We start from the raw sequence: 288,358 nt of genomic DNA on the forward strand, positions 1-288,358 counted from the left end.
CGCAACAGGTTCCCCGCTGAAGCTGGAGCAAGATCACCGCCGACCAGCTCACCACCTCCCTCAGCCGGAACCCTCCCACCAACACGACGGACCCCAACGAAGCAGCCCGCAACCTCACACAGTGGCTCACCAACTGCGCCAATGACCTGGCACCACTGAAGAACCCTCCCAGCAGACCCGGCAGCAAGAAAACCTCGTGGTTCACCAACGACCTCAAACACTCCAAGAAAACCTGCCGCACCCTCGAGAAAGCCTGGCGCTGCGACCAGACAGCAGAAAATATGACAGCCCTCAAGGACGCCACCCGCAAACATCACCAGCTGATCCGCACCCCCAAAAGGACAACATTCAAAGAACGACTGGACAACAACACCCACAACAGCAAGGAACTCTTCAGCATCGTTAAAGAGTTCTCCAACCCCAGCGCCTGCAACAACGACATCACACCCTTGCAAGACCTCTGCGACTCACTCGCCTCGTTCTTCCACCGCAAGATCGCCGACATACACATCAGCTTCGGTGAACAGACCACGCATCCTACCACCGAACCAGCGCCCCCCACAACCATCCTCCGGACCTGGACCCCGGTCAGCACCGAAGACACCACCCGCATGATGAACACCATCCACTCCGGCTCCCCAACCGACCCCTGTCCACACCACATCTTCAACAAAGTCGACTCCATCATCGCACCCCAACTCCGGAACATCATCAACAGTTCCTTCGCATCCGCCACCTTCCCGGAGAGCTGGAAACATGCAGAGCTCAGCGCCATCCTGAAGAAATCCACCGCGGACAACAGGGACCTCAAGAACTTCAGCCCCTGGACTCATCCCTCATGATAACCAAGCAAGTCAACGCCGTCTCGTCATCCTGCTTCAACACCCAGCGCATGCTCCGAAAGATCTTCCGGTGGATCCCCACCGACACCAGGAAGACGGTCACCCAGGCCCTCGTCACCAGCCGACTGGACTATGGGAACACCCTCTACGCGGGAACCACAGCCAAACTCCAGAAAAGACTGCAGCGCATACAGAACGCCTCTGCACGACTCATCCTGGACATCCCCCGTCACAGCCACATCTCTGCCCATCTGAAAGACCTGCACTGGCTCCCCGTCAGCAAGAGGATCACGTTCAGACTCCTCACCCATGCACACAAGGCTCTCCACGACATGGGCCCCAAATGCCTCAACAGCCGCCTCACATTCTACACACCCACCTGCCAGCTCCGATCTGCCAGCCTCGCTCTCGCCGTCGTCCCACGAATTCGCAAAGCCACCGCCGGAGGAAGATCCTTCTCCTACCTGGCGGCCAAGTCATGGAACTCCCTCCCCACCCCCCTACGGCTGACCCAGGACCATCTCTCCTTCAGGAAACAACTCAAGACCTGGCTGTTCGAGCAGTAGCAACTCCCCTCCCTCCCAGCGCCTTGAGTCCCTAACGGGTGAGTAGCGCGCTCTACAAATCTTTGGGCCCGATTCACAGAATGAACTTAAGACTCAATCCTAAACTTACTACTATTTTGGTATTCACATAATGCACTTACTACTTTTGGCATTCACAGAATGAACTTACTACTTTTGGTATTCACAGAAGTTAGGATTTTGTCTTAAGTTTGTCTTAAGACAAATTTAAGACAGACTTAAGAGAGACTTAAGACAGACTTAAGACAAAATCCTAACTTCTGTGAATACCAAAAGTAGTAAGTTCATTCTGTGAATACCAAAAGTAGTAAGTGCATTCTGTGAATACCAAAATAGTAGTAAGTTTAGGATTGAGTCTTAAGTTCATTCTGTGAATCGGGCCCTTTGTGATTGATTGATTGATTGATTGAGTGCAGACTTCAAAGCCCTCTTGGAGTGCTCCCACCCAGCATCAATACACTAAAGCCTGTTTGGGAGGTGGTTACACCTCCCTGTGACAGCAAACCTATTGTCCAGGCCTCCCCTGCCAGAGTTTTGTCCAGCAGCAGGAGGCCAGACTTGTGTTTGTGGCTGCAGCATCCGTTTTGTGATGCCAGGGCTCTTTTAAACTGGTACTGGGTATACCGGAGTGCACATGTCTCTCCCTCTAGAAGGGTGGAATCATACTCCCCCCGCCAGGACTGGCGGGGGGGTATAATCCTAAAGTGTTTGACACCACACACAACATGTTTCCTTGCAGCCATTCCAAAGTTAGCATTTACCGCAAGGTTATAATGCACTTAAGAGTATATGGGCAGGCTGCATCACAGAACAGCCCCAGAGAATAGATTCCGAAGGCTGCAGAGGGGCCCTGCTCATGCATGGGCACCCTCTCACACAAAACCTAGCACCCTGCCTTCAGGAATGATAAGGCATGCCATAGGGGTGACTGATAGGTTTACATGTGTATTGATTTAAGGTAGATATAGGTAACCTATATCTAAGTAAGAGATGCATGCACCACCTTACCCAGTCTGCAGTAGCAGTCCTGTGGTGCCATTTTGGAAGGCTTCCTAGAGGTGGCATAGTACATGCTTCAGCCCCTCGTAGGCCTCCGGGGTACCAATGCCCTTGGTACCCAAGGTACGATGTACTAGGTACTCCTACGGGTACCCCAGTAACCAAACTGGAGTGTACCTAAAGTACATGGAATCAATTTAGAGAGGAAGCAACTAGGCTGGGATCCTGGATAGCAGGGCCCCAGCCAGACTAAAGCTGAAAAACAGTGAAACATCAGCAAAAAAAGGGGGTAACTGTAAGAAGTTACTGACTTATTGCTGCCGCTCGCGAGGTCAGGAACAGGGGCGTTGATGTAATTATTTTTATTGCTGATAACTGTCTTTAAACTCTTGAAAGAGACAAATCATTGTGAAAACTAACCCGTACTATAAAACATACCACCACATCTCTCTACTTAGTGGGAATCAGGGAATCTCGTACTTCAATCAGCGTCATCTTGGGTAGCGCTCTAGTGGTTGGCCAGTTTGCATTTACCTTCCTATTTAGGAGGGGCAATGCAAGTGCACAGCACGCATGCGCGCAGCAGGCATGCCGATGGCGCGTCGGAGACGCATCGGGGCAAGCCCATCTGCTCCCGTCCGCGCTCCGGTCACGTCCAGCGCCAGCAAAGCTGCCCATTTCGGTCAAGGCAGAATAAGCTATTCCAAAGAACTACTGCTCAGCATCGGTGAGAGGGTTATTGGGGGGGGACATCAAGTGGCCTTGCCACAGGACAGTGCAATATTATCCTGTGGCCTGATTAATAGTAGTTCCCTGATAAAGCACTATCAGGAGGTGTCGAATATGCTAGACGATATGGATCTGGATGTTATATTCCTAACAGAGACCTGGACTAGCACTCACTCTTCTGTAGAAATAGGATTTTCTTGTCCAGGATTATATAACATATTTCAAAAACCAAGGGTCTCTGGAAGAGGAGGGGGGGTTGGGCTGATATTCAATGAAAAATTGAACTTTGCACCACTACAGGTTAATGAGGTCGCTGGAATTGAACTACTGGGTTTCTCATTCCAAGAGGCTAAAGGAAGGCTACTAACTTAAATGGTCCGTTATAGACCTCCAGGTCTAGACACCCAGTACCAAGCACTGTTCGATACCATTGAAGTTCTGACTTTAACACACTGCAGAATGATGCTTCTAGGGGATTTTAATCTACAGGATAATGCGGCTCTAGGGAATCATCTGAGAGACCTGAGGCAACCATGTAAGAATTTTAGTTTATACCAGTTGGTACAACAGCCAACCCATCTAGGAGGAAATGTGCTGGACCTCCTGTTTGCAAACCAGACTGAGACTCCCACGTAAGATCTGGAAGGAGTTTGGGCAAGAACTATTTCCCTGGATGCGGCAGATTTGCCGTCAGTTCCTAGAAGAAGGAGTGGTTCCAGAAGCATGGAAGCAGACAGTGGTAACCCCCCTGCTCAAGAAATCCTCAAACTTTAGGCCCATATCACTCCTGCCATACCCTATAAAAATTCTGGAAAAGGCTGTCAGCAAGTCTTTATCGTGCTTTCTTGAAGAGATCATTTGTTAGATATGAATCAGTTTGGTTTTGGAACGGAAACAGCTTTGGCAACCGTACTGGATAACCTGCGAATGCGAGCCGAAAATGGCAATTCATCTGTACTAGTGCTACTAGACAAGTCGGCCGCATTTGACACGGTGAGCCATGCAGTGCTGATGGGAATACTGGAAAGAATGGGTGTGAAAGGATGAGCTCTGAAGTGGCTGCAATCGTATCTATCAGAGAGACAACATGTTGTAACCATGACACCGTTCGCCACTTCTAAGTCTCCGGTATGCCACGGGGTGCCGCAGGGCTCGGCAATAAGCCCCATTCTTTTTAACATATACCTGCGTCCTCTGATCCCCATCATTAAATCTTTTGCAATTGACCTGGTCAACTATGCTGACGACACCCAATTGGTGTTCTCTCTGGAAGGGAAGCATGTGGTGACCATGGACACATTCCTGGAATGTATGCGCCAGACCTCTAGTTGGCTCAGGAAAAACACTTTGCAGTTCAATGGGGGGAAAACAGAGGTAGTATTGCTCCCCTGCTAAAATGTTCCAGTACTTGCCACTAGAATTCCAACTCACCCGTGCGGATGACCCATTGGCCCCAGTCAAAACTGTGCGTAACATGGGTGTCCTGGTAGATGACAAACTCCAAATGGCTACACAGGCTAACAAAACGTTAGCGTCTGCTTTGCTTTGCTAAAAGTGCTTCGGCAGATTCTTCCATTGCTGCATAATGATGCTATACCTATTGTCGTGAGGAGCATAATTCTGAGCAGACTGGACTACTGCAACTCCCTGTATGTGGGAGCACCACAATACATCTTGCAGGGGTTGCAGAGAGTCCAGTCTATAGCAGCAAAGCTGGTGCTAAATAGGCAGCACAGATCCTCCACAACATCGGCCCTAAGAGACCTTCACTGGTTGCCCATTAAGAAAAGAGTTAGTTTCAAATCTCTATGCATTGTGTTTAGAGCAGCACATGGTATGGGCTCTATATCTCTGCAGGAGACATTTACCTGGTATGAGCCCATGAGACATCTTTTCTCTTCCAGCACAAATCTGGCAACGACTACCAGATTTAAGAAATCCAGGATGGGAGGGAGAGCATTTGGTACTGCGGCATCACGCCTTTGGAACAAGCAATGTCTGAGCATTAGACAAGGTAACTCCCTGCTGTGCTTTAGAAAAAGTCTGAAAACCTGTATGTTGCCTAGGAACGAGAGCACTGCTCCCCACCAATAATCAGGCCTGATGTTTGTTAATGTCATCTGTCTAAGTTACAGCGCCAGGATACCCGTAGGGTGACAGTTCGCTCTATACAAGTCTGGCATACAATACAATACAATACAATACAATACAATACAAGTAGATCCTGCTCTCCTACAGAAACATAAAGTTATTTCTCCCCGTTACCTCTTGTTCAGGGAGGAGCAGCATTTTGATGCATTTCCAGGTTTGCAAGTCTTTGTAAATCTGGGATGCGCTGAATCCATGGGTGGATGCACTGGAACGCCCATGCACCACCCATGGAACACCTACATAATGCAAAGTAATGCAAGACAGGGGTATGTGCTGCCTTACATTACTATTTGGGAAAAATCCCACGCAAAGCCACGCAACTTAGGTTTGCAAGGTGATGTAAATCAGAAATAATATTTTGCGTGGTGGCTGTGAATAAAAGTGGCCCATCCACGGGGCAAAGTGTTAGTAAATGTGTCCCTAGATCCTTTTCCTGATTACAGCACTGAATCCACTCTGCCAGGAGTTACAGAGCACCTCAGACTGCACGTGGGCAGTGGTGGCATAGCAGCATCGATCCTGCTTGATTTGAGAATGAATTTCAACACTGTGTCTCACAAAATACTCCTGAAAAGACGTTGGGGCATATTATCAAGGGCAATATCGCCGCTTTAGCGGGACTTTTTTCCGCTAAAGCTGCAATATTTTTATCGCCCTGTTAGCAAGCTGTCGCTAACAGCAGTTAGTAACAGCTTTTAGGCGATAGCTACAGGTTTGGGGCCCGCTTTGCATGCCAGCGATATTTATCGCTAATGACATGCAAAGTGGGCGTACCCAAACTGTTAGCGACGGAAAACAGTCGCTAACACAGCTATCGCCTATTAGCAAGGCAGGCGAAGCGATAAAAATAATCGCTGTAAACTAACGCCTGCTAAAAAGTTGACTTACCTGTACAGTCAATGGGGGGTAGATTATCAGATTAAGCCCCTATTGGCGTTAATGCGAGAATATCGCTGGATTTCCAGCGATATTCTCGCAGTTCGCCGTTATCGCTGGATATTTTAGCACAATTGAGAAAAACGTTGCTAATAGCATGTTTTCTCCGTTAAAATATCCAGCGATAGCCAGCAATAAAAAAAAGTCGCTAACCACGTTTAGCGATAAATATCGCTATTTCTTGCTAATAGGCCCCGTTGTTCCTACAGGATCGGACCTTTCAGGTCTTTTACAACTATTCTGTGTCTACCTATCTCTTTCTTTCTTCTGGAATTCCCAGGGCTTTGTTTTAAGTCCAATGTTATTTCATATCTATGTGCGCACTCTAGCTGACATTGTTGAAGGCTGTGGCCTCTCTCTATCTTCCTACGCTGAAGACACTCAGGTCATCATTTGTCTGTCATCTGCTGAGGGTCACAGCACAAACATCCTGAACTCATGTATCCTAAAGGTTTCTACCTGGATGAGCAGCAACTACTTGAAGTTAAATGGTGAGAAGAACAAGATTATGATGGTGGGCAAGAACCCTCAATTGTTGGAACCTCACAATTGGCCTGATATCCTCGGAACCCTTCCTATGCCAGTTTCTAAAGAAAACAACCTAGGTTTCTGGTAGGACGATGAACTGTCTATAAAAACCCAAGCCTCCATGTACCCTCTACATGCTTCGAAAGTCCTAAAGTGGCTAAAGAAAATTTTCTGGATGCTAGCTTACAGTGTAAGCATAAAACCCCTAGCCCTTATAAGGTAACAGATGGATTGTGCAACCTCAGAAAACGACAACCCTGAATCCCCAAGGAATCATGGTAACAGATCTAGAACCTTTTTGCTCTGTCACTCATGTATACCCAAAAAGATACACAAGAAACACAACAAGGTATTTCAATATTTATTGAACCATTGTAATTCTATTATATAAGACTTGTTGCAATGATTAATGGCCAGAAGCAGATGTTGCTGGGAAATGTTTGTGTATTTATAGCAAACAGCACCAATGCTTCTGTACCGAAGCTTCAGCCAGGCTGACATTGTTTCTCCTCTTGTGATAGCAGTGTTGCCTTACGGACTAGCAACAACATCATTTGCACAATGTAAGTTTAGGCCTTTTACTAAATGTTCAAGGTGTCATGATAGAGTGCCTTCGAAAGTGAAATGTAAGTAATGTGGTTTCAGAGAAACCAATCCTGCACTGTCATGCAAGAAAATGTATGTCGTTGTGGAGGATGAGAAGGCAACTTAAGAAAACTGTGCATGTAAAATAGGAGTGTTTCCTACCAAGCCTAAACCAATCACATGACAGGATGATTAAAGCTGCAGCAAGAGAGCATAAAATGAAATGTCCTAACACTCAATCAATCAATCAATCAATCAAGTCATTTGTAGAGCGCACTACTCACCCGTAGGGTCTCAAGGCGCTGGGAGGGGGGGGGGTGCCGCTACTGCTCGAACAGCCAGGTCTTGAGCTTCTTCCTGAAGGAGAGGTGGTCTTGGGTCAGGCGCAGATTGGTCGGAAGTGAGTTCCAGGTCTTGGCTGCCAGGTAGGAGAAGGATCTTCCTCCTGTTGTCGCTCTTCGGATGCGGGGGACGGCGGCGAGGGCGTGGTTGGTTGATCTGAGGAGGCGCTTGGGAGTGTAGAAGCTGATCCGGTTGTTGAGGTAGCTCGGGCCTTGGTCGTGTAGGGCTTTGTGCGCGTGGGTGAGGAGCCGGAAGGTGATTCTCTTGTTGACCGGGAGCCAGTGCAGATCTCTCAGGTGTCCGGTGATGTGGCTGCGTCGGGGGATGTCGAGGATGAGTCTCGCCGAGGCGTTCTGGATCCGCTGGAGTCTCTTCTGGAGTTTGGCCGTGGTTCCGGCGTAGAGGGCGTTGCCGTAGTCCAGTCGGCTGGTGACGAGGGCTTGGGTGACCGTCTTCCTCGTCTCGGTGGGGATCCACCGGAAGATCTTACGTAGCATGCGCAGGATGTTGAAGCATGACGAGGAGACGGCGTTGACTTGTCTGGTCATGGAGAGGGAGGAGTCCAGGATGAAGCCCAGGTTGCGTGCGTGGTCCGTCGGTTTGGGTGCGGTGCCCAGGGCGGGGGGCCACCAGGAGTCGTCCCAGGCGGAGGGCGTGGAGCCCAGGATGAGGACCTCCGTCTTGTCTGAGTTCAGTTTCAGGCGGCTGGTCGTCATCCATTCGGCTACGTCTCTCATCCCTTCGTGCAGGTTGGCTCTGGCGGTGGCGGGGTCGTTGGTCAGGGAGAGGATCAGCTGGGTGTCGTCGGCGTAGGAGATGATGTTCAGGTTGTGTTGGCGTGCGATGGCCGCGAGGGGGCTCATGTAGACTCACAGCTTTATTTGCTCAACTCTTCAGCGCTGCCATGAAGCACACATCGCATGACAAGGTCAGGTGATTGCAGTAATGCGTAGAAATGACCCAGAAAGGCCCAGATTTGCAAAGCTGTCACACAGTACAGCACCCACAGTTGCTGCACTGTGCTGCGTGACAGCGAGAGACCAGGAGAGCGCCATATCTCCAGTGATAAGGCACTCTTTTCTCCTCTCCTTAGCACCGGATCCACACTCACATCTTTGCACCTGAGTTCAAGAGTGTGTGCATGGGATTAGCTGAGGTTTTATACTGAAAGGGATCACTTCCAGTTCAAACTACTGTGCCTAGACAACTTTTAATACTTTTCCTATGTTGCACATGCGCTGTACCGTGCAGAACACATGCAAAGTCAGAAAAGAAAAGAGAAATGGAAACATTTCCCCTTTTACAGTTTGCTTTCAAGGTGCATTCTTTCTCGCTGCAAATCACTGTCCACTATTGTTAGTAGAAAGGGATTTCTGTCACAAGCCATGGGTTGTAGCACAGGAAATCCCATGTAGCACCCATAGAACGCCCCCTTGACGTAGAGTAATGCAAAGCCGCGCTTCACAATTGGTTTACTTTTATTGACAAACCAAAGCAAACACCAATTACGTTGGTTTGTAAATGTCAAAAAAGATTTTGAGTTGTGTATGCATTAAAAAGTTACCCAAACTGGATGCAAAACCTATTCACATCTGTGCCTAATATGTGTTACCCTAACAAGTGATTTGTGACGCTTGGCAGGGCTTTCTACTTGATTTTTTGCTCTGACATCCCTGCAGTTTTTCAGAGCAAAGAATGACAGACCACAAAACATTTCCAACTCCTAGTGGGTTATGATTTGCCTTGTGGAGATATTAACAGAAGTATTCAGTACACAGATATTCATCCATCAATTACCAAGCACCTTGAGATCTAAAACACAAACAAATGACTTTGCCACTGTGGCCTAGATTTATGAAAAAGTCACACAATGCAACGCAGAAACCAAAGGTGCTGTTGTGCGTTGCGTGATGAGGAGAGAGCAGGAGAGCATCATATCTAAAGATATGGCATTCTCCTCCCCTCTTCCTAGGTGCGGAGCAGAATTTTGCAGCAGAACTCCACACACACACATTTGCGCAATAGTTCAAAGGTGGGTGTGTGAGTCAGATTTTGTACTGGAAGGGTAAACCTGGGAATACACCAAAAAGTTAGGCCTTCCCAGAGGTGTAATGGGGAGGAAAATCTCTATTTCTCCTTGTTTCTTCCTATGTGTATTGCAATCGACAGGAATATGGCTCCTCGTATTCTCTTTCTGCATGAAAGTGCCCCTTCCTTTACAAAACAGTCCTGCATGCAATGCAGGGACCCTTGCACCAAGGTTGAAAGTGCCTGCGCTGGCGATAGTCAGCCCATTGTGCACCAGCGCATGGGAAAGGACATGCATTCGCTGTGTTGTATTACAGATGGCGCGTTTCTGCATTTTCCATGTGATACAGTGCAGCATGGTAACTTGCTGCACCACTCTTTCATAAATATTCCCATAAGTAACACAGAGCAACTCTTTACAATTGTTTGCATCACTTTTCCTTACAAACCAACTCAAATACCAATTTACGTTGGTTCTTAAATCCCCAAAAAGATTTAGGGGCATATTATCAAGGGGGTTTATCTCCGCTTTTTTGGCTTTAAAAGCCAAGAAAGCGGAGATAAAATTATCTCCCTATTACCAAGCTGTCGCTAACACCAGTTAGTGACAGCTAATAGGAGATAGCGACCATCTTGGGCCCCGCTTTGCATGTCAGTGATATTTATCACTAATGACATGCAAAGTGGGCGTGCCAAGATGTTAGCGACTGGAAACAGTCGCTAACATCGCTATCTCCTATTACCAACTTTTGGAGATATTCGCGCTAAGCGCGAATATCTCCAAAAGCTAACACCTGCCCTGAGCAGTTCTTCACCATGTTATCCAATGGGAGGTGGATAACATGGCTAAGAGCATTTGCTCGATAATGCATGAATATCGCTGACTTTTCAGCGATATTCATGCATTGCGGCCGTTTTTTATCGCATTTGCGATAAACCTTGCTAATAACAAGGTTTATCTGCGATAAAAATCGCCGATGTGCGGCGATAATTTTTGTCTCTAAACAAGTTAGAGACAAAAATTATCGCTAGTTGTTGGTAATATGCCCCCATGTACTTTAGGTGCATTTACCAATTGGTACTGGGCCACCTTATCAGTCCCTGTACAGTGTACCTTAGGTACCCAGGGCATAGGTGTACCCAGGGCCTACCAGGGGCTGAAGCATGTATTATGCCACCCCTGGCTGGCCAGCTAAACAGACACAACTGGCTGGTAAGACAGCTGGGGCAAGGTGGTGTAATCACCCTTTGCTGTAGATATAGTACACCTATATCTAACCCCAAAATGGACACATATATTCCTATCAGTCACTCCTATGGCAGGCCTTATCAATCCTAGAGGCAGAGTGCTTGGAATTATGTGAGATGGTGCTCTAGCATGAGCTGAGCCTGTCTGAAGCTTGCGGAACCAAGTCCTAATAGCTGTTCCATGATAACGCTATACCATATTCTCTTAAGTGCATTATAATCCTCACGGTTGAATGCTAACTTTGGTATAGCATTATCAAAACATGTCGAGTAAGGTGTCATACGAATTGGAATACTACCCCCTCGCCAGTTCTTGCGACGGGGGTAGCATTCCACCCTTCTAGAGGGACACAACATGTATGTAACTGTGAACCCCAGTTAAAGTTAACTCGAGCCTTGGCATCACAAAATGGATGCTGCCACCACAGACACAAGTCTGACCTCCTGCTGCTCGGAGTCCTTCCAGCGAGGGAGGCTCGGACAAAGGGTTTCCTGCCTTGGGAGGTGCTAGCACCACCCCAGACAGGATTTTGTGTATTGGGTAGGACAGGCCTGAAAGGAATGAGACATGCCTGGGGCACACAAGGTGTCCTGTGCATACACCGGTTCAAACCAGTTGCTGGGGCATCCCTGCCCCAGCTCTGGCGCGAAACCAGACAAAGGATACGGGGTGTAGCCACCCCCCTTCCTGGTCCCACCCATGGGAGAGACGTAGTCACTAGTGCAGCCCCCTTTAGGAGAAAAAAGGTAGGAGCTGGTCCCATTCCGAATTAGATTATCCTGAACAACTTTACAAGAAGAAACTCTGGACTTCGACGTTCTGCTCCACAGAAGACTGAAGAAATCTCCCTTGTGGGCAAGGAGTGTCCACCCTGCAACTGCAGGCACCATCAAGCGTCCAGCGGCTTCACTTTGTCGTCTTCCCTTGAGGATCCAGACTTCAGAGCCCGACGAGACCCGGATTCCCAGACCTCTCCGACCTCAACTCACATCTGCAGCACAGCTGAGATCCGTGGGTGCGACGAGACACGTGGGACCGGGCATCTTGGAGAAACTGCACTTCGCTTCCAGCACGACTCCCGAGGTAAACTCGGCCAAGTGCTTTGGGGATTGAGAAGCCCCAGCCCCAAGCAGCTCCTGCACCGAAGATCAGCCCTCAAGCTTCCACGAGATCTGCGTGGGGCCCTTCTGCCTGTTTGCTGCTCGACGCGTTGTCTGGTCACTTGCCGGCTGGCTAGTGACCTCCTAGACGATGAACCTTGAAAACTACACTGCAGGTCCGGTTGCTCCAGACTGGCCCTTGCTCCCTTCCAAAAGAGGAGCACCCCGGACTCTCCTAGTCCGCACCAGATGCCTTTTCCACTCACCGCGTGGGTTGCCTTTGCCAAGGCCTGTTGATGCCAAATCCGGAACAGACACCGCCGACAGCAAGAGCCTGCGTGGGACAGCTCGTGCCTCCATCCTGGTTGTCGAAGACACCTCCTGGTCCACGTGGCTGCAGAGTCAAGCGTCCACTCTTCACCTGATCGCGACGACGACATCTGGTTCCTTCCTGGTTCCACTCCAGTCACTGGCTAGTGACTTTGAACATTGTCCCCTCTGCTTTCAGGTCCTCTTCTTCCTCGATCCACCCTTGGATCGCACCGGACATCTTCCTCCTGGTCGCCTGCAGCATCTTTTCTTCCAGGCTCCATAGACTTCAACGCAGAAACCCGACACGACTTCGCACCTATGCACCCGCAGCCCGTGGGTGAGGTAACAAGAGCATTTCGGTGCTCAAGGGTAGATTGACTCTCCTAGTGTCCAGATTCACAGTCGTTTTAGTCCTAACTAAACTATCAGGATTGTCCGTACTCACCTTTTTCTTGAACTGTACTGTCCATAGACGTTGTTACGCATCCCGCGTGTGAGTTCACACTCTGCACCCGCGTCTCGTGGGCCTCCTATTACTTACCTAAAGTTAGGATAGCGTAGTCCCAGCGGTCCTACAGCCTCTGGACAGCTCCATTCCTTCTATCGATTTCCTTATACCATTTACTTAGTATATGGTTTGCTGTGCCCCTAGGGCACCATTGTAATTTTGTGTAACTTATCGTATTTTTCCTAAGAGATTGTCATGTGCTTAGCCCTCTGACCTCATAAAGAGTTCAGAGGTGTTTGTTATTAATAAATATACTGTTTATTTTCATAACAACCTGTGAGGGGTTGTATTGTGGTAAAACAGCTGGCTTCACATGCCAAAAGAGTTTAGCCTAAGACTGCTTTGTCCATGCTACCATTAGTATAGCTGGTCTATAAGGTTGACTTACAACCAATCACCATAAGGGTTGTTTGGACTGATACAAGGTGATCACTAGAACTAGTGAGCATCATATATCAGGCCAACTTCTCACACACATCTCCAGCAACATACTCATATTTTTTCACCACCCATTTGAAAAATGCACAGGTCTTTCTCATTGATGGACAGCACCGACATACACTTTCAGACACACCTCCCGCCACAAGTTATAGAATTGCGAACTTTAGAGCTGGGGAGCTACGTTCGAATCTCGGCATCAGCTCAACATCCTGTGATTCCAGGCAAATCTCTTTGTCTCCCCGTGCCTACCACAAATGAATGTGTTCTTCTGTAATGTAAATTGTGCTCATGCCATGTTGTCGAGTTCGAGCTATATAATATTGCAAGGAAAATAAAGTAGGGAAACTCGAGTTCACACACTACTGAACGCGCACTCTTAAGTGCATCAGCAGTGCACTGTGAATCGGAGCGTTTCACAGGCCTGTCACAGATAAGAAATGCCATCAAAACGAAATCCTACGAAACAATATACTACTGGCCGGCAGCAATTCATACCCAGACAACGTCGGGACGGGCTGCTAGTATAATCATAAAGTAACTTCAGATGGCACCTTTTCTCTTCTGAAATTGCTGGGATTTGCATCTAGCCACTCTCTAGTACACGATGTAGTAGTTCATTTACCCTGTCGCTCCCGCACCTATAATGCAATCTCCCCCTAAGTGGGCGCGAATTGCACAAACTTACCATCTGCAGCAAGGTTCAGCACTTGTTGAACCGGAGAACAAGGCGTCCCAACAGGTACCGGGCACAAAGAACAGTAGAATTATAGCTGTGCTTTCGGCGCACTGCTCCACGTCCTCATGCCCCGCCAGAGCGATGGGCACATTCTCTGAACTCTGCCATGGCTGCAGCTCCGGTTCTGAACAGGGCCCGCTCTGCCCGCCCACCCCCTTTGGGCCCCCTCAGCACCTGTCCAACAATGCCCTAATTCCTGCACCCTCCAGTGCACCCCCTGCCAGCCGTACACATCCTGTCTTCCATGATTTCAGACATCGCACTGCCAGGCAGGCGAGATAAGTTCATATAAGCAGCAACCCTGTTGATATAATCAGACTCTGGGTAAGGTCAGGGCCTTTGTCAGGGCAGTGACTACTATTTTTACCGTTCACACCAGATATTTCATGCTGAGATGGGTACAATAAAAAGAGGACCATACCTGTCGTTCATACTTGCACATTCCTTGTTTATTTGCTGCACACTTTTCTATTCAATACTTGGCAAGCTACATATGTCAGAAATATGTGAAACTATTCTTCAAGTATATGTTAATTTAGGTATTTTAAGAGGCTGATTACATTCGGCGTTTACCAGGGGAATGCATTTCTGGCCGTAGCACAAAAAATAATTAGGAGACGTTAAACCAGGCTATGCGGTGTGTCATGAACTTCTTGGTCGAGGTCCCGCATTTACAAAAGCTAGTTTGATATTGTGGTTGGGCTTGGATGTGGTACTTGAAAAAGTGTTTGCTCGCTATCCAATTTTACCATGGCAAGTCCCCCTTTGTTTAGCTGAATCATGTAATAATATTTTAGACTACTTTACAATACCTTTGAAGTGATGTTATCTTCATTTATTATTATTATACATTTGTAAAGCGCAACTATCGCCCAACGTGCATCTTGGTGCTAGTAGCTTTGTTTTGGTGTCAGCAAACCAACATGTCTGGCTGCTTTTATTTGAAGCATTTTTTTTTTTAAATGCAACCCATTTTTAGGTCTCGGCCTAGGCAGCGCATGCGCTGTCTCGTCGAGAGATGCTGTCTATAGTATAGCCCCTTATCCGGCTATCTTTTTAATTGGCCGACCTCGTAAATGCCGCATTCTGATTGGTGTTTACCTTGTTCGTCCCTCCTCCTAACATACATGCCGTAATTTGTGCACATCCGAGGCTATTGGCGCCTTTACTTAACATTCGTTTTTTACCTGTGTCCCCCCCCACACCCCCTTGCACAGACGGTAATTTTTCGCAAAGCCGCCTCCCCACTCCTGCCTCTGCCTATTTTCCTGCCCGCACTCCGGGTTAAAATGCAATAGAACTAGCGGAAATGCGAGTTCTATTGCATTGTTAAAGTTTGTTTTTAAAATAGTGCGCAATAACCTGCGCGTGCTGCCTTATATGGTGCGCGTGAGCCAAAAGTCCGCCCCGCCGTGGATTCCGTGGCTCATCCGGAAGTTCCACTAAAGAAACATTAACTTCTCCTTGGCTTCTGTAATGGTATGTTCTTCTACCTGGAGGCTCAGAAGTCCCTGACTGAGCTGAAAAAGCTTTCCATCAGGGGGGCTGGAGCTGACGGCCGTGCTTCTTTCAGGGCTTGGTTTAAGCTACAGGTGACTGTTTCCGTGATGCTACTGCTCGGTGCGTTCACCGCCGCCTCTGACTCAGGCAGTCACTCCGGTGTCTCCCTGGAGGGCTCTGGCTTTGGAGCCTGCTCTGCGGGATGGTGTGAAGGTAACCCAGCGCGGGCAATGATGCAGCGGACACATAGCATTCATGCAGCTTCAGGCATCTAGACCAAAGGATGTATGGGGCCCGTCAAGGACATATCTTGTACAAGACTTGAGGACTTAGGACACATATCTTAGTGATTGCTCATCCAAGAGTGACACAGTGCCTTGGCTCACTGAGTTTGTCTACCTCTAACATGATGGGCCCGATTCACAGAATGAACTTAAGACTCAATCCTAAACTTACTACTATTTTGGTATTCACAGAATGCACTTACTACTTTTGGCATTCACAAAATGAACTTACTACTTTTGGTATTCACAGAAGTTAGGATTTTGTCTTAATTTTGTCTTAAGAGAAACTTAAGACAGACTTAAGAAAAAATCCTAACTTCTGTGAATACCAAAAGTAGTAAATTCATTCTGTGAATGCCAAAAGTAGTAAGTGCATTCTGTGAATACCAAAATAGTAGTAAGTTTAGGATTGAGTCTTAAGTTCATTCTGTGAATCGGGCCCGTTGTGTGCTGAACGGAAGATATGTTGTCTCCAGACCTACTGAAGAAATATGGAACGAAAGTGTATTGGGGTATGTGGAGATAGTGAACTGTATGCTCAATGCAAAAAACAGTGCTATTGGCCGGCAGCTGAGGAGAATACAATGCTGTTGTGCTTCACTGCCTAACCTTTGTAAACATCATGTAACAAACACGCGCTATCTGAGTAGAGCTCTGTGTTTAATTACAACTGCATGACAAGATCATTGATATTTCTGTGTTCTTTATTTTTTTTTTATGAAACAAAAGATAAACTTTTTTTAAAGCATGCACGATTAAGTCGACTGCTTTCTGGTACATTCTACAAACAGCCATGCCTAGTTCGCCACATCTGGAGCAGCAGCTGATTCTCATAGAACACAACTCTACTCGCACAAATAACTCTCTTGCAATACAACTTACTGAGGAGCTTGCTATCCTGTCATTCAGTACCTTGTCAGTATGAAGCGCTATACAAATATAAGATCAAAATAGTATAGTTAAGCCTGTTGCAAATGACTCATAACATTGTCTATATCAGAGAAACATGAGCTTTTTTGTCACAGGTGCCCTATCCAGTCAGAAGGGAAGGGCTTACTCTGGGCCCGATTCACAGAACTAACTTAAGACAAAATCCTAAATTTACTACTTTTGGTATTCACAGAAGTTAGGATTTTGTCTTAAGTTTGTCTTAAGACAGACTTAAGACAGACTTAAGTTAGGATTTTGTCTTAAGTCTGTCTTAAGACAAATTTAAGACAAAATCCTAACTTCTGTGAATACCAAAAGTAGTAAGTTTAGGATTATGTCTTAAATTAGTTCTGTGAATCGGCCCCATAGTGTCCAAGTGCAAAGTGAAAAGAGGTTTTATTTTGCCTAATCTTATCAAAGGGCGTTTTTTTATAATGGGGAAAACTAACAATTTGAAAAAGAAATCTTTAATCAGTATAGTTTACCATTACTTGTTCTTGGGAATTCTACAAAGAAAACCTATTATTTACAGTTAACGTTTGTGCAGATTAAGACTACCAATCTCTTACTGGCACATGTAAAATGTACTTCTATTTTCTTGTTTGAATTAGGGTAATTTTTACCCATACTTAAAGTATACATACATTATGGCCGTGAGTAATTTTCTGAGAAACTTCTCATTATGTTTACCCCTCATTGCTAAAGCCATTTTTTTGGGGACAGCCAATTATACCTTCATTCCACAAAAAGCATTTACGATGTAAAAAATCCACATTTTAACTCATAGAATGAGTATAAGTGGAACCTTAGGACTTATGAGGCCTATTTTCAGTTTTTTATATCTCTGGGGTCACGGTTAGGACGGACAAAGGGGTTGTAGCTGAGCTAGTTGGTTTGCTTGGTCTTCCTATTTTAGTGTCATTCTCGCACATTTAGCATGTCCATTTCCGCAACTAAAACACTTGCAATGTCCTCTCAAAAATGTTTGCAGTACACACAAATTCCAGGTTGCGAAGGTACCATTGCCAAATTTCATGTCAAGTAAGTAAGGGATTTATTTAACGAATAAAGAACAATACATTTGTATTTTCACTATACCTTATCAGGCATATTGTGTCATGATTGACTCACCACGCTGTCGTGCCCATCACAACTGGGCCTATCTGTGGGACTCTACAGTGTCCAAATACGTTTCCTGATCCTTAGCTACATCCATTTACTGATGTATAGCTTACAGTTCTGTGTTACATTACCTTCCAGATCAGCGTGCCTGTTTTTGTGGTCGCCAAATGTTTTTCCGAGCACCGACTTAAATTCTGAGAATTCTTTGCTCGCTGCTTTACCACCACCCTTTCAGAGCAAGGATACATAACAGAACCACCGTGCCTGTGGCTGACAGAAGCTAGCTTGATCACACCAAGGCATGCTCTCACACTGAGATGTTTAAGCCTTGGATGCCTTCTGTCCAGACTTGGTCATTGTACCGGTGTTCCTGTTTTGCTGACCCCTTTGTTTCCAGAGTTCTTGATTCTTGTAATAAAGCTATCCTTCTTTGATGATTTTTCGATTCCTGAGCGACAGACAAAATCATTGTCCCTTGAACTAGAATTGAACTAGCAGTGCTTATTTATTTAAAAGGTCCTGAACTAGCACTAATTTAGAGCTTACATGTTTATTATTTTAACAAAATCAGTTACTCTCTTCCCAGACTATAGGCCCGATTCACAGAATGAAATTAGGACTCAATCCTAAACTTACTACTATTTTGGTATTCACAGAATGCACTTACTACTTTTGGTATTCACAGAATTTAGGATTTTGTCTTAAGTTTGTCTTAAGATAAACTTAAAATAGACTTAAGACAGACTTAAGACAAAATCCTAACTTCTGTGAATACCAAAAGTAGTAAGTTCATTCTGTGAATGCCAAAAGTAGTAAGTGCATTCTGTGAATACCAAAATAGTAGTAAGTTTAGGATTGAGTCTTAAATTAATTCTGTGAATCGGGCCCCTGTCTTTTTATTCCCTCTTCCTGGTGTGGTTTGTTTACTTGTTTTCTGAAAATTGCTCACCTTATTTTCATTTCTTTCTTGTTAAGCACTTCTACAGTTACTTGTCTATTGTGGCTGTATAATTTCTGCTCTCTGCTGAAATCTGCGAGACAGCGGGTGATCCTCAAATCACGGGGCACTGAGATCTCAATGTCCTTTCCCTCCCTTTATTTATCTTTCATTACCCCACGGCACATCCATTTTGTCATGCTTTTATTTGCTTTTCCCTCATTATTCCACGCCCCCTTCCTAACTAACGCAGTCCATGTACCCTTGCTGCAACCCGCAACTCAAACTCAGGGCAGCCCAGCATGATTGAATCTGAGGGCTGCTGGTGTGATCTGGGCTGGCTGTAGCTGAGGAAGCACTCCCAGCGACCAGGTTCACTCTGCTGCCGTGCGGTGTGGGGTTGTCAACTCTGATCAGGTAGCTGTCTTCATGATTACATTTCTTAACAGTGCAAGCAGTGCCTTTTGCCTGTGTTCTTATTCCTATGCGAGTCTCCCTGTAATCAAGTGTCTGTGGCCTCTGCTGGTGTCTCCCCAGCATCTCCCCAGCACAGCATCCATTTTTAGGTCACAGCCTAGGCAGCGCATGCGCTGTCTCGTCCACAGTTGCTGTATACAGTATAGTGGGGGAAGCTACCAGCAGTGCACTAATGTTAACTGCTATGACTACTCTATTGCTCCTGCTGTAACTGCTTTACTACTAAAACTTCTACATAACTATTCTGCTACTTCTGAATTCATTGCGAACCTGCTAACTTATTAATCTGATACTTAACATAGTATATTAATATATTTATAATAGCAACTACATCACTAAACTCATTAGTGGAGTGGTGTGGCTCACTGGTTAGAGGCGGCAGACCAGGAAGCAGAGAACGGCCCGGGACCAGGGTTCAATTCCTGACGCGGCAGGGTCGTGGACCAGGATCAGTGGACTCGATAATTCTCACCTCGGTGCCTACTCTAACCAGGGATCACACTCGGCAACTCTGGGCATTAGCTTGCCTCATCTCTACAACAGCCCCCCACATTCGCCGGGGATGCCTGGTTTCACCTTGGAGATACCCAGTAGGGACCATCTCACAGGGATAGCCAGGACGGGTTCCCCAGCGGTCTACAGCGCCACAACACCTCAGGGCAGCAGTGCGCTTTACAAGACACATACATTTACATTAGTATGCCGAGACCAATTGGCATGGCCAATGCTTGTTTTCTCTGTCTCTCTTTCCTGCACAGATGCCACGTGTGGTAGAACAGACAAGCTGTGCCTGGCAAGGGGTCGGGTGAGGTGAGCGGTGTCCGGGCAGTGGTCTTCGGTATATTAGGACACCGCACTGCTTTGCCACATTTTGTAACTTTGCACAACGCTTACACACCTTTCACCTATTCTCAGACACCATTCACCTTGGACACTCACCCACCATTTACTCTGCACAGTCACCCTGCACTGTGCTGGCAGTCAGATACTGTGCATCCACCACTCATGCAGTGCTCACTGAAAGCCCCTCTACTACTTGAACAGAAGGAACTTGCCAGGCAGCTCCCCAGTCATCGTTTCAGAGCCTTGTGCCCAGTACTTAATCTGTGCAGTTGGTTTAAGGTAGCAGACACCGGTACTTATCTTTTGGGACCAAAACTTCTTTTTCACCATCATTTTCTGATCCAGACCAGATCAAGACTGGCAGAAAAGAAAGAAAGAAGAAGTAATAGAAATATTGGAAAATGATGACAAAGACAGAACACAGGAACAAAAAATATCTTGCAAGAGTAAGAAAAAGAGGCAGGAAGTGTAGGGTGGTGGAAGAAAGAGGCATGCAGTGGAATCAAGACTCGACAGGCTTAGTATCCAATAACCTCCACATGCAGCAGGACTGGCCTGATTGAAGCCCCATTGGACTATGACAGTAGAAGGCATGCCTCTTCACTATTTCTAGAAACCTAAGTTGTATTTTGTCAACTCAACTTTACCAGGCAGATAATGGGGTTATTTTAGGCAGGACTGGGGGGGCCATCTCTGACAGGCTGTCATATTATCTCAGAAAAGGTGAGGAAGTATTGCTGATGATCACCACTTACTAACATTATGCCTTCTTGATGCTGTTAAAGACTGCTGTATAGATGTGATCACAGACGTGGTTAAATGTCTATAGTCTGAGTATTTGTGGACTCTGGCATGCCTCCCTATATTTGGTGTCCATGCATTAGTGCATCTGTGTCAGTGAACTTGTGTACGTTTTAGTGCCTGTGCCTGTGCCAGTGCCTCTGTGTCCGTGTAGCTTTATTTCCCAACTGTAAGTGCTAGGGTCAATATTTGGATTTTGGTGTAAATCTGCATATCAGTGTCCAAATGTCAAAATTCCCAATCCAGTATTGGTGTCAATGACGTTGCACCACGCGCAATGAAAATGTGTATTATTTATTTATTTAGTTACTTATCTCCGTGTGGCCGTATGCTGTAGTTTACTACCCCACACCCTGTCCCTCCCCACCACCCCGCACCACTCCCTTGATGAGCCGCTTCTGCTAATGATGTGTTCTGCAGTCAGTGTCCCTTTGTCAGTATATCATGTCACAGTTTAATATTATGTCCTACTGTTTAGAGTCAATATCCTTGTGCCGTGTGTCAGTGTTCCAGAATTAGTGTTTGTGTCCCATGTACGCGTCCCAATGTTACTGTTCCCATGTAAGAATTGATGGTCCTGTTTCCGTACACCTGTTCCAGTGCCATAGCGTCAGTGTTGATTTGCCTTTCTCATTATCTTACTAACAATTCCATTTGCTAGTGCCCCTGTGCCAGTGTCCCTCTCTTGTTTAGGTGCAAGAGCCTATTTGTCACAGTGGTCACATCAATGCCCCCATGTCATCATTGGTTTCCTTGGGCAGTGTGCTAGGGATAGTGTTTGCGGCCCATTGTAAGTGCCCCTGAGTCATTCTTGGTGCCCCTGTGTCAGTTTCCTAGTTTCGGTGTAGGCCCCATTGGGTCACTGTGCTAGCCTTAGTGCCTCACATAATGGCATTGTTTGCTGATAAACAACTTATCCCATCCTACGTTGACTTCAAAACACCAAGGGGAGAGAAGAGTCACACAATAGGTCTGGGATACAAATGCACAAGTGATTTGGCGACATAGGGGCTGATTCACAGAACTAACTTAAGACAAAATCCTAAACTTACTACTTTTGGTATTCACAGAAGTTAGGATTTTGTCTTAAGACAGACTTAAGACCGAATCCTAACTTAAGCCTGTCTTAAATCTGTCTTAAGTCTGTCTTAAGACAAAATCCTAACGTCTGTGAATACCAAAAGTAGTAAGTTCAGGATTTTGTCTTAAGTTAGGGCCCGATTCACAGAACTAACTTAAGACAAATTCCTAAACTTAATACTTTTGGTATTCACAGAAGTTAGGATTTTGTCTTAAGACAGACTTCAGACAGAATACTGTCTTAAGTCTGTCTTAAGTCTGTCTTAAGTCTGTCTTAAGTCTGTCTTAAGTCTGTCTTAAGTCTGTCTTAAAACAAAACCCTAACTTCTGTGAATACCAAAAGTAGTAAGTTTAGGATTTTGACTTAAGTTAGTTCTGTGAATCGGGCCCATAGTGGTTATGGGATGATAAAGTGTATTGGGAAGGATATATTGAAAAAACAAGATGTTAATAAGCATTTTATGAAGAGGACCCTTTTTTTCAAAAATTGAAAAGCAAAACGAGCATATCATTAATAAGTGTCTTAAAGTGATAGATGAAGCAATATGATTATCTCCACATCAGGCTAATTTTTCTAAATACATATGGGATAGCAGTTTCACTGATCATTTGAAAATTAAAGAAACAATTTGAGATTGTTTCACAATGCTGTGGAGCGGTGGTTAATTTGTAATAAATAAATAAGTACAAGGGCCCTTTTTTATTTTCGTACGACGTTACTCACTTTCTTCTTAAGTGTATCCCACTTCTACCAATGTTGCCGCCCAATTCCAATACTGCATGGACAACGCTCAAAAATAAGACTGTAGCAAGAGCACCTGTATTCTTTAAGTGGGTAAAATAGTGCATTTTACAGTCCAAGACGAGCGCTCAATTGCATTTGCTAGAAAGCCAATTCATCTGAATTGGCACTCATACAAGAATTCCGTGCTTTGATGTCCAGTTTTTGTTGGGTGCGGAGAGCAACTGTTTTACACCACTGCTGATTCAACCATTGCGTGTATTTTTATCGAGAGCAGACTAGACTTATCTGTATTAAAAAAAGCCTTAGCCACCCTTTGGCGTAAGACCGCTCCCCTCCCAGAGCTACAGTAGTAATACAGCAAAATGTTCTCTTTTTTCATGTTTGAAAACGTTAATAAAAAGATATTTAAAAAAGTAAAGCCTTAGCCACTGTGTGTGGTGCAAGACATGCCCAAAAGTGATATTCTTAATGCCCTGTTGGGGCTGCGGGTCAAGATTGATACACACCTAGGGGCATATTACCAACGTTTAACGATATTTACCGCTAACGATGCTTAGCAACGAATTTCTTAACGCTAAGCATCGCCGGAAATTATCGCAGAGATAACTTGCTATTAGCAAGGTTTATCTCAGTAGTGATAAAAATCCTCGGGCTAACTGCCAATTGAGAGATTATCTCTGGAAAACCAACGATAATCTCTCGAAGTTTGGTGTTAGCTTGATAATAGGGGCTCACAAACTTAGCCATGATATCCACCTTCCATAGGATATCATGGCTAAGTCAGGAAAATACCAGGTGTAAAAAAAGCAGTGCTAACCGCGGTTAGCGCTGCTTTTTTTTATCACTAACAGGGTTAGCGAAATCCTTGATAATAGGAGAAATGTCGCTTAACAACATTTCTCCTATTATTTTTCTCTGGAACGCCCCCTTTGCATCTCATTAGAGATGCAAGGGGAAGCTTAGAGAAAAAGGGTGCTCACATGCGAATTTGCGTGTTAGCACCCTGTTGCTAATAAGGAGATCATTTTATCTCCGCTTTCTTGGCTTTTAAAGCCAAAAAAGCAGAGATAAATCCCTTGATAATATGCCCTCTAGTTACTAATTACTTGTTTCTGACAGTACAGGTTCACTGACAATTGAGGTATGGTATGTAAACAATAACAATGCCCAGTTTTCATTGAAGCAATAATAACTTACTGTACATAGGTGAACTTTCTGGACCTGCATCAGTTATGGGGAGAGACAAAGTGCAGCTGAAAATATAACTGTGCATGCTGTGTGTGTGCCTGTTGCGTGTTTTCCGTTAGTATTGATTGTTATTTTGTGACATGTGTATGCTATATGCTTAGTATGCAAGGCTTATATGTGCTGTAATCGTGATTACTTATTTTTGCGTCTATGGTCTGTCTTTTTGCTTAATATGTAGTGTGCTTAGTGTTATGCTATATGTTGAAGTCTGTGTGTGCTGCATGTATGACTGTGTATGTAAACTCTGGTTGATGGGATTTGTTGTGTCACCCCATATGTCCCAAGTAGATCACTAAGATCCCCTGAAGAACTACTCATGAAAAGTACGAAAATAAAGAGATCTAGGAGGGGAGGTAGATCCTTCTCACATCTGGCTCCTAGGCTTTGGAACTCCCCGCCTAAATAAATGCGTCTGCTGACTCATGAACTGGCTTTCAGGAAAAAAGGAAAACTTGGCTTTTCCCATAACAACTTATGTACCCTGACTGCATCTACTCCTCAGCGCTGGGAAGCCTCCGGGCAGCCATGCGCTCTATAAATCCTTAAACGTAAACATAAAATAAAAGCCAGATTCCAAATTTTTTTCTTCCCAAGTCAGTCTCAACTCTACCTACTGCCAGTATTATGAAATATACAATGTACAATTGTACAATGTACTGCACCTTACTGATGATCAAATAGGTTTTAATATAAGTACCAATATATTGCAGACTAAAATGTTTTCTGAATCTGCAGAATTACAAATTAATGCACTGTTGGTTTAACCTACATCTGTTCTTTGTTTGTTGTAGGAGCTTTTCTAGTCCTGTTTTCCTTTGCATTCTGGTATTTGTTGTCCCGAATATGTAAAAATCATCAATCTACTAGAAACAGAATTCAATGTAAAAAACAAATTGATAGGTTACTTGTATTTCATAGGATGGTTTGGGTGCTCTGATTTGTTTTTAACATAGGCTTTAAATCCAAATGTAAATGTAACCTTGCAAATACCGATCCAGACAGGAAGCTGCTACCATATTAATGATTGTCCTGGACAACCCTTCCTGCTTCAAGAGTTGTCAGGATAAAAGAGGAGAGGTGCTTGGGTGGTACTGGTCCCACTCTCGCTCTCTCATTCATGAAATAAAATGCGTATGTCACTCACAATTAGCTGTGGTGTTGTGGTGGTTTATTTTGTTAATAATATATAACTACTGAGCAGTGGCATAAGACAAAATGATGCCCCCTTGAAGAATGTGATGAAGGACCCTGGCGTAGCCCAGATTCATTGGTCTTGGGCACAATGGGGGACATCTGAAGGTTGGGGCCCCCCTTATACTACAGGGGCCTGCTTGGCAGTGGCTTTCCAGAACATGTCACTATTTCTGATTCCATGGCACAGCACACATTCCGCAATGGCATGGCTTAGAGGGTGAGGGATCCCTTTCCAAAACAAGAAACCCTGGGGCTCTGGGGGCCTCCACTATGCCCTTGCTACTGAGCCAAAGCAGGGTCACTGAAAGCATGATTCAAAAACCCCATGTAGTCCTGATGCTCTAAAATGAATTACTGGCTCAACTTTAGAGCTGCTAACATTTATCTCATATGCTTTGCCATCAGAGCGTCTTTTGTTCTCCTGCAAACGAATCACGGTTCAAGGCAGGTTTCTTCTTGCACACAGGACAGAGAATGAGACAGCTGAGGAAGATAGTCAATTTAGCATAATCCTGCGAACAGTGCCGCATTAAAGAATATCCCTTCACCCTGCAAGGCTTCATTACCAGGCTAGGCACTGGGAGATAAAGGGCATCATCAACAGAGAAAGGTTTCTTGTGTTTTAATTACACCGTTGGCCAATAAGCAGGCATACCAGTGAGCTGGGCAGCGATAGCTGTGAAAGTGGACACATGACCATACACATCCACATGTTGGAATAGGAGATTTACCAAAGAAGTCATGGAAACTTATTTTCTCTATTAATTCACATTGAACTGGAGGTTTTTGTCAAAGTGGAGAAAGAAAAACTAAAGGCACTTTTGCTTAAAAACAATAGACTCAACAAAACTGGTAGGGTTTTTCTGTCTTAGGGCTCGATTCACAGAATGAACTTAAGACTCAATCCTAAACTTACTACTATTTTGGTATTCATAGAATGCACTTACTACTTTTGGCATTCACAGAATGCACTTACTACTTTTGGCATTCACAGAATGCACTTACTGCTTTTGGTATTCACAGAATGAACTTACTACTTTTGGTATTCACAGAATGCACTTACTGCTTTTGGTATTCACAGAATGAACTTACTACTTTTGGTATTCATAGAATGCACTTACTACTTTTGGCATTCACAGAATGAACTTACTACTTTTGGTATTCATAGAATGCACTTACTACTTTTGGCATTCACAGAATGAACTTACTACTTTTGGTATTCACAGAAGTTAGGATTTTGTCTTAAGTTTGTCTTAAGACAAACTTAAGACAGACTTAAGACAGACTTAAGACAGACTTAAGACAAACTTAAGACAAAATCCTAACTTCTGTGAATACCAAAAGTAGAAATTGCATTCTTTGAATACCAAAATAGTAGTAAGTTTAGGATTGAGTCTTAAATTCATTCTGTTAATCGGGCCCCAAAAGTAGTACGTTCATTCTGTGAATGCCAAAATCAGTAAGTGCATTCTATGAATACCAAAATAGTAGTAAGTTTAGGATTGAGTCTTAAATTCATTCTGTTAATCGGGCCCCAAAAGTAGTACGTTCATTCTGTGAATGCCAAAAGCAGTAAGTGCATTCTATGAATACCAAAATAGTAGTAAGTTTAGGATTGAGTCTTAAGTGTATTCTGTGAATCGGGCCCGCAGTTTGGGAATAGAAAGACAGCCTCCCTCCCCATGTCCATCACACAGAAACATACATACTCACCCACCAGCATACATATCAGTGGACACATATGAAGACACAAATATGCACGTCCTTTTGGCACCTTGTTAAGGTCATGAAGTGCTACATAACTACAGTACAATATACAGACTTTGACAGTGCCATTAGTTCTGCTTAGCGCTGGTACCAGGCCATTATTTGTATTTCCTGCCGTTGACATTGCTGCCCCTCCTCCTTCCAATGCAAGCGGTGGCCTTGCATGTCTCTATCCACTAACTCTTAATGCTGCCCTCTGAGTTCACCATCACCATCACCATACCCAATCCAGTAAACCCTGTTGTTCTGCACACCTATAAAGACATAAGAGCATGTATTTCTATGCTAAGATAAGCTGTTGGAATGAGCAAACATTTTTTTCTAAGACTGAGGGTGGAGGATTGCTATCATCTAAGAAAATAAGTCATGTCAGGTAGTTTCCTCTCTTCAGAAACAAACAAAGAGGGGCTTGAATGGCTATGGGGTCAGAAACATATTCACTGCAGCACTTCAAGAAACCTATCCCACACACCAATTCTCTCATAGGAAGGCAAAATAATTGTGTTTCCTTGCTTGTGAACTCACTTCCCAAGACCTGCTTTCCTCTTTTAACAATATTGAGGCCACAGTCAAGAGATCTTTAAAGACAGAGGGCCCGATTCACAGAATTAACTTAAGACTCAATCTTAAACTTACTACTATTTTGGTATTCATAGAATGCACTTACTACTTTTGGCATTAACAGAATGAACTTACTACTTTTGGTATTCACAGAAGTTAGGATTTTGTCTTAAGTTTGTCTTAAGACAAACTTAAGACAGACTTAAGACAGACTTAAGACAGACTTAAGACAGACTTAAGACAAAATCCTAACTTCTGTGAATACCAAAAGAAGTAAGTTCATTCTGTGAATGCCTAAAGTAGTAAGTGCATTCTGTGAATACCAAAATAGTAGTAAGTTTAGGATTGAGTCTTAAGTTCATTCTGTGAATCAGGCCCAGAACCTACTCCTAGAGTAAGGAAGGCCCGCACGGGAGGTCGTCGCTTTTCGCTGAATGCAGCAAAAAAGTGGAATGCCCTGCCCAGAGCCCTACGGAAGGAATCTTCATACCTTAAGTTCAGAAAACTACTTAAAACTTTCCTTTTCCCCAAAGCTCCCTAATCTTTTCTTCCTCAGTCGCTCTGTTATCGACTGTTTTAGCGCCGGGACGCTCAAGGGCAGCCATGCGCTCTATAAATCCAATTCCATTCCATTCCATTCCATTCTGTCTCCCTTCTCAGGGTTGGACTGTGACAGATATTAGGCTAGAAAACCAAAATAAACCTGGACTAATTTGCAAATCAGATAGAGAACCCCACATTTATAAAGCCGATGGGCATCATTTATGAGAAGTGATGCCGTGAAAGCAGCGATGCGTCATTTCTCACTGCGCCCTCCTGCGACATGATTGATGCGTCATATTTACTGTTTGACGCATCATGTCGCAAGGAGTTATAGATACGTCAGTATTTCTGACGTATCTGTATGGCGCAAAAGTGATGCATTGCTGGAGTGTGTCACAAAAGTGACGCAACTCCAGCAATGTGTCCTTTAACATGGGGGAAGCGCCATGTGAAAGGGCCTGCGTCAGTCTTACGCCAGCTGTGAGGCAGGCGTAAGATATTGACGCATTTACGTCCTAGAAGTGGCGCAGTGAAATCTCATAGATTTCACTGCGTCACTTCTACGACCCTTTCTTACATTATACCTGGCGCAGGTATAACGTGGCACAGGGGTTTACAAAGTCATGCATCAACGTAGATGCATCACTTTGTAAATATGGCGCAACAAGGCGCATTTTTTACGCCACAGGTGCGACACAAAAAGTGACGCACCGGCGGCGTAAAAGTGACGCACAGCCGAATAAATGAGGCCCGATGCGTTTTGAGCTTGCTGTGGCTTTTTGCAAGATATGGGAGAAGAATACTACAGCCACTGCTTGCAGCAAGCACAAATGTAATCAGCCACAGGAGAGACCTACCCAGCTCAGCCCCAATATACAAGCAACATGCTCTCTGGCTGAGTGTGACTGTTTATTCACTGACTACCTAATGCTACTCTGAACACAGGTATGGATATGATTTAATTTTTTGTGTCAAACTATAAAACAGAATCGAAAACTGACCTGATCTTCAACTTGGTCGATGGCCAGTGTGTCTTGCGCTGCTGCAGTCCCAAGAGGAGCTGCAGAGAAATGTTCCTGTTTTGCTTGGGGGTGTGGTGGGGCCCGAGAGAAACCTGCGTCTGCCCACCAGCCTGTGCAAAATTATTACAATGTTGCTGCTTTCCCTATCCAATAGCCTAGCAGTGCTTTCCCATTAGGCATTTTCTCTCGCCTAAATCCTCATCAAAAACAAAAGGCATCTGTGTAAAAACTAACAGGAAGGCCTGGTCTCCTGATTTTCTGGTTTTTAGGACTGCTGCCTCTTAGATGACCTCACTAGTCCTGTAAGCATGGCAGAGCAAGCTTTCATTCTGAAAGCAATCTCTGACATACTTGCAGTTGCATTTAGGGGGGCCAGGTATTTTTATGGGGGTGCCCGACCCCCTGTGGCCATGGCACAGAAGAGAGCGAGAGAGATTAAATGTGTCCAGCAAGCAGCAGGTGCAGTGCCATCTGCTGTTACTGGAGGGCGGTCTGCCTGAAACCAACCAGCTGTTGTTTTGGTAGTTTGCATACCCAGAATCCATTACAGAGCCACAATCACTTCCGTTTCACAGTCTTTGGCAAATCAGTCTTTTTAGCATTAAGGATGAGAAATATTTTATGTGTGTAGGTGTTCTACTGAGACAGCGGTCCATGTTTTTCCCGTAGTTAATTTCGTAAAGTCACCATAATTATCGTAAGTCCTATACGATTCTTTTAAAACATATATTTCTTTACAAGTCATATATTTCATTCGTTTTACGTGGTCGACGATCATTTGCACTTCGCGTGGCGATGAAAATCGACAACTTGGAAGTTTATGAAGGGTCCTGTAGTGAATCAGCACAAAGTAGATTTGTATAAATTCTCTTTTATTCCTCAAGATAAGTAGTACAGGTAAAAAGGTGCTGCCAGTTAAGAGAGGACTTTGGAGGATTAAGCGTTTTCTGGCTTTTATCAGAACATTCACATTGCACACAGTCTCGAACGGACCTTTCGATCTCCAAATCAATGCCAGGCCACCAGTACAAGGCTTTTAAAACCCTTTTTGTTCTGGATATTCCAGGATGTCCCTCATGGCCCAAGGAAATAATCTTTTGACGTACCCCTAACGGTGGTACGAGTTTGTCACCTCGACATAAGAGTTTGTCACCTCGACATAAGAAATCACCGTCAACACTGAGCTCATCTTTGACCTCCCAGAATGGCTTAAATTGAAAGTCCTTTTTAGCTAAAACAAACCAACCTTGGTTGATTTTTGTTTTGGTTGTTTCAAGCACAACATCTTTGCCAGATGCTGAATCCCACTCATCCTTTGATAGACCATGAGGATCAGAAAAAATTCCTGCAACGCAACAATCATTCCAAGCGTTCAAATCAATTTCCTTCATGGGTAAGGGTAACCTACTTAAGAAATCAGCGACCACATTCTTTGCACCAGGTACATATTGAATAGTGTACATGAAATCTTGAAGTCTCATGGATAAACGAGCAATCCTGGCTGAAGCTCTGGACAAACCCTCCGTAATGAGAAGTTTGGTCAGAGGTTTATGGTCTGAACGTAAAATAAATTGTTTACCCCAAATAAATTTACGAAAATGTTCCATTGACCATACAACAGCAAGAGTTTCGCGCTCGATCACAGAGTACTTTTCCTCACAAGGCGACAAAGAACGTGAAGCGAAAGCTACAACCACTTCATCACCTTGTTGAGAAATCTGTGAGAGAACACTCCCCAAGCCAACTCCACTAGCGTCAGTGGTCAAATAAGTTTTGGCGGAAGGGTCAAAACCTTGTAGCATAGGTGCATTCACTATGGCATATTTGATTTCCTTAAATGCAGCACTACATTTTTCATCCCAAACAAAAGGTGATTTGTTCTTCATAAGAACACGCATGTGAAAAGTCTTCTGTGAAAATTGATTAACAAATTTAGAGTAAAATTCAGCTAATCCAAGAAATGATCTAAGTTCATCCTTGGACTTAGGTTCAGGTGAGTTCACAATAGCCTCAACTAACTTCGTCTTAGGTCTTATACCTTCATCACAAATTTCGTGACCTAAGTAAGTAACAGAGCTCTCCGAAAATTTACACTTCCTGAGCTCTCCAACTAAACCATTATCAGCTAAAACCTTCAGAACTTTTCTCAGGAGGTTGTCATGGTGATCTTTATCTTTTCCCATGATTAAAATATCATCCTGGAAAAAGATTACCCCTTTGATGTGTCCAAAAAGGTTGGCCATAAGCCTCTGAAATACTGCCGCAGCAGAGGCTAAGCCAAACGGCATTCTTTTAAATCGAAAACATCCAAATGGGGTAGCAAATGATGTTAGATGTCTACTATCAGGATCAAGAACAACCTGATGGTAAGCTGCTGATAGATCCAAAGTGGAAAATATCTTTGCATCTTTGGTTAAGGACAACATTTCATCAATGCGTGGAAGTGGATATTGATCAACCAAAATTTGACTGTTCAAATATCTCAAATCCACACATAAACGGGCCTTACCATTGGCCTTGCGTGCGACGACCAATGGCGAAACCCATTCAGCCGCCTCAACAGTCTCAATAATATTGGCATTTAACAATTTATCCAATTCGGATTTAACCTCATCCCTAATGATGAGAGGAATATTCCTAGCTTTGTGAATTTTTGGAACTGCATTGTCTCTTAGCCTGATTTGATGTGTAAAACCTTTACGTTTGCCAATAGTGCCAGTAAAAACAGAAGGAAACTCATCGATAACCCATTTCTTGGTGTCTTCACTTATGCAGGAAACCAAAACCTGTTCCTTACTGTTGGGATCTAAAATTATGTGTAGGCTTTTTTGATCCCTCCAACCTAACACTGAAGGTCCAGCCTTAGAAACATAAAGTTTGCAGGTGGCATGCATCCCTTTAAACTTGAAAATCAAAAGCCTGAACCCTAAAATCTCAATTGTGTTGTCGGTATAACTAACAGGTGAGATATCAGAAGGTTCCAACCAACTTCCAATTTGGTTAACAAATTTCTGATCCCAAACATTCTTGTTCACAATAGTATAGGGTGATCCAGAATCTGCAGCAAGCTGTGTCATTACTCCACCTAATGAGACTTGGCATAGGGGTTTACTGGAGTCAATATCAGAAATATTCAACACTACTTTTTTTTTAACTACATTCTGCACAAGTAGCACTTCTTCATCAGAAGATGAGGTGCAATCCTGTGCTACCTCTTGAATGCAAGCAATCTTACCTTTGGAATTTTTCAAGACTTTCTTCTTACAGACCTTAGCAAAATGCCCCATAACCCCACAGTTTAGACATTTAGTGTTCTTAGCTGGACATTTAGGATAATGAGCAAGGTGAGAGTGACTACCACATCTATAACACACTGGTTCAGAAGTTTTCTTATAGTCAAAATTTTCCTTTCTAGAATTACCAGACCAGAAATCTTTGTTACTTTTAACAAAAGATTTCCCTTCAGAAATTTTGTTTACACTTTCAGTTTCCTTTTTCTCACTGGAAAGAGAAGCTTTAGCACAACGTTCTGAAAGTTCAGCTTTTTTTACCATGGCGATAATTTCTTTCAAAGTTCCATCACCTTCAACCCATAACTTGTTTTGAATGGTTTTAGTTTTAGTGTACATGACAATTTGATCACGAATGAGATCATCATGAAGTTGAGCAAATTTGCACTTAACAGCTAATTTTCTAAGTGCGGAAACGTAATCCTCTACTGATTCGGATTTCTCTTGCTTACGTTGAAAGAAAGAATGTCTGGTGACAGCAATGCAAACACACGGAGAAAAATAATCATCAATATCCAAAAGTGCTGAATTGAAAACATCAATGTCACCAGCAGATCTATCAGTCTTGTCCAATTGATTGTAGATTCTTAATCCTTCTGGGCCAAGACCTAATAATAAAATCCTTTTCTTCCTTTCAGGAGTGAAAAGTCCACTCACATCTTCAAGATTTGCAACATAGTTCAAGAAATATTCTTTCCAATCTAACCAAGCAACAGGAGGATCACCAGGAACAACTAAAAACTCTCTGGGAGCATTTAAGTTCAAGCCATGTACAGGCTTTTCACCAGATGTAGTGGCACTGCTAGTGTCAGGCATAATGAAAGAAGAAAAGTAATATGTATATCACTGTATATCAGTTTTATCTTATTTGAGGAAAATAAAATAATTGCAGGCAGCACCTTAACTTAAACAAGTTTGAAATTGTATATAAATAACAATAAAGATAATCGTTGATAAATACCACAAGAAAAGCAATTGCCCGTGTCCAGATTCAAAACGAAGTAAAATGCGATGAAATGCGAGAAATCGGCAGAAAACCAATCCAAAATGGCCGCCGGCGTGACCTTACGTGGGGTCGTACCCACAATGCACTGCACCGGTTGTTGACGTAGGTAGCAGTGACGAGCGGTGCAATGACGAACAGCAACAAAGAAAGGTTCTTTGAGAAAATGCCGCGACGTTTGAACTCGCTGGAGTAGAAGCGGAGACGCTGCAGAGGTTTGTCAAACAGCAACGTTTGAAAGATGCCGGCACAGACGCTGGTAGGAACCCAAACAAAGTGATTTTCTTCTTCTGTTTTTTAAAAAGTAATAAATGAGAATCTCACCGCAATTGAAACGAAGCAGTTCTGAAGAGAAACGGAGAGTTTTTCTTTAAAACGAAGAGTTTTGTTAAATCCGGAAAAAGGCAATTATAATGTTGAATGAAGCAGGATCACAAAATCTTCATTAGATTAGCGGTTTCCCTCGTCGCCAAATTTGTAGTGAATCAGCACAAAGTAGATTTGTATAAATTCTCTTTTATTCCTCAAGATAAGTAGTACAGGTAAAAAGGTGCTGCCAGCTCGTAGAAGAACTCAGGACTGACCAGCACTCCAAGTACAAGCATAATGACATACACACATTCTATACATGACCTATAACAATTCTAAGATTACTTAAGAGGTACTATAATAGATAACATTATAAGCATTACTACAGGTCCTTGTTTCAATGGGATCCATTAAGGGTCTGCAAGAAAAAAATCGGAAAACGTTTCTAGTAATCAGAATTTAAGGATATGATGCACGTGAGAAGCATGAATTCTCGGTATGATGAAGGAGTCGGCTCCTCTGTGGCTGACCCCGCTCGAGGCGCTATGGGTTAAGATTGACGAGCGCCTCGCTGAAGTAGCGGGAGGTCTCGAGGCGCTATGGGTAAGGATTGACGAGCGCCTCGCTGAAGTAGCGGGAGGTCTCGAGGCGCTATGGGTTAAGATTGACGAGTGCCTCGTTGAAGGAGCAGGAGGTCTCGAGGCGCTATGGGTAAGGACCGACGAGCGCTTCATTGAGGAAGCGGTCGGTGCGAGGCTGCTTCTAGCCGCTAGAGGTCAGGCTCCTCAACAGTAAACAAGCAGCGTCACCTGCAGTGCAAGTCATTGCGCACAGATAAAATGGTTCGAAGTGACCAGAGCACCCTACATGACTCCACTGGCTCCTACTCAGAGCCTCTGGCACGGCGGTGTAGTGTCTGGTAGACGTGTTTAATGAGACCCCCCTCTTGGGGTTGGGGGGAGTTTTTCACTTGAAAACCTAAAGGTTACAGGGACATTTTAGTTAGGTTCTGAATCTACTCGCACAAAACCGTATAAATTCAGCAATTATAGATAGATGAATTAACTATAACTCGCACAGTCGCCTTGCACAGTTTTCTCCTCAATACATTTATTGCAAATGTTACAGTGATATTGTCAATGATGTTTTCAAAGATGTCTTGAATCTTGTAATATGTGGCTTAAAGAGCAGTGCGTTGCGAGCCCTGCAGTCCACCGCCTAGAACTACCCAACTGCGCGCCCCGCACGGCCTACGACGTGTGTCGCTGGGTTGGCAGCAGGGCCTAGCCGGCGGCGACCACCCCGTCAAACAGTCAATGCCGCACCACGCACTGCCTTGCCAAAGACAAGAGAAGAGGGCAGGGTAGAAATAGCCTCTAGCCTTGGTGCTGAGTTTCCCCTGGGACTCTGCCATGGCAACACGTTTATTTGTTATTCATTTTTGCTGCAGATTTGCAGTGGATATACAAATTTGTGGAAATAATAAAAAAAAACAGCCTCACGGTGGGCCAGGTCCAAGGGGTATAGATATGGATTTAAAAAAAGAAGGCGGCTGTGGGGACCCCCATCCATTGAGCTCTAAGAGCTCACCTCCCGGGGCTTTATTTAAATCAAAGGAGGGGGCCGCATGGACCCCCTTCCTGGGACTTGCATATGCCCTGGGGGCCACCACCTCCCCGGGACTAACTTAAAAAAAAGTCAGTGCGCGGCGTGGAACCCCTTTGAATCACCACCATCCTAAGGCTAAATACTTTCTTTAAAGTAGGAGAGGCCCACTTCCCTGGCCACATACTGCCTCGAGGACTCCATCCCTCGGGGCAAGGCCACTAGTACCTTGGTGCCCTGTCCCCACCCAGTTCACCCAGTGTGTATTGTTGGGGACCACGGCGGTGCCTTAAGGCCCCCGCGGGCCCTACCGGCTTCCCACCTTCTGAGTTTTCTTTACTGATGTCGACCACTTGATTCTTGGATGCATAAATGTTCTACCTTTATTCATTTACTTTTATTTTTGGGACATATGGGGTTAAATCTGAAGGAGTCCTGCTTAATGTGCAGGTAGGGGCAAGTGCTGATTGTTGATGTACCTAAGGAGCCTGTCTAGACTTATGGCTGGAGAAACACCCTCCCAGGCCCCTCAAACAAATGCACAAGAGAGCAATTTTGGGTGTGTTTAGTTTGTGTTAGTGTATAGACTAGTGCAGTGCAGAAGATTCTCTTAATTATAAATGCACATCAGAAGTTTCAGAGACTATATTGACAATAGTGGGGGAGATTACAGAACAAATCCAGCCTGTTTTGAGGGCAATAAACACACTACCAGTGACTTCAAGTGACTAGAAAAGAAGTTTCAGCAGCATGAACCTGATCGTGTCACCCACTGAAGTTCATAGATCTCACGGGCCCTCCTCTGCCTCTTTAGAATCCATTGCCATATGTTAACAGATGTCTGACTGCTCATCGCTGTGCAGATGATACTCAGTTTAGGAAGGTAGATCCTACTGCCCATCACAGCAAAATACACCAGGGGCCTCATTTATGAGGCCTTGCGTCAGTTTTGCGCTGCTGATGCGTCACTTTTTGTGACGCATAGGCGGCGTAAAACATGCGCCTTGTTGCGCCATATTTAAAAAGTGACGCATCTAGGTAGATGCATCACTTTTTAAACCCCTGCGCTACATTATACCTGCGTCAGGTATAATGTATGCAGAGGGGTCGTTCACCCGCAAAAAGCCTCGTAATAGTGACGCAGTGAAATCTATGAGATTTCACTGCGTCACTTTTAGGACGCTGTTGCGTCAAAATCTTGCGCCTGCCTCACAACAGGCGTAAGACTGACGCAAGCCCTTTCACATGGGGCTTTCCGCATGTGAAAGGAAGCATTGCTGGAGTTGCGTCACTTTTGTGACACACTCCAGCAATGCGTCAATTTTGCGCCTACAGATACGTCAGAAGTACTGACGTATCTGTAACTCCTTGCGACATGATGCGTCATATTATAAATATGACGCATCAATCATGTCGCAAGGAGGGCGCAGTGAAAAGTGACGCATTGCTGTTTTCACGCAGCGATGCGTCACTTTTCATAAATGAGGCCCCAGGTACATGGGATTTATGAGTGAATTTATTACCCAGATGTTAGAGATTCAGTTAAGTAAAAGGTCTAACTAATTACTAATTTCTTGTGGCTAAATATCTTGTTGCAACACAGCATGGTCTATACTGTCTGAATTAATACATGGGCAGAATATCCAGTTATAACATTATCTTTCTTAGGGACTATTGTTTGTCATTGTGACAAACAATTCCCTGGTCCCTGGACCCAAGTCCCTGGTTCAGGCCGGGCCGCTCCCCCACCGCGTTAGCACACCTTGCTGGCGCTGTGTTCCCGAGACTCGCTGCTGCTGTGAGTTCGAGGCCCTCCTCCACCCGCAGGCTCCTGCGTGCACCTCATCCCTGGTGGCCCAGTGGTGGGCCTGTAAGTATTTAGTGTGTCTTCGCTGTCGTTTATCTTTTTTGTTAGTTTTTATCTGTTACTGTTACTGTCTGTACTTGTCCTTCTTCGTAGACTCTGCCCTTTAGTTTGCCCCTGTCTCCGTTATCTGCTGCCTGTGTTTGCCACTGATTTTGTCTGTCTTCTGTGCCCCTCCGTAGTTGCCACTGAGTTTTGTTTGCCTTCTGTGCCCATTTCTTGTTTTTCGCCACCGCTGTTCTGTACCGCTCCCCCCCTCCCGCCGCCCCGCGTTTCCCACCGCTGCGTCCCCTACGGCCCCGCCCCCCCTTGACCCCATTCGTCCCCGCTTCCCCGCTCCCAGCTGCTCCTCCCTCCCTCGTCCCCTCATGATGCAGGCCGCTGCGCAGTGAGAAAGCGACCCAAGTCCCGGGATCAGGCTGGGCCACTCCCCCACCGCGTTAGCACACCCTGCTGGCGCTGTGTCTTCAAGCCTCGCTGCTGCTGTGAGTTCGAGGTCCTCCTCCACCCGCAGGCTCCTGCCTGCGCCTCATCCCTGGTGGCCGTGGTGGGCCTGTAAGTATTTCGTGTGTCTTCACTGTCGTTTATCTTTTTTGTTAGTTTTTATCTGTTACTGTTACTGTCTGTACTTGTCCTTCTTCGTAGACTCTGCCCTCTAGTTTGCCCCTGTCTCCGTTATCTGCTGCCTGTGTTTGCCACTCTATTTGTCTGCCTTCTGTGCCCCTCCGTAGTTGCCACTGTGTTTTGTCTGCCTTCTGTGCCCCTCCGTAGTTGCCACTGTATTTTTTTGCCTTCTGTGCCCATTTCTTGTATTTTGCCACCGCTGTTCTGTACTGCTTCCCCTCCCGCCGCCCCACGTTTCCCGCCACTGCGTCCCCTACAGCCCCGCCCCCGTGACCCGATTCGTCCCTGCTCCCCCCTCCCAGCTTCTCCTCCCTCCCTCATCCACTCATAATGCAGGCCATTGTGCGACCGCGCAGCGGACGCGTGGGCGCGCCTAAGGCAAGCCCGCCTGCGCCCCTCTGTGCCTGGACCGCGCCCAGCACCAGAACCCCTGACCCCCGCCGGAGCTAAGAAACCTGACTGAGATATGACACCGCCACCCTCCACGCCCTCAACACCGGCCAATCATTCACCTGCTACCGAGCCACCCAGAAGCGAACCCACGGACCATTCTCCTGCCGAGAATGCAACTTCACCTGCCTCCGCACCTTCAGCCCACCCTCAGCACCAGGCAACAACAACCACCTCGAGTGCATCCTGCTCAACACCCGCTCCGTCTACAAGCACGCCGTCGAAATCTGGGACCTCCTTGACACTACAGCTCCGGACATCGCCTTCCTCCCGGAGACCGGGATGAACGCCTCCTCAGCCCCCGACATCGCCATAGCCATCCCGGACAGCTACAAGATCACCCGGAAAGACCGCACCAACAAAACCGGAGGAGGAATCGCCATCGTCCACAGGAACACCATCAGCATCTCAACCAACACCGAGGAAACCCTCACCACCGCTGAACACCTACACTTCCAGATCCACACTGACCCAAAGACCACCCTCAGAGGAACCCTCATCTACAGACCCCCGGACCCACGCACACAATTCAGCAAAGCCATCGCCGACTTCATCAGCCCGCACGCCCTCGCCTCCGCAGAATATATCCTCCTAGGGGACCTGAACTTCCACCTGGAGAATTTCAACGATAACAACACCACCACCCTGCTCGACAACCTAGCCAACCTCGGACTCCAACAACTGGTGACCACCCCCACCCACTACGCCGGACACACGCTCACCCCATCTTCTCCGCCAGCAACCATGTCACCTACAGCCACACCACCGGCCTCCACTGGACCGACCAAAGCTGCATCCACTTCACCTTCAAGAAGACTACATCCCACCACCCCCCGCAGCAGATCACCCCAGAAGCTGGAGAAAAATCACCACCGACCAGCTCACAATGTCACTAAGCCAGAACCCGCCATCCGACACCACTGACCCCAACTCCGCTGCACGCAACCTCGCACAGTGGATCAGCAACTGCGCCAACAACCTCGCACGACTGAAGAACCCTCCTGGCAAGCCCGGCAACAGAATAGCCACCTGGTTCACCGACGAACTCAAGGACTCTAAGATATCCTGCCGAACCCTCGAGAACAGACGGCAGAAAACCATGCAGCTCTCAAAAACGCCACCCACATACACCACCAACTGATCCGCACCACGAAGAGGACTTCTTTCAAGGAGCGCCTAGACAACAACGTACACAACAGCAAGGAGCTCTTCAGCATTGTGAAAGAACTCTCCAAACCCAGAGCCAACTCCAATGACATCCCACCATCGCAAGACCTCTGCGACGCCCTCGCCACCTTCTTTCACTGCAAGATCGCTGACATACACGACAGCTTCGGCGCCCAGACTCTGCCATCAGCCACAGAACCATCACCCACCACCGCCACCCTCAACACCTGGAACTCCATCAGCATTGAGGACATCACCCACGTCATGAACACCATCCACTCCGGCTCACCGTCCGATCCATGCCCCCACCACATCTTCAACAAAGCAGACGCCGTCATCGCACCCCACCTCCGGAACATCATCAACAACTCCTTCTCGACCGCCACCTTCCCAGAGAGCTGGAAACATGCAGAGATCAACGCTCTGCTGAAGAAACCCACAGCGGACCCCAAGGACCTCAAGAACTTCCGGCCCATCTCCCTTCTTCCCTTCCCGGCGAAAGTCATCGAGAAGACCGTCAACAAACAGCTGACCGCCTTCCTCAAGGCAAATGGCTCCCTCGACCCATCCCAGTCTGGATTCTGCGCCAACCACAGCACCGAGACAGCCCTCTTTGCAGCCACCGATGACATCAGGACCCTGCTCGACAATGGGGAAACAGTCGCCCTCATCCTCCTTGACCTCTCAGCCGCCTTCGACACCGTCGGCCACCGCACCCTAAGATGTCGCCTCCACAACACATGGATCCAAGGAAGAGCCCTGGACTGCATCCCATCATTCCTCTCCGGCAGAACCCAGAGAGTCCGCCTCCCTCCCTTCCACTCCGCGTCCACCGAGATCATCTGCGGCGTATCCCAAGGCTCCTCGCTCAGCCCGACTCTCTTCAATGTCTACATGAACCCCCTCGCCACCATTGTCCTCGCACACAACCTCAACATCATCTCCTACGCCGACGACATCCAGCTGATCCTCTCCCTCACCAAAGACCCAGCCACCACCAAGACCAACCTCCAGGAAGGAATGAGGTATGTCGCAAACTGGATGAAGCTCAGCCGCCTGAAACTGAACTTGGACAAGACGGAAGTCCTCATCCTGGGGCCATCTCCAACCACCTGGAACTACTCCTGGTGGCCCACCATGCTGACGCCCATGGGCTAAGTTGCGCTTTACAAATCTCAACTCAACTCAACTCAACTCGACACTGCCCGACACCTGGTCCAGGAAGAGGGAAGACTGTCAACAAAGTGCTCCTGACTGTACTTGTCATCACAATGCCCGCTCCAACTCCTGCGGAGCGTCTGCTGTCCCTGCCCCACACTCTGAAAGAAGAAACCAGAGCCTGGAAAAGAAAGTGCTCAGAGACTGACTGGATTAGGCAAAGGCCCCCCTGGCCTGCAAGAACAAAAGAAATGGTGTTTAAAAGTAGGAGCCCTGCTCCTAAGAAACTAGATCCTGTTGACGCCAAGAAGAAACTCTGCCTGAAGAGAAGGACCTGGGAAAGCTGTATGGAGGACTACTGTCTCTAATCCTGAGAGACTGGCCTGTGGTGGGTGCCTTGCTGCAAGAAGGAGAGAGAAAGAAAAGACTAAAAGACTTTTGAAATTCAACTTGTGCATTTTGACAATCTCCAAGCGCTTGCTGGTCAACTTGCACCCTGAACTGCGCCCCAGGAACATTGGGCGCTAACCCCCCTGAAGGAAGAGCTGCTGTTTGTGTGGTCTGACCCTACAGCGCTGATCCAGGGAAGTGGAGTGTGTGAGGAAGCCTCCCTGCAAATTCCACGAAGCAGTGCACCCCCGTCCCCTGAGCACCGCGACCTCTGCTTGGCCGCACTGCAGGAGCAAAGTAAAGCCCAGCCCTGCTGGACCGAGCACCGTGATCTGTGAGTAAAGCTGAGCCTTCATCTGCAAAATGCAGAGGACCCGTCCGGTCCGAGCACCACGAGCTTCTGGCCCCCGAGCCGCAGCCCGTAAAGTTAATTATTTACAACAAGGGGTGGTGATGGACAGAGTCTCTGAATTAAGCAGAGTACTCTCACCCAGTCAAGAGATCATGGCTAGATCCAACACCGTTTTTTAGCTCATTGCACCATCCCAGTTTCAGAACCTGGCTGTATGCAAATTAGTCTGTCCCTGGCCCAGTGCATCATGGGAACAGGGCAGACCAGACTACAAAAGCCAATTCTTACACTGGGAAGGAAACAAGCTTCCGGGGACCGGTTTCTGCCATTTCAGGCGTCTTCGGCCCGGCTTGCTTGAATCCTGATGGTGCAATGAGCAAGGGACATCACATCTGAGTATGCCCTTCCACGCTTAGGGTGGACAAAATTATTTACAACAAGGGGTGGTGATGGACAGAGTCTCTGAATTAAGCAGAGTACTCTCACCCAGTCAAGAGATCAGGGCTAGATCCAACACCGGTAGCTTGTCTCCTTTCTGGTGAAGAATTGGCTTGGTAGTTTGGTCTGCCCTGTTCCCATGATGCACTGGGCCAGGGACAGACTAATTTGCATATAGCCAGGTTCTGAGCTGGGATGGGGCAGTGAGATAAATAACGGTGATGGATCAAGCCCTGATCTTTGGACTGGGTAAGAGTGGTCTGCTTAATTCAGACACTCTGTTCATCACCACCCCCTTTTCTGAATCGTTTTTGGCCACTATAGGTGTGGCAGGGTATACTCAGACATGAGTCCCTTTCTCACTGCTCCATCAGGATTCAAGCAAGCCGGGCCGAAGAGGCTGAAATGCCAGAAACCGGCCCCTGGTAGCTTGTCTCCTTTCTGGTGAAGAATTGGCTTGGTAGTTTGGTCTGCCCTGTTCCCATGATGCACTGGGCCAGGGACAGACTAATTTGCATATAGCCAGGTTCTGAGCTGGGATGGGGCAGTGAGATAAATAACGGTGATGGATCAAGCCCTGATCTTTGGACTGGGTAAGAGTGGTCTGCTTAATTCAGACACTCTGTTCATCACCACCCCCTTTTCTGAATCGTTTTTGGCCACTATAGGTGTGGCAGGGTATACTCAGACATGAGTCCCTTTCTCACTGCTCCATCAGGATTCAAGCAAGCCGGGCCGAAGAGGCTGAAATGCCAGAAACCGGTCCCCGGTATCTTGTCTCCTTTCTGGTGAAGAATTGGCTTGGTAGTTTGGTCTGCCCTGTTCCCATGATGCACTGGGCCAGGGACAGACTAATTTGCATATAGCCAGGTTCTGAGCTGGGATGGGGCAGTGAGATAAATAACGGTGATGGATCAAGCCCTGATCTTTGGACTGGGTAAGAGTGGTCTGCTTAATTCAGACACTCTGTTCATCACCACCCCCTTTTCTGAATCGTTTTTGGCCACTATAGGTGTGGCAGGGTATACTCAGACATGAGTCCCTTTCTCACTGCTCCATCAGGATTCAAGCAAGCCGGGCCGAAGAGGCTGAAATGCCAGAAACCGGTCCCCGGTAGCTTGTCTCTTTTCTGGTGAAGAATTGGCTTGGTAGTTTGGTCTGCCCTGTTCCCATGATGCACTGGGCCAGGGACAGACTAATTTGCATATAGCCAGGTTCTGAGCTGGGATGGGGCAGTGAGATAAATAACGGTGATGGATCAAGCCCTGATCTTTGGACTGGGTAAGAGTGGTCTGCTTAATTCAGACACTCTGTTCATCACCACCCCCTTTTCTGAATCGCCCGTAAAGTTAAGACGGACCCCGCCTGCCTCTGTTCTCCCGCCGTGATTGCACTGAGGAGAGCACCCCACCGCTGTGAAGTGCACAGCTATGGAGCGCCCAGCGAGAGAGTACCTCCCATTTCCTACAACCCGTACTCCCGCCGGCACCACCTGCAGCCGCTCCCCCTCCTGGGTAGAAGCACACACTGCGGGTACGTCTGTGTTCCCCCCACAATGCACCGTTAACTGAGGAGCACTGCGCCTGCACCAGCCTCGAGCCGTAGCTTGCATCGCCCTCCAGAAGACATCGCGACGTGGGAGGATTGACCCCGCATCCGTCCGCCTCGAATTCCCCCGAGGACAAAGGTACTGTGTGCGTGTGAGGTGCGCCGTGCAAAGAAAAGCGCAATCACAAGAGTAACAGTGGCTGAAGTACAGGGAAGCCGGTTCTAGAAGTATTTAATCCCTTCCAGGCCCGAACTTCGCACCTAAGGCCTATATCTTACTGTTGAACATTGTGGCAGCCTTTTTAAAGTAACTTGAACCGTTTGAAAGTACTGGGGGGCCGTTTATAGAGTGATTGAAATAATTCTAAGTATTGTCCATTATATTCAAGAACTGTGGCACTTTTAAGAGTAACTGGAACTGTGTCTGAAGTATTAAGACTGTACCTAAAAGCCTGCTTGAGAGTTTTATATAAAGCATATATATTTTTTTTAAAACTACAGTCTTGTATCCCTGTGTGGGGGGTTGGTGATTTATTGTGTGTGTTACACTAAATGCTTAAACGTATGTGCTCTGGAGTTTAGCCTTGTCTGCTCGGGCCACGCCGCCTAGAGGGTGAGCAGGGGTTATTTCTGAGAGTAGTCCTTTGCCCTGACTTAGAGGAGAGGGTCCCTGCTTGTCACAAGTTCATACCTGTGCCAACCAGAGACCCCCAATTCTAACAGTAGTTATAGTTCGGACCTAGTTTCATAGGAAAAGCATTTTTTGTTTTGTAAATGTTCAATATTTGTACGATGCTCACTTATACAAGTAGCTGTCTTGAGAGGTTCAGGGTGATTCATCAAGCAGGGGCCAAGAAAAAGGGGGTGTCCCAAAAAATTGTTTCCCCATGCAATTTCCCAGCCCGAATCGCTGGACGAAATGAAACCAAACTTGGCAGTAATCTAGATTGTGTTCCAGAAAGGATTTTTTTGTGATTTGGTGTAAATCCGTTGAGAAGTTTCAGAGATTTTAACTGAAATCTAAATTTGTATATCTTGGGACGCCAATCCACCGTGCGTCCGACAATCCTCTTGCCTAAATCTTATTGGCAGCCATCTCGGGACCTGAACTCAGCCGAGTCCCCCAAAAAACATTTAAAAAAAGAAAATTACCTAAAACGTTACTTTAACCTATGTTTTTTTTCAGTGCACATATATATGTGTAGGGAAAAAAGATGTAATGTAATGTAATGTAAATGTAATTCATAAAGAGTAAACATATGCCTGTGGGCATCTTGGCGCTAGATGGCTGCAAGCTGAGGTCGCTGTGCTGTACTCTCTCCTCTCTCCATCCTTCTTCTCCATTAACGTAGGATTATCCCCTTCACTGTGTGGGGGAGATATTCAAGATTTGCTGCTGGGTATGTGGTATACAGAAGACCTGATATCTATGCTAGGTGCTCCCACTTAATTGCTCAATCCTGCTCGTGCACAAACTGCCTGCAGCAAAAACTATACTCACCTGGTCCGTTCGGTCGATTCTGATCAGTGGTAGAAGTGGGCGGGGACCGAAGGGCACAGCGTGCCCCTACTTCTAAACATTATTTCAGTCCGTTCCCCTACTTCTTTCTTTCAAAATATCGTCCCGGGACGGCAAACGATAACTTTTTCATTCAGCTTCCAGGGGCTGCTCGCACTTCTCTGTTGAACACCAAACAGAGGCGCAACTAGAGGCAAATTTCGGGGTGGGGGCTAAGAAAAAATTTCGTGGGGGGGGGGGGGCTGAACCTTTAATCAGTAGGCAGAGTGGAGCTGCAGGGCCTCCAACAAGGGGTGAAACAACAGCAAGGCCTAATTAACATTCAAATGGTCGGTGTGGCTGTGTGTGTGCCCGGGATCTGTCTCATCGCAGGCTGCCACACACAACGGGGGGGCTGAAGCCCGGTGAGTTCAATGGGTATTGCGCGCCTGACTCCAGAGGCTGCAGCAGCCCCTCCCTGAGCTCGCACAGACGGAGGGCAGGCCCATTGTCATTCCGATTGAGGTCGATTATCTCCTTTAGAATGACAATGCCCCAGCCCTCTGCCTTTAGCACATCAAGTGCCAGTGAGATCGGAGTTGGTGATTACAGAGGAACTTTCCCCAAACAGAGTACTGTGGGGAACTTGACCCCTTGTGTAATTTGTCAATGTTGTACACTGAGTGAACTGGGCAGGAGCAGTGACTGGGCAGAAGAGACAACAGGAAAGAAGAGGTACTAGGGCATGAGAGGTGACCAGGCATGAGAAGTAATGGGCAGGAGAAGTGACAGGGCAGGAGAAGTGACAGGCAGAAGAAGTGATGGGCAGGAGAAGTAACGGATAGGAGAAGTGACGGGGAAGGAGAGTTGACGTGTCAGGAGCAGTGATGGGACAGGAGAGGTGACAGGAAAGGAGAGGTGACGGGACAGGAGAAGTGATGGGGCAGGAGAAGTGAAGGGGCAGTAGCGGGGATTAGGCATGGACAGGAGCGATAACCGGCAGGAGCATTGAATGGATAGGGGCAGTAAACGGATAAGAACAGTGAACGGGGCAGGAGAAGTGATGTGGCTGTAGCGGTGATCGGGCAGGAGTGCTGACCGGACAGGAGCAGTGAACGGGCAGGAGCGGTGACGGGGCAGGAAAAGTGACGGGGTAGGAAATGTGACGAGGCAGGAAAAGTGACGGGCCAGGAGCAGTGAAGGGGCAGGAGAGGCAACATGAAAGGAGAGATGACTGGGCAGGAGAGGTAACTGGACAGGAGAGGTAACTGGGCAGGAGAGGTGACCGGGCAGGAGAAGTGACGGGCAGGAGAAGTGACGGGCAGGAGAAGTGACGGGGCAGGAGAAGTGACGGGGCAGGAGAGATGACAGGGCAGGAGAGGTGATGGGGGAGGGGAGGTGACGGGCAGGAGAGGTGATGGGGCAGGAGAGGTGAGATGGCATGAGCTAGAGCGGTAACCGGGTGGGAGCGGTGAAAGGACAGGAGCGGTGAACGGGGCAGGAGCAGTGAACAGGGCAGGAGCAGTGAACGGGGCAGGAGCAGTGAACGGGGCAGGAGCAGTGACGGGGCAGGAGAAGTGATGGGGCAGGAGAGGCGACAGGGCAGGAGAGGTGACGTGGAAGGAGAGGCAATAGGGCAGGAGAGGCGACCGGGCACAAGAAGTGATGGGAAGGTGACATGACAGGCAGGTGATGTGATGGGCAGGAGAGGTGATGGGCAGGAGAGGTGACGGGGCAGGAGAAGTGACGAAGCAGTAGAAGTAATGGGGCAGGAGCAATGATTAGGCATGAGCAGGAGTGGTAACCGGGCAGGAGCGGTGAACGGACAGGAGCAGTGAACGGAGCAGGAGCAGTGAACGGGGCAGGAGCAGTGAATGGGGTAGGAGCAGTGAATGGGGCAGGAGCAGTGAACGGGGCATGAGTAGTGAATGGGGCAGGAGCAGTGAATGGGGCAGGAGCAGTGAATGGAGCAGAAACAGTGAATGGGGCAGGAACAGTGAACAGGGCAGGAGAAGTGACGGGCAGGAGAAGTGACTGGCCAGGAGAAGTGACGGGCCAGAAGAAGGGAGGGGACAGGGGAATTGACGAAGCAGGAGCAGGAGGACTGACTGGACAGGAGCAGTGAAAGGGCAGGAGCAGGCGTTTTTTTCTTGGGCGACTGGAAGGGTAGGGGGCCAGTTTAGTTTGGGGGGACCGGTTTTGTACAAGTGCAGGAGTTTTAAAAACACTGCAAAGTTCTTTGTATATTCAGCAGATTTCGGTCAACAATATAAGTGCAGGGGCAGGAGCAGTGAACGGGGGAGGAGAAGTGACGGGGCAGGAGCAGTGACGGGGCAGGAGAAGTGATGGGGCAGGAGAGGCGACAGGGCAGGAGAGGTGACGTGGAAGGAGAGGCAACAGGGCAGGAGAGGTGACCGGGCACAAGAAGTGACAGGCAGGTGACATGACACGCAGGTGATGTGATGGGCAGGAGAGGTGATGGGCAGGAGAGGTGACGGGGCAGGAGGTGTGACGGGGCAGGAGAAGTGACGAAGCAGTAGAAGTAATGGGGCAGGAGCAGTGATTAGGCATGAGCAGGAGTGGTAACCGGGCAGGAGCGGTGAACGGACAGGAGCAGTGAACGGGGCAGGAGCAGTGAACGGGGCAGGAGCAGTGAACGGGGCAGGAGCAGTGAACGGGGCAGGAGCAGTGATGGGACAGGAGAGGTGACAGGAAAGGAGAGGTGACGGGACAGGAGAAGTGATGGGGCAGGAGAAGTGAAGGGGCAGGAGCGGGGATTAGGCATGGGCAGGAGCGATAACCGGCAGGAGCAGTGAATGGATAGGGGCAGTGAACGGATAAGAGCAGTGAATGGGACAGGAGAAGTGATGGGACAGGAGAAGTGATGTGGCTGTAGCGGTGATCGGGCAGGAGTGCTGACCGGACAGGAGCAGTGAACGGGCAGGAGCGGTGACGAGGCAGGAAAAGTGACGGGGTAGGAAATGTGACAAGGCAGGAAAAGTGACGGGCCACGAGCAGTGAAGGGGCAGGAGAGGCAACATGAAAGGAGAGATGACTGGGCAGGAGAGGTAACTGGACAGGAGAGGTAACTGGGCAGGAGAGGTGACCGGGCAGGGAAAGTGACGGGCAGGAGAAATGACGGGCAGGAGAAGTGACGGGGCAGGAGAAGTGACGGGGCAGGAGAGATGACAGGGCAGGAGAGGTGATGGGGCAGGGGAGGTGACGGGCAGGAGAGGTGATGGGGCAGGAGAAGTGACAGGGCATGAGCTAGAGCGGTAACCGGGTGGGAGCGGTGAAAGGACAGGAGCGGTGAACAGGGCAGGAGCAGTGAACAGGGCAGGAGCAGTGAACGGGGCAGGAGCAGTGAACGGGGCAGGAGCAGTGACGGGGCAGGAGAAGTGATGGGGCAGGAGAGGCGACAGGGCAGGAGAGGTGACGTGGAAGGAGAGGCAACAGGGCAGGAGAGGTGACCGGGCACAAGAAGTGACGGGCAGGTGACATGACAGGCAGGTGATGTGATGGACAGGAGAGGTGATGGGCAGGAGAGGTGACGGGGCAGGAGAAGTGACGAAGCAGTAGAAGTAATGGGGCAGGAGCAATGATAAGGCATGAGCAGGAGTGGTAACCGGGCAGGAGCAGTGAACGGACAGGAACAGTGAACGGAGCAGGAGCAGTGAACGGGGCAGGAGCAGTGAATGGGGCAGGAGCAGTGAATGGGGCAGGAGCAGTGAACGGGGCAGGAGTAGTGAATGGGGCAGGAGCAGTGAATGGGGCAGGAGCAGTGAATGGAGCAGAAACAGTGAATGGGGCAGGAACAGTGAACAGGGCAGGAGAAGTGACGGGCAGGAGAAGTGACGGGCCAGGAGAAGTGACGGGCCAGAAGAAGGGAGGGGACAGGGGAATTGACGAAGCAGGAACAGGAGTACTGACTGGACAGGAGCAGTGAAAGGGCAGGAGCAGGCGTTTCCCAGGGTGACTGGAAGGATAGGGAGCCAGTTTAGTTTGGGGGGACCGGTTTTGTACAAGTGCAGGAGTTTTAAAAACACTGCAAAGTTCTTTGTATATTCAGCAGATTTCGGTCAACAATACAAGTGCAGGGGCAGGAGCAGTGAACGGGGCAGGAGCAGTGACGGGGCAGGAGCAGTGACGGGCCAGGAGAAGTGATGGGGCTGGAGAGGCGACAGGGCAGGAGAGGTGACGTGGAAGGAGAGGCAACAGGGCAGCAGAGGTGACCGGGCACAAGAAGTGACGGGCAGGTGACATGACAGGCAGGTGATGTGATGGGCAGGAGAGGTGATGGGCAGGAGAGGTGACGGGGCAGGAGGGGTGACGGGGCAGGAGAAGTGACGAAGCAGTAGAAGTAATGGGGCAGGAGCAGTGATTAGGCATGAGGAAGAGTGGTAACCGGGCAGGAGCGGTGAACGGACAGGAGCAGTGAACGGGGCAGGAGCAGTGAACGGGGCAGGAGCAGTGAACGGGGCAGGAGCAGTGAACGGGGCAGGAGCAGTGAACGGGGCAGGAGCAGTGAACGGGGCAGGAGCAGTGAATGGGGCAGGAGCAGTGAATGGGGCAGGAACAGTGAACATGGCAGGAGAAGTGACGGGCAGGAGAAGTGACGGGCCAGGAGAAGTGACGGGTCAGAAGAAGGGAGGGATAGGGGAATTGACGAAGCAGGAGCAGGAGTACTGACTGGACAGGAGCAGTGAAAGGGCAGGAGCAGGCGTTTCCCAGGGCGACTGGAAGGGTAGGGGGCCAGTTTAGTTTGGGGGGACCGGTTTTGTACAAGTGCAGGAGTTTTAAAAACACTGCAAAGTTCTTTGTATATTCAGCAGATTTCGGTCAACAATACAAGTGCCAAAATAATGTTGGTGATCAATGCACCTGCTGGAGAGAGATGGGAGCATGTTTTGTCTAGTGGCTGTTTTAGTCATCTAAGGTAGCGCAGAGGGGTAATATGCCTGCTGCAAAGAACATGTACCATGTATATCAAAGAGCAATATGTTATGTGCATAGTTCTGTGGGTACTGCTTTGTGTTCACTTCCCGAATGAAAGGACACTTGAATACATATGGCCTGGCAGTTCGGGCTGGACTGTTCCCATTGGGTGCAGGATCAAGACTGATTTGCATATGGCTGGCTCAAAACTGGAATGGCATAGTGAGCAAAGAAACAATGGATTTAGGCCAGGATCTCCGTACTGGGGTGAATGTTCTTTTTGCTATATTATGATTTAGCAGCTAGCTGGCTGACATGAATATGAAGGAGCCTTTGTGGGTTTACGTGAGTCTAGATTCTCCTGATGAGTCCCTTTCTTTTCTGAGCCCTGCTTAACACGTATACAGGAGGAGCCCTATATTCATGTCCTCAATGTTTGAGACAAAAAATAATCATGGATTTCTGAACAATGAGAGTAAAAGCCTTAAGGTAACATGTTGTTCCTGCACATTTCACACGCTTTACATAAAGCTGTATTCCCTATGAGTGTTTGCTTTTTCCTGAATTAAACCTCAAATAAACATGTTTATCCATTGTTTTAATTAAATAACGTTATAAGTTGTAACTGGTCAGTGAAATGCTAAACGTACAACAAAAAATTGGTATGTTTTGCTATTTCTAGCCACACCCCTGACTCCGCCCACTGATTCAATCTTCGGTTATTCCCGCCCCCTGATTCTCCACCCACAGTTCCCCTTCTTTTTTTTCCCCACTTCGACCACTGATTCTGATGAATGTTGCCTCCAAGCACTGCAGCTGCTCGTGGTGACCTTGGCAACGCCCTCAGGACACACAGCAGGGCTCCTCATCTTCATCATTAATCAACCATCCAGTTCTACTGAGCAACCAGTGCTAACAACTAGGGCTCCCAGTGTGACCACTGGTTCAGAAAACACAGTGGTTTCATCCCTAATGTTAACCTCACAGGTCTTGGAGCAGGTCAGGGACGCTATCAGCGGTAAGGATTTTGGAAGACTCTGGGGCATATTTACAAGTCCCTTGCGCCACTTTTGCATCACTTTTCCCATGTTAAAAGTGACGCAAAAGTGGCGCAGAGGGCTTGTAAATCTGCCCCTCTGTACGCTGTTTTCGCCTCCTGTGCCTGAGCATGCAGCTCCCGATTAAGAAGCCACTCTAACACAGTTGCATGGTAGGAGCTCACGGGATACCATTGTAACTGCAATAGAGGAAAGTATACAGGGCGATGTATCATCCGTCTTTGAGGATAAGGCTGCCTATAATGATTTATTATTAGGATATGGTTTTACAGAGCACATAGCTACCCCCATGGTTTCCCAGTGATAGAGGGTAAATTTGTATCCTACATGGGATACATGTTCTGAGTGCAATGTAATCGCTTGTAGTACACACTCACATAATATTCAATGTTTTTAGAGAAACTAGATGTTAGAGGAAACGTAAATCAAACAACATGTTCTTATGAAACCAACGCGATTCAATGTGAAGCTTATTAAATGATGTGCAGAATTTGTGCTGAGACGTATAACCAATGTAATCCGCTTATATAGGTCCCCTTAGAGATGTGACCCAGTGATATGTTAACTGTATTTTTAATGCTTCTTGATCTGATGATGTAGTTGAAATATGCATATTAATGTAGTTAGAGAACATGATTCTATTGGACACCAACGATTTTAGGAAAGAATTAACACGCATAACATGTCATTATTTTAGCCTAAGTGGTAGGCCTGAATCATAGGTACATTTTGAAATGTTCTCATTTCTGAACTAAATCCTATGTGGGTTTGGTAATTGTATTTTTTCCCATGCTTGCATTTTATGTGGACAACGTTTGCTAGTGAAGAGTAGACGTATTGTTCTATTAGATAAGTTGTGGAATGAAGGAGTTACAGTTAGCTTGGCTTGGAGAAGAGAAGGTGAAGGGAGTGGTTTTCACACTGGAGAAGGAGAGAAGACCAAGGACGAAGTTTCAGAGGGACGTACATGGAGAAGGACGGGAAAGGGGTGGACATCATGGAAAAGTTTCATGGCTGAGCCTACTGTAGAATATGTGCGAGGAAAGCATTATGGGACATTTCCCGAATACAACTATGAGTATGTGATACATGGTAGAGAGGGACAGGCACCCCATTCCTTCTTGTCTTCCTGACAGAGCTGACATGCTCCCTTCTTGCTTGTGGCTTCATGTCGCAGAACCATCTTCTGGTGGAGAAGTCTCTACCCACTGACACCTTTTCTCACACAAACCTTTTGCCTATATACTAGTTTAGGGATGTCACCTCTAGATGTAGGTTTTGGCTAGACGGATTGCAAGGGCATATTATCAACGACCAGCGATAATTATCGCTGGCCGTGCTTAGTGATAATTTTATTATTGCAGGCTATCTCTGGAATTTATCGCCCTAGTAGCGAGTTATTAACAACGTGTTTCTCCAGGGCGATAAAAATTCCAGAGATAGTGAGGGTATAGCCGTTTTGCAGGGAACATCGCTGGTTTTCCAGCGATGTTCCCTGCAAAACGGCGATAATCTTGCTGATACGACCCACAGGGTCGTATCAGCATAATCCACCCCAATGTTAGGGATAGGTAAGTATGCATTTTAGCAGACGTTAGTTTTTGGAGAAAACAGCGGTTTTCTACAAAAACTAACGTTTGCTAAAATGCTGGGGCAGCCTTGTAAATATCGCGATGTGAACATCAGCGATATTTGCAAGGTTGTCCATACGCGGTACGCCCAGTGCCGCCACACTTTGCATCTCATTAGAGATGCAAAGGGAGGCGTTGGGAAAAAGGGTGCTAACATGCGATTATGCATGTTCGCACCCTCTTGTAAATAGAGTGATAGTTTTATCTCCGCTTTTTTGGATTTTTAAGCAAAAAAAGCAGAGATAAAGCCCTTGTAAATATACCCCTCAATGCTTTATGCCAATGAAGTGTTGATGCAGGGGAACTTGGGTGCATATTACTAACAAGTAGCGATATTTATCGCTAAATAGGCTTAGCGATGATTTTTTTATCGCTGCCTATCCCTGGATATGTTAGCGGAGAAAACATGCTATTAGCAACGTTTTTCTCCATTGTGCTAAAATTTCCAGCGATATCGGCGAAATGCGTGAATATCGCTCTGAATACAGCGATATTCACGCATTAACGATGAAATGCTCTTAGCCATGTTATCTACCTCCCATTGGATAACATGGCTAAGAACTGGTCTGGGCAGGGGTTAGTATTTGGAGATATTCGTGCTTAGTGCGAATATTTCCAAAGCTACGCCTGCCTTGCTAATAGGCGATAGCGACGTTAGCGACTGCTTTCAGTCGCTAACTGGTTGGGTACGCCCACTTTGCATATCATTAGCGATAAACATCTCTGACATGCAAAGCGGTCCCCAAACCGCTCGCTATCGCCTAAAAGCTGTCGCTAACATCAGTTAGCGACGGCTTGCTAATAGGGCGATAGAATTATCGCCGCTTAGCGGACGAAAACGGCTGCTAAATCTGTGGTAATTGCCTATCGCCCCCCTTGGTAATATGCCCCTTGAAATGTTGCTTTCTCATTTCTTGCATAATCGTCATAAAATGTATTGTTCTTTTCGTGTTGCACAGAGTGAATATCTTCAGAACATTTTGATTTCTTCTGCTTCCCCTTTAATTTTATACTCTCATGCTAAGATTCATGTATGTTCAACTATTTTTGAATTTGTAATAAATTTGACTAACCTTCAAATGGTTGGCGACTTAGATTCTTGTGTAACCATTATTGAGTTGTACTGTGTCCTGAATTGAGTACAAAGTTTACTCCCCTTTACGCTTTCATGCTGCTAAAAAGAACAATCAGAAGATCGACTTAGGAGCAGAACTGAACAACCGGGTACAGGCCCTTTCACCAGTGCGGGGCATAAAAAGAAGGTTACTTAGCCAGAGACAAGCAAGAGAATAGAAAAGCCTTGTTTGTATGAGTTTACGAAAGGCGGTTAAGGATTTACAACAACTCAGCGGGTCGGGTAGCGTGATCCAGAGCTTGGGGCCTAATAAGAAAATGAGTGACCCGCGTGAAGGGTTTCTTTTGAAATCTGGGGACCTTGCAAAAGTTCTGGTTGCTTGACTGAAGAGAACGGCTAGTGCAGAAGGGTTTCACTAGTTGTTGCAAATAGAGTGGGCCTACATTAGATATGACTATATGCAAGTAGCATGGGGCTTTGAGCTGTATGCATTCTGCATCTGGGAGCTAGTGGAGGTTGCATAAAAGGCTTGATGTGGAAGCGTGGTTGGGGAGATAAAATAATGATCTTGAGGCTGAGTTCTGGATGAGTTGTAGGCTTTTCATTGAGGTCTTGCCAGCCCCAGGGTAAAGAATATTGCCATAGTCTAACCTTGATAAAACCAAGGCCTAGATGACTATCTGATGAGCAAAAAAGGGAAGCATTCAGAAAATTCTTTAGCCACTTTAGGACTGCAAAGCAGGTACAGGCTTCCTTGGAGACTTGGGTTTTCATAGACAGTTTGTCATCCAACCAGATATCTAGGCTGTTTTCCTTTGAAATGGCATAGGAAGGGCCCCGAGGATATCAGGCAAATGGTGAGGCCCCCACAATTGAGGGTTCTTCCCACCATCATAACCTTGGTCTTATTACCATTTAAGTTCAAGGAGTTGCTACTCATTCTGGTAGAAACCTATAGGAGACATGAGTTCAGGATGTCCGTGCCGTAACCCTCAGCAGATGACAAGGAAAAGATGATCTGAGTGTCATCAGCGTAGGAAGATAAAGAGAGGCCACAGCCTTCAACAATGTCAGCTAGAGGACGCACATAGATATAAAAAACCATTGGGCTCAAAATGGAGCCCTGGGGAACTCCAGAAAAAATAAAGTGACAGCTAGACGCAGAATAGGTGGAAAAGGCCTGAAAGGTACCATCATGCAGGAACAACTTCTTTTCAGGAGTATTTTGTGAGACAAAGAGTCGAAACTCATGCTCAGATCAAGCAGGATCAGTACAGCCACGTGCAGTCTGAGGTGCTCTGTAACTCCCAGCAGAGCTGATTCAGTACTGTAATCAGCCTTGAATCCAATCTGCAATGGATGGAGGAGATCATTTGGCTCCACAAAAGCGAGATTTGCTGGCTAACATGTATTTCAAAGATTTTAGAAAACAGGGGGAGCAGCAAAATTGCCTTGTAGTTTAACCAATTGGCATGATCCAGACTGGGTTTCTTCAGTACGGGCAGAGCATAACATGCTGCCACCCTCTGGGAATCTGACCCTTTTGCAGTGAGGAGTTAAGAAGATTCAGGGCAGAGCTTGCAAACATGGGCCGGGGGAGGGGATCTAGACGAGAGCCAAACCTTATGGGTGGCAATAAAGTGCAAGAGGCAAAGACACCAATAGGCGCACAAGAATCTAGGCATTCATTAAGGATGATGGGCAATCGGATTGAAAATGTTAGATTCAGTGCAATCTACCCATATTGCGCTGTCTATGGGCCCGATTCACAGAATGAACTTAAGACTCAATCCTAAACTTACTACTATTTTGGTATTCACAGAATGCACTTACTACTTTTGGCATTCACAGAATGAACTTACTACTTTTGGTATTCACAGAAGTTAGGATTTTGTCTTAAGTCTGTCTTAAGTCTGTCTTAATACAGACTTAAGACAAAATCCTAACTTCTGTGAATACCAAAAGTAGTAAGTTCATTCTGTGAATGCCAAAAGTAGTAAGTGCATTCTGTGAATACCAAAATAGTAGCAAGTTTAGGATTGAGTCTTAAGTTCATTCTGTGAATCGGGCCCTATGATCCTACAATCAGTCGAAGGCTTGATGGTCTGGGCAGTGGTTAACGCATATTGAATATTTGCCACCTTTTTTTCGATGAAGCAGGTCAGTTCTTGGCATTGTGGCTGTGAAATGGGGAATGGGGGCATCTTCCCAGGGTCCTATGACTCTTTATCTACTCTAAAAAGAGTTTGGAAGCAATTTTGAGCAGCAAGGATTTTATCCAAGTAGAAAGTAGCAAGACTAGATCTACATAGTTTATGATATTTGTTCAATGTTGATCCATATTTAAGCCTATTTTCCTCATCATAGGATTTTCTCCAGCTCCTTTTCAGATGCTTTCACTGCTTCTTTCCCCCTGGAGAGTGTCAATAAACCAAGGGGTGGGAGGATGCACTCTGGCGGCGTAGTAGAGTGAGATGGCAGAATAAAGTAGAGGGAATACCAAATTAAGTAACTTAGTAACAAAAAGCATCTGTCTGGTTAATGTTTACTCTGTTGTTTTTGAGTCTGCAAAGACCAAAAAACCTCTTCAAGTGCATATAGCTAGGCAGTTACAACAATATATATGGAGGATATAGGGTCTTCTATAAACCTTCAAGCAGAAGCTACTACCGGTGCACAACCTCCAGCTATCACTAGGATGAGGGACTTCGCAGGGCAAAGTCTAGTTTGAAGGGAGTTGCATTGCAGCAATGTGCAATTAAAACCTCCAAAAAGAAGATGACTGTCTCTGATAGCTGCAAGGCTCTGAAGTTTGTGGCCTGGGCCTTAGGCACTACTAGAGCAGAGGAGGCAGTCAGTAGTGAATGGAAGATGCCTAGTAAAGTATTTACAGGCTCACTTTACCGTGACCCAGGGCTACTAATGGTGTTTTAAATTGTGCCGAACTGGTCCCTGTAAGAGACCCCACAGCTGGTTTAATAACACGATCTATAATCCAGGCTGGCCTAAGCAGTCTGATGCGCATAGACAAGACTCATTCCTTTGAGATGCCCTGAATGATTCAACAGTATAGGCTGTTGAACCCAGTGAGCACCCTGAGCCTTCTCTCACTTCAATCTTTCAGGTGATCCAGACTCTCAGGAACGAGACTTCTAAGCATTATGTTGAGGCTAGAGTAGATAAGTCCCAGCTGATGGAAATGGTCCCAGAAGTGACTGGGAAAGTATCACAGCTGCAGGGCCTTCAGCAGAGTGTTGCTGAAGCTGAGGAGGCCACGACACATGTCACAAGGACAGTCAAAGAACACAGAAGCCAGATTTCGGATACACAACTAAAGCTGGAAGATTTGGAGAATCACCAATGTCAGAACAACCTCAGGGTACTGGGGATCCCAGAGGGCAAAGAGGGCACAGGCACTAGGCAATATTTGGTGAATCTTTTTCAGCAGGCCTTCATTGACCTGCTAGACTGAGACTGATACCGCCAAATTCAACATGAACATTGACTTCCAATTCCAGCAGGATTTAGGAGAAAGGAGAATAGGCCAAAACCTACTTTGATTTATGTAGATAACTTCCTTCTTCAACAGGCAATTTAAAGGAAGGCTCGGTCTTCTACATCAATTAAGTTGGAATCTGTATGTTTTTATGTTCAGCTAGACTCCTGTAAGTCAACTATGGAGTGGAGATGGTGGCTGAGGCAAATGATTGATCCGCTCAAAGTAGCTGGTACGCAGGTCTTCTTGCAGGAGCCTGAACGGCTCAAAATATAGTGGGATGGAAAGACCAGAATTTGTTTTTCAGATAAGGAGGCCATGGACATTCTTAAGAGTGGCAAACCAAAGGGGACCGAGGGGAGCCCCTAGATGGACACTAAAGCAGCAGTTGGGTAGGGATCCAAGCTATCCTAAGATATTTCTTCTAGTTTTTGCCTTTTTTGGTCTTTCTGCTCTTGGATAGCCTGCTATGTCTTGATTTTTCTTTCTTTGTTATCTTTAGCATTCATGGGGAGAATTTCTTCTTTTGCTTTTTTCCTCTTACTACATTTGGGGAGGAACGTGGTGTGCACTGGGATTGTCTCTCTTGATCTAGCAGCCAAACATGGGGGATTTTGTTCCCTTGCTATGTGTGTGGAGGTGGAGAACTTTAGGTATGGGTGGGTGTTAGAAATGGGATTCCTGGTTGGCTGAGTTATGCATCCAGACCAGTCAGGAACCAACATTCTAATCAGGGTAAGTAAGATGCATAATAAAATGTTACCTGTGCTCGCCCTCTGGTAGCTTTGCACAGAGCAGTCAGGCTAAACTAAAGCACAAATGTCTAAAGTATTTGTGCAACACACACAGACAGTAGCCCACTGAATACACTACAAAAAAATTCCAAACAGGTTTAGAAAAATAGATTTTTTATTCTTAATAAAACAAGACCAAAATTACAAAAAATCAATGTGCCAAGCCATGCCTTCCCTGGACCGGAAACAAGCCTCACTTGGCCACTGGATTCAAGATAGCCTGGCTGATGAGGATTATGAATCAGAAACCGGTCCCAGGATGCTTGTTTCCGGTCCAGGGAAGACATGGCTTGGCAGTTCGGGCTGGACTGTTCCCATGAGGCACAGGGTTAGACTGATTTGCATATGGCCATGTCTGCACTGGGGTGGCTGAGTGAGCTAAAGAATGGTGATGGATTAAACCCAGATCAGTTGACTGGGGGTGAGTGTTTGATTTGCTCAAACGCTCCATCCATCATCCCCTTTTGTATCACTTTCTAAAGTGGCATTTCTAAACTAGAAGAAACAGCTTTCTTCTTCCCCATTTGTAACTTTAAAGCTCCCTTGAGCAGTGGGCTGACGAGCCTGGGATCCCGCACCTACGCGCCTGAGTGGTACTCTACCTGGCAGATATTGGCAGCCATCGGCAACCCCAGTACACGGCCTATCCCTGCTGATGAGGGGTAATACCCCGAAACACGTGTCCAGGGATGGCGAAGACAGCGAAGATAGCAGAAGATCGAAAGATGATGCATCGCGAACACTTTACTACATTGACCAGAGCCATTTGTAACTTTAAAGCTCCCTTGAGCAGTGGGCTGACGAGCCTCGGATCCCGCAACTACGCGCCTGAGTGGTACTATACCTGGCAGATATTGGCAGCCATCGGCAACCCCAGTACACGGCCTATCCCTGCTGATGAGGGGTAATACCCCGAAACACGTGTCCAGGGATGGCGAAGACAGCGAAGATAGCAGAAGATCGAAAGATGATGCATCGCGAACACTTTACTACATTGACCAGAGTCCTTAGGGGCGACACCGCCGGTGTATGAGTAGTGTGCGACCCCACCCCATTTGTAACTTTAAAGCTCCCTTGAGCAGTGGGCTGATGAGCCTGGGATCCCGCACCTACGCGCCTGAGTGGTACTATACCTGGCAGATATTGGCAGCCATCGGCAACCCCAGTACACGGCCTATCCCTGCTGATGAGGGGTAATACCCCGAAACACGTGTCCAGGGATGGCGAAGACAGCGAAGATAGCAGAAGATCGAAAGATGATGCATCGCAAACACTTTACTACATTGACCAGAGTCCTTAGGGGCGACACCGCCGGTGTATGAGTAGTGTGCGACCCCACCCCATTTGTAACTTTAAAGCTCCCTTGAGCAGTGGGCTGATGAGCCTGGGATCCCGCACCTACGCGCCTGAGTGGTACTATACCTGGCAGATATTGGCAGCCATCGGCAACCCCAGTACACGGCCTATCCCTGCTGATGAGGGGTAATACCCCGAAACACGTGTCCAGGGATGGCGAAGACAGCGAAGATAGCAGAAGATCGAAAGATGATGCATCGCGAACACTTTACTACATTGACCAGAGTCCTTAGGGGCGACACCGCCGGTGTATGAGTAGTGTGCGACCCCACCCCATTTGTAACTTTAAAGCTCCCTTGAGCAGTGGGCTGACGAGCCTGGGATCCCGCACCTACGCGCCTGAGTGGTACTATACCTTGCAGATATATTGGCAGCCATTGGCAACACCAGTACACGGCCTATCCCTGCTGATGAGGGGTAATACCCCGAAACACGTGTCCAGGGATGGCGAAGACAGCGAAGATAGCAGAAGATCGAAAAATGATGCATCGCAAACACTTTACTACATTGACCAGAGTCCTTAGGGGCGACACCGCCGGTGTATGAGTAGTGTGCGACCCCACCCCATTTGTAACTTTAAAGCTCCCTTGAGCAGTGGGCTGACGAGCCTGGGATCCCGCACCTACGCGCCTGAGTGGTACTATACCTGGCAGATATTGGCAGCCATCGGCAACCCCAGTACACGGCCTATCCCTGCTGATAAGGGGTAATACCCTGAAACACGTGTCCAGGGATGGTGAAGACAGCGAAGATAGCAGAAGATCGAAAGATGATGCATCGCGAACACTTTACTACATTGACCAGAGTCCTTAGGGGTGACACCGCCGGTGTATGAGTAGTGTGCGACCCCACCCCATTTGTAACTTTAAAGCTCCCTTGAGCAGTGGGCTGACGAGCCTGGGATCCCGCACCTACGCGCCTGAGTGGTACTATACCTGGCAGATATTGGCAGCCATCGGCAACCCCAGTACACGGCCTATCCCTGCTGATGAGGGGTAATACCCCGAAACACGTGTCCAGGGATGGCGAAGACAGCGAAGATAGCAGAAGATCGAAAGATGATGCATCGCGAACACTTTACTACATTGACCAGAGTCCTTAGGGGCGACACCGCCGGTGTATGAGTAGTGTGCGACCCCACCCCATTTGTAAGTTTAAAGCTCCCTTGAGCAGTGGGCTGACGAGCCTGGGATCCCGCACCTACGCGCCTGAGTGGTACTATACCTGGCAGATATTGGCAGCCATCGGCAACCCCAGTACACGGCCTATCCCTGCTGATGAGGGGTAATACCCCGAAACACATGTCCAGGGATGGCGAAGACAGCGAAGATAGCAGAATAACGAAAGATGATGCATCGCGAACACTTTACTACATTGACCAGAGTCCTTAGGGGCGACACCGCCGGTGTATGAGTAGTGTGCGACCCCACCCCATTTGTAACTTTAAAGCTTTCTTGAGCAGTGGGCTGACGAGCCTGGGATCCCGCACCTACGCGCCTGAGTGGTACTATACCTGGCAGATATGGGCAGCCATCGGCAACCCCAGTACACAGCCTATCCCTGCTGATGAGGGGTAATACCCCGAAACACGTGTCCAGGGATGGCGAAGATAGCAGAAGATCGAAAGATGATGCATCGCGAACACTTTACTACATTGACCAGAGTCCTTAGGGGCGACACCGCCGGTGTATGAGTAGTGTGCGACCCCACCCCATTTGTAACTTTAAAGCTCCCTTGAGCAGTGGGCTGACGAGCCTGGGATCCCGCACCTACGCGCCTGAGTGGTACTATACCTGGCAGATATTGGCAGCCATCGGCAACCCCAGTACACGGCCTATCCCTGCTGATGAGGGGTAATACCCCAAAACACGTGTCCAGGGATGGCGAAGACAGCGAAGATAGCAGAAGATCGAAAGATGATGCATCGCAAACACTTTACTACATTGACCAGAGTCCTTAGGGGCGACACCGCCGGTGTATGAGTAGTGTGCGACCCCACCCCATTTGTAACTTTAAAGCTTTCTTGAGCAGTGGGCTGACGAGCCTGGGATCCCGCACCTACGCGCCTGAGTTATGTTATGTTATGTTATGTTATGTTATTTATACTTTTATATAGCGCAACGGATACTCAAAAAGAGTGTCCCGATATTGGCAGCCAACGGCAACCCCAGTACACGGCCTATCCCTGCTGATGAGGGGTAATACCCCGAAACACATGTCCAGGGATGACGAAGACAGCGAAGATAGCAGAAGAACGAAAGATGATGCATCGCGAACACTTTACTACATTGACCAGAGTCCTTAGGGGCGACACCGCCGGTGTATGAGTAGTGTGCGACCCCACCCCATTTGTAACTTTAAAGCTTTCTTGAGCAGTGGGCTGACGAGCCTGGGATCCCGCACCTACGCGCCTGAGTTATGTTATGTTATGTTATGTTATTTTATATAGCGCAACGGATACTCAAAAAGAGTGTCCCGATATTGGCAGCCATCGGCAACCCCAGTACACGGCCTATCCCTGCTGATGAGGGGTAATACCCCGAAACACGTGTCCAGGGATGGCGAACATAGCAGAAGATCGAAAGATGATGCATCGCGAACACTTTACTACATTGACCAGAGTCCTTAGGGGCGACACCGCCGGTGTATGAGTAGTGTGTGACCCCACCCCATTTGTAACTTTAAAGCTCCCTTGAGCAGTGGGCTGACGAGCCTGGGATCCCGCACCTACGCGCCTGAGTGGTACTATACCTGGCAGATATTGGCAGCCATCGGCAACCCCAGTACACGGCCTATCCCTGCTGATGAGGGGTAATACCCCGAAACACGTGTCCAGGGATGGCGAAGACAGCGAAGATAGCAGAAGATCGAAAGATGATGCATCACGAACACTTTACTACATTGACCAAAGTCCTTAGGGGCGACACCGCCGGTGTATGAGTAGTGTGCGACCCCACCCCATTTGTAGCTTAAAAATATATTCATCGCATATATATACAGGGGTTAGATGCGATGTCAGAGGGAAAGAAACACAGATACACTGATTTGGTTGTTCAATGATTGTATTGAAAATTAAATTATGGTGAATAATTTCATACATATAGCAACAAGTATTCACAGTTGTGTAATGTGTCCCAAGTGAAAGTATGAACCAAAGCATAAAAATAACATTTGTGAGACAATATGTGCGAGGTTTCAAATAAAGTTTGTTGTTTACAAAAGCGACCACTTTCTATTTTCCAAATACATAACATCTATATAATGATAGAATGACAGTTTCAATGGTTCCCTGCATATATATGCGATTTACACTTTGCCCCCATTAGGATGGCGGGCGGACTTTGCCCGCCTGCCCGCCCGCCATCCTCATGCAAAACGGGACTGCCCGCCATAGGAGCAGCGGTCCCGCCTTGGGCATTAGGATGCGCCCGCCACACTGGCGGGCGCATCCTGTATTTTTACCATTGCGGCGGGCGGTGCTGAAAGTGCCGCCTGCCGCAATGGTAAAAATGCACGTTGTGCATTTCAAAGCACAACATGACAGGCACTGCGTGGTGCCTGCCATGTTGCACTTTGAAATGTGGGGGTAACTTAGGTACCCCCCAAGTGCACCCCCCGGACTCCCAGGGGGCCTGCAACGGGCCCCTGCAGGGAGTCTCCGCATGCCTTTCGCATGTCAGCAAGCCCATCATATTATGGCTAGTGGTGTCTCATAGACACCGCCACCATATTAAACATTTTCCGCCCTGGCCGTAAGGCGACCGGGGCGTAAAAGCGGCGGACGGTCTTTACGTCCGCCCCGGTCCCCCCGCCATAGTAATATGGCGGGGGGAAATGGGTGGCAGGAGGGCATTAATGTCGGGCGGATCCCCACCGCCACATGGCGGTGGCGATCTGCCCGATATTGTAATGGGCCCCTTTGTCTTTCAAATCCTTATTAAGTATCTATTACCCAGGAACCACTGTTTCCTTAAAATACTTGATTACCCTGGTTCCGTCGTGAGTAGGGTTCCCTTGTTTTTCTTTTACGGGTAAAAATATATTAAGGCATTCCCAATGCTAGCCTTTGAGAGGAGTAGGCCTCACCGGAAGAACCCAGAGAGTCTGCCTCCCCCCTTCCGCTCCACGGCCACCGAAGTCATCTGCGGCGTTCCGCAAAGGATCCTCGCTCAGCCCCACCCTCTTCAACGTCTACATGAGCCCCCTTGCAGCCATCTCACGCCACCACAACCTCAACATCATCTCCTACGCTGACGACACCCAGCTGATACTCTCCCTCACCAACGACCCCACCACCACCAGAACCGGTCTCCAGGAAGGAATGAAAGACGTCACGGAATGGATGAAGCTCAGCCGTCTGAAACTGAACTCAGACAAGATGGAAGTCCTCATCCTGGGACCTTCCCCCTCTGCCTGGGATGACTCCTGGAGGCCCCCGGCCCTGGGCTCCGCCCCCAAGCCAACGGACCATGCTCGCAACATGGGCTTCATCCTGGACTCCTCGCTCACAATGACCAAACAAGTCAACGTCGTCTCGTCATCCTGTTTCAACACCCTGCGCATGCTCCGTAAGATCTTCCGGTGGATCCCCACCGAAACCAGGAAGACAGTCACCCAAGCCCTCGTCACCAGCCGACTGGACTACGGGAACACCCTCTACACGGGAACCACAGCCAAACTCCAGAAAAGACTCCAGCGCATACAGAACGCTTCGGCACGACTCATCCTGGACATCCCCCGCCACGACCACATCTCGGCCCATTTGAGAAACCTGCACTGGCTCCCCATCAGCAAGAGGATCACGTTCAGGCTCCTCACCCACGCACACAAGGCTCTCCACGACACGGGCCCCAAATACCTCAACAGCCACCTCACATTCTACACACCCACCCGCCAGCTTCGATCCGCCAGCCTCGCCCACGCCTCCATCCCACGAATCCGCAGAACCACCTCCGGAGGAAGATCCTTCTCCTACCTGGAGGCCAAGACATGGAACTCCCTCCCCACCCACCTTCGGCTGACCCAGGACCATCTCTCCTTCAGGAAGCAACTCAAGACCTGGATGTTCGAGCAGTAGCGTCTCCCCTCCTCCCAGCGCCTTGAGACCCTAGCGGGTGAGTAGCGTGCTTTACAAATTTTGCTGATTGATTGATTGATTGATTGACAGTAGTGATAAATTAAATAGGGTGTTTGTAACAACCAGGAAATGTAAAACATAAAGGGACATGCCCTACCTCTTACTTAATCAATCAATGCATATGTAGAGTGCACTACATACCCGTGAGGGTCTCAGGCACTGGTGGGGGGTGGGGGAGCTGCTACTCCTCGAACAGCCAGGTCTTGAGAAGTCTCCTGAAGGTCAGCAGGTCCTGGGTCTGCCGCAGTGGATGAGGCGTGTGTTCCATATCTTGGCGGCGAGGTGGGAGAAAGATCTGCCGCCGGTGGTCTCTCATCGGATGCGGGGGACGGTGGCGAGGGCAAGGTCAGCGGAGCGAAGCTGGCGGTTCGGGGTGTAGAAGGTGAGTCATTCGTTGAGGTAAGCTGGTCCGGTGTTGTGGAGTGCTTTGTGAGCGTGGGTGAGGAGCTTGTTGGTGATCCTCTTGTTGACGGGGAGCCAGTGCAGGTCTCTCAGGTGGGATGTGATGTGGCTGTGGCGGGGGATGTCGAAGATGAGGTGTGCAAAGGTGTTCTGTGTGCGTTGTAGTCGTTTCTGGAGTTTGGCCGAGGTTCCCAACTAGAGGGCATTGCCATAGTCCAGTCTGCTGCTGACGAGGGCCTGGATGACCGTCCTTCTGGTTCCAGTGGGGATCCATCTGTAGATCTTGCAGAGCATGCGGAGGGTGGTGAAGCAAGAGGAGGAGACGGCATTGACTTGCAGGGTCATTGATAGTGATGCGTTCAGGATGACCCCCAGGTTGCGTACGTGGTCAGTAAGCGTCCGTGCAGCTCCCAGCGTGGCCGGCCACCATGAGTCATCTCAGGCGGAAGGGGTGGAGCCGAGGATGAGGACCTCCATCTTGTACGTGTTCAGTTTCAGGCAGCTGTTCTTCATCTATTTTGTGCGGCCTTCATTCCTTCATGGAGGTTAGTTTTGGCGGTGGTGGGTGCCTTGGTAAGGGAGATGATCAGCTGGGTGTCGTCGGCGTATGAGATGATTTTGAGATCGTGCGATCGGAAGATGTTGGCGAGCGGTGCCATGAAGGCGTTGAAGAGTGTCAGACTGAAGGACGATCCTTGGGGTACGCTGCAAAGGATCTTGGTGTCTTTAGATCGGAAAGAAGGGAAGCAGACACTCTGGGTTCTGCCGGAGAGGAAGGTGGTGGTTCAGTCCAGGGCTTTGTTGCGGATCCCTGCGTTGTGGAGGCGTGTGCGTAGGGTGTGATGGCAGAGGGTGTCGAAGGCGGCCGAAAGTTCCAGGAGGATGAGGGCTGCAGTTTCTCCGTTGTCCAGCAGGGTGCGGATGTCGTCGGTGGCGGCAATGAGGGCTTGTGTCGATGCATTCCTTGAAGCAGGACCTTTTGGTGGTTCGGATGAGTTGGTGGTGTCTGTGGATAGCGCTCTTGAGGGCTGCATTGCTGTCTGGTGTCTGTTCGTGGTGCCACTTCTTCTCGAGCCTTCGGCAGGCCTGCTTGAATGCTTGGAGGTCGGTGGTGAACCAGATGGCTTTCCTGTCAGTGCATCTGTTTGAGGGTTTCTTGATCGGGACTGTTGGCGCAGTCGTCGATCCGTTGCCTGAAGTTGCGGGCGGCAGTGTCGGTGTCGGTGGTGTCAGTTGGTGGGTGTCGGACGAGGGTTGAGATTAGCTGGTCTTTGGTGATTTTGCTCCAGCTTCGTGGGGGGCCCGTTATGTGTGGTGGTGCGTGGTAGGTTTCTCGAAGGTGAAGTGGATGCAGTGGTGGTTGGTCCAGTGGAGTTTGGTGGTGTGGCTGAAGGTGACATGGTTGCTGGAGGAGAAGATGGGGTCAAGTGTGTGTCTGGCGGAGTGGGTGGGAGTTGTGACAAGCTGTTTGAGTCTGAGGTTGGCGTAGTTGTCGAGCAGGGTGGTGGAGTTGCTGTTGTTGGTGTTCTCGAGGTGGAAGTTCAAGTCTCCTAGGAGGATGTTGTCCTTGGATGCAAGGGCGTGCGTGCTGACAAAGTCCGCGACGGGTCCGGGGGGTCTGTAGATGAGGGTTCCTCTGAGTTTGGTGTTGGGGTTGATGTGGATCTGGAAGTGCATGTGTTCGGCGGAGCTGGGGGTGTCGTCGGTTCTGGTCAATATTCTGAGGGTGTTTCTGTGGACAATGGCGATTCCTCCTCCTGTTCCATTGGTGCAGTCCCTGCGGGTTATCTTGTAGCCGTCTGGGATGGCTATGGCGATGTCGGGTGCCGAGGAGGGGTTCATGCAGGTCTCAGTCAGGAAGGTGACGTCCGGGGAGGAGGAGTCGAGTAGGTCCCAGAGTTCGATGACGTGATTGCGGGCGGAGCGAGGTGGCGGTTTCGAGGCTGGTGTAGCTGCAGCTCCAGCAGGAGAAGGGTCCTTGGGTACGCTTCGGGGTGGCCCGGAAGCAGGTGTGTGAACGGTCAGCATTAAGTGCGTGGAGGCACTTGTCGTTGTAGCAACGTCGGGTGTTGTGGGGGCCTGGGGGTCTCGCCCTGGGCACAGTCCAGGCGCAGACAGGCTTTCCTTTGGCGTGCATAATAAGAGGGGGTGGGAGGGAGGAGCAGCTGGGAGGTGAGTAACGTGAGCGAATGGGTGAGGGGTGGGGCCGCAGGGAACGCAGCGGCGGGGAGGGAAGGCTGGAGGGGTTTGAGGCGCAAAAAACAGGTGGCAACAGAGAATACAAGAGGGGTCAAAATGCAGGAATCAGACCGAATACAACAATACAGAGCAGAACCAGAATTCAGAAGAGGGAAATCAGCCGGGTGAGAGCACCAGCAGCAGCGAGGACAGGGATGCGGGCACCAGCAGGTGGAGCTGTGCAGCTTGGGGAGCGACCTGCCAGGAAGGCTCAAGGGTTGCGCTACATACAGAGCATCCTGCCATTAGGGCTACTTAGTGTCTACCTTAGGGGCGTCTTATCCATACTAATATAATAAAGAGAGAGCCCAACCTTTTGAGGCGGGTAATCTCAGGAACCACAGCACCAATCACAACACCCAATTCAGCGTTGGAAAGGGCAGTTGCAGCAGAAGGACATAGGCTATGCAGACTCCCACCTTATACATTTAAAAGGTAAAAGAACCGTGCCAGCAAAGTAGTCCCTTGTGGGCGTGTCTGCATTGGGCTGTGGGCGTGTGCTGGGGGGCGTGACAAACGCTGGGGGCGTGTGGTACGTTCCGCCCTTCGGGCTGGACTGTTCCCATGAGGCACAGGGTCAAGGCTGATTTGCATATGGCCATGTCTGAACTGGGGTGGTGTGGAGTGCAAAAAAACAATGGATTTAGGCCCAGATCTATGTACTGGGGTGAATGTATGACATTGTTCTGCATTCTGTCCATCAACTGTTGTTTTTGCATTTGTCACCCCGAGTTGGATGGGTATGCTCAGACGTGAGTTCCATGCTCTCCACACCACTGGAGTCAAGATATCTTGACTGAAGACAGCTGATAGCCAGTCACTAGTCTTAGAATGCTTGATTCTGGTCCAGGAAAGACATGGCTTGGCAGCTTGGGCTCAGGGTCAAGGCTAATTTGTATATGGTCATGTCTGAACTGTGGTGGTGTGGAGTGCAAAAATCCAATGGATTTAGGCCCAGATCTTTGTACTGGGGTAAATGTATGACATTGTTCTGCATTCTGTCCATCAACTGTTGTTTTTACGTTCTGTCCTTCATGCCATGTCTCATATCATGTGTGCGGGGCGTGGGATTACGGGGAAAAAAAGCGAGCTCAGGATGTTCACCCTGCTCCCTTTAAATACCCCTGCACCCCATATTCATAACCCACCCTTACTCCTTAAAATACCCCAACACCCTTAAACACTAACCCATCTTAACCCTATAAATATACCCTGTACCCCAAAAGCCAAACCTATCTCTAAACCCTAAAAATACCCCTGTACCCCAAAACCCAAACCTAGCCCTGAACCCTATAAATACCCCTGAACCTCAAAACCCAAACCTACCCCTGAACCCTATAAATACCCCTGTACCCCAAAACCCAAACCTACCCCTGAACCCTAAAAATACCCCTGTACCCCAAACCCCAAACCTAGCCCTGAACCCTAAAAAACCCCTTACCCCAAAACCCAAACCTAGCCCTGAACCCTAAAATACCCCTGTATCCCAAAACCCAAACCTAGCCCTGAACCCTAAAAATACCCCTGTACCCCAAAACCCAAACCTAGCCCTGAACCCTTAAAATACCCCTGTACCCCAAAACCCAAACCTACCCCTGAACCCTAAAAATACCCCTATACCCCAAAACCCAAACCTAGCCCTGAACCCTAAAAATACCCCTGTACCCCAGAACCCAAAACTATATCTGAACCCTTAAAATACACAAACACCCCAAAACATATACCTCAGTACCCCAAAACATATACTCCTATACCCATACTTGCCTTATCCAAACATTTTTAAAAAAACATGCTTTTATCATTCATGCATTTACAACGAATTTCGTTGTAAATGTATGTGTGGTAAAAGCATATAAAATGTAATGCCACGCGTTATAATGGCATTGCGGAGTCATGGTACTTTCGTAATGAAAGTATGCGGAGTGATGGTATGCGGAAAGAAAGATGTGGAATAATGGGTGTTTACCCTCCCCCGTAAGTACATTGGTGGCACGGCGGCCCACATCTCCAGCAACATACTCATATTTTTTCACCACCAATTAGAAAAATGCACAGGTCTCTCTCATTGATGCCCAGCACGGACATACACTTTTAGACACACCTCCCACCACAAGTTCTAGAATTACGAACTTTAGAGATGGGGAGCTACGTTCGAATCTCGGCATTAGCTCAACATCCTGTGATTCCAGACACATCGCTTTGTCTCCCCGTGCTTACCACAAATTAATGTGTTCTTCTGTAATGTAAATTGTGCTCATGCCATGTTGTCGAGTTCGCGCTATATAATATTGCAAGGAAAATAAAGTAGGGAAACTCGAGTTCACACACTACTGAACGCGCACACTTAAGTGCATCAGCAGTGCACTGTGAATCGGAGCATTTCACAGGCCTGTCACAGATAAGAAATGCTATCAAAACGAAATCCTACAAAACAATATACTACTGGCCGGCAGCAATTCATACCCGGACAACGTCGGGACAGGCTGCTAGTCTATCTATACTACTATTATAAAGAGAGAACTTGCACCTTTTGGCCAGGTAAACTCGGGAACCACAGCACCAATCACAATACCCAATACAGCGTTGGAAAGGGCAGTTGCAGCAGAAGGACATAGGCTATGCAGACGCCCACCATATACATTTAAAATGTAAAAGAACCGTGCCAGCAAAGTAGTCCCTTGTGGGCGTGTCTGCATTGTGCTGTGGGTGTGTGCTGGGGCGTGACAATCGCTGGGGGCATTCCGTCACAAGTGTTGTTTTTTCTTCCCAGGTTCTATACATTCCTGCTCCCTTTAAATAGTAATTCAGTGGAGGTCCCATTCTCTTAGAACCACCCCAAGCACAGTTATGGGCAAAAATACAACTAAAAGGCCCTGCAAAGCATTATGGGATAAGCTTAGAATAATTTTTAGCATTCATGAAAGGGTTTCAATGTTTTGGAATTTTACTCATCAGGGACATCTTGGGACGGCGAGGTGAACTGCAGCTTGATATATAATATTTTAAATGCTATTGCATTTGCATCATCAGGGACATCTAGGGACATGAGGTGAACTGCAGCTTGATGTGTAATATTTTAAATGCTATTGCATTTGCCTCATCAGGGACATCTAGGGACGGCGAGGTGAACTGCAGCTTCATGTGTAATATTTTAAATGCTATTGCATTAGCCTCATCAGGGACATCTAGGGACGGCGAGATGAACTGCAGCTTGATGTGTAATATTTTAAATGCTATTGCATTTGCCTCATCAGGGACATCTAGGGACCATGAGGTGAACTGCAGCTTGATGTATAATATTTTAAATGCTATTGCATTTGCCTCTTGGGGACAACTGGGGAGAACGAGGTGAACTGCAGCTCTTTGTAGAATTATTTGTATACTATAATATTCACTTCCCACTGCTAATCTCGTCCCATAATGGTTTGCAGAGGCTTGATCTCAAAATCATCACCTCTCCCACTGCTTGCTGGAAGCTAATTTCACTTTTGTGAAATGACTATATGCATTTTAGCATGTAGAAATACTTGTTATTTTACCATGAATATATGAGGTTTCTGTTTTAATAATTGGAAATATGACGGAACGAAATATTGCGGATTTATTGTACCAAGTTCGCGCCAATTCCGCCCACCCCTACTTTAAATACCCCTGTACCCCATAATCATAACCCACCCTTACTCTATAAAATACCCCAACACCCTTAAACACTAACCCATCTTAACCCTATAAATATACCCTGTACGCCAAAACCCAAACCTATCCCTAAACCCTAAAAATACCCCTGTACCCCAAAACCAAAACCTAGCCCTGAACCCTATAAATACCCCTGTACCTCAAAACCCAAACCTACCCCTGAACCCTAAAAATACCCCTGTACCTCAAAATCCAAACCTACCCCTGAACCCTAAAAATACCCCTGTACCCCAAAACCCAAACTTAGCCCTGAACCCTAAAAATACCACTGTACCCCAAAACCCAAACTTACCCCTGAACCCTAAAATACCCCTGTACCCCAAAACCCAAACCTAGCCCTGAACCCTAAAAATACCCCTGTACCCCAAAACCCAAACCTAGCCCTGAACCCTAAAAATACCCCTGTACCCCAAAATCCAAACCTAGCCCTGAATCTTAAAAATAACCCTGTACCCCAAATCCCAAACCTACCCCTGAACCCTAAAATACCCCTGTACCCCAAAACCCAAACCTAGCCCTGAACCCTTAAAATACCCCGGAACCCCAAAACCCAAACCTACCCCTGAACCTTAAAAATACCCCTATACCCCAAAACCCAAACCTAGCCCTGAACTCTAAAAATACCCCTAAACCCCAAAATCCATACCTATCCCTAAACCCTAAAACTACCCCTGTACCCCAAAACCCCAAACTATATCTGAACCCTTAAAATACCCAAACACCCCAAAACATATACCTCAGTACCCCAAAACATATACCCCTACCTTATCCAAACATTAAAAAAATATGCTTTTACCATTCATGCATTTACAACGAATTTCGTTTTAAATGTATGCGTGGTAAAAGCATATAAAATGTAATGCCATGCGTTATAACGGCTTTGCGGAGTCATGGGGCCTCATTTATGAGGCTGTGTGTCACTTTTACGCCGCCGGTGCGTCACTTTTTGTGACGCACTAGTGGCGTAAACAATGCGCCTTGTTGGGACCAGTCTTCAGAATCCTCGGTTGCCGCAAAAGCCGATTATGGAACAGGCTCCATGACGAATATCTTCTCGCCTGGGCAATAAATCAAGGAACCCCCGTTAGAGGAAAATACAGATTTGAAACAAGTATACAATCAAAGGCGCACGGATAAAGTGTCGACACATCTACAACAACCTATTAACAGAATATATCCTATCTGCACGGATGCTTCCGGTCTTGTCATGTAACAGCCTACATAGCCTACAGACCATGCGCCACTACTAGAGTATACATCCAAAGGCGTATGGAATATCTTTTAACTCACCTTTCAAAAAAAACATACATAATCAGAACACTTGCCACCCATACGGAAGCGGTATGCCTTCCGTGAACACAGCCTCCATAATTAAAAACCGTGGATAATCGCTAAAGTTCTAAAACGTTTTGACTAAAGACTGCCCAGGATCCACAATCAGTATCCACAACGATCATATTTTTGAAATTTGTTTGATGCCCTCAGAAAAATTGTTTTAATATATTGTGGTGCTTATTTTGTCCTTGGCCCTGAGGAAGGTGTTTTTTCACCGAAACGTACGTCGGCCTAACATCTATTGTCTTGGATACAAACTAGTTTATTCCACCATAACTAGATGACCCATACCATCTTGGATCCCTTGTGTATTCCACTTAGCACACCTTAGAATTGCCAAATGTACTGGTCTTTTTGTTTTTTGTGTATGTGATGAAAGATATGTTATTTTAGAATAGATCATAGTATGATTGCCATGTTAGTATGTATGTATGATAGATTAGATTAGCTGTCACTAGAGGGCACTCTTTATGTTTCCCAAGAAAATTGATATGTAACTTGAGTAATTCCAATGTCTGTTTTTTCAATGAACAACCCAGATTGTAAAAATGTGTCTAAATAATTCTTTTCTATAAAAATGTAAAAAAACTAATAAACTTGTTTAAATAATCACTTACATGTTCTCTCTTTTGGCATCTCGTATATAAAAAAATGATGAGATTGACTCAATGTTAAAAAGAAATATAGGTCCTTTTTGAGGTTTTGTCTATCAATGCGCCTTGTTGCGCCATATTTACAAAGTGACGCATCTAGGTAGATGCGTCACTTTGTAAACCCCTGCGCCACATTATACCTGCGCCAGGTATAATGTATGCAAGGGGGGCGTATTGACGCAAGAATGGATCGTAGAAGTGACGAAGTGAAATCTATGAGATTTCACTGCACCACTTCTAGGACGCAAATGAGTCTATATCTTACGCCTGCCTCACAGCAGGCGTAAGACTGATGCAGGCCCTTTCACATGGGGATTGCCCCATGTGAAAGGACACATTGCTGGAGTTGTGTCACTTTTATGACACACTTCAGCAATGCGTCACTTTTGCGCCTACAGATACGTCAGAAATACTGACGTATCTGTAACTCCTTGCGACATGATGCGTCATACAGTAATTATGACGAATCTATCATGTCGCAAGAAGGGCGCACTGAGAAGTGACGCATCGCTGCTTTCACGCATCGATGCGTCACTTCTCATAAATGAGGGCCCCGGTACTTTCGTAATGAAAGTATGCGGAGTGATGGTATGCGGAAAGAAAGTTGCTGAATATTGGGTGTTTACCCTTCCCCGGTAAGTACATTGGTGGCACGGCGGCCCACATCTCCAGCAACATACTCATATTTTTGCACCACCCATTTGAAAAATGCCCAGGTCTCTCTCATTGATGGCCAGCACCGACATACACTTTTAGACACACCTCCCGACACAAGTTCTAGAATTGCGAACTTTAGAGCTGGGGAGCTACGTTCGAATCTCGGCATCAGCTCAACATCCTGTGATTCCAGGCAAATCACTTTGTCTCCCCGTGCCTACCACAAAATAAATGTGTTCTTCTGTAATGTAAATTGTGCTCATGCCATGTTGTCGAGTTCGCGCTATATAATATTGCAAGGAAAAATAAAGTAGGAAAACTCGTGTTCACACACTACTGAACGCGCACTCTTAAGTGCATCAGCAGTGCACTGTGAATCGGAGCGTTTCACAGGACTGTCACAGATAAGAAATGCTATCAAAACGAAATCCTACAAAACAATATACTACTGGCCGGCAGCAATTCATACCCAGACAACGTCGGGAAGGGCTGCTAGTTATAGTATCCAAATAATTCTACAAAGAGCTGCAGTTCACCTCGTCGTCCCTAGTTGTCCCTGATGAGGCAAATGCAATAGCATTTAAAATATTATACATCAAGCTGCAGTTCACCTCGTGGTCCCTAGATGTCCCTGATGAGGCACATGCAATAGCATTTAAAATATTACACATCAAGCTGCAGTTCACCTCGTCGTCCCTAGATGTCCCTGATGAGGCAAATGCAATAAGCATTTAAAATATTATACATCAAGCTGCAGTTCACCTCGCCGTCCCTAGATGTCCCTGATGAGGCAAATGCAATAGCATTTAAAATATTATACATCAAGCTGCAGTTCACCTCGTCGTCCCAAGATGTCCCTGATGAGTAAAATTCAAAAACATTGAAACCCTTTCATGAATGCTAAAAATTATGCTAATCTTATCCCATAATGCTTTGCAGGGCCTTTTAGTTGTATTTTTGCCCACAACTGTGCTTGGGGTGGTTCTAAGAGAATGGGACCTCCACTGAATTAATATTTAAAGGGAGCAGGAATGTATAGAACCTGGGAAGAAAAAACAACACTCGTGTCGGAAGCCCCCAGCGATTGTCACGCCCCCAGCACACACCCACAGCACAATGCAGACACGCCCACAAGGGACTACTTTGCTGGCACGGTTCTTTTACCTTTTAAATGTATATGGTGGGCGTCTGCATAGCCTATGTCCTTCTGCTGCAACTGCCCTTTCCAACGCTGTATTGGGTGTGTGGATTGGCGCTGTAGTTCCCGAGTTTACCTTGCCAAAAGGTGTCTGTTCTCAAAATATTACACACTAGCAGCCCGCCCCAGCGTTGCCTGGGGCAGAAAGGGGCTGGGGGCAGTACACCCGCTCCCGCCCCAACCCCCTCCCGTCCCGACCCCCTCCTGTCCCGACCCCCTCCTGTCCCGACTCCCTCCCGTCCCTACTCCCTTCCGCCCCCACTCCTCCCGCCTGTCCCTCTGTGCACACCCGCTCCCCTCCCGCCCTGACTCTCTCCCGCCCTGACTCCCTCCCGCTCTCGCCCTGATTTCCAGCTTTACTTTACCTGAGCTGCCGTTCCGCTCCTCTTCGCCATGACGCGCCCGCGCTCCTCACCTCACCGCAGCTCCATGTCCGCCGCTCCTCCTCCTCGTCGTCATCACGCACGCATCGCGGTCATCACGCACGTCGCGTCGCGGCCCGCGCTAGGTACCGGCCGGCGCTACTTTCAGGGGACTACTTTGTTTTAAAACTTAATTTTTTTAATTTACTTTTTTTTTATTTATATAGCCTATGTCCATCTAAACACCCTGACGTTTTCATAGATGTATCGGGTGTGTAGATTGGCGCTGTGGTTGCTGAGTTTACCTGGCCAAAAGGTGCAGGTTCTCTCTTATAATAGTAGTATAGACTAGCAGCCCGTCCCGACGTTGTCCGGGTATGAATTGCTGCTGGCCAGTAGTATATTGTTTCGTAGGATTTCGTTTTGATAGCATTTCTTATCTGTGACAGGCCTGTGAAATGCTCCGATTCACAGTGCACTGCTGATGCACTTAAGAGTGCGCGTTCAGTAGTGTGTGAACTCGAGTTTCCCTACTTTATTTTCCTTGCAATATTATATAGCGCGAACTCGACAACATGGCATGAGCACAATTTACATTACAGAAGAACACATTCATTTATGGTAGGCACGGGGAGACAAAGCGATTTGTCTGGAATCACAGGATGTTGAGCTGATGCCGAGATTGGAACGTAGCTCCCCATCTCTAAAGTTTGTAATTCTAGAACTTGTGGTGGGAGGTGTGTCTAAAAGTGTATGTTGGTGCTGGGCATCAATGAGAGAGACCTGTGCATTTTTCCAATCGGTGGTGAAAAAATATGAGTATGTTGCTGGAGATGTGAGCCGCCGTGCCACCAATGTACTTATGGGGGAGGGTAAACACCCATTATTCCGCAACTTTCTTTCCGCATACCATCACTCCGCATACTTTCATTCCGAAAGTACCATGACTCTGCACTCCCATTATAACGTGTGGCATTATATTTTATATGCTTTTACCACGCATACATTTACAAAGAAATTCGTTGTAAATGCATGAATGATAAAAGCATGTTTTTTTTAAATGTTTGGATAAGGCAAGTATGGGTATAGGGTAATATGTTTTGGGGTACTGTGGTATATGTTTTGGGGTGTTTGGGTATTTTAAGGGTTCAGATATAGTTTTGGGTTCTGGGGTACAGGGGTATTTTTAGGGTTCAGGGCTAGGTTTGGGTTTTGGGGTATAGGGGTATTTTAAGGGTTCAGGGCTAGGTTTGGGTTTTGGGGTACAGGGGTATTTTAAGGGTTCCGGGCTAGGTTTGGGTTTTGGAGTACAGGGGTATTTTTAGGGTTCAGGGCTAGGTTTGGGTTTTGGGATACAGGGGTATTTTAGGGTTCTGGGCTAGGTTTGGGTTTTGGGGTACAGGGGTATTTTTAGGGTTCAGGGGTAGGTTTGACTTTTGGGGTACAGTGGTATTTTAGGGTTCAGGGGTAGGTTTGGGTTTTGGGGCACAGGGGTATTTTTAGGGATCAGGGGCAGGTTTGGGTTTTGAGGTACAGGGGTATTTTTAGGGTTTAGGGATAGGTTTGGGTTTTGGGGTACAGGGTATATTTATAGGGTTAAGATGGGTTAGTGTTTAAGGGTGTTGGGGTATTTTATAGGGTAAGGGTGGGCGGAATTGGCGCGAACTTGGTACAATAAATCCGCAATATTTCGTTCCGTCAGATTTCCAAAATATTAAAAAAGAAACCTCATATATTCAAGGTAAAATAACAAGTATTTCTACATGCTAAAATGCATATAGTCATTTCACAAAAGTGAAATTAGCTTCCAGCAAGGCGTGAGAGAGGTGATGATTTTGAGATCAAGCCCCTGCAAAGCATTATGGGACGAGATTAGCAGTGGGAAGTGAATATTATAGTATCCAAATAATTCTACAAAGAGCTGCAGTTCGCCTCGTCGTCCCTAGTTGTCCCTGATGAGGCAAATTCAATAGCATTTAAAATATTATACATCAAGCTGCAGTTCACCTCGTGGTCCCTAGATGTCCCTGATGAGGCAAATGCAATAGCATTTAAAATATTACACATCAAGCTGCAGTTCACCTCGTCGTCCCTAGATGTCCCTGATGAGGCAAATGCAATAAGCATTTAAAAATATTATACATTAAGCTGCAGTTCACCTCGCCGTCCCTAGATGTCCCTGATGAGGCAAATGCAATAGCATTTAAAATATTATACATCAAGCTGCAGTTCACCTCATCGTCCCAAGATGTCCCTGATTAGTAAAATTCAAAAACATTGAAACCCTTTCATGAATGCTAAAAATTATGCTAATCTTATCCCATAATGCTTTGCAGGGCCTTTTAGTTGTATTTTTGCCCATAACTGTGCATGGGGTGGTTCTAAGAGAATGGGACCTCCACTGAATTACTATTTAAAGGGAGCAGGAATGTATAGAACCTGGGAAGAAAAAACAACACTCGTGACGGAATGCCCCCAGCGATTGTCACGCCCCCCAGCACACACCCACAGCACAATGCAGACACGCCCACAAGGGACTTCTTTGCTGGCACGGTTCTTTTACCTTTTAAATGTATATGATGGGCGTCTGCATAGCCTATGTCCTTCTGCTGCAACTGCCCTTTCCAACGCTGTATTGGGGGTGTGGATTGGCGCTGTAGTTCTCGAGTTTACCTTGCCAAAAGGTGACTGTTCTCTCTTTATAATAGTAGTATAGATCAAGCTGCAGTTCACCTCGTCGTCCCTAGATGTCCCTGATGAGGCAAATGCAATAAGCATTTAAAATATTATACATCAAGCTGCAGTTCACCTCGCCGTCCCTAGATGTCCCTGATGAGGCAAATGCAATAGCATTTAAAATATTATACATCAAGCTGCAGTTCACCTCGTCGTCCCAAGATGTCCCTGATGAGTAAAATTCAAAAACATTGAAACCCTTTCATGAATGTTAAAAATTATGCTAATCTTATCCCATAATGCTTTGCAGGGCCTTTTAGTTGTATTTATGCCCATAACTGTGCTTGGGGTGGTTCTAAGAGAATGGGACCTCCACTGAATGACTATTTAAAGGGAGCAGGAATGTATAGAACCTGGGAAGAAAAAACAACACTCGTGACGGAATGCCCCCAGCGATTGTCACGCCCCCAGCACACACCCACAGCACAATGCAGACACGCCCACAAGGGACTACTTTGCTGGCACGGTTCTTTTACCTTTTAAATGTATATGGTGGGCGTCTGCATAGCCTATGTCCTTCTGCTACAACTGCCCTTTCAAACGCTGTATTGGGTGTGTGGATTGGCGCTATAGTTCCCGAGTTTACCTTGCCAAAAGGTGTCTGTTCTCTCTTTATAATAGTAGTATAGACTAGCAGCCCGTTCCGACGTTGTCCGGGTATGAATTGCTGCCGGCCAGTAGTATATTGTTTCGTAGGATTTCGTTTTGATAGCATTTCTTATCTGTGACAGGCCTGTGAAATGCTCCGATTCACAGTGCACTGCTGATGCACTTAAGAGTGCGCGTTCAGTAGTGTGTGAACTCGAGTTTCCCTACCTTATTTTCCTTGCAATATTATTTAGCACGAACTCGACAACATGGCATGAGCACAATTTACATTACAGAAGAACACATTCATTTGTGGTAGGCACGGGGAGACAAAGCGATTTGTCTGGAATCACAGGATGTTGAGCTGATGCCGAGATTCAAACGTAGCTCCCCATCTATAAAGTTCGTAATTCTAGAACTTGTGGTGGGAGGTGTGTCTAAAAGTGTATGTCGGTGCTGGGCATCAATGAGAGAGACCTGTGCATTTTTCCAATCGGTTGTGAAAAAATATGAGTATGTTGCTGGAGATGTGAGCCGCTGTGCCACCAATGTACTTACGGGGGAGGGTAAACACCCATTATTCCGCAACTTTCTTTCCGCATACCATCACTCCGCATACTTTCATTACGAAAGTACCATGACTCCGCAATGCCATTATAACGCGTGGCATTACATTTTATATGCTTTTACCATGCATACATTTACAACGAGATTCGTTGTAAATGCATGAATGATAAAAGCATGTTTTTAAAAAAAATGTTTGGATAAGGCAAGTATGAGTATAGGGGTATATGTTTTGGGGTACTGAGGTATATGTTTTGGGGTGTTTGGGTATTTTAAGGGTTCAGATATAGTTTTGGGTTCTGGGGTACAGGGGTATTTTTAGGGTTCAGGGCTAGGTTTGGGTTTTGGGGTATAGGGGTATTTTTAGGGTTCAGGGGTAGGTTTGGGTTTTGGGGTACAGTGGTATTTTAAGGGTTCAGGGGTAGGTTTGGGTTTTGGGGTACAGGGGTATTTATAGGGTTCAGGGCTAGGTTTGGGTTTTGGGATACAGGGGTATTTTAGGGTTCTGGGCTAGGTTTGGGTTTTGGGGTACAGGGGTATTTTTAGGGTTCAGGGGTAAGTTTGGGTTTTGGGGTACAGGGGTATTTTAAGGGTTATGGGCTAGGTTTGGGTTTTGGGGTACAGTGGTATTTTAGGGTTCAGGGGTATTTTTGGGTTTTGGGGTACAGGGGTATTTTTAGGGTTCAGGGGTAGGTTTGGGTTTTGAGGTACAGGGGTATTTATAGGGTTTAGGGATAGGTTTGGGTTTTGGGGTACAGGGTATATTTATAGGGTTAGGATGGGTTAGTGTTTAAGGGTGTTGGGGTATTTTATAGAGTAAGGGTGGGTTATGATTATGGGGTGCAGGGGTATTTAAAGTAGGGGTGGGCGGAATTGGCGCGAACTTGATACAATAAATCCGCAATATTTCGTTCCGTCAGATTTCCAATTATTAAAACAGAAACCTCATATATTCAAGGTAAAATAACAAATATTTCTACGTGCTAAAATGCATATAGTCATTTCACAAAAGTGAAATTAGCTTCCAGCAAGCAGTGAGAGAGGTGATGATTTTGAGATCAAGCCCCTGCAAAGCATTATGGGACGAGATTAGCAGTGGGAAGTGAATATTATAGTATCCAAATAATTCTACAAAAAGCTGCAGTTTACCTCGTCGTCCATAGTTGTCCCGGATGAGGCAAATGCAATAGCATTTAAAATATTATACATCAAGCTGCAGTTCACCTCGTGGTCCCTAGATGTCCCTGATGAGGCAAATGCAATAGCATTTAAAATATTACACATCAAGCTGCAGTTCACCTCGTCGTCCCTAGATGTCCCTGATGAGGCAAATGCAATAAGCATTTTAAATATTTTCCATCAAGCTGCAGTTCACCTCGCCGTCCCTAGATGTCCCTGATGAGGCAAATGCAATAGCATTTAAAATATTATACATCAAGCTGCAGTTCACCTCGTCGTCCCAAGATGTCCCTGATGAGTATCATTCAAAAACATTGAAACCCTTTCATGAATGCTAACATTTATGCTAATCTTATCCCATAATGCTTTGCAGGGCCTTTTAGTTGTATTTTTGCCCATAACTGTGCTTGGGGTGGTTCTAAGAGAATGGGACCTCCACTGAATTACTATTTAAAGGGAGCAGGAATGTATAGAACCTGGGAAGAAAAAACAACACTCGTGACGGAATGACCCCAGCGATTGTCACACCCCCAGCACACACCCACAGCACAACGCAGACACGCCCACAAGGGACTACTTTGCTGGCCCGGTTCTTTTACCTTTTAAATGTATATGGTGGGCGTCTGCATAGCCTATGTCCTTCTGCTGCAACTGCCCTTTCCAACGCTTTATTGGGTGTGTGGATTGGCGCTGTAGTTCCCGAGTTTACCTTCCCAAAAGTTGTCTGTTCTCTCTTTATAATAGTAGTATAGATAGTATAGATTAGGTCAAGATCAATGCACAATTCATTTTTTAAATGACAGAGCTTCTAGACTACAGCGCGTCCAAAACTAACCTACATTAGTCTCACATGTCATTTATTAAACTTGACATGGCTGTCTGAACTCCTGTGACACTCACTTTATTTTTGTATTTTATTAGTTTATCCACCTTGGCATATCCATTTTCACACCCTTCCTCAATAACCGAACACCCTTTCTCATTCTATAACTGTTATACCTTTCCTGTAGTACCTACTAGTCCCTTCTCATCTGTATCAACTGACCGCACATCTTGCCCCTCCCCTTTCGGATAAACTCCTGACCCATTGGTCCCCCTTGCCCACTGATCCTTACAATTTACTCACCTGCTCCCACATCCCAAAACCCCTTCGCTAATGTACCCAGACCCATCTTGCAATCACTCCTTGTCTTTCATTGCAACCTCCCCCTTCCCAAGAACACATCTGCTACCCGAATATAATGCTGTATTTATTTTACAGATTATTTATTTCTGGTGCTTGCAATACAAGTTATTTACAAGTTGTCAGACGGTGTCTTCCAGAACAGCAATGCCACAGCACATGGCTCACACAAAATCCGACCCAAGACAGCATGCCACACAATCAATAAAAGACATTGTCATTTATAACGTTAGTAGCTCAAACGCAAGCAAATGGAAGACCAAATTGCATTGCAAATGCTTGTTTATACACTGATTTACACACGCAATATTCATTGTCTCTATATGTGTGTGATGTAAAGTGCTCGTTCGTACACCCTACCTACACTAATACGAGAGGTGCTATAAAACAAATGAATTACTTGTGAAAGAGGGGCTACAGAGAGGTGAGAGGCACAGTGGGAGGGTGATAGTGAGGGAATCAGTGAAGAGCCCCAACAAAGATTCTCGTATCCTGATGCCCAGTAAGGTCATAATGCACTATGCTTTAAAAGGTAATACAATTAAAAAGATAATAACAAATATGTTGTATAATGCACCATTTTCCCCACGTTTTCTCGGTGGAGAGCCACCCGCAGCCCCCTTTGTAGTGGTCAGGTTTGCTCGCTGCACTTGCTGTGTACCCTACAGGGGCTGGTCTGACAACATTTTGCTGCGTCTGCTTTGGTTTCCCACTCCGGGCCTGGCAGGAACAGGATCCTACTACCATTAAATATACCACTATATGCATACATGCCAACAGACCCAATTGAGGCTGTCTCTCCACCCTAAATTACACCTGCTTGTACAGACATTAATTCAGAAAATCCATTCTCCTGAATATTTTTTATTAAATCTCCCACTTTCCACTTCTTAAATGTTGGCATGTATGTGTATGCACTTATGTGAATAAGCTATTGCAGATTTTCTGTCTACAAAATAAATACAGAAATTGCTTGGGAAATGTAGAATCTGGCCTGAGGATTCAATTTTCCAAAATAAAATTAAAGATTGAGAAGTTAATTGCAACATCAAACGTCCTATTAAAAGTTTTCAATTTTTGCATATTTTTTCAACATAAAATAATAAAATCTTTAGTAATTCAAGTATGTGTTTGGTGTGTACTTGTTTGTGCATTTTACAAATTGCTTGGTGGGTCCCCAGCTTTCAGTAGTGATTCAGTGGGGGTCCTCAGGAAGTCAAAAGGTTGGAAACCACTGATGTAAAGCGCTCCAATACCTTCAGATCAAGTTGGAACTATACAAAGCTGCAAAAAAACAAATGAAAGGATGCCCTACACTAGAGGTCCCAAATCAAGTCAGCCAGGCACCACACTGTTTTTCCCACAAAGGTGCAGTGCCAGAGGTTCCCTGGAGCCATGAGAGTTTAGGGTGACCAACCGTCAGTATATTTCACGGACCGTCCGTCTTTTTGGTGTCATGTCTGCTGTCCGTCATCATTCCTTTTACGGATGCCTTTTGTCCGTAATTCTGGGCATTTCAGCAAGCTGTGCTGTTTCCCTGCGAGAAGCCCCGGGAGCTAAAGTTTCTCACAATCGGGGCCAGCTCTCACTTCTCTTTTGCACTCCGCAGGATGCAGCAGCCCCTCCCCGAGCTCCTCGCACAGGCTGTGGACAGGCCCATGGTCATTCTGACTGCGGCTGATTATCACATTTAGAATGACAATGGGCCGTCTGCCTTTAACATAACGTGCAGGCAAGTGAGTGCCTTGGAGGCGAGTGGCTCACTTGAAGCCAGTAGATAGTAGGCAGGGCCGGTCTTAGGAATTGTGGGGCCCTGGGCGAAATGGAAGATGCGAGGCCCCTCTAATTTTCATGTGACATCACATCCGGGGCCGGCGGCGGGGCCCCCCTGAGAAACACACACACTCTCGATATTATTAGACGGACGGAAGAATGCACTGTGCTGTGCTCACCACTGCGCAGCGCTTTTCCACAGGCCATCATCATTTATTATTCCCGCAACTGCGGGGCCGGCGGCGGGGCCCCCCTGAGCGCGAGGCCCTGGGCAGCTGCCCATACCGCCCATGGCTAGGACCGGCCCTGATAGTAGGAGAGGAGCTTTACCCAATCAGAGTCCTGTGGGGAACTTGAGGCCTTGTGTAATTTGCCAATGTTGTTCACTGAGAGCCTGACATAAATCAGGTACATTAATCCCCGGGGCTATGGCACCTTCCCTGCTGTCGGTGCCAGGGGCAGTTTTTTCAGCATGCAGCACTCCTTTCCACTTCGGAGACACAGACAGGCCTGTCTCCTTATGAGATGGTTACAGTCCAGCAATTAAAAATCTGTGGGGGTTCAACGTTGACAGCACATCCAGTTTAGGTGTTGTGTAGATGTTCATACTTGCTCCTTGGGCTCAGTGAGGCTGTTTTTTTTTTTTTAGTCCAACAATGACAAGCAGTTTATGTTGGTTATCTATTTACTTATATACTATTGCATGACCTACCCTGACATGCCTGAAATACATACCTTTTGTCCTGAATTTATTTTTTCTGTCCTGAATTTGCACCCATGCCAGTTGGTCACCCTAGTAGAGTTCTGTACAGAGTGTTCTGGTCACCATTACACATAAGTATGCTCCTAATGATTTACAATTGGGGGATGCTTTTTGTTTGCTGCGGAGGGGTCTGACCTCTAGCGGCAAGAAAGAGCCATGCACCGTCCCACCCATACTTCTCCTGGGAGGCATTAGTTTCCACACCTTCGCGTGCACATCACTTTCACCGTTGTAACATGTTCGTACTACACATTTAACGCAATCCTTAAGTGTTCAGCTTTTCTTTCTATGAACACTTCTATTAAGAACTTTGCGTCTGCAAAAACCCTCCAAAACTTAATCAAATATTGATAATCATCGCCACTGAAAGAAGCATGCATCTCCCCCTCCTTCAGAAAGGCCCTGATCTAGTTCCTACACTTTCACACGTACATACATTTCCCTGTAACAAATTATTCGTGCAATACACTGCATACACTTCTTCTATTATTTAGACGTCTAATAAGGACTTTGCGTTTGCAAAATCCCTCCAAAAATTTGGTAGTTATTGACAATCATGGCCACACGAAGTGCGCATGAACTTCAATAAAACACAAATCACAAAGAGAAATACGTGCCTGTTTCCCAGTCTCTCATGAATAATAAAAACTACTTAAGAAAATTACGGTTTTATTACAAACAGATGTATGAGTGAAATTGTAACTTTATCTTCGCAAAACACGTACACACATAAACTATTTCTCATTCTTAAAGCTAAAAAAATGCTCTTATGCCGATGATATTGAAACGGAAGAGTTTCTGGCTTTGCAGTGGCTTCTGGGTATGCAAATTTCCCCAAAACAGTTAGTTGTTGTCAGGCCTCCTGCCCTCTAGTAACAGCGGTTGGTACTGCACATGCAGCTTGGTTGAAGCGTTCCATTTCCTCCACCATCCACTCCATACACAAAGGGCCCGATTCACAGAACTAACTTAAGACAAAATCCTAAACTTACTACTTTTGGTATTCACAGAAGTTAGGATTTTGTCTTAAGTTTGTCTTAAGACAGACTTAAGACAGACTTAAGTTAGGATTTTGTCTTAAGTCTGTCTTAAGTCTGTTTTAAGACAAACTTAAGACAAAATCCTAACTTCTGTGAATACCAAAAGTAGTAAGTTTAGGATTTTGTCTTAAGTTAGTTCTGTGAATCGGGCCCACTGACTCTCTTCTCTCGTTCGCAATCACACACACACCTTCTCTTTCTCTCTCTGTCTCACACACACTCACACCCTCTCTCTTTATCTCTTCTTTCGTTCACACACACATTCTCTCTCTCTCTCTCTCTCTCTCTCTCTCTCTCTCTCTCTCTCTCTCTCTCTCTCTCTCTCTCTCTCTCTCTCTCTCTCTCTCTCTCTCTCTCTCTCTCTCTCTCTCTCTCTCTCTCTCTCTCTCTCTCTCTCTCTCTCTCTCTCTCTCTCTCTCTTTCACACACATACACAGGCACACACCCTCTCTCTTCTCTCTTTCTCACACTCACACAAACCTCTCTTCTCTCGTTCGCAATCACACACAAGCCTTCTCTTTCTCTCTCTGTCTCACACACACTCACACAGGCACACACCCTCTCTCTCTTCTCTCTTTCTCACACACACACACACCCTCTCTCTTCTCTCTTTCTCACACACACACACACACACACTCTCTCTCTCACACACTCACACCCTCTGCTTTCTCTCTCCTCTTCTCTCTCTCTTTCTCTCTCTCACACACACATTCACGCACTCTAAAAAAGAAACCACGGCAAAGCCAATGGTTTGTAATTTTAGATGTCAGTGCTTAATAATTCTTTGGTGGTTTTTGAGCACTAAATACATCTGTTGCAAAAGAAACAAATGATGGACAGAATGCTGAGCAATGAAAATATTCACCCCCAGTAACACTCATCTGGGTTTAATCCATCCTTCTGTGTTCTTTTGCTCACCGGCCACCCCAGTTGGGACAATGCCATATGCAAATCAGTCTTGACCCTGCTCCTCATAGGAACAGTCTAGCCCCAACTCTCAGGCCAGGTCCTCCCTGGACCAGAAACAAGCATCCTTTTGCTTGTGTCGCACTAAAGCCAGATAGAGCTCAGCTTTTCAAGATCTATTGACTTTGTCAATCATTTTTTTGGTGTGTGGCTTTTAATGGCCTGTCATTCCATAGTGTTGCATGGCCTGTCATTCTATAGTTAGTATGGTATGACCTCTCATTATGTAGTATGGTATAGTCTGTAATGGTATAGTAAGGTATGGCCTGTCATTCTGTGTTATGTTATGTTATGAACCAACCTGCCCCTCCCTCTTCTTTCAGCACCCTCCCTAGCAGACTTCAGGAAGAAACTCAAGACGCGGCTTTTCGATGGAGACATCGCGCCCAGATACCCCTAGGGGTGGCAGTGCTGTGCTCAGATGCCCCTAGGGGTGACATTGCTGTGCTCAGATACCCATAGGGGGGGACATTGCTGTGCTCAGATACCCCTAGGGGTGACATTGCTGTGCTCAGATACCCATAGGGGTGACATTGCTGTGCTCAGATACCCCTAGGGGGGACATTGCTGTGCTCAGAAACCCCTAGGGGTGACATTGCTGTGCTCCGATACCCCTAGGGGTGGCAGTGCTGTGCTCAGATACCCCTAGGGGTGACATTGCTGTGCTCAGATACCCCTAGGGGGGACATTGCTGTGCTCAGATACCCATAGGGGTGACATTGCTGTGCTCAGATGCCCCTAGGGGGTGACATTGCTGTGCTCAGATACCCCTAGGGGTGACATTGCTGTGCTATACAAATGCTGATTAACTTAGAAAGGTATGGTCTGTCATTCCACAATATAATATGGCCTGTTATTGTATAGTATAGCATGGTATGGTCTGTCATTGTATTTAATGGCGTGGTATGGCCTGTCACAGTATAGTATGGCATGGCCTGGCATTGTGTATATATAGTATGGTATGGGATGGGATGGCTTGTTAGTGTATAGTATGACATGGTCTATTGTAGAGTTTGTTATAGTATGGTATGTTATGGGCTGTCATTGTATGGTATAGTATGGCCTGTCATTGTATGGTACGGTATGGGCAGTCTTTGTATGGTATGGTACAGGCTATCATTGTATGGCATGGTATGGCCTGTAATTGTATGGTATGGTATGGTACAGTATGGTACGGCAAGTCTTGTAATTGTAATTGAAATTGTAATTAACATTTCTATAGTGCGGCTACCACCCAACGGTTATCCTGGTGCTGGGATTACCACTAAAGGACACTGTGCGTAACTGAAAGGTTGGGTTGAGGGGACTGAAGAATTAATTACTCGGAATAAGTCTGGTTTTCCGTTCCTTCCTAAACTGCAGCAGAGTATTAATTTGTCTGATCTTGATAGGCAATGTATTCCAAAGTCTGTATTCTACAAGACTAAACGATCTGCCTCCCAGTTAGCTTTGTTAAAATGTGGGGTACATACCAAATCAGCTGAAGAAGAACAGAGGCTTCTAGCTGGGGAGTACCAGAGGAATTTCCTCTGTAAAGGCTTAGGCCCCATTTTATGAGCTGCCCTGTAAACAATACAGAGTGCCTTAAACTGAACTCTCTGTGCAATGGGCAACCAATGAAGATCTTTTAAGGCAAGCGAGGCAGAAGCTCTGCGTTGTCTCTTTAATACAAGCTTAGCTGCAATTACTTGCATCCTTTGCAGCTTTTTTAGCAAGGAGACTGGGGTTCCCAGGAGTAGGGCACTGCAATAGTCTAGTCTGCTCATGATAATACTCCTTACCACTTGAGGTCTAGCTGAGGCTGGTAGAAAAGGGAGTATTTTTCGAAGAGCTGAGCAGAGATGGACAGGTGCTCACTGTTTTATTTACTTGGGTGTCCAATTGTAGGTTACTATCTAGTAAGTCTTAAATTACGAGCTGTCTTAACAGGTAGCAGGGATTATTTACAGAGGCTGGCCGACAATCCGCTGGTAAAGGACGGGGGGTTTTACTTGAGGCACAGTACAGTATTTCCATCTTATCGCCATTGAATTGCAGAGAGTTATCTCTGAGCCAGTCTGCTGTCTCCTGCATACAGCTATGACATTTTTCCAGGGGGACTGCATTGTTGCCCTCAAATGAAAAGACAAGTTGGGTATTGTCTGCATAATTTATAACTTTAATGCCAAAAGATTTTATGAGGGAGATGAGTGGGCGCAGATTGAAATTAAAAAGGATTGGGCTTATAGCCGAACCCTGCGGGACCCCATGTTTTACGGGGCTATTCTGAGAGAGAAATGGCGTCATGGTTACTGCCTGCTGCCTGTCTAAAAGATAGAACTGCAGCCAGTCCAATGCCTTGCCCATAATACCATTCTCCTTGAGTCTCTTAATCAAGATCTTATGATTGACAGTGTTTAATGCGGCTGACATATCTAGTAGCACTAAGATGGTGGTTTGGTCATTGTAGGTCCGCATTCGAAGGTCATCAAGGACTGTCACCAGAGCAGTTTCGGTACTGTGTCCCGGGCGGAACCTAAATTGAACTTCATCTAGAAGATAGTTTTCTTCCGCAACTTTCGAGTGGACTTTCTCACTACACTTTCCAGGATCTTTATTGAGTAAGATAACAGGGAGATAGGATTATAATTAGAAGGACACAGGGGGTCCAGTGTATGACATGATACAGGCTGTCATTGTATGGTATGGTATGGTATGGTATGGTATGGTATGGTACGGAATGGTATGGTATTGTATGGCCAGTCTTTTTGTGGTATGGTATGGACTGTCATTGTAGAGTTTAGTGAGGTATGGAATGACTTGTCATGGTATGGTGTGGTATGGTATGATATGATACAGCATGGTATGGCCTTTCATTGTAGAGTTTAATGTGGCATGGTAAGGCCTGTCATTGTATAGTATATTATGGTATGGCCTGTAATTGTATTATAAGGTATGGACAGTCATTGCATGGTATGTTACGGCTGTCATTGTATAGAATGGCATGGTATGGCCTGTCATTGTATAGTATAGTCAATAAATCAATCAGGATATGTAAAGCACAGCTAATCATCTGACGGGGTATCTAGACACTTGCAGGCCTGGAGGCTCATTCGAACAGCCTAAAATGAGGTGGTGATCCGGTGTTGTGAGGGGAGGCTGCACAAAAAACCTGGACAAAAACAAGGAGAAAGCAGTGAAAAAAGGGAAAAGCAAGGAGAAGGCACACATAATACAGGGAAAAAAGCAAAGAGGAAGCTGTGAAAATGAAGGACGAGCAAGAAGGCACACAAAAACAGTGCAGAAAGCATTGTGAAAGCAGTGCAAATGAGGATAAAGCAAGGAGAAGAGTGGCAACACTCAAACAATGGGAATAAAGCAAGGAGTAGACAGGAGCAAGAACGATGCAGCAGCACATAGAGAGCTCAAGAGGGTTGTATTGCGGCCGTCATTAAGTAGTGGGTTATATAGTATGGCAAGATATGGTATGGTATGATAGAGTTTAGTATGGTATGTTATAGCCTGTCATTTTATAGTATAGTAAGTCTGTCATTGCATAGTATGATATGGTATGGCCTGTCATTGTATAGTATAGTAAGTTATGATATGGCCTGTCATTGTATGGTATGCTATGGTATGGTATGACGTGTAATTTGTAGAGTTTAGTATGGTATGGCCGGTCATTGCATATTATAGTATGGTAGGGTATGGTCTGTCATTGTATGGTATAATATCACCTGCTTTTTTATGGTATGGTACGGGCTGTGATTGTATGGTATGTTATGGCCTGTAACTGTATAGTTTGTCTCAGGCGAGCCCTAAAAAAGAAGTCAATCTGATGTCTGAGACAGGCCTGGCTCAGAATTACAAGAGTCACTGAATACTCATGCTTCACACAGACATGCATTAAATTGGAAAAATAAACAGTGGCATTGGCTTCAGATGATACTTACTGCTTGAGGCTTTAGTAGCGGCCCCAGCACAGCCACGCTGTATGTACTGACCTCAATTTAGCTGTTTATCTACCACAGTTCGAGGATCCATTTAAGTGTAGTTGCGTAGAAGTCAGGCCAGATTTTTCTGTGGATGTGGGCACAGACTATAATACTGGGAGACTACTCATTCTACTGTTAACACAGCTACTAAACCCACAAATGCGTTGACAAAGCATCTTAACATGCTAATAAACATATAACCAATTTATAAAATTAAACTTTGAAAATGCCAAACATCAGGCAATAAGAGAGGTGATGATTTTAGTGTCCCCCCTAACCTAGGGGGAGTGCCAAGCAGATGTCTTGAACGCAAAGAGCATGCCATACTGAATGATTCAGTGGTGGTCCCACCCTCTTAGGACCACCCCAAGCACAGTTATGGGCAAAAATGCAATCCCAACCAAAGGCCCTGCAAAGCATTATGGGATAAGATTAGCAGTGGGCAGTGAATATTTATGGGCCCGATTCACAGAATGAATTTGTGACTCAATCCTAAACTTACTGCTATTTTGGTATTAAACAGAATGCACTTACTACTTTTGGCATTCACAGAATGAATTTACTACTTTTGGTATTCCCAGAAGTTAGGATTTTGTCTTAAGTTTGTCTTAAGACAGATTTAAGGCAGACTTAAGACAAACTTAAGACAGACTTAAGACACACTTAAGACACACTTAAGACAAACTTAAGACACACTTAAGACAGACTTAAGACAGACTTAAGACAAAATCCTAACTTCTGTGAATATCAAAAGTAGTAAATGCATTCTGTGAATACCAAAATAGTAGTAAGGTTTGGATTGAGCCTTAAGTGCATTCTGTGAATGCCAAAAGTCGTAAGTGCATTCTGTGAATGCCAAAAGTCGCAAGTGCATTCTGTGAATACCAAAATAGTAGTAAGGTTTGGATTGAGCCTCAAAAGTAGTAAGTGCATTCTGTGAATGTCAAAAGTAGTAAGTGCATTCTGTGAATACCAAAATAGTAGTAAGGTTTGGATTGAGCCTTAAGTTCATTCTGTGAATGTCAAAAGTAGTAAGTGCATTCCGTGAATACCAAAATATTAGTAAATTTAGGATTGAGTCTTAAGTTCATTCTGTGAATCGGGCCCTTCTTGAACAAGTAATTCAATTATCTTATTTATTATCTACTAGCAGCCCGTCCCGACGTTGTCCGGGTATGAATTGCTGCAGGCCAGTAGTATATTGTTTCGTAGGATTTCGTTTTGATAGCATTTCTTATCTGTGACAGGCCTGTGAAATGCTCCGATTCACAGTGCACTGCTGATGCACTTAAGAGTGCGCGTTCAGTAGTGTGTGAACTCGAGTTTCCCTACTTTATTTTCCTTGCAATATTATATAGCGCGAACTCGACAACATGGCATGAGCACAATTTACATTACAGAAGAACACATTCATTTGTGGTAGGAATGGGGAGACAAAGCGATTTGCCTGGAATCTCAGGATGTTGAGCTGATGCCGAGATTCGAACGTAGCTCCCCATCTCTAAAGTTCGTAATTCTAGAACTTGTGGTGGGAGGTGTGTCTAAAAGTGTATGTCGGTGCTGGGCATCAATGAGAGAGACCTGTGCATTTTTCCAATCGGTGGTGAAAAAATATGAGTATGTTGCTGGAGATGTGAGCCGCCGTGCCACCAATGTACTTACGGGGGAGGGTAAACACCCATTATTCCGCAACTTTCTTTCCGCATACCATCACTCCGCATACTTTCATTACGAAAGTACCATGACTCCGCAATGCCATTATAACGCGTGGCATTACATTTGATATGCTTTTACCACGCATACATTTACAACGAAATTCGTTGTAAATGCATGAATGATAAAAGCATGTTTTTTTTAAAATGTTTGGATAAGGCAAGTATGGGTATAGGGGTATATGTTTTGGGGTACTGAGGTATATGTTTTGGGGTGTTTGGGTATTTTAAGGGTTCAGATATAGTTTTGGGTTCTGGGGTACAGGGGTATTTTTAGGGTTCAGGGCTAGGTTTGGGTTTTGGGGTATAGGGGTATTTTTAGGGTTCAGGGGTAGGTTTGGGTTTTGGGGTACAGGGGTATTTTAAGGGTTCGGGGCTAGGTTTGGGTTTTGGGGTACATGGGTATTGTTAGGGTTCAGGGCTAGGTTTGGGTTTTGGGATACAGTGGTATTTTAGGGTTCAGGGGTAGGTTTGGGTTTTGGGGTACAGGGGTATTTTTAGGGTTCAGGGGTAGGTTTGGGTTTTGAGGTACAGGGGTATTTATAGGGTTTAGGGATATGTTTGGGTTTTGGGGTACAGGGTATATTTATGGGGTTAAGATGGGTTAGTGTTTAAGGGTGTTGGGGTATTTTATAGAGTAAGGGTGGGTTATGATTATGGGGTGCAGGGGTATTTAAAGTAGGGGTGGGCGGAATTGGCGCGAACTTGGTACAATAAATCCGCAATATTTCGTTCCGTCTGATTTCCAATTATTAAAACAGAAACCTCATATATTCAAGGTAAAATAACAAGTATTTCTACATGCTAAAATGCATATAGTCATTTCACAAAAGTGAAATTAGCTTCCAGCAAGCAGTGAGAGAGGTGATGATTTTGAGATCAAGCCCCTGCAAAGCATTATGGGACGAGATTAGCAGTGGGAAGTGAATATTATAGTATCCAAATAATTCTACAAAGAGCTGCAGTTCACCTCGTCGTCCCTAGTTGTCCCTGATGAGGCAAATGCAATAGCATTTAAAATATTATACATCAAGCTGCAGTTCACCTTGTGGTCCCTAGATGTCCCTGATGAGGCAAATGCAATAGCATTTAAAATATTACACATCAAGCTGCAGTTCACCTCGTCGTCCATAGATGTCCCTGATGAGGCAAATGCAATAAGCATTTAAAATATTATACATCAAGCTGCAGTTCACCTCGCCATCCCTAGATGTCCCTGATGAGGCAAATGCAATAGCATTTAAAATATTATACATCAAGCTGCAGTTCACCTCGTCGTCCCCTGATGAGTAAAATTCAAAAACATTGAAACCCTTTCATGAATGCTAAAAATTATGCTAATCTTATCCCATAATGCTTTGCAGGGCCTTTTAGTTGTATTTTTGCCCATAACTGTGCTTGGGGTGGTTCTAAGAGAATGGGACCTCCACTGAATTACTATTTAAAGGGAGCATGAATGTATAGAACCTGGGAAGAAAAAACAACACTCGTGACGGAATGCCCCCAGCGATTGTCACGCCCCCAGCACACACCCACAGCACAATCCAGACACGCCCACAAGGGACTACTTTGCTGGCACGGTTCTTTTACCTTTTAAATGTATATGGTGGGCGTCTGCATAGCCTATGTCCTTCTGCTGCAACTGCCCTTTCCAACGCTGTATTGGGTGTGTGGATTGGCGCTGTAGTTCCCAAGTTTACCTTGCCAAAAGGTGTCTGTTCTCTCTTTATAATAGTAGTATAGATAATCCTCAGATGGTAACACCAAAGCAATGTTATCCATAAGGAACAGACGAAAAAATACAGGTTGATGGGTAATACGTTGTTTTATATAAATTGCATCATATATATATACGCATACTTCAATATAAAGCTGTCAACAAGGTGAAGTTTTAAGGTGAAAAGTGAGCAAGTGACATATTGTGCTCAGTGATACAATTGAGTGTGTATTATGTACAAGGTGATTAAAATATCTACAAGGGAAGGGAAGGCCAGAATAAAAAAAGTGGCCCTGCTGATAATCCAATTTTAATTTTTGCGCGCAAAGCCTTGATCTGTACCAAGAAGTAGCGTCAACGTTTAAACCCAATCTATGCACTATTGAGTAGTCATTGAGGGTCTTCATCAGGACAATGGGGGGAAGGAGGGATGACAGCCTAGGGAAACCAGAGTGAACCCTGGGTAGTTGAACAGTTGGGCTCAGGTCTGCGTAGTCATGGCCCCATCATATTAATTCCAGATGAATGGCATGGAAGCGGGAAGAATTGTGTTAAGTCTGCTTTCACGATAATCAGAGGCACACAGTGGCACACTCGAAGTGAAGTGGATAATTCAGACTCACTTCTAATGAAATATTGTACGCGTCAAGTTTGGCAGAACAATTCTTAAGGCGTCGGCAGGCATAAGTCCTGTCAGACAGCTGCAATCCGTTCCTTATGGATAAAATTGCTTTGGTGTTATCTTCTGAGGATTATAAATAATAAATAAGATAATTTAATTACTTGTACAAGAAATAAGCTACGCATACCCGACATAACCATTGTTTTTGTTTTCATCCAGCTCTCAATAAGGCAGACATGCATGAGAGGAGAAGGAAGACCATTGAGACAGCCAGACAGACCAGAAGGGCTGCTGATCGACATTTGCGGATTGGGTACCACATCCGGATACGAAATTGACACCCAGGGTGGAAATTTTGTACTACCTATGGAAGAGAGTCATCACGGACAGTGACAGTCAAGAATGTAACCATAATCAGTGCTCATAGAAGTCAAGAAATGACCACTAGAAATATATCCTAGATCTGGCACACCCAAGGCTCAGACGTAAGAGACTCTGAGGAGTATGAGGTGAAAACATAGGTGTGCCAATGCCAGAGGATGACGAGTGAACCACCACGCAAGAGAGGAATGGAGCATATCCACCGTCGCATGTCCTAGATCAGCGCTTGATCTCCGGAGGGACCACACCTGAGTGGAGAGGCCTGCAGAGACCACTGTTTTCCAGCGTCAAACAGGGCACAGGTCTGAGCTAAGTCCAAATCCTGCATCCAACCAGAGACTCCGTGACTTTGCATGTGCCCAGGTGAGACTGTCCCTGCATATCTAATGGTGGATTGGATGTAGTGAGCCACCCGGGCTCACCATCACAGGTAGTGACGTCGGCATACAACAGTTCAGCCAGGCATAGCTAAACTGATAAATAAAAGATTTCTTGACCACTCGGGGTCAGTCCTTAACTGTACATGTGCGTCAGTATGTTCCCTGCTGGTGCATGTTGCGCATGGCCTAGCGGCCTCAGTCACCGTACTCAAGCGCCAGCTTCACTGGTCTACATAACGGTATATGAAGGAGTTGGATACTGGAGTTCACTGCAGTGAATTAATCATTCAGGGAGTATGCAATAAACAGGAACTTTAGACACATCTGGCCCAGTAAAAATGTACTTATCATTGGGCAAAGCAGCTTCACACTACCGGGGATTAGATGCATTTATCTCACAAAACGTCTGGGACATTCACACGCAGGAAGTGGCAACAGATCTATCAGGGGTGAGGGATGCCAGGGGGAGGTGAAGCTACAAGTTGTTTTGCAGAGGTGGAAATGTTCCATTAATCTTGCACTCTCCCTTCATTCCCTTTACATGCCTCCCACATCCCCACCCCCATTACCACCTTTCCTGCCCTTTTGTGCAGCCCTCCTCTGTACCAGGCAATTTCATGAGTGAATCAAATACCCAATAGTGAGGCCCAGATTTGCAAAACAGTCACGCAGCGCAGCACCCAAAGTTGCTGCGCTGTGTTGCGTGACAGCGAGAGAGCAGGAGAGCTCCATAACTACAGTGATAAGGCACTCTGTTCCACTCTCGCTAGACCCGGCGCCACACACAACACACAACACACCTTTGCACCAGAGTGCAAGGGTGTGTGCATGAGACTAGCCGAGGTTTTATACTGAAAGGGATCCCTTCCAGTACAAACTACTATGCCTAGACAACTTTTAAAACTGTTCCTGTTGTACACGTGTTGTACAGTGCAGAACACATGCAAAGTCAGAAAAGAAAGGAGAAATGAAAACCTTTCCCCTTTTACAGCCTGCTTTCAAGGTGCATTCTTTTTTGCTGCAAATCACTGTCTACTATTGTTAGTAGAAAGGGATTTGTGAATAAAACCAGGGGTTGTAGCACAGGAACTCCCATGCAGCACCCGCAGAACGCCCCCTTTACGCAGAGTAATGTAAAGCAGCGCTTTGCACTGATTTGGTTTACTTTTTCTGACAAACCAACGCAAACACCAATTTACGTTGGTTTGTAAATGTCGCAAAAGATTTTGAGTTGTGTCTGCATTAAAAAAGTAACACAAACATCTGCGCCTAATATGTGTTACCCTAACAAGTGATTTGTGACACCTGGCAGGGCTTTCTACTAATTATGTTTATTGCATACTCCCTGAATGATTAATTCACTGCAGTGAATTCCAGTATCCAACTCCTTCATATACCGTTATGTAGACCAGTGAAGCTGGCGCATGAGTACGGTGACTGAGGCCACTAGTCCATGCGCAACATGCACCAGCAGGGAACATACTGACGCACATGTACAGTTAAGGACTGAGCCCGAGTGGTCAAGAAATCTTTTATTTATCAGTTTTGCTATGCCCGGCTGAACTGTTGTATGCTAATTATTTGTTATGACATTCCTTCAGTTTTTCAGAGCAAAGGATGACAGACCACACATTGTTGTGTCATTTCCATCTCCCACTGGATTATGATTTGAACAGAAGTATTCAGTGCACAGATATTCATCCATCAATTACCAAGGACTTTGACATCTAAAACACAAACAACTTGCTTTTCCACTGTGGCTCAGATTTCCCGAAAAATCACACAATACAACACAGAAACTAAAGTTGCTGTTGTGCGTTGCGTGATAAGGAGAGAGCAGGAGCGCACCATATCTATAGATATGGCATTCTCCTCCCCTCTCCCTTGGTCCGGAGCAGAATTTTGCTGCTGAGCGCCACTCACACACCTTTGAGCAATAGTACAAAGGTGGGTGTTGTGAGTCTTGCATAGATTTTCTTTTTTTTTTTATTTCCGAAATTCTTTATTGTATATAGAAAAATATAAATTTACATACATGGACGAGGCTTATACATGAGTGAAAGAGGAAGGAAGAGAACAGGCTGAAGAGAAGAGAAGAAAGAAAAGAAAAGAAAAAAAAGAAAAGAAAAGGGGGCGGGCGGTAGTTCGAGCTCTTGAGATTATCCTCCAGTTCGTGGTCTCATAGTTCGTATTCCGTCCTTTGATGTTCCATGGCATTTGTGCGTCTCTGTAATCGATCATCTTGTGCTCCGCGCCCCGGGGGAACAGAGAGAGAGGTATAGATAAAGTAGGAGATGTGCACGGTGTTCTGTTATCACAAAACTGTTTTGCAAGCGCCCTCAGATGTCTCTTGCTCACGCCTACGGTGGCTTGTGTGATGACAGGTAGTGGTCTAGGGACCCCCACATGGTCGACTGCTTGTGCGTTTTCGGTGTGTGTTTTGCTGTGATGTTGTCCGCCCCCCTGAGGAACGTGACCCAGTTGAGCCACGCCTGTGGAGCCGCCTTTGATGTGTCCTTCCAGTTAGTTAGGACTATTTTGACTGCGGCTGTTAGCAGAAGATCAATGAGGTCCCGATCTTCTGCTTTTGTGATTGCCTGGGATGTGAACCCTAGGGCCAGGCTCGTGAGGTCTATGTGTATGTCTATGCCTGTGATTTCGTGGATAAGTGTTCTGATCTTCCCCCAGAAGTCCTTGATCTTTGGGCATTTCAGTAGGAGGTGTTCTAAGTCTCCCCTTTCTTTACCACAGTTCCAGCATACGTCGCTGTCTCTAATGCCTACGGTGGCTAATCGGGCCGGTGTCCAGTATGCCTTGTGTACCAGCCAGAATTTTGTCTGGTTCAGTGTGGCCGTCACCTTTTTCCGACTCGTGGACCTCCATAGCTCGGCTTTAGCGTCCTCGCTGAGTGCTTGACCTGCTGCCTCCCCCCAGAAGTTTATGACTTTGTCATTAAGTTTGGTGTGTTTGGGGCCTAGGATCTTATAGAGGTGTGCTACCTGGTGTCCTAGCGTGTTCAGGCTGTTTGCCAGCTGTATTATCGAGGGTGTCTGGGTGCTGAGGTTCGCCTTCCTTATTGCGACTTTTATCTTCAGGAAGTTGTATAGTTCTACGCTATTTAGGCTGTACTCTCCCTTCAGGGTGTCGAATGTTACGTCAGCGCCCTTGTTCTTAAGGTCCCTGGCTATGGATATTCCTTGGCTGTACCAATCGTGCATGTCTAGGACCTTGCCCTTGTATTTTAGGGTTGGGTTGTGCCAGATGGATTCAAAGGACCCTCCCTTGATGCTCGTGTTTAGAAGTTTGTCAACTTTCAGCAGAGCTCGTTTTGTGTTCCTGAGTACCGGGTTATTTTTGATTGCCGGGTGTTTGGTGGCCGTGAGGAGGGTAATGGGTTTCATACCTTTTAGCAACCCCTGCTCGAGTGCTAGCCATGCCGGTGTGTAGTCCTGTCTTGGGTCCAGCCAATGCAGTCCCTGTCTAGCTATGCATGCCTCGTGGAATCGTTTGAAGTTTGTTATGTTTAGTCCCCCCTGCTCCTTTGATAATCTAAGTTTTTGCATGCTTATTCTGGCCTTCTTCCCTCTCCATAGGAAATCGTTCAGTATCCTGTCTACTTTTTTGTGGAAGTCATCTGTGTTGGTTAGGGGTAGCATGGTTAGCATATAGTTCACCATTGGTGTGAGCATCATTTTTATTGTTTCTACCCTCCCCCACCAAGTTGTGAACTTGGGTGACCACCCGTCTACTTTGGCCTTTATTTTCTGAATTATAGCCTGTTCATTATGTTCTAGCGTCGTGCTCAGGTCCCTCTCAAAGAGAATGCCTAGGTACTTAATAGGTTTATTTTGCCACGCTAGGCCTGATGTTCCTAGTACTGCGCTTGTTGTGTGGATGTTTAGGGGCTTGCACTCTGATTTGTCCTTGTTGAGTTTGTACCCTGAAACCTGGGCGTACCTGTCGATTGTGTCTGTCAGTGCCTTGATAGATCTCTCAGGGTCTTCAGTCATTATTAAGACATCATCCGCATACGCCGCTAGCTTACATTTTTCCCCTCCTATCGGCACTCCTGCTATGTCTTCGTTCGTTCGTATCATTGTTAGGAGCGGTTCTATTGCCAATAGGAAGAGGCCAGGTGAGAGTGGACAGCCCTGTCGCGTGCCTCTGCCTAGGTTTAGTATGTTTGAGGTGCCGCCGTTCACTACCACACGTGCCTTGGGGCTGTTGTAAAGTGCCATCACCATTTTCCTGTAGTTGGGTCCTAGCCCGAATTTCTCCATGCATCGATCTAAAAAGGGCCATGAGACTCTATCGAACGCTTTTTCGGCGTCTAGGGCTATCATTACGGCAGCTTTACTGCTCTGGGCCGAGTGGTTGATTATATGGCATAGTAGTCTGGTGTTGTCATGGGACATGCGGTTTTTCAGGTATCCTACCTGGGAGTTGTGTATGAGTTTAGGTAGGTAGGCGTTAAGTCTGTTGGCTAGTATCTTCGCGTATATCTTGCAGTCTACATTTATGAGTGAGATCGGCCTGAAGTTTTTCGCCTCTGTCATGTCCTTCCCTTCCTTTGGTATGACTATTATGTTTGCCTCAGCCATTGATGGGGTCATGCGTCCTTCGTGGACGCACTCGTCAAATACCTGTTTCAGTGTGGATTGTAGTGTGGGCAGGTATTGTTTGTAGAACCCTGCTGAAAAACCGTCGGGCCCTGGAGCTTTGTTTTCTTTGAGGCTGGTTGTGGCTTTCCTTATCTCTTCCTCCGTAACTGTTAGCTCTAGGACGTCTCGTTCTCGCTCTGTTAGTGTGGGTGTGGCTATGCTGTTGAGGAGTTCCTCGCCCCCGTCCTCTTTTAGCGCGTCATCTCTTGTGTATAGGCCCTCATAGAAGTCCCTGAAGACTTCCAGGATGTCCTTATTAGTCGTCTGGGCCTTGTTGTGTTTATCTTTGATTGCCCCAATCGTGTGCTGCTTTTGTTTCCCTTTTAGGTAGGTTGCTAGGTTTTTCCCCGCTTTGTTGGCGGTGCATAGGTTGACTGATTTATATTTGTTGATCCAGGTCCCTGCTCTTTCGCTTAATATTCTGTTGAGCTCATACTTCAGTTTGGTTAGTTTTGTGAGTGTGTTGTTGTCTTCTAGGCTTGCAATGTGGCTGTTCTCTAGTGTTTTGATCTCTTTCTCTAGGTCGGCAATTCTTTTGTTCCTTGCTCTTTTCATTTTGCCCTTTATTGTCATTACTGTCCCCCGTATGGTCGCTTTTAGGGCGTCCCATAGTACCTCTCTGGGTGTTTCTGGTGTATCGTTGATTGTCAGATACTCTTTAATTGCCGTATCTATCTCTGCCCTCGCTGATGTGTGCTGTAGGAGGCCGTCATCGAATCTCCACCTGCGTGTTGGCTTTTCGTTGTGTCTGCCCGATAGAGATAGGCTTATATGTGCGTGATCTGATATTGTTCTGGGTCCTATTTCTGTGTGGTCTATGAGGTGGGTGTGTGTTTCTGACATTAGTATGTAGTCTATCCGGCTGTAGGAGTTGTGGGGGTTGGAGTAGAATGTATATTCCCTGGCGTCTGGGTTGCTTAGGCGCCATGGGTCCTTAATCCTCAGTTTGGAGCACAGGTTTCTAAGGATGTTAGGGCTAGTTGTTGGGTGGCGTCTGCAGGGGTGTTTGTCGATTGCTGGATCAAGAACTTGGTTCAAGTCTCCGGCAACGATCAATAGGTCTTCCATCGGTAGGTTGTGTAGCTGGGCACCTATCCCCTCCCAAAATTGTTTGTCCTCACTGTTAGGGCCGTATATGTTCGCGACATGGTAGGTCTCTCCTGCTCTCTTGAGACTGGTCACTAGTGTCCTACCCTGGGTGTCTGCCTGGTAGCTTGTAAGGGACAGGTTCGAGTTTTTACTGATTAGTGTTACTACCCCATTCTTTTTGTTCTGGGCTGGAGATCCCACCACCTCTCCTATCCAGTTGGCTCTTAATCGCGGAATGTCTGCCTCTTCTAGTCTCGTCTCTTGGAGCACGTAGATGTTGCTTTTAAGTTTCCTTAGGTGTTCTAGCACCTTCCTTCTTTTTACCGGGCTATTCAGCCCCTTGACGTTTAGGGAGACTATTTTGATGTCTGACCCTATGCTATTCTGGCTGTTATGTGTCATTAATACTGCTTTGTGTTCGCTGTGCTGGTGGGTTCCCATTAGGCTCTTTTGCTCTCCGCGCCGTGTGCCTATTCATGTCTTCGTGCTTGCCTTTGCTCCTACTTGGTATGAGTGTGATGAGAGAGAAGTAAAAGATGCAAGAGTTGCAGAGAAAGGAAAGATAGTCAGTAAGCCCATGCATAGAACCCCCCCCCTTTTCCCCCCTCCCCCCTCCCCCACTCTCGCCATCCCTCCCCCCTCCCTCCCTTACTTGCTAAAAGGGTGTGCGACGACAAAGTTCCTCTGCCCGCATCATCCCTGAGGTAGAGTTGGTTATATCTTCGGCTGTTGTGTTTCTCTTTGTTCGGGTCTCTTTTATGTCCTTCAGTCTCTCAGTCTCTCTATATTGCCTGGGCAATTCCTTCATTATACATTATGAGGTAGATACGCTGTTCTGTGCTTCCCTGCTGGCGCTCGCCGTTCACCTCTTTACTCTGATTGTTCGTTCAGCGGCGACGCGCTCCTCTTTGCTGCCCCTGGGCTTTTATTTTCTTCCATGTCCTCCACTGCTGGGCCTTGTAAGTATCGTTTGAGAGCCTCTGGGCATTCGAAAAGCATCGTTTTCCATTTGTCTGTCACCTTGAATTTTGTTGGGCTGACGAAGCTGAACGTGGCTCCTCTTTTCCGCAAGGTGTCTCTTTGTGCCAGGAAGCCCTTCCGTATCTCCACTGTCGGCTTTGAGTAGTCCTGGGTTAGTACTATCTTGCTGCCAGCCCACGTCAGGTTCTGATTTTTCCTGGCGAAGGCGAATATGGCTTCCGTCTGATTTAGTCTCAGCGGGTTGCAGATTATCGCTCTCGGGCCTCTGCCTGTGTTTGGTTTCCCTGCTGGTACTCTATATGCTTTCTGTACCTCGAAGCCTCTTTGGAAGGTGATGCCTGTGAGCTGTGGGATCATCTCCTCCAGCATGGCAGCGCAGGAACCTGCCTTATCCTCAGCCCCTTCCGGTACTCCTAGTATTCTTACATTGCCCCTTCTTGCCCTGTCGTCCTTTTCCGCCAGCTGTTTTTGTATAGCATCTGTGGCTGTTCTTAGCTCTGCTATGGCCTTGGTGTGCCTGCTTGTTTCATCTTCTACTGAGCTTATTCGGCTTTCTGCGGTTTCTATTCGCGTATTTGTTTTGTGGAGGTCTGCTCTTATGGCCGCCATCTCTAGCTGCATGTTCTCAAGCTTCAGTTTCGTCTCTCTCCCCACCTCATTGCCCTCGTTCACCTTCCGCAGGATGGTCTCCAGAGTGACCGGCTCACCTCTTGTTTTGGTGGGGGAACCTTGGTTGTCAAATTTGGGGTTTTTCTGCTGCTCGCCTGTCGCCTTCCCTTCGCTGCCTGCCATTGTCCGGATGCCCCTCCTTGACAGGATGTTGATCAGCCTCCCTCCTGCTTGCGCCACCTTTGGTGTGCTTGTTGTTTTTACTTGCACAGCCGGTGGTTGGGCAGCTTGCCTGTATCTGCTCGGCTCTCTGATGTGTCTCGTTCTTGTTTTTGCCTTTGGCCCAGCCAGCGTGCTGGCTGCCTAGTTTGTGGCTTACCCGACCACACGTTCTCTTAGCTGTCTCGGCTTCTTTGAGGGGTGTACTGGGGTGCCCGTGTGCTGTCGAGCTGCGGTATGGTTATGGCTCCGCGGGCGTGGTTGCTTCGCTGTGTGCTGTCCCTGTGTTGCTCGCAGGGCCTGAGTTGTGAGCTACCTAGGCCTAGGTGCTCGCACTGCTTTCTGCCCCCACTGCCTGTTGTCTCACCGGGGTGATGGGTCTTGCGTCACCTCAAACCCCCTGCTAGGGATGCTGTCCTCTCCCAGGTCTGGTGCTTTTTTTTTTTTTTTTTTTTTTTTTTGGCGTTTTAGCGTGGCTTTGGAGCGTTAGAGGGCCACATATCGCCACGTATGGTACTGTCCTCTTTGTATTGTGCAGGCCTCTCGTGCGGACCCCTTTGCTCGAGTTTGCCCCCGCTTTTAGCTTTTTAGTTTAGCACCTCCCCTCCTGGTACTTGCGGCGTCCGGTGTGCCCTCCTGTTATGGGCTGGTTATTTGTCTCCCTGTTATTTGCACTCGCTTGGTTCTTGGCTTCAATCTTGCAGCAGTCTCGCTGCTTCGGGCCCCTGATGCGCATTGAGCATTCCGCCCCCGACGCCCGCCTCTGCCGCTCTCTCCTCCGCCCTTCGCCTCTTCTTTTAGATTTCGCTAGGCTCCGCTGGTGCTCGCTGGTACTCGCGCTCTGTCTCTCCGTGTCTCTGTTTACTCACTATTGCTTCCGGTTGCCTGGCTCCTCTCTTCCGCTTCCGGGTCACTTGGCAGCCTACCTCCCATCTTCCGCTTCAGATCGGGGAAGACTTCCGGTAATGGCGCCTCACCTCCGCTCACTTCCGGTTGCCTGGCTTCGATCCTTTGGGCTTGGGCTTGGGAAAGGGAAGGTTCCGCTTCTGCAGGTTATGGATCGCTTACTTGCTCTCCGCTCCTTTATTCCGCGCTGCGGTTTGCCTTCTTCCTCGTGTTGTCGCTCGCTTGGGGCGGTTCTGCCCTTTGTCTTGCCTGCTCTTGCTGCGGGTACCTCGGGATCCCTCAGGTCGGTCTCGGGGGCACCGCAGTCGTGCTTCAGGGGTGGAGGTCCCTTCGTCTCACTCCGTGGTCTCCGCTGCCCTCCTCTTCTCGCCTCACACCGCCATCTTGCATCACACTCTTGTTGCCTGCGGTTTGTTCCGGGGCTGATTCCTTCGCCGCTGTTGCGCTTTCTGCCCTTCTTGTGCGTCGGTCCGTTGCGCGAACCTTTCCTACACCTTGTGCAGTCCTTTTGTTCTGGTTTTTTCACGTTTGGCTGGTAGTTTCCCCCTCAGGGATGCGGAGCCGCAGGACCTAGACGACCGTCTCCATTGCCGTCCAAGCCACGCCGAGTCTTGCATAGATTTTCATACTGGAAAGGTAAACCTGGAAGTGCGTCAAAAAGTTACGCCTTCCCAGAAGCGTAACGGGGAGAAAAATCTCTATTTCTATCTATGTGTTCTGCAATCTGCAGGAATATACCTCCTAGGATTGTTTTTGTGCATGAAGGTGCCCCTTCCTTCACAAAAACAGTCCTGCCTGCAACGCCATGCGTTGGTGATGGGCAGCCCATTGTGCACCAGCGCACGGGAAAGGACAGGAATGCACTGTATTGTATTACATACGGCGCATTTCTGTATTTTCCCTGTGACACGTTTTCACGAATATGCCCATAAGTAATGCAAAGCAGCACTTTACAATGATTTGCGCTACTTTTCCTTACAAACCAACTCAAATACCAATTTACATTGGCTCATAAATCCCCACAAAGGTTTTGCATCGGGTGGATTTTTTAAGGCATTATCGACAGACACAAAACCTCTATAACTGAATTGGTAAGTAGGAACTGGGACCAAGACAAAGCAGGCCGTATACAAACCATGCGACTAAAGAGGGCACTGATCGGTGCTCGAGGGGTTGGGTGGAGTGCACAGGTATGTCCTCCCACCCACGCAACAGCCAAAGTAAAAGCAGTTATTGTGACGTCAGCGCGCTGCACATGACAGTAGAAAAAGAACAAAAAAAACTTACTCTGGTGCGAGGGAAGTTCCCTTAGGTCCTGTTTAAAAATAAAGAAAGAAAGAAAGTAAATCCTTCTGACACTTACAGCAGAAGGACTTTCTTGTGCACGGGGGTGGACGACCTGTTCACATTCGCCTTAGCGAGACTGTACTGCTGTGGACACAACCAGTATAACCAGTTCATCCACTGAAGCCAAGGGATTAAGAACTGTGCCAGTAAGGATTGTGTGAGAGGTGCCAGTAAGGATTTTGTGCAAAGTGCCAGTAATGATTGTGTTCGAGGTCTCAGTAAGGATTGTGTGCGAGGTGCCACTAAGGATTGTGTGTGAGGTGCCTTAAACCAACAAGCATTGAAACACAAGCGCGGTCCCGCGGCCGTGAAAGCTAATTGTGAGAGAGAGGGTGAGCAGGAGGTAAGCCCACGAGTGGTGCACACGCACACGTGCAGGGGAGAGCAGTCTGCTCTTTTTGGAAGCACATACTCGTGCTTGTGTTGTGCCCCTGCTTGCTCCTGCAAGGTTGATGCCGTCACAAGCACAAGCATGTGCTTCCACAAAGAGCAGAGCGAAGGCTAAACGTCTCCTAAGGAGCGCATGCGCTTCTTAGGCAAGACCTAAAAAGTGAGTGCCAAGCACAGGAACCAAGGAAAAGCCAGGAAAGTGAGGGGGCGGGATAAAAAGTCCCTTTTAAGATTTATATTAAAAACAATAGATTTCACAAGCACAGCACAAGCGCTGTGCAGGCAAAACCTAACAAGCACAGCGAAAGCAATCAATCAATCAATCAAGAACTTGTAGAGCGCACTACTTACTCCTGAGGGTCTCATGGCACTGGGGGATAAAGTGAGAGGCACTACTGGTCGAACAGCCAGATCTTGAGTAGCCTCCTGACGGTCAGCAGGTCTTGGGTCTGTCGTGGGCTCAGTGTGAGGGTGTTCCAGGTCTTGGCGGCAAGGAGGGAGAAGGATCTGCTGCCGGTGGTTGTTCTTCGGATGCAAGAGACGGAGGTGAGGGCGAGGTCGGCGGAGCTGAGCTGGCAGTTGGGGATTTAGAAGAAAAGTCATCTGTTGAGGTTGGCTGTACCGGTCTTGTGGAGTGCCTTGTGTGCATAGATGAGGAGCTTGAAGGAAATCCTCTTGTGCAGGTTTCTCAGGTGGAGGGGTGATGTGCCTGTGGCGTGGTACGTCGAGCATCAGTAGTGCAGAGGCATTTTAAATGCGTTGAAGTCGTTTGATGAGCTCAGCTGGGGCTCCCGCGTAGAGGGCGTTTCCATAGTCAAGTCTGCTATAGACGAGGGCCTGGGTGACTGTTCTTCTTGTATCTGTTGGGATCCACCTGTAGATCTTGCGGAGGGTGTTGTAGCAGGAGGAGGAGACTGCGTTGACTTGCTTGGTCATGGAGAGTGTTGAGTCGAGGATGACTCCGAGGTTGCGTGCGTGCGTGGTCGGTGGGTGTCAGGCTTCCCCCAGTGCCGTGGGCCACCAGGAGTTGTCCCAGACTGAAGGGTTAGAGCCGATATGAAGACCTCCGTTTTGTCCGTGTTCAGCATTAGTCGGCTGATCTTCATCCAGTCGGCGACGGCCTTCATTCCTTCGTGGAGGTTGGATTTGGCGGTGAGGGGATCCTTAGTGAGGGAGAGGATCAGTTGAGTGTCATCCACGTAGGAGATTATGTTGAGGTTGTGCTGTCAAGTGACTTGTGCGAGCGGTCCATGTAGATGTTGAACAGAGTCGGGCTGAGGGAGGATCCCTGGGGTACGGCGCAAATGATCTTCCAGGCTTTGGATCTGAATGGGGGAGGTGGATGCTCTGGGTTCTGCTGGAGAGGAAGGAGGTGGTCCATTCCAGGGCCTTGTCTCGGATCCCTGCATCGTGGAGGTGTGTGCGTAGTGTGCGGTGGCAGACAGTGTCGAAGGCGGCGGTAAGGTCCAGGAGGATGAGGGCCGCAGTCTCACCGTTGTCCAGCAGGGTCCTGATGTCGTCGGTGGCGGCGATGAGGGCAGTCTCAGTGCTGTGGTTGCTGCGGAACACTAACTGGGATGGGTCCAGGATGCTGTTTTCTTCGAGGTATCGGGTTAGCTGTCTGTTGACGATCTTTTCGATGACCTTGGCTGGGAACGGAAGTAGGGGGAGATGGGCCGGAAGATCTTGAGGTCTCTCGGGTCCGCCTTGGGTTTTTTGAGTAGGGCGTTGATCTTGGCGTGTCCATCTCTCTGGGAAGGTCGTGGTTTCGAAGGAGAGATTGATGCCGTTGCACAGGTGGAGTGCGATGGAGCTGATGGCTTTGTTGAAGATGTGGTGCGGGAATGGGTCTGACTGGGAGCCGGAGTGGATTGTGCTCATCGTCTTCATGGTGTCATCGATGTTCAAGTTGGCCCAGGCTGGCAGGGGGTCGTGGTCGATTGTGTGCGGAGAGTCTGGAGTGTTGATGTCTGTTGGGGCAGTCTGGGTGTTAAAGCTGTTGTGGATGTCAGCGATCTTGTGGTGGAGGAAGGTGGCGAGGGAATCGCTCAGGGCTTGCGACGGCAGGATGTTGTTGGTGTTGGAGAGTTCCTTTACGATGTTGAAGAGCTCCTTGCTGTTGTGTGCTTTGTTGTCGACGCGGTCTTTGAAGGAGGTCCTCTTGGCAGACCTGATGAGGTGATGGTGTTTCCGGATGGCGTCTTTGTGGGCTGCAAGGCTGTCCGGTGTCTTTTCATTGTGCTGTTTCTTCTCTAGTTTCCGCAATGTTCACTTGCAGGCTAGGAGTTCTGGGGTGAACCAGCTTGCTCTCTTTGTGGTGTCTCTGTGGGTGGTTTTCTTCAGCGGGGAGAGGGTGTTGGTGCAGTCGTCGATCCAGCGTCTGAGGTTGCGGGCAGCGTTGTCGGTGTTGATGGGGTCGGTGGGTGTGCTGAGAGTGAGGTTTGCATGTAGCTGGTCTTCGGTGATTTTGCTCCAGCAGCGGCGGGGAATCTGTTGGGTTCGGTGGTGGGTTTCTGGAAGGTGAGGTGAATGCAGCGGTGGTCGGTCCAGAGGAGTTCGGTGGTGTGGCGGAAGGAGACATGTAAGCTTGAGGAGAAGACGGGGTAACGGGTGTGGCCAGCAGAATGGGTTGGCGTTGTGACGAGCTGCCTCAGTCCGAAGTTGTTGATCAGGGTGGTGGAGTTGATGTTGTTGTTCTTCGAGGAGGATGTAGTCGGTGGAGGTCAGGGCTTGTGTGCTAATGAAGCGCTGTGCAGGTGAAACCTAAAAAATGTAAGGGCCACGCTCCCCACCTTTGTGGGCATTTCACCACTAACACAGCACTGCACATATGTATGCAAACGATGCCAGCTGTGTTTTGCTGTCAATAGGCTGCCAAACGTTACCCTTCCTAATCAGATGCCTCTGTAGGTATTATTATTGGGTTTTTTTCTGTTTACCTCCCCTGTGAATTCTGCTCCTTGGCCTGCACACAGATTAGGGTGACCAACCATCCGTAAATTTCACGGCCCGTCCATAATTGGGACCTCACGTCCGTTGTCCGAGAGGATCCCTTTTATGGACGCCTTTTGTCCGTAATTTTGGCCTTCACAGGGAGCAGCACTGCTCCCTGTGAGACCTCGCATTGCGTTGGCTTCCTTGCGAAAGGATAAATCCCAATCTGGAGTTCGTTTCCCTGAATTCAAAGCTTATCATCGCGCTTTTTCTCTCAAACAATCTGCTCGTTGGCTCTCCACGGATCTTCCTTTCCATCCCCCCCTTTGGTTAACGATTGAGTCTTCTTTTATTTCTCCCTTTGAATTTCGTGAGCTCTTGTCTTTCACCTCCCCTCTGACTGGTCTTCGGACTCCCGTTATTTCTCACTCTCGCAAGCTTCTTTATCCATATTTATCCTCTTCCTATCCTTCCGCCTCCTCGACATATGAACAACCCATCTGGCACAATAAACAACTTTTAATTCGTAATCGTACTTCCTTTTGGAAGTCTTGGCATTCCCGCGGTCTCCGCTGGATTTCCCAGCTACTCTCTCACAATCTTCCTCTATCCTTCTCAGACCTTCGGACTCAGTTTTCCTTGCCTTCTAATACACGATCCCAATATACTGCGTTACATTCTGCTCTCCTGTCTTATCTTGCATCCTTGCCGGAATCCAATCCTATCTCCCCTGCTTGTCGCTCTATAGCTTTAACTCTGGACTCTTCTCCTTCTACTTCTTTCCTGTACAATTCTGCTCAGTTTTCTGCTGACAGGCCCAAATTGAAGATTGAATTAGCTTGGTAACGTGATTTCTCTATAGATTGGCCAATTGCACTTTGGGACAAAATCTGGACTAAGCTCCATAAAACCTCTAGGGCTGCCAATACCACCCAAACTCTTTATTTTATTTACAACCGCACCCTTTTGACTCCTTCTGTTTTATCCTCCTTCTCCGCAGATGCCACCCCTACTTGTTGCAGATAAACATGCCGCTGTTTATCTGCTGATCTGAAATATATGCTTTTTGACTGTCCTCCCATTCTTCAATTTTGGAATTTGGTTTGGACACAACTCCAAAAATGTTTCCATTTTACTATCCCCTTTTCCCCTGCTTACATCTTTTTAGGTTCTTTATCCTCTGCACTTCCACAGTCGCATAGGCACTATCTCCTATTAGATCTCTTCATTGCCATTGCTTTTCACCATATCACATCTAATTGGAAACAGGCAGCTAGTGTCTCCTTCCGTTCCGTATCATTGATACAAATTTTGTTTCCCCTGTTTCCCTAGCAATTAAACATGATCTCCTGTGGCTCCCTTTAGTGAACTATTTATCCTCTTCTACCCCCTCCTCCATCACCCATGATGTCCATTCTATTGAGGTACGCAAACTGCCTTAGTTTATTTGTCTATTTTTGATTGCTTATGTTCCTTAGATTGTACTGCTTGCTTTGTCATTTTTGATAATTGACTTATGATGCACCTGTATTTTGTATTCCTATGCAATGTTGTATAATTTTCCTCCTTCTCCCCTGCCCTCTATTGTATAATGTATTGATTTTTTCATATTGACTGTTTTCTTCTGTACTCCAGCTTTCTTTGTGTTTTTCTTTACTGTTCAATAAACTCAAAAAAAAAAAAAAAAAAAAAAAAAAGAAGGGGTTATCGTTCTTTTACTTTCCCTTCATTTTAGAGTGAGGTATTTTCAATATTATATTCAACAAAGCCCTGGTTACTGCTTTTTTATTTTAAGCAACTAACACCCATTGACAAAGCCAATAGTCCTGGCTTCTTGTTGGTGTAATGATACTTGCTGTATTATACATCTGGATGCAATGACAGAAGCAACATAATACCATTCGGGCGGAAGACTATGCTAAGCACAGATTTTTTGCCTTGTTGTTTTAAACCACGCCCTTAATTACATTGAACACACTCTTTGAAGAGACCCCCACGTTTTTTATACCACTTAAAGCCTTGTAAACAACACCATGTTACAGTCACCTCACATCCTGGCCCTGTGCAACATGTTCGCCAATTAGGAGGCGCAGTACCATCTACTGTCACTAGAGGGAAGGCTGCCTAACAACAACCAGCTGTTTTGGGGGTAATTTGCATACCCAGAAGCCAATGCAGAGCCACAATCACTTCCGTTTCATTGAAATGAGTAAAAACAGCGGGGCAGATTTATGATAACTGGCGCATCCCCAGGGATGCGCCAGTTATTTTGCGCCGCAGCTCCGCCACCCATTGTGCGCCGCATTTACAATGCGGCGCACCATGGTGCAAAAACGGCACAGATGCGTAACGCATCTGTGCCGTAAAGGTGGCGCATTGCTGGAGTTGCGTCGCAAGCGCGACGCAGCTCCAGCAAGGCTCGGGGGTGCCCTATCTGTCCAATGCTGCGTCAAGCCGTACGCCTGCTTCAAGCAGGCGCAGGGTTTTGACGCAGCATTGGCCTGAAAGTGACTGAGTGAAATCTTATAGATTTCACTCAGCCACTTTTGCGAGGCGCACCTGCCCCGGAACGCCCACCCTGCGTCGGAACGCCCACATGTGGCGCAGGGCTTTACAACGTGACGCATCTGCCTAGATGCGTCACGTTGTAAATTGGTCGTAGGGATGCACCACGTTTACGCCGCAGTTGCATGACGCAAACGTGGCGCATTACCAACATAAATCTGCCCCGGCCTTTTTAAGCTTTGAAAATCGAGAAATATGTTTATGTGTATACATGTTTTGGTAAGATAGCATTACGTTTATTCATGCCATTAGATGTTTTTTAGGCGCCGTTGTTTTCCTGTATTAGATAATACGAGTGACCGGTAAAGCCACAGGCTGTGGTATTCATCAATGTGCTTCCACAAAAGCAGCTTAAGTCGTAGATCATTGCACTTTGTGTGGTGATGATAATCGACTCTAAGTTTTACAATTTTTGGAGGATCTGTACGCGATCCATTACATAGTGAATTAAGAAAAAAGATGATAAACTTTGTCGATGATTATCTTATTGTATGGTAAGTATTCGATATTGTGTTCAGAATAGGAAACAAAAAACTAAAGTAGTAAATGTATATAACACGTGACGTATCTGACATGCAGTTCAAGGCGCTATGGGGAAGGTCTGACAAGCGCCTCGTTGAATCAGCAGGAGATGCAAGGCTTCTTGACGCTACAGGTCGAGCACTTACAGAGTAAACAAGCATCGTCACCGGCAATTTAAAATCATTAGAAACAGATATTTCTGGTTCATAGTGATCAGAGTACTCTGTGCGGGACTCCACTGGCTCCTAGTGTCAGCCTCTGGTACTGCACCCACGGTGTATACAAAGCGTGGTGCCTTGCGGAGGTTATTAGGGCCCCCTAGTGAACACTTGTTGTCCTGCGCCCTTGTGGTTTGTGAGACCCTCCTATTCCTACTGGACCTGTCGTCAGTTTTGCCAGATTTTGAGACTTGTCCAAAACCTAAAGCTATCCAAGTCGTACAAGTTCAAACTCAGTGGCTGTCGGCACCAATCTTGGGTGGCGTGGTGAGGCATTGCCTCTCCGCCTCTGCGCCCTGACTCCACTGGCACCGAACAGGAACCAGGAAGCAACCAGGCACCCCTGACCAATCACAACGCTGCAATGCAGCGTTCTGATTGGTCTGAGCTCCATGGATCTGCGCTCAGCCTAGGAATGGGTGCCTGGGCATGTTCTCCATGCAGGCCGTAATGCAGCCTGCATTGAGAACATGTGAAGAGGGCATGACTGTTTTGGCCGGCACCAGAGGGCCGGCTAAACAGTCACTGTGCACTTGGGGGCAGATTTACAGATGTGTCAGTTTCCCTGTGCCAGCCTACGATACCCTTGCGCCACCATGGATGCGCCATATTTACAATATGGCACACCATGGTGCAAGGATTGACAGATGCGTCAGAAATTCTGACGCATCTGTTGGCTCAAAAATCACGCATTGCTGGAGTCGTGTTTCGCAAGCACAACACAACTCCAGCAATGCATTTTGAGGCCAATTCTCACTACACTGCATCACTCCATACACCTGCATCAAGAAGGCGTGATGTTTCAACGCAGTTATGTTATGTTACGGAGTATTTATAAAGCGCACACCTACTCCAGGGAGTGTCCCGGCGCTAAAAGGTCCTTCTTGATTGAAAAACAGTGTGCAATCTCATCCTAACAAAGTCCCCATTACTGACGGGACAGCCAGGTCTTAAGATGGCGCCTGAAACTGAGAAGCTCTTGTTCTTGTCTGAGAGAAAGAGGCAGACCATTCCATAGTCTTCCAGCTACCACCTGGAATGAACGTCCCCCTTTCCTAGCCCGGAAGAATTTAAGGCACCGATAGTAGATGTTGGGTCGATGACCTCACAGTCCTGGCTGGGGTATAGGGTATAATTTTATTAGTGATGTGGCAGTGGCATCCTAGAAGTGATGCAGTCAAATCTTGTTGATTTCACTGCGTCCCTTTTACAAGGCTTTCCTGCATGGGAACGCCCACCTTGCATGCATTATACATGACGCATGTATACTGTGACGCTTTACAACGTGACACATCTACCTAGATGCGTAACATTGTAAGTGTCCGCATTTTTCATGCCACCGCTGCGTCACAAGGTGTTGCAAGGGGCTTGTAAATCTGCCCCTCGGAGTAGGCAAACCACTCCTCCCCTGCCCTGAGAGCAGAGCAGCCCCGCCCGACCGCCCGCCCACAAAGCAGCACAGAAACATAAAATGATAATAACTTTGTTATTTACATTGGTTAAAAGCAGTGGGGCGATGCTCTTCCACCTTAGCGGAGGAGCCGCCACTGAATTCTATTCAATGTACATATAGTGGGAGTCAGGTGAATTTTACCCACATTTCGCCCCACAGACCTCAATCCCTGTCCAATGTAGGCTTGAATCACTTATCAGATTCGATTCCAAACTTAAAATCATCAGATGTATCAGATCTCTTGACTTCACCTGTGACAAAATATGAAACTTTTTACCTTACATAAATATAATTACAAAGACCGCATAATACCAGCTGAACATCCTGCTACCCCCTGTAGACTTCAAAGCAGTGATCCAAGCAGGACTAGGGAACTGCCCTGAATATGGTAAAACCTAAACACACCTTGCAGCTTTGATGGCAGCTCTAAATGGGCAAGACTCATCAAGGAAGTAAAATGGTTTGGGCACATCACACCGTCCATGATTACCAGCCACTGCCTTTCCACAGAAGTTGGGACATTTTTCAAAATTGCAAGCACAATGCACCAAGCCGTGAGTCATGGCTTTCAAGATATCTGACGCATGAATGGTGTGATGCCCTTTTTTCTGTCTATCACTGCTGGTGAGACAGAAAAAAAGCAAATACTGACTCCTGCACTCAGGAAAAGAAATCACTGGGTGTGGGTGTCATTAGTTTTAGTTAAAGTTTGGTAAAGTTTTTGTGCCTGCTTCTGTCAATTTTAACAGCTGTTCAGCAAACATGTGTATCTAGACAGGAAGCGCCATGACACAGGTTTCTATAAAGGTGCATAGATCTCTACCGAGCCTGCAGTGATCTCTAAATTTGGCCGAGGTAAGTCCATGGGGGTGGCAGGATGAATGTCCTCCACCCTGACGGAAGGAGTATCATCCAACAACCTTTAAATCTGGTGCTCTGTTTACTCATAGTCAGCCAGGGGAATCCTTACTAATTTCAAGAGGAAAAATGTTTTTGTAAGAAGACACAATTTAAAATAAATCAAAACCGAGAATATATCTGGGACAATAAACAGCACTTTTAAAATGTTATCATTTTACTCTAAATATCAATATTTCAGGGAACCAAAACCTGTTACTTTGGCATTACCCCTGACTTCTAGAATTTGGGGAAAGACCAATTGTTAAGGACATTCTTCATTATATTTGATACCCAAGAAAATACAAAGAACAACAGCAAGATATAAATAACAGCTTCAGCCTGATACAACATTACCGATAAAACATGTTCTAAGAGCCAAGTACATATCAGCATTGGCTCTTCAATATATAAGTTTGAATCAGCAAAACAGCCTCAGATCATCAAAAGCAGATTACTTCTCAATTTTATGAAAACGTTTCCCAGATGGCAAATGCTAGGGAGTCAGTCTGATAAACTGATTGTTGTCTACTCTATTTGTAGATCCACCATAAATTCAACATAGTGTTACAGAATGTTAGAAATGGGATTCCTGGTAGGCTAGGGCAAGGGCAGAAGCCAGGCAAAAATCTCCACTCTAGTCACGATAAGGGAGTTACACTCCTAAAATAACCCCTGCTCAACCCTTTGGTAGCTTGGCACGAGGAGTCGGGCTTATCTTAGAGGCAGTGTGTAAAGGATTTGCACATAACCCACAGTAATACAGTGTACGCACTACAAAAGGACACCACACCAGTTTAGAACAATATCCAATATTTTTATATAATAAACAAGACCAAAAACGACAAAAATCCGCAATACTATATGTAAAAGAAGTCCGTAGTTATCAAAATAAGTTTAAAACTAAGTTCCTCGATGTGGGTAGCTCCGTCGGGGTCTACCAGGGCGTCGTGAACAACAAATCCAACAGTTCTGGCTGGTCGTGGGGCAGCTACGGTGCCGGGAGGACCCACAAACAGTACCTGTTAGAAATGCAGGGCTTTGAGGCCCTTCAAGTCCCCCTGAGTTACAGGTTGAGCTCCTCTCTGATGGAATCAGGAGCAGTGGCGTCGGCAGGGGTCAGGTGCTGCAGTGTGAAGTGCAGCGGCGTGCGGTGCCTCCAGGTCGCGGTGCAAGCAGCGGCTCGGTGGCGGCATCTGATGGCATTGTCGGTGAGACCAGGGTCATGGTGCGAGATGAAGGCGGTGCTCACCGCGGTTCCAGCAGGTCACGGTGCAAGCAGCGTCATCGTCTTTGCTGAAGCGCAGTTGTCGGTTGACGAGCGAGAGTCGATGGTGCCGGCGTCGGTGAGCCACGGCTGCAGTGCGGGATGAGGGCGGTGCTTCATGTAACTTACGAGCAGTGCCCTGGAACCACGGTGCAAGCAGCGGCTTCAATTTTGGCGTGGATCGGCGGCGTTGGGGAGGCCAAGGCGTTCTCATAAAGCAAGGCGGTGTGGAGTGCGGTGCCCACAGGTCGCAGTGTGAGCAGCAGCTTGGTGGTGGCATAAACAGGCATCATCAGTAATACCAAGGTTGCGGTGCGGTGTTGCGGCAGTGCCCTCTGCGGTGTCTTCAGGACATGGAGTCAGCAGCGGCATTTTAGACGTTGTCGAGTTGCTTTTCCTCTGGTAGAACACAAAACACACAGTCCCCAGTGCTGCTGGAAGAAGAGCTTGAAGTCTTTGCTGTTCCTGAGACTTCGTGAACAGGGGGCAAGCTCTACCTCAAGCCCTTGGAAAGACTCACAAATTAGGTTGCAGAAAGTCCAGTACAGGCCTTTCACTGCCCAAGTGGTAGTTCCTCCTCACAGCTTCTCCAGCTCTTCGTCTTGGCAGTCTTCTTGTTCCAGATGAGTTCTAAAGTTAAGGGGTAAGGGCTCCATTATTTGTACACACAAAATCCTTTGATCTAGTAAACTCTGGTGTGATTTCCTGGCAGGAGGTGGAGACTGCATTGTCAGAGGCAGATCAGGCCCCTTGTGATGCAAGGACATCTCCTCCCCCTTCCATCACAGCCCAGGTCTATTCAGCCCATTCCTTACCTACCTAGACTAACTGGAGCACCTCTGGCTCCCCAGCCTTCTGTCATCCAAAACCCAGACAGGCAATCCACATTCCAGCAGAGCATGGGATGACTGGGCAAGAAAATACATACTTTCTAAAAGTGGTATTTTCAAACACAGAGGGGCCGATTCTGATTCGGTAAAATCCCCTACGAATAGCCGTACGGAGCATATTTCCCGTACAAATCGTACAGCTTCAACGTCCCCGTACATACGATGAAGTACGATCCGAACCCAAAGCAGATCTCTGTACGAATCGTACGAAGGACCATACAACTTGAAGATCCGTACGAATCGCATTCGGAACACGCAGTACGCGACGTCCAAACGGATTGAAGCAGCTTTTTCCGACCCAACAAGTACGATTCGTCAAGTCAACACTCCATACGACTCTTTTTCTACGGGAGCTGAAAACGTTCGTAAAAGCAATGTCAACTCGAAACACGTATGAAACGGACCCTCCCGGGTATGCGAGTACATCCCATTATTGCAGGGGTACGGTGCATAAGGGTACGGTGCCTAGGGGTACGGTGCATAGGGGTATGCTGTGTACCCCCATGATTGCAGGGGTACGGTGCATAGGTGTACGGTGCATAGGGGTACGCTGCATACACCCCATGATTGCAGTGGTACGGTGAGTAGGGGTACGGTGCATAGGGGTACGGTGTGTACCTCAATGATTGCAGGGGTACGGTGCGTATGTGAATGTGTGGCTCTCCGTACGAATTGCCCATACGACGATTTCCGTACGAATCTTGTTCTAGTTCCCCGGTCCGGATCGTACTTGTCGGGTCGTACAGCATGTTTACGATTCGTACGGTTCACCGTGAGGGTCTGTATCGTACGGATTAGCCTGGCTTTTCATACTGTTCGCAAAGATTCAGACGTATTTTTTTCCTACGGATCGTACTACGCTATTCGGACGGATTTGAACAATTCGTACGGAAAGGGCTACGAATTGGAATCATCGTCCTGATTGGTTTCCTGAATCGGAATCGACCCAGAATGTAAAAATCACCTTCACTAAAAGATGCATCTTTAGATTCTGAGTTAGGGCATACTATACTTCATTTTCCTACCTAATTCCCTGGGCCAGTTACTTTTATAAGATGTTATAAACAAACCCCCCATTCTCTCCTATGGTGAATAGGTAGCCATGCAATAGTGAAACACGAAATTGGCTGTACTTCACTATCGGGACATGCCACACACACCCGGGCATGTCCCCCCTTTCACATACACTGCACCCTGCCCACAGGGGTACCTTGGGCCCACCTTAGGCTTGTCTGACATGTAAAAAAAAGGGGCGGTAAGGGACTGGCAAATGTGTGCACTGGCCAAGTCGACATGGCAGTTACAAACTGTGCGCAGACTCTGCAATGGCAGGTCTGATGTACCTTTTCAGGGCTATTCACGTGGGTGGCAAAATCATTGCTGCAGACCCACTCTCAGTGCCCTTTACTAGGGACTAACTTGTAACACAATTGACAGAGAGAGCGCCTGCATTTTACCACTGATCAGCAGTGCGAAAAGTGTGCAGAAAGGATACGCCAGCAAAAACAGAGTTAAAACCGGGAGGTCAGAAAGCAAAAACTCAGGGGAAACACGCCAAAAGATGCCAAGTCTAACACATGTCCCCAACAGCTGAAAGTAGGGAGAACTACCCACTCACCTGGGAGTTCTCTTCACTAAGGTGGAAGAATCTGGACAGGCCATCTGCGTTGGCGTGCTCTGTGCCAGGGCGGTGTTCCACCGTAAAGTCCATTCCCTGTAGGGAGATGGATCACCTCAGCAGTTTTGGATTCTCCCCCCATCACCATTAACCATCTGAGGGGTCTGTGGTCGGTCTGAACCCGGAAGTGAGTCCCAAACAGGTAGTGCCTCAGCTTCTTCAGTGCCCAGACCACAGCGAAAGTTTCTCTTTCCATGGCACTCCACCTCTGTTCCCTAGGGAGTAGTCTCCGGCTAAGGAAGACTACAGGCTGGTCTAGGCCCTCTTCATTCAGTTGTGAGAGCACTGCTCCCACTCCATGCTCTGGCGCATCGGTCTGCACAACAAATTCCTTTGAGAAATCGGGGGCCTTGAGCACGGGGCCGTGAACATGGTGGCCTTCAGGGCATCGAATGCCTTCTGGCAGGACTCAGTCCAGATCACTTTTTTTGGGTTCAAATTTGTTTATTATTGCTTTAAAAAAAAAATCAACAGTATATACTATTTCTAACCTGTATGAATATTATACATTTCCATTCATAGACTATCAGTCCAGATCACTTTTTTGGATGCTTCTTGGAAGTCAACTCAGTTAAGGGGGAAACAATGGTACCGTATCCCTTAACAAACCTCCGGTAGTACCCGGTGAGTCCAAAGAAGGCCCTCACCTCTGTCTGGGTCTTGGGGGGCTCCCAGGCCAGGATGGTGTCAATCTTGGGCTGCAGGGGTGCCACCTGGCCGCTCCCTACCTGGTGTCCCAAGTACACCACTGAACCCTGCCCCATCTGGCACTTACGGGCCTTAATCGTGAGGCCTGCCTTCTGCAGCGCCTTCAACACTTCTCCGAGGTGCTGCAGGTGTTCGTCCTAACTGGAACTGAACACCGCAATGTCGTCCAGGTATGCAGCGCTGAATTCCTCCAGCCCGGACAACACCTGGTTGACCAATCTCTGAAAGGTAGCAGGGGCATTCTTCAACCCGAAGGGCATCACGCGGAACTGGTATTGTCCTTATGGGGTTGAGAATGCAGATCTTTCCTTGACCCCCTTGGATAGAGCAATCTGCCAGTACCCCAACGTTAAATCAAATGTACTAAGGAATTTGACAGCTCCGAACCGATCAATGAGCTCATCAGCTCGGGGCATGGGGTGTGCGTCCGTCCAAGTGACGGTATTGAGCCCCCGGTAGTCCACACAGAACCGCAGTTCTGGTGTGGCACCGGGTGCTGTAGCCTTCGGGACCAAGACCACGGGGCTGGCCCATGGACTGCTGGACTGCTGGATGGCCCAACCACCCCTAACGCCAACATCTTCGAGACCTCCTCTTTGATGCTGGCTTTGACCTGGTCAGCCAACCTGTAAATCTTGTGTTTCACTGGGGGGCTGTCACCGGTGTCCACATCGTGGGTACACCAGTGAGTAACACCTGGGGTCAAGGAGGACAGCGGGGCAAACTGCCCCAGAAACTGGTGATACTCGCTCTGTTGCTCAGCGGTCAGAGTCGGGGAGAGGATCACATCATCTACCGACCCCTCCCCCTCGTGGGCAGGCAGGAGGTCCTGGAGAGGCTCACTATCCGCTTCCTCCCCGTCGTCCGTCGCCAAGAGCATGCTCCTTTCGGACCTTTCAAAGTGGGGCTTGAGACGGTTCCCCTGGAGGACCAGTAGAGGGTTCCGGGGAGCCTGCAAATCCACCAGGTAGGTGACTTCACTTTTGCGCTGCACCACCTCAAAGGGCCAAGTCCACTTGTCCTGCAAGGCACAAGGTTACACTGGGGCCATAACCCTCACTTTTTGCCCAGGTTGAAACTGTTTCGCAGCCTAGATTTGCATTCCATTAAAAACAGCGAAGACAGCTACTAAACTGCACCCACAAATGCTTTGATAAAGCAACTTTACATGCTAAAAAGCATATAACCAACTCCCAAAAGTGAACTTTGAATTTGAAAAATATCAGGCAATGAGAGAGGTGATGATTTTGGGGTCCACCCTAACCTAGGCAGACCCTCCAGGATTTCGGGATTTCGCGGTTTGCCACCAAATTGGCACTTTTGTAAAAATGCTGTGATTTTTACAAAAGTGCCAGCGAAATCGGCAATTGGTAAAAATTCCGGGATTTTTACAAAAGTGCCAAACACCTTAGTATTGTTCATTCTCCTATGTAGTTTCATCACACAAGTGATTGGTTTCTGAGGGGCTGTGCTTTGCAAGAGGGTGGCTGTGAGTGTGTGGTTTTCTGTTGTTGCTTTTCCTTTTCTCTCCCTGAAACTCTGTTCATCGCTGATGGATTATACCCAATGCACTGGACTGGAAGCCACGCCATGCACTAGAGCTTTGCTTAGCGCTCCTAAGTTCCATAGCGCCTCGCACATCTGGCAGCACCACAAGAAGTGTGCTACACCTACGAGAATGTGGTGAACCCCGAAAAATCCACAGCTATGTGTGTGTTCACAAACACTCTCGAAGCCTTTGTCGCACATGTTGCACTTCTAAACATACCGCTAGTTCAGATAGTTGTAAATTGTTTATTGAAAGTGGGAAAGTGCCAGAACCCACCAGCGTTTTCAGAGGGTACTCCTGAAGAGATTTCCTTGCAAGCAAAATTGTTTTCTACTTGAAGAAATGTGGCATAAAAAAGGTTCCCTTATGATGGTGGATATTCATCTCTGCGTACAATCCATCGCTGCAAGATTGAATGTGAGTGGCCTGTGCTACTTGCAAGTCCCCGAGGAGTAAGCCTGTCTGTGTTGAGAATCCAATAAATGAGTAAAACACGCAAATAATAGATTTATACTTATTCAAGCATGGTTTGGCTTTTATCTTCTAAGAGGTGGCCCCACTCTGCTTCAATGTTGCAACTGCTCACCTGATGTGATGAAACCGTTCTCAGGAGTAGTGCCACACTGTGTGAGACTCCACCTCCAACCTCTCTGCCTGGAGCTTATTTTCTTTTTGGTTTTTATTTCCTGTTCCTCCCTGCATGGGATGTACGTGCATGTTTTAGTAACGACTAGTTGAACTGCAGCTCCTTGTAGAATTATTTAGATATTGGATACTATAATATTCACTGCCAACTGCTAATCTTGTCCCCTAATGCTTTGCTGGGCCTGTGTTTGGGATTGTATTTTTGCCCATAACTGTGCTTGTAGTGGTCCTAAGAGGATGGGACCGCCACCGAATCGTTCAGCAAGATGTGCTCTTTGTTTTCAAGACATCTGCTTGGTTCTCTCCCTAGGTTAGGGAGGATCCCAAAATCATCACCTCTCTCACTGCTTGCTAAATTTTCATATTCATTTTTGTGAAATGACTACATGCATTTCTGTATGTAAAGACAGTGATACTTGTTATTTTACCAAAAGAATATGAGGTGTCTGTTTCATTAATTCGGAGTCCAACGAAGCGAAGTTTGCGGATCTACAGAGTTTTTGTTCGACTTCATTGAATTATGGTTAGTAGTACTCCGCCAGCAATACACATTCTTAATTCTGCTCATACCACTACTTCATTTCTTCCTGGCTGGCCTCGAGGTTCGCCTGAGCGAGTTTCCTGAAGCGGGAAGTTCGGTTTCTGAGCGAGTTTCCTGAAGCGGGCAGTTTAGTTTCAGAAGGCCAGCATGTAGCTAAACACATCCTGGGGGGTTTTCCCGGGAGCACCCTCCCAGTTTCCCTTCACCAAGCTTAGAGGTCCTCACACACAGTGACCTTACAGAAGCTCAAAGGGACTGAACCCAAGAGACTTCTGGGGTACCTCCTGGTTCGCAAAGAGAACGCACGATGAGAGGACGTCCCACTTACGCCTCATGGGTTCGGTGAGACACTTGATCATGCCCTTCAAGGTCTGCTTGAAACTTTCTTCCAGACCGTTACTTTGGGGGTGATAAGGGGTGGTGAACTTGTAAGTAACACCACACTCCTTCCCCAGGGATGTCATATACTTCAAGATGAAGTTTGTTCCCCTGTCAGAAAACACCTCTCTGGGGAACCCCACATGGGAAAAGATCCTCATTAACGCCCGGCCCACCACTGGTGCCGTCATTGTCCTGAGAGGGATTGCCTCTGGGTACCGGGTGGCATGGTCCACCAAGACCAGGATGTACCTGTAGCCCATGGCTGTCTTGGGATCCAGTGGCCCCACAATGTACATCCCTACCCTTTCAAAGGGTCTCCCAACAACAGGGAACGGTTGTAGAGGAGCTTTGACCTTCCTCCCACTCTTGCCACTTGCCTGGCAAGTTTGGCAAGAACAACAATGCACTTCCGACTGCCTTCGCATTTGAGGCCAGAAGAAGTGGGTGACTGACAAGTCTGTCAAAGGTCTTGTCCTGCCCCAAATGTCCTGCCAAAGGCACATCGTGAGCCAGACCCATTAGGAAGGTCCAAGTCAAGTCAAGTCAAAATAGTTTATTGCATATGATTACTTAAAATCGTTACAATTTACACTTTAAGAATACATTAAACGTAATCTTCCATTAAATACTGCATATAAGCAATGAACTAGGCGATATCTAAAATCAGAATAACATTAAAAAAGCGCGTAAAATGTCAATTAACCAGTTAAATGATATGCGACAGTTCAATATATTCACAACTTTCCAAAGTGCTCAAGTGATCGAAATTGTCCAATGGTTAGATTATTTGAAATAAATGTCCATAAAATGCCAAACTTACAATAAGGTTTGGTCAGCTGCCATTTTTCTTTATTGTTCCGGTTTTCCTGAGGCCTAGGGCTTCATACCACTTGCAATTTGGGCTAGTGAAACCAGTATACAGCAGGAATATCGACGTGGAAATATCGACAAGCAGAAATATCGAGGTAAGAATATCGACTGTGTTAAATATCGACGAATTAAATATCGATGTAGTAAATATCGTTTGTTTAGAATAGCAAAAATATCGACATTGAAATATAGTTGAGATAAATATCGATGTAAATAATATCGATATTATGTTTATAATGTTATAATTTGATTATTATTATGTATTTCTGATAATTATTTATTTATATTTTATTTTTTTAAGCGAGTAATAAAAGAAAAGTTTTAATATTTTTAATAATTTTTTAGTAAATATTTTAGGAGCGGGTTCTTGGCTTTATAGGGGGTAAGGGTGGGTAGAAAATTAAAAATTGTGTGTTAAGTATTTATTTAAAATTAGAATTTTAATGAAACAAATATTTAATTTCAAAATTTTAAATTTGAAATGCGAAATTAATTTAGATATTAAAAAATGTATGTTAAATTAAGTGTGTGAATGTTTTAGTAGCAGGTTGTTGGTTATATAGGGGATAAGGGTGGGTAGTAATTTAAAAATGGTGTGTTAAGTTTTTATTTAAATATACAAATTTAATGAAATAAACATTTAATTTCGAAATTTAAAATGTGAAATTCGTAATTAATTTAGATATTTTATATATTAATATTAAATTAAGTGTGTGAATGTTTTAGTAGCGGGTTGTTGGTTATATAGGGGATAAGGGTGGGTAGTAATTTAAAAAATGTGTGAAGTTTTTATTTGAATTTAGAAATTTAATGAAATAAACAATTAATTTGGAAATTTAAAAATTGAATTTTGTAATTAATGTAGATAATCTAAAAATGTATATTAAATTAAGTGTGTGAATGTTTTAGTAGCGGGTTGTTGGTTATATAGGGGATAAGGGTGGGTAGTAAATTTAAAATGTGTGTGAACATTTTATAAATATAACACATTTTAAGAAAAATTAATATTTCAATTCGAAATTTTAAATTACAAAATAGAAATTATGTGACATAATTTAAAATGTCATATTTTCTTAAATTTGTAAATGTTGTAGGAGTGGGTTGTTGGGCTTATAGGGGATAAGGGTGGGTATTAATTTATTAAATGTTTTGGACATTTTAAATTATTAGAAATAAGATAGTAATTTAAACATTAAAATGTGAATGTAAGTATTTTTACAATTTTAAATAATTATATAGTATAAAAATATAAAATATTTTAGGTGTGTATTTGTGGGATTATAGGGGATAAGAGTTGTTAGTAATAACCAAAATGTGTGTTGCATTTTATAAATTTTTAAAAATTAGAAGGAAATAAATTATTTAATTTAGATTTTTTTTAAAAATGTTTAAAAAAAAAAAAATTTCTAATATTTTTATTTTGACTGTTCAGCATTTTATTTGAATTTTGTTGGTCTTGGAGTTACAATAGTAATTTTTTATGGTTTAATATCCAGCACTTTCCCTGAGTTATGTTATATTTGGAGTTAGAAGTTTATTATTATGGTTTACTGTCCATCACTTTCCCTGAGTTATGTTGGATTTGGAGTTAGAATAGTAAATTATTATGGCTTACTGACCAGCACTTTCCCTAAGTTATGTTGGATTTGGAGTTAGATTAGTAAATAATTATGGTTTACTGTCCAGCATTTTTTCTGAGTTATGTTAGATTTGTAGTTATAATAGTAAATTAGTATGGTTTACTGTACAGAAGTTTTTCTGAGTTATGTTGGATTTGGAGTTAGAATAGTAAATTATTATGGTTTACTGTCCAACACTTTCCATGAGTTATTTAGGATTTGGAGTTAGAATAGTAAATTATTATGGTTTACTGTCCAGCACTTGCCCTGAGTTGTGTTGGATTTGGAGTTAGAATAGTTATTTATAATTATTTACTGTCCAGCACTTTCCCTGAGTTATGTTAGATTTGGAGTTAGACTAGTAAATTATTATGGTTTACTGTCCAGCACTTTCCCTGAGTTATGTTGGATTAGGAGTTAGATTAGTAAATTATTATGGTTTACAGTCCAGCACTTTCCCTGAGTTATGTTGGATTTGGAGTTAGAATAGTAAATTATTATGGTTTACTGTCCAGCACTTTCACTGAGTTATGTTAGATTTGGAGTTAGAATAGTTAATTATTATGGTTTACTGTCCAGCACTTTCCCTGAGTTATGTTAGATTTGGAGTTAGAATAGTAAATTATTATGGTTTACTGTCCAGCACTTTCCCTGAGTTATGTTAGATTTGGAGTTAGAATAGTAAATTATTATGGTTTAATGTCCAGCACTTTCACTGAGTTATGTTTAGAACGTAGCTCCCCAGCTCTAAAGTTCGCAATTCTAGAACTTGTGGCGGAAGGTGTGTCTAAAAGTGTATGTCGGTGCTGGCCATCAATGAGAGAGACCTGTGCATTTTTCAAATCGGTGGTGAAAAAATATGAGTATGTTGCTGGAGATGTGGGCCGCCGTGCCGCCAATGTACTTACCGGGGGAGGGTAAACACCCATTATTCCGCAACTTTCTTTCCGCAGACCATCACTCCGCATACTTTCATTATGAAAATACCATGACTCCGCAATGCCATTATAACGCATGGCATTACATTTTATATGCTTTTACCACGCATACATTTACAACAAAATCCATACTAATATAATAAAGAGAGAGCCCAAACCTTTGAGGCGGGTAATCTCAGGAACCACAGCACCAATCACAACACCCAATACAGCGTTGGAAAGGGCAGTTGCAGCAGAAGGACATAGGCTATGCAGACGCCCACCATATACATTTAAAAAGTAAAAGAACTGTGCCAGCAAAGTAGTCCCTTGTGGGCGTATCTGCATTGTGCTGTGGGCTTGTGCTGGGGGGCGTGACAAATGCTGGGGGCGTGTGGTACGTTCCGCCCTTCGGGTTGGACTGTTCCCATGAGGCACGGGGTCAAGGCTGATTTGCATATGGCCATGTCTGAACTGGGGTGGTGTGGAGTGCAAAAAAACAACGGATTTAGGCCCAGATCTCTGTACTGGGGTGAATGTATGACATTGTTCTGCATTCTGTCCATCAAGTGTTGTTTTTGCATTTGTCACCCCGAGAGGGATGGGTATGCTCAGACGTGAGTCCCATGCTCTCCATACCACTGGCGTCAAGCTATCCTGGTTGAAGACTGCTTATAGCCAGAAATTGGTCCTAGGATGCTTGAGTCTGGTCCAGGTAATATATAGTTTGGCAGTTCAGCCTGAAATGTTCCCATGAGGACTGAGGTGGTGTGGAGTGCAAAAAAATGATGGATTTAGGCCCAGATCTCTGTATTGGGGTGAATGTATGACATTGTTCTGCATTCTGGCCATCAACTGTTGTTTTTACATTCCGCCCTTCATGCCATGTCTCATATCGTGTGCTGGGGGTGTGTCAAATATTTCATTGTTTTTTCTTCCCATGTTCTGTACATTCTAGCTCCGGGTGTTCACCCTGCTTCCTTTAAATACCCCTGCACCCCATAATCAGACCCCACCCTTACTCCTTAAAATACCCCAACACCCTTAAACACTAACCCATCTTAACCCTATAAATATACCCTGTACCCCAAAACCCAAACCTAGCCCGGAACCCTTAAAATACCCCTGTACCCCAAAACCCAAACCTACCCCTGAACCCTAAAAATACCCCTGCACCCCAAAACCCAAACCTACCCCTGAACCATAAAAAAACCCTGTACCCCAAAACACAAACCTACCCCTGAACCCTAAAATACCCCTGTACCCCAAAACCCAAACCTAGCCCTGAACCCTAAAAATACCTCTGTATCCCAAAACCCAAACCTAGCCCTGAACCCTTAAAATTCCCCTGTACCCCAAAACCCAAAACTACCCCTGAACCCTAAAAATACCCCTATACCCCAAAACCCAAACCTAGCCCTGAACCCTAAAAATACGCCTGTGCCCCAAAACCCATACCTATCCCTAAACGCTAAAACTACCCCTGTACCCCATAACCCAAAACTATATCTGAACCCTTTTAAAATACCCAAACACCCCAAAACATATACCTCAGTACCCCAAAACATATACCCCTATACCTATACTTACCTTATCCAAACATTAAAAACAAAATATGCTTTTACCATTCATGCATTTATATCGAATTTCGTTGTAAATGTATGCATGGTAAAAGCATATAAAATGTAATGCCATGCGTTATAATGGCATTGCGGAGTCATGCTACTTTCATAATGAAAGTATGCGGAGTGATGGTCTGCGGAAAAAAAGTTGCGGAATAATGGGTGTTTACCCTCCCCCGGTAAGTACATTGGTGGCACGGTGGCCCACATCTCCAGCAACATACTCATATTTTTTCACCACCGATTTGAAAAATGCACAGGTCTCTCTCATTGATGGCCAGCACCGACATACACTTTTAGACACACCTCCCGCCACAAGTTCTAGAATTGCGTACTTTAGAGCTGGGGAGCTACGTTCGAATCTCGGCATCAGGTCAACATCCTGTGATTCCAGGCAAATTGCTTTGTCTCCCCGTGCCTACCACAAATTAATGTGTTCTTCTGTAATGTAAATTGTGCTCATGCCATGTTGTCGAGTTCGCGCTATATAATATTGCAAGGAAAAATAAAGTAAGGAAACTCGAGTTCACACACTACTGAATGCGCACTCTTAAGTGCATCAGCAGTGCACTGTGAATCGGAGCGTTTCACAGGCCTCTCACAGATAAGAAATGCTATCAAAAGGAAATCCTACAAAACAATATACTACTGGCCGGCAGCAATTCATACCCGGACAATGTCGGGACGGGCTGCTAGTTCGTTATAAATGCATGAATGGTAAAAACATGTTTTTTTAATGTTTGGATAAGGTAAGTATAGGTATAGGGGTATATGTTTTGGGGTACTGAGGTATATGTTTTGGGGTGTTTGGGTACTTTAAAAGGGTTCAGATATAGCTTTGGGTTATGGGGTACAGGGGTAGTTTTAGCGTTTAGGGATAGGTATGGGTTTTGGGGCAGAGGCGTATTTTTAGGGTTTAGGGCTAGGTTTGGGTTTTGGGGTATAGGGGTATTTTTTAGGGTTCAGGGGTAGTTTTGGGTTTTGGGGTACAGGGGTATTTTAAGGGTTCAGGGCTAGGTTTGGGTTTTAGGGTACAGGGGTATTTTTAGTGTTCAGGGCTAGGTTTGGATTTTGGGGTACAGGGGTATTTTAGGGTTCAGGGGTAGGTTTGGGTCTTGGGGTACAGGGTTCTTTTGATGGTTCAGGGCTAGGTTTGGGTTTAGGGGTGCAGGGGTATTTTTAGGGTTCAGGCGTAGGTTTGGGTTTTTGGGTACAGGGGTATTTTAAGGGTTCAGGGCTAGGTTTGGGTTTTGGGGTACAGGGGTATTTTAGGGTTCAGGGGTAGGTTTGGTTTTTGGGTTACAGGGGTATTTTTAGGATTTAGGTATAGGTTTGGGTTTTGGGGTACAGGGTATATTTATAGGGTTAAGATGGGATAGTGTTAAAGGGTGTTGTGGTATTTTAAGGAGTAAGGGTGGGTTTTGATTATGGGGTGCAGGGGTATTTAAAGGGAGCAGGGTGAACACCCGGAGCTAGAATGTACAGAACCTGGGAAGAAAAAACAATGAAATATTTGACACAAAGCGCGCCCCGCACCCGCCCACACCCCCAGCACACGATATCAGACATGGTATGAAGGGCGGAATGTAAAAACAACAGTTGATGGACAGAATGCAGAACAATGTCATACATTCACCCCAATACAGAGATCTGGGCCTAAATCCGTCATTTTTTTTGCACTCCACACCATCACAGCCCTGACCCTGTGCCTCATGGGAACATTCCAGGCCGAACTGCCAAACCATGTCTTTCCTGGACCAGACTCAAGCATCCTATTACTGATTTCTGGCTATAAGCTGTCTTCAGCAAGAATAGCTTGACTCCAGTGGTGTGGAGAGCATGGGACTCACGTCTGAGCATACCCCTCCCACTCGGGGTGACAAATGCAAAAACAACAGTTGATGGACAGAATGCAGAACAATGTCATACATTCACCCCAGTACAGAGATCTGGGCCTAAATCCATCGTTTTTTTGCACTCCACACCACCCCAGTTCAGACATGGCCATATGCAAATCAGCCTTGACCCTGTGCCTCATGGGAACAGTCCAGCCCGAAGGGCGGAACGTACCACACGCCCCCAGCATTTGTCACGCCCCCCAGCACAAGCCCACAGCACAATGCAGACACGCCCACAAGGGACTACTTTGCTGTCACGGTTCTTTTACTTTTTAAATGTATATGGTGGGCGTCTGCATAGCCTATGTCCTTCTGCTGCAACTGCCCTTTCCAACGCTGTTTTGGGTGTTGTGATTGGTGCTGTGGTTCCTGAGATTACCCACCTCAAAGGTTTGGGCTCTCTCTTTATTATATTAGTATGGATTTATTGGCTTTGTGGGTTTATTATTTGTTTAGGGTGGGTTCTGTCTGTACTTTATTTACAGGTGCTGGTTTTGGTGACCAGATGGAATTGCTCTCGTTTTTTTTTTTAAAATACATGAAATTGTTTATATACATTTCCTTATTTTTCGGGATTTTGGAGCGTTTTTTATCGTGCATTCTTTTCGGGTTGTTATGGTTCCGTTATCCAGAGGATTGCTACGTTGGAATCTTTTTATACAGTTGTATTTTTTGCATTTTTTGGGGTTTGTTTTCACGATGTGGATTGATTTTTGGTTGGATTCATTTTTAAAGCATCTATTTCGGAAAGATTCTACAGCTACAGAATCGTAAGTAATTATTTATTTAATTTTTGGGGTGGGTTATGTTTATTGGTGAGTTTGTATTTTAATTAGTTATATTATGTCTTGTGATATTAATTTTTATTTTACATTACATGACATAATTTAACTAATATAAAAAAAATGGTCTGTGTTATATATGTTTTTATGGTTTGCTATTTGTATTTTATTAAAGGATAGATTTTGCAATTAGATCTATGTATTCTAGACCTTGGATACTTGGGTACATTCTTGTTTTTTGTTGGAGGTATTCGTACATATTTATTGTTTTTTTGCTTAGTTTTGTTCCTATTTTTGATAGAGATTGTTCAATTCTTAGCTCTTGGTAGCTTTGTTCTTTTTTGATGCATTGGATTAGTTTATGAAGTGTTGGTTGTGTTCTTCCTATTGTGGCTTGGAAGGCATTATGCCATCCTTCTACCGCGTTGTTTGTTTTGGCTTTTTGTGCTATAGTGCTAGCGTAGACATTCCACCAGAGGAATTTGGAATTTAGGTTGTCTGCGGTGACCTGAACGATGTAATCTTCCTACCCAGGTGTCTTCAAAATAGTCTAAGAAGGGAGTTAATTTTTTTCCATTACTGCAGTAGAAAGGACTGTCAAATAATAAATTGTAGTAATTTGCCACTTCTGTTGTTTGGGACGTATGCTAGTGCTATTAATTTTTTTATCTGGTAAGCAAAGTTGCTGTTTGTAGAGTATTCTATACTTAAGGTAGATTTTTGTAAGTGTCTCCATATGCTTTGATTGTAGTGATAATAACATCCTTGTATTGCAGTGTGTGGGTATATTTTTAGTATAGCTTGTATCATAGCTATTTCAAAGTCTATTATGATTCTTTGTGGGCAGTAATTATCTGTTAAACCTTTGATTGTTGTTAAGATTTCTATGTAGGTTGCATTTGTTTTATTTAGCAGCAATGTATAAATTAAGGGGATATTAGTTTCCTGGTATTCACAGTGGATGGTGTAAAGTTGATAGAAAGGTTTTGGACACACTTTAAAAGTTCCGTCCATCATTCATGTTTCACAAGTTTTTAGTTTTTGCAAGTTGTTATTAGTTGCAAAAAGTAGAATTCTTTTATCATGGCTTTGGTTATCATACATTAAGAATTTGTCTTCTTTATGGGTAATAATATATTCAGGATATATTTTAATTTCTTCAAAAGTTTGAGGGGGAGGAGGAGTTGGATCAGATGCTCTTTTAGTTTTAGCTATTAATCTTTTCAAGTTGGGGATTGAGGGTAACTGTCCTGTTACGTGTTCTGGGACTTTGGTCAATACATTTTTTAAAATTGTAGTGCTTGTTTGTTGGGAGCCTGTACTTGCTTCTCTAAGTGTTTCTAATGCTTCCCTTACATCTACTTTGGTCACATTGGGTGGGTGGTTATGCTCACGTACATTTACAACATTGTTATCTACAGTTGTAGCTCTACCATAGCATGCAGTTGAATAGTATTTGCTACATTTCCAATGTGTTTTGTTATCTTTGACTTTTTCTTGCTTGTAGGTATAACTAAGCATGGGCGGATTTTGCGGATCCACGATTCACGAATTTGCGGATTCACGGATCTGCGGATTTGGGGGCGGGGCTTCCTCGAGTGTGTGGGCGGGGCCAAACGGACGGGGCTTCCATGCGAGCGCACATGCCTCTTGTGTGTATAAAAGGTCAGAGACCGATCAGAGCAGCAGATTAAGAGACAGAAGCCCCTGGTCACAGGAACAGCACAGGGATTGTGCTCTTAGAAGTCAAAGATGCAAATGCCACGATTTTTTTTGGGCTGATGAATGAGTCACCGCATTTGCGCTTCAACTAGTTCCAGCGACCAAGTGTGTGTTAATGCAATCGCGCTGAAGTGCGCAGGGGTCCCTTGAGTGAAATGTCCATCATAGTGGGTAAATGGCGGGAAGACGGTGCACACCTCGAGTGTGTGGGCGGGGCCAAACGGACGGGGCTTCCATGCGAGCGCACATGCCTCTTGTGTGTATAAAACGTCAGAGACCGATCAGAGCAGCAGATTAAGAGACAGAAGCCCCTGGTCACAGGAACAGCACGGGGATTGTGCTCTTAAAAGTCAAAGATGCAAATGCCACGATTTCACGATTTTTTTTGGGCTGATGAATGAGTCACCGCATTTGCGCTTCAACTAGTTCCAGCGACCAAGTGTGTGTTAATGCAATCGCGCCGAAGTGCGCAGGGGTCCCTTGAGTGAAATGTCCATCATAGTGGGTAAATGGCGGGAAGACGGTGCACACCTCGAGTGTGTGGGCGGGGCCAAACGGACGGGGCTTCAATGCGAGCGCACATGCCTCTTGTGTGTATAAAAGGTCAGAGACCAGCATCACAGCGGATTTCCGATGGTATATTTGGGAACAAGGCACACCTGCAAGTGTTTCCTGTTGAGGTTTATTTTTTGTGCCAGGACCGTCGTGCCAGAATGAACCCTGCCCTTCAAATTTATGCAAGAAGACACTGTAAATAATTTACGATGGCGCCGGCAAGCTGCCAGCGCCATCCTGCAAAAGTTACTTAATTAGCTTCAACAGGAAGCTCCAACTGATAAAATAAAGCAGGCGCTCGAGCCCCTGCTTTATCTTATCTGTTAGAGCTTCCTGTCGAAGCTAATTAAGTAACCATTTGAGGATGGCGCTGGCAGCTTGCCGGCGCCATCGTAAATGCATTAGGCTTGAACTTTTGACCGCAAAATCCGCTCGGATCGCGGAATGCGGATTCTCGGTAAATTCGCGAGAGTTCGCGGATCGCGGATTTACCGAAAATCCGCAAAATCCGCGATCGGAGCGGATTTTGCGCTCATGCTTAGGTATAACCCATGTAGCTGAGCATTATTTTCCCTTTTTGAGATTTTATAAAAGTAGCTCCTTCTGCCATTTCTATGCTATATCTGTGAAGACATATATATGTGTTTTTAGTAAATATGTAAAACATTTATTTCAATGTCTTGGTTTAAATAGTAATTTAAAAAATTTACTTACAATGTTGTGTTTTCAGTTTTTCTGATATCTTTAGTTCTTTTAATTGGAGTTTCACTGTTGTAATTCCTGTAGTTGTGGTACAGAACAGTAGTAATTAATTATATTGTTTGATACTTATTTGTTTCTCTTTTCTTTTCATTAATTTAAACTGTGAGTATACTTACTTAATTTTGTGGAAGCTGTTGTTTGCGTAGATGTAGTTTGGTAGATGAAGTTTGTTGAATCTGAAAAAATAAGTATTTGTATTAGTTTTATATTATATTTGTATATATTTATAGCTCATACAATATTATGTCATTTTAAACTTTAGTTTGCTATATTTTTATTTATTTGTTACATTTCTATGTAGGCATTGATAAAGCAGCTCATTTTTTGTTACATTTATTCATTGTGGCTGTTGTTGGTAGGAATGGTGGGCCCGATTCACAGAATGAACTTAAGACTCAATCCTAAACTTACTACTACTTTGGTATTCACAGAATGCACTTACTACTTTTGGCATTCACAGAATGAACTTACTACTTTTGGTATTCACAGAAGTTAGGATTTTGTCTTAAGTTTGTCTTAAGACAAACTTAAGACAGACTTAAGACAGACTTAAGACAGACTTAAGACAAAATCCTAACTTCTGTGAATACCAAAAGTAGTAAGTTCCTTCTGTGAATGCCAAAAGTAGTAAGTGCATTCTGTGAATACCAAAATAGTAGTAAGTTTAGGATTGAGTCTTAAGTTCATTCTGTGAATCGGGCCCTTATTGTTTAAATAAAAAAGAGAGAGCATTTATTTAGTTTAGGGAGTTTAGCTACGTTTCTTGAGGCTTTTATAGTACATAAAATGGGAGTTTACTTACGTGTGTTGTAGTATAATGTGTTGTAGTAGTTGTTCTTCTAGGTGAGTATTCTTTTCTCTTCAGCAAAGTAACCGTTTTTCTCCGAGTTTGGTCCAAAAATTGTAATTTTAGTTAAGTATGTCATTGTTTTTATAGTAGTCAGTTAAGTATTTCTGCATTTTGATTGGTTTGACGATATTTATTTTAAATCCATTGGTTGAGAAGTTTAGTTTGAATTTGGTATCTGTTATTGTTTAATTAGGCGCTTTTATTTGTTATTTAGTACTAGTATATAATTAAAGATGTTTTATATGTGTTTTATATTTATGGTTTATAATTCTAAAAATGTTTATATATGTAAAGTGTTTATAAAAATGTTAGTAATTGAGTATATTAGAATTATTAAGTATGTTTATATTTATTAGTGCATTAATAAATAATTTATACATAATTCAAGCATATAGTATATTTTTATGTATGTTTATTAAGCCTTTTTTATAATGTAATAATAATTAAATAGTAATTTTGTAGAGTGCATTGTGTATTTAATGTTAAAGAAAAAAATCGATATTTTTTGTATTTGTTAATAGGCAGCAAGTAAGTCGATAATAGTCGTATCGATATTTGTGGTGTGTTTAATATTATTTAAAGAATTTTCGATAATTTAGTAGTCAATATTTATGTAGTCGATATAATTTAAAACAATATTGTTTTAGTCGATAATAAAATATCGATATTTGTGTAAATCCTTGTTTAAGTATATGGTGACGATATTTTTGTAGACGATGTATTTGCGACGATATTTTTGTAGGTCGGTGTTTTTTGTAATCGATATTTGATCAGGGATCCAGTGAAACCACCCTTATTCCTACTAGGTTGGTGACCTCTAAATCTGCTTGCTTTAAAAGTTCCCTTACTTTTGCCAGGTATTTTACCCTTCGGCAAGCCAAGATTATAGAGGAACATTCCAACCAACGTATCACTGCTTCTCTGCATGTGCAAATGTTCAATTCGTAAAAAATTGGGTGCATATTATCAAGAAATAGCGTTAAAATTATCGCCGCTTTAGCGGCAGGAAACTGCCGGTAAAGAGGCGATAATGGGCTTGATAATATGCCCTTGAGAATTCCAAAAGAATCCATGTTCTGGTGTTAACATGGGCTTCTATTGGAATTCTCTACAGCATATTATCAATCCCATCATCGCCGTTTTAGCGGCAGTTTCCTGCTGCTAAAGCGGCGATAATTTTAACGCCTTTCCTTGATAATATGCCCCTTGGTTTTAGAAGCCCCCTTCTTATTTCCTTAACAACAGGGCATGCACACAGCAGGTGAGTTAACGTTTCATTACAAAAACCACATAGGTGACAGTGTGCTGCTTGTTGGTTGGTTTTCCAGGACGGTTGTAGAGCTTTCGAATCATGCATGCCCAGCCGGTAGTTGGTGAAACTCTTTTTTAAGTCAGCACTGAAATGAGCTATTAAGTAGGCCTGTGGCTTTGTTGAGTAGGAAGGTCCGGAAGCGCTGGGGTACCACCAGCACACGGGCTAACCCAGGTTCCGGGACCTTAGGCTCGCTGTACAGGAGATCTTTCTCCCAGTAGATCCAATGTGACCAGGACTGATCACCAGTCACCTGTGCTGCGGCCTGCCACCGCAGACCCTCCAGAGAAGAGCACTCTTTCTGCTCCTGGCAGAACTCCTCCCTGGTGGGACCCCCTTCTTGCTGCCAATGGGTCAGCTCAGAGATGTCCCCCAGTTTGGCTACCTGTTTCCCTGTAGGCAACGGGGTGACCCCCTCAAGGTCTGCCTCCTCCCGGGCCGTGGGAACTTCAGGGGCTGGTTTCCTGTGCCCCCGCCCTTTCTCTTGGCAGGGACCTGCGCTACTGTTTCAGGCTCGGGTCCCTCTGATCACCCTTTCTGACCCCCATGGACAGAGTGGACACGCATGCCCACTCTGGCAATCCAAGCATCTCCAAGTGGGGCCTGAGCTCAACATCCTTCCACAAGGATTGTTCCAGGTCGTTACCGAGCAGACAATCGACAGACATGGAAGGGCTTTCAACTACCCTCAAAGAACTTGTTGAGACCCCTTGCTTCTTATCTCTGGGGGGATGAGAACCTTTACCCTGGGTGTTATTTTTGGGCCCTTTAGAGAACTCCTGTATTTTGCCCTTGTCCCCCCCACCGTTCTGCTAGGGACCCTGACCACCTTTGGCTGAGTCTCCCCCAAACACTTTGTTGTGGACCGTGGTACTCACCCAGCTGTCCTCCTCCATAGCAAGCTTCCTGGGGCCAGTCAGCTTACTATCAACTAGGTGCTGGCGCAGATCTACAAAACATAGGCTGGACAGGTGCTCCCATGCAATCAAATTGTATAGCCCCTGAAAATCTGTCACATCACTGCCCTTTACCCAGCCATCAAACGATCGGCAAAACAATGCTACACATTCCGACCACGTGTTGGCATCGGACTTCTTACTGGACCTAAACTGATCCCTGTACTTTTCAGGAGTCAGACAATACTTGGTGAGGAGGGCATCCTTCCTATCTGGATAGGTTAGTGATACCCCTTACCCAAAGCTATTAAAGTATCCCTCGCTTCTTCAGGAAAGAAGGGGCATAATCCTGCTGCCCAATTCTCTTCAGGGACCCCATTCATATGGAATGCGGCCTCATACCCCTGGAACCACCTTTGTATGCCGTCCCTCTTCTTGAACTCCTTGCCTACATTCTTGGGGATGTGCACGATTCTGTCTGCCTTTCTTGACGAGTTGTTGCCACCATCTGAGCAGGTTCTTTTCTCTCGATCCAGCTCCTTCATTCTGATTTCGTAATCTAATACCATTCTCCTCTCTTCCATGGCTAATCTAATTGTTTCTAGTTCTGTGGCTACTTTACTTGCTTCCCGTCTGTCTTCCAGATCCTCCGGGGACAGGCCACTGCTGCCTTGCCGGGAGGTCGCCCCGCTCCAACAGCACATCCCCCCAACAGCGTCCTGTAGTCAATCGGCAACCAGCGTTGGTGATTGCCGATTGACTACAGGACGCTGTTTTCGGGACACAAGATCAAGTACTCCTGAGGGGTGCTTTTTGAGTACTCTCGATTGAAAGGGAGGGCGTATATTTTGAATGGGGATTACGAATTGATTTGAACGGGTGAGGCAAGACTTATTAACTACGGAAAAGAGATACTGGGATTAGAACTAAGGACTATACGACGGATGACACTGTATAACTGATATTTTAGATTATAAGGAGTATAAGTGGACCATTGTTGATTTGATACGTGGAGCAGACCATACACTAAGTGGATATAATTTATTTGAGCCCTGAAGAAGTCAGATGTGCTAGGATTGGGCACGACGAAACACGTGTTGGCTGCTTTTTCTTTGGATCTTGGAACAATAAAATCATTATTTTGGAAGGCTGTATGAATTGACCTTTATGTGGATACAGGATACGGATTTTTTGGACTAACTGTACCAACTGAACAATACTCGATTGGAATGTGACTTCAGATGGACACTATACTAATGATTGTATGAGTGCTCGGGGAAGACCTGTTTATCTTAGAGGCAGTGTGTAAAACATTTGCTCATGACACACAGTAATACAGTGTACGCACTACCAAAGGACACCACACCACACCACAATATCGAATTTTATATATAATTAAATAAGACCAAAAGCGACAAAAATCCACAATACTATGTGTAAAAGAAGTCTGTAGTTATCAAAATAAGTTTAAAACAAAGTTCCTCGATGTCGGTAGCTCCATTCGGGGCTACCATGGCATAGTGAACAACAAATCCAACAGTTCTGGCTGGTCGCGGGGTCGCGGGCCAGCTACGGTGCCGGGAGGACCCGCAAACAGTACCTGTGAGAATTGAAGGGCATTGAGGACCTTGAAGTCACTGCGTTTTAGGTCAAGCTGCTCTCTTATGGTATCAGGAGCGCTGGCGTTGGCGGGCTTCGGGTGCTGTGGTGCTAAGTGCAGCTGTGCGGAGTGCAGTGCCCACAGGTTGCGGTGCGAGCAGCGGTTCGGTGGTGGCCTCAACAGGCGTCATCGGTGATAGCAAGGTTGCGGTGCAGTGTTGCGGCGGTGCCCTCTGCGGTACCTTCAGGACACGGATTCGGCAGCGGCATCGCAGACGTTGTCAAGTTGCTTTTCATCTCGTACAGCACAAAACACACAGTCCTCATTGCTGCAGGCAAAAGAGCTTGAAGCCTTTGCTGTTCCTGAGACTTTGTGAACAGGGGGCAAGCTCTACCTCAAGCCCTTGGAGAGACCCACAAATTAGGTTGCAGAAAGTCCAGTACTGGCCTTTCACTGCCCAAGACAGAAGCAGCCCCTGCAGGTCAGCCCAGCAAAGCTCACAGCAAAGTGGTAGTTCCTCCTCAGAGCTTCTCTAGCTCTTCACCTTGGCAGTCTTCTTGATCCAGATGAGTTCTAGAGTTCAGGAGTCTGGGCCCCAGTATTTGTACACAAAAATACTTTGATCTTGCAGGCAGAGGGTGCCTGTGCCTGGCCAGAACCAGTTCAGCCTTCTCTGGTGTGATTTCCTGGCAGGAGGTGGAGACAGCATTGTCAGAGGCAGACCAGGCCCTTTGAGGTGCAAGGAAATCTCCTCCCCCTTCCCCCATCGCAGTCCAGGTCTATTCAGCCCTTTCTTGACCTACCGAGACTATCTGGACCCCTCTGGCTCCCCAGCCTTCTGTCATCCAAAACCCAGAGAGGCAATCCACATTCCAATAGAGTCACATAGGATGACTGAGCAAGAAAATATCTATTTTCTAAAAGTGGTATTTTCAAACACAGAATGTAAAAATCACCTTCACTAAAAGATTCACAGTTCAGGCATACTATACTTAATTTTCCTACCTAATTCCCTGGGCCAGTTACATTTATAAGATGTTATAAACAAACCTTCCATTCTCTCCTATGGGGAATCGCTAGCCTTGCAATAGTGAAAAACTAAATTGGCTGTAATTCACTATCGGGACATGCCACACACACGCATGTCCCCCCTTTTACATAACCTGCACCTTGCCCACAGGGGTACATTGGGCCTACCTTAGGGGTGCCTGACATGTAAGAAAAGTGAAGGTTAGGGACTGGAAAATATGTGCATTGGCCAAGTCGACATGGCAGTTACAAACTGCGCGCAGACTCTGCAATGGCAGGTCTGAGGTACCTTTTCAGGGCTACTCACGTGGGTGGCACAATAAGTGCTGCAGTCCCACGAGTAGCATTTGATTCATAGCCTTGGCACTCTCAGTGCATTGAAACCCTTTCATGTAGCTTTTGCATTTGACTTATGAGGGGCAGCTAGTAACGACTAGGGGAACTGCAGCTTGATGTGGTAATAATTTCAATGCTTTTGCATTTGACTCGTGGGGGACATCTAGTAACGACTAGTTGAACTGCAGCTCTTTGTAGCATTATTTTGATATTGGATACTATAATATTCACTCCCCCCTGATAGTTTCGTCCCATAATGCTTTGCAGGCCCTTTGGTTGGGATTGTATTTTTCCAATAGCTGTGCTTGGGGTGGTCCTAAGAGGATGGGACACCACTAATCGTTCAAGAAGATGTGCTTTTTGTTTTCAGGGCATCTGCTTGGTTCTCTCCCTAGGTTAGTGAGAATGCCAAAATCATCACCTCTCTCACTGCTTGCGAAGTTTTCACTTTCGTGAAATGACTATATGCATTTTAGCATGTAAAGTCAGTGATTTCGCATAACTTGCATTGTGCTAAATGCTGTTTGCATTTATTTCTCATAGCAGATCAGCACACAGTGCTGACAACTGTGCACTAAGCTAAACTATGCTCATAACATGTGTACTGGACAGCCCAGGCAACTTCTCTTAGATATCATGTTGAACTGGCTGTGGCCTCACGGAATGTCTGGTGCTGGCAACTTCTTGGACATTGGACGCAGAAAACATGTGCAATACAGAGTCAACTGCTGAGCAACATGGAGTGAGCCGGATAAAGTCCAGAGGACAGCCAACATGCAAACAAAAGAGTCAGTGAGTTGCAGTGCACAGGGCTGTGGACACTAGAGATGAGCATGCTCATGTGCAGAAAAAGTTCTCGGATTGTGTTACTTCGATATATTCCTGATGCAGATGCAGTGCGGTGTGTTAGACCTGCATCATCTTCCACATCAACGTCTCAGGGCCCGCACACTGTTTGAGGTGACATACCTGCGCAACCGCTCCACAGCACAAAACACAATCACCAACGGACAATGCCTGCAGTGCACTGAGTCACTGGCACCTGGAGTGCTGAGCAGGGAATCAGGCCGATGATGGCATCCACGACAGGCCTGAGCAACCCCGAAGTCTGTCAGGACCACCGTTTCAACTCTGGCAGATGGCGTTTGGAGATGGTCCTTGCGGTGGTGGCGTGTGCCTCCTGCAGTGATGCGTCGTCCAGGCCGGTCTCTGGAGAAGGGGTCCTGGACAGGACCAGCACAGAGTTAGTCGCTCCGGACGCACTGCGGACGGCACAGGCACCCAGCCATGAGACGGTGACTTGTGGTACAGTCAGATGGGCCATGCGACCTGAGTGTTTCGGGGGACAGTGGAAGGTGTCCTCCAGGGCAAGACGGCGAAAGGGTTGATTTTATCCAGAAGAAGCAAATGGAGGAGTGGAATGCAATGGCCTTGTTGCCACCACCAATTCCGTATCAGCTACATGGGGATGAAAACTGCCACCTAGTCCATAGGCTCAGACGCCATCACTGTTCGACCAGAGAGTGTTCATGAATGTCGGAGAACAGACTTAGTGGCACTGGGGCTGAGTGGGGATGCAGTCTGCGCTGAAGCCGGTACACTGATATGAACTCCGCCATTGCTGAATCATGACTATGTGACCTACCGAACCACAGTATAGGATGTAGGCAGCGGTCAGCAGTGGCCCACAGCCACTTGTCGTTGGCTCGCAATGCACATCGCAAGTGACACCAGGGTAGTTGTCAGTAGCGTACGAACACCTCCGTAACAATGATGCTTTTCTCTCCGCCAAGATGCAAGGCATCATCCTTTTACACCTGTACTTGCGTACAATGATATATAATCTGCCTTTGCATACTTGATGTTCAGTTCCGAATCTGTGACCTACTACAGCGAAGCCTAGGCCGAGAGCAGGGTAGGCCGGAGGCAGCGGTCATCACGAGCCATTCATCGAGTGTCACCGGCATAGGTTGGTGGCCCCACCGGCCTGCATAGTTCAGGTTCAGTGGCATCACGTGTTCGGTCACCTCAGTGACTGTGACCCTGCTTTCTTCCAGACTGAGCCACATCTTCCTCTCACTCCTCTCAGTGCGACCACTCGTGAATCGCAACTAGGTGCTGTCCGCCCTGATTGCTTCAGAAGTGGACGCTCCCCACGACCCCTGGTCCACCTGGGTATCATTACTCTACTATTGTACCGCCCGCTGTATTGCTCTGCATCTTAGAAGTAATTGTGCTGCTCGCATTGCCTCCCCAGCTGATTCCGCCATTATAGCGCTCATTATTCAGCTGTTTTGCTTTAGTGGGCTGCTCGCTTTATTTGGCCATATTCAAATCGCATTGCCTCCGCATTGATTTCCTAGGGCTGTAGAGATTGCCCGCTTTGCCTACAAAAGTGTGTAGCCTAATTGTCCCAGTGCCCCTTCCGACAGCGTAACCCAGTCTGTGCCCCGGCCTGTTTCGGTTTCGTTTTACCAGCCATCTTGTTGTTGTTGTTGTTGTGCATCGGAGCTCGTCCCCTCCACCACGATCCCGCCTCCCAGCTGCCCCTCCCTCGCCCCTCCCCCTCCACTATCCACTTATGACAGATGCTTTTGCGCGCAGCGGAAGCGCCCCATGCGCGCCGAAGGTGCGCCAAAGGTAAGCCCGTCTACGACCGTCCGCGCCTGGACCGCGCCCAGCGCCAGACCCCCTGGTCCGCGCATTACCCACTCCACTCGCTTTACGTATGACGCCGCTACTCTCCTCGCCCTTAACCCCGGACGCACCCCGCAATGCTGCGTAACTTCCCCAATAGACACCCACGGACCATTCGCCTGCCACTCCTGCAAGTTCGCCTGCATCAGGACCCATGCCATACCCTCCCCCTCCAAACAAAACTCAGACTCCAACCACCTGAAATGTATCCTGCTGAACACCCGATCGATCCACAAACATGCAACTGAACTCTGGGACCTACTCGACACTACATCACCGGACGTCGCCTTCCTTACAGAAATCTGGATGAACGCCTCATCAGCACCCGACATCACCATAGCCATCCCGGATATCTACAAGATCATCCGAAAAGACCGCACCAACCAAACAGGAGGAGGCATCGCCATCGTCCATAAGAACACCCTCCGTATCACGACCAGCTCCGACGATAACCTCGCGACCGCCGAACACCTTCACTTCCAAATCCACACCGACCCCAGGACCACACTTAGAGGCACCCTCATCTACAGACCACCAGGAAACGGCTCACAATTCAATGAAGACATCACTGACTTCATCAGCCCACATGCCCTCATCTCCGAGAACTACATTCTACTGGGAGACCTCAACTTCTACTTGGAAAAGAATAACGACAGCAACACCACCACCCTTCTGGGAAGGGACGATGTACGTTAATCCGGCAGCACGGTAAAAATGCCTAATACTTATTGAAGAAATTTCTGATGGTCCCGTAATTACAACCATTGAACTCGTAGGACAGAAAACGAGAAAGACGCCACGCTCAATATATCAGATTACTTCTGATATTATCCCGGTGACACAGATGGGAATACTGCTAAAAGCTGTACGTTAGAGGAAAACTGAGAAGTTAAATCAAAAACAAAAGGAATTGGAAGAAGGAATACATTCTTTTTTGATTGTGGTCAGATTGACGTATCTTGGTTCAAAAGACGCAAGTTTTATGTTTCACAGCTCAACCAACCTTAGAGCCCTGAAGAAGTCACAGTGGTGACGAAACGCGTTGGCTGCTAGCAATTTCTTGAACTCTCACCATGCTTGTCTTTGAATAAAAAGCTCTACTTCATAACTGTCAAGATTTGGACCTCACTTCTTCTTGGAAAGCGCTAATATTGTACATGTGTAAATACTATTGCATACTTTAGCAAGAAATATAATGTATGTATAATTTCCCTTGTGCGGGTCTTTTTGCTATTACCATGCCATACCCTCCCCCTCCAAACAAAACTCAGACTCCAACCACCTGAAATGTATCCTGCTGAACACCCGATCGATCCACAAACATGCAACTGAACTCTGGGACCTACTCGACACTACATCACCGGACGTCGCCTTCCTTACAGAAACCTGGATGAACGCCTCATCAGCACCCGACATCACCATAGCCATCCCGGATATCTACAAGATCATCCGAAAAGACCGCACCAACCAAACAGGAGGAGGCATCGCCATCGTCCATAAGAACACCCTCCGTATCACGACCAGCTCCGACGATAACCTCGCGACCGCCGAACACCTTCACTTCCAAATCCACACCGACCCCAGGACCACACTTAGAGGCACCCTCATCTACAGACCACCAGGAAACGGCTCACAATTCAATGAAGACATCACTGACTTCATCAGCCCACATGCCCTCATCTCCGAGAACTACATTCTACTGGGAGACCTCAACTTCTACTTGGAAAAGAATAACGACAGCAACACCACCACCCTTCTGGACAACCTGGCAAATCTCGGACTCAAACAACTTGTTGACACCCCCACCCACCTTGCCGGACACACGCTCGACCCCATCTTCACCTCCAGCAAACACATCTCCTTCGATCACACCACAGCTCTCCATTGGACGGACCACAGCTGCGTTCACTTCAGCTACAAAAAGACCACAACTCACATCCCACCACAACCTATTCCTCGAAGAAACTGGAACAAAATCACCACCGACCAACTCTTCACTTCGCTTAACCAAAACCCCCCCGCCATAGCATCGGACCGACACCAAACTGTCAGGATCTGACTAAGCGCCTGCATGATTGTGCTGGGAGGACTGTATCATGGTAATTCAGAATATGGCATGAAAAACTACATTTCCCAGAAGCATCGGCTGAGGCTACTTTAGTCTGCATGACACGCTTCCTGTTGCGTGTTATTCCGGGTTCTGGTTTCGAGAGAGAGGAGTTCGCCTCTCGCTGCTTCGAGTATACGTCTGAGGGACTGGTGTTTTGGACCCGCTGCTGAAGGTAGGAGCGGATTCCCGCCCCCGTTGTTTACCGGCATTTAGCGGAGCGCAGTGGTGACTGCCACGCGTTGCCGTCTTTACTTTGCGTGCAGTGAAGGAACTGCAGCGCATTATCTTTGATTTGGTTGTTTGGGATGCGGAGCGTGGTGGTATTCCGCCACACGTTGCCGTGTCAATACATGAAGTATCGGGTGATATTTCTTGGCTTTTGAGAAAAGGTTAGAAGAGCGGAGCAGAGTGGTAATAGGCACCACACGCCGCCGTGTCTTCCGGAACTTTGTGTTATTACCTATGCACTTTTCTCTACTTCCTGACTACTGTTAAGTAGGCGGTGCCTGATGGTGGTCGCAGCTACGTAGCACCAGAACAAGCTGCTTGTGTACATAAGTGTGTAATTTGATCTAATCTGCTAGCGGAGCGCGGTGGCGGTCGCAGCTACGCGTTTCCGTGTGAGCTATCTATGGTTACATGGAGTATTGTGCCCTTATAGTATTAGCCTGAAATAATACTATTTAACAATATTCCGTTCTTTATTTTGGGAGATCTTCGTCTGGTTAACTGTGGAATATTAACTGTTTGTCTCTCATCCAGTAGATTCCGCAGAGCGGAGTGCTGTGGTTCTTGCTTCCCACGCATTACCGTGTTCTGCAATTCTACTTCAGTACTGATTCCCTTTTGTTCTCCACAGTCCTTCTCTTCTGTGTCATTGGTGGGAAATCATCCCAGGAACTCCCATATGCTATAGAGCAATTACATGTAGAAGGTAGGATAGACAGTGTATATCAGGTCCATTCTCTCCAGTTGTGTTTATGATTTTGGTCTTACGATGTTTATATTTCATATAGGACAAGTCTAACTGCACAGAGGGATATCAGAGAAATATATTTCCGAATTCCTGCTTTTATTCACAGGTATTCAGTTTATAAGGAAATTATATGAGTGTTCATATTGCTGAAAAGAACGGTGGGGCATATTACCAACAACTAGCGATGATTATCGCTATGTTGGTTTAGCGGCAATATTAATATCGCCGAGCTCCGCCGATTTTTATCGCTTAGGAGCCTTGCTATTATCAAGGTTTATCTCCTAAGCGATAAAAATCGGCCGAAATGCATGAATATCGCTGTAAAGTCAGCGATATTCATGCATTACCGAGCAAATGCTCTTAGCCATGTTATCCATCTACCATTGGATAACATGGCTAAGAACAGCTCTGGGCAGGCATTAGCTTTTGGAGATAATCGCGCTTAGCGCGATTATTTCCAAAAGTTGGTAATAGAGATAGAGATGTTAGCGACTGTTTCCAGTCGCTAACATCTTGGCACACCCACTTTGCATGTCATTAGCGATAATTATCGCTGACATGCAAAGTGGGCACCTAAATGCCCGCTATCTCCTACTAGCTGTCGCTAACTGGTGTTAGCGACAGCTAGGTAATAGGGCGATACAATTATCGCCACTTTAGCGGGAAAAATTCCCGCTAAAGCGGCGATAATGCCCTCGGTAATATGCTCCGGTGTTCTTATCCCTGTGTGTTTTGTCGTTTCAGATATTCCCTTTCCCAGCAGACCCCTTCCTTTCCTTCCCTGTTTATTATTTTGTATTTACCCCTCACCTAATGGCCCAAACCCTCTGTTGATATATAATCAGAGGGTTTGTGACGTTTGGAGGTGGGCTGTATGATCAACATCCGGATCCTGTGGAGCGTACCTGACACAAGCTGCCACCAAACTCACACAATGGATCACCCACAGCGCTGACGAACTAGCACCCTTGAAAAACCACCAAATCAAACCAGGTAGCAAAAAAGCCCCCTGGTTCAACGATGACCTTAAGAAATCCAAGAAGCTATGTCGTACCCTCGAGAAAACCTGGAGAACCACCGACAACCTGACCACCTTCAAGGACGCCACCCGCAAACACCACCAACTGATCCGATCTACCAAGAAATCAGCAATCAAGGATCGACTCGACAACAACGCCTAAAACAGCAAAGAACTATTCAACATCGTCAAAGAATTTACCAACCCCACTGCCGGCACCAACGACATCACTCCCTCCCAAGACCTCTGCGACTCTCTATCATCTTTCTTCCACAACAAAATCACCGACATTCATAACAGCTTCAAAAAACAGTCCAAAGACCAGCCCTCTTCACCCACCCCCGAACCAAAACAGCACTCCAACAACCTTTACGCCTGGAACCCAATCACCACTGAAGACACCATCTGCCTGATGAACTCCATCCACTCAGGATCTCCAACCGACCCATGTCCCCACCACATCTTTAACAAAGCAGACTCCATCATCGCACCCCATCTCCGTGATGTCATCAACTGCTCCCTCCACTCCGCTACCTTCCCAGAAAGCTGGAAACATGCCGAACTCAGCGCCCTTCTGAAGAAACCCACAGCGGACCCCTCTGAACTTAAGAACTACCGCCCCATCTCACTCCTCCCCTTCCTGGCCAAAGTCATCGAGAAAGCCGTCAATAACCAGCTCGCCGCCTTCCTTGAATCCAACAATTCTCTCGACCCATCACAGTCCGGCTTTCGAGCCAAACACAGCACCGAAACCGCCCTCATCGCTGCTACGGATGACATCCAAATGCTACTGGACAACGGAGAATCAGTTGCCCTTATCTTACTTGACCTCTCCGCCGCCTTCGACACAGTCTGTCACAACACCCTCATACAACGCCTCAGCAACGTCGGAATACAAGGAAAAGCGTTGGACTGGATCATCTCATTCCTCGCTGGAAGAACACAGAGAGTCCACCTCCCCCCATTCAAATCAGAGGCCACCGAAGTCATCTGCGGCGTACCACAAGGATCATCACTCAGTCCCACCCTCTTCAACGTGTACATGAGTCCTCTCGCAACCATCGCGCGACAACACGACCTCAACATCATCTCCTACTCCAGCGACACCCAGCTAATCCTTTCCCTCACCAAAGACCCCAACACAGCCAAAACCAATCTACACGAAGGAATGAAAGAAGTAGCCGAATGGATGAAGAACAGCCGTGTAAAACTAAACTCGGACAAAACGGAAGTCCTCATCTTAGGATCGTCCCCCTCTGCATGGGACGACTCATGGTGGCCACCGGCTCTGGGCACAGCACCCATACCTACAGATCACGCACGGAACCTGGGCTTCATCCTAGACTCCTCCCTCTCGATGACCAGACAAGTCAACGCCGTTTCATCTTCATGCTTCAACATCCTACGCATGCTCAAAAAAATCTTCTGTTGGATCCCCACCGATACTAGAAAAACAGTCACCCACGCACTAGTCACTAGCCGACTAGATTATGGAAACACCCTTTACGCCGGAACAACAGCCAAACTACAGAAAAAACTCCAACGCATCCAAAACGCCTCAGCCAGACTCATACTGGACATCCCCCGTCAAGCCCACATTTCCGGTCACCTGAAAGATCTCCACTGGCTTCCCGTCAACAAGAGAGTAACGTTCCGTCTCCTCACCCACGCACACAAGGCCCTCTACCAGCTAGGACCCGAATGTCTCAACAAAAGACTGTCCTTCTACACACCCACCCGCCAACTACGTTCATCCAATCAAGCCCTCGCCGCAATTCCACGCATCAATAAATCCACCATGGGAGGAAGATCCTTCTCCTACTTAACGGCTAAAACCTGGAATTCTCTCCCCACTCACCTTCGCCTTACACAGAACCACCTCTCTTTTAGAAAGCAACTAAAAACCTGGCTATTCGATAAGTAATGCACCCACCCTCCCCCAAGCGCCTTGAGACCCTCTGGGTGAGTAGTGCGCTATACAAATTACTGAACTTGAACTTGATGTGAGACCTACTGGTCTGCAGGGTAGTTCTGGTCCCTCATCCACGTGTCGCCGGCTGGTGTTGGACAGGGTTTGTGGCAGAAGGTGTCGCCGGCTGGCGTTGGACAGGGTTTGTTGCAGCACGTGTCGCCTGCTGGCTTTGGGCAGGATTTGTAGATGCATGTGTTGCAAGATGCGCATATGAAACTATGCCTCACGGATTGAAGGGAGTCTGGTGCTGTGGCCGCTGTCCTGGATTTAGGGTCACTGCCATGCAGGAGCCAGGGCACAGTTTCACATATGGGACCTACTAGGCCGCAGAGGATGTGGTAGAATATGTCAACGAGGAAGGAGTAATGTGGGCCAGTGTCGGGGGGACAGCGGTAGTATGAAAGGCTGACCGGGTCACGGCCCTCGGGCTTGGAGGTTACACTGGCATGTGGTGGGCCCTCCTTGACACACGCTGGTGTCTGCTGCTATTCAGTGTGGCCTGGCTGCACAGGGTCGGCCCAGACGGGTTCGTGGTCCAGCGGGCTGGGGTACAGCAGGCGCACAGGACCTCAGGCAACTCCGCTAGCGAGGACGGCGTCGGCCAGGGTGGGAGGCGCTGCCTTGGCAGAGACTTTGGGCTTTCTAGAAGAGGACCATGCCCAGGACTAGGTGCTTTTTATTCACATGCCAACGTTGGCCTGGCATACACCATCCCATCCCACTCTACTCACGCTTATGGGGGAGGTGGGGCGTAAAAGGTAACATTCTGCAAGGACCCCCACTGGCTAGAGTGACATGGTTGCATCCACTGTCCACTACACTCCATACACCAGAGATGTATGTCACCGTGGATATGGGTGTGTTCTGTAAACTGCAGTCAGTCCAGCACTTCACACATGCCTGGTTGCCTCCTCTCCCCACATTCGTCTATTGTGTGGCTGAGGTGCCATGTCGTTGATTGGTCATGTTCATGGCTTGCCAGGTTACCATTGTGAGTTGTTCTATCGTGTCTGGTGGATGGGCATGTTGTTGTGCATGTTGGTTGTGAACTTGTGATGTGTGCATTGCCAGAGTTGTGGATTGCATGGTTGTGGAGTTGATGTGAGTGGGGTGTTAATTGGGAACTTGCCAAGGGGCTGTACATTTCCCTTGGTGCCATCCTGGGAAGGCCGGTTGCGGGTGGACTGTTGGAGGGTGAAGGGATCATACACACTGGCTATGTATTTTGAGGCGACATTGGTGTAGGTCCCAGGGTGTTCTGATGTTGCCTGTACATTGATGTGTGATGTGTGCTTCATGTTGCGCTGATTGTGTGCTGTGTCACCAGGGGGCACATGTGGGAATCATGTGCAGTGGATTGCCCCCAACACGTGCGTGCATCGGCTATGGCGTATGGTCCTTGCTTGGTCTCCAGCAGTTCCTGCATATTGGGTTGGCCTTATGGGGCCTGGGGTGCCAGGGTGATGGTGATGTCCAGGACAGGTGTGCAGGACTTGGATGTAGCTGGCTGTGAGATTCCGCTGACTCTGGTGGGTGTTGGTGGGGTATGCCAGGGGCCAACAGGTGCAGCATCGCCAGCAGCTTGGTGTGGGGTGGGATGTTGGCTGTCTGCTGTGTTGGTGCCGTTGGGCTTTTGGGTGATGACGGCCAGGATGCATAGGATGGTTGTTCCTTTCAGCCTGTAGTGTACAGTGACATTATCAGATGTTGTTCCTCTGCGGCAGGTGTGTTTCCCGGACTGCATGTTCAGTTGCTCCATGGCATCTGTTGCCCTTCCGATGACGCCCTGGGCTGGGCTCCCTTTTGTGGTACAGACTGCTGTCCGACTTTACACCAGGTCAGAGCAGGTGTAAATTTCCTGCTGCTAACGCGCCTTATCGCATTTTTTGTGTTCTTATTGCTGATCTGGCTGGCACATATGATCCCTCTGAACACTGATGATGCACTGTCTCAAGACCTGCAAAATGCCAATGTTCCAGATATATCTCATGAAACATAGCTTGACATGTCACATGATCATCCAACAGAAGAAAGCGCCTCGTTGACAGTAGAGTTTCAGAGTGCGGATTAAACACTAAGGAGCTTATTTACAAACCCCTTGCGCCACCGGTGCATCACTTTTTATGATGCTCCGACAGCTCAGAATGTAGACCTATATCTAAAACTCCACACAAAGCCACTTTCCTTAGCTTTTCATGTCCTCGTAGATATGGTGTTAGGCAACGCAGTGCAAGCCGCTGTGTTGTCTTACACTGCATCAGGGGGCGTCCCATGGGCATTGTGATGGGGTTTCCCAGGCAACACCAAAGTGTTTTGACACAGTCACAGATTTACAAGGATCTGTAAACCGTGGAATATGTCAAACTGTTCACCTCCCCAGGGGAGGCGTAACCAGGAAAAATAACTTTCTTTAGCCTTGTTGTTTCCTCTTTCTATGTGTGCTGCATTTTGCAGCATACATAGAGAGAAGACAAAATGCCTCCATGGATTGTGTTTTTTGCCAACAATGCACACACCCTTTCACCATGGTATAAGTGCGCCTGCGTTGGAGCAAGGCAGCCAAAATGGCGCCAGCGCAGCGGGAAAGGACAGGTATGCATTCTATATCATTAATATGGCGCATTCCTGTCCTTTCCTTTTGACGCAGGGCAGCGCAGCAAAGAGACTTGCTGTGCTGTCCTGCAACAAAAACTTGTAAATGAGCCCTGAACTTAAGTTGCCCGTCATTGAGGTAACAATAAACATTCTGATACAGACTTCTAGCCACAGATTCCTCACCTTTTGAATATTTCCAGGTGTCAGACTGGATCTGGAGAGCTTTCAGCAGTACCTCTGTGCGTCATCAGATGGCACGGTGCTGCTATGGACTGATGCTGATCTGCTCCAGAGCTGACGTGCGCAGCCTATACAGGCACCACTGAGAATCCGGAGTAATGCGTGGCAGCGCCAGCTGATGGCTTGCTTTACTCTGTCCTCGTAAGGCATTCCATGGGTGGAGCCTGGGTGTTCCCGGGCATCCACCCATGTTTTTTGATGCATTTCCAGATTCACTAAAGCTCGTAAACCTGGGAATGCGTCACAATGGTACGCCTTTCCAGGGGAGGCGTAACGAGGAGAAATATTGGGCCCGATTCACAGAATGAACTTAAGACTCAATCCTAAACTTACTACTATTTTGGTATTCACAGAATGAACTTACTACTTTTGGTATTCACAGAAGTTAGGATTTTGTCTTAAGTTTGTCTTAAGACAGACTTAAGACAGACTTAAGACAGACTTAAGACAAAATCCTAACTTCTGGGAATACCAAAAGTAGTAAGTTCATTCTGTGAATACCAAAATAGTAGTAAGTTTAGGATTGAGTCTTAAGTTCATTCTGTGAATCGGGCCCATCTTTATTAAGTTAGGATTTTGGCTTAAGTCTGTCTTAAGTCTGTCTCAAGACAAACTTAAGACAAAATCCTAACTTCTGTGAATACCAAAAGTAGTAAGTGCATTCTATGAACACCAAAATAGTAGTACGTTTAGGACTGAGTCTGTGAATCGGGCCCCAGGTTTTTAAGGTCTTTCTGAAATTCAGTAGGGTACTACTGGTCTTGATCACCAAGGAGAGGGGATTCCACAGCTTGGGTGCCAGGTGTGCAAATCTGCGACCTCCTAGCTTTTTGAGTTTGATAGTGGGGGTGACCAGTAGGTGAAGGTGAGCCGACCAGAGATTGCGAGCCGTGCAGTGCTTCACAAAGAGGGCTTTCAGGAAGTCTGGGCTGTTGCAGTGGAGGGCTTTGAATATAAGACAGCCGGTCTTGAAGGCGGCCCTCTGTTCGATTGGTAGCCAGTGCAGTTTACGCAGCAGGGGTCTAGCTGATTGCCATTTCGGAGTTTTGTAGATTAGTGTTGCTGCCTGATTTTGCACGATTTGAAGGCGGCAGAGCAATGACTGTGGTAGGCCGAGGTAGAGGGAGTTGGAGAAGTCGAGACGGGATAGTACCAGGGAGTTCACAACTTGTACCAGCGCCGCGTGCGAGAGCAGGTGGGAGATCTTCCGGATTTTTCGCAACTGAAATATGCTAGATGAAATCACTGCCCCCACCTGAGCCTTGAGGGAAAGATCGGAATCGATGATCACCCGAAGGCTCTTCACCGAGCCAGAGGGTGTGGGGGATGGGCCCAGCTCATTAGGCCAGAACTGTGGGCCCCAGTATGCCACGCTATTGCCTGGCAGGATGAGTTCCGTTTTCCCTGGGTTGAGTTTTAATTGGTTGTGATTCATCCACCGCTGTATTTGGAGCATCACTGCTTGGAATTCAGTTGCGGCATCGGGGGAATCGAGAGGGAAGATGATCTGCAGATCATCTGCGTAATTGAACACAGTGATCTTCCACTTCTTTAGCGAGTGGATCAGTGGCCGAAGGTACAGATTAAATAGTAAGGGTGAGAGGGAGGATCCCTGGGGATACCGCATGTCGTGGGTGCCTTAGTCGCCGTGAAGGGACCCAGACGGACCGTTTGCACTCTGCCCGAGAGAAATTACTTAATCCACTCAAAGGCAGGGCCCTGGATGCCAGCCTGTCCGACACGGTGTAGGAGGAAGTTATGGTCCACCGTGTCGAATGCGGCAGACAGATCCAGGAGCACTAGTGCCTGCGGGGCCCCTTTGTCTGCGTTCTCCCTCAGGGCATCTAGTACTGCCAGGATAACGGTCTCGGTGGAATGTGCCGGCCTGAAACCAGCTTGATTGGGTTCGAGAAAGCAGGAGCTCTCGATGAATTTTGAGAGGCACATGGTTACATGGGCCTCGAGGAGCTTAGATGGGTCTTTTATTGATTTCCAATCCCCAATCCTCATTACCGTCCTTTTTATCAGAAGTTTCAGAATTTGCTTTAGTTTCAGGATACAAACTCAATGTTGATAAATGTGAGATTCTTCCTTTAAACAAACACTGTTTCCATGCTGACTTTTTGATTTCCTCTTTTCATTGGAGCCCAACTAAGATCAAATACTTAGGTCTATGGTTCATACCCTCTATTAAAGATACTGTAGCTTTAAATTAAAAAAAATCTGCAACTAATTTTAGCTGCTTCCACGTCACGCTGGCACCCTTTATTTTTATCTTGGTGGGGTAGATTAGATTCTATAAAAATTATGCTAGTCCCAATAATTTTATTCATCAAAGCTCCCAATAAATAGCCCTAAGTCTTGTTATAAAAATATCTACAATATTCTATCCAAATTTCTATGGCAAAACAAAAAAGCTAGGATGACTTTTTCTAAACTTAAACAACTCAAACATATGGGTGGAGTAAATTTTCCTCATTTTATTTCATATCATACTTCGTTTTTTCTCATATATTCTTTGTCTCAGTTATCAGAGAATATGACTGATTCTACCTTCCAACCTTTGTGGGTAGATATTGAATCCTCCTTCTTTCATTCTTTTAACTTTGAAGAATTCATCTCTTTACCTTATACTCCTGTAGAATTTTCTCTCCCTATTCTTAAAATTATCGGTAAGATCTTTCATCCTCTCATATCAGCTGGCCTAGACAATCGTACCCGATTCCTACAATCCCCGATTTGGTATAATAAACATATTAGAATTAAAAATAGAACTCTTTTTTGGAAAGATTGGTTAGATCTCGGACTTAAATGGACGCACCAACTTTTTCAAAATGGTACTTGTATTCCCTTTCCTGTAATTCAAACCCACTTTTCTCTACCTCCTTCCTGTCATTCTAAATATTTGTCATTGATTACAGCTGCTCAAACCTCCTATGATGCTTTCACATCTTCCTCTATGCACACTAAATCTTCTCCTATCACACTCTCATTTTTATACACCTCTTCTTCTGCATCTCAAATGTATAAGAAATTAAGAGATACCTCTATTACCTGTGATAAATCTACAGTAGAGCATAACTGGGAATCTGATATGAGTGACTCTTTTCCTATTTTAATTTGGGACAAAATTTGGACCAAAATAAGGAAGTCTTCTAGAGCAGCGAATACTAAGCAAACTTTATTTTTCATATATAATAGACTCCTGATTACTCCAACTAAATTACTTCACATAGACCCTTCTATTTCTTCTACTTGTTGGTCTTGTTCGGCTCCTGTAGTAGACCTTAAACATATACTATTCACTTGTCCGTCCATTCATGATTTTTGGATCAGAGTATGGAGTATGACACTGCGGGCAGAGCGTTGCTCTGCCCGCAGTGTCCCTACCCTCTCAGCCGGTACCCTCTCAGCCGGTACATCGAGGTGCTGAAGGGTACTCTGGGACCTGCAGGTGCGCATTTCTTTGGCGGCCATCTTGGGGGTAGGCAGGCCCGCGGGGCGGCAGTCTAGTGGTGCTGACTCTCGCCGGCCGGCCAGCGCCGCCTTAAAACTAGGTGCACTCCCCTCTGCGCAGCGGACGCGTGCAGCGGACGCGCCTAAGGAGCGCCAAAGGAAAGCCCGTCTGCGCCCGTCAGCGTCCCGGAGGCGCACGGGTGCAGGGCGGGCTTGCTCTGCAGGCTAGGATGATTAGTTATACCCAGGAGGAGCTTTTCGCTCTCAAGGACCTTAGACCCAATCGCTGCACGGTTTATCCCACACTACCTAAAAGCAACAGGCGCTGCCCGGGGTGTGCCTGGTTGCCTGGTAAAGGGGCCATCTCCCTCCCTAAACCCCCACCCACTAAGAGCAACTGTCTGTTAGTAAACACCAGATCTTTGGGAAAGCATGCATTGGAAGTACATGACCTACTTACTGATAAAAACCCCACACGTCTCTTCCTGACTGAAACTTGGTTGGGAGAGAACTCTGGTCCAGACATTGCCACTGCGATCCCCCCCAGCCATGTAATCTTTAGGAAAGACAGAGCGATCAGGCGGGGTCGCCATGGTGGTTGACAAACGTACGGCGTGTTCTATCATACCTACGGACGATATTCAGGGCTGCGAGACCTTGGGATTCTCGCTTGCCCTGTCGCCTAATCAATCTTGCATAGGGCTTCTGGTTTACAGGCCTCCGGGCCCTAGGGGCGCCTTCTTTGAAGAACTTCATTCGGTAATCTCCATGCTTTCCCTTAGGTCCAATCATTGTCTACTTGTAGGAGATTTCAATATTCACGCCACTGACAGCCTCAAAATGTCGGACATCACTTCCTCCTTAGGACTTACCCCCTATCTATCGGCCGCTACCCACAGTAAAGGTCACATTCTGGACCAGGTATTCTCCACTATTCCGATTGAGATGTCTTTCCTCGCACCAGTCCTTTGGTCCGACCACTATTTAGTGGAATTCCAGATCACTCATTCTGGGAAAGGGCCGCCCAGTGGGCCCGCCCGCCATGTGCAGGATGTCAGGGCCTTCCATAGGGTCTCTCACGATATGCTGGCGCAGGCCTTATGTACCCACCCTTGCCAGTTGACAGGGGTGCTTGAGACTGATCTGGAACATCTGCAGTCCTGGCTTACCCGTCAATTGGATGAACTCACTCCCCTCCGGGTCCACCAGACTAATTCTTCTAGAGCGTCTGCCCCCTGGTTCTCTTCTGTGCTGGCGGAGAAGCGGCAGCAGTGCAAAAAAGCGGAAAGAGCATGGCGGAGGCACCATGACTTTAGTTCCAAAAAAGCCTATAGAGACCTGATGAGGGAATACCACCATGACATCAATGTAGGAAAGAAGTCCTATTTTGCTATAAGAATAGATGCAGCCTCCAACTCTTGCAAAGAGATCTTTAGAGTAGTAAAGGATTTCGCCTCTCCCCCCTGGTGCACCCCTAGGTACACCCATTCCGAGCCTTGGATCACCGAGCTCGCCAATTTTTCGCAAACAAAATCCAGTCCATTCAGGCTTCTTTTGCGGTAGCCAGTGCACCTGCAATTCACGAAGTACATTTGTCTCCCTCTCCTTCTAACCAGATGAGCCCCTCTATTTGGGACTTTCCGCCTCTTACTTCTCTAGCCTCTCTGGACCTTTTGACTAAATTAAAATCAGGCTCCCCCTTAGATCCCTGCCCTGCAAAATTTATCCCACAAGTGGCGCACATGCTTAATCCCCTAATCAACCCTGTGCTTATTCTCTCTTTGAGCACAGGAGTGGTCCCTTTGCGGTGGAAACAAGCCCTGATTTTGCCTCTTTTAAAGAAACCCAATCTTGACCCCAAAGTCCACGCAAATTACAGACCCATCTCCCTCTTGCCCGCCTTAGCGAAAGTGGTCGAGAAGCATGTCCATCATACTCTTGCCAACTTTCTTGAGTTACATAATATCCTACACGTGTCGCAGTCAGGGTTTCGATCTAACATGAGCACCGAGACAGCGCTGCTCAAAGTCACTGAGGCCATAAGGGAAACTCTGGACGCCGGGGGAAAAGCCATGTTGGTGATGCTTGATCTTTCGGCGGCCTTCGACACCGTCCCCCATGACCGTCTCCTTTCTAGACTCTGGGAGATCGGTCTTAGGGGGTCGGTGTTCAGCTGGTTTAAATCTTTCCTTGCCAATCGCCAACAAACGGTCTGGGCTCCCCCTTTCTCTGCCAGGATGCCGCCATTGGAGGTGGGAGTGCCCCAGTGCTCTATATTGAGCCCCTCTCTTTTTAACATCTATATGTCCCCACTGGCGGCTTTGGCGGAGGCTCATGGAGCTCAGATTGTGTTGTACGCTGATGATACCCAGCTTCTTTTCACGTGCGACAAGGGCTACTACTTTGATGGTGAGATCATCAGGGATTGCCTTGGGGCTGTCTTTAGCTGGTTTCAGCGGAACAGCCTCAAGTGCAACTCCGATAAGTCGGAAGTACTTTTTTTTGGCTGCCCCTCTGATCCCAGGTGGAAGGCCTGGTGGCCTGCCGCTATGTTTCCCCCTGCTAGTGACTCAGCGGTCGCTAAAAATCTCGGGATACAAATTGATAATGGCCTCACGCTCAAACCCCAGGTATCGGCCCTGGTGGGCAAATGTTTTGCTATCTTAAAGATGATTCGGAAATTTCTGCCCCTATTGTCATTTGACCATAGAAGAGTTACGGTACAGGCACTGATTGGCTCCCGCCTAGATTATGCTAATGTACGGTACCTGGGCCTCCCTGAAATTCTCCTCTCTCGCCTGCAACTTGTCCAGAACTCGGCAGCGAGCGCCATATTTGGTCTCACTAAGAGGGCCAGAGCCAGTGCTCTTCTTACAACTCTTCACTGGCTCCCGATTAAAAAGTGGATTGTCTTTAAAACATTACTGATGGCCTTTAAGGCATTGCATGGCCTGGGTGCCATGTATCTCCGGAAACGGATAAAGTTCTATCTGCCTTCCAGATCACTTAGATCTGCCACCCTGGCCTTGGCTGTGGTTCCTGCTACGCGGCGAGCTAGGTGCGGTGGACGCTCGTTCAAACTCCTCGCATCTCAGCTTTGGAACGCCCTTCCTTTGTCCCTAAGAACCACTGGCAATTTGCTTACCTTCAGGAAGAGTCTTAAAACCCTGCTTTTCACTCAGTAAAGTATTTCCGCTCTCCTGCCCATCTGTACAGTTGAGGATCTTAAGCGCCGGGACACTCCTCGGAGTAGCTGAGCGCTATAGAAATCCCCCATATAACATAACATAACAAATTAACGGATGTATGACATTACAATGCATGCTTTTACCACGCATGCCTTTACAACGCGGTTTTTACAACGAAAACCTTTACAACGCATAGCGCTTTGGGGTGCTGGATAGTGAATAGTTTAATTTACTATTCCAACTCCAGTCCCCGTGGACACTAGGGAAGGTGTTGGATAGTAAATTAAACTTTTTCCCTATCCTAGAGCGCCCCCCAGCGCAATGCGTTGTAATGGTTTGCGTTGTAAAAGTTGCGTCATAAAGGCACTGCGTGGTAAAAGTTGCGTTGTAAAGGATGTTTCCCCAAATTAACGCAATTTTCCATACCCATATCCCGTTTTCTTTTACCCAAATTTTCTAGGCAGCATCTCTGAAATGTGGTCCTCCTCCGGTACTAACATTTCCATTATTGATTTACTTTTAGCTGTAGCATTTCAGCAAATTGCTAAGTCGTGGAAAAATGCTTCTAATGTTTCATTCCAAGCCTGGAGGTATGGTATTTGTTATAATCACAGATTTGATAGGGCCTACGTTCATCCAATCACACTTGCTATTAACCCCTTCCATGCTCATGACGAGCTCATCTCATCATGAGGCACAGTGGAGCTGTGCTCATGACGAGCTGAGCTCGTCATGAACACTGGGGATCACGGATCTGCAGCACAGGAGGGGAAACTCTCTAGCAGCCAAGGTGTTAAACGAAATTTACTGTGGTTACCTATTACTAATTTAATCAACACACTGCCCAACCCCTACCTCTGCATAATCCTTGTAGTGAAGAAATACCCAAACCTCCTTGAAGTTATTGATTATTTTATGGTATCTAATCTGTTTATTTCTTGATCATATGTTATATGGGTGAACAGAATGCACAATGGCAAAGCAAATGGGTCAAGCGGATTTCAGACAAAAAGGTAACCGAGTACACTGTAGTTGAGTATTTGTAGTTTATAGCTAATATTGAGAAAAATGTCCAAATATACAAAGAGATTGGTGCTTGTTGTCCCCATTGCAAAGTTGGAACCAAAAAGGGAAATGTAGTGACATTTGTGACAGTTACAATATGGTTTCCATTATTCTGAAAGAACAATCATTTATGGTTTCAACAGTTTTCTCCAACACTGTGAACAATAGTCAGTGCTGGTGTAATGATTTGTTTTCTCGACAGCGTTTCGACCCTTCCAAAAATATAGGGTCTCTTCAGGACCTAATAATATAGGGACATCTGCATCATTATTCGTGGATAAATGAATGGAAAGCCAAAAAACAAGCATTGACACTGTTTCCCATTAGACTACCATTATGTTATGTTATTTTATTTTTATATAGCGCAAATCAACACTGGTCTCTAAGCGCTTCAGAGAAGGAGCAGGTCACTGCATGTCTGCAAGGACGGAGCATTAGACAGATGTCAATGTCTCTCTAAACAGGTGAGTTTTTAACAGCTTTCTAAAGGGGAGCAGGGCCGATTCCTTGCGCAGGCTCTCCGGTAAATCATTCCAGATCCATGGAAGGAGGACCGAGAACGTTCTGCCCCCTTTAACCTTAAGGTTGTACCTGGAAGAGGCTAGCCTACAGGCCTCCGGAGAACGTAGAACCCGTCCAGGCACGTACGTTTGCACTCTGTCTTTTATATATTTTGGTGCATCCTCATACATAACCTTGTGGGCTATACACAGGCTCTTAAATTGCACACGCTGTTCAATAGGCAGCCAGTGCAATTTGTGAAGTAGGGGGTTTGCTCGCGTGCATCTAGGGAGACTAAAAATGAACCTGGCTGCATCATTTTGTACAACCTGCAGTCTCCTCAGAAGCTTCTGTGGGATGCCCAGATAAAGGGCATTCCCAGAGTCCAGCCGCGAAATGACCGTGGCTGAGACAATTGATTGTAAGACAGAGGTGGAGAGGAGAGGGACAAGTCTCCGTAATTGTCTAAGTAAGCCCGTACAGATGCCTACCACCGAAGACACCTGGCCAGACATAGCACTGCCATTTTCTCTGTTTCTTACTACTTCTTTCTTTTCTCACTTCTGTAGTACCCGGCTGGGTCCATTGTGAGTATCTTTACCCTTATCCTTTTTCACACTTGATGGGTGTTTGCACTCCATCCACGTGGCTGCACATGCCAACTGTTTTTGATCCACGTACCCCTTGTTTTTGGCCTTCCATTCATTTATCCACGAATAATGATTCCACTGGACTATAGCTAACGTCACTCCCCTTTCTAATTTGCAGATGTCCCTATGTTATTAGGTCCTGAAGAGACCCTGTATTTTTGGAAGGGTCGAAACGCCATCGACTTAAAAGAAAATGAATCATTACACCAGCACTGACTATTGTTCACGTTGTTGGAGAAAACTGTTGAAAACATAAATGATCGTTCTTTCAGAATAATGGAAACCATATTGTAACTGTCACAAATGTCAATACATTTCCCTTTTTGGTTCAAAATTTGCACTGGGCACACTAGGCACCAATCTCTTTGGGGCCGATTCACAGAACTAACTTAAGACAAAATCCTAAATTTACTACTTTTGGTATTCGCAGAAGTTAGGATTTTGTCTTAAGTTTGTCTTAAGACAGACTTAAGACAAACTTAAGACAAAATACTAACTTAAGTCTGTCTAAGTTTGTCTTAAGAAAAACGTAAGAAAAAATCCTAACTTCTGTGAATACCAAAAGTAGTAAGTTTAGGATTTTTGTCTAAAGTTAGTTTTGTGAATTGGGCCCTTTGTATATTTGGAAATATTTCTCAATATTTGCTATAAACTACTAATAAGCAACTACTGTGTACTCGGCTACCTTTTTGTCTGAAATCCACTTGACCCATCTGCATTGCCATTGTGCATTCTGATCACCCATATAACCCGTCATTGTCTCCACAAGAACCGCTGTTTCTTGATATAAAATATGTACCCTGGTTCTTTGTGAGTAGGGTTTCCCTTGTGCTTGTTGAATATTTCTCGATCATAGCATAAAGTATTGTTATAGTCGTTAATGTAGTTCAACTGTGGTCTTTTATTATAAGACCAACTATCTTAATCGCTATGCTTTCCCCCTTTCCTTACCCTCCACTTCCTATCCTCCTGTTTCCTCTCTCTTATATGAAATATTTGCATTGCATAATTCTTATGTATTGGATTTTACTGCTGTTATGTCTTTGATTCATATTCAATAAACTCTCTTTTAAAACTTTAAAAAAAACAATCCACACTTGCAGGGGAGCGTGAGGCTGATGCGGCGAGATTACCAGCTTGGGTTTTTTTCTAAAACACCATACTCACCTGGGCCCATACACATTCATACAATAAGCTGGCAATCCTCCGCTGGGGATCAGGACTTAGTCTACCTTGAAATATATTTTACCTATACACCATTCTTACCAAATTTTAACACTTTAGTTCATAATTTCCTCTGGTCGATAGATCAGGTTGTTAGCATAATAGGCATAAATAACATTTACTCTTATTTCTTTGAATGACCACAGACTCGGGATAGTTTTAAAACCTTTATCTATGCAATATTTTGTGAGTCAAATACCAATACATGTCAATCACCAACTTCTCAAGAAGGAAAATAATGATCAAAGCTAAATGTTTTAAAGACTTAGTAAAATCTCAAGGCATTGGTGCCTGGGAAGGGTGGAAAAGGAAAACGGTACAAGGACATACCACACCGATTTAGATTTACCTAGAATGGTGTGAGGGCCAGCTCTGGCCAAGGGTTGAAAGATCAGGTGCAGGACAGGACAGGTAACCTCTTCTAAGTGCAACACCAGCATCACACCCCTCTCTGGTGCTACTTTCATCAATTTCCCCTTCTAGATGGATCAATTCTTCTTCAGCAATCTAAGATTCTTCTCCCTCCGCCTTTCCCGATTGTTCTCTCAGAGTGCTCGATTAGCCCTCTGACCTCTGTGGCATCCGCCTTCTTCTGCAGCATTGTTGGGTCAGTGACAGGTCTTTGACAAGTCTGACAATCTAACTGACTGAGCCTACCTTTGATATACTATTCTCAGTGTATGTACCACCCCACAATGTTTCAAAATGTGTGTATTCCCTGCATTCGATTGGTCAGTGGGATGCAAAGAGGTCATCACACCATACTAATTTCATGTCTTTTTGTAAGGTTCATTGTTCTATGTTCCCGCCCTTAATTTGACTTTCCCATGCTTTATTCCTCCCAGCCACATTCATTTTATTTCAGGAGATCCACAAAACAGGCTAGGTGGTACACCAAAGAGCTTAGAGCAGCAAAATGCATCTGAAAACAATGGAAAAGAAGATCGCACACCAGCAAAGACACCACCAACAGCACTTCCTAAACTTCTACCATCTTCTACTGAGGGTGAAGAAGAGTGAAACCCTAGCTGCTAGCATTGACTCTAGCTCCAACCACAGCAAGTTATTCTTCAACATCATCAGGGAGTTCTCCAAACCAGCAGCCACAGATAACAGCATCACCCCTTCCCAGTAGCTCTGTGACAACCTCGCCAATTTCTTCCACGACAAGCTCTCCACCATCTACAAAAACTTCCAGCCCAAGCCAATAGACCCACTCCGTAACCACCACAGACGAACGTCTGAGCAAACGAAATCTGCTCCCCTTCCAGGAAACTGCATCATCATCATCATCATCATCTCCATCCACTCAGGGATTTCCAAGGACCCCTGCCTACACCACATCATTAACCTCAGAAGTGACAGAATCAGCCACAAATTCACCTTGTTGCTGAGCACCTCGATAACCATGACCACATTTACAGAAGATTAGAAACACGTCAAGGGAAAAGCCCTACTCAAGAAGCCGTCAACTGACTGCAGCGAACTCAAGAACTACCAGCCCATCTACTTACACTCTTTTCTGGCCAAGGTTCTGGAAAATGCCATCAACAAACAACTTACCAAACATTAAGGGCCATATTTATGACCATTCACTTTTGCGAGTCACAAAATGCGTCGCATTTCCGACTCGCAAAAGTGAATGTACAACAGTGTCTCAGACACTGTTTGCGATTCCCAATGGGGTCGCAAATTGAATGCCTCATTAATAATCAAGCGCAATTTGCGACCCAATTGGGAATGGCTAGCACTCCAAGGGATGGTGACCTGCTGGGGTCAGCAGACCACCATGTCTGTGACTGCTTTTTAAATGATATTAAAGAGAACAGTGGTCCCTATCATAAAAGAATAAACAAGGGGAGATAATCATACACTTGAAAGAAAGTATGACTTTTGTCCAGCCGGACAAGAATTTATTTTCATAATATTTTCCAATAAGTAGCGTTTAAGAAACAATCAGCCGTGACCCACAAAACACAAGACAGAACAACGAAAGGGATTGGCCAAAAGGCAAGCCAAAATGGGTCTGTATACTTGTACTCAGTTTACACAGACATATATCAACTTTTAAACACCATTGCACACTCTAATACAGCTTATCCCACCACACGCTGATTGCGAGGCTACACGGCATCCAAGGGTACGCTCTCAGAAGGATCCCCTCACCAGATGAACCAGAAAGTCCACCTTCAGCCTTTCATTTCAAAACCCAAAGAAATCATTGGTGGTGTCCCACAGGACTCATACCTCAGCCCCACCCTCGTAAATACCTACATGACCCTCCTGGTCAACATCATCAGAACCCACAGACTCAATGTCATTTCATACACAGACAATACTCAACTCATCCTCTCCCTCTCCAAGGACCCCATTACCAGAACCAGCTTACACAGGTGCAAGACAAGTGTTGCCAACTGGATAAGAAACAGCTGCCTGCAGCAGCTCAACACTGATAAAATGGAAGTACTGATCTTCAGCAACAACAAAACTCCCTTGAATGCCTCCTGTTGGACCGCGGAACTAGGAACAGGGAACAGCACCCTCCCAATTGGACCACGGCAGAAAACTCTGCATCATCCATGACAGCAAGCTTTCCATGAAGTCCTAGATCAACGCAGTCTCCTCTGCCTGCTTCCTCACTCTTGCATGCTATGAAAGATCTTTAAGTGGCTCCTCCCGAACAATAGATGCGCTGTGACACAAGCCCTCATCATCAGAAAACTGCACTACTGCAAAGTTCTGTACTCAGCGTCGCTGCACACCTCCCCCAGAGATTACAGACTAATCAGAAAGCTGCAATCAAACTTGTCCTGTACCTCTTCCGACAGACCCCCATTTCCACTCACTCACACTGGGCGCTGACCTGAGGGGGGGACTGACCTCATGGGGGGTGCTGTGTTTAGCAATAATTTAAAATCACCTGCTGCAGAGTTCCTTGTGTGTCCAGCTTTCAGGAAGCAATAAACATTCAAGATAACTCTTGGAAATAATTTCCTGTTAGACAGAGAGATTGGAGTTTTGTCTAGTGGCAGTTTTGATTCGCCATGAAGTAATTCAGAGGGTTAATATGCCTGCTGCAAAGAACAGATCTGTATTCTATGTGGATAGCTAAGTGGATTAGTAAAGCCATTTAGAGTAGAGTAGAGTAGAGTAGAGAAGTGTGGCTCAATGGTTAGAGCAGCAGACCCTGATGCAGTAGTCTGGCTGGGACCAGGGTTCAATTCCCGCCTTGGCGGGTATCGGGCTAAATTTCCTCGGACCTGATAATTCTCGCCTCGGTGCCTATTCTGATCATGAGCCCCGCTCTGCACCTCTGGGCAATATCTTGCTTAATCTCTGCAATGGCCCTAACAACGCTGAGGATGCCTGACTGCACCTTGGGGGTGCCCAGGAGTGGGCTCCTCACAGGGAAAGGCCAGGAAGGGTTCCTCGGCGGTATTCGTACAAGCGCCGAGATGCCTCCGGGTAGTCGTGCGCTATATAAGTGCGTAATTAATTATCATTATCGTTCTCTACCAGTGCTTTAAAACATATTAAATTATTGTGAAAGAGGAGCTATGGAGACATGAGGTGCACTTTTGCAGGCTGGTAGTGAGGGAATCCAAGGAGGAGGTCATGAGCAGGGCACCAAAAAAGATTGTTGCACCAGGAGCTACCAGAGCTAAAGGCGTATGGATGCACAATATTTAAAAAAATATCTTTTTTAAATAATTCGATGTGCTAAGGATCAACAAAGGGATTGTACATATGTAAGGTGAAATAACTTTTTTAGGGCTTGCCAGAAGTATAAAGGCATGATTGTTTTTGTGCATGAAGGAATACCTTCCAGCGCAAAATTAATCCTTAAAGGCAATTTCCACGTTCTGTGCATGCTGCAGTATCCAGCACACATAGATAGAGAAAAGAACAAGGAGACTGTGAGAAGTTGGCCTGGCATATGCTGTCTGCTAGTTATAGTGGGCACCTTGCACCAGTCCAAACAACCCTTTAGAGGTGATAGGTTAAAGACAACCTTATTTGAAAGCTATCCTAGTGGTCGCTATGGAGAGCAGCCTTCAGGCTAATTCTTGAAGGAGTGTACAGCAGCTTGTTTTACCAGTCTATAATCTCTTGAATGGCTAAATAAAGGGGAAGCACACCAGGTATATATATATAAAACAGATGCACACTGGGATTTGTAGGCTCACATTTGCCTGCAGAACCCCTTCGCAGCAGGGTCAGCTGATCTCCCACCAATGGGAGCACCAGAGGATGTACAAAGGAGGGAGAAGGTGAAGGTGGGGAAACAGAGGTGTCTGAAGAAGGCTGGCACACCGAAATGCATAATGCCATGCTGTACCTGTGAATTAAAGAGTCTCCCGATATGTTCCCCGCTGTGTCCTTGCGATTCGCTTTCAAGTAAAGTGGTCTCTCCCTCGATGTTCGTCGCGCTCGCCAGCAACGTGAAACTAGGACCCGTCCTGCAAGTGTCCTGGGCAAAGTCTGGCAAATGGACTGTTTCATATATCAAGTGATTGATAGCCCCCGGACCGCCTCTGGAAGGAACCACGCAAGTGGCTGCTGCCAACGGCAGCCTATGACTACATGGGGAGGTGAGCATGATCACAGTTCACCTCACAGCCCGGTTTGCTTCTATTCTGAGGCTCGGACTTAGGGGACAGGAGGGAGCCCTTTTTAACACCATCAATATGTCCTTACCTCCTGCTACACGGCCCCTCCTTTGCAAAAGCAAACTTCAGCTATAATTTTAAAACATTGGATCCAGCTGCTGCACTTACCCGAACAGATGCACGCTGGGATTTGTAGGCTCACATTTGCCTGCAGAACCCCTTCGCAGCAGGGACAGCTGATGTCCCACCAATGGGAGCGTCAGAGGATGTACAATAGAGGGAGAAGGTGAAGGTGGGGTAACAGCGGTGTCTGAAGAAGGCTGCCACGCCGAAATGCATTATGCCATGCTGTTCCTGTGAATTAAAGAGTCTCCTGACATGTTCCCTGCTGTGTCTTTGTGATTCATTTTCAAGTAAAGTGGTCTCTCCCTCGATAGATACAATATATGTATCTATTCTTAAACACACCCTACTAGTCTCTTTATGAGGCTGGAGGTCAAAGCACATATGTTACACTTAATATATCACAGTAAATTAGCACAATATAAGTTAGGCCCTAGGGGCAAACCAAGCCATATATTAAGAAAGTGGTATAAGAACCACAACTTGACTAGGCACAAGGCCTAGATCCTGTAGAATCGCTGGGACCACAAGGAACCACCCAAGGTAGTGACACAGGGGACCCACGGGGTACACGAGCAGTGTGAGAACATAGTCGCTTATTGCCGTTAGCTTCTATGGGGAAAGTCGCGGTTGGAAATTTAATGAATAAAGACACTTAGGAGAGGACTTTGAGCAAACCCCTGTAGACTTAAGGGTTCTAGGGCCAACACCCATGGGAGCACCGGACTACTTGAGTTACCTCAGCCAGGGAAGCCATGCGCATAGGTGTCTTTTGGTGTCTGGAATCGTCATTGATTTCAATGGAGATCTGCTGCAAAGTGCTGCTGCTGTCAAAGTGCAATGTGTCCGGGGCGATCCAAGCCTGGATCGAAGATGAGAAGAACCTGAAGGCAGAGGGGACAGAGTATGGGTTACATGCCAGTGAACAGGGGCACGATAGGCGAATGCCCACCAATGTCGGGTGTTTCCATGTTGAAGAGGTGAAGCTTGACTCTGCAGCCACGAGGACCAGGAGGCGTCGACAACAGCCAGGAGCTGGATTCAAGCTGTACCACAAAGGATTTCGAGTGCTGCGGCATGGTGCCCAGACTGAACGCAACAAGCCTTGGCAACAGCAACCCATGCAGAAAGGGAAAAGATGCTTCGTTGTGGACCAGCAAAGTCCAGGGGACTCCCCAAGCAATGGAGAGTCAGGTCACATATGGAGCAACCAGGGAAGCCCAAGGAAAGTCAGAGTTGCCTTCTCAGGGACCCACCAGTCAACGGACCAGGGATCGCGAAGGTACCCCAAGCGAGAACACAAAGGGCCTGCTCATGGAACACTTGTGAAGTGTAGGCCAGCAATCTTCAGTGGAAAAAGGTGCTCAGGATCTGGGGTACAAGTAAACCAATGCACAGCCTCAAGGAACGTTGAGAAGCTGATGCACTTGCAAATGTGCACAGTGTCAAGGGGTTCCGGTTCCATGGTACCCACGAGGGCTACAGGTCTCAGCTTTGCTGGGGATGCGGTTCGGCCTCTGGGGAGTCTGGAAACCCACCTCCTGTGTTGCAAATACTTCGGAGTCCCTCAGGGGCTTCGGATATGCAAAACCGGGCAGATGCATCTTTGGTGCCTGCCAAGCAGGGGACTAACTCCTTTACTCCAAGGAGGATTCTTCAGTCATCTAGTCGTGTAGATCGTCGAAGTTCCAGGACTTCTGTTGTAGTGTTTCATCCAGGCGTAATCTAAAGTCCTGCAGTCAGGGGTTCCTTTCTAATACTCAAGGAAGGGGTTGGACATACTCTGGGGGCCCACCTATGGGATGATTTGAAAATAGGGGTGGCTATACCCATTTCCTTTGTCCAGTTTCGCACCAGGGCAGGGGCTTATAGCCCCTGCAACCGGTTTGAACTGGGTTATGCACAGGAACACCAAATGTGCCCCCAGTGCAGAATTCAAAGCACTCTTGGAGTGCTCCCACCCAGCCAAAATACACTAAAGCCTGTCTGGGAAGTGGTTACACCTCCCTGTGACAGGAAACCTATTGTCCTGGTCTCCCCTGCCGGAGTTTCGTCTAGCAGCAGGAGGCCAGACTCGTGTCTGTGGCTGCACCATCCATTTTGTGATGCCAGGGCTCTTTTAATCTTTTAAACTGGTACTGGGTATACTGGTATGTACATGTCTCTCCCTCTAGAAGGGCGGCATCATACCCCCGCCGCCAGGACTGGTGGGGGTATGATTCCATGAAAATAAAAAAGCACATCTTATTGAACGATTTGGTGGTGGTCCCATCCTCTTAGGACCACCCCAAGTATAGTTATGGGCAAAAATAAAATCCCAACCACAGGCCCTGCAAAGCATTATGGGATGAGATTAGCAGTGGGCAGTGAATATATATAGTATCCTATATCAAAATAATTCTACAAAGAGCTGCAGTTCAACTGGTGGTTCGTAGAGGTCCCTCACGAGTCAAATGCAAATGCTTGATGAAAGGGTTTCAATGGTTTTGCATTTGACTCGTGAGGGACATCTAGTAACGACCAGGTGAACTGCAGCTCTTTGTAGAATTATTTTGATATTGGATTCTATAATATTCACTGCTCACTGCTAATCTCGTTTGGGATTGTTTTTTTGCCAATAACTGTGCTTGGGGTGGTCCAAAGAGGATGGGACCAGCACTGATGTTCCACAAAATGTACTTTTTGTTTATGCTCTTTGTGATCAAGGCATCTGCTTGGTCCTCCCCCTAGGTTAAGGGGGGGCCAAAATCATCAGCTCTCTCATTACCTAATATTTTGATTGTACAAGTTCACTTTTGTGAATTAGTTATATGCTTTTAAGCATATAAAATTGCTTTTTCAAAGCATCTGAGGATGTTATTGATTTAGTTGCTACGCTATGTGAATAAGCACAGTATTTGTACTGTACTAGTGCAATTTGCAGAGTGCTAATTAACAAAAACTTTGCATTGCTTTTTAGTGTAGCGTAGTATTATGCCCAGGGGAAACCGTATCTATGGTCTTCATAACTGACACATTGCATCAATGGCTGGAGAAAATTCACACATCACTGCCTGCGTGGGACAGATTCCTGCATCTCGCTGTTGCCACCAGGAAAGATACTTTATTCACCGGGGCCTTTGTGAGTCCTGTAGCCTGCATACGAACTGTGACTTTGCCCTGGTCCAGCATGACCTGAGGTAACCTTTTAGTGCTATTTGCTTCCAAGCGTTTGATTACATTTATTATTTTAAAATTCAATATCTCTACTTCTGTACATTGTTGTTTTGTCATTTTGGTGTTATTTTGTTAAGAATAAAATAATCCATTATCAAAAACCTGTTTTTAGTGTATTCAGTGGGATACTGTCTGTGTGTGTATAACAAATAATTTAGACATTTCTGCTTTAGTTTAGCCTGACTGCTCTGTGCCTAGCTACCAGAGGGCGAGCACAGGTAAAAGTTTAATATACATCTTACTTACCCCGACTAGAATGGTGGTTCCTGACTGGCCTGGGTGCATACCTCAGCCACCCAGGAATCCCAGTTCTAACACCCACCCATACCCAAAGTTCTCCAACCCCCCTATATTTGGCTGCCATATCAAGAGAGACAATCCCAGTGCACACCATGCTCCTCCCCAAATCATTTAATAGGAAAAAAGCAAAAGAAGACCTTTTCCCCATAAATCTTAAAAATTACAAAGAAACAACTCAAGCCATAGTGGGCTACCCAAGAGCAGAAAGACCAATAAAAGCACAAACTAGAAGAAATATCTTAAGATAGCTTGGATCCCCACCCAACTGCGGCTCTGGTGCCCATCCAGGGGCTCTCCTCAGTCCCCTTCGGTTTGCCACTGTTTAAGAATGTCAATGGCCTCCTTATCAGAAAAACAAACTCTGGTCTTTCAATCCCTTTGTATTTTGAGCCGTGCAGGCTTCTGCAAGAAGACCTGCGCACAGTCGCTTTGAGAGGATCGATCATTTGCCTCAGCCGCCATCTCTGTGCCATAGTTGACTTATAGGAGTCCAGCCAAACATAAAAAGATACAGATTCCAACTTTTTGGGAGTAGTAGTTCGAGCCTTAATGTAAATAGACTGTTGGAGAAGGAAATTATCCACATAAATCAAAATAGGTCGTGGCCTATTCTCCTTTCGGCAGATTTATATCCTGCTGAAATTGGAAGTCAATGTTCGTGTGGATTTTGGCAGTATCAGTCTCAGTTTGGCAGGTCAGGAAAAGCCTGTTGGAAAAGATTCACCAAATATTGCCTAGTGCCAGACAGTGCCCTCTTTACCCTCTGGGATCTTCCAGCTTTAGTTGTGTAGTCGTAATCTGGCTTCTGTGTTCTTTGACTGTCCTTGTGTCATGTGCCGTGGCCTCCTCGGCTTAAGCAACTCTCTGCTGAAGGTCCTACAGCTGTGGACTGTGTGGCCACTTTCCCAGTCACTTTTGTGACCATTTGCATCAGCTTGGACTTATCTGCTCTAGCCTCAACATAGGACTTAGACGTCTCGTTCCTGTGAGTCTGAATCAGTTAAAAGATTGAAATGAGAGAAGGCTCAAGGTGCTCACTGGGTTCAACAGCCTCTGCTGTTGAGTCATTCTGGCTCTGCGCATCTGACTGCTTGGGCCATCCTAGATTATAGATTGTGTTATTAAATCAGCTGTGGGGTCTTGTACAGGGACCAGTTCAGCACAATTTAAATCACCATTAGTAGCCCTGGGCCACGGTAAAGTGGGCCTATTAATAGGTGTCTTCCATTCACTACTGACTGCCTCCTCTGCTCTAGTAGTGCCTAAGGCATAGGCCACAACATTCCAAGCCTTACCGCAAGCAGAGGCTGTCCTCTTCTTTTTGGGGGTTTTAATCACATTGCTGCAATGCGACTCCATTCAAATTAGAATTTGCCCTGCTAAGTCTCTAACCCCAGTGATAGCTGGAGTTTGTGCACCGGTAGTAGCTTCTGCTTGAAGGTTTGATGCAGCCCCTATATCCCCCATATATATTGGTGTAATCGCCTAGCCATGAGGACTTGAAGAGATTTTTCGGCCTCTGCAGACTCAAAATCGAGAGAGGAATCATTAACCAGACAGGTGCTGTTTGTTACAAAGTTACTTGATTCGGGATTCCCTCAACTCGATTCTGCCAGCAAAATCTACTACGCCGCCAGACTGCTCCTCCCACCCCTTGGTTTAATGACACTCTCCGGGGGGGAGGGGGGGAAGCAGGGCAAGCATCTGTAAAGGAGCTGGAGAAAATCCCATGATGAGGAAAATAGGCTTAAATATAGATCAACATTGAAAGAATATCATAAACTATGTACATCTAGTTTTGCTACTTTCTACTCGGATAAAATCCTTGCTGCTCAAAATTGCCCCCAAACTCTTTTTAGAGTAGTTAAAGAGTTATCGGATCGTGGGAAGAGGCCCCCATTCCCCATTTCACAGCCACAATGCGAAGAACTGACCTGCTTCTTCAAAAAAAAGGTGGCAGATATTTGTTAAACACTGCCCAGACCACCAAGCCTTCGAATGATTGTAGGATCATTGACACCGCAATATGAGTAGCGTGCACTGAATCTAACATTGTCAATCCCATTGCCCATCGTCCTTAATCAATTCCTAGATTCTTGGGCGCCTATTGATGTCCCTGCCTTTTGCATTTTATTGCAATCCATAAGGTCTGACTCTTCTAGATCCCCTCCCCTAGGCCCATGTTGGCAAGCTCTAGCCTGAATCTTCTTAACTCCTCACTGCAAGAGTGTCAGAATCCCTGAGGGGTTTATTAAAAAAAACCATTTAATTGGCACTACAATATCCAGGAAACCTACATAAAACTCAATTGGTAGCCCATCCGGGCCTGCGGCTTTTCCCCTGGCCATTTTGTTGCATTGCACTCTGACTTCTTCCTCAGTGATATTAGCTTGCAAAAATGCCCTGTATGCTTCAGTCAACTGAGGAAGGGTAGTTAACTTTAACCAGTCCTGAGCTGCCTCTTGCCCTAGTCTAATATCCTCCTTATACAGATCATTCATAAAAGTTCTGGCCTCCTCACAAATTTTATCATACTCACTAGCAGCCCGTCCCGACGTTGTCCGGGTATGAATTGCTGCCGGCCAGTAGTATATTGTTTTGTAGGATTTCGTTTTGATAGCATTTCTTATCTGTGACAGGCCTGTGAAACGCTCCGATTCACATTCACAGTGCACTGCGAACTCGACAACATGGCATGAGCACAATTTACATTACAGAAGAACACATTCATTTGTGGTAGGCACGGGGAGACAAAGTGATGGTATAGAGGTATATGTTTTGGTGTGTTTGGATATTATAAGGATTCAGATGCTTCATGTAGTAGTGCTAAAATTGCAAAACTCTTCCTGTATATGACCAGGTATGATAAAATATGCTTCACTATCTTTATATGCTAAACTGCATATAGTACTTTTACAATGGTGAAACTGAAAAATTGGCAAGCAGTGGAGATGTGATGATTTTGGGATCTTCCCTAACCTAGGGGGAGTACCAAACAGATGCCTTGAAAACAAAAAAGCACATCTTATTGAACAATTTAGTTGTGGTCCCATCCTCTTGGGACAAACCCAAACACAGTTATTGGCAAAAAAACATTCCCAACCAAAGGCCCTGCAAAGCATTATGGGATGAAATTAGCAGTGGGCAGTGAATATTATATAGTATACAATAGCAAAATAATTCTACAAAGAGCTGCAGTTCCGCTGGTCGTCCCTAGATGTCCCTCACGAGTCAAATGCAAATGCTTGATGAAAGGGTTTCAATGGTTTTGCATTTGACTCGTGAGGGACATCTAGTGACCACCAGTGGAACTGCAGCTTGATGTAAGAATAATTTCAATGCTTTGCATTTGACTTGTGAGGGACAACTAGGGACGACCAGTGGAACTGCAGCTCTTTGTAGAATTATTTTGATATTGGATACTATAATATTCACTGCCACTGCTAATCTTGTCTCATAATGCTTTGCAGGGCCTTTGGTTGGGATTGTTTTTTGCCAATAACTGTGCTTGGGGTGGTCCTAAAATGATTGGATCACCACTGAAGTTCAACAAAATGTGCTTTTTGTTCATGCTCTTTGTGTTCAAGGCATCTGCTTGGTGCTCCCCCTAGGTTAGGGGGGACCCCAAAATCATCAGCTCTCTCATTACCTAATGTTATAATGTAAAAGTTTTTTTGTGAATTGATTATATGCTGTTAAGCATGTTAAATTGCTTTTTCAAAGCATCTGAGAGTATTGTTCATGTAGATGCTATGCTAGGTGACATGAGTTTTAAACCCAGGGGTTAGTTCAGATATAGTTTTGGGTTATGGCTACAGGGGTAGCTTTAGGGTTTAGGGATAGTTATGGGTTTTGGGGTACAGGGGTATTTTTAGGGTTCAGGGCTAGGTTTGGGTTTTGGGGTATAGGGGTATTTTTAGGATTCAGGGGTAGTTCTGGGGTACAGGGTATTTTAATGGTTCAGGGCTAAGTTTGGGTTTTTGGGTACCAGGGTATTTTAGGGTTCAGGGGTATGTTACGGTTTTGGGGTACAGGGTTATTTTTATGGTTCAGGGCTATGTTTGGGTTTTGGGGTACAGGGGTATTTTTAGGGTTCAGGGCTAGGTTTCGGTTTTGGGGTACAGTGGTATTTTAGGGTTCAGGGCTAGGTTTGGGTTTTGGGGTACAGGGGTATTTTTAGGGTTCAGGGCTAGGTTTGGGTTTTGGGGTACAGGGGTATTTTTAGGGTTCAGGGGTAGGTTTGGGTTTTGAGGTACAGGGGTATTTATAGGGTTCAGGGCTAGGTTTTGGTTTTCGGGTACAGGGGTATTTTTAGGGTTTAGGGATAGGTTTGGCTTTTGGGGTACAGGGTATATTTATAGGGTTAAGATGGGTTAATGTTTAAGGGTGTTGGGGTATTTTAAGGAGTAAGGGTGGGTTATGAATATGGTGTGCAGGGGTATTTAAAGGGAGCAGGGTGGGCACCCGGAGCTCGCTTTTTTTTTCCGCGTAATCCCACGCAGAACGTAAAAACAACAGTTGATGGACAGAATGCAAAACAATGTCGTACATTTACCCCAGTACAGAGATCTGGACCTAAATCCATTGGATTTTTGCACTCCACACCACCACAGTTCAGACACGACCAAATACAAATTAGGCTTGACCCTGAGCCCAAGCTGCCAAGCCATGTCTTTCCTGGACCAGAATAAAGCATCCTAGGACTGGTTACTGGCTATCAGCTGTCTTCAGTCAGGATAACATGACTCCAGTGGTGTGGAGAGCATGGAACTCATGTCTGAGCATCCCCATCCAACTCGGGGTGACAAATGCAAAAACAACAGTTGATGGACAGAATGCAGAGAAATGTCATACATTCACCCCTGTACATAGATCTGGGCCTAAATCCATCGTTTTTTTGCACTCCACACCACCCCAGTTCAGACATGGCCATATGCAAATCAGCCTTGACCCTGTGCCTTATGGGAACAGTCCAGCCCGAAGGGCGGAACGTACCACACGCCCCCAGCGTTTGTCACGCCCCCAGCACACGCCCACAGCACAATGCAGACACGCCCACAAGGGACTACTTTGCTGGCACGGTTCTTTTACCTTTTAAATGTATAAGGTGGGAGTCTGCATAACCTATGTCCTTATGCTGCAACTGCCCTTTCCAACGCTGTAGTGGGTGTTGTGATTGGTGCTGTGGTTCCTGAGATTACCCGCCTCAAAGGGTTGGGCTCTCTCTTTATATATTAGTATGGATATATTATCCCTCCTGACCCTTTTTGGATTATATTCTTTATCAGGTTCCTTGCCCTATCCATTTTCGCCTTCCATGCTAATAGAGAACAGCAAAATGCTGAAGCTTGCTAGCTTTCCACCTATCCAAAAGCTTCTTATCTAAATTAGCTTGAAATTCAGCCCGCCGATTTTCCAACTCTTTCTCCAAACATGGTACTGTACTCAGGGTCTCCATGATGCTTTCTGTAATTCTATTTCTTTTTCCTTAATCTTACTTATCCTATCCTCTTCTCCATTTTTCAAAACTCTCTTTCTTCCTGCCATTATAGAGCTAAGTATCTCCTTGTATAGGCTTTAAAGGCCTCCCACACAATCTGATCCTTGGCTGTGCCAATATTGAGCTTAAAGTACTCCTCCATTTTGTCTCCTATCTCCATCACCCAATAACATGGTCCTATCTAACGTCCTCCTTTTTTGTATCTATCTTTGCTTAAGCCCCAGAGTCATATCTACTGCTGAATGGTCGGATAAATTAGCAGGGGTATGATTTATTTCCTTAACTTCAGAGAATAGCGCCTGATCTACAAGAAAAAAGTCAATTCTTGAATGATGCTTATACTTTTTGCTGTAGAACGTAAAATCTCTAGTTTCCCCATTCTTGCATCTCCATATATCGAGCAAGTTAAAATCTTTAATTATATTTTTTAACGCCACAGACATTTTTGGTGGACTGCTATATTTTACTTTTCGAAGTGCGATCCATTTCTTTGTTTGAAACCCGATTGAAGTCCCCACCCTATTATTATTGGTACAGTAATATTCAACAGACTGGCCTCAAGTTTCAAAAGTGCCCCTGGGTTGTCTTCATTCAGGCCATAGTATACTACGCACACTAGGGGTGTACCCCAAATTGTCAAGGTGACCACTAACCATCTCCCTGACTGATCAGTGTCTTGCTTTACCACATTTATACCTGCATTGCTTCTTATGATCAGCGCTACTCCCCTAATACTTCCTCTTTGGTCAGAACAAAGCATCTCCTGAATCCATCTCGCCTTACTGAAACCCTGCTTTCACTCATGGGACTCTAAGTGAGTCTCTTCTAAAAAAAAATATGTGCCTCACTATTCTTCAAAATTTCAATGACCCGGGACGTCTTTCTACTACTCCCCAACCCATTCACATTCCATGTTATTAATTTACCTTTATTTAGCCTGTTCATCTTTACAACTCCCTGGCTCTTCCCTCGCGACTCTGAATTTTTAGGACTTGTATGAGGACTAATTGTTTAGTTTTTTTCCCCTTGCTCCCAACACACTGTGCTCCCCCCAACCCACCCTCCCATGAGGAACCCTTCTACTATTCCCCTGGCTATTAAGAACCGCCTTTCGGAACCCTCACTTTGTAGCTAGAGACACCTACTCCTAAAGAACCAACCCATACATGTTAAACTATATCCAATTTCACTAACCTTATTTTCTACTCTTATGTATATATATATATATGTATTTTTTCTTGTTATTTATTATATATATATCCCACTGTTGTCCACCCTGCGTCCCTACCGCCGCCTACCCACCCCCTACCCACCTACCATCTCCCTGATGTGATTCTTTTTTGTCAGTTTTATTTATAATAATAATAATAATAATACGTCGATTTGTAAAGCGCCTGGTTACACTAGGCTAGTGTGTCCCCGCGCTGCGGAACAAGCGTGCATCATCATTGCAGTCCGGGAGGAACATGTCTAGTTCAGGTAAGACTCCCGCAGATCTACTCTGAGGGGAAAAGGTGGGTTTTCAGCTCCTTACGGAAGGTCCTCTCTGACACCTCCGTCCGAAGCCCCCACGGGAGTTTGTTCCATTGTTGTGCCACTACAAAATGAAAGGAGCGACCTCCCATCCTTGCTCTCCTGATGATAGGTATACTGACTCGCCCCTTCCCGCTAGATCTCAACTGACGGGTAGGGGCGTATGGAGTAAGAAGGTTGTGAAGATAGGCAGGCCCCTTCTTCTGTAGAATCCGATGGCTCACACAGAGTGCTTTGAACCTAATTTGTTCCTTAATTGGGAGCCAATGCAGGGTGGCTAGAGCCTTCTTGGAAGGGGCTCTCTTGGGTAGCATCAGAACCAGGCGTGCTGCCGCATTCTGGATGCGTTGCAGCCTCTGGATGCATTTGGCATTCGCACCCAGGTAAAGGACATTCCCATAGTCTAACCTCGATGTCACCAAGGCATGGACCATGGTTTTCCTAGAAGTAGTTGGAAGCAGGTCCAAGGTCTTCCTGAGTCCTCACAGGACTCCAAAGCAGGTGCCTGCCACCCATCTTGTGTGATGTTCAAACGAGAGCTTGGTGTCGAGCAACATCCCTAAATTCCTAACCTGTTCACTGGGCATCGGTATGGGGCCCAATGTCGGTGGCCACCATGTGATGTCCACACCGAAGGTGCTCTGCCTATGATCAGCACCTCTGTTTTGTTTCCGTTCAACTTGAGGCAGTTGCTAGCCATCCATGACGCCAATTCCTGGAGACATGAGTTAGAATTGCTGGCTGCCTTCTCATCTGGCTGTGTAAGCGACACAACCAGTTGCGTGTCATCAGCATAAGACACAATTTTGACCCCAAATTTTTCAGAGATCTCAGCCACTGGTGTGACATACAGATTAAATACGGTTGGACTCAGGGTGGACCCCTGTGGGACCCCCTGTTCCAACTTAATGTCTTTTGACCGGTGGGGTCCTATTGCTACCTGGAAACTACGATCTTGCAGAAAAGATTCCATCCACTCCCAGGCTTTACCCACCACTCCTCCCTTTCTGAGACACTGCAGCAGTGTGTGATGGCCACAGTGTCGAATGCGGCACTTAAATCTAAAAGAATCAAGGCAGCAGTATGTCCCTCATCCACATGTTGTCGGATGGTCTCAGTCAACAGGAGAAGTGCAGATTCAGTCGAGTAGGATGCTCGAAAGCCTGATTGGGTCGGGTGGAGAAGATTGTGTTTGCCAATATGCGCCGTCAATTGGGTATTTACTACCTTCTCTGCAATTTTCCCAAAATAGGGCAGTAACGATATAGGACGCAGATTATCCAATTGGTCCATGCTGACATTGGGTTTCTTCTTCAAAGGTATAACCACAGCTTCCTTCCATTTCTTTGGGACGCTGCCTGAGCTAAAAGAGAGCTCTAAAAGATGTCTAATGTAGGGCTCCAATGTCTCAATACTCCCTCTCAGCACTTTAGGCGATGCAGGATCTTTGGGTGAGGCAGATTTAATGTTAGTAGCTATCTTATTTAGGGTGTCCTGAGCCGGAACTGTAAGAACGTCCAGGCATTCTCATCCTAGTATGTTACTGGGCACATTCATATCCATACTCCCTTCTTGAGCCGAGGCTGGGAAGGTGGAGTAAATCTTTTTCACCTTTTTTGCGAAAAAGTCAGCCACTCGATTTCAAGATTCCACTGAGCCCACCATAGGTGCAGCGATATTATACATGGATGATATCTCTTTAAAGACGTTGAGTAACTCCTTGACCGAGTTCTCAACTGTCTCGATTCTCCCCTTATAATATAGAGCCCTCGTCTTTCTAATTAGGGCATGATATCCCTTGAGACTGGCTTTATATTCATTCCTGTCCATAGTCAAGAAGTCTTTCCTCCAGCGTCTTTTGAGGTGCTTGCACGCTGCCTTCGCCCTTCTTAGTTCGGCCCCAAACCAGGGGGCGGATTTAGTTTGTCTCCCTAGCCCCTTAGAGGACCAGGGTGCATTGCTGTCAAGAGCCTCCGTAATGCGACTATCTAATGCACCACATGCAAACTCAGCATCCTGCCCACCCGGAGGTCCACCCTGTGTAAGGGCCATGGTGAAATTCTCTGACGAGAAACCCACCCACCTCCTACGTTTCTCTTTATTCAACACCAATTTCTGTTCTTTCCTTACAGGAATTCTAATTTTAATAGGAATCAGAAAGTGGTCTGACCATACGACCAGGAGTGGAGTCTCCATTTCAAGTGCTCCCCAATTTGCAAAAATCGGGTCCAATAAATGGCACAACTGATGAGTAGGGAGCTGCGTTTTTAGTGTCAACTTTAGTGCTGCTAATTCTAGGCAGATCTCTTGAGCCCCGGTACTGGAAGCATCTTCAAAGTGGAGATTCATGTCCCCCAGTAACAGCAATTTCTCATACCTAAGTGCTGGCTGGATGAGACCTTCTATTAGACATGGGGCAAACCTAGTGGGGGACCCTGGGGGTCTATAGACCAAGACCCCTTTTATAATATAGTTGTTAGAAGCATGAATAGAGAAGAAACCAGATTCACTGTCCATGATATCCATCGACTCAAGAGTACATTGAATGGTGTGTTTATAAATTATTGCAATCCCTCCTCCCCTCCCAGTCCCTATCTACCCTGGTGATACCGTAGCCATTTGGGAGGGCCTCGAGGATTTCCGGGGCTGAGTCCTTATTTAGCCACGTTTCCGTGAGGAAAAGCACATCCACTTTACCGTCTAACAGATGGTCGTGGATATCTATTCTGTGCTTCCTCAGCGATCTACAGTTAATCAAGGAGAGGCTCAGTATCTGGTCAGGTTCCCTGAGCTTCACCTGGTTGCCAACTGTGAAAGAACAGTGATTACACACCATGCTGTTGTTTCCCGCCTTAATACTATGCAAACAGTGTTCCCCAATCGTAGGACGAAGAGCATATAGCTGGTGGAAGTTGTATTGTAAACTGGTCTCTGAACTGGCAGGGGGTCTGGCCCACGGCCCGGTCTGTCACGGACGGGCGAAGACGGGCTTGCCTTTGGCGTGCTACCGGCGCGCCCGCTGCGTGGGTCCGCTGCTCGTCCGGGGGAGCATCTTGTGTAAATCCCTTTCCGTCTCCCGCCAGCAGCCCGACAGCCAGCCATAAGTGGGGGTGGAATTACTGTGTGGGAGGTGTGTCCTGCAGCGTTTCTCCGTGCAAGCGGCACAACAGCCGTGATGGACCGGAAACGCTGAGAGAGGCACAGGACTCTGTAAAAACCGCAGGTAAACAATGATATGTTTTAAAAGCAAGGTGATTTCCTAGAGCACAGGTCCAATTAAAAGTAACCCCCGACTTTCTTTAGAGTCCCGTAGTTGTGCAAAATCGCAATAAGGTGCTTTTTTTTAAACCACACAATTCAGTTACAACATAGGATTAAAAAGAAGAATTCCCCGTGTTTTTCGATGTCCTTTAACCCACCAACAACAAGCAAGCAGACCATATATCCGCCGCGCGCAGGGAGAGCCTCCGGTTTAAATCCCTTTCCGTCTCCCGCCAGCAGCCCGACAGCCAGCCGGAAGTGGGGGTGGAATTACTGTGTGGGAGGTGTGTCCTGCAGCGTTTCTCGGTGCAAGCGGCACAACAGCCGTGATGGACCGGAAACGCTGTGAGAGGCACAGGACTCTGTAAAAACCGCAGGTAAACAATGATACGTTTTAAAAGCAAAGTGATTTCCTAGAGCACAGGTCCAATTAAAAGTAACCCCCAACTTTCTTTAGAGTCCTGTAGTTGTGCAAAATCGCAATAAGGTGCTTTTTTTTTTAAAAAACACACAATTCAGTTACAACATAGGATTAAAAAGAAGAATTCCCCGTGTTTTTCAATGTCCTTAAACCCACCAACAACAAGCAAGCAGACCATATATCTATACATTTCTGTACTAAACTAGTCTAAGTCTGCTCTACTTCTTCATTTGTGCCATAAAGACATCCACTTCTTCGGGGGAGCTAAAGTTATACATCTTGTTTTGCTATATTACTTTTAACGTGGCCGGGAATTTCCTTTGAACCTGGGCACCCCGAATTCTCAACTCAGGCATTCTAGTTCCAAGGTCCCACTGCCTTTGTGCCATTCTCTTTCCCAGATCTGACCTGAATTGATAGCTGACCGAATCGAATTGTAGCACAGATTCTTTAAGTGCTCTCCCCAACACCAATTCCTTAACTGCGTAAGTGGGAAAGTTGATGAAGATTTTCCTTGGGGCTTTTCTAGCGGGGTGCATCTTGAAAGGGTCTCTATGGACTCTCTGAATCTCTTTGTCCAAATCAATATCCGGTCTGTCTTTCAGAATTCCCTCCCTGAGGATCTTACAAATAAATGCCTTTATATCTCCTCCTTCTGCACCTTCTGGAATTTGAGGACTCTTAAATTATTTCATCTTGCCTGCATCTCCAACCTTTCTAAATCTTCCTGTAGAGTTTTATTTTGGATTTTGGATTTGTTTAATAAAATCTATATCAGGGGAGAAGATACACCAGGTTCGTGGGCTGAACCCATGGTGACCCTGATATTAAAACCTAACTAAGACCCACAGATGATAGAGTCCTATGGACCAATATCTCTATTAAATTCAGATTATAAGGTTTTTACAGGTATATTGGCAGCGAGGGTGGCAAAGGTTATAAAGGCAGTAGTCCACTCGGATCAGAGAGGTTTTATACCAGGGAGGCAGCTAAATGAGCTTACCTTCCAAGCAATGGGGGCCATATATATGGTCGAAGTTAAGAACGATCCTCTGACGATAGTAGCAATAGATGCTGAAAAAGCCTTTGACCAGGTTAACTTGGTATATCTCTTGGAGACATTAAAACGTTTTGGTTTTCCTAACAACTTTGTTCAAGCGATGAAGAGTTTGCACACCAGCCCTAAAGTGAAGATTTGCGTAAATGGTGCCCTGACTGATGAGTTTAATATTTTGAGGGGCACTAGGCAGGGGCGCCCTTTGTCACCACTTTTATTCAATCTATATATTGAGCCATTCATCAGCTGGCTCAGGATGGATCCTGTTTTTTGCCCCTTTAAAATGGTAGAGTTAGAACTTAAGCTTGCTCTCTATGCAGATGATTTGCTTCTATATACAACAAACCCAGCAGAGGCAATCCCTTGACTAATTGAAAAGGCAGAGAGATTTGGTGAAGTTTCAGGGTATAAAATCAATAAAGAAAAAACTGAAATAGTGGAATAGAATCAAGTAAAGGGAAGTCAGGGGGTAAAAAGTCAAATGAGGTATTTAGGGGTTCAGCTAGAGCAGAAATTGGAGGATATTCCTAAAGTGAATTGGAGGAGGCTTTCTAAAGAGGTTGCCAGTTTACTTACACGATGGGCGAATCTCCCTCTAAATATTTATGGAAGCGTGAATCTCGTGAAAATGATAACATTGCCAAAAATTACCTTTCTATATACTTCAGTTTCATTGTCATTCAGGGCAGAAGATATAGCTAAGTTACAAGGCAAAATAGGCACTTTCGTTTGGGCAACGAAGAGTCCTAGAATAGCCTTACAGTGGGTGGATTAGCACTAACAGACCTACTCACATATTTTTATGCTTTCCACTTAAAAAATGTTAGGATATTGACTAATAAAACTAATTCATCATCATTAGGCCTACTGTTTGAGGCTATGTTAAAGGATGTGGTGCAAGGGCAGGAATTTTTCCTATGCAAGTATGGAGATCCAAAGTTTTATTAAAAAGTTAGACTAAAGGTTCTTGGGAGCAGCATTAAAGACTTGGATGCATATAAGAAGAAGGATGAAAATACCATACTATACAGCACAGGTCCCAGTCAGGGACTCCCCCGGTACTCTGGAATGCTTACAAGTTACAAGACCAACTCAGTCAGCCTCTAAAAATGGGGGGTGTAAGATGCTGGGGTGACCTGCAAGAGGATTTTATGTTTATGAGTTGGGAGGTGTTTAGCAGGTTAACCCGAGGAACTTTGATGAGGTTTAAGTTTTATCAGATATCCTCTTGGTGGGTGACGCAGAATTGGCATGAGGAGGAGGCAAACTCGAAAGTGGATCTAGTTACTAGAATGGGCATATGGAAAAAGGAAGTCTCGTTCTGGTATTGGGCCTTGTTGGACGTCGAGCACGATAGGGAGTCTGAAGTCATAAGATTATGGGGCGAAGAATATGGAGAAAGTGAAATGGATCTTTATAAAATATGGTCTGATTCTTTTGTTATGTTGCAGGCTATAGTTTAACCAGCTGCACTTAGGAGAAATCACCAGTACACAGCCTACTGAGTTTATTGGTCTCCAAAAAAGCTATGTAAGGCGACAAGGAACGTATTTAGCTGTCCCAGGTGCAAGTATCCAGCAGCGGATGATATTCATATGTTCATGGAATGTCCAAGAATCAAATCTTATTGGATGGAGGTATGTGAATTTCTGGAAGCTGTGTTGGAAAGACCGATGGAAGTAAGTACCAGTCTGATTTTCTTTGGTCGATCGAATGACTGTTATGTGAATGCACCTGTATCTAACTTCATATTTTACGTGATAATCCTTGCAAGGAGGGAAATCTGTAGGGCCTGGAAATCAGAAATTCCCCCGACCTTTTCCAAATGTTTGAAAAGCATCATCTACACTAGTGAATCAGATATGGCCTGTGACCTAAGAAGCATAATTAAGATCTGGGCACCTTTGTTAAACTGGAGGGAGAAGGAAATAGGGTCCAATGATTAAGCCAATACACCGTCGGACCTGGCCTCCTAAGTAACATCCAGAGGGCTCCTAGAACTGTGAACAGGAGAGGGAGAAGGTAACGGTATTATCTTGGAGGGAAAGCTCTCTCTATATCCATTTGCCTCTCCCAAGGGTCAGCAAAGGTAGGCATGGAGTGGTTGGAGGAATCCCATCAAGAGTTTTGGCAGTATTAGGACAAAAAAAAAAAAGAGTCCCTGAGGGTGGCAGCATGGTTTGGTCTGCCCCTACTGAAAAAACCCAGCCTGGATCATGCCAATTGGTTAAACTACAAGCCAATTTTGTTGCTCCCCCTGCTCTCTGAAATGTTTGAAATACATATTAGCCAGCAAATCTCAGGTTTTGTGGTGCTGCATGATCTTCTCCATCCTTCGCAGGCTGGATTCAAGGCTGATGACAGCACTGAATCCGCTCTGCTAGGAGTTACAGAGCACCTCAGACTGCACATGGGCAGTGGTGGCATGGCAGCACTGAGCCTTCTTGATCTGAGAATGAGTTTCGACACTGTGTCTCACAAAATACTCCTGAAAAGACATTGCCACTGCTGGATCTAACCCTTTAGGTCTTTTCTACATATTCTGCGTCTAGCTGTCACTTTCTTTCTTCTGAAATTCCCAGGGCTTCGTTTTAAGTCCAATGTTATTTCATATCTATGTGCACACTCTAGCTGACATTGTTGAAGGCTGTGGCCTCTCTTTATCTTTCTACGCTGAAGACACTCAGGTCATCATTTGTCTGTCATCTGCTGAGGGTCACGGCACGGACATCCTGAACTCATGTATCCTAAAGGTTTCTACCTGGATGAGCAGCAACTCCTTGGGCCCGATTCACAGAATGAACTTAAGACTCAATCCTAAACTTACTACTATTTGGTATTCACAGAATGCACTTACTACTTTTGGCATTCACAGAATTAACTTAATACTTTTGGTATTCACAGAAGTTAGGATTTTGTCTTAAGTCTGTCTTAAGTCTGTCTTAAGTCTGTCTTAAGTTTGTCTTAAGACAAACTTAAGACAAAATCCTAACTTCTGTGAATACCAAAAGTAGTAAGTTCATTCTGTGAATGCCAAAAGTAGTAAGTGCATTCTGTGAATACCAAAATAGTAGTAAGTTTAGGATTTAGTTTTAAGTTCATTCTGTGAATCGGGCCCCTTGAAGTTAAATGGTGATAAGAACAAGGTTATGATGGTGGGCAAGAACCCTCAATTGTGGGGGCCTCACCATTGACCTGATATCCTCGGAACCCTTCCTATGCCAGCTTCTAAGGAAAACAAACTAGGTTTTTGGTAGGACGACAAACTCTCTATGAAAACCCAAGTCTCCATGTAGCCTCTACATGCTTCACAGTCCTAAAGTGGCTAAAGAAAGTTTTCTGGGTGCTAGGTTACAGTGCAACGATAAATACCCCTAGCCGTAAGAAGGTAACAGATGGATTGTGCAACCTATGAAAATGGCAACCCTGACTCCCCAAGGAATCGTGGTAACAGATCTAGAACCTTTACACTAAGTCACTCATGCATACCCAAAAAGGTACACAAGAAATGCACAACGAGACATTTCAATATTTATTGATCCATTGTGATTCTATTATATAAGACTTGTTGCAATGATTAATATACTGAAGCAAATGAGAGACCTTGGATTTATGGAACAGAGAAAAGGATAAACAATTCCACCATTGTGCTAAAGCAGTGTATATATGTTGGCATATAAGTATTATATATAATGTACTCCTACTATACGTTCCTTAACCGAGTTGCCTGGGGCGGGTGCGATGCCAGATAATCTAACTTCCCATTACCTGTGGTCAAATGTGTTTGGTCTCCGTCTTGGTTACTAGTTGGACATCCCTCCTGTCGGATGGAAAACAGGAATCAGTTGGGCTGAGATTCCGTCAAGCAGTGTCCTTGCAATGACAGCAGAGTGCTACTCTCCTGAAACCCGGAAATGTTTGTGTATTTATAACAAACAGACCCATGCTTCTGTACAAAAGCTTCAGCCAGGTTGACATTGTTTCTCCTCTTGTGATGGCAGTGTTGCCTTACGGACGAACAACAGCAACATTTGCACAATGTACGTTTAGGCCTTGTACTAAATGTTCAAGGTGTCATGATAGTGTGCCTTTGAAAGTGAAATGTAAAGAAAGTCGTTTCTGAGAAACCAACCCTGCACTGTCATGCAAGCAAATGTATGTCGTTGTGGAAAATGAAAACCAACTCAGCTTTTAGCAGCAATATCAACAATACTCACAAATATTTTGATAAAGCAATTTTACATGTTAAAAAGCACATTCCCAATTCACAAAATTGAACTATAATGAAATTATTAGGCATTGAGAGAGGTGATGATGTTGTAGTCCTCCCTAACCTAGGGGGAGGACCAAGTAGATGCCTTGAATACAAAGAGCATATCATGCTGTAGAACAATTCCATGGTGGTCCATTCCTTCTAGGACCACCCCAAGCACAGTTATTGGCAAAAATACAATCCCAACCAAAGGTCCTGCAAAGCCTTATGGGACGAGATTAGCAGAGGGCAGTGAATATTTTAGTATCCAATATCAAAATAATTCTACAAAGAGCTGCAGTTCAACTAGTCATTACTAGATGTCCCTCAGGAGTCAAATGCAAAAGCAGAGCAGCCCTGTCCGACCGGGGAAACAACCTTCACAACTTTTACAACGCACTACAATTACAACGAAACTTTTACAACGCAACATCCATTACAACGCATGCCATTACAACGCAACCATTAAAATGCATGACACTACAACGCATACAACTACAACGCATGTCATTACAACGCAGTCATTACAACGCATACCATTACAACGCATAGCATTACAACATATAGAACCCTTACACTATCCAACACTTACCCTACTGTTGCACCCCCTGGAGTTAGAATAGTAATTTTTACCCCTACACTATCCAACACTTACTCTACTGTTGCACCCCCTGGAGTTAGAATAGTAATTTTTACCCCTACACAATCCAACACTTACCCTACTGTTGCACCCCCCTGGAGTTAGAATAGTAATTTTTACCCCTACACTATCCAATACTTACCTTACATGCAATGTAATGTTATGCGTTCTAATGCTATGCGTTGTTAAGGTAGTATGCGATGTAATGGAATACGTTGTAAAGTTTGGGCCCGATTCACAGAATGAACTTAAGACTCAGTCCTAAACTTACTACTATTTTGGTATTCACAGAATGCACTTACTACTTTTGGCATTCACAGAATGAACTTACTACTTTTGGTATTCACAGAAGTTAGGATTTTGTCTTAAATCTGTCTTAAGTACGTCTTAGTCTGTCTTAAGTTTGTCTTAAGACAAACTTAAGACAAAATCCTAACTTCTATGAATACCAAAAGTAGTAAGTTCATTCTGTGAATGCCAAAAGTAGTAAGTGCATTCTGTGAATACCAAAATAGTAGTAAGTTTAGGATTGAGTCTTAAGTTCATTCTGTGAATCGGGCCCGTAGTTTTTAAAAATTTGTTGTAATGGCATGTGTTGTAATGGAATGCGTTGTAATGGTTGTTGCGTTGTAAAAAATGCATTGTTTAGGTGTGCGTTGTAAAAGTATGCGTTGTAACGTCATACATCCGTCCGACCGCCCTTATGTTACGTTATGGGTTGTCAATCAGGGTGGTGGTGGAGTTGATGTCGTTGTTGTTCTCAAGGTGAAAGTTCAGGGGGCAGATTTACAATAACTGGCGCATCCCCAGGGATGCGCCAGTTATTGTGCGCTGCAGCTCCGCCATCCATGATGCGCCGCATTTACAATGCCGCGCACCATGGGGCAAAAACGGCACAGATGCGTGATCTGTGCCGTAAAGGCGGCGCATTGCTGGAGTTGTGTTGCAAGCGTGACACAGCTCCAGCAATGCTCTGGGGGGCCCTATCTGCCCAATGCTGTGTCAAGCCTTATGCCTGCTTCAAGCAGGCGCAGGGTTTTGCCGCAGCATGGGCCTAAAAGTGACTGAGTGATATCTTGTAGAGTTCACTCAGCCACTTTTAGGAGGCGTTCCTGCGCAGAAACGCCCCCCCTGCGCCGGAACGCCTTCTTATGGCACATGGCTTTACAACGTGACGCATTTCCCAGATGCGTCACGTTGTAAATACCCCGCACCATGGCACATCTTTTGCGCCGCCGCTGCGTCACAAAAGTGACGCAACGGCGGCGTAAAAGAGGTGCAAGGGGCTTGTAAATCTGCCCCTAGGTCTCCAAGGAGGATGTAGTCGGTGGAGGTCAGGGCGTGTGTGCTGATGAAGCGCTGTGCAGGTGAAACCTAAAAAATGTAAGGGTCACGCTCCCCACCTTTGTGGGCATTTCACCACTAACACAGCACTGCGCATGTATATGCAAACGATGCCAGCTGTGTTCTGCTGTCAATAGGCTGCCAAACGTTACCCCTCCTAATCAGATGCCTCTGTTGGTATTATTATTAGTTTTTTTTCTGTTTACCTCCCTGTGAATTCTGGGGCATATTACCAAGCAATAGCGATAATTATCGCTATTGCTTGGTTAGAGACAAAAATTTACCGCTGAGCTGCGCCGATTTTTATCGCAGATAAACCTTGGTATTACCAAGGTTTATCGCAAATGCGATAAAAATCGGCCGCAATGCATGAATATCGCTGAAAAGTCAGCGATATTCATGCATTACCGAGCTAATGCTCTTAGCCATGTTATCCACCTCCCATTGGATAACATGGCTAAGAACTGCTCAGGGCAGGTGTTAGCTTTTGGAGATATTCGCGCTTAGCGCGAATGTCTCCAAAAGTTGGTAATAGGAGATAGTGATGTTAGCGACTGTTTCCAGTCGCTAACATCTTGGCACGCCCACTTTGCATGTCATTAGTGATAAATATCACTGACATGCAAAGTGGGGCCCAAGATGGTCGCTATCTCCTACTAGCTGTCGCTAACTGGTGTTAGCGACAGCTAGGTAATAGGGAGATAATTTTATCTCCGCTTTCTTGGCTTTTAAAGCCAAAAAAGCGGAGAGAAACCCCCTTGATAATATGCCCCTCTGCTCCTTGGCCTGCACACAGATGTCAGCTCCGTGGAGCACAGCTTCACAGATGTGTTTCACTGTCTACAGCAGCAAAGGCCAGGAGAATTCAAAATTTGCAAACATTCGTGACAAGAATTTTCAATTCTATTAAGGACTAGGAGGCGAGGATTATGCTTTCTCATTTCTTTAATGAAATGCCCAGCAGCCAATAAAAACAAAAACTACAAATCCCATGAACACTTGGGAATGACCATAGAGGTTACACTATATAAGGTCCAAACACTAGTCCTTCTTCCTCTTTCTTTGGGGAAACAGTTCAACATCGAAAAACAATCCCAGGTAGAGCAACAATAAAAGTTCCAAGCACGCTGCCGAAATCCAAAGGATCCTGTAGCAGAGGATGGAGGGATCCTGGGCCCGAGAACAAGGAGACATAGGAGACTCTCGAGGAATATCAGCCACATCATTTCTGGTCCGAACCTGAAAAGATACAGAGCCGTAATATCCAAATAATGGAGAAAAGTCAAGCAAGTCAGGGGGGGGAAAAGAACAAGGAAAGATAAACTGCAACAATATGCAAATATTATACAGTACATAACAATGCAATATAGTCTGAATAAGGGTGGGATAATCCTCGCCTCCTAGTCCTTAATAGAATTGAAAATTCTTGTCACGAATGTTTGCAAATTTTGAATTCTATGTCAGGACAGGAGGCTCCGATTATGCTTGTTCAAAGCTCGTCCACCACAACAGAGGCAACACTAACAATTGGTTTATAATAAAATTGTTTGAAGACAGAGTCTGAAGACCAGTCTGCAGCCTTCATAATGTCAAATAGAGTAACACCCATGGAATAAGCTTTTGAGGCCATTGCCCCTCTAGCAGAATGTGCCCCAAACACAGAAACATCAATGCCTGCCTCAGACATGAGCCAGCGTACCCAGCGAGCCAGGGTAGCCGGTGTAACAGGACGGAAAGGCTTCTGCAAGGCAATCAACAACTGACCTTGCATGTCCGTACGCAAAGAAGCGGTACTCACCTCATAATCCTTCAAACACTGGACAACACATAGATTGGGATGATCAGGAAAAGAAGGATATGTTATGGAGGAAGTGTTGGATTTAGTCCTCCTAGAGAGAATGAAAGTAACACCCTCAGGGGTGAAACTGCGACCCGCAAGGTCCAAGGCGCGAATATCCGAAACCCGCTTGCAAGACACCAGACACAGCAACATGGACAGTTTTGCAGACAACTGTTTACGGGACAACAAAAGATTAGAAGGCCAAGCCTCCAAAAACCTCAGGACAACCGAAACATCCCACAAAGACACATATTTCGGTGTGGGGGGTTTCGCAAGACGAATCCCTTTAAGCAGTTTGGAAAGCAAATGATGTTCACCAACAGGCTTACCATCAATGTGGACATGGCCCGCAGAAATAGCAGAACGAAAACTATTAACGGTCCGGAAAGCCAGACCGGAAGTGGCCAAGGAAGTCAAAAAATTAATGATCAGACTGACATCCGCAGAAACGGGATCAACTTCCCGTTGAACACACCAATCACACCAGCGTTTCCAAGCTCCTCGATACCGTTTGTGGGTATTGGGAGACCAGGCGTTACTAATGAATGTGGCAGCGTCGCTAGAAATGCCTGGGAGCGACCAACGATCTCCGAGATTCGCCATGCCAGTAACCGGAGAGTGCCGGAAAGAATGAGGGGATGAGGATCTCCGAGAGGATCCTGCAACAGATTCCACTTCAGGGGAAGAAGGAGGGGAGGTGCGCAACACATCTCCAGGAGAACCGGGAACCACGCTTGAGCCTTCCACAAGGGAGCAATCAGAATCAGCTCCGCTCGAAACCACTTGGTGTAAGCAAGCACTCTGGGAAGCATCATGAACGGGGGAAACGCGTAACAAAGAGTCGATGGCCACTGTTGGAGAAAAGCGTCCGTGGCCAGAGCTAAGGGATCCGGTCTCCAGCTGTAAAACTGGGGAAGTTGCGCGTTGAGGCGAGAGGCAAACAGATCCAGGTGACACTGGCCCCACTGCCGAAGAATGGCACGGAAGACTCGAGGATGAAGTCTCCAGTCGCTGAAATCCCGAAGATGTCGGGAGTGCCAATCCGCAACTTGATTGTTGCGACCCGGAAGATACTCTGCAATAACCGTGATCTTCCGGTGTAGGCAAAAATGCCAAAAATCCTTGGCGATCTCCGCTAAGATCTTGGACCGAGTCCCGCCCAGCTTGTTGACATAGCGGACTGCGGACACGTTGTCCATTCGGAGAAGAATGCAACAACTCGTCTGTAGGGGAGAAAAACACCGTATCGCAAAGGAACCCGCCAGGAGTTCCAGACAATTTATGTGGAGAGACAACTCCTGGGGTGACCAACGACCCCCTGTCGAGACAGACCCGCAACGGGCTCCCCAACCCCACTGACTGGCATCCGATTCGATCACCAGTTCCGGAGATGAACCGAACAGGGCTCGACCGTTCCAGGCCTCCATGTGGTCCAGCCACCATTGCATCTCCCCCCGCACCTCCTCTGAAAGAGGAACTTGATCCGAATAGCGGAGGCCTTTCCGGAGATGCTGAATCTTCAGGCGTTGCATCGCCCTGTAATGTAGAGGACCCGGAAAGATTGCCTGAATGGAGGACGCCAGAAGACCTACCACACGTGCCAACGACCTCAACGACACAGTCTGTTTGGAAATAACAGACGTCAATTCCCTCCTGATGTAACGGAGCTTCTGATTGGGCAAAAGAAGTTGGCAAGACACCGAGTCTATCTGAAAGCCCAGAAAATCGATAGATTGAGTGGGAACCAAAACCGACTTCGGAACATTGACCAGAAAACCTAGAGACTGCAAGAGTGTGATGGACCACTCCAGATGCTGCAGAAGCCGGAGAGGACAATCCGCCATAAAAAGAATGTCGTCCAGATAAATGATCAGTCTGACCCCCCTGGAACGAAGATGTTCTACAACTGGTCTCAGTAATTTCGTGAAGCACCATGGTGCCGACGAAAGGCCGAATGGGAGAACCTGATACTCGTACCAGCGACCCAACCATTGGAACTGGAGAAAACGACGATGGGGCCTGTAAATCGGGATTGACAGATATGCGTCCTTCAGGTCCAGACGGACCATCCAATCTCCCTCCCGAAGGAGATCCCGCAACAGATGGATGCCCTCCATCTTGAAGTGCCTGTAGACCACCCCGCTGTTGAAGTCTTTCAGGTTGAGAACCAGGCGAGACCCGCCTCCTTTCTTCTCGACCAGAAAGACTGAGCTGACAAAGCCCTTCGGATGGCGTTCGGTAGGAACAATCGCTCCTTTTTTGAGGAGAACCTCGATTTCGTCTGATAGACAATCCTGAGAGTGACGGGAAAAAAGCATAGGAGGTGGAAGACGGGTCTGATGCATTGGGTGATAGAACTCGATCTTGAAACCCTGAACGGTTTCTAGCACCCAAGCATCGTTGGAGATCATGCGCCAATTGTTCAGGAAAAATTGCACTCTGCCCCCCAACATCACATCGCATGCTTGAATTAGGCTCACCTGTAGCTCCGGAATCTTGAAAGTGGCCTTGGTGTCCACCAGATCGCCCTTTGCCGTATTGTCCTTTTCCTTTACGGGAAGGATAGAAATTGGCGCGGGTGGAGTAACCAGAGTCATACTGCCCACCACGCTGCTGCGAGGCTCCTCTCTGGGACTGCTGCTGCGACCCACGGCCGAATGACCGTCCCCGCTGTCGTCCGGCCTTGGCAAAAACCGGGCGCATGGCCCGGCGCAAGGACGCCTGTGCTTTATCAATGCCGCTGAAGGCGGACACAAATTTTGTGAGCTCCTTCAAAAAGGGTTGACCAAATAAAAGGCCCTGTGCCTCCAGACCGGCCTCTGAAGTTGCCAATTCTGCCAACTTGGGATCCAACTTGAGGAGAATGGATCTACGCCGTTCTGCAGAAATTGCGCAATTAGCATTCCCTAGCATGCAGACCGCCCGCTGAGCCCACTCGATGAGCTCATCCGGGTTGACAGTCGCTGAAGCCTCCTTAGCCTTGAAGCCGAGATCTAAGATCTTGGAAAGGGGGCCAAGCATGTCCAGTAACTTATCCTGGCAAGACCTCCAGGAACGGTCCAGGCCCTTTTTAGGGTCTTTGGAATATTTCTTAAGGTAGGTAACCATCATCGGGTCCACTTCCGGAGTCTCAGCTAAGTGGCCCGCAAGGTCTGGCCTCGGGCATTCGGAGCGAAGCCTAGTCCGCACTGGCGCATCAAATGGTTGGCGAACATGCGCCTCAAGATAGGCGGCCACCTCCGGTGCGGGTAACCACGAGGACGAATTAGGATGGACAATATCCTCCGGCTCAAAATTCAAAAGGAGAGGACGCGCAGGGGCGTCAACAAAATGCTCCTTGCGGAGACGTTTCGTCGGAGGGGGAGAATCCTGACCTGAAGAGGTCTGAGCATGGTCTGACTCCTCCGTGCAGCGTGACGCAGAAGATTTGGGCTTCTCCGAAGTCAAAGTCTTCGCCAGTCGCTGAAAGTCTGATTTATGAGGGTTACGAGGCGACTTGGCGGACTTCTGGGAAGGAGGCAACCAGCCCTGTTGAACAGCATATTGATTCAAATGACGTTTTAGAGGATTTATAGCTCTAACAAGCGCTTTATTCACTGAAATTTGCACTCCTGTAGCCAATTCCGCCACCAGGTTATACTCAAGAGAGTCATCCTCTTGTTCATCATAAAAACAGTCATCATCTGCGTCATAGTAATCAGCCATTGCACCAGAGTGCAGAAATGCAGTGCCCACAAGATGACTGGAACAGACATGGAGTATCACAGATACAAATAAGGGGGAGTGACCACCCCACAGCAGGCTAAAGAGAGATTGGAAGAACCAAACTCCAGAGAAAACAATTAGAATGTGGAGGGAGACAAGCCTGCCAACAAAAATCACTCTAGGCAGAGCCTATGCACACAATAATATCAACCAAAGCACTTTCCTGTGCTCCGGCGTCGACCGGGGTCGAAAGTTCAGGGCTGTGGGCGTGAGCGCTGATGATAAGCGTTCCTTCACTCGACCGGCGTGAGGAGACACAGCCTGAAGCCGGAAAGAAAGCAGCGCGCATGCGCGACGCTGCTGCCGCTGAAACACCGGCTCGTGAGCGCTCGCGCTCTCCTAAGAAGCCGACGACCCCTGCTCCCACTCCACCAACGCAACCGGGCACAAGCGGCCAGGCGCAGGGAGGCGAACACACGTCCCAAGAAGACACGCCGCAAAACGGACGCCCAAAACACCGGCACCGAAAGAGGAGCCGAACAAAGTACACAAGCACCTCGCACAAGCTATACAAGCAGCGGAATGCAAGGCAAGTGTAAACAAATTAGCTATAACAGCAATATAAGCAAATCCATCATAATAAAGGTAAATAGACTTAACTGGCTGCGGAGCAGCAAAGAAAGAGGAAGAAGGACTAGTGTTTGGACCTTATATAGTGTAACCTCTATGGTCATTCCCAAGTGTTCATGGGATTTGTAGTTTTTGTTTTTATTGGCTGCTGGGCATTTCATTAAAGAAATGAGAAAGCATAATCGGAGCCTCCTGTCCTGACATAGAATCACCAGCCCATGTTGGATACTTGTATTTTTTATTATAGTATATTTGTGTCTATGTCACTCTCTCGATTGTGACATTCCAAAACTGCTGACCCGCTAGGAGGCTTGTTTCCCTTAGTCCGCAACCTTCTCACTTTTGTATTATTCATCCTTTTTTACAAGTTTAAATATCATTCACGTGTTTTGTATCATTCCAGACGCAGCATTTTACTTCACTTACTTTTTGCAATAAAAAATAACATTATGAAAATAAACTTCTATTATAATAGTTTGTTACCTAACATGCTGAGGGGTGTGTGAGAGAGAGAGAATACGTGGGGGGGGGGGGGGCGGGGAGGGGGGGGGATTAAACGTGTTCGCCAATTAGCAGGCGCAGTACCATCTACTGTTACTAGAGGGCAGGCTGCCTGACAACAACCAGCTGTTTTGGGGTAATTTGCATACCCAGAAGCCACTGCAGAGCCACACTTCCGTTTCATTGCAATGAGTACAAACAGCCTTTTTAAACTTTGAAAATCAGCAAGATGTTTATGTATATATATATATGTTTTGGGACGATAGCATTACATTTATTCATGTCATAATCTTTCTTCAGTCGCCGTAATTTTCATGTATTATATAATAGGAGTGAGTGAAAAAGCCGTCTGTGAAAGCCACCTTTAAAATCACGTAAAAATGAACTCGGTCGAGGATTATTGTACTCCGTGTGACAATGAAATCGACTGAATCCTTCTCAATTTTTGGAGGGTCCGATTGGGATCCGTTTGAAAGTGAAAAAATAACAACAGCTGACAACTAGCGTGAACTTGCTACATTTCATTACTTCTTGAGATGAAGGTGGAGGATTCGATATTGTTAATAAAACGTTAGCAGAAAACTCGTTTAGTAAAATTGTATATCACGTGATTTTTCTCAAACGCAGTTCAAGGCGCTTTGGAGAAGGATTGAGAAGAGCCTCGTTGAATCAGCGGGAGATGCAAGGCATCTTGACGCTAGAGGGCGAGCACTTACAGAGTAAACAAGCATCTTCACCGGCAATATTAAATCATTTCCACTGGCTCCTAGTGTCAGCCTCTGGTACTGCACTCACGATGTATATAAAGCGTGGTGCCTGGCGGAGGTTATTAGGGCCCCCTAGTGACCGCTTGTTGTCCTGCGCCCTTGTGGTTTGTGAGAGCCTCCTATTCCTACTGGACCTGTAGTCAGTTTTTCCAGATTTTGAGACCTGTCCGAAACCTAAAGGTATCCAAGTCGTGGAAGTTCAAACTCAGTGACAGCCGGCACCAATCTTGGGTGGCGTGGTGGGGCACTGGCTCTCCGCCTCTGCGACCTGACTCCGCTGGTACCGAACAAGACCCAGGAAGCGCCCAGGCTCCCCTGACCAATCACAATGTTGCAATGCAGCGTTGTGATTGGTCTGAGCACCATGGATCTGCGCTCAGCCTGGGAATGGGAGCCTGGGCATGTTCTCCAAGCAGGCCGTAATGCAGCCTGCATTGAGAACATGTGAAGTTTTAACCGGCACCAGAGGGCCGGCCAAACAGTCACTGTGCACTTGGGGGCAGATTTACAGATGTGTGAATTTCCCTGTGCCAGCCTGCGATACCCTTACGCCACCATGGATGCGCCATATTTACAATATGGCGCACCATGGTGCAAGGATTGACAGATGTGTCAGAAATTCTGACGTATCTGTTGGCTCAAAAATCATGTATTGCTGGCGTCGTGTCGCAAGCACGACACAACTTCAGCAATGCATTTTGAGGCCTATTCTCACTACACGCATCACTCCTTACGCCTGCATCAAGCAGGCGTAAGGTTTCGACGCAGTTATGCTATGTTATGTCACGTTATGGGGTATTTATAAAGCGCACGCCTACTCCAGGGAGTGTCCGGCGCTAAAAGGTCCTTCTTGATTGAAAAACAGTGTGCAATCTCATCCTAACACAGTCCCCATTACTGATAGAGCAGCCAGGTCTTAAGTTGGTGCCTGAAACTGAGAAGCTCTTGTTCTTGTCTGAGAAAAAGAGGCAGACCATTCCATAGTCTTCCAGCTACCACCTGGAATGATCGTCCCCCCTTCCTAGCCCGGAAGAATTTAAGGCACCGATAGTAAATGTTTGGTCGATGACCTCAAAGTCCTGGCTGGTGTATAGGGTATAATTTTATTTCTGATGTACTGGTGTGGCAGTGGCATCCTAGAAGTGATGCAGTAAAACTTGTTGATTTCACTGCGTCCCTTTTACAAGCCTTTCCTGCATGGGAACGCCCACCCTGCATGCATTATACATGACACAGGTATACTGTGACGCAGGGCTTTACAACGTGACGCATCTCCCTAGATGCGTAACATTGTAAGTGTCTGCATTTTTTACGCCACTGCTGCGTCACAAAAGTGTCACAAGGGGCTTGTAAATCTGCCCCTCGGAGTAGGCAAAACCACTCCTCCCCTGCCCTGAGAGCAGAGCAGCCCCGTCCGACCGCCCGCCCACAGAGCAGCACAGAAACATAAAATCATAATAACTTTGTTATTATCATTGTATGTTTCCTTTATTTAAACTGATTAAAAGCAGTGGGGCGATGCTCTTCCACCTTAGCGGAGGAGCCGCCACTGAATTCTATTCAATGTACATATAGTGGGAGTCAGGTGAATTTTACCCACATTTCACCTCCACAGACCTCAATCCCTGTCCAATGTAGGCTTGATTCACTTCTCAGATTCGAATGCAAACTTAATATCATCAGACGTATCAGATCTCTTGACTTCACCTGTGACAAAACATGAAACTTTTTACCTTACATAAATATAATTACAAAGACCGCATATTACCAGCTGAACATCCTGCTACCCCCGGTAGACTTCAAAGCAGTGGTCCAAGCAGGACTAGGGAACTGCCCTGAATATGGTAAAACCTAAACCACACCTTGCAGCTTTGATGGCAGCTCTAAATGGGCAAGACTCATCAAGGAAGTAAAATGGTTTGGGCACATCACACCGTCCATGATTCCCAGCCACTGCCTTTCCACAGAAGTTGGGACTTTTTTTAAAATTGCAAGCACAATGCACCAAGCCGTGAGTCATGGCTTTCAAGACATCTGACGCGTGAATGGTGTCATGTCCTTTCTTCTGTCTATCACTGCTGGTGAGACAGAAAAAAAAAGCAAATACTGACTCCTGCACTCAGGAAAAAATATCCCTGGGTATGGGTGTCATTAATTTTTGTTAAAGTTTGGTAAAGTTTTGGTGACTGCCTCTGTCAATTTTAACAGCTGTTCAGCAAACATGTGTATCTTGACAGGCAGCGCCATGACACGGGTTTCTATAAAGGTGTATAGATCTCTACCGAGCCTGCGGTGATCTCTAAATTTGGCCGAGGTAAGTCCATGGGGGTGGCAGGATGAATGTCCTCTACCCTGACGGAAGGAGTATCATCCAACAACCTTTCCATCTGGTGCTCTGTTCACTCATAGTCAGCCAGGGGAATCCTTACTAATTTCAAGAGGAAAAAAGTTTTTGTAAGAAGACACAATTTAAAATAAATCAAAACCGAGAATATATCTGGGACAATATACAGCACTTTTAAAATGTTACCATTTTACTCTTAATATCAATATTTCAAGTAACCAAAACCTGTTGCTTTGGCGTTACCCCTGACTTCTAGAATTGGGGAAAGACCAATTGTTTTAAGGACATTGGGCATATTACAAAGCAATAGCGATAATTATCGCTATTGCTTGGTTAGAGACAAACATTTATCGCCGAGCTGCGGAGATTTTTATCGCTGAGGAACCTTACTATTATCAAGGTTTATCTCCTAAGTGATAAAAATCGTCCGAAATGCATGAATATCGCTGAAAAGTCAGCGATATTCATGCATTACCGAGCTAATGCTCTTAGCCATGTTATCCACCTACCATTGGATAACATGGCTATGACCTGCACAGGGGCAGGTGTTAGCTTTTGGAGATATTCGCGCTTAGCGCGAATATCGCCAAAAGTTGGTAATAGGAGATAGCAATGTTAGCGACTGTTTCCAGTCGCTAACAACTTGGCACGCCCACTTTGCATGTCATTAGTGATAAACATCACTGACATGCAAAGCGGGACCCAAGATGGTCGCTATCTCCTACTAGCGATGCTTGGCGATAGGAAAATTGTCACTAAGCCTATTTAGCGATAATTTTCGCTAGTTGTTGGTAATATGCCCCCAACTACATATCAGCATTCGCTCTTAAATATATAAGTTTGAATCAGCAAAACAGCCTCAGATCATCAAAAGCAGATTACTTCTCAATTTTATGTAAAAGTTTCCCAGATGGCAATTGCTGGGGAGTCAGTCTGATAAACTGATTGTTGTCTACTCTATTTGTAGATCCACCATAAATTCAACATAGTGTTACAGCATGTTAGAAATGGGATTTCAGCTAGGCTAGGGCAAGGGCCGAAGCCAGGCAAAAATCTCCACTCCAGTCATGATAAGGGAGTTACACTCCTAAAATAACCCCTAACTCAACCCTTTGGCAGCTTGGCACGAGGAGTTAGGCTTATCTTAGAGGCAGTGTGTAAAGGATTTGCACATAACCCACAGTAATACAGTGTACGCACTACAAAAGGACACCACACCAGTTTAGAAAAATATCCAATATTTTTATTTAATAAAACAAGACCAAAAACGTCAAAAATCCACAATATTATATGTAAAAGAAGTCTGTAGTTATCAAAATAAGTTTAAAACAAAGGGATATATTACCAACAACTAGCGATAATTTTTGTCTCTAACTTGTTTAGAGACAAAAATTATCGCCGCACATCGGCGATTTTTATCGCAGATAAACCTTGCTATTAGCAAGGTTTATCGCAAATGCGATAAAAAACGGCCGCAATGCATGAATATCGCTGAAAAGTCAGCGATATTCATGCATTATCGAGCAAATGCTCTTAGCCATGTTATCCACCTCCCATTGGAAAACATGGTGAAGAACTGCTCAGGGCAGGTGTTAGCTTTTGGAGATATTGGCGCTTAGCGCGAATATCTCCAAAAGTTGATAATAGGAGATAGCGATGTTAGCGACTGTTTCCAGTCGCTAACATCTTGGCACGCCCACTTTGCATGTCATTAGTGATAAATATCACTGACATGCAAAGCGGGGCCCAAGATGGTCGCTATCTCCTATTAGCTGTCACTAACTGGTGTTAGCGACAGCTTGGTAATAGGGAGATAATTTTATCTCCGCTTTCTTGGCTTTTAAAGCCAAAAAAGCGGAGATAAACCCCTTGATAATATACCCCATAGTTCCTCGATGTCGGTAGGTCCGTCGGGGGCTACCACGGCGTCGTGAACAACAAATCCAACAGTTCTGGCTGGTTGTGGGCCAGCTACGGTGCCGGGAGGACCCGCAAACAGTACCTGTGAGAAATGCAGGGCGTTGAGGCCCTTGAAGTCACCAGTGTTAAAGGTCGAGCTCCTCTCTGATGGAATCAGGAGTACTGGCATCGGCAGGCATCGGGTGCTGCAGTGTGCCGGGGCTGGTGGTTCAGTGGACTAATGCATCCACTGCAGGGGCCTGTGTTCGACCTCATGGTCACAGGTTCTAATCCCAGGGGGTCCACTCAGCCTTTCATCCATCTGAGATCGATAAAATGAGTACCATTGATTTGGGTAACAATATACATCTGTTATTTCAGCGCCAAGACTGGGGGACGTGCGCTTTACAAATACACCTGTTATGTTATGATATGAAGTGCATCGGTGCGGCGTGTGGTGCCACCAGGTTGCGGTGCAAGCAGCGGCTCAGTGGCGGCATCAGATGGTCTTGTCGACGAGACCAGGGTCATGGTGTGAGATGAAGGCGGTGCTCATCACGGTGCAAGCAGGTCATGGTGCAAGCAGCGCCATCGTCGTTTCTGAAGCGCAGTTGTCAGTTGACGAGCGGGAGTCGATGGTGCCGGCGTCGGTGGGCCACGGCTGCGGTGCAGGATGAGGGCGCTGCTTAGTGTAACTTACGAGCGATGCCCTCGAACCACGTTGCAAGCAGCGGCTTTGATTTCGGTGTGAAGCGGCGGCGTCGGGGAGGCAAAGGCGTTCTCATAAAGCAAGGCGGTGCGGAGTGCGGTGCCCACAGGTCGCAGTGCGAGCAGTGGCTTGGTGGTGGCATCAACAGCATCGTCTGTGATACCAAGGTTGCGGTGCGGTGTTGCGGCGGTGCCCTCTGCGGTGTATTCATGAAATGGAATCAGCAGCGGCGTTGTAGACATTGTCGAGTTGCTTTTCCTCTGGTAGACCACAAAACACACAGGGGCATATTATCAAGGGGGTTTATCTCCACTTTTTTGGCTTTAAATGCCAAGAAAGCGGAGATAAAATTATCTCCCTATTACCTAGCTGTCGCTAACACCAGTTAGCGACAGCTAGTAGGCGATAGCGACCATCTTGGGCCCCACTTTGCATGTCAGTGATATTTATCACTAATGACATGCAAAGTGGGTGTGCCAAGATGTTAGCGACTGGAAACAGTCGCTAACATCGCTATCTCCTATTACCAACTTTTGGAGATATTCGCGCTAAGCGCGAATATCTCCAAAAGCTAACACCTGCCCTGAGCAGTTCTTAGCCATGTTATCCAATGGGAGGTGGAAAACATGGCTAAGAGCATTAGCTCGGTAATGCATGAATATCGCTGACTTTTCAGCGATATTCATGCATTGCGACCTATTTTTATCGCATTTGCAATAAACCTTGGTAATACCAAGGTTTGTCTGCGATAAAAATCGCCGCAGCTCAGCGGTAAATTTTTGACTCTAACCAAGCAATAGCGATAATTATCGCTATTGCTTGGTAATATGCCCCACAGTCCCCAGTGCTGCGGGCAGAAGAGCTTGAAGTCTTTTCTGTTCCTGAGACTTTGTGAACAGGGGGCAAGCTCTACCACAAGCCCTTGGAGAGACTCACAAATTAGGTTGCCGAAAGTCCAGTACAGGCCTTTCACTGCCCAAAACAGAAGCAGCCCCTGCAGGTCAGCCCAGCAAAGCACACAGCAAAGTGGTAGCTCCTCCTCACAGCTTCTCCAGCTCTTAGTCTTGGCAGTCTTCTTGATCCAGATGTGTTCTAAAGTTCAGGGGTCTGGGCGCCATTATTTGTACACAAAAATCCTTTGATCGTGCAGGCAGAGGCTGTCTGTGCCCGGCCAGAACCAGTTCGGCCATCTCTGTTGTGATTTCCTGGCAGGAGGTGGAGACGGCATTGTCAGAGGCAGACCAGGCCCTTTGAGATGCAAGGAAATCTCCTCCCCTTTCATCGCAGCCCAGGTCTATTCAGCCCTTTCCTGACCTACCTAGACTATCTGGAGCCCCTCTGGCTCCCCAACCTTCTGTCATCCAAAACCCAGACAGGCAATCCCAATTCCAGCAGAGGGACACGGGATGACTGAGCAAGAAAATACCTACTTTCTAATAGTGGTATTTTCAATCACAGAATGAAAAAATCACCATCACTAACAGATGCATCTTTAGATTCTGAGTACAGGCATACTATACTTCAGTTTCCTACCTAATTTCCTGGGCCAGTTACGTTTATAAGATGTTATAAACAAACCTCCCATACCCTCCTATGGGGAATAGGTAGCCTTGCAATAGTGAAAAACGAAATTGGCTGTAATTCACTATTGGAACATGTCACACACACCCGGGCTTGTCCCCCCTTTCACATACACTGCACCCTGACCACAGGGGTACCTTGGTCATACCTTAGGCGTGTCTGACATGTAAGAAAAGGGAAGGTAAGGGACTGGCAAATGTGTGCACTGGCCAAGTCGACATGGCAGTTACAAACTGCGTGCAGACTCTTCAATGTCACGTCTGATGTACCTTTTCAGGATTACTCACGTGGGTGGCACAATCAGTTCTGCAGGCCCATGAGTAGCATTTGATTCACAGGCCCTGGCACTCTCAGTGCATTTTACTAGGGACTACTATGTTACACAATTGACACAGAGAGCACCTGCATTTTACCACTGATCAGCAGTGCGAAAAGTGCGCAGAAACATTACGCCAGCAAAAACAGAGTCAAAACCAGGAGGTCAAAATGCAAAAACTCAGGGGAAACACGCCAAAAGATACCAAGTCTAACACAAGTCCCCTATAGCTGAAAGTAGGGAGAACTACCCACTCGCCTGGGGGTTCTCTTCACTAAGGTGGAAGAATCTCAACAGGCCATCTGCGTTGGCGTGCTCTGTGCCAGGGCGGTGTTCCACCGTAAAGTCCATTCCCTCTAGGGAGATGAATCACCTCTGCAGTTTTGGATTCTCCCGCCCTATCTGCATTAACCATCTGAGGGGCCTGAACCCAGAAGTGGGTCCCAAACAGGTAGTGCCTCAGCTTCTTCAGTGCCCAGACCACAGCGAATGCTTCTCTTTCTATGGCACTCCACCTCTGTTCCCTCTGGAGTAGTCTCCAGCTAAGGAAGACTACAGGCTGGTCTAGGCCCTCTTCATTCAGTTGCGAGAGCACTGCTCCCACTCCATGCTCTGATGCATCGGTCTGCACGAAAAATTCCTTTGAGAAGTCGGGGGCCTTGAGCACGGGGGCCGTGCACATGGTGGCCTTCAGGGCATCGAATGCCTTCTGGCAGGACTCAGTCCAGATCACTTTTTTTTTTCTTTCAAATTTGTTTATTATTGCTTTAAAAAAATGTGAACAGTATATACTATTACTAACCAGTATGCATATTATACATTTCCATTTGTAGACTATCAGTCCAGATCACCTTTTTTGGCTGCTTCTTGGAAGTCAACTCAGTTAAGGGGGCAACAGTGGTGCTGTATCCCTTAACAGACCTGTAGTACCCGGTGAGTCCAAAGAAGGCCCTCACCTCTGTTTGGATCTTGTGGGCTCCCAGGCCAGGATGGTGTCAATCTTGGGCAGCAGGGGTGCCATCGGGCCGCTCCCTACCTGGTGTCCCAAGTACACCACTGAACCCTGCCCTATCGGGCACTTACTGGCCTTAATCGTGAGGCCTGCCTTCTGCTGCGCCTTCAACACTTCCCCGAGGTGCTGCAGGTGTTCGTCCCAACTGGAACTGAACACCGCAATGTCGTCCAGGTATGCAGTGCTGAATTCCTCCAGCCCGGACAACACCTGGTTGACCAATCTCTGAAAGATGGCATGGGCATTCTTCAACCAGAAGGCCATCACGCGGAACTGGTAATGTCCTTCCTGGGTTCAGATTGCAGATCTTTCCTTGGCTCCCTCGGTTAGAGCAATCAGCCAGTGCCCCGACATTAAATCAAACGTATTAAGGAATTTGACAGCTTCCAACCGATCAATGAGCTCATCAGCTCGGGGGATGGGGTGTGTGTGCGTCCGTCACTAAAAGATGTATTTTATCATTCTGAGTTCAGGCATACTAAACTCGAATTTCTACCATGTTCTCTGAGACAGTTCTGGCCTATGGAGAACAGGTTGCCTTGCAATAGTGAAAAACGAAAATGACTGTAATTCACTATTAGGACATGCCACACACACCAGGGCTTGTCCTACCTTATTCTTACAATGCACCCTGCCCTTGGGCCTACCATAGGGGTGACTGATATGAAGAAAAGGGAAGGTTTAGGGACTGGGAAGTGGGTGCACTTGCCCAGTCAGCATGACAGTACCAGGTTGCACGCAGGCTCTGCAATGGCAGACCTTAGACACATTTTACAAGGCTGCCTCTGTGGGTGGCACAACTAGTGCTGCAGGCCCACCAGCAGCATTTGGATTTACACGCCCAGGGCACACTCACTGCTCTAGACTAGGGTCTGACAAGTAAACCAAATAGCCAAACATGGATCCACTTATTAATACATCAATTTACAATAGGGAGCACTTGCACTGTGGCACTAGATAGCAGTGGCACTATGCCCAAAGCATCTAACACCAGCAAAAATACATGAGGCAACAGCAAAAATGGAAGGGAGACCCACACCAATGGTGCCAGGTCTAACAGTATCCAATATCAAAATAATTCTACAAAGAGCTGCAGTTCAACTAGACGTTACTAAGTGTCCCTCACGGGAAACAACGTTTACATAGCGGATTTTACTCCGCAATACAATCTCAATGCGGTTGTTATAGCGACCGCCTTGATACCACGCAGTGCCATTACTACGCAAGTCATTACATCGACTTGCAGTAGGTGGCACTCTAACATAAGGAATAGTATTGTTTACTATTTCAACACATTCCTACTGTTACATAGGCTGGAGTTGGAATAGTAAATTATACATTTGTAATGTTACGGCGCCATAGACTGCAAGTCGATGTAATGACTTGCGTAGTAAAGTCGTTGTAATGACCGTGATGTGATTGCATTGCGGAGTAAAATCAGTGTTGTAAAGATATTCGTCCCTCACGAAGCAAATGCAAAAGCATTGAAATTATTACATCAAGCTGCAGTTCAACTAGTCGTTGCTAGGTGTCCCTCAAGTCAAATGTTTTTGCTTTTGACTCATGAGGGACACATAGTAACGACTAGGAACTGCAGCTTCATGAAAGAATTTCAATGCTTTTGCATTTGACTCGCGAGAGACACCTAGTAACGACTAGTAGAACTGCAGCTTGATGTAATAATTTCAATGCTTTTGCATTTGACTCATGAGGGACACCTAGTAATGACTAGTTGAACTGCAGCTCCTTGTAGAATTATTTAGATATTGGATACTATAATAAACACTGCCAACTGCTAATCTTGTCCCATAATACTTTTCAGGGCCTTTGTTTGGGATTGTATTTTTGCCCATAACTGTGCTTGCGGTGGTCCTAAGAGGATGGGACCACCATCGAATCGTTCAGCAAGATGTGCTCTTTGTTTTCAAGGCATCTGCTTAGGTCGCTCCCTAGGTTAGGGAGGATCCCAAAATCATCACCTCTCTCACTGCTTGCTAAATTTTCATATTTGTTTTTGTAAAATGACTGCATGCATTTCAGTATGAAAAGACATAGGTACTTGTTATTTTGCCAAAAGTATATGAGGTTTTTGATTTATTAATTTGTAGTCCAACTGACTTCGTGGAGTTCTGCTTAGTAGTAATCTGCCAACTATGCCCACCCTTAAATTCTGCTCAAACCACTTCTTCCTGGCTCACCTCGAGGTTTGCCTGAGCGAATTTCCTGAAGCGGGAGGTTTGGTTTCTGAGCGAGCTTCCTGAAGCGGGCAGTTTGGTTTTAGAAGGCCAGCATGTAGCTAAACACATCCTGGGGCTTTTCCTGGGAGCGGCCTCCCTGCCTTCCTTCACCAAGCTTAGAGGTCCTCGCACACGGTGACCGTACAGAAGCTCAAAGGGACTGAACCCGAGAGACTTATGGGGTACCTCCTGGTACACAAAGAGAAGGTACGGTGAGAGGACGTCCCAATTATGACCCATGGGTTTGGTGAGACTCTTGATCATGCCCTTCAAGGTCTGGTTGAAACTTTCTACCAGACCATTACCATGGGAGTTATAAGGTGTGGCGAACTTGTAAGTAACACCACACTCCTTCCACGGGGATGTCATATACTTCGAGATGAAGTTTGTTTCCCTGTCAGAAACCACCTCTTTGGGGAACCCCATGTGGGAAAAGATCCTCATTAACGCCCGGCCCACCACTGGCACCATCGTTGTCCTGAGAGGAATTGTCTCTGGGTACCGGGTGGCAGGGTCCACAAAGACCAGGATGTAACTGTTGCCCATGGCTGTCTTGGGATCCAGTGGCCCACAATGTCCACCCCTACCCTTTCAAAGGGTGTCCCAACAACAGGCAATGGTTGTAGACCTTTGACCTTTGTCCAATCATGGAGTCCCACTCTGCAACTCTGGGCAATAGCTTGCTTAATCTCCACAACGGCCCCCACAACGCTAAGGATGCCTGGCCTCCATCTTGGGGGTGCCCAGGAGTGGACGCCTCACAGGGAAAGCCAGGATGGGTTCCACAGCGGTATTCGTACAAGCGCCTTGAGACCCTTGCGGGTGAGTAGTGCGCTATACAAGTATCAATTTACATTTATCAATTTTTACAATTTGCAGACCCTCCAGAGAAGAGCACTCTTTCTGCTCCTGGCAGAACTCCTCCCTGGTGGGACCCTCTTCTTGCTGCCAATGGGTCAGCTCAGAGATATCCCCCAGTTTGGCTACCTGTTCCCCTGTAGGGATCTTGGACTGCCCACCGGTGGGTGGCTGTGCCCTCTTGGAGCACCTGGGGTCCCCATTCATGTGCCCCACCTGGTCATATGCAAAACATTTGCGGGGGCTGGTCTCCGCAGGCTGTGGTACGCACCCAGCGGTCCGCCTCCATGGGGTCAGTCAGCTTACTATCAACTAGGTGCTGGCGCAGATCTGCAAACCATAGGCTGGACAGGCGCTCCCATGCAATCAAATTGTATAGCCCCTGAAAATCTGTCACATTACTGCCCTTTACCCAGCCATCAAACGATTGGCAAAACACTGCTACACATTCCAACCAAGTGTTGGCATCGGACTTCTTACTGGACCTAAACTGATCCCTGTACTTTTCAGGAGTCAGACAATACTTGGTGAGGAGGGCATCCTTCATATCTGGATAGGTTAGGTGATACCCCTTACCCAAAGCTATTAAAGTATCCCTCGCTTCTTTGGGAAAGAAGGGCCATAATCCTGCTCCCCAATTCTCTTCAGGGACCCCATTCATATGGAATGCGACCTCATACCCCTGGAACCACCTTTGTATGTCATCCCTCTTCTTGAACTCCTTGCCTACATTCTTGGTGATGTGCACGATTCTGTCTGCCTGCCTTGACGAGTTGCTGCCACCATCTGAGCAGGTTCTTTTCTCTCGATCCAGCTCCTTCATTCTGATTTCGTAATCTAATACCATTCTCCTCTCTTCCATGGCTAATCTAATTTTTTCTAGTTCTGTAGCTACTTTATTTACTTCCCGTCTGTCTTCCAGATCCTCCGGGGACAGGCCACTGCTGCCTTGCCGGGAGGTCTCCCCGCTCCAATAGCACATCCCCCCAACAGCGTCCTGTAGTCAATCGGCAACCAGCGTTGGTGATTGCCGATTGACTGCAGGACGCTGTTGTCGGGACACTCCATCACGTACTTGTGAGGGGTGCTTTTTGAGTACTCTCGATTGAAAGGGAGGACGTATATTTTGTTGTTTTTTTAAAATGTTTTTTTTAGTCATCATCAGGTATTAAACTTTACCAATTCGATATTTACACAGAATACATACAATGAAACAAATATACTCCTTTTGGAGTCATGCATACAAGAAAACAACACAATATAGACACATATGCGGAAATACTAAAAAAATAAATAAAAAAAACATGAGAGAAGAAGAAAAAGCAGAGTGGAGGATACAAGATGGAAAAAAGGGGAATAATGCTAGGTATGCCTTTAGTGAGGTCATGATGCCCAGTTTACATAGGAGCTGCCTCAGGTTTTACCCCTTCTAATGTTCATCCATCCTTGATTTCCATTCTGCAACCGGTTCCCAGACCCGTTTCCCCAATTGCTTTGCCTTCTACCCTTTTTTGTCGTACAGAGCTTTCTCTAGGGTATATATATCTAGCAACCGTGACAACCACTGTTAAAATGTTGGTGGATTTGGGTCTTTCCATAGAGTTGCTATACACAACCGACTTAAGGTCATTGCCAGAAATATAAATTATTGATGAGGTATTTCAAACCCATCTCTCGCTACACCTAAGACCATAACTTAATTGGTTAAACTAATGGATATCCCTAGTGCACTGTCCAAGAATTGTTCTTATGAGCGTTTAAAAGGGTCTAAATTGGGACATGAGGCGAACATATGTATTGTATCTGCCTGCAAGCTTTGCCACCTCGGGCATGTTATCCCAATTGTTCCCCCCCACCGAGCTATTCTATGCAGTGTATAATAAAGTTCAAACAAGGTCTTATAATACTGTGCTTGCAAATTTGCTACTTTTAGTATTGTATTTGCCAAAATAAGTGATTTTTCACCCTTGTTCCCTGTTAAATTTAGCTATGTTCTCCATTTTTCAAATACTTTCAACCGATCATCCTCTTTATACTGGCATATTTCATCATATAATTGTGAGATCGAACAACCCTCCTCATCTCTCAAATGCTCCATAACCTCCTCCCTTTTAAAGTTCATATTACCCGCCTGTTTTTTAATAAGACTGACCTAATCTGCAGATATTTATAAAAATCTCTGCGCTCGAGATTATATAGTTGCTGTGCTTTGTCAAAAGCGATTAAGCCTGTGTGATCAATGAGGTCTCCTATAATATTAACCCAGAGAGTATCCCACCTTTTCATCACCTGATCGTGAAACACCTCTGGTAGTGAGCGATTCTTATACAGAGGGGTATAAAAGTTCATCCTCCCAAGTTTATTTTTTTTTCAAACCAGGGACCATACTGAAAATGCGGCCCCTAGTATCTTGAATTTTGTTTTTTTTATAGTAATTCGGTTCATTAAGTATAAGCAGTCCCTTGTTAGAATCCACTATTAATAGTTCAAATATATCTGGGATGCCATCATTGCACCTCCACCTATCATTCGTATTCCCACCTAGTAATCCTCTGATGTATTGCAGGGCTGCCGCCAAATAATATACCTTGAAATCTGGTACCGCCAGACCACCCGATCTCTAGATAATGACAGGAATTTTATGGCCCTTCGTGTTTTTCCTTTTACCGCTAAAGCCAGGAAATGGGGATCCGGCCGCCCCGTGACTCTCATAACTGCAGAATTTTCTTTTCTTTGGTGTAACTTTTTGGGGTTGGAGCAGGTCGGAGTCATGGGGACGGGATGGGATGGCGAGTTGGACTGGGGGCTTCTTAGTAAAAATTGCGCACGGGCAAATATGGAGGGTAGCAGTATGTTATATATATGCACTTTAGTGGGTTAAATGCACAAGCTAAACAAAAAATAACAGAGGGAAGCTGACGGCCAGACTCCATCAAAGAGGCCTTAAGCCTGCTTGCTTCATCAGGAGGGGGGAGGGAGGGGGCAAGGGTCAGAAAGCCTTGCAGAGTGGGGATGGGACAGGGGCAAAAATGGGGCTAAAAAAATCATCATCAGGGAGGAAAGGATATCAGAGATTTGTACACAGGAGAAGGAATTGGGAAGCTAAAGTAAATTCATGCGGATAGCTACAATTAATATATGCGGCTTAAATGATGCTAAAAAACGCAGGGATCTGAAAGAATACTTTAAGTCAGTGCATGCAGACATTATATGTATCCAGGAAACGCACGTAGAGATATCTAAAAAAAATGTATTAGAACAATTGGGATACCAGCTGTTAACCTGCACGATACAAGGGACTAGAACACGCGGTGTGGCGATATTGGCACAAGCAAAGACGGTTATCTTGAAAAAACAGAGGGCAGATAAGTATGGCCGATTGGTCTTAGCTGAATGTCAAATGCAGGGATTTAATTTCACACTATGCTCTGTATACGCTCCAACAGTGGATGACCCAGAGATTTTAAATCATATTAACGCACAATTGTCCGACTGGCCTCTGCCAATAATAATGGGCGGAGACCTGAACATAAATGGCATAAATGGCTTATGGAAAAATTATCCAGCCAGGTTCACGGTAGGAAGAGGAGAAGCCACAGAGCTCTGATACAGCTAATGCAGGATAATGGATTGATTGATATTTGGGAGCAGGAAAACACTGGGGGCGGGGGGGGGAGCACATACTATTCTGCACCTCATAAGATCGTAGCACGCCTAGATTGTTTTCTGATATCACCTTCGCTAATACCCATGGCCAAGATTAAAAGGCTGCTGAGGGTGATGTCAGATCATAGCCCGCTAGTCCTTGAAATCTTAATTCCAAACTCTCAAAAAGCAACAACTATCTGGACATTTGAGAGAGCTCTATTGTAAGATGTCAAGTATGTCGCTCATATGGAAGGCTGGCTTAGGGAATTTCTGGACATTAATAGGGGGACAGCCTCACCAGCCGTAGTATGGGATGCCCTGAAGGCTGGTATTAGGGGGGAAACCACCAGCTTCTCTTTCAAGCGGAATAAGTTGGAGAAGGAGGCTATTGAGGAGAAGATAAGGGAGGACGTATATTTTGAATGCGGATTACGAATTGATTTGAACGAGTGAGACAAGAGTTATTAACTACGGAAAAGAGATACTGGGATTAGAACTAAGGACTATACGACGGATGACACCGTATAACGGATATTTTGGATTATAAGGAGTATAAGTGGACCATTGTTGATTTGATACGTGGAGCAGACCATATACTAAGTGGCTATAATTTATTTGAGCCCTGAAGAAGTCAGATGTGCTAGGATTGGGCATGACGAAACACGTGTTGGCTGCTTTTTCTTTGGATCTTGGAACAATAAAATCATTATTTTGGAAGACTGTATGAATTGACCTATATGTGGATACAGGATACGGATTTTGTAGAGTAACTCTACCAACTGAACAATACTCGATTGGAATGTGACTTCAGATGGACACAATACTAATGATTGTATGAGTGCTCGGGGAAGACCTGTTTATCTTAGAGGCAGTGTGTAAAACATTTGCACATAACACATAGTAATACAGTGTACGCACTACCAAAAGACACCACACCACAATATTGAATTTTATATATAATTAAATAAGACCAAAAGCGACAAAAATCCACAATACTGTGTGTAAAAGAAGTCTGTAGTTATCAAAATAAGTTTAAAATAAAGTTCCTCGATGTCGGTAGCTCCATTCGGGGCTACCATGGCATAGTAAACAACAAATCCAACAGTTATGGATGGGCGCGGGGTCGCGGGCCAGCTACGGTGCCGGGAGGACTCACAAACAGCACCTGTGAGAATTGAAGGGCATTGAGAACCTTGAAATCACTGCGTTTTAGGTTGAGCTGCTCTCTGATGGTATCAGGAGTGCTGGCTTGCGGTGTGCGATGCCCACAGGTTGCGGTGCCAGCGGCGGCTCGGTGGCAGCCTCAACAGGCGTCATCGGTGATACCTCTCTCACTGCTTGCTTTTCCTCTGATATAGCACAAAACACACTGGGCCTCATTTATGAAAAGTGACGCATCGCTGGGTGAAAACAGCGATGCGTCAATTTTCACTGCGTCCTCCTTGCGAGACCAATGATGCGTCATATTTACAGTATGACGCATCATGGCGCAAGGAGTTACAGATACGTCGGTATTTCTGAAGAATCTGTATGGTGCAAAAGTGATGCATTGCTGGAGCTTGTCACAAAAGTGACCCAACTCCAGCAATGTGTCCTTTCAGGCGTAAAAAATTGACGCATTTGTGTCCTAGAAGTGGCGCAGTGAAATCTTATGGATTTCACTGCGTCACTTCTATGACCCTGTCTTGCGTCAGAACGCCCCCCTGCATACATTATACCTGGCGTAGGTATAATGTAGCGCAGGAGTTTACAAAGTGACGCATCTACCTAGATGCGTCACTTTGTAAATATAGTACAACAAGGCACATTTTGTACGCTGCTGGTGCGTCACAAAAAGTGACGCACCGGCGGCGTAAAAGTGACGCACGGCCTCATAAATGAGGTCCTCATTGCTGTGGGCAGAAGAGCTTGAAGCCTTTGCTGTTCCTGAGACTTTGTGAACAGGGGGCAAGCTCTACCTCAAGCCCTTGGACAGACTCACAAATTAGGTTGCAGAAAGTCCAGTACTGGCCTTTCACTGCCCAAGACAGAAGCAGCCTCTGCAGGTCAGTCCAGCAAAGCTCACAGGAAAGTGGTAGGTCCTCCTCAGAGCTTCTCCAGCTCTTCGCCTTGGCAGTCTTCTTGATCCAGGCAGAGGGTGCCTGTGCCCGGCCAGAACCAGTTCGGCCTTCTCTGATGTGATTTCCTGGCAGGAGGTGGAGACGGCAGTGTCAGAGGCAGACCAGGCCCTTTGAGGTGCAAGGAAATCTCCTCATCCCCCATCGCAGTCCAGGTCTATTCAGCCTTTTCTTGACCTACCTAGACTATCTGGAGCCCCTCTGGCTCCTCAGTCTTCTGTCATCCAAAACCCAGAGAGGCAATCCACATTCCAATAGAGGCACATAGGATGACTGAGCAAGAAAATATCTACTTTCTAAAAGTGGTATTTTCAAACACAGAATGTAAAAATCACCTTCACTAAAAGATGCACAGTTGAGGCATACTATACTTCATTTTCCTACCTAATTCCCTGGGCCAGTTACATTTATAAGATGTTATAATCAAACCTTCCATTCTCTCCTATGGGGAATCGGTAGCCTTGCAAAAGTGAAAAACTAAATTGGCTGTAATTCATCGGGACATGCCATACACACCTGGGCATGTCCCCCCTTTTACATAACCTTCACCATGCCCACAGGGGTACATTGGGCCTACCTTAGGGGTTCCTGACATGTAAGAAAAGTGAAGGTTAGGGACTGGAAAATGTGTGCATTGGCCAAGTCGACATGGCAGTTACAAACTGCGCGCAGACTCTGCAATGGCAGGTCTGAGGTACCTTTTCAGGGCTACTCACGTGGGTGGCACAATAAGTGCTGCAGGCCCACGAGTAGCATTTGATTCATAGGCCTTGGCACTCTCAGTGCATTGAAACCCTTTCATGAAGCTTTTGCATTTGACTCGTGAGGGACATCTAGTAACGACTAGGGGATCTGCAGCTTGATGTGGTAATGATTTCAATGCTTTTGCATTTGACTCGTGGGGGACATCTAGTAACGACTAGTTGAACTGCAGCTCTTTGTAGAATTATTTTGATATTGGATACTATAATATTCACTCCCCCCTGCTAGTCTCGTCCCATAATGCTTTGCAGGCCCTTTGTTTGGGACCACCACTGAATCGTTAAAAAATATATGCTTTTTGTTTTCAAGGCATCTGCTTGGCTCTCTCCCTAGGTTAGGGAGGATCCCCAAATCATCACCTCTCTCACTGCTTGCTAAGTTTTCACTTTTGTGAAATGACTATATGCATTTTAGCATTTAAAACCAGTGATTTATCATAATTTGCATTGTCCAAAATGCTGTTTGCAATTATTGATCATAGTAGACAAGCACACAGTGCTGACAACTATGCACTAAGCTAAACTATGCCCATAACATGTGCACTGGACAGCCCTGGCAACTTCTCTTAGAGATCATGTTGAACTGGCTGTGGTCTCATGGAATGTCTGGTGCTGGCAACCCCTTGAACATTGGACACAGAAAACACATGCAATACAGAGTCAACTGCTGAGCAACATGGAGCAAGCCGGATAAAGTCCAAAGGACAGCCAACATGCAAACAGAAGTGTCCGTGAGTTGCAGTGCACAGGGCTGTGGACACTAGAAATGAGCGCGCTCATGTGCAGAAAAAGTTCTCGGATTGTGTCACTTCGATATATTCCTGTATGTGAATACCACGTGAAACCAGCCCCACTATCATGGCCCCTACCCTAGACATAAATAATAATATTAATAAATACCAGTATTTGTAAAGCGCAAACATTTACCCAAAGGTGTCAAGACACTGGGAGCCGTCGGGAAGATTAAGCAAGCTATTGCCCAGAGTCACATGGTGCCGGGCTGGGGTCAGCCGCCCTGGTTGCTGTGCCACACCTCTTCCTGACATCAGAAGGCCTGGCCTCCCTAATACCATCGGACAAGAGTTTGGATGTGACGTTGTAATTCCTACATGTGTGTCCTGTGTGCCTGTGTGTTCATGTAGCACACAATTTAAATCCCCCAGGAGGAACCTGGGGTTGCTACTTGGGGGTTAATCAAGTTCAACAACTCAACAACCTCTCTCTCTCCCCTTTTTGTCCTTCAGGGCATTAACATTACAAAGACTGGACACTTGTTTGTTATACTGTATTTTATAGCAATAAAGCTCTTCCTGAACATATAGGCCCAGATTTACAAGGAAACTGTGTTGTCCATGCATGACGCAAGTCGTCGCAAGGCTATGTAAGTCCGTATTGTGGAAGTCAAGCAAAGCCACTTTGCGTGGTTTAGTAAGTACTAAGTAATGCAACGAAACAAATAGCACTGCGTTGCGTTTCCTTGCATCGGGTGGGCATTACTTGGGTAAAGCATGGGCTTTGCCATGCATCCACTCACATATTTTGATGCAATTAGAGATTTACTAAGGTCGGTAAACCTGTGATTGCACCACAATAGTAGGTCTCCCAGAAGTAAAAAAGAGAAATACCTTTAGTACTACTTGTTACTTCCTTTTTCTAGATGTGTTGCATTTTGCATGACACACAGAAAAGAGAAAATGCCTTTAAGGATTGGTTTTGTGCAGGAAGGTCGCCTTTCCTGCACAAAAAACAATCCTGCTTGTAACACAGTCACACTGGCAGGCGGACGGGAGGCTGCCTGTGTTAGCACTAGGCAGCACAAAGTGCGCAAGCGCAAACAGGGAACACAGTGCGCCATATTGCGTAGGTATGGCGCACATCTGCTCTCTTCATTTCAAGCAAGACCCAATGAACCGACGCACTCAGTGGCTCCAATCCAGACACTGCTGCATCCCTTGACCGGAGGGTCACGAACTTCAACTACTGGATCAGAAACTGTGCGACAACATCACCCCCATTAAAGACAGCAGCCAATCACAGGAGATCCACAAAACAGGCTAGGTGGTACACCAAAGTACTTAGAGCAGCAAATTGCATCTGAAAACAACGGGAAAGAAGATCGCACACTGGCAAAGACACCACCAACAGGACTTCCTAAACTTCTACCATCTTCTAATGAGGGTGAAGAAGAGTGAACCCCTAGCTGCTAGCATTGATTCTAGCTCCAACCACAGCAAGCTACTCTTCAACATCTTCAGGGAGTTCTCCAAACCAGCAGCCACAGATAACAGCATCACTCCTTCCCAGAAGCTCTGTGACAACCTCACCAATTTCTTCCACAACAAGCTCTCCACCAGGTACAAAAACTTCAAACCTCAGCCCAAGCCTACAGACCAACTCCGTAATCACCACAGACCAACAATTCAGCAAAAAGAACCCGCTCCGCTTTCAGGAAACTGCACCATCATCTCCATCCAATGACGGGTCTCCAAGGACTCCTGCCCACACCACATCATCAACCTCAGAAGTGACAGAATCAGCCACAAATTCACCTCGCTGCTGAGCACCTCGATAACCATGACCACATTTCCAGAAGAATAGAAACACGCCACAGGAAAAGCACTACTCAAGAAGCCGTCAGCCGACCCCAGCGAACACAAGAACTACCAGCCCTTCTTCTTACCCTGTTTTCTAGCAAAGGTTCTGGACAACAAACAACTGACCAAACATTAAGGGCCAGATTTACGACCATTCACTTTTGTGAGTCACAAATTGCGTTGAATTTGCGACTCGCAAAAGTGAATGTACAACAGTGTCTCAGACACTGTTTGCGATTCCCAATGGGGTCGCTAATTGAATGCCTTATTAATAATCATGAGGCAAGCGCAATTCGCGAACCCATTGGGAACGGCTAGCACTCCAAGAGATGACGGCATGCTGGGGACAGCAGACCACCATGTCTGTGGCTGCTGTTTAAATAAAGCAGTTTTTTTTAAATGCAGCCTGTTTTCCTCAAAGGAAAATGGGATGCATTTAAAAAAGAAAAATGAAACTTTTCAGTTTAATTTTTTAAGGGCAGGCAGTGGCCCCTGGGAGTACTTCATGGTTCGATCCCAGGCTCCGGCGTCAGCTCAACTTGTCACTATGTGACTCTGGGCAAAAGCTCACTTAATTTCCACGACGGCCCCCAGCGCCTTGAGACCCATAAGGGTGAGTAGTTGCGCTTTACAAATACGGATTTAGATTTAGCTTTATCCCTCTAGAATGTCTCTAAATGGGGAAGCATCCGTTACTGCGTGGACATTTCTTCGCCTATCGTTACTACGCAAGCGTTAGTACGCATGCGATGTAACAACGTGACACCTTTAGTACGCGTGCTGTTACTTCTCCTGCGTACTTACAACGCATGCGTATAGGGCGGACGCCGTTTTGGAGGTCGTTGCGGTGGCCATTTGCTCCCTGGGTCTGCGGAGGAGGAGGAGGAGGACGTAGGAAGCCGGAGGAAGCAGGAAGGGGGAGAAGATTGGAGCCACGCGTGGAAAGAGGTAAGTGGGGCTGTGTAGGGTCATGTAGGGGCTGTGTAGGGGTAGTGTATTTGGGTGTAGGGTAGTGTAGAGGGTAGTGTTTAGGTAGTGTAAGGTTAGGCTTTAGGGTAGTGTTGTAGGGTTAGTATAGTGTAGGGTAGTGTATTTGGGTGTAGGGTAGTGTAGAGGGTAGTGTAGAGGGTAGTGTTTAGGTAGTGTAAGGTTAGTGTTTAGAGTAGTGTTTTAGGGTTTAGGGTAGTGTTGTAGGGTTAGTGTAGTGTAGGGTAGTGTATTTGGGGGTAGGGTAGTGTAGAGGGTAGTGTTTAGGTAGTGTAAGGTTAGGGATTAGGGTAGTGTTGTGGGGTTAGGGTAGTGTATTTGGGTGTAGGGTAGTGTAGAGGGTAGTGTACGGTTAGGGTTTAGGGTAGTGTTTTAGGGTTAAGTGTAGTGTCAGGGAGTCGTGTAGGGTAGTGTTACAGTGTAGGGGAAGGACTTTGGGTAGGGTCGTGCTGGGGGTAGAGTTTTAGGGTTTAGGGTAGTGTTGTAGGGTTTGTGTAGGGCAGTGTTTTAGGGTTTAGTGTAGTGTCAGGGGGTCGTGTAGGGTAGTGTTACAGTGTAGGGGAAGGACTTGGGGTAGGGTAGGGTTGTGCTGGGGGTAGTGTTTTTGGGTTTAGGGTAGTGTTGTAGTGTAGTGCATTAGGGTTCAGGGTAGTGTCGGGGGTTGTGCAGGGTAGTGGTTAAGTGTAGGGGACGGACAGGGGGTAGGTGTATGATCACAAAGTAGTGGTATGCGTAGAAAGGATTGGCGAAGTAAAAGCAAATTAATATTTTATTAATGCATTTGCGTAGTAATTGAATGCAAACTAAAATTATGCGAAGTAAAGGCATTTGCTATGTAAAAACATGCAGTAAAAGCATGCGAAGTTTTGGCATGCTAAGTAACGTCATACATTACTCTAAATGTCTACAAGTAGCAAACATATGCACTATGTCTGCTGCATACAACCCAAACCTATGACACCTAATCTTGTAGCTACCTTCACTGATGTCCCAATTCTTCCTGGTGTATAATACAGCACACAAATTGTTCGGAATTGTTTTAACTTTAAATTGGCTTTTTTGTTGGCCTTAGGTCTCAGAATTTTACCACTGCTAACCAGTACTAAAGTGCATGTGCTTCTCCCCCACACGTGGTGACATTGGTATAAACCTAATGGACATATTTCATTTACTAGTAACTCCTTTGTTAAGTGGTATACCATATACCCAGGGCATATACTTCAAATACTAATAGTGGGTCTACAGCACTGATTGTGCCACCCACATAAGTAGCCTTTCAAACCTGTCCCAGGCCTGTCATTGCAGTGCTTGTGTGTGTAGTTTACTGCAACTTCGAATTGGCATTTAAAAGTACTTGCCAAGCCTTAAACTCCCCTTTTATTACATTATTATTAGCAGCCCATCCGGGTATGAATTGCTGCCGGCCAGTAGTATATTGTTTCGTAGGATTTCATTTTGATGGCATTTCTTATCTGTGACAGGCCTGTGAAACGCTCCGATTCACAGTGCACTGCTGATGCACTTAAGAGTGCGCGTTCAGTAGTGTGTGAACTCGAGTTTCCCTACTTTATTTTCCTTGCAATATTATATAGCGCGAACTCGACAACATGGCATGAGTACAATTTACATTACAGAAGAACACATTCATTTGTGGTAGGCACGGGGAGACAAAGCGATTTGCCTGGAATCACAGGATGTTGAGCTGATGCCGAGATTCGAATGTAGCTCCCCATCTCTAAAGTTCGCAATTCTAGAACTTGTGGTGGGAGGTGTGTCTAAAAGTATATGTCGGTGCTGGGCATCAATGAGAGAGACCTGTGCATTTTTCCAATCGGTGGTGAAAAAATATGAGTATGTTGCTGGAGATGTGGGCCGCCGTGCCACCAATGTACTTACGGGGGAGGGTAAACACCCATTATTCCGCAACTTTCTTTCCGCATACCATCACTCCGCATACTTTCATTACGAAAGTACCATGACTCCACAATGCCATTATAACGCATGGCATTACATTTTATATGCTTTTACCACGCATACATTTACAACGAAATTCGTTGTAAATGCATGAATGGTAAAAGCATGTTTTTTTAAAAATGTTTGGATAAGGCTAGTATGGGTATAGGGGTATATGTTTTAGGGTACTGAGGTATATGTTTTGGGGTGTTCGGGTATTTTAATGGTTCAGATATAGTTTTGGGTTATGGGGTACAGGGGTATTTTTAGGGTTCAGGGCTAGGTTTGGGTTTTGGGGTATAGGGGTATTTTTAGGGTTCAGGGGTAGGTTCGGGTTTTGGGGTACAGGGGTATTTTAAGGGTTCAGGGCTAGGTTTGGGTTTTGGGGTACAGGGGTATTTGTAGGGTTCAGGGCTAGGTTTGGGTTTTGTGATACAGGGGTATTTTAGGGTTCTGGGTTAGGTTTGGGTTTTGGGGTACAGGGGTATTTTTAGGGTTCAGGGGTAGGTTTGGGTTTTGGGGTACAGGGGTATTTTAAGGGTTATGGGCTAGGTTTGGGTTTTGGGGTACATGGGTATTTTAGGGTTCAGGGGTAGGTTTGGGTTTTGGGGTACAGGGGTGGTTTTGGGGTACAGGGGTAGGTTTGGGTTTTGAGGTACAGGGGTATATATAGGGTTCAGGGCTAGGTTTTGGTTTTGGGGTACAGGGGTATTTTTAGGGTTTAGGGATAGGTTTGGGTTTTGGGGTACAGGGTATATTTATAGGGTTAAGATGGGTTAGTGTTTAAGGGTGTTGGGGTACTTTATAGAGTAAGGGTGGGTTATGATTATGGAGTGCAGGGGTATTTAAAGTAGGGGTGGGCGGAATTGGCGCAAACTTAGTACAATAAATCCGCAATATTTCGTTCCGTCAGATTTCCAATTATTAAAACAGAAACCTCATATATTCAAGGTAAAATAACAAGTATTTCTACATGCTAAAATGCATATAGTCATTTCACAAAAGTGAAATTAGCTTCCAGCAAGCAGTGAGAGAGGTGATGATTTTGAGATCAAGCCTCTGCAAAGCATTATGGGACGAGATTAGCAGTGGGAAGTGAATATTATAGTATCCAAATAATTCTACAAAGAGCTGCAGTTCACCTCATCGTCCCCAGTTGTCCCCGATGAGGCAAATGCAATAGCATTTAAAATATTATACATCAAACTGCAGTTCACCTCGTGGTCCCTAGATGTCCCTGATGAGGCAAATGCAACAGCATTTAAAATATTACACATCAACCTGCAGTTCACCTCGTCGTCCCTAGATGTCCCTGATGAGGCAAATGCAATAGCATTTAAAATATACATCAAGCTGCAGTTCACCTCACCGTCCCTAGATGTCCCTGATGAGGCAAATGCAATAGCATTTAAAATATTATACATCAAGCTGCAGTTCACCTCGTCGTCCCAAGATGTCCCTGATGAGTAAAATTCAAAAACATTGAAACACTTTCATGAATGCTAAAAATGATGCTAATCTTATCCCATAATGCTTTGCAGGGCCTTTTAGTCGTATTTTTGCCCATAACTGTGCTTGGGGTGGTTCTAAGAGAATGGGACCTCCACTGAATTACTATTTAAAGGGAGCAGGAATGTATAGAACCTGGGAAGAAAAATCAACACTCGTGACGGAATGCCCCTAGCGATTGTCACGCCCCCTCAGCACACACCCACAGCACAATGCAGAAACGCCAACAAGGGACTACTTTGCTGGCACGGTTCTTTTACCTTTTAAATGTATATGGTGGGCGTCTGCATAGCCTATGTCCTTCTGCTGCAACTGCCCTTTCCAACGCTGCATTGGGTGTTGTGATTGGTGCTGTGGTTCCTGAGATTACCCGCCTCAAAGGTTTGGACTCTCTCTTTATTATATTAGTATAGATAAGTCACCACTAAGGTAGGCCCTAGGTAGCCCTAAGGGCAGGGTGCTATGTATGTAAAAGGTAGGGCATGTCACTTTTTGTTTAACATGTCCTGGTAGTGACATAAAGCCTATTTCATGTTCCAGTATTGTGAGGCCTACTCCTCTCAAAGGCTAGCATTGGGAATTCCTGATTATATTTTTAAGCTGTTATTCCTGATCAGAACGGAGTAGCTTGTTCATGTTTCATATATTTGAATTGGTAATGACAGCCTCTTACCACTTGTAAAATTTGATTTGACATTTCTAGTTTAGAAATGCCACTTTTAGAAAGTGACAACAAAACGTAGCAATTGCCAGTACTGAGCACCACTCCTGAAGATTAGTTTTTGCCTGACTATATGAATGAAACATATAAGTCTGCTTAGAAATCACGACATCAGTTCATTTATTTGATCTTTCATTTAGAAAACATTCCATCAACATACTTTTTGCGTGTAAAAAATTGAAAAGCAATACAGAGGGAAAAGAACAGCTATGTACAACGAATTACAATCAAATGTGACACCAACAAGCACTCAATACTCCCATTCTTACAAACAGCATACACATGCACAAAAAGTATTTTGATGGAATGTTTTCTAAATGAAAGATCATATAAATGAACTGATGTCGTGCAAAACTAATCTTCAGGAGTGGTGCTCACTACTGGCAATTGCTACGTTTTGTTGTTATATGGACTCAGCCTTACTGAGTTGAGTCAAGGCCGTTTGTTGTTTCTTACTTTTAGAAAGTGGACATTTCTCTGCACTTACTGTTCTGTCAGCCTGTCTCCAATACACGTCTGGGGTTGGTGACAGTGACACCTGGTGCATTCCTTCTAGACAGTCACAAACAATACAGGAAAGATAGGTGTGTCTGAGCACCCATCTACATACATCTGAATTCTGATGTACTTGCCTGGGCAGGATGGAAGGGAGGTGCTAACACTTACACTTCAATAGGGACTGACTTGTCCCCACACAAATAACTAATTACTCCACACAGCTAGCCTTGCAGACAGGACTGGGCTGAAAGGGATCTGTGTACACTTCAACAAGCTGCTTTGCATTCACCCCCACATCAAAGTCACTATTGGGTATAAATACTGGGTCGTTGACCCCCCTAAAATCAGACACTTCTGTAACCGTAACTGGAATTTGTCAAAAGGACAGCTGTGCTGCTTAAATCACTCAACTGAACTGCTTTTCTGGAAGTGCAGCTTTTCTGCTTGCCGCCCTGCTGCGTGCTGAACTCTGACTCTGCTAAAGGAGAGCTGGACACTGCCTTCTACTTCAATCGATCTCCAAGGGCTTGCTGGTTTGCCTCCTGTTGCATGAGATTCAGGGATATCAAAGTCTTTGCCACTGCGCCTGGTTGACTGGAAGTGGACCTAGATACCTGCACCAATAATTTCAACACATTTCCAGTCTGAATGTACCAGAACCGGCACATCAACTCTGTTCCACTGTTGAAGTGACGCAACGCTCTCAGAACCAACGCATTGCATTGAGTGCTGATGCATCAGAACTGTGCACCCCCACTGCAGCAGTCTACAAAGATCAAGGCATCCCTCGACAGCCTGCGCAAACCGGGCGCATCACATCTAAGAACCAATACATCTTGAATCAGCAATTGTCTTCGTACCTGACACATTGCACCAATGCGTGGAGAAAATTCACACATCACTGCATGCGTGGGACAGATCGCTGCATCTCGCTGCTGCCACCAGGAAAGATACTTTGTTCACTCGGGGCTGTGTGAGTCCTGTAGCCTGCATACGCTTCCACAAGGCTGGCCCGAACTGTGACCTTGCCCTGGTTCAGCACGACCTAAAGTAACCTTTTAGTGCCATTTGCTTCTAAGCGTTTGATTGCATTTATTATTTTTAAAATTCAATATCTCAATTTCTGTACATTGATTGTTTGTCATTTTGGTCTTATTTTGTTAAGAATAAAATAATCCATGCTTGTAAACCTGTTTGGAGTCTTTTTGTAATGTATTAAGTGCTACTGTCTGTGTGTGTTGCACACATACTTTAGACGTTTCTGCTTTAGTTTAGCCTGACTGCTCTGTGCCTAGCTACCAGAGGGTGAGCACAGGTAAAATTTCAATATGCATCTTACTTACTCTGACTAGAATGGTGGTTTCTGACTGGCCTGGGTGCATACCTCAGTCAACCAGGAATCTCATTTCTAGCACCCACCCATACCCAAAGTTCTCCAACCCCCCTATATTTGGCTGCCAGATCAAGAGAGACAATCCCAGGCCAGTACACACCATGCTCCTCCCCAAATCATGTAATAGGAAAAAAGCAAAAGAAGGCATTTTCCCCATTACTGCTAAAGATAACAAAGAAACAAGTCAAGCCATAGTGGGCTATCCAAGAGCAGAAAGACCAATAAAAGCACAAACTAGAAGAACTATCTTAGGATAGCTTGGATCCCCAACTGCAGCTCTAGTGTCCATTGAGGTGCTCCCCTCAGTCCCCATAGGTTTGCCACTGTTTAAGAATGTCAATGGCCTCCTTATCTGAAAAACAAACTCTTGTCTTTCAATACCTTTGTATTTTGAGCCGTGCAGGCTTCGGTAAGAAGACCTGCGACCCAGTTGCTTTGAGCGGATCGATCATTTGCCTCAGCCACCATCTCTGCTCCATAGTTGACTTACAGGATCCAGCCGAACATAAAAAGATACAGATTCCAACTTAATTGGAGTAGAAGACCTAGCCATAATGTAAATATCCCGTTGAAGAAGGAAATTATCCACACAAATCAAAATAGGTCGTGGCCTGTTCTCCATTCCTGCAGATTTATATCCTGCTGAAATTGGAAGTCAATGTTCGTGTTGATTTTGGCAGTATCAGTCTCAGTTTAGCATTTCAGGAAAAGCCTGTTGGAAAAGATTCACCAAATATTGCCTAGTGCCAGACAGTGCCCTCTTTACCCTCTGGGATCTTCCAGCTTGAGTTGTGTAGTCGTAATCTGGCTTCTGTGTTCTTTGACTGTCCTCGTGTCATGTGCCGTGGCCTCCTCGGCTTTAACAACTCTCTTCTGAAGGCCCTACAGCTGTGGACAGAGTGGCCACTTTCCCAGTCACTTCTGTGACCATTTGCATCAGCTTGGACTTGTCTTCTCTAGCCTCAACATAGTGCTTAGAGTCTCGTTCCTGTGAGTCTGAATCAGCTAATGATTGAAATGAGAGAAGGCTCAGGGTGCTCATTGTGTTCAACAGCATCTGCTGTTGAATCATTTAGGCTATGCGCATTAGACTGCTTGGGCCAGCCTGGATTATAGATTGCGTTATTAAACCAGCTGTGGGGTCTCGTACAGGGACCAGTTTTGCACAATTTAAAACACCATTAGTACCCATGGGCCACGGTAATGAGGGCCTATTAATAGGCGTCTTCCATTCACTACTGACTGCCTCCTTTGCTCTTGTAGTGCCTAAAGCCACAACCTTCAGAGCCTTACCGCAAACAGAGGCTGTCCGCTTCTTTTTGGGGGTTTTAATCGCATTGCTGCAATGCGACTCCATTCAAATTAGAATTTGCCCTGCAAAGTCTCTAACCCCAGTGATAGCTGGAGGTTGTGCACCGGTAGTAGCTTCTGCTTGAAGGTTTAGAGAAGTCCCTATATTGCCCATATATACTGGTGTAATCGCCTAGCATATGCAATAAGGAGGACTTGAAGAGGTTTTTCCGCCTCTGCAGACTTGATTTGGGATCCCCTCAACGTGTTTCTGCCAGCTATGTCTACTACACGACCAGACTGCTCCTCCCACCCCTTTAATGACACTCTCCGGGGGGAAAAAAAGCAGTGCAAGCATCCGTAAAGAAGCTGGAGAAAATCCAATGATGAGGAAAAAAGGCTTAAATATATCAACATTGAAAGAAAATCATAAACTATGTAGATCTAGTCTTGCTACTTTCAACTCGGATAAAATCCTTGCTGCTCAAAATTACCCCCAAACTCTTTTTAGAGTAGTTAAAGAGTTATCGGATCCTAGGAAGATGCCCCCCGTCCATTCACCATTTCACAGCCACAATGCGAAGAACTGACCAGCTTCTTCGAAAAAAAGGTGGCAGATATTCAATATGTGTTAACCATTGCCCAGACCACCAAGCCTTCGACTGATTGTAGGATCATTGACACCGCAATATCGATAGCGTGCACTAAATCTAACATTGTCAATCCAATTGCCCATCATCCTTAATCAATTCCTAGATCATTGTGCGCCTATTGTTGTCTCTGCCTTTTGCACTTTATTGCAATCCATAAGGTCTGGCTCTGTTCTAGATCCCCTCCCCCGGCCCATGTTGGCAAGCTCTTCCCTGAATCTTCTTAACTTCTCACTGCAAGATAGTCGGATTCCCTGAGGGTGGCAGCTTGTTATGGTCTGCCCCTACTGAAGAAACCCAGTATGGATCATGCCAATTGGTTAAACTACAAGCCAATTTTGTTGCTCCCCTGCTCTCTAAAATCTTTGAAATACATGTTAGCCAGCAAATCTCAGGTTTTGTGGAGCCGGATGATCTTCTCCATCCATTGCAGGTTGGATTCAAGGCTGATTACAGCACTGAATCTGCTCTGCCGGGAATTACAGAGCACCTCAGACTGCACGTGGGCAGTGGTGGCACTGGTGGCACTGAGCCTGCTTGATCTGAGGATGAGTTTCCACACTGTGTCTCACAAAATACTCCTGAAAAGACGTTGTTCCTGCAGGATCGGACCTTTCAGGTCTTTTTCACCTATTCTGTGTCTAGCTGTCACTTCCTTTCTTCTGGAATTCCCAGGGCTTCGTTTTAAGTCCAATGTTATTTCATATCTATGTGCGCACTCTAGCTGACATCGTTGAAGGCTGTGGCCTCTCTTTATCTTCCAATGCTGAGGACACTCAGGTCATCATTTCCCTGTCATCTGCTGAGGGTCACTGCACGGACATCCTGAACTCATGTATCCGAAAGGTTTCTACCTGGATGAGCAGCAAATCCTTGAAGTTAAATGGTGATAAGAACAAGGTTATGATGGTGGGCAAGAACCCTCAATTGTGGGGGCCTCGCCATTGGCCTGATATCTTCGGAACCTTTCCTATGCCAGTTTCTAAGGAGAAAACCCAAGGTTTCTGGTAGGGCGACAAACTCTCTTAGATAACCCAAGTCTCCATGTAGCCTCTATATGCTTCACAGTCCTAAAGTGGCTAAAGAACATTTTCTGGGTGCTAGCTTACAGTGCAACGTTAAATACCCCTAGCCCTAAGAAGGTAACAGATGGATTGTGCAACCTCAGAAAATGACAACCCTGACTCCCCAAGGAATCGTGGTAACAGATCTAGAACCTTTTCGCTCAGTCACTCGTGCATACCTAAAAAGATACACAAGAAATGCACAGCGAGGCATTTCAATATTTATTGAACCATTGTGATTCTATTAGATAAGACTTGTTGCAATGATTAATGGACAGAAGCAAATGAGAGACCTTGGATTTATGAGAACAGTGAAAAGGATAAACAATTCCACCATTGTGCTAAAGCAGTGTATATATGTTGGCATATAAGTGCTATGTGTAGTATACTCATACTATACGTTCCCTAACCTAGTTGCCTAAGGCGGATGCTATGCCAGATAATCTAACTTCCCATTACCTGTGGTCAAATGTGTTCAGGTCGGTTGGTTACAAGTTGGACATCCTGTGAGAAGTTGGCCTGGTATATGCTGTCCACTAATTAAAGTGGGCACCTTGTACCAGTCCAAACAACCCTTATTGATGATTAGTTTAAAGACAACCTTTATAGAAAGCTATCCTAGTGGTTGCTGTGGAGAGCAACCTTCAGGTTAAGTCTCGGGCAAGGAGGGGAAGATGGCGGCCGGCTAGGGAAGCAGGTCGGGAGCTCTGTGTAGAGAAGACCACAAATCCAGAAGATATGGCTAAAAAACATCCGGATATGCCTATGAATGCCTATGAATCAATCCCGCTTTGAAAAATGATGAACTAAAACAAATAGTATCCCCTTACTCTCCTAGCGGATAACTGCGACGAACAATCCAAAAAGTTAACGAGAGGCGGGACAGTGCCTCAACACAGGAGAAAACTGGCTCCGGTACTGGCACCGCTATATACAAATAAGCAAAATCGCCCCGGAATGGTTAGAACCGGCAGCACTCACCTCTTCCCTTTTGCGATTCCGCATCTTGGGGGAAAGCGAAGAGCAGCTGCGGTGCCCTCGTCCCCGTACACCGGGCTCTGGCCGGCCACACAAGAAGCCCGGAAGCTCTTCCTCAGAGCGGCGAGTAGAGTGTCTTTCCTCTTCCGGGGGATAGAGTGCAGTGGCAGCACTCGCGCCTGGATCAGTCCTGGAGCTAGCACTGACACGGAGAATGCGAAGGTCACGGAGGAAAGCTCCGATAGCAGGCCTGAAAGCAGGAGCTCGGCAGGGATCAAAGGTGCTGACGGAGGAGCTGGAGGAGCGGAAGCGGGGGAGCGGGTGTTGCCCCAAACAAAAAAAGCAGAGACCAGTAAAGTAGCGCCAATACATGCAGATTCTTACACAGATAGTGCTCTGGATCTAAGCACAAGCGTGGCAACAACAGTGGCATCAAAGTTCTTACCTGCAAACCCCGCATCAGTCACAAGGCAAGACTGCAGAAACGAGTGTGGGTCCCTGGGAAAGGTTCTCGCTGAGACCTCCCTTGAGAAGAAGAAGTGGGAGCTAATGCAGCTTGGAGAGGCACACTGTGAAACGGAGGTCGCGGAAATCAGAAAAACAGAAGGCAGAGCAACAGTGGCGGCGGAGTCTGGGGCAAGCGTAGCTCCACAACGGATGAGAAGGGTAAGCGGGCTTGTGGGGGGTAAAGACAAGGATAAAGACAAGGATGGGGGAGGAAAAGCCCTAAGAGACTGCAGGGAGGGAATTACAGAGAGGGTAACTGTCAAAGAGGTGTGTGGCGCAGCATTAGACGGTAAAGGGGGGGCTCTGACAGAAGCAGGAGAAGGCAACTCAAGCTACTTCTTAAGAAACAGGAAGTTCTTTAAACATACCACCCCTCTAGCCATCAAACAATCTATTACCCCATGCAGCACTAAGCGGAAGAACAGGAAACACGCAAAAACAGACACACACTCAATAATCTCCAAGAAGAGGTCTCTGAAGGAGAAGGGGGTGGTTAGTGAGGTCCCAGAACAACCCCTCAAAATAACCCCCTCTCTTCGATCGTTTTTTAAAGTGCAGGAGCTGACGCAGGAACAGGCAAAGATTAAACGAAGGGTTCAAGCTGTAGATCCAGACCCTCCCCCAGTAGCAGAATCCACAGTAGTCAATACTATCTCTGACACCATAACAGAATCAGAGCACAGGATGCAAACTGATCCCAGTAACCCCATCAAGGAAACAAATCAGAATGCCCCTGGCTCACCCTGCCCACCTAGCATACCTAGCGCACTGGTCCCAGGTGTAGACTCGCACTTCTTAGCATCTCAGCAACAAGCTGAGTTGCAAGACCATGACCTGGGAGGTTACTCCCAAAAGGCTTCCACTACCTCAAATTCAACGAACCAATTCCTTGAAAAAATGCTGGACGAAATGAGAGCTAAATTCGCAGTCTCAGAGGTGAACCAAAGTAAAATTCGGAAGGTGTGTGAAGTACTAGATACTAAATGTAATGCCCTGAGCGATCGAGTTACAGCAGTAGAGTCAGAAATTGGGATGTTGAGCAAAAAAGTAGAATCAAATCAAAAAGAAATAAGGGTCCTGAGAGAAAGTGACAAGACCACAAAAGAGAAACTGGAATCATTGGAAAATCAGGCGAGGAAAAATAATTTAAGAATCTTAAACATACCAGAAGGCCATGAAGGGACAGATGTTAAAACGTTTATGGTCCAACTCCTGGAGGAACACTTCCCCTGGACAAAAGCAGTAGGGTTGGAAGAGGACATACAAAGAGTGCATCGTGATCCCTATGGAAGAAATAAAGACAGGAAAAACCCCAGGAAAATACTAATAAACTTTAAAACTTACACACTAAAGGAAAGAATCCTGAGCGAGGCCCTAATAAATGGTCCCCAGGATAAGGGAGGTTGGTCTTTCAGGATCCGGTCAGACATCTCCAAAGCGACACAGGACAGGCAACGGGAACTAGGCCAACACATGCAGGAATTAAGAACCCTGGGAGCCACAGTACAGATGAAATTCCCAGCAGCACTCCGAATCATGTGGAGAAACAAGATGTACAATATAAGAGAGCCAGATGAAGTTGCTCACTTTATTGAACAAATAATGGACCAAGTGAGAGGTCAGATGGAACCGAAGCATTAATCATGAGAAATACAGAACAAAGCACATAAGGAGTAAGGGAGGATCAGGAAGGGAAAAAAAATAAAAATCAGGAAAAAAATCGTCAAAGAAGGACGTTGTACGCTGTAAAGGTTCAAACATGGAGCTCAAAGGGGCCAGTAATGCAGCCCAAAAAAGACAATAGGGAGGCTTCCCCACGGTGGGACAGTTTTAATCACTTGAAAAAACAAAACAAAAAAAATGTACACCAGGGTGGGGAGCAAAATAGGGGGGGGGAACTCATATTGCAAGATAGGAGAAATCAGGGACTGCCAATTGTTGCAAAAGCATGGTAGGAAGACATGGCAAATAGAAGACAAAATAAAGAATGGTGAACAGAGTTTACATACTTTGCTGGAATGTTAACAGCCTCAGAACTCCAAGCAGAAGACGTCGGATTTTGGAATATCTGAAGGTGACATACTGTGAAATTATAATCCTACAAGAAATGCATCTTCTAAAAAAAGAGTGGGAAGTAATCTTAAAAAAACTAAAATGGGTAGACGGGTTTGTGTGCACAAATCAAGACTGCATTGTAAAAGGGATAGCAATCATATTTAAAAAATCTGTAAAAGCTAAAATAGAGGAAGTAGAATTGGATAAAAAAGGTAGGTGGGCGGTTACAAGGGTAAACATTTTCAATAATCCCTACACTATTGCGGGTTACTATGGGCCTAACATGGATGACCCAGTCCCGCTTCAGAACCTATACATGCAATTAATAACTGCCACCTCCCCAATAATACTAGGAGGAGATTTTAACTTAATCCAAAACGTTATAACTGACCGTTCCCCCACCCGTTGAAACAACCGAATCTATCAAAAATGAGAGAATGGCTAGGTATCTGTAAAAGAGATCTAGGTCTGGAAGACATCAGGAAAGAGAAAGGAGACAAAACACATGCTTATACGTTTGGGAATAAAAATCTTTCGAGTAGATAAATCCCTGGTAAACAACATACAAAGAGTTGAGCACCTGCCAGCCCACTTGTCTGATTATTCAGCGGTGATTCTAAAATCCCAATTGGGAAGTAACAATACAACATCAAGGTGGACGGTAGATCGCACCATTCTAAATGACCCACACATCATAACAGAACTTAAAGCAGAGTCACTCACCTATTTCGAAAATAACAGAGAGGGAACCTCTTCGCAAATCAGATGGGACGCATATAAGGCAGTAATTAGGGGGAAAATATTAAGCCTGGCAGTACACAAAAACAAAACAACAAAACAAGAGATAGGAGAGCAAGAAAACAGACATAGCAGTGAAAGAAAAAACGTCCCTGACCATAGTCACCCTCGACGCGGCTAAAGCCTTTGATATGGTGAACTGGGCTTTCCTAAATTATGCCTTGAGGAAGTACAACCTAGGAGAAAACTTCCAGGGAATGGTGAAAGAAATATACAGAGCACCCAAGGCCAAGGTTCTAGTTAATGGAATCTAACTGAGAATATTAAGATAAAGAGAGGGACAAGACAGGGCTGTCCTCTCTCCCCGCTTCTTTTTAATTTATACATTGAGCCCTTGGCAAACAGTCTTAGGAAACATCCAGGTAGCACTCCGTTTAAACATCATGGGTGGGAAAAGAAGGTTGCCTTATATGCAGATAACCTAATGATTTTTACCAATAACTACGAGGGATCTAACACATCAATAGAAGAAACTCTGTTTGAATTTGGGAAAGTGTCAGGCTATCAAACAAACCACGTATAAACAAAAAAAGAGAGGTTAAATAGGTCTCAAAAAGCCACAGAGATGGGGCGATGCAACTGGGGAATCACACGCCCACTTTGGGTGGATACGAAAGCCCTCACACACCGACCTAGTCAGTGTCATGCTTCATCATCGGGCCCCACCAAAAGAGGCCGAGTGCCTCTTTGGTGTGCTACGACACCAGAAGACTGCGGAGCTGGTTGTGTGAAAAGGGCGTGCAGTGAGGTATAAAAGTAAAAGTGCCTAAAGGGTATCTGCAAAAAAAATTGAATGATAGATCCCTAGGACACGGTTAAAAGGGGTTATGTGTCTGAATTTTTTGCCAAAGGTAATGGATTGGTTAATTCAGAATTAAAGTTAGTCAGTCAACATGTTTCTGCCTTTACAGTGGTTTAAATTTACCTAGGCATTCATCAGGACTAGTTTATACCCCAGCGGTATGGACTCTCTAATCGTCCACCCTAACCTGGGGGCGTGAAAGTGAAAAAATCAAAAATGTGATAAAGTGCATAAGTGTGATAAGTGGTCTCAGAATTGCTGAGAGAGCAGATTGACCTCAGAGACGCTCGGGAACCCACCTCCTGTGTTGCAGAAATCTTCAGAGTTCTCAGGAGCTCAGGAGATGCAAACTGGTCGGATGCGTTAAGGTGCCTGCTGCTGCAGGGGAGTAACTCCTTTACTCCAAGGGAGATTCTTTTGTCGTCCAGCGAAGTGTACACCGTTGAAGTACATGGTTACTGCTTGTAGAGTTTAGTCCAGGTAAAATCTAAAGTCCTGTAGTCAGGGTTCCTACTTTATACCCAAGGAAGGGGTTAGACAAACTCTGGGGACCCACCTTTGGGAGTGTCAGGACAGATGGGTGGCTACACCCATGTCCTTTGTCCAGTTTCGCACCAGAGCAGGAGCAAATGGCTACTGCAACTGGTTTGAGCTTGACTATGCACAGGGACACCAAATGTTGCCCCAGTGCAGACTTTCTGTCACTCTCAGAGGGCACCCACACAGCCCCAATACACTAAAGCCTGTCTGGGAGGGGTCTCACCTCCCTGTGACAGGAAACCTATTGTCAGGCCCTCCTCTGCTTGAGCTTGGCTCAGCAGCAGGAGTGCAGACTCATGTCTGTGGCTGGCAGTATCCATTTTGTGATGCCGTGTTCGAGAAAGCTGGTACCGGGTGTACCGGTGTTTCACATAAGTCCCTCTAGAAGGGTGGAACCATACCTCTCCCACAAGTTACTGGCGGGGAGGGATGATTCCAAGGTGTTTGACACCAAACACGACATGTTTCTAAGCAGCCGTATTAAAGTTAGCAGTTACCGCGAGGTTAGAATGCACTTAAATACATATGGTCGGCTGCATCACAGACGAAAAAGAAAAATAGGTACCGAAGGCTGCAGAGGGGCTCTGCTCATGCAGGGGCACCCCCTCACATAAAACCCAGCACCCTGCCTTCAGAATTGATAAGGCCTGCCATGGGGTGACTGATAGGTTTACATGTACAGAAAATTAAAATAGATATAGGTAACCCATATCTAAATAAGGGGGCATGCACTACCTTTCACAGGCTGCAGTAGCAGACCTGTGGTGCCACTTTGAATGGACTCTCAAGAGTGGCACAATACATGCTTCTGCCCCTGGGAGGCCTCTGTGGTACCTATGCCCTGGGTACATGGTGTACCATATACTAGGGACTGCTAAGGGTACCCCAGTATCCAAACTGGAGTGTACCTAAAGTACATGCAATCAATTTAGGAGAAAGCAGATAGACCGGGGTCCTGAATGGCAGGATCCTAGTCAGTCTAAGTCGAAAACAGTTAAACATCAGCAAAAAGTGGGGGTAACCATAAGAAGCAGGTCCTACTCTCCTACACATCCCTCCTAGCGGATGGAAGACAGGAATCAGCTGGAATGGGATTCCGTCAATCAGCGACCTCGCAGTGACAGCAGAGTGCTCCTCTCCTGAAACCCGGAAATGTTTGTGTATTTATAACAAACAGCACCTGTGCTTCTGTACCGAAGCTTCAGCCAGGCTGACATTGTTTCTCCTCTTGAGATAGCAGTGTCGCCTTACGGACTAACAACAACAACATAATTTGTACAATGTAAGTTTAGACCTTGTACTAAATGTTCAAGGTGTCATGATAGTGTGCCTTTGAAGGTGAAATGTAAGTAATGTGGTTTCAGAGAAACCTATCCTGCACTGTCATGCAAGCAAATGTCTGTCGTTGTGGAGAATGAGAAGGCAACTTAAGAAACGTGTGCATGGAAAATAGGAGTGTTTCCTACCAAGCCTAACCCAGCCACGTGATAGGATAATTACAGCATTTTATCATTGACTGTCACTGTAGGTAGTTGAAGCCAGGCAGGCCCAGCTGCAGCAAGAGACCATTATATGAAATGTCCTGACACTCACAGCTATATTTGCTCAACTCTTCAGCCCTGCTGTGTACCACACATCACATGACAAGCTCAGGTGATTGCAGTAATGCGTAGAAATGACCCAGATAGGCCCAGATTTGCAAAACTGTCATTCAGCGATGAACCCAAAGTTGCTGTGCTGTGTTGCGTGACAGCGAGAGAGCAGGAGAGCGCCATAACTACTGTGATAAGGCACTCTGTTCCACTCTCGCTAGCTCCGGCGCCACACACACACACAACACACCTTTGCACCAGAGTGCAAGAGTGTGTGCATGAGACTAGCCGAGGTTTTATACTGAAAGGGATCCCTTCCAGTACAAACTACTGTGCCTAGACAACTTTTAAAACTTTTCCTACGTTGTACATGTGTTGTACAATGCAGAACACATGCAAAGTCAGAAACATTTCCCCTTTTACAGCCTGCTTTCAAGGTGCATTCTTTTTTGCTGCAAATCACTGTCTAATATTGTTAGTAGAAAGGGATTTCTGTCACAAACCATGGGTTGTAGCACAGGAACTCCCATGTAGCACCCACAGAACGTCCCCTTGACGCAGAGTAATGCAAAGCAGCGCTTTGCACTGATTTGGTTTACTTTTTCTGACAAACCAACGCAAACACCAAATTACGTTGGTTTGTAAATGTCACTAAAGATTTTGGGCCCGTTTCATAGAACTAATTTAGGACAAAATCCTCAACTTACTACCATTTTGGTATTCACAGTAGGCACTTACTCATTTCGGTATTCACAGAAGGCACTTACTCATTTCGGTATTCACAGAAGTTAGGAGTCCTAACTTTAGGACTCCTAAATGCCTTCTGTGAATACCGAAAGTCTTAAAGTTAGGATTTTTGTCAGTTTAGGAGTAGTAAAATTAGGACTCCTAACTTTAGGACTCCTAAACTGAGAAAAATCCTAACTTTAAGACTTTCGGTATTCACAGAAGGCATTTAGAAGTCCTAAAGTTAGGACTCCTAACTTCTGTGAATACCGAAATGAGTAAGTGCCTTCTGTGACTACCAAAATGGTAGTAAGTTTAGGATTTTGTCTTAAGTTAGTTCCATGAATCGGGCCCAGTGAGTTGTGTCTGCATTAACAAAGTAACACAAACTGGATGCAAAACCTTTCTACATCTGCACCTAATATGTGTTACCCTAACATGTGATTTGTGACACTTGGTAGGGTTTCTACTCGTTTTTTTGTTCTGACATCTCTGCAGTTTTTCAGAGCAAAGGATGACAGACCACACATTGTTGTGTCATTTCCATCTCCCACTGGATTATGATTTGAACAGAAGTATTCAGTGCACAGATATTCATCCATCAATTACCAAGGACTTTGACATCTAAAAACACAAACAACTTGCTTTGCCACTGTGGCTCAGATTTCCGAAAAAAATCACACAATACAACACAGAAACCAAAGTTGATGTTGTGCGTTGCGTGATAAGGAGAGAGCAGGGGAGCACCATATCTATAGATATGGCATTCTCCTTCCCTCTCACTATATCCGGAGCAGAATTTTGCTGCTGAGCGCCACACACACACCTTTCCGAAATAGTGCAAGGGTGGGTATTGTGAGTCTAGCATAGATTTTGTACTGGAAAGGTAAACCTGGTAATGCGTCAAAAAGTTAAGCCTTTCCAGAAGTCTAACGGGGAGAAAAATCTCTATTTCTCCTCATTTCTTCCTCTTTCTAGGTGTTCTGCAATCTGCAGCAATATACCTTCTAGGATTGTTGTTTGTACTTGAAGGTGTCCCTTCCTTCACAAAAACAGTCCTGCATGCAACGCAGGCACCCTTGCACCAAGGTTGAAAGTGCCTGCGTTGGTGATGGGCAGCCCGTTCTGCACCAGCGCATGGGAAAGGACAGGAATGCACTGTATTGTATTACATACGGCACATTTCTGCATTTTCCCTGTGACATGTTTTCATGAATATGCCCATAAGTAATGCAAAGCAGCACTTTACAATGATTTGCACTACTTTTCCTTACAAACCAACTCAAATACCAATTTACATTGGCTTGTCAATCCCCAAAAAGGTTTTGTGTCGGGTGCATTTTTTTGAAGCATTCCAGTCAGACACAAAACCTTTACAACTCTTGGCCTGTGAGGGTCTCATTTACGAGGATTTGGTTCCGTCCTGTCCTTTTACCCTGCACTGTCACACAATGGACTGCAATGCGCCAACGCAGGCACCCTTGCACAATGGTGCAAGGGTTAGGGATTTGCAGGGATGATTATTTTGTGAAGGAAGTGACTCCTTCCTGCAGAAAATTAATCACAAGAAGTGTTTTCCTCTTTCTGTGTGTGCACATGAAAAGTAAAAACGAGGACAAATAAAGGTATTTCTCCCCGTTGTGCCTCCCCTACGCCTCTCTTGGGGAGACGTAGGCTTTGACTCATTCCCGTAAATCAGGGAACGTGTCAAATACCATGGGTGTTGCTTGGAAACACCCACCGTAACACCCATGGCACATCTCCCTGTTGCAGGATGAGGCAACACACCATCTTGGCTGCGTTGCCTCAGTCCATATCTACAAGGCCATGAAAAGCCAGGCAGGTTGGCTTTACGTGGCCTTTTAGGTATAGCCTTGTAGTGTGAGCAGCCGGACCGTCATTAAAAGTGATGTTCCGGAGGTGCACAGGGGCTTGTAATTAAGCCCCGGTGACCTCATTTATGAGGTTTTGGTGCAGTGCAGTGCAATACGGACTCTCCTAATTAGGATCAGGATCCCTACACCTGCTCAGATCAGGCATAATGATTGACGCAGGGCTTTTAAAATGGGATTCGCCTCTGTGTTCTGACGTATTTCTGGAGTTGCGTCTTTTTTACGACACAATCCAGCAATGGGTCAATTTGGCACCAAAAGATGCATCAGATTTTCTGATGCAAACATTAATCCTTGTGTCATGGATCCCTGTATTGTAAATGCAGCACATCCATGGCGTCGCAAGGGCATTTTATGCGGGCGCAAGAAATAGGATGCATAAATGCTGATGTGCCCATTTCTTGTAAATGAGGCCCTGTGTTTTAGGTCTTGCCTAGCCAGCGTTTACCCTTTATGGGCTTTAAGCTCCGCCCATTTCCCCATCTGTTTTTTTCATTGTCTCCATTGGCTGTGTTTTGGGAATCCTTTTTGTCTTTGGTTAATTTGTTCATTAGTTACGCCTTCGTCCCTCCTTTTCGACTGTTGGTAACTCCCATAATGACTTCCCAGTTACATGTGATGTTTCTCTATCTGATTTATTTACAATTGCAGGGCTCTATTTTGTTAATTACTTTTTCGTACATGCTCTTGCAGGCACAACAGCTATGGACTTCCCATGCTTTTCAGCATGTTTGTTTTCCTTTCCGCCCTCTCATTGCTGCAAGACACGGTGCAGCTTGTTTACTTTTGTGTTTGTGCACCCTTTGTTCATTTGCAAGACTGCACAAATAATTTTTTAATGTTCTATTTTATCATCTGGTCTGAGTTTACTTTTTATTAGGAGCATATTACTGCTCCGCCCGTTCCTAACTCTTATATTTTGTTTCCGTCTTGCCGCCTGGACAAATTCTTTTTTAATGCTGTTTGTTTTTGTCAGGGCTGCATTTATTTCAGAGCATGGTACCGCTGGTTCTCCATGCTAAAGTTCGTATTATGGGGCTCATTAGGATGGCGGACGGAAGAGCCACCGCGGCCCTGGAGTAGGCGGAAAAAGCCTTTTCCGTGTCCGCCTGCCGCGGATACTCCGTCCGCCATATCAGGATAGGAAAACGTGTCAAATTTCCGTCCGCGACGGAAAAGCACGCTCCGCCGCCGAACTACACACGAGACCGTGGCGGACGGAACACATCCGGAGGCCCCGCCGTACGTACTGACGTCGAAGACCGTCCCCCAAATCAAGATGGCGGAAAATACACATAAAACCGCAGCGGAAAAACAACCTGTCTGAACACGGCGGAATCCCCACTGCGAAGATAGGTGACATAGCAGAGATACCCACCGCAAGCTGACCACCACCATGGACCCAGCGCTACACGCTTTCCCGATGCTCTTCGCGATCCACCACGTCCTAGTCATGGCCCACCATGGACGACGACGCAGGTAAGGCACAAACCATTGGCTGTCTGCAGGGGAATACCAGTAAGGGACGTGACGTAGGGAGGGGGAGTGTCATGTTACCGAAACCACTGATGAGAAGCAAATACAAATACACATTAGTAGTACGCAAGCAGGAATGACAACGACAGACCACGAGACCTGATAGACTACCTTTATTGTACAAAATAGGGGTATAATCACAGTGTATGCGTGAGCATGGGCAAAGTGGGCACCACAGCAGCTACATCATTGGCAGTCAACGAGAGGGCAGAATGCAGTATCAGAGCATCAACAGGGCATTGTGCAGTACAGAGCAGGTACATCAGAGCAGGTAACGAGAGGGCAGAATGCAGTATCAGAGCATCAACAGGGCATTGTGGAGTACAGAGCAGGTACATCAGAGCAGGTAACGAGAGGGCAGCATGCAGTATCAGAGCATCAACAGGGCATTGTGGAGTACAGAACAGGTCCATCAGAGGCAGCACGTGAGAGGGGCTAAGTGCATCAACAGTCCATTGCACAGAACAGGTCCATCAGAGGCAGCACGTGAGAGGGGCTAAGTGCATCAACAGTCCATTGCACAGAACAGGTCCATCAGAGGCAGCACGTGAGAGGGGCTAAGTGCATCAACAGTCCATTGCACAGAACAGGTCCATCAGAGGCAGCACGTGAGAGGGGCTAAGTGCATCAACAGTCCATTGCACAGAACAGGTCCATCAGAGGCAGCACGTGAGAGGGGCTAAGTGCATCAACAGTCCATTGCACAGAACAGGTCCATCAGAGGCAGCACGTGAGAGGGGCTAAGTGCATCAACAGTCCATTGCACAGAACAGGCCCATCAGAGGCAGCACGTGAGAGGGGCTAAGTGCATCAACAGTCCATTGCACAGAACAGGCCCATCAGAGGCAGCACGTGAGAGGGGCTAAGTGCATCAACAGTCCATTGCACAGAACAGGCCCATCAGAGGCAGCACGTGAGAGGGGCAGTATGCAGTATCAGAGCAACAACAGGGCATTGTGCAGTACAGAGCAGGTACATCATAGGCAGTAAACGAGAGGGCAGAATGCAGTATCAGAGCATCAACAGGGCATTGTGCAGTACAGAGCAGGTACATCAGAGCAGGTAACGAGAGGGCAGAATGCAGTATCAGAGCATCAACAGGGCATTGTGGAGTACAGAGCAGGTACATCAGAGCAGGTAACGAGAGGGCAGCATGCAGTATCAGAGCATCAACAGGGCATTGTGGAGTACAGAGCAGGTACATCATAGGCAGTAAACGAGAGGGCAGAATGCAGTATCAGAGCATCAACAGGGCATTGTGCAGTACAGAGCAGGTACATCAGAGCAGGTAACGAGAGGGCAGAATGCAGTATCAGAGCATCAACAGGGCATTGTGGAGTACAGAGCAGGTACATCAGAGCAGGTAACGAGAGGGCAGAATGCAGTATCAGAGCATCAACAGGGCATTGTGGAGTACAGAGCAGGTACATCAGAGCAGGTAACGAGAGGGCAGCATGCAGTATCAGAGCATCAACAGGGCATTGTGGAGTACAGAGCAGGTACATCATAGGCAGTAAACGAGAGGGCAGAATGCAGTATCAGAGCATCAACAGGGCATTGTGCAGTACAGAGCAGGTACATCAGAGCAGGTAACGAGAGGGCAGAATGCAGTATCAGAGCATCAACAGGGCATTGTGCAGTACAGAGCAGGTACATCAGAGCAGGTAACGAGAGGGCAGAATGCAGTATCAGAGCATCAACAGGGCATTGTGGAGTACAGAGCAGGTACATCATAGGCAGTAAACGAGAGGGCAGAATGCAGTATCAGAGCATCAACAGGGCATTGTGCAGTACAGAGCAGGTACATCAGAGCAGGTAACGAGAGGGCAGTATGCAGTATCAGAGCATCAACAGGGCATTGTGCAGTACAGAGCAGGTACATCAGAGGCTGCACAACTACGTGTCCCTACCAACCCGTCAAAGGGACCACAAGAGTGCCACGCAGTTCTCAATGGACACACCATGTGAAGTAACATTTGAGTGAAGTGTACAGCACCTCACATCACAGAATCAGGGGGACTGCGTGAACTACCTGCCTCGGACACACTGGCAGCACCAGCAACAGGAGTGTGAGACACAGCCACAGCCCGAGTGACACACACATGGGCCACGGACCCAGACACACTGGCAGCACCAGCAACAGGAGTGTGAGACACAGCCACAGCCCGAGTGACACACACATGGGCCACGGACCCAGACACACTGGCAGCACCAGCAACAGGAGTGTGAGACACAGCCACAGCCCGAGTGACACACACATGGGCCACGGACCCAGACACACTGGCAGCACCAGCAACAGGAGTGTGAGACACAGCCACAGCCCGAGTGACACACACATGGGCCATGGACCCAGACACACTGGCAGCACCAGCAACAGGAGTGTGAGACACAGCCACAGATGTAGTCACTGACACGTGAGCCACTGACCCAGACAGACTGCCAGCACCAGAAACAGGAGTGTGCAACACAGCCACAGATCTCCTAACTGACACGTGAGCCATAGACCCAGATACCCTGCCAGGATCTGCAACAGGAGAGGGCACAACTGACACTGTGCCACCATCTGATACATGAGAGTCAACTGCACCAGCGCCACTGGGACAACTGAAATGATGAGCCACAGGGCTGTATGGGCCAGGAGGCAGGGTGGGCCTGGGAGCTGGGGATAGCTCACCTAGAGCCAAATCGGGGTTGGCAGGTGTCAATGGTGTGTGTCTGCGTTTCTTAGGGAGGTGTGAGTGCACCCTGGACAGGACTGGACTGCCAAGTGGTGGGGACTCCAAAGAATCACCACCCAGCATAGGTGGAGCAACTGCTGCCGGGGATCTGGTTTCTGGGGACGTGCTGGAGCCTGCTTGTCGTTTGCTCTGTGCCTGCCGCCTGGACTCGGAATGATGTGTAATGGGGGATGCAACAACAGGGGACACCCACCTCTGCTTCTGACTGGCCTGGATGGGAGTGGAGGTATGGGGGGACTCCGCCGCGGAGACATCAGTTTGGCGTTTAGTAGAAAACATCAGCCTCAGTGCAGCCAGGGGTGAAGTATGCCTGTCCTTGATAGCGCCATTGTCCATGCTAGATGCCTTGTCCGTAGGATGTGCCTTATCCTTAGGTGGAGTGTTGTCTCTGGATGTAGCCTGTGCCCTGCTCGCCGCCCTGTTCCTGCCAGCAGGCTTGTCGTCTGTGGTGCACCTGTCTCCAGCAGACACCTGCTCTCTGTGTGTGTCCCTGCCCTTGGGAGTGGTCCTATCCACTGCTGTGGGCCTGCTCTTGGGAGTCTCCCTGCTCTTAGTAGGTGCCTTAGTCTTCTCACTGTCCTTGGGAGTGTCCCTTACCTCTGCTGTGGGCCTGCTCTTGGGAGTCTCCCTGCTCTTAGTAGGTGCCTTAGTCTTCTCACTGTCCTTGGGAGTGTCCCTTACCTCTGCTGTGGGCCTGCTCTTGGGAGTCTCCCTGCTCTTAGTAGGTGCCTTAGTCTTCTCACTGTCCTTGGGAGTGTCCCTTACCTCTGCTGTGGGCCTGCTCTTGGGAGTCTCCCTGCTCTTAGTAGGTGCCTTAGTCTTCTCACTGTCCTTGGGAGTGTCCCTTACCTCTGCTGTGGGCCTGCTCTTGGGAGTCTCCCTGCTCTTAGTAGGTGCCTTTGTCTTCTGACTGGCCTTGTCCAAGGAACAGTCCATGGACATGTGAGTATCCCTTGCCTTGGGAGTACCTTTCGTGTTGAATGCCTGTGTAGCTCCGGAAGGCATGTCCCCCAACAACACTTGTGGATCCTGTGTGTGTACTCCAGTGCATCTGACGTCGTCTACCTGAACAGATTTAGCTGATCTAGGGGATGGGGTCTGTGCCCTGCGTGCCCTGACGTGCTGTCTGACGCTGCTTCTAGTGCAATAACCTGTATTTGAGTCCTGCTCAGAATAATCACTACCCCCTGAGACATCCAGCGGTGTAGATGGGGAAACAGAAGTAGCACCCTGTTCGTTCGACTGTACTATTGCAGACGACACACTGCTTGCCAATGACTGCACTGTCCTGTGTAGACCTGCAAGATCGCCATGCATCCCTTCCATGAATGCCACCACCTGCCCCAACTTCCTATCATGGTCCTGGAAAGCATTTGTCATATTGGTCTGCCCCACACACAGCTGTCGCAGCAGATCAACGGCCTCAGCACACAGTGCATTTTGGCTCACCGTGGCAGGGGCAGCGGTGCCTGCACCGAACGCCACTCTGCTCCCCCTACTCCTCCGGCCACGAACAGTACATGGTGCAGTTGGCGGAAGTGTGGGCCCTGTGTGCTGTCTTACGACAGAAGGTGATGAGTGCCCACTCCCAGTCTGTGACAACAGTGCAGGCTCACCAAGAGTGTCCGACGAGGAGGACGATGGTGTCTCCACATGCGAGTCCTCAGGGACGGTCCTGTCCCCCTCTCCGGCGCTGGCCTCCTCCGTGTCAGTCTGCGTGTGTGCGAAGTCTGAGCCGGACTCATTTCCTCGGCTACTCTCCACCGTCTGTGGCTGAGTGTCCTCTGTCAAAGCTGAAATGCACAGAAAAGATGTGTGAGTCATGGGCACACTCACGTACAGAAGGAACAGGATAGCCAAATCACATAGCAGACAAAGGTTTAGGAGCCCTCATCCTGCACATGGCCCACCCCTACCAGTCATCCTCACATTTTCTGCCATGGGGCCATGGACCACTAGGGGATGTGCTTTAACACTCAACTACTAAGCAAGTGGCGTGTCAACATGGCGGACCTGGATGTCAAATGAGTACCACCCAATGGGACCAAAATGGCATCACAGGCATACATACACAACACGGAACTCAATAGTGTGTCTGTGCACCAATACATGCATAGCACTCACAAGTTTCCTACACAGACAGTATGCTCACCGCTAGTTTGCTGTTGATCGGCACTCAGACGTTCGGCCAGTTCAGGATGCGTCACTGCAATGATACGGTGCATGAGAGGGGTCATGGAGCGTCGGGCCAGACGGGGCGTCCTTGGAATCAGGCCCAGTGTTACTTCCGCTACATTCTTGCTCAGCCTGGAAATGTCGTCCCAGCGTTTGTGGCAGTGTGTATGTCGTCTGTTGCACACCCCCAATGCCCGTACTTCCCGTGCTATGCTCCTCCACAGGTCCTTGCGAAGGTGCAGCTTGACCTACCATGATGGGAGACAAAAGGGTTTAAGTCAGTAGACAGGTGGCCTGTCACACACATAGGGGCAAGACGTTACTGTCAGCAGCCATGCACAATCAGGAACATATGTCTAGCCCACACTACACAGCTAAGATAGAAATAGGCCTGATCATTTGGCCCCCTCATGCACACCAACATGTCCCACACTGCACTTACCACCCGTCCCGGTGCGCCGTAGAGGCGTCCATAGTTGCGGAGTACACCGTCCACGAGGACATCAAGCTCCGCGGCGGTGAAGGGTCGAGACCGGATCTCTTTGCCACGCGACATGGCAAGATCACGGAGTATGGCACTAGAGCAGCAGTCGGTGGTCAGCTCAGCAGCAGCAGCAGGTCGAGGTGATGGTCACAGGCAGCAGTCGGTGGTCAGCTCAGCAGCAGCAGCAGGTCGAGGTGATGGTCACAGGCAGCAGTCGGTGGTCAGCTCAGCAGCAGCAGCAGGTCGAGGTGATGGTCACAGGCAGCAGTCGGTGGTCAGCTCAGCAGCAGCAGCAGGTCGAGGTGATGGTCACAGGCAGCAGTTGGTGGTCAGCTCAGCAGCAGCAGCAGGTCGAGGTGATGGTCACAGGCAGCAATGGTCCCCAGGGTAGGAAGTTTCATTTTGCCCAACACACATATATAGGGCCCTCAGCACGTGTCAGTGGCATACGTCGCCAGCAATTGGTCAGCCCTGGAAGCGTGATCGTGAAATGGGCCAATGACTGGCCCTGTTGTTGCGGTGCACAGCTTCCGCTACTTGCGATTGGCCGTATGCGGCCAGCGTCCCTCTTCCCATTGGCTGCATGTGCAGGGACCGTCACGGGCACACATCGGCAACCGCACGTGCAAGCCTCAGGCACGGATGCTTCAGTTGCAACAATGTACTATCACTGGCGCCTCCATGGCGGTGCACGTACACAGCGGGGGAGGTGCAGGCCTATACACCCTGTAGATGTACTCAATGGACATGCCAGTTCATGACCCCCCTTACAGTCACCTTGCATCAGCCACCGTACACCGGCCGGAGCGGCCGGCCCATGAACAACCGCCGTGCCAGGCCCTGCCCAGGACCGCCGTGCCGGCCATGGCAACCACCGCCATTGCACGGCCCTTCCACTACCGCCGTGCCAGGCCCTGCCCAGGACCGCCGTGCCGGCCATGGCAACAACCGCCATTGCACGGACCGCCAGGGAACGCCGGTAGTGGAAGGGCCGTGCAATGGCGGTGGTTGCCATGGCCGGCACGGCGGTCCTGGGCAGGGCCTGGCACGGCGGTAGTGGAAGGGCCGTGCAATGGCGGTGGTTGCCATGGCCGGCACGGCGGTCCTGGGCAGGGCCTGGCACGGCGGTAGTGGAAGGGCCGTGCAATGGCGGTGGTTGCCATGGCCGGCACGGCGGTCCTGGGCAGGGCAGGGCCGGCCGGCCGGCCGGCCGGTGAAGGCTGGATGATGCAATGGCACTGTAAGGGGGGGCATGACCTGCCATGTGCATTGACATCAGCTAATGGATGTGTTGGCCTGCACGTCCCCCGCCGATCACGTGCCCCGCCATGTTGGCGCCAGTGATACAACATTGTTGCAAATCGACCATCCGTCCCGGAACCTTGCACATGCACTTGCCGGTGTGTGGGCGTGACGGTCTGTGCACGTGCAGACAATGTGAATGTCGAAGGCGGCCCGCGTATGCCCAGACGTAAACAGCGGATGCAGTGCACCGCCATGGCGTGGTCAATGTTTGCATCTTAGCCGATGATACACCTTGTACCATTGTCTGCAGCTGCCTGCTCACGGTTGTGTGCGTGATTGCGTGGCTACACATGTCATGCTCCATCCCATGTGTGTCCATACCATGGCCATCGGTGAGCCACAAGTGTCCATCACGTGTGCATGTCCACATCGGGTAGTACCCTACACAAGTTTGTCGTACCTCACATGTACACAGTAGATCCCGTATGTATGGGCACCTGTGAATCAGTTGTCAGTGAGTGGTATGTGTCAGATGATGACTATGGTGGGGGTTCTGTTGTGTACTGTACATGTGTGTTGCCTATTGTGTCCCCATGCATGTGATGTCCGTATGCCCACCATTCCTGGTGTTGCCATTGGTGCATCATGAAATGGGGGGGTGGGGGGGTGTTTAATTTAGTATGTGTGCATGTACTTGCATGTGTGCATGTGATGTTGGGCCTACACATGTGGGTCATGTCACATGTCTGGTTGGCAGTGATGTTGAGGTGAGACACTGTGCATTGCACATGTTGCTAAACATCATGTTGCTAGTGGATGCACATTGTTGCTACGTCAATCCATGTTGTCCTGACAATCAGAGGAGTCACACATATGACAAGCATACACTGGATACTACATGTTGGTAGAGGGCGTTGACATGTGATTGAGTTGCACACACATGCGTTGTATGTGATTTGACTTCCATTCCATCTACTCCCACACAGGAGGGCTCCAAATGTCCATCGCCCATACACTGTGCTGGAGGATATGGTGGACGAGGAGGTGATCCGGAAATTCAGGCTGGATCGCCGTTGATTGTTGGAACTTGTGACCCTATTGTCTCCTCACCTGCAGCCGCGAAGAACCTATCCAGGTTCCATGACACCCACGCAAAAGGTGATGGCGGCACTCCATTTCTTTGCAACAGGCACATTCCAGTACACAGTTGGAGATGCCGGGGGAATGTCACAGGCCATGTTCAGCACGGTACTCCGGGATGTACTGACAGCCATGATGCTGTACAAGCATGACTATATACATTTCCCTCAGGCGGCGGAGTAGGCAGCGGTCAAAGCTGACTTCTATGCCCTGGGTCGTATACCACACGTTGTGGGTTCCATTGATGGCACGCATATCGCTATCATTGCACCACGGGCACGTGAGCAGGTGTATAGGAATCGGAAACACTTCCATTCCCTGAACGTGCAGGTGGTGTGCCAGGCCGACAACATCATCTCACATGTGTGTGCAAGATTCCCTGGCTCTGCACATGACGCCCACATCATGCGGAGCAGCATGGTCCCCCAACTGATGGCTAATCTGCGTCCGGCACAAGCGTGGCTTGTTGGTGAGTATGCTGTGGTGACAGGAGTGATATCTGTGTGGCATGGTGTGCCCCACAATGCAGGTTGTGATGTTTCTCTCTCTCTCTCTTCCACCAACACAGGCGACTCGGCTTACCCAAACAGGCCTTGGCTGCTCAGTCCCTTACGCAATCCCACTACAGCTGGAGAAATGAGATACAATGATGCCCATGGTAGGACACGTCGAGTGGTAGAACGGACATTTGGCCTGCTCAAGTCTAGGTTTCGGTGCCTGGATAAGACTGGAGGGGCCCTGCCTTACTCACCAGGCAAAGTATGCAAGATCGTGATAGCGTGCTGCATGCTTCACAACCTGGCTGTGCGCTATAACATTGAACTGCTCTTGGACCCTGATGAACTGCAAGTTCCTCGCCCTCCCGACCCACCCATGTCAACTGATGAGGATAGTGGTGAGGAGGAAGGTGTGGACCAGAGGCGCCAGATCATTGATCGCTACTTCCCTTGATTGTGAGTGTGCTCCTCTTGTGCTGCTTGGGTATGCCCTGTGAATGTGTGCTGGTGTTGTGGCATAGTGGTGTGCTTCATCTCTGTGTTCTGCTATGTGATGCATGCATGTGTGTGTGTGTGCTAAATTGTGGCCAATGCACGTCTCCATGATGTGTGTCGTCTCATCCATTACTGTTGTGATGCGTGTGGGTTGTTAAATGTTGCACTGCAGTGTGTTCTGATGAGTGTGATCATGTTTCCTGACGTGTCTTTGCGGTTTCTATTTTCCCTAGGTCACTCCCGCAGCGCCATGATTCTGTACCAGTTGGATACCTGTACCTAGTAACATCTGTTTCTGATGCATTCATGTGAATAAACATGGAGGCAACACATGATTGAGTGAGTAAGTGGCTTTTATGTACAAATTGTGCATGGGTGTAGGTGCATATTTACAAATGAGTGAAGGGGTGGGGGAGTGAGAGTAGAAGGTTATGGCAGATGAAATGTCCATGCGGACACCACATAGGGTGGTGTCTGCCTAGTACAGCAGGCCTGTGGCAGGTGGGACCGGATAGTTGGCAGGGTGAATGGCATGCGCAGGTACTGGTACAGTCATTTTCTGTTCCTCTTGGAGCGTGTGGCAGCTGCTTCCACACTGCTGTCGCCCACTTCCAGCCTCGGACGGCCCCTCCGTCTTTGTGCCGGTACGGAGTCAGCTGGTTGCGCTGGGGCATCGGGTACCACATCCGCCGCAGGTGGCGGTGGCGGTGGCGGTGGCGTTGTTTGTGGCCTGATTGTCCTGGTGAAGATGTCCACTAGTTGGCCAAGCCGCCTCTCAATGGCCCCCAACATTGCAGTGTTGTCTACAAAGTCCTGGTGGGCCCGGTCTGCCTGTGCCTGACCACGTTGATAGCTCACCTCCACCCTGCCCAGTGCCTCCAATGACTGTTGCACAGGATTGGGTGTGTTGGTATCCTCGTGTCTTCTTTGGCGTATGCTCCTGCCTGCCGGATCTGGCCTTGCATCTCTGCCTTGCCTCACACTCTCCCTGCGTGGCTGGGATGGCGCTGGCACGGCGTTGGCCGTTGGGTTGGGCAGGGTGGCAGGGGCAGGAGTGGTGGTAGTAGTGGTGGTGGTGGAGGTGGTGCTGGTGGTGGCTGTGCAGGTCACAGTGGCCGGTGTTGTCACAATGGCAGAGGCCGTAGTTGTTGGTGCAGGTGTGACCTGGGAGCCAGATGGCCCTGGCTGGCTGCTTGTGCCGGGATCATCCTCTGCCCCGGAGGTGGCTGGCCAATCGTCCCCTGAGACGTCTGTGATTGGCGAGTCTGGAGGGCGGGTGTTGCTTCCAGCTGTCAGATTAGGATGACCTGCAAAACCAAAATGTGAGGATGAGTAATGTGGACTTGACAGGTTGTTTTCATTTTGTTGCCGATTCTGTCTGCACTGGTACTCACCCCACCCACCACCACCACCGCCATCCCTATGGACATGGGGGCCTGTTGGGAGTTGTAGTTCCATCCCCTCACACCCACCACCACCCACCACCACCACCACCACCGCCATCCCTATGGACATGGGGGCCTGTTGGGAGTTGTAGTTCCATCCCCTCACACCCACCACCACCGCCATCCCTATGGACATGGGGGCCTGTTGGGAGTTGTGGTTCCATCCCCTCACACCCACCACCACCCACCACCACCACCACCACCGCCATCCCTATGGACATGGGGGCCTGTTGGGAGTTGTAGTTCCATCCCCTCACACCCACCACCACCGCCATCCCTATGGACATGGGGGCCTGTTGGGAGTTGTAGTTCCATCCCCTCACACCCACCACCACCGCCATCCCTATGGACATGGGGGCCTGTTGGGAGTTGTAGTTACATCCCCTCACACCCACCACCACCGCCATCCCTATGGACATGGGGGCCTGTTGGGAGTTGTAGTTACATCCCCTCACACCCACCACCACCGCCATCCCTATGGACATGGGGGCCTGTTGGGAGTTGTAGTTCCATCCCCTCACACCCACCACCACCCACCACCACCACCACCACCGCCATCCCTATGGACATGGGGGCCTGTTGGGAGTTGTAGTTCCATCCCCTCACACCCACCACCACCGCCATCCCTATGGACATGGGGGCCTGTTGGGAGTTGTAGTTCCATCCCCTCACACCCACCACCACCCACCACCACCACCACCACCGCCATCCCTATGGACATGGGGGCCTGTTGGGAGTTGTAGTTCCATCCCCTCACACCCACCACCACCGCCATCCCTATGGACATGGGGGCCTGTTGGGAGTTGTAGTTCCATCCCCTCACACCCACCACCACCGCCATCCCTATGGACATGGGGGCCTGTTGGGAGTTGTAGTTACATCCCCTCACACCCACCACCACCGCCATCCCTATGGACATGGGGGCCTGTTGGGAGTTGTAGTTACATCCCCTCACACCCACCACCACCCACCACCACCACCACCACCGCCATCCCTATGGACATGGGGGCCTGTTGGGAGTTGTAGTTACATCCCCTCACACCCACCACCACCGCCATCCCTATGGACATGGGGGCCTGTTGGGAGTTGTAGTTCCATCCCCTCACACCCACCACCACCGCCATCCCTATGGACATGGGGGCCTGTTGGGAGTTGTAGTTACATCCCCTCACACCCACCACCACCGCCATCCCTATGGACATGGGGGCCTGTTGGGAGTTGTAGTTACATCCCCTCACACCCACCACCACCCACCACCACCACCACCACCGCCATCCCTATGGACATGGGGGCCTGTTGGAGTCATTTCGACGTTGGTGAGTATGTGGACTGCATGCATGGGTTGGGGTCTGGGAGATGTGTCTTCACAGTTGTGTGAGGCACACCATGTAGTTGTGCTCGTGGTGCTTGGTTTGTACTTACCAGCCTCTTCTCCCTCAGGAAGTCCATCAAGGCTCTCAGGGTGGATGATGGTCATCACCTTGTCCTCCCACTCGGTGTAGGGTAAGGGCTCCGGGGGGGTTCCACCGCCTGTGTGATTAGCCCGGAGATAGTTCTTGGCTCGTATGGATTTGACTCGGGTCTTTAGATCATGCCACCGCCTCTGTATGTCCTGCTTCGTCTCGGGACGCTCCCGGAGGCATTCACCCTGGTGACTATCCGGTCCCACATGCTGTTTCTCCTGGCTATGCTGGTCTGCTGCACTAGGGCCCCGAATAAGTGGGGTTCCACACGGATAATCTCATCTACCATAACCTTCAACTCGGTGTCAGTGCATTTTGGTTTTTTTTTTGGTGCCATGGTGTGTGGTGCTCGGGGTGTGGGTTTGCGTGGATGGGGAGGTGCAGGTGTGTGGTGTGTAGGAATGGTGTGGTGGGTGTTTGTGTGGTGGGTGTGTTTGGGTGTGGGTTGTGTGAATGCTATTTGTCTTTGGTCTCAGTTCAGTGGTGTGTCCTGCTAGCAGCTATGCTGTGATGCAGAGGAGTTGTGGAGTGGGTGGGAGTTCTTTTATGGTGTGTGTCTAGGCCGTGTCTGAATGGTTATTGGCAGTCAGGTGCTAGGTGGGAGTGTTGCCAGGTGTGGATTGTGTGGTGCTTGGCGGTGGATCATTGTGTGTTGTGATTGGTTTGGATGTTTTCGGTGGGTGGCCGTTTTTTTTCGTGTGTTTGGTGATAAACTTCCGTGGCAATGTATGGCATTGGTTTGACAGTAGGGATGTTGTTTGTGTTGTCGTTCCGCTGTGGAGCACGGATTCTCGGTGCATTGGTACCGCTGCGGACGTGGATGGCGGTGACTACCGGGGTACTTGCGGAGTTATCCTAATTGCGGACACGGACATTGCGCAGGTATCGCGGGGGTAGTGGATGTATTCGCGGTCATGTGCGTACGCGGCGGTCGGTGGTCTTTCTGTTCCGTCCGCCTGCCGCGGACTCTGGTGTACTCCGACCGCCGCGGACGGGGATTGGTGTGCTCCGTACGCCGCGGTCGGCGTTTTTTGCATGTTTTATCCTAATTGCTGTTGCGGATTTTCCGCGGACAGGTCCGGAGTATCTTGCCACCTTCCGCGGCGGACGGTACACGTTTCCGTCCGCCATCCTAATCGACCCCTTTGTTTCCGTCTTGCAGTGTGCATGTATTTTTTCTGAATGTTTCACGAGTGCTGTCCTTTAATTTTGTTAACTAAGGTTTATTCAATTGTTTGCACAGAACAACTGTGGGGTATATTATCAAGGGGTTTTATCTCCGCTTTTTTGGCTTTAAAAGCCAAGAACGCGGAGATAAAATTATCTCCCTATTACCAAGCTGTCGCTAACACCAGTTAGCGACAGCTAATAGGAGATAGCGACCATCATGGGCCCCACTTTGCATGTCAGTGATATTTATCACTAATGATATGCAAAGTGGGCGTGCCAAGATGTTAGCGACTGGAAACAGTCGCTAACATCGCTATCTCCTATTACCAACTTTTGGAGATATTTGCGCTAAGGGCGAATATCTCCAAAAGCTAACACCTGCCCTGAGCAGTTCTTAGCCATGTTATCCAATGGGAGGTGGATAACATGGCTAAGAGCATTTGCTCGATAATGCATGAATATCGCTGACTTTTCAGCGATATTCATGCATTGCGGGCGTTTTTTATCGCATTTGCGATAAACCTTGCTAATAGCAAGGTTTATCTGCGATAAAAATCGCCGATGTGCGGCGATAATTTTTGTCTCTAAACAAGTTAGAGACAAAAATTATCGCTAGTTGTTGATAATATACCCCTGTGTTTTTATATTGTATGTGACAGTTGCTTTCGTTATCAGCATGTTACCACTGGGACCGTCTTCACTGTGCTTTGTAATGTGCTTGGTCTACGAAACATAAAAACATTCCGATTTCGTCTAATAAAAAAACGTTGTTTGCTTCTTTATTATAATATTATACCAGCGGCTGGAAGGGCACGCTTCAGTGGCCCCTTATATATCTGAGCCTCGGTGCCACTGCACACACTACACCTATGGAAGCTACTCCCCTGTTTGCACCAATGACTTTCTCTACGCTTGTTCTCATGGGTTTAAAGGGAAATAAGTAATTTAATCACCTTTTTTGGCCAAGCCTAGACAGGTTTGAATTTATTTATTGAGGAGCATGATACAGCTCGGACCGTTCCCAAGGTTTCTATTTTGTTTCCGTCTTGCAGCCTGAATAAATTATTGTTTTAATGCTGTTTGTTTTTTGCAGGGTTGTTACCATGGTTTTCACCACTGGGACCGTATTCATTGCTTTTTGTAATGTGCCTGGTCTTCCAAACATAAATCAAAACATTCCAATATTGTCTGGTAAAATAACTTAATGCACTGAGAAACTTCTACAAGGAAATATTACTTGAGGCATATTGCAGGCGTGTCCCTGCATATTAGCAGGGATGTGCCAGTAAAGATGCCACACATAGAAATACCCTTGCGCCATGACCGATGCGACGCATTCACAATGCGGCGCAAGGATAGTCAGATGCATGTTGCATCTTTTGTCGTAAGGGCAGGGCATTGCTGTAGTCGTCCTGCAAGCGCGAAGCAACTCCAGCAATACCTATTGTGCTGCGTCACTCCTTACGGCTGCATCAATAAGTCTCTAAGGTTTTGATGCAGCGGGCTCATAAAAGTGACTCCGTGAAATCTTGTAGATTTCACTGCATCACTTTTACGAGGCTTCCTTGCGACGGAACTCCACCCTGCATACATTACACCTTACGCAGGTATAATGTAGCGCAGGGCTTTACAACGTGATGCATATCCCTAGATGCTTTACGTTGTGAATATGTCGCATAGTGGCGCATTGTTTACGACACCGCTGCGTCACAGAAGTGATGCAATGGCGTTGTAGAGATGTCGCAAGGGGCTTGTAAATCTTTCCCAAAGTTTATTTGCAGCCTGCATCAATTATGAATGAATGAATGAATGAATGAATGAATACGCTTTTATTGAGCGCATGGCTACCCTGAGGCATCCCAGCGCTGTAAGACCAGAGGGCTGAATATAGACACTCAGTGGAATAGAAGTGTCTTCAATCGCTTCCTGAAGGCGAGGTGATTGCTTTCAAGCCTGATGTTGTCTGGGAGATTGTTCCAGTACTTGGCTGCTAGGAAGGGGAGCCGGCGGCCACCCATTCGGGCACGCTTCACCCTTGGTACTACCAGCAGATTACGCTGATTGGATCTTAAAGATCTGCAAGATTGGTGTTGACGAAACAAGGGATGAAGGATAGTAAGACCGCCATTTCAGATAGACCTATGTGCCATGCACATGATTTTAAACGTGATTCTTTCATGAATCGGCAACCAGTGGAGGAGCCTCAATGTGGCCTTCGCAGAGCTGCGTCTGAGTACATTCATAAGCAGCCGAGCAGCACAGTTCTGCACTGATTGCAAGTTTTGGATGGAACCTGCTGGGGCCCCAAAGTAGACCGCATTTGCATAGTCCAGCCGCGAAAGAATCAGCGGCTGGACTAGCAGGCGTCTAGCCTCAAACGGAAGAAGGGTCAAGACCTTCCTGAGAACCCTAATCAAACCATAACAGGTCGCAGCCACCTTCTTTGCCTGGACTTGAAATCCCACGGAGGAGTCAAGCCAAACCCCTAGGCTCTTTATTTGGGTCTTAGGGGGCGGTGGAGGACCAAGACATTTTGGCCACCAAGGGTCGAGGTTGACAGGGGCTTTATAGCCCAAAAGCATAATATCAGTTTTCGACCCGTTTAGTTTTAGAAAGGAGGAGGTCATCGACTCCATCACTTTGGTAAGGCAAGGCGTCAAGATGTTAGTCCCTTGATCTATGGCTTCGTCCCTTGCCAGGGAGACGACCAACTGTGTATCATCAGCGTAGGTGATAAGCTGAATTCCCCAGGGAAGCACCACTTTAGCCAATGGTCTCGTGTAGATGTTAAACATGGTAGGACTGAGTGAGGATCCCTGGGGAACACCGTTATACAGTTGAAGTTGGTCTGATGACACCTCCTCTTCAAAGACGGAGAAAAATCTCTCCGGCAGGAAGGAATGGAGCCATTTAAGGGCCATTCCGGAGACCCCGGCGAGGCGGAGCCGATGAAGCAGGAGGGGGTGATTGACCGTGTCGAAGGCTGCGCTGAGGTCCAACAGGACCACCGCAGCGCAGCCTCCTGGTCGCCTCTACCACTGCCACCAATGCGGTCTCCGTCCCCTGTTTGGCTCTGAATCGCGTCTGGGAGGGGTGGAGGGCTTCTGTAGTCTCAATGAAGGAGGAAAGAACATGATTCACATGTTTTTAGGCTATTTTACTGAGTCCAGGTAGCAAGGAAATAGGCCTGTAGTTGGCTAAATCTTCAGGGTCAAGGTTAGATTTTTTTAAAAGGGCCGTGACCTTCCCCAACTTCCAGGTAGGGGGCACTACTCCCGTCTCCAAGGAAGTATTGATGACATGCATTATGGCAGGACATACCGTCCTGGATACCTGTTTAAGATCCGATGGCGGCACGACATCCAGAGGGGAACCTGATTTAAGGTTGCCAAGGAGTCGTTCAACCGTGGCCAAATCCAGCAAAGGGTTATTTCTTATGTCGGGGCTGGATTTATTTCATGAGTGCTGCCCTTTGCTTTTATGAACTAAAATGTATTCAATTGTTTGCACACAATCACTATCTTTCTATTTTACGTAACTTTGTTTCTTTATGTGCATGTTACCACTGGGACCAGTTCCTAAGGTTTGAATTTTGTTTCAATGGGCCACTGAGGCACATGAGTCCCGGTGCCACTGCACCTCCTGCCCCTATGGAAGCTACTCCCCTGTTTCTATCGAAGACTCCAAAGAATGCTTTTAATCTAGCAGTCTAATCTTGAAGGTGACATTATCAGACAAAGATCCACATCTCTCGAACATGTTCAACAACCACCAACCTATTTCATCCTGTTTGGCGCTCATTCACATTGCTTAGTTGTTGACATTGTTTAACTCTTGGCTCACTGTGGCTTATGGGCGTCTATGCGGGTCTAACCGAAGAGGGCACACACTTTAAATGTGTTTATAAGCCCCTTGAAGACAAGGAAGCAAAAAAGCATCTCCAAACAATGATCTCACGTCTAATCTGTCCACTCTGTAACCGGTCGTGGTGACCTCAACCAATCTGTCTATGTCCAGAGCTCCGATTGGGTTAGTAGTGTGCTGTACCTCTCTACAGCTGAGTATCTGATGTCCTATGTCCTACTTTAGACACTTTTTTTCCTTTCCTTTCTTTGCAACATGCACGTGCACTCACTGCTATCACCTGAGTAATGACATTCGGGCACCAGGTTCTATGGCGAACATTTGACGCGGAGGTTGGAAGTCATGTGACTTGTTTGGTGTGTGAGGTGACCCTTTGCTTTTGGGTGTAAAAATGCACGTCCCAGATAGTGAAAAAAATACAATGTGTGACCCACATATGTTAAATTTTGTATTGTTAGTCATGCCAGTCGGATAGCAGTGTACCAGGCTGATTAAACTGTGCATCTGATAGGGAAATCTGTAGTTCTGGCTGTGTGATAGGAAGGTGTGCTTGTTTTGAGTGTGTGTTTTACAATGTTTATTTCTGTGCTGAAGAAGCAGCCTGTAAATGAGGATGGTGTGCCCACTAACTGCTGAGGGGACCTCTCCCAGCAACAGACAGCTCCTTAACCTTCCCGGGGCAAAACCCAACGCATCCAGTAGTGGGGATTGACCTCGGGCAGCAAAGGGCTGCTGAGCGGAACCGGTACAAAGACTGTTAAACTCAAAGTCTGAACAAGCATTGGTAAATGCATTTGGTTTCACCTATGTGCTTAATAATAGGCTGGATTTTGGGTGAAGTTGTAGCTTGCTGAGTAGTTGTACAATATAAGTTGCAGAAAGTCTGTTAAAGTGTTATGATTTGTTCATGTACAAAAAGGCAATATACGGTGCTGTTACCGGTGGTATAAGGCAGGTAAGTAATAGAACATTTTTGAAAAATGAAATGAAAGAGGGAAATTATAGAATTAATTGATGTGATACCAATATCTTGTGTTTAGAGGAGTTCTGACAACTTTTGGCCCCAGTTCCATAGCATCTGCTAGACCATTCAAGCACCTTTTAACTGCAAGATAAATGCAATTGTGTCTGCCTGTATTGTGGTAAATAAAATATTACCCTGTCATAATTTCTATACTTAAACAAAGGTCATGCATTAAAGGAGAGGCAGAGTCCGTGGTGTCCAATTCAAAGGGCTTTATTTCTCTAACTCGAGTTAAAGGAGAATCGGGTTCCATCACCACTAAGGTTCAGGAAGGATCGTCATCTGAAGTTTATTCACAGAGTACAATATTTATACATTAATCTCGTACATAGAGAAAGAGGAGGAGGACTCCAGGCGGAGCAAGAGAAAGAGATAAGAGCATGTGGGCGTGCATGAGGGCGTACACTTGAGATGTCATGGAGGTGTCATAGGTGGGTGGATACATGGAGGGGGGTGGCATGGCCAGGCTGGAACTTTGCCCTACTTGTGTGCAACTTGGTCATGACGTGTAATTGACGTGTGACTGGGGGGAGCTGACTTTCGGTCTAGTAGAGAAGCCTTCAGTGTCAGGGCGACCTGCACATCTAGTAATATCTGATATCTTAGGGCCGGGGACGTATTATCTGAAGCAAAAGGTCACTCTTCACCAAGAACCGGTGTGGGCATATATTTCTTCGTTCATTGCATGGGGGCTTTGGGCTTTCTATGGATGCGAGCTCTGTAAATCACTTAAACGGAGACAGAAAGGCTAGGCCCTGTCTTCTGCAGGCGGAATATGTTTACCCTTTTCATTAGGCAGGCATGTGTTTCTGTGGAGCGGAGCAGATAACTGTAGGCATAATACTGTCTTGGCAGGCCAGGCTGGGCACCTCTCGGCTGAGCAGAAAGTATGTGAGAGGTCAGGGATACATGGCTAGGCTGCAGCTTTCAGAGTGTCAGGGGGCTTGGAGCCTGAATTCGAGTCCTGGCCCTACGGAGCCACAAAACGGGTGCATCTCGATATTTAAACGTGCACTTTACAAACACATTGGCAACATAGGCCTTAAAGCAGAATTATCATTTCTTTCATGGAGGGTCTGGTAACTGACATGTTAACGTTGGACGCAAATGCAAATACAGAGGCGTCATCATTTCGGCCATAGAGGGAAAATGCATGGAGGTCATGCACATACATTAAACGTTGGGGTACACGATAGGGGACACATAGGCCATATAAAATTTCATTTACCTCATTCCCTCCTTGTCCCCTACGTTCCCTTCAAGTCACATCTATTTGCATAAGACCTTGTATATGGTCATACTGCATCATTTGCTCTTCTTTTCTCTTCTGGATACGTGGATGGGGAATACAGGCAGTGGCACACAAGCCGTAAATCGCCGGGCCACACTGCAGACAGAGACAGTCTCATGGCAGACTGCTCCAGGGTCAAGTTAGCCAGGGCAGATGCAGTCTCATTTACTACTGCTTCCAGTGTTCTTGTTAACCTGCGTATGAGTTTACTGGTTTGGACGGGACCTATGAAGAAAAAGAATCCTCTATTGAAATCTGTATATTGCTCCCAAGCTGTCTCAGTCTGATCAATCTCTGAGGAATCGCTCTCTCTCCGGTGTCTAACATGATCTAGTCGTGAATCTCGATGATAATGGGATGGGGCCAGAAAGACAGGGGGCAGAAGGAAGGCTATATAACATGTTCCACCCCAGTCTGAGGGCAGATGTACATAGGCTGTCTGACCGCAAATGAAATAGGTATGGCGAGATGCTTTGAAAGAAGACTTTCCTTTGTCATTAAACTCTAGTACAGTATTACATTCACTGTGCCCCATATGTACTGATCCTTTCTTTCTAACACACAAATCACCTTTTGCTGGTAGGACTGAAATAAACGGTGGACCTGCATTTTGCTTGGGCTGAACATTCAGAATCATAAAGCTAAGGGAAGCATTTCCTTGCGCGTACTCTTCATTTTCTAGATCGGTGCCTTTCCTTTGGGGAAGTCCGTCTTTGTTTGGAAAACATGCCTCATTCATTACTTTATTCAAATTTCCATATATCCAGTCACCCTGGTAAACTATGGACTTTCTGTCTAATGATGTCATTAAAGCAAACCATGCTCCGCACGAACCATTGTGTGAGAACGGAAAAGTGAAGAAGGGCAGAACTCCCTTCGTTTTCTGATAAGGCGGGAGTTGGCCACATACCCAGCAATCAGTTGCATTGCTGGTCTGATGAGAACGGTGCAACATCCGAATGAAAGAATTGTTGCCCAGTGCTAGTCGATATGACAGTTCATGGGGTGGCAGATCACTAAATGTATGCTCTACAGTATCATTAATGAAAGAGTGTATATGTGAAGCAATAGGAGGAAAGAAAACATGTAGTGTCAAGCTGATACATATTATAGTGATGCACAGAAGAGACATAAAAATCAAAGTTACTATACATCTACTGCATATTATCTTGCAGTATTTTTCTTTCATCCTGCTCTTTTTACTATTCTGGTCCGTGATCTCATACATGTCAGAAAACCTGTCTAACCGATTCACGACCTAGTGGACTTAAACAATTAAACGCTGTCAGAGTGTCCGTAGAATTTCTTGAAGTGTTGCGCGTGAAGCCATCCTTTTCGTCCTTCGACTTTGATGGCTGTCCTCGTGGTGAGCAGAACCAATTTCGGCATCCTCCAACGCGGCTCAAGGGGGCTTGATCGGTCAAAAGTTCCGCACGATTCCAGGGACGATGGTATGCTCCTTGACTTGAGTGTTGTCAAGGAAGGCGGCGGCAACCTGTGAATGAAAAGAGAGTAGTGCAGACATCAAGGAAGCCAGGTAATCTGTCAGCATGTTACTGTCAACATCAGTTATTATTTTAGGCATAGGAGATAGGCCTGTTCTGGAATGGGCTACCATACGCATGTAAAAGAGGGCAACCGGCAAGGCTACCATCCAATCCACGCCTTTTTCTGCACAGATCTTTGCTAATCTCGTCTTTATTGTCTGATTATGGCGTTCTACAAGGCCTGCTGCAGTATAATCTGGGACTGGGTACGCTTCTGTCCATCTAGTTAGTGCACACACTAATTTGTCCATTTGGATATAATCCATCTGAAGGACCTCAAAAGGGTGGTCAGGAGGATGAAATCCGCCTTGTTCCACCGGAATGCCTTTACCTGGATTAAACTGGCAACAGATCATGCAGGTACGCACTTTCTGTTACGCTGCTGCACGCAGGTGCTTGTTAAACCAGATATTCTGTAAGCTGTCTAGCATTGCCTTTTCTCCTAAATGTGCTGGACTATGTGCTGTGTTTATGATTACTTGTACCATGGAATCTGGAAGAAACCATGTGGCTTTGCCTTTAGTCATCCAACCTTGGTCAGTCTGGACCCCTCCTTGTTCAGTCCATTTCTTTATTTCACCTGAAGTGGCATGTGTCTGTATGTATAGTACATCTTGTGAAGGATCCCTGACTGTCATGTTTTTTTTTTTTTCATTAATGGTACCTCTGTCCTTGTCGTGTCTGTTGTTGTCTGAGCTGTAAGTTTAGAATTCGGTCTGCCAGGTCATTACCCTGGGAGATGGTGTCTGTGACTTTGGTGTGTGCTTTGCATTTCAGGATAGCTATGGCTGTAGGTAAATGTATTGCTTCCAACAGGGCCTGAAGAAGCGGACCGTGCTGAATTTTGGTACCATGAGAGGTCAAGAAACCTCTCTCCCTCCAAAGTACTCCGAAATCATGAACTACGCCAAAAGCATATTGTGAATCTGTATAAATGTTCACTTTCAAGTTCTTAGCTCTTATGCAGGCTTGTGTCAGAGCAATGAGCTCTGCTGCTTGTGCTGACAGTGTGTCTGTTCTTTGTGTTTCTATGACTTCAGTAGCAGTGGTCACGGCATATGCTGCCACTAACTCTCCTGTACTTGTTCTCATGCATGATCCATCTACATAGAGTGTCAGGTCGGGGTCTGGAAGTGCAATATCGGTCAGGTATTGTCTTGGTTTCGTCACTATATTCATTACTTCCACACAGTCATGTGGTGCGGTATCTACTGTACTTGAGGAAAAAAGTGTAGCAGGGTTAAGAATGTTACATCGTCTGATCTCTATGTGTGATTGAAATAATGTCAGTTCATATCCTGTCAGTCTTGCTACAGTCAAGTGTTGGGTCTGTGTCCTTGTTCAAGAGAACTTCCACTGCATTTGGTACCTGGACTATCAGGGAATGTCCCTACACTATGGAGTCACTTTGTCTTATAGCTAGGGCTGTTGCTGCAACTGATTTCAGGCACGCAGGCAGAGCCTGGGCCACTGGATCCAGTGTACTAGAAAAATAAGCGCAAGGCTTGTGTTTTCCTGCTTGGTCTTGTGTGAGAACAGATAATGCTGTTTCATCTCGTTCAGTCACGAAAAGCATAAAAGGTTTGCTGTAACTAGGAGTCGCTAAAACTGGCGCTTGACATAAGGCTCTTTTTAATCCTTCAAATGCCAAGGTATGTTCTTGTGTCCAAGGGAGGACAGTCGAAGACGCTGCCTCCTGTCAACTGTATGAGTGGTTTGGCTAGATAGGCATACTGGGGAATCCATTGTCTGCAGTATGAAGTGAGGCCAATGAAGGCACGTACTTCCTATTGTGTCTTGGTTGTGTCTTGGACTGTGAAAGGTTAACAATTAACTGAATACGTTCTTGTGTCAGCTGTCTACCCCTCTTGGACAGCAAGTGTCCAAGGCACACCACTTGCTGTGCACACAATTGTAACTTTGAAGGGGACACTTTGTGCCCCTTGTCTGCCAGAAAGTGTAAAACTGTCAGTGATGCATTTTCGCAGTCTGGTCCTGATCGTGCTGTGACTAGGATGTCTTCAACATACTGGATTAGTGCAGTGTAGGTAGGCATGCCAATACTGTCCAGCTGTCTTTTTAATGCTTGACTGTAAATGCTAGGACTCTCTGTCATCAATCTAGAAAAAATAAATTTTCAATTCAAAAGCACAATTTTTTATTTTGGGGAAACCCCTTTCCTAAAGCTCTGTAGTATATAAAAAAAAAATCCTACTCTAAATCTTGACCATACTACCTACAATATGTTCTCTAAATTTATTTGAATAAAATCTAAAATTTTCTTGCATAGACAGAAGGGCTGGGGCCTTTGCTACTCCTTACTCCTTTGAGAAACAGCCCCTCCCTCTAGAAAGATGTTCGTGCTTCAGAGTTTTGAATCCATTCCAAGCATAACAAGTAGAAGCTGAGCTTCATTGCGATCTAAAATTGAATGACTGCCAAATGCTGATCTCATTGCAAGAGCAACACTCCTGCCAATTATTCTGTTTACACTACTGAGGGAAAAACTATTCATTTGCAAGCATGCCTTATCTGAAGTCAATGAAGCTTTCCGTACTGACTGTAAGGAAGAGCAACTTGACCCCCCCTTATATAAACATTTCTCTGCAGCTCATCAAGTTTTTTCTCTAGAGCTGAGAACAGCTGCCAAGTTACTGAAGAGAGGGTGTGGTCAAATTGCAAGCATCCTTTATCTTCATGCGAAGGAAGCCTGAGCCAGTTGGAGGACTGTAGCCCTCCCTTTACATAAACAACTTGTCCGCGGAAAAGAATTGGAGTATGGCCAAGGATAACAAGACAGGCACTGCTCGGCGCTCCAAGAGGGAAAAGCCCTCCCTTCACAAAACTCTGTCGCTGGGAGCCATGCTAACTTCAAGGTCGAAAAACACATTCTTTGGAACTCAAAACAAAATCTGTTCCCAGGCCAGAACCAGTATTCTCTAACTAACTGAAGGAAATTTAAAACGTGATATAAAGCATCCTAAAATCAGTAATTAATAAGGACACATTTTTGCTTTGTAACTTGGACACATGCTGGCATTTTAAAATAATTCTGTTACAATGTACTGCTACTTAAAAGCTCCACTTTCTAAAAACACTTTTGTCTAACTGATTCAGCTAGAAGGCAAGACATTTGAAACATGGGCATTTATTTAGCATGCAAATCAACACACAAAAAGGGGGCAATTTGATTCTGGACAAACTAATTATCATGGACTGTTGCGTTTAATATTTCTCTGCACATATCAATTGAAATTTCTCCACTAAATGTTTATCTGAAACAACCTGTGTAAGCATTGCAACCTAACTGACCTCTGGATCAGACATACTAAATCCTATTTTCAAAGGCTGGTGGACATATATCAGGCAGCATGTTTAAAAAAAGTTTGTATTGCATAACAAAGAAGTCAAAATTTAGTGTGCAAGCCTTTCTATTCTACCTACCAAAAGGGCCTGGTTCATTACTTTTCAAATAGTCATTTTTACTAACTAAGTGCGTTAACTGTCACACGCTGGTCTGCTGCATGTCAGAAACATTTACATTTGAAAAAAAATTCAGCTTGCAGTAGGAAAATATCCATATATATTTTCTATAATATTATTTTTATAAAAGCACACGGTTGCATTTCACTAATTAAAAGCACATTCTATGATGGGTCTGTTTTATATTTTCTTCTCCACAACCGAACACACTAATTCTAAAACACTGGTTCGTGTGCCATCCACAGCTGAAAACCCTTATCACAATCGGACTGGTTTATTTATAACTTACCGACCACCGAGTTAAACACATTAAATCATGCGTTCCAAGGCAAACCCACACAAATTCGTGGACGCAGTTCAAATAGAAAGTTAAATGAACACTGCTCTCTGTTCTCCATACACGATGTGACCATGCTGTCAACAAGCTGACAAAGCACATAGGCAGAACCAGTAACCAATGAAAAAGTGAAATCAAACCATCATACATTTAAACAATCACTGACTTTTAGTGTCAGCTCACATAACCATGCATGTTAAACACCATGTAAAAATAAATACTGCCTTCTCAATTCAAGAAATTAACCCTTTGGCAGCTCAAGCACAATCATTCCCAATGACTGCAGATACATGGGAAAGTCATGAACTCATCTCTCCACGTTTTCACATAACACGTACGCACATCTTCAAAACGTTTTCTCCAAGCACTTGAAAGAGATCCAGCTCTCTCCTGCCTGACGTAATGATAACATGCTCTGCACAAGCCATAACTACATGGCGCTATTCACAAGCCATATTTACAAGAAAATCAACAAGTCCCAAAAATGACATGCTCTTCACAAGTCATATTTACAAGGAGCTATTTACAAGAAACTCCACAAATCTTCTTAGTCTTAGTGAAATCACGAGCATTGAGCCCTTTCCTGGTTCTGGATCGTATATACAGTGGGGAATTGCTACATCTACAGTAGGCCCCCCTCCCCCTACTGCCCCTGGCCCTACGTCGTCTTTCACGACCTGCTGAAGCTGTTGGAGCTGATCCGCTGATGGGGGCGGAGGGAAATCTGCGTTTACGTAGTCCGGTGCGGGCTCTTCTAGATAGGAGGAAATAAAAGCCTCTGATGCTGTCGGCTTCTTTCTACATACTCTAAAGGGTACAGGTGGTGGCGTTCGCGACCTACGGGGTGTTTCTGAGGGCGTCACTCTAGCTAGTTCTTCTGAGAGGACCAGTAACAACGGCATTTCTTTCTCTATCAGCCTGTTCTGCCTTGATTTGTTCCCCCTCCTCCCGCAGTTCTTTTTCTTTGGCTTTTTCCCCTGCTTGTTTACTTATCTCTCTGCTTGATTGATCTCTTTCTCTGTTCTCCTATGTGACTCTTTGCGCCATAACTCAATGGCATCTTTCCGTGAGGGTCTTGATTTCTTTTTCCATAGCGCTTCCTCTACTCTCATAATGCATTCAGAATCCCACGTTCCCGAGATGGACAATCTGTACTTCTCCTCTAAATCCTTCGTGTAATCTAAAGTCTAAAAACAATATGGCATCTAGCCCATGCTTGTTGTACATATAATGACCAGGTGTGTCTCTAGGCGGGATGTTAACTGACTCTTCTAATATTCCTTTCCTGGTCCCTATCTGACGTAACTTTGAAAACAGTGGCATGTTGAAACCAACACTCTAAAAACTCAATACACAAGAAATAGACTGACTGAAACAATCATTCACACTACAACACCAAAACATAAAAACAGATACAGTCTAACCTGATACATGGAATAAAACATATACTTGAAAACAGTAAACGTTATGCACTGGAATACAGTACAGCCATACCGGTCTCATAAAGAGACACGTCTTTACCGTGCCCACCGAAATGGACCCGTCTTTACCGTGCCCACGGTTTACCCGTGGACCCGTCTTTACCGTGCCCACCGAAATGGACCCGTCTTTACCGTGCCCACCGAAATGGACCCGTCTTTACCGTGCCTGTGTACCCAGACACGTCTTTACCGGGCTCAAACAAATGAACCCGTCTCTATGCATTCCCAATAATGGTACTCACCGGGAAGCAGAACTTGGACTTGAAGGCCTCGGACACTTGATACTGCATGCGCCTTGGAACAGGTGGGCCTCTGGAAACCTCGGACCTTGCTCTCTCACAGGTTGGGCTCTGGTTGGGATGATCCGCAATCCTCACCGCCTCGTGTGGATGCCTGGTCGCAGTCCGTCCTCCTCGTGGGCCTGAGGGAGTAAGCAGGAAGTGTACACTTTGAAGTCCGTCACAGCTGTGGAAGGGGCAAGGGCTGGACCTACATCGCCGGCGCGTGGGGGAAGGGGATTTGTCCCTGTCGGGCGCCAAATTAATGTGGTAAATAAAATATTACCCTGTCATAATTTCTATACTTAAACAAAGGTCAAGCATTAAATGAGAGGCAGAGTCTGTGGTGTCCGATTCAAAGGGCTTTATTTCTCTAACTCGAGTTAAAGGAGAATCGGGTTCCATCACCACTAAGGTTCAGGAAGGATCGTCATCTGAAGTTTATTCACAGAGTACAATATTTATACATTAATCTCGTACATAGAGAAAGAGGAGGAGGACTCCAGGCGGAGAAAGAGAAAGAGATAAGAGCATGTGGGCGTGCATGAGGGCGTACACTTGAGATGTCATGGAGGTGTCATAGGTGGGTGGATACATGGAGGGAGGTGGCATGGCCAGGCTGGAACTTTGCCCTACTTGTGTGCAACTTGGTCATGACGTGTAATTGACGTGTGACTGGGGGGAGCTGACTTTCGGTCTAGTAGAGAAGCCTTCAGTGTCAGGGCGACCTGCACATCTAGTAATATCTGATATCTTAGGTCCGGGGACGTATTATCTGAAGCAAAAGGTCACTCTTCACCAAGAGCCGGTGTGGGCATATATTTCTTCGTTCATTGCATGGGGGCTTTGGGCTTTCTATGGATGCGAGCTCGGTAAATCACTTAAACGGAGACAGAAAGGCTAGGCCCTATCTTCTGCAGGCGGAATATGTTTACCCTTTTCATTAGGCAGGAATGTGTTTCTGTGGAGCGGAGCAGATAACTGTAGGCATAATACTGTCTTGGCAGGCCAGGCTGGGCACCTCTCGGCTGAGCATAAAGTATGTGAGAGGTCAGGGATACATGGCTAGGCTGCAGCTTTCAGAGTGTCAGGGGGCTTGGAGCCTGAATTCGAGTCCTGGCCCTACGGAGCCACAAAACGGGTGCATCTCGATATTTAAACGTGCACTTTACAAACACATTGGCAACATAGGCCTTAAAGCAGAATTATCGTTTCTTTCATGGAGGGCCTGGTAACTGACATGTTAACGTTGGAAGCAAATGCAAATACAGAGGCGTCATCATTTCGGCCATAGAGGGAAAATGCATGGAGGTCATGCACATACATTAAACGTTGGGGTACACGATAGGGGACACATAGGCCATATAAAATTTCATTTACCTCAGTATAGCAGTAAAATATAGCAATATTAGGTGTTTCAGGATAAAGTTTGAGATTTGTGCCACTGCACCTGCTGCACATTTCAAATCATGACCCTATTAAAACAGTGATTCCAAATGGTTTCCTAAGTCCATTTAGCGATTCGGCAGCAGGGTACTGAATCGCTTAATGGATTTAATATATTCAAAAAACAAATGTTCTTGTCGCAAACACTGTGAATTATCAAATTGCAGGGTATGCGATCACAAAATGCATGTATGCTTCTGGCCCCTAAGTTACTAATATGGCTCAGAACGGTGAAGTGAGTTTAGGGTCTTGTTGGTAGGTTGGACCTTGACCAACATCTTCTTCACAGCCCCGAATGTGGGCGTGGCCAGGCGTAGACAATTCTAAAGTTATGTTTCCAATAGTTTTCTGAAGCACAAGTAGGTGGCTATTACGTAGGGCCCTCTAAGGTGGGCGAGATCCACTTGAACCTGCAGGGAGGGTTGAAGTGCCCCCAGTCCTCCTGTACGAGCCAGCGCTTTAAATGGGCAGATACTGTATGGTATTGAGTGCTTGCACTTCTTTAATTTGAAAGAGAGAGTACCTACACTTCTGTGGTATATAAATAAATAATACCGGATCTATTTTTGAATGAATGAATGAATAACAGATAGCTCAATAAAATAAGAGTCAAGATTCGAGGTAGTAGGAGTTTCTGCAGGTTTATTACAGCATAAGGACAGGATCAGGACAACCTGCATAGGAACAGAATGGCAGGGCTAGAGTGGCCCGGCAGCTGCCGGGGCTGGGTCTGGGATGAGCGCGCTAACTTTTAATAACAATACATCAACTTATATACATAGCGCAAACACATAGCATTACATTGCAGTAGGCGTAGCAGTGGGTGGAGCAGAAGGCGTGACGCGTAGCAGTCGCGAGAGATAAGAGTAAAAGTAGGTGTAACTGGGCGTATACATAGACATGTGATGCAAACGTAACAGAATATGTCATGAATGGGGCGGAAACATAGGAGGGGGCTACCTAAGGAGTCGGGACCTCTAACCTAATGGTGCGCGAAAACTGGCAATGACGTGTTACTAGGAGAAGCTGGGGGCTATGAACTCTGTGCTAGGAGCAGAGACTAGAGTCTGGAGGGTCGGAGCGACATGTACCTAAACCCTATCTGGTATCTGATGTTTAGGGAACATGTTGATATAAACTAGAAGTCATGAGGGGAAAAGCTAACTTGATTCTAAGACTGGACCATACATTATTCTACATGAAATGCGTGATGAGGAATATTAAATGACCAGTAAATGCAGTATTTCTCTAACATGGAGACGAGAAGGCTAGACAATGACGGAAACTATTGATGCAGTTCAGTAGCTTAGGAATGCAGAGAAGGAGGACTGAACTGATAGCTGGAACTATAACATACTTTTGGCAGACTCAGAGGCAGAGCCAGGCTGCACCGGGCTCTGCGAAGCAGGAAGTAAGTGAAGGGTCGAGGATACAGGTGGGGGCTATATCGCTCCTCAGCGAGGCTTCAGGAGACAGGAGCTGAATCTAATGTCCGGGCCCTGTTGAGGCCTGAAAACGGGGACTTTATAATGGAATAACGTGCACACTGAGAAACGTGGCAACATAACTTTACATAGGCCTGATATTCGTAGTATTCACGAGGACTGGAAACCGACATACTAGAGGGGGACACAACTATAATTGCGTCATTAATCGGACATGGGGAATAACATATGCATATTGGTCATGCATACATAACATATGATGGATGAGGCGTAGGGACACAGAACATGGCAAAATTTACTTTTCCACATTCCCTCCTTGTCACTACGTTTCCATCAGGAAACATCAATATTCATGATACCGTCTATCATTTCATACAGTACCATTTGTTCATCTCGAATTGTCTTGGAACGGGATTTAGAACGGGGCTTGGGACTAGGAATACAAGAGGTAGCACAAATGCCGCAAATCGCAGGGCCACATTGTATACAGAGGCAGCAGCTAAATATGATCGCTACTGCAATACCTAGAAAGGACAGGACTTTCCATCCCCAGGCGGAAATTATATTCCAGAACCAACCGGACCATGTCCAGGTGCCTGGATCTTGGTGTAACAGATGGGCAATTTTATGGAGTCTGGTTATAGCTGAATAAACAGACGGTGCGTTATTTGGAATGAAAATGCAGCAACTAGATCCGATGACTCTACAGGCCCCGCCCCTATCGGCCAGTATGACGTCAAGGACGAGACGATTTTGCAAAACGACAAATCTCATAGCAGATTGTTCTTCGGTTAAGTTACCTAGAGCAGAGGCAGTCTCATTTACTACAGCTTCAAGGGTTCTTGTTAACCTACGGATCAGTTTACTATTCTGGACAGGTCCTACGAAGAAGAAGAAACCTTTATTGAAGTCTGTATACTGTTCTAGAGTAGTTTCAGTATAATCGACAATTGGGGACTCCCTTCTATGTCTAATGTGTACTAGATGTGTGTTTCTGTGATAATCAGATGGGGCTAGGAAAACAGGTGGCAGTAGGAAAGCAATGTAACAGGTTCCCTCCCAATCGAGGGGCAGACGGACATAGGCAGTTTGACCACAAATAAAATAGGAATGACGTGAAGCTTTGAAAATAGATTTCCTACTGTCACTATACTTGATAACAGTAGTACAATCACTATGTCCTACGTGTACGGAACCATAATTACGGACACATAATTCACCTTTGACTGGTAATACTGAAATAGCAGGTAAGTCTGGAGTAGTATCAGACTGAACATTCAGGACCATGAAATTCGACGAATAATTACCTAAATTATATACTTCATTTTCTAGATCTGAACCTGTTCTGTGGGGGAAACCTTGCTTGTCTGAGAAACATGTACTGTTAAGAAAAGACATATCTGTTGAGGATGACGTTAACGTGGACCATGCTCCACACGAACCATTATGTGAAAAAGGATAAGGAAAAAGTGGCAGAACTCCCTTCGGTGTCTGGAAAGGGGGGAGTCGACCACACACCCAACAATTAGTGGCATTGCTGGTCTGGTGTGAGTAATGTAACATACGGATAAATGAGTTGTTACGCATAGCGAGGCGGTATGAATATTCGTGAGGAGGCAGATCACTAAACGTGTGCTCTACTGTAGCATTAGCAGACTTATTTACATGAGGAACTGGAAAATACAGATAGAACGCATAGCTGGTGCAGGAAATCATAATGCTGATGAATAATATGAAACTTAGAAAAACGATACATCTGATTGAACTTTGACTGACTCTCTCACTATGGGGGTCTATTTTATACATGTCAGAAACAGTCTAACCGTTTCACCTAGGGGAGGACTTATACAATCAAACTGACTGACTTATTTTACTAGACCTGAGCTTTAACTTATACTCCTGTTGCGGAGTTTTCTCTAACAAGGGAGGGGTTGTAATAATGTCTTTTGCGGGACAGTCCTTAAGAGCAATATTTTGGCAGTCCTTCGAATCCTGGGAAATGGTTTTAGAAACAGATTTCAGTCCTTTAAAAAGTTTAACATGAGACAGGTGGATCCATCCTTTTCTGCCTTCCAACTTCACGGCTGTACGGGTGGTGAGGAGGACCTGACGGGGCTCCTTCCATCGGGGCTCCAGCGGACTTGATCTGTCAAAATTTCGGACCATCACAAGGGAACCTGGAACGATTTCATGCGGTGCCACCTCGGTATTGTCTGGAAATGCGGCGGCAACCTGTGAACGACATGAGTTGAGGGCAGACATCAAGGAAGCTAGGTAATCTGTCAACATATTACATGAAACATCGGTAATACTTCGGGGTCTAGGAGTACCCCACATGTTAGGGGGGCGGCCGAATACGACCTCATACGGGGACAGACCTGATCTGGAATGTGCGACCATGCGCATATAAAACAAAGCGACTGGCAGAGCTACTAGCCAGTCCACACCTTTTTCTTTACAGACTTTTGCAATACGGATTTTCAGGGTCTGATTATGTCTCTCGACTAGACCGGCTGCTTCAGGATGGCGTACACAATGAAACTTCCACTGGTACCCTAACAAAAGGGAAACGTGCTTCATTAACTCTGAGGAGAATGGCTGACCGTTATCAGAATATACGACTCTAGGGAGTCCATACCTAGGGAAAAATTCACTAACCAACTGCTTGGCAGTGGTCGCGGCTGTGTAATCTGGGACTGGATATGCTTCTGTCCATCTGGACAAAGCGCATACTACTACAAGGACATACTTGAAACCTCGACATCGCTCCATTTGAATATAATCCATCTGGAGGACCTCAAAAGGGTGGTCAGGGGGCTGGAAACCACCTTGTTCCACCGGGACACTTTTACCTGGATTAAACTGACAACATATCATACAGGTACGGACTTTCTGCTTGGCTGCAGCTCGTAAATGCTTGTTGAACCAAATGTTCTGGATACTGTCTAACATAGCTTTTTCTCCTAAATGTGCGGGACTATGTGCGGTATTGATAATGACTTGAACCATAGAGTCGGGGAGAAACCATGTGGCTCTACCCTTCGTTAACCATCCTTGATCTGTCTGGACCCCTCCTTGTTCAGACCATTTCTTGATTTCTTCAGGAGTAGCATGTAACTGGATATCTATGACATCTTGAGTAGGGTCCTTAACTGTCATGCATGTAGTCGGATCTGGAGTATGTGTCTGATTAACTGGAATGTCTGGAGTCTGTGCTGTAAGCTTGGCTGTGCGGTCTGCTAGATCGTTGCCTTGGGAAATAATGTCAGTAACTTTCGTATGTGCTTTACATTTCATGATAGCAATGGATGTCGGTAAATGTATGGCATCTAACAGAACTTGAATAAGGAGACCATGCTGAATCTTGGTTCCATGAGAAGTCATGAAACCTCTCTCCTGCCAGAGCACTCCGAAGTCGTGTACAACTCCGAATGCGTAACGTGAATCTGTGTAAACATTAACTTTCAGGTTCTTGGCGTGTATACAGGCTTGTGTCAGAGCGACTAGCTCTGCTGCTTGAGCAGACAGGGTATCAATACGGTGTGTTTCAATAACTTCGGTGTCAGTAGTCACTGCATACGCGGCGACTAGTTCTCCTGTACTAGTTCTCATACATGAACCATCCACATAGAGTGTCAGGTCAGGATCTGGTAACGGAATGTCTGTCAGGTCTTGTCTTGGCTTTGTCGTAATGTTAACTACTTCCACACAGTCATGTGGGTCAGGATTTGAACTAACTGATGGTAACAGTGTAGCAGGATTCAGAACGTTGCAGCGTCTGATTTCTATGTGTGGCTGGAACAGTGTCAATTCATAACCTGTTAAACGTGCAATTGTCAAGTGCTGAGTTTGTGTTCGGTTTAAAAGAACTTCCACGGAATGTGGAACTTGTACTGTCAGGGAGTGCCCTAAAACTATGGAATCACTTTGTCTGATAGCTAGTGCTGTGGCTGCAACTGACTTGAGGCACGCAGGCAACGCCTGGGCGACTGGATCTAATGTGCTCGAAAAATAAGCACAGGGCTTGTATTGTCCTGCTTGATCTTGTGTGAGAACAGATAATGCTGTACCTTCACGTTCAGTAACGAAAAGTGTAAAAGGCTTACTGTAGTTCGGTGTAGCTAGAACTGGAGCTTGACATAGGGCTTTCTTTAACTCGTTGAAACTAAGTGTATGGTCAGATGTCCAAGGGAGGACAGTCGATACGGCTGCCTCCTGTGTCGTTAACTGTATCAGTGGCTTGGCTAGAAATGCATTCTGGGGAATCCATTGTCTACAATAAGAAGTAAGGCCGATAAAGGCACGTACCTCCTTCTGGGTTCTGGGCTGGGGAAGACTCGCTATTAACTGGATACGGTCTGGTGTCAACTGCCTACCCCTCTTGGACAGCAAGTGTCCTAAGTATACCACTTGCTGGACACAGAATTGAAGCTTCGAAGGTGACACCTTGTGCCCCATCTCGGCTAGAAAATACAGGACTGTAAGTGATGCTCGCTCGCAAGCACGTTCAGAACGGGCTGTGATCAGGAGATCATCGACATACTGGAGCAGGGCAGTGTCAGTTGGCATGTGAATATTGTCTAGTTGTCTTTTAAGTGCTTGACTGTAAATACTAGGACTTTCTGTGAAACCTTGAGGAGCGCGTGTGAACATATAGCTCCTTCCATTTAAACAAAATCCGAAAAGAAACTGGCTGTCTGGATGAATTGGAACACTAAAAAATGCATTCTTGAGGTCTATGACAGTGAAGAACACGGCTTCGGAATCAATGGCTGTTAACAGGGAAGAGATATCTGGGACAACTGGGTACTGAGGAATAATACATTTATTAAGCTCTCGTAAATCAATCACTAATCGATATACTGGGGGTGCATTCGGATCAGTACGTTTCATGACTGGAATGATCGGAGAATTGCATACATTGGAGTCAGTTTCTACAACTACTCCTTGAGCAATGAGCTCGTCAATAATTTTGGATAAGGCTGCTACAGCCTCGGGTGGCAATCTGTACTGTCTGATTCGGGGTAACACTACACCTGGTTTGAGAGTCACACGATGGGGTGTGATTTGCATATAACCTACATCTGTTGGACCTTGTGCCCATAGATGCTGCGGAACATTAGACAGTCTGGAATCAAAATCTCGTAATACATAGTGACCCTTAAAGTCACGTAGGAACAGACGTATTCCCTCTGGGGAACAGCAAATAACTGCACCTAATTCTTTCAGTGTCTTGATGCCTAATAGGTTTTCTGGACATGACTTAGTAAGTAACAGATCAGTAGTACGGGACAATGGACCTACTTCTAGAGTAACTGGCTTAGATATCTCATTAACTATTGGCTTTCCTGAAAATCCAAGGGAAACATTTCTTGAGCCTGAGAGCGGAGCCCCTGGAACTTCGGCATGACTAATTGTGGTCCTACTTGCCCCTGTATCGATCAAAAACTTTCTGTCTTTCCCTAATACTTGACTGTGAACATAGGGACCTTCTTGATCTACAGGTATCTCGATGAGAGGCAAGCCTACCTCCCTCTCTAGGCTGTTTCATGAATATGGCTGGTACTCTGGATACTCTGTCTGAGCATACTGGTACATCTGCGATGTAACATGCTGTGTTGCAGCAATAGGCTGCGGTACTGTAACTGTCTGTTGTGCATTCTGTGACTGAGGAATCTGTGAAACTTGTTCTTGTCTAGGCGGACGTGGTCTTTCTTTAGTCTTACCAGTAGCTATGTTGTGTTTCAGAACTGCACACTCGTTTATAAAATGACCTGGCTGTTTACAATAATTGCAGTTCCCTTTAACGGGAGCTGCAGGATGACTGGCTTGATTCGGACCCCTCTTCTGACTGTCTTGAGGAACAGATTGTGCAACTAGCACTTTCATTTTCGTGTCTTTCATACGTTTTCTTTCGTGCTCTTGCTCTTCCCTGATTCTATTCTGGTGATACTGGAGCATCTGGAGCATCTGGGACGGAGTATTTGCTTGCCAGGTGCTTTCGACCTTTAAAACCCGATTTTTAATTTGTGGACTTGAATTCTCGACTAATTTGGTAACAAAAAGATGAGGGTATGACTCACTACTTGTCTTGAGACCACTGTTGATACTGAAACATTTTTCAAACCTAGAATAAAAATCACTAATATCTTCGTCTTGTTTCTGTTTACAGGCTGAGATTGCATCCCAGTCTTCTTTTCTCGTTGTCAATAATCTGGGTAAAACTTGAATCAATAATTCTGGTAATTCTTTACATTTATCTCCAAGACCGGTACCTGGTACTCGTGCCTTGTCTTCAGCTTCTAGAGCTGTCCAATCGATCTTTTTCTCTCCCACCTCCCATTCCTTTTCCTTTAACTTTTCATACACCCCTGCGGGTAGCAGGACTTTTAACATTTTAATGATATCTGGGTAAGTGTATTCTCCCATACGGAGCATGTCTTTTAATTCTCTATGGAACCCTGCTGGATCTTTGTCATGACAGGGAATTAATTTCTTCATTTCAAGAAGTTCCATCTTTGAAATCGGAGTGTATACAAACACTCGTTGCATTACGCCACCCGCCCCTTGGACTGGGTGGACTTCTCGTAACGGATTCTGTCTGTCTATGTAGAATGATTTACTTTCTGGGGGTGAGACATGAACAAAATGCGGGTTCAGGAACGTTCTATATTTGTGGCGCTGTTCTAGAATGACACTAATTAAATCGGTACCTAGACCTCTCCATTTGTACTGGAGTAACTCGTTCAGGACATCATGTAACGGACCTGGATCAGAGTGTTGACCCTCATACAAAGTAATGAGGTGCTGAATCATATACATTCCCACCAGTCGCTGCTCGGCTGGGGGCAATTTCAGGAACATTTGTGCCACTATTTCGTCTGGAAAAGTGGTAGAATCAGTAATCCATCGGACTGCTGATCGGGCTAGTTCTTGTTCATGCATAGTACTTAACTCACTATAACCGATTCGTGATTTCAGAATGTGATCGGTAGCTTGAAATACTTGTTCTAGAGAAACTTGTTCTGGTGCTTGATGATGGAAAATAGACTTGTGTTCTAGACGTAAATGGCGATCGGGAAATCTAGATTTTCCTACATACGCTATTCTGGCGGAATTCTCGTCTTCCTCTTCAGGATCAGAGATACTTTCTTTCTCGCTTACTTGTGCTGCTTTACGTTGTTCGTGTATCTTTATTATCTCCTTACGGATTTTCTTGTACATACTCTCCATAGCACCGACGGTCTTGTGCTTACCCTCGGCTATATTATCACTCCACCTTGTCAGGATTCTCATTTCGGCGGAATCTTTAGACGGGTAATCTTGTTCTCTTATTAGACAATTGATCAGGAACTTTAATATCATGAGCTGGATCTCGGCTTTCCTTTGAGACATAATCTCGCCAATACTTTCTGGATCATCCCCTGTACGGATGAAACGATATATTCTGTCTAGATCTTCTTTCATATTCGGTAAGGTGACTAGATACTCGGTCACTCTCCTTACACGTAAGGAATATAAAACCATATTATATTCGCCTGGAACTGGATCATAGACACATTCGTTAAGGGTTTGCCTGATCTCTGTGACAGACTGATGTTTGGGCGTACGCTGTAACGCTTGAGCATGTAATTCGAGTAATGTTAAACGCTTGTGTGGCGGCGGGGTTTGAGGAAGACCTCCTCCCGCGGCCCCTAAACCAGAATCATCAACTGATGCTTTTCGTGCTGGCAGGGTCGGTAATTGTAACGTGGGCTGGACTTGTATGGCGGGCTGACCCGGGGGGACTGTTAAGGGCACCCCGGTGTCTGGAGGAGCATGAATTACCTGATTTACAGGGACTGGCGGAGCGCGAACAGGATTTGCATATTCGGGGACTGTGTCGTCCAGATAGGACGAAATAAAAATATCAGCTGCGGTCGGTTTGTGACGTAGCTTGGTCGGAACTAATGGTGGCGGGAAATTACTAGATGCCTCTGGGGTCGCTTTTGGCAAGCCCTCGGCGAGAAGAGGATACATACCCTTAATAAGGGCATGCCTCTGTCTGTCTGACTGTTCGGCTTTGACTTGTTCACCTATCTCGATTAATTCTCTTTCTTGGACTCGTTCTTGGGATTCTCTACTTAACTCTGACTTTCTGACTTCCTTTTCTGTTCTTTTATGAGCTTCTTTACGCCATAACTCGATGGCATCTTTCTGTGACTGTCTGGCTTTCTTTTTCCATAATGCTTCTTCTACTCGCATGATACATTCGGCATCCCATGTACCCGATACGGGCCATCTATACTTTTCTTCTAACTGTTTGGTATACTCTACCCATAAATCTAGATACAATATGGCGCTTATGCCATGTTTCTGATACATAAAATGACCTGGACTGTCCCTGGGCGGAACAGGAACTGCTTCTTCTAATAAACCCTTTCTAGTTTTTAACTGACGTAACTTGGAAAATATGGGCATGACTGAACTGTAATCTAGACACAATACAATATACAATAAAAACACGAAATCACATCGCACTCATACCACAACATTAAAATACATGAAGAACATTATGAAATAACAGTTCGAACAGAATATTACCTGGAATACTGAGAACAGAAATACAAGAATTTTCTCGAGAACGGAACAGACTAGAGTTACTGGATGCACTGCTGTAACAGTACGGAACATACCGGTCCCATAAAGAGACACGTCAGAACCCGCATCCACCGAAGTGGACACTTCGTTTGTGGGACTGTGTACCACCAACCCACAGACCAGGGTCAATTAAAGTGACCCTGTCTAGATACTACCCCAGCAACGGTACTCACCGGGCAGCAAGAACGGAAGGCCTCGGACTGAACTGGACTGCTACGACGACGGACGACGAACTTCGGACTTCAGTTACGGGTGGGCCTCCGGATACCTCGGACCTTGGACTCTTGGCTTGGGCTCTGGTCGGGACTCGCCGCGTTCCTCCACCGTCTCGTTCGGATGCTGGACCGCCTCCTCCGTCTCCTCCGTGGGCCTGAGGGATACTTGAAGCAGAAATATCTGCACGTGGCCGGTATGGTTCCGTCACGGCTGCAGAGGGTCAGGGGGTCGGCGTAGCTTCACCGACGCGTGGGGAAAGGGCAAGTCCCTATTCGGGCGCCATTATGTGGTATATAAATAAATAATACCGGATCTATTTTTGAATGAATGAATGAATAACAGATAGCTCAATAAAATAAGAGTCAAGATTCGAGGTAGTAGGAGTTTCTGCAGGTTTATTACAGCATAAGGACAGGATCAGGACAACCTGCATAGGAACAGAATGGCAGGGCTAGAGTGGCCCGGCAGCTGCCGGGGCTGGGTCTGGGATGAGCGCGCTAACTTTTAATAACAATACATCAACTTATATACATAGCGCAAACACATAGCATTACATTGCAGTAGGCGTAGCAGTGGGTGGAGCAGAAGGCGTGACGCGTAGCAGTCGCGAGAGATAAGAGTAAAAGTAGGTGTAACTGGGCGTATACATAGACATGTGATGCAAACGTAACAGAATATGTCATGAATGGGGCGGAAACATAGGAGGGGGCTACCTAAGGAGTCGGGACCTCTAACCTAATGGTGCGCGAAAACTGGCAATGACGTGTTACTAGGAGAAGCTGGGGGCTATGAACTCTGTGCTAGGAGCAGAGACTAGAGTCTGGAGGGTCGGAGCGACATGTACCTAAACCCTATCTGGTATCTGATGTTTAGGGAACATGTTGATATAAACTAGAAGTCATGAGGGGAAAAGCTAACTTGATTCTAAGACTGGACCATACATTATTCTACATGAAATGCGTGATGAGGAATATTAAATGACCAGTAAATGCAGTATTTCTCTAACATGGAGACGAGAAGGCTAGACAATGACGGAAACTATTGATGCAGTTCAGTAGCTTAGGAATGCAGAGAAGGAGGACTGAACTGATAGCTGGAACTATAACATACTTTTGGCAGACTCAGAGGCAGAGCCAGGCTGCACCGGGCTCTGCGAAGCAGGAAGTAAGTGAAGGGTCGAGGATACAGGTGGGGGCTATATCGCTCCTCAGCGAGGCTTCAGGAGACAGGAGCTGAATCTAATGTCCGGGCCCTGTTGAGGCCTGAAAACGGGGACTTTATAATGGAATAACGTGCACACTGAGAAACGTGGCAACATAACTTTACATAGGCCTGATATTCGTAGTATTCACGAGGACTGGAAACCGACATACTAGAGGGGGACACAACTATAATTGCGTCATTAATCGGACATGGGGAATAACATATGCATATTGGTCATGCATACATAACATATGATGGATGAGGCGTAGGGACACAGAACATGGCAAAATTTACTTTTCCACACTTCTCAGCACGGCTGCAATACATTTAAAGGTAGAGCTGTGGTACTTCTCTGGGAGTGTACCTGCTCGTCTCAGCAATGCTGTAATACCTTTAATGGGAGAGTACCTACACTTCTCAGCACTGCTGCAATACCTTTAATGGGACAGTACCTGCACTTCTCAGTACTTCTGGAATACCTTTAGTTGGAGAGCACCTGTACTTTTCAGCATTGCTACAATATCTTTAATGGGAGAGTACCTGCACTTCTCAGCACTGCTGCAATACCTTTAATGGGAGAGTATCTGCACTTCTCAGCACTGCTGCAATACCTTTAATGGGACAGTACCTGCACTTCTCAGTACTGCTGGAATACCTTTAATTGGAGAGCACCTGTACTTTTCAGCATTGCTACAATATCTTTAATGGAAGAGTACCTGCACTTCTCAGCACTGCTGTAACACCTTTAATTGGAGAGTACCTGCACTTCTCAGCACTGCTGCAATACCTTTAATGGGAGAGTATCTACACTTCTCAGTACTGCTGGAATACTTTTAATTGGAGGGTACCTGTACTTCTCAGCATAGCTACAATACCTTTAATTGGAGAGCACTTGCACTTCTTAGCACTGCCGTAACACCTTTATTTGGAGAGTACCTGCATTTCTCAGCACTGCTGCAATACCTTTAATGGGAGAGTATCTGTACTTCTCTGGGAGAGTACCTACACTTCTCAGAACTGTTGCAATACCTTTCATGGGGGGTACCAGTATTTCTACGGGAGAGTACCTACACCCCTTAGCACTGCTGCAATACCTTTAATGGGAGAGTACCTGGACTTCTCAGTACTGCTGAAATACCTTTAATTGGAGAGTACCTGTACTCAGCATTGCTACAATACCTTTAATGGGAGAGTACCTGCACTTCTCAGCACTGCTGTAATACCTTTAATCGGAGAGTACCTGCACTTCTCAGCACTGCTGCAATACCTTTAATGGAAGAGTATCTGCACTTCTCAGCACTGATGCAATACCTTTAATGGGAGAGTATCTGTACTTCTCTGGGACAGTACCCACACTTCTTAACACTGCTGCTATACCTTTAAGGGAGAGCAGCTGTTCTTCTCTGGGAGTCGTTACGGGAAACAAGGGAAACCGAAAAGAGCAGTAGGTCAGGGACCTTGGGTAATTACGTATATTATAAAAACAACGGTCCCTAAGCAGTAGAGGATAAGTTGACAATAATAAATATAGATTAGATAGTTGCTATATTCTTTGTCCAGCCGGAGAGTATTTAATATTGTATGTAACAGTTTATACAAAGAATTATAGTGTGAGTACAAGTGGGACACCAGCCGATGCCCCACTACCACACTGTGGACAAAACAAACACGGGGGTAAGGGTAGAGGTAGAGGCAAGTTTGGAGGTCTATGGATCATATAAGTTAAACAGACAAGGTTAAAGTAGGTACACTATTGCTTAAAATTATACAATGTAATTATGGGCATATAATGTAATCAGGTCAACGACGTTTCGAACCCTATATTAGAATACAGAGTTCATCTTCAGGACATACAATGCATGGGAGAGTATCTGCACTTCTCAGCACTGCTGCAATAACTTTAATGGGAGAGTACCTGCACTTCTCAGCACTGCTACAATACCTTTAATGGAAGAGTATCTGCACTTCTCAGCACTGCTGCGATACCTTTAATGGAAGAGTACCGGCACTTTTTGGCACTGCTGCAATACCTTTAATGGGAGAGTACAAGCACTTCTCAGCACTGCTACAATGCCTTTAATAGGAGAGTATCTGCACTTCTCAGCACTGCTGCAATACCTTTAATGGAAGAGTACCTGGACTTCTCAGTACTGCTGGAATACCTTTAATTTGAGAGTACCTGTACTTCTCAGCATTGCTACAATACCTTTAACGGGAGAGTACCTGGACTTCTCAGTACTGCTGGAATACCTTTAATTGGAGAGTATCTGTACTTCTCAGCATTGCTACAATACCTTTAATTTAAGAGAGTACCTGCATTTCTCAGCACTGCTGCAATACCTTTAATGGGAGATTATCTGTACTTCTCTGGGAGAGTATCTGCACTTCTCAGCACTGCTGCGATACCTTTAATGGAAGAGTACCGGCACTTCTCAGCAGTGCTACAATGCCTTTAATGGGAGAGTACAGGCACTTCTCAGCACTGCTGCAGTACCTTTAATGGGAGAGTACCAGCACTTCTCAGCAGTGCTACAATGCCTTTAATGGGAGAGTACCGACACTTCTCAGCACTGCTACAATGCCTTTAATGGGAGAGTATCTGCACTTCTCAGCACTGCTGCAATACCTTCAATGGGAGAGTACCGGCACTTCTCCGAAGCAAACAGGTAGGGCCCGATTCACAGAACTAACTGAAGACAAAATCCTAAACTTACTACTTTTGGTATTCACAGAAGTTAGGATTCTGTCTTAAGTTTGTCTTAAGACAAACTTAAGACAGATTTAAGACAGACTTAAGTTAGGATTTTGTCTTAAGTTTGTCTTAAGTCTGTCTTAAGTTTGTCTTAAGACAAAATCCTAACTTCTGTGAATACCAAAAGTAGTAAGTTTAGGATTTTGTCTTAAGTTAGTTCTGTGAATCAGCCCCGTAGTCTAGCTAGTGAGTACCAACACTTCTATATTTACATTTAAAGCACTGGTAGGGAGCTCTTTAACATTCAAAAGGGCACAGGCTGAGGCTTTCCACCTGAGCTCTAATGTTTGCACTTTATAGAGTGTGCACTTTTCGGATACAGAAGCGAGTTATTGTAACGCTCATTTGTCTCACTTCAAACAAGCGTCAAAATGTTTTATCTCTTTTATTAACTGGATGTATGTGTAAGTGCATCTGAGGGGGTGAAGAGGTGAAAGTGAAACTTAACGGTATTAAGCCCAGCTCACCACTGAGAGCTTTCTGAGCTGGCTTTGTTTTGGTAAACAATGCAACTAGAAGGTCACACACTTCCAAGAAGAAGAAAGTTCGAGATCACAGAATGAAGGGGCATATTAGCAAGGAACCTCGTTAAAATTATCGCCGTTTTATCGGCAGGAAACTGCGATGTCCTGCACATCTAACCTGGGATTCTATAGGAATTCTATAACGCATATTAGCAAGCCCATTGTCGCCGTTTTGTCAGCAGTTTCCTGCCGATAAAACGGCGATAATTTAACGAGGATCCTTGCTAATATGCCCCAAAGTCCTGGAGTTGGTGAAGGCTTCTTGGGAGAAGAAGCTCAGTGGGTTTGTGTCCTGCATCAGCTTCCAGTCTCCCTGTCCCTTACTCCACCATTCAGCAGGCTCAGCAGTGTTTTTGTCACATGACCCCACTCCTCTCCTAGAAACCAGCCTGGAACTGACAAAAGTGCTGTCAACGACCAATCAAGTTCAAGTACAAGGAGTGGAGGGGGAGGGGGCTTGGAGGGTAATGGGACATCTGCACTGGACACTGAAGTCTATCAAGGGGGCAAGATAATGAGGGCCTCATTTATGAGGCTGTGCGTCACTTTTACACCGCCAGTGCGTCACTTTTTGTGACACACCAGTGCCGTAAAAAATGCGCCTTGTTGCGCCATATTTACAAAGTGACGCCTCTAGGTAGATGCGTCACTTTGTAAACCCCTGCGCCACATTATACCTGAGCCAGGTATAATGTATGCAATGGGGGCGTATTGACGCCAGAAAGGGTTGTAGAAGTGACGCAGTGAAATGTATGTGATTTCACTGCGCCACTTCTAGGACACAAATGCGTCAATTTCTTACGCCTGCCTCACAACAGGCGTAAGACTGACGCAGGCCCAGCCCCATGTGAAAGGATACATTGCTGGAGTTGCGTCACTTTTGTGACACACTCCAGCAATGCGCCACTTTTGCGCCATACAGATACGCCAGAAATACTGACGTATCTTTAACTCCTTGCGCAATGATGCGTCATACTGTAAATATGACGCATCATTGGTGGTGCAAGGAGGGCACAGTGAAAAGTGACGCATCGCTGTTTTCACACAGCGATGCGTCACTTTTCATAAATGAGGCCCCAGGTTCGAGTCTTGGCAGCGCAACATCCTGTGATTCTGAGCAAATCACTTACAGCCTGATTCATCAAGCCTAATTGCGCTCGCAAAGGGCCAGATTCTGAGAATCTGGCCCTTTGCGAGCGCAATTTTTGCATTTGGGATTCATCATCCGAAATGCAAAAATCGGTAATTGCTAATTCGCTAAATTGCGAGGAATTACATTTAAGGAATCTCTATTTGAGATTCCTTAAATGCAATTCATCAACCATTTTTAAATTGCGAAATCGCAATTTCGGGCCGCTATTTACCGCGAGGTCAAACCTCGTGGTAAATAGCGAAAACTTAGAAAAATACTTTTAAATGCATTTTTCTAAGTTGCATGTTGCACACACACATGTCCTTCGGACATGTGTGTGCGCAACACCACTGTAAATTACATTTCAGGGGTGCTACAGGGTGTCCTTTGGACACCCCTAGCACCCTTGAAATCGCATCCTTATTTGCGATTAGCAATTTGCTAATCACAAATAAGGAATGTGTAGGAATCGCAATTTATTTAGCGATTCCTACATGAATACCGTTTTGCAAGTCCTTAATAGCGATTCCTTATGAATCGCTATTAAAGACTCGCAAAACGGCCCTTTCACGAATCTGGCTGTTAATCTCTCTGAGTGATAAATTGGGCTATATAAATCCACTATTTTAATGTAAAGCATCACACATGCAAAAAAAAGGCAAAACTTTATGAAAAATTTGTTAAACCAAAACAGATTTTAACAGTATTTCGACTACAGGAAACTGATAAGAGAAGGAGATGAGGAACACGCATTGGTAAATGCAGGAAAATATGCTACAGCCAATCAAAATGGAGAAAAATTAAGGGGCATATTACCAACGATTAGCGATATTTATCGCTAACGAGGCTTAGCAACGATTTTTTTAACGCTAAGCATCGCCGGAAATTATCGCTGAGATAACTTGCTATTAGCAAGGTTTATCTCAAAAGCGATAAAAATCCTTGCGCTAACTGCCAAATGAGAGATTATCGCTGGAAAACCAACGATAATCTCTCAAAGTTTGGCGTTAGCTTGATGATAGGGGCTCACAAACTTAGCCATGAGATCCACCTTCCATAGGATATCATGGCTAAGTCAGGAAAATACCAGTTGTAAAAAAAGCAGCGATAACCGCGGTTAGCGCTGCTTTTTTTTTATCACTAACAGGGTTAGCAATATCCTTGATAATAGGAGAAATGTCGCTTAACAAAATTTCTCCTATTATTTTTCTCTGGAACGCCCCCTTTGCATCTCATTAGAGATGCAAGGGGAAGCGTAGAGAAAAAGGGTGCTAACATGCGAATTTCCGTGTTAGCACCCTGTTGCTGATAGGGAGATAATTTTATCTCCGCTTTCTTGGCTTTTAAAGCCAAAAAAGCAGAGATAATTCCCTTGATAATATGCCCCTAAGTTCCAAGGACAGGAACCAAGGAAAAGGCAGGAAAGCGAGGGGGCGGGATGTAAGTTCCTTTTAATATTTATATTATAAACAATAGATTTCACAAGTGCTGTGCAGGCACAACCTCACAATCATAGCGAAAGCGCTGTGCAGGTGAAACCTAAAAAAATGTATGGGTCAATCACGCTCCCCACCTTTGTGAGCATTTCACCTCTAACACAGCACTGCACATGTATATGCAAACGATGCCAGCTGTGTTCTGCTGTCAATAGGCTGCCAAACGTTACCCCTCCTAATCAGATGCCTCTGTAGGTATTATTATTTATTATTGGGGTTTTTTCTGTTTACCTCCCTGTGAATGCTGCTCCTTAGCCTGCACACAGATGTCAGCTCCATGGAGCACAGCTTCACAGATGTGTTTCACTGTCTACAGCAGCAAAGGCCAGGAGAATCATCAGCCCATGTTGGATACTTATATTTTTTATTATACGTATATTTGTGTGTGTGTGTCACTCTCTCTATTGCGACATTCCAAAACTGCTGACCCGCCAGGAGACTTGTTTCCCTCAGTCCGCAACCTTCTCACTTTTGTATTATTCACCCTTCTTTACAAGTTTAAAAATAATTCACGTGTTTTGTGTCATTCCAGATGCAGCATTTTACTTCACTTACTTTTTGCAATAAAAAATAACCTAAGGGAAAAAAACTGTCATTAGATAATAAGCTCATTGTATATTTGCATTTCTATTATATTATTTTGTTACCTATCATGGAAAATAAAATTTTAAATAGACATATGAAAATAGCATCATTTACAAAACCAATAGATCTAACAAATGCGAGAACATTCGCATTGCTAATGCGGAGGTAGGGGGGTGGGTGATATCGGAGGGGGGAAGGTGACGTGTGTGTGTGTGTGTGTGTGTGAGAGAGAGAGCAAGAGAATATGGGATTAAACGCGTCCGTCAATTACCAGGCGCAGTACCATCTACTGTTACTAGATGGGCAGTCTGCCTGACAGCAACCAGCTGTGTTTGGGGCAATTTGCATACCCAGAAGCCACTGCAGAGCTACAATAACTTCCGTCTCATTGAAATGAGTAAAAACAGCCTTTTTAAGCCTTGAAAAGCAGAAATATGTTTATGTATATACATGTTTTGCTAATATATAATTAGATTTATTCATGTCATTATATTATTTTAGTCGCCGTCATTTTCATGCTATTTATAATACGAGTGACCGGAAAAGCTGTTGCTGTGAAATCTATGGGGCATATTATCAAGGGGGTTTATCTCCGCTCTTTTGGCTTTAAAAGCCAAGAAAGCGGAAATAAAATTATCTCCCTACTTGGGCCCCGCTTTGCATGCCAGTGATATTTATCACTAATGACATGCAAAGTGGGCGTGCCAAGATGTTAGCGACTGCAACGTCGCTATCTCCTAGCGTTATCGCTAGTTGTTGGTAATATGCCCCTATATTTCTTATATACTGTGTCAAGTCAGAATGCATCACGACGCCGTTCTCACAATTTTAAATCATTAGAAACAGATATTTCTGGTTCATAGTGACAAGAGTACTCTGTGCAGGACTTCACTGGCTTCTAGTGTCAGCCTCTGGTACTGCACTCACGGTGTATATAAAGCGTGGTGCCTGGTGGAGGTTATTAGGGCCCCCTAGTGACCACTTGTTGTCCTGCGCTCTTGTGGTTTGTAAGAGCCTCCTAGTCCTACTGGACCTCTGTCAGTTTTGCCAGATTTGGAGACCTGTCCGAAACCTAAAGCTATCCAAGTCGTACAAGTTCAAACTCAGCTCAAGACGACAAGACCAGTATCGGTCCAAACCAACCCTAAGTTGCAAATCTCAATTTGTGCAAAAAAATATTTTAAAAATATTTCTAAATTCTATCAGTGGCCACCGGCACCAATCTTGGGTGGCGTGGTGGGGCATTGGCTCCCCGCCTCTGCGCCCTGACTCTGCTTATACCGAACAAGAACCAGGAAGCACCAACGCTCCCCTGACCAATCACAACGCTGCAATGCAGCGTTGTGATTAGTCTGAGCACCATGGATCTGCTCTAAACCTGGGAATGGGAGCCAGGGCATGTTCTCCATGCAGACTGTATTGCAGCCTGCATTGAGAACATGTGAAGTGCGCATGACTGTTTTGGCCGGCACCAGAGGGCCGGCTAAACAGTCCCTGTGCACTTGGGGGCAGATTTACAGATGTGTGAATTTCCCTGTGCCAGCCTGCGATACCCTTGCGCCACCATGGATGCGCCATATTTACAATATGCGGTACAAAAGGGGGTGGTGATGGACGGAGCATCTGAATCAATCAAACACTCACACCCAGTCAAAAGATCTGGGTTTAATCCATCACCGTTCTTTAGCCCACTCTGCCACCCCAGTTCAGACATGGCTATATGCAAATCAGTCTGTCCATCACCACCCCCTTTTGTACCGATATTTACAATATGGCGCACCATGGAGCAAGGATTGACAGATGTGTCAGAAATTCTGACGCATCTGTTGGCCCAAAAATCACGCATTGCTGGAGTCGTCTCGCAGGCATAACACAACTCCAGCAATGCATTTTGAGGCCTATTCTCACTACACGGCATCACTCCTTACGCCTGCATCAAGCAGGCCTACGGTTTCGACCAGTTATGTTATGTTATGCGGTATTTATAAAGTGCATGACTACTCCAGGGAGTGTCCTGGCGCTAACAGGTCCCCCTTAAATTAAAAACAGTGTGCAATCTCATCCTAACACAGTCCCCATTACTGATAGAGCAGCCAGGTCTTAAGTTGGCGCCTGAAACTGAGAAGCTCTTGTTCTTGTCCGAGAGAAAGAGGCAGACCATTCCATAGTCTTCCAGCTACCACCTGGAATGAACGTCCCCCTTTCCTAGCCCGGATGAATTTAAGGCACCAATAGCAAATGTTGGGTCGATGACTTCAAAGTCCTGGCTGGGGTATAGGGTATAATTTTATTTCTGATGTACTGATGTGGCAGTGGCATCCTAGAAGTGATGCAGTCAAAATTTGTAGATTTCACTGCGTCCCTTTTACAAGGCTTTCCTGCATGGGAACGCCAACCCTGCATGCATTATACATGACGCATGTATAATGTGACACAGGGCTTTAAAATGTGACGCATCTCCCTAGATGCGTAACATTGTAAGTGTCCGCATTTTTTACGCCACCCCTGCTCACAAAAGTGTCGCAAGGGGCTTGTAAATCTGCCCCTCGGAGTAGGCAAACCACTCCTTCCCTGCCCTGAGAGCAGAGCAGCCCCGCTGTACCGCCCGCCCACAAAGCAGCACAGAAACATAAAATGATAAAAACTTTGGGCCTCATTTATGAGGCTGTGCGTCACTTTTACGCCGTTGTTGCGTCACTTTTTGTCACACACCAGTGGCGTAAAAAATGCACCTTGTTGCGCCATATTTACGAAGTGACGCATCTAGGTAGATGTGTCACTTTGTAATCTCCTGCGCCACATTATACCTGCGCCAGGTATAATGTATACCAGGGGGGCGTATTGACGCAAGAAAGGGTCGTAGTAGTGATGCAGTGAAACTATGAGATATCACTGCGCCACTTTTAGGACACAAATGCGTCAATTTCTCATGCCTGCCTCACAGCAGACGTAAGACTGACGCAGGCCCTTTCACATGGGGCTTGCCCCATGTGAAAGGAAACATTGCTGGAGTTGCGTCACTTTTGTGACACACTGCAGCAATGCGTCACTTTTGCGCCATACAGATACGTCAGAAATACTGACATATTTATAACTCCTTGCGCAATGATGCGTCATACTGTTAATATGGCCAATCATTGGTGTTGCAAGGAGGGCACAGTGAAAAGTGACACATCGCTGTTTTCACGCAGCGATGCGTCACTTTTCATAAATGAGGCCCGTTGTTATTATCATTGTATGTTTCCTTTATTTATACTGCTTAAAAGCAGTGGGGCGATGCTCTTCCACCTTAGTGGAGGAGCCGCCACTGAATACTTGTCACAATGCAGGTTAACACTAGCCTGATAAGCCGGATACAGCGGGAGCGATGTGAAGCTAGTTTTCCTTTTCCCCTATATGGAATCACCTGTGAGTACTAGAACACTCATCAGATAAACCACACTTGGGGAAGGGGAAAAAGGGACAAAGGAAGCAATAAAGTTGCAGCAGTCAATCGTTGCAGACGTACACTGATGAGAAGTGGGGTTGACCTCTCTGTCTCCTGTGTTAACTCAGTGTCTCCTGAATAACGATAAAACATATCACACATAAGTACACACTCAACGCCAGCATTTTTCTATCAATGTGATATGTGTTTGTATGTCACTTACTTTTGATTACTGCTGCATTCATCTTACATTAAAAGTGTCAAAAGTACAAAATAAAGAACGAAAACATATGAAGGCAAGAAGAATACACCACTTCAGCCATAAATGATATTGCGGATGTATATCCTCAAAAATAAAGAAACATAGTCAGCAACCAGATAATGTAAAAACGTATCTGTTAGCAGTCAGTCCACTGGTGTTATCCTGAAGCCATAAGAATCAAAGAGATCTTCTTTTCACAATCTTGACAAAAAGAAACAAAGTCATATGCCTAATCCAAGCCATTCATCAGATCTAGGGCTTTAGGATAAATAAAGGATCTCTCAGGCAAGGTCACTCCATCTTTTCCTGCACGGTAATGTCCACTACTCTGCTAATGAAATGTTTTTTCACCGGTGCGAACAAAACCATAAATCCAGTGCCTTCAAATAAATGAAACCTTATTTGAAGCATTTAAAAAAATACAAATGCGAGTCAGTGCTCCTGCGTGTAGGAGAACAACAATATCGAAACCTCTGATTCTTGAAAATGTTCCCCCCCAGCGCTCAAAGGCGCGTAGGAATGTTCGCGTGTCCTGGAATAGCTTCCTTTCCGAGGAATCCTTCGGCACGGCAGCAATTAACCTTGGACCTTCAGATAACGAATAATGCTCTGAAGGCTCGTGCTCACAACGCAAGGCAATACTTCCAAGAATAGAGCAAGACGGCTCTTCTGGAATTCCGAGAGGCTTCGATATATCCAAGAAGGCAAATAAAACAGGTTACGGAGCGGCTTGCGGGTCTGGCAACACAACTGCATCAGCAATTCAGGTGACAAGCACCGGCTTCCGGGCAGGAAAGATTATGTAAAGGAAATTACAGACATAGAGACAGGACTAACATTTCCCTAAGAGTTATGGGAGATGTAGTGCTTTCCTTTCATTCCGACTTTCATACCTATTTGTCCCTTAAGCCCTGTTTGATCTTGACAATTCTATTCAATGTACATTTAGTGGGAGTCAGGTGAATTTTACCCACATTTCGCCTCCACAGACCTCAATCCCTGTCCAATGTAGGCTTGATTCACTTATCAGAGTTGATTGCAAACTTAAAATCACCAGATGTATCAGATCTCTTGACTTCACCTGTGACAAAACATGAACCTTTTTATCTTACATAAATATAATTAAAAAGACTGCATAATACCATCTGAACATCCTGCTACCCACTGTAGACTCCAAAACAGTGGTCTAGGGAACTGCCCTGAATATGGTAAAACCTAAACCACACCTTGCAGCTTTGATGGCAGTCCTAAATGGGCAAGACTCATCAAGGAAATAAAATGGTTTGGGCACATCACACTGTCCATGATAACCAGCCACTGCCTTTCCACAGAAGTTGGGACTTTTTTCAAAATTGCAAGCACAATGCAGCATGCCGTGAGTTGTGGCTTCCAAGACACCTGAAGCAGTCCCCTCAGTGGACAGCCAATCGCTACAGAAGATTCATGCCTCTGGAACTTCCAAGATTCAAGAATCAGAAAACTATTTTTTTTTCTTTTTCAGGTAGCATTCCATAAATCTGGAAATCAGGGCCTCATTACGACGGCCGAACGACTGGCACCAACAGGCTGTTGCTGATGGTCTTTCAGCCCTCTTACCAGGGATTTTGGTCTTCCATATAATAATGGCATTTTGATGGGTGGTTGTCAGAAACACAGACCGCCAAAGTCCTGACAAGTGGTCTGTAACCGACCACCTGTTGGTCCTCCCTGGAGTCCCAGAATTGAGGCAGTGCCTGTCAGGCACCGCCAAAGGGATTACAATATACCTCTCGACCGGTCGTTCTGTGGCGGTCAACCCTGGGCCAGGGACATAGGCACCATAGGTGCCCCTTACATATCCCTACACCATGTGGTAGCCTGCCATGTATGTAGTGCAGGGATATGTGTGAGGTGTCTGTTTTGGCTTGCCGCGTGTGCTGAAGAGCATAGCACCAGGAAATAGCGGTCGCATCCTAATTTGCCTTGTACGCGGGCGGTCCCAAATACGATCGGATGACGGACGGACATCCTAATGACCCCATAATTCCTTTTTCAAAACACACAAATCCATCAATTGTAGCCTTAAAAAATCTGTCAAATCTAATATCCCAGTGATATGTCAAAGTATCACCCATAATGAAGACATATTTGGCATTTAATGCTCCCCTGTCCCTGTGCCCCATCCCCATTTTAGCTCCCAGGGTTACTGAGTTGTGTGTATGCATAAACGTTTGTAAAGTAAATATCTTGTGGAAAGAGCTGTGACACATGGGAGAGTATGGGAAATGCTATGTAAAACTGCACTGATTAATAAGTATCTTAATGTTAGGGCACTGTTAGCTAGGTAAGATGTAATATTGCACAATTCCAATGTCCTACAGAGAGATTTAAAGACTGACAGAGCTACCCTGTCTGCCAGTCTGATGGCCCACCTGCCCTATTCAGGGTTCGGAGGACCACCACCCTTGATTGACAGAGCCACCCATGGCTCAGTTGATGGAAAGCTTCCTCCGTTGGGCCAACACAGAAGGGGCTGTCAGCGAAGGGGCATTTGCCTCCCATCCTATTTAGTTAGGGGGAATGGTGTGATGCCCTTTTTCAGTCTATCACTGCTAGTGAGACAGAAAAAACGCAAATAATGACTCCTGAACTCAGAAAAAAAAATCCCTGGGTGTGGGTGTTATTAGTTTTTGTTAAAGTTTGTTAGTTTTGGTGACTACTTCTGTCAGTTTTTATTGCTGTTCGGCAAACATGTGTATCTTGACAGGAAGCGCCATGACACGGGTTTCTATAAAGGTGCATACATTTCTACTGAGTCTGCGGTGATCTCTAAATTTGGCCGCGGTAAGTCCATGGGGGTGGCAGGATGAATGTCCTACACCCTGACGGAAGGAGTATCAACCAACAACCTTTAAATCTGGTGCTCTCTTTACTCATAGTCAGCCAGGGGAGTCCTTTCTAATTTCAAGAGGAAACATGTTTTTGTAAGAAGACACAATCTATACTACTATTATAAAGAGAGAACAGACACCTTTTGGCAAGGTAAACTCGGGAACTACAGCGCAAATCCACACACCCAATACAGCGTTGGAAAGGGCAGTTGCAGCAGAAGGACATAGGCTATGCAGACGCCCACCATATACGTTTAAAAGGTAAAAGAACCGTGCCAGCAAAGTAGTCCCTTGTGGGCGTGTCTGCATTGTGCTGTGGGTGTGTGCTGGGGGCGTGACAATCGCTGGAGGCATTCCGTCAAGAGTGTTGTTTTTTCTTCCCAGGTTCTATACATTCTTGCTCCCTTTAAATAGTAATTCAGTGGAGGTCCAATTCTCTTAGAACCACCCCAAGCACAGTTATGGGCAAAATACAACTAAAAGGCCCTGCAAAGCATTATGGGATAAATTAGCATAATTTTTAGCATTCATGAAAGGGTTTCAATGTTTTTGAATTTTACTCATCATGGACATCTTGGGACGACGAGGTGAACTGCAGCTTGATGTATAATATTTTAAATGCTATTGCATTTGCCTCATCAGGGACATCTAGGGACAGCGAGGGGAACTGCAGCTTGATGTGTAATATTTTAAATGCTATTGCATTTGCCTCATCAGGGACATCTAGGGACCACGAGGTGAACTGCAGCTTGATGTCTAATATTTTAAATGCTATTGCATTTGCCTCAGCAGGGACAACTAGGGACGACGAGGTGAACTGCAGCTCTTTGTAGAATTATTTGGATACTATAATATTTACTTCCCACTGCTAATCTCGTCCCATAACGCTTTCCAGGGGCTTGATCTCAAAATCATCACCTCTCTCACTGCTTGCTGGAAGCTAATTTCACTTTTGTGAAATGACTATGCATTTTAGCATGTAGAAATACTTGTTATTTTACCTTGAATATATGAGGTTTCTGTCTTAATAATTGGAAATCTGACGGAACGAAATATTGAGGATTTATTGTACCAAGTTCGCGCCAATTTCGCCCACCCCTACTTTAAATACCCCTGCACCCCATAATCATAACCCACCCTTACTCTATAAAATACCCCAACACCCTTAAACACTAACCCATCTTAACCCTATAAATATACCCTGTACCCCAAAACCCAAACCTATCCCTAAACCTTATGAATACCCCTGTACCTCAAAACCCAAACCTACCCCTGAACCTTAAAAATACCCCTGTACCCCAAAACCCAAACCTAGCCCTGAACCCTAAAAATACTACTGTACCCCAAAACCCAAACCTACCCCTGAACCCTAAAATACCCCTGTACCGCAAAACCCAAACCTAGCCCTGAACCCTTAAAATACCCCTGTACCCCAAAACCTAAACCTACCCCTGAACCCTAAAAATACCCCTGTACCCCAAAACCCAAACCTAGCCCTGAACCCTAAAAATAACCCTGTACCCCAAAACCCAAATCTACCCCTGAACCCTAAAATACCCCTGTACCCCAAAACCCAAACCTAGCCCTGAACCCTAAAAATACC

This window comes from Lissotriton helveticus, chromosome 1_1, assembly GCF_964261635.1.
Source record: "Lissotriton helveticus chromosome 1_1, aLisHel1.1, whole genome shotgun sequence".
In the NCBI taxonomy this organism is placed as follows: domain Eukaryota; kingdom Metazoa; phylum Chordata; class Amphibia; order Caudata; family Salamandridae; genus Lissotriton; species Lissotriton helveticus.